Raw genomic sequence first — 288,358 nt, 5'->3', positions numbered from 1 at the left:
CTACAGAAAGGATCAAGATAATCCAAACTATGGACCTGCCCAGAACCCAGAAAGAAGTAAGAATGTTCCTAGGAGTTGTAGGATACTGCAGGCAATGGATTGTAGGATTCGCAGCACTAGCAAAACCCCTGATAAAAATGACCAAGAAAGGAGTGGAAGACCCAGTCAGTTGGGACGCAGAAAGCATGTCCGCATGGGTAAAATTGCGAAATTGTCTGTGCTCAGCTCCTGCATTAGGAATGCCTGATTATTCCAAGAACTTCGAACTGTTCTGTGACACAAGAGACAATTGCGCGCTCTCAGTCTTAACACAGGAGCATGGGCTGGTCAGGCGTCCCGTGGCATATTTTTCGGCCACTTTAGATCCAGTGGCTGCTGGATTACCCGGATGCCTGAAGGCAGTAGCTGCTACTTGCGCCAGTCTGGAACAGAGTGAAAATATTGTCATGGGACATCCTGTCACTGTATATGTTCCACATTCTGTTGTTATCTTACTGACCCGAACCAAGACCCAATATCTCACCCCTAGTCGGCTGACTAAGTATGAGAGAATTCTAATAGGTGCTGAAAATGTAATTATTTCCCGGTGCAATGTCTTGAACCCTGCAACTCTGTTGCCCATTCCTCTGGATGTAGAAGCAGAGGATGAAATGGAGCATAACTGTATAGCTTTGACAGAATTCAGCACTAAGCCACGTCCGGATATCAAAGAAATAGCCTTACTTGATGAGGATATTATGATGTTTGTGGATGGCTCATGTTTGAGACATGAAGATGGAGGTTTAAGTGCTGCCTATGCTGTAGTCACATTGGCGACAACCCTGGAAGCATCTTACCTATGCGAAGTAAAATCTGCACAAGTGGCAGAACTAATCGCATTGACAAGAGCTTGTAAGCGGGGGAAAAACAAAAGAGTAACGGTTTACACAGACAGCCAGTACTGTTATGGGGTTGTTCATGACTTCGGCCAACTATGGTTACAAAGAGAATTCATGACTTCCTCAGGTACCCCTATCAGAAATGGAAAGGTGGTACAGAACTTACTGGAAGCAATCCAATTGCCCAAAGAATTGGCTGTGGTCAAGTGTGCGGCTCACAGGTCTGGAAATGATGATGTGACATCCGGAAATCGATACGCTGACCAAATTGCCCAGTTTTGTGCCCGACACAAAATGTCCCTCCAAATTGGATTATGGGGTGGTGGAAACAGCTGCCAACTGATGTTGTTTGAAAGTGTATCTACTTGGGAGGAATTGAGAGACTCACAACAAGCAACAGACAGGGAAGAAAGGGACAGATGGAGGACGAACGAATGCAGAATCAGGAATGATGGTGTGGTGGTTAACCAAACTGGTGTGCCTGTACTGCCAGACAGCCTGGTAGACCCCATGGTCAGAATGATACATGAACCCACACATATGGGAAGGGACGCAATGTGTCGTGTGTTTGAAAAGGTATTCTACAATTCAAAATTCAGGAACCAAGCGGAAAAACTTTGCCAGAGGTGCCTAGTGTGCCAACAATTCAACGCAGGAAAGAGGACTATAGTAGAACAAAGTACAATTGGAAAGGCAGAAGGTCCCTTTGTCAGGATGCAGGCGGACTTTATCCAGTTGCCCATGTGCAAAGGATACAGATACGTCCTAGTCATAGTTTGCCTATTTTCTAGATGGGTGGAGGCCTACCCAGCAAAGAAAAATTATGCCCTAACTGTAGCCAAACTATTACTCAGGGAATTGATACCTAGATATGGAATTCCAGAGACTATTGAAACAGACCAAGGTGGGCACTTTGCCAACGATGTCCTAAAGGAACTCTGTAGAGCATTTAAGATGGAGCAAAGGCTGCACTGTGCATATCATCCAGAGGCTTCTGGAATAGTGGAACAAGTGAATGGTACTATCAAGTCCCGACTGGCGAAAATATGTGATTCCACCAAAATGAACTGGATAGAAGCTTTGCCCCTTGTGCTGATGAGTTTGAGAAGTATCCCAAACCGAAAAACAGGCCTGAGCCCCCATGAAGTGCTAATGGGGAGAGTGATGCGACAGGCATGGGTACCTAGACACAAACTGCTAAGTATTTCTGATGATTTGGTACTAGAATACTGCAAGCAGCTGGGTGACCAAGTGCGTTCTATCTCTCACCAAATTGGAGAGACAGCTGACGACTGGCCCAAGACTCCAGCACATAAACTGAAACCAGGTGATTGGGTGGTGTTAAAGAAACACACCCGGAAGAGTTGCCTTGGACCTAAGTGGGGAAAGCCAAGACAAGTGATCCTTGTCACCACAACTGCTGTAAAGTGTGCTGGCGTACCGAAGTGGATCCATGCCAGCCACACGAAGCGGGTAACCGGAGAAAACGCGACTGAAGCTGAAGGTAGTCCAGCTGAGGAGACTCCCGAAGAGGGACCAGATCTCGCTGACATCGAACTACCGAGCACAAGCCAAGACGTTGATTGGTTCCCTGCCGACGACCAGGTTCTTGATCCAATACGAACCAGAAAATATTCCTACCTAGATAGTGAGTGGGATAGTGCAGGTGAGACAGAATTAGAGGACGAAGGTCAGGTCATCGAGACTCACATCAAACCTGATCAGGAAATAGGCCAAGTAGGGACAGATCAAGTCATTGACACTCCTCCTGAAACTCCAGAATCTGGAAAGGGTCAGATAGTGGTTAAAGTCGAAGTTCATGCGGAAGAAAATCAAGGGATCGAAGTGCATGAACAGGAACAGATAGATATAGACGAATGTGTTCAGGAAGCAGAATCCAGATCGCCTGAAAGTAAAGAACAAATACAACTCCAACCTGAACAAGGCCAGCCTAGAAACCAGGCAGAAGAAATAGATGAAAGACCTGGAACTAGTCAGACAGGAAGGGAAATAGACACTGCCGAAACAAAAGTGCCACAACGAAGTGAAATCAAGAGAAATCACGAGGAAGAACAAGTTTCCTCGACCACTGAAAGCCACAAGAATAAGGGTGAACCCCGATACATCAAGAGACTGAGACTGAGAATAAAAACAGTTGAAGAAAAACTAAAAGATCGAAAAAGGGCTGAAAGTGAAAGAAAAGAAGCCCGCGGCAAGTCTCACAGAAAAAGCGACAGAGTAAAGAAACAGAACAGGTTGTATCGGAGCCCTGAATGGACTTACTTGGTGTTGGAAGAAATTGATGAGCCCAACCACAGTGGCAAAAGTGACGAAGAGTCCATTGCTGATCGGAGTTCTGACGAAGACCCTCCTTGAGACACGCCTAAGTGAGCCTCTGGTATAAAGAAACAAAGAGGGGTCGAAAAAGAACCACCTGTAAGCTATAATGTCTGATTCAAGTGTCAATGGAAGATCCAGATTTAGTTGTTGCAAAACCTGCTGTAAAATATGCTTATGTAGTGTAGCAATGTTGATAGTGATATGGATAGGACTAACAGTCTTTATACCCTTTATGATAAGTAAAGATCCTAACTTGTACCCTACTGAACCAGTGACGTTAGACTCAGAAGTTGTACAGACTGAAGAAACACCACGAAGTTTAGAAAAACGTGACAATACAGTTAGCCTGAGACACACACGACATAAATTAGAAGCATCAGATGAGGGTGGACCACATTTTCACAGCATGAAAAACAGGACACACTTAAATGTCTTTGCTAACCTTTTAGTGCACTATGTAGAAGCTATGGAAATAGAAGATTGTTATGTTTGCATGAAGCTACCCACTTCAGTTGCTGAAGGCGTGACATATCACCATTTGCCCCTGACCTACGGAATTTCCTGTAGTATATTAGCAAGCTTATTCTATAGAAGCACTTTACAGTACTATTACTCAAACACTGACGTAATATTTTCAGAACTTCCTGTTCGTGGAAACCTAAACCTTGTACATATTAGGTGTGAGGTGACCCGTTACATGGGAGAATATTTCCTGACTATAGGTGACATAGATTTAAATGAAGCTAGACAAGCTAATCTGACCTGTTCCTTGCAAGAGCAGGAAAAGATGTTTATAAAAATGGCAGAGAGAAGGAGGGAAAAGTTTCAGAAAAAGGCTACTGACGAAAAGGATAGAACCCCTAGTTGGGCAGAAAAGATGGAAAGCACCTCAGAAGGCGAAGCTGCTCCTGCTTTGTTGCTGGATCTTGAACGGAAAGGGAAACTCTGTCTTCATATAGAAAATACTAGTTATTATAACAATGTATTCATCGGTTCCAGCGAGTGCGAACATAATTACAAGGTAATTGGAGGTTGGGGTTTCAAAAATGGGTCAGAACCTGTGTTTCCTGGAATATATTATATATGTGGGAACAAGGCGTATTTCAAATTGCCGGATCACTGGTATGGAAGCTGCTACTTTGGCATTGTTTTCCCAAAAATATACCATGTGAACAACGCTGCTGGAAACGATGAAAATACTAATGGCTTAGCGCATAGAAAACGTGAAAGTGTAGGAGAAATTGTAGGTGATATATTTAGTGCACTGATACCTGGAATGGGGGTAGTTCTAAATACTCACAGAATCTGCAAATTGTCTACAGTAGTGGATCGGTTATCAACTGACACTGCTGATGGATTTCTGCTGGTCAATACTGAAATGGTTGCGATCAGATCAATGGTTTTACAGAATCGCCTTGCTCTTGATACCTTATTGGCAAAAGAGGGTGGAGTCTGCAGGATGCTGAAGGCGCAACATTGTTGCACCTACATACCTGACAAAAGTATCGAACTTAAGAAATATGTAAGGAACATAACTAATTTGGAAAAAGAACTCAAACCATTAGAGGTTGACAGTGCCTGGAAGAGACTGACTGATGGTCTCTCATCTGTAGGTAGTTGGTTTTCTAACTTAGGTAAAAGTCTTCTATGGAAAATACTGATGCCAATAGCTGGAATAGGTGTGGCTGTACTGATCATATTCATCTGCTGTAAATGTCAAAAGTGTAAAAAGAAGTACACAGTGAATAAGAGAGGAGTGAAGAGAAATGTTAATGAGTTGGAATTAGAAGAATTAAGAAACCAGATTTATAAAAAGGCCAAAAATCATCATTCTCATAGAGAACCTGAAAGAAAACTCAACAATAAATTTGTTGAAATAGAAATGAACGAATTGGAAGAATGAAGTTGGCATCTGTTTCCTGTATAGTGATGATAGTAAATATCATCAAAGAGGGGATTGATGGAGCAAGGATTCGCACGCAAAGCGACTTGCTCTTACTCAAGAACCTCGCCTAACTTGTAATAATATTAATTCAATCAGTCCGTCATTTATTTCGCCTTTTTCCCCAACACGCGGGTGTCCCTAGGAGGCTTGCCTATGTGTTTTATCCGTAATAACAAAGCTTGCACTACTGAATGGCCGCTTCGCAGAAAATCCAGTCTGCGCATGCGTCGGTCATACCCACGTGATGTGACGCACTCGCATTTTGGAGGGATTTTGTTGCTCATGCGCATTGTTGCTAAAATGGCCGCTTGTCTTTAACCATGCCCTCTGCTTGCTCAAAGCTGCTTTTCGCATATCTATCTTTTTCGCACTAACCTTAATGCTATAGATATTATAAAGTAAGGGGTGCAGAGAAGCATTACCTGGTATACAATGTATTCATTTTTTCTGTGCTTCTAATTTGTTTTCGCTTACTTTTCATGTATTACGCATCCATGGGCTGGGGTCGGGAGATGGAATCCATTTTGAAGCCTGTAAACTCCCCGCGCACGTGATGAGGGAAAAACCCAACTGCGCAGAAGCAAAACTCAGCCAGCTGGCTCCTGAAGCAAGATGCGCCTGGGAACCTACCTAGGCCATGGGAGAAGATGCTGATATCTACCTAACTTGCGATACATTGTTTCTATATGCTGTACACTCTCATTGTTTTCTATATTCCTATGCCTGGGAACGTAAACGTAAGGGGCGGGTATGAAAAATTAAATATTAATTGTGGGAACACAGAATTATAGGTGGTAACCATGACATAACCACCTTTCCTGACCAATCATAAGTGAGAACTTGTCACTTGCAACATTTGTGGGTGGTCTAGGGGTCCCAAAAGAGTATAACTAGTCTAGTTTAGCTCGGAGAAATTGTCCGACTTGTCCGAGTAGCAGACCTGTCACTGACCCTACGAACTCTATAGGTGATTGATACAGAGCGCTGCGGAGCACTCTGTCCACACTTTCCACAAACTCCAAGGGGTGGAAATAGTCTTAAGTGCTGGCGAAGCACTTTGCTGGGAAATTCGAAAAACCCAATCGGGGTTACTGGCGGATTCTGTGCAGAAGAGGGAGTAACGCAGGCGTTGCATCCGAGGCTGCAGGTGTTGGTTGTGCCCTTTGGTGAGCCCAGTCCTGACCCAAATCCTGAGGGGTATCCTGTCCTGACCGTCCGTGAGCTGTACCTGCTCATCTTTGGTATTTCCTGAATCCTTGAGGGTCCTTGTCCCCGACCTTGTCCCAACTGACCCGTGGCCAGGGTTAGTCTTCATTCCTGTCCTAGGTAAATATTTTATGTGGGTGTCCGTCTGACTATACTCTTACTTTTCCTCTTCTTAATAAAGCACTCTTGCCTGTGATATTGCCCTATCACCTTTAAGTGATTTATATGCAGTTGTTTATTAGTGATGTTCCACTTCTCTCCCTACCTGTAGGATATTATTAAAGTGTCATATTATATTAGTGTGTTCCATTTTCCCTTCCCTTTAGTAGGTTTGCAGTGAACTTAGTAAGAATAGCATAGAGTTTAAGAATAAGTGCACATGATAGGTCCTTCTCACGTCCCCTGCCTTAGTTTAAGCCTGTGCTGAATAGCATGTTCCGTAATACTTATACTCTGTAGTGTTCCCTATATACTCTAATGGTACTTGCCCTAATCCACAGTTACATTGTGGCTTTAATCCTAATCATTGATGTACTGATTTGTATCTGCCTCATTATCCTGGCATACTCATTTTAAACTTCCTTGTATAAATTTTTGAAAACCCATCAGGTGTCTGTGGTTATTATACAGTATAAAATGTGGATAAAAGTACTAAGTGTATAAAAATTCTACTCCTTTTAGGAAACTTGTCGCCTGTCCACTGCTAGCTCCTGATCCATCAGGAGTAATGTGCCTGTGGTAAGTCAGGTACATGAATAGTAAGTGGTGTGAGAGTCACCCCCCGAATTACTCATAGTAGCGTGTGGAAAAATCACCCGGTTCACGCAAACCACTGTCATCTGTATGCACGCCAGGGCCCAGTGCGTGGAAATTTGGTACACCAGTGACCCGGGTGAACTGCGCGCTCTATCAAGAGTATGCCCTCTCGATGTCTGACAGGCTTTTGCTCCATTACCACCCCCTTTTGTACAGCTTTTGCCCGCCATAAGTGTGGCAGGGTATGCTCAGACGTGAGTCCCTTATTCACTTTGCCACTGGATTCAAGCAAGCCGGGCTGAAGACGGCTGGAATGCCAGAAACCAGTCCTCGGAAGCTTGCTTCCGGTCCAGGGAAGGCATGGCTTGGCAGTTCGGGCTGGACTGTTCCCATGAGGCACAGGGTCAGACTGATTTGCTTATAGCCATGTCTGAACTGGGGTGGCAGAGTGGGCTAAAGAACGGTGATGGATTAAACCCAGATCTTTTGATTGGGTTTGAGTGTTTGATTGGTTCAGATGCTCTGTCCATTACCACCCCCTTTTGTACAGACAGCTAATCATGTCATCCAGGTGCGGCCCTGGGTGGCGTTCTCTTTCAATGGCAGTGTTTGGGATTCTCATATTCACACATATTCTGATCTGTGCGGTGTCCTTCTTAGGTACGGCTACTATTGGTGATACCCATGGTGTTGGTCCTTCAGCTGGCTCAATGATGTCCTCGTCTAGCAGTGACTTTATTTCTTCTTCCACTTGTGGTTGTAGGTGTATTGGTACACGTCTGTGATGCTGAGCAACAGGCCTGATTGCTTCGTTGTTGTGTAGTGTGATCTGTCGCCCTTTCAATTTTCCTAGTACTTTTGTTATGTTCGGATACTCGCTTAGGATGCTTCCTTTGTCGGACATGTGGTATGTCATCTTTAACAGACCCATTGCTTGCGCTGTGACGTTACTTAGTAAGCATGGGCCTGGGATGTCTCCTCTTAGTACGTGAATCTCCTCTGTGACCGTTTTGTTCTTATATGTCAAAGTGTCATTGAATTTCCCCAAATTTGTGACTCGTCTCTTCGCACCCTAGGTGAATACTTGTACTCTCGATGGTTGTAAGTGCGGTTTCCTCTTAATTTTTTCATATTCCGTAGCACACATTATGTTGCACGCAGCTCCACTGTCTAATACGAATTCTGTTTGGTGAGGCCCTACATCGATGGCCACTGATTCTGTTTTCTTTATTGTCTTCTTGTCTACCAGCCTTATGCTTTCTTCATTTTCTTCTTCAGCCGTGGACATAAGGTATAGACGCTCTACTTTTTCTTCTGCTTCTTCATCTCCTCCTGACTCTAGCGAAGAGCTCCTTGTTGTCGTTTCCATGTGTCGTACATGCCGGTTTGTCGTCATTCGTGGTCTCCCTGGCCTACCTCTTTCATTCTTGAATTGCATGCCTTGGCACATGGTGGCAAAATGGTTGCTTCTTTTGCATTTTCGGCATATCTGACCAAATGCTGTACATGCTCCTCGATGTGGAAATTCCAGCCCGCATCTGTAGCACTGTGATCCTAGTTGTTTTCTTGTCATTTGGTCATTTGACCCCTTCTTCCATTGTCCTGATCGACCAGTGTCTGTTATCCTATGAGCTTGTTCAACCCGTCGTTCCATTTGTCTTGCATGTGCCATCGCCCTTGCTTCTGCTCTTGCCAGTTCCAAGATCTTTTCTAATGTGGTCGGCTCTTTGAGTATTCTTGTGCGAAAGTCTGTGTCACGACATCCTTCTATTATTCTTAGGCGGATGGCCTGCTCATTGTCATATTTCTCGAACTCACAGTGGGTCACTAGTTTTCTCAGCCTGGTTGCAAAATCATCCAGTGACTTGTAAGGTTGTTGAAATGCTATGTTAAAGCTGTACCTTTCAAAGTCAATATTTCTCTGGGGGTCAAATTTGCTTGTCTGGCACTTTATTAGCCCTTCGTATATGCTTGTTTCGCTCGTTGGTAGGGTTACTAAAAGGTCATCTACCTCATCTCCCACCAGGTTTAGGAACAGTCCTCGTTGTTTGGCTTGTACTACATCTGTGGCTTACATGTACCTCTCAAATTTAGTGATCCACTTCTCCCATCTTATTCCCACCTGTGGCTCCGATACGCTAAATGGCAGTGGTCTGCGATACTGTGCGCTTTGTCTGGTCTCAGCCATGTTCTTATTTTCTTATTTACTCTTTTATTTCTGCTCCTTTTTCTTTATTCTTTATCTTTGTTTTTCTTTGTTGTTTTATTGTGGGGATCTTTCTGTCCCTTTCCTCTTCTTTCTACCTCTGTCTGCCTTTATTTCTCTTAGTTTTTTTTATTATCTCTTTTTCAGTGTTATTTTAAATTAATTTCCTCTTCGCCTGGCCTTGAAACGGTTTCTTCTATTGTTTCTTACGGCCTATTTCGTCAATGTCTCATTTAAAATGGCCGCCGTCGTTCTCGCGAGATTTCGCGATCGAAATCTCGCTTTTCCTGACCTCAAAATGGCCTCTTTATTGGTTCTCATTTTGGAAAAAATGGGGAGCCCCTCCTTATTGGTTCTCTCCTTTGATTGGCCCAGCCACCTGACTCAGTAATGGCCGCCGAGACTTCTACGCTCTCGCGAGAACTCGCCCCTTGTTTTCAAAGCCCGTTTCAAAGCCCGCGCTTGTGCTTAGCGCTTACCGCGATCGGCTGCAGTTTTTTCAGTCGCTGTCGGGGTGGGCTCCCTCGTCGCTCTTTCCGTCTTCCTTTATGGTCGCAGCACATCCAGGGTGGGCACCTGGTTCTCTTCGATGGTGCACGTACTGGACACGCGTCGATCCGTTGACCTTCGTCACCAGTTGTCATATCTATGTGGCCGGTCAGAGGTCACACCACATGCAGCACGACAGGTTGGTGATTGGAATATCTTTATTGATTCTTACAGCACTGGTCATGGGCACGTCCGTCCTCGTCCTCAGTCCTAGTTGTTAGTGTCCACTTCCTGTCTCCTCACCTGATCTGTTGTCCGGTGACCTGGTCACTCTTCTTGGGGACCCACGGGGTCCTAGTGCTCCCTGGTCAGTCACCCCTACTGTCAGGTCATGACACCCCCAATCAATGAAAAAGCACCAGGCAAGCATGTGTTGCTTTTTCCATCTCTGCTGCTGTGATGTCCATTAAGAGTCAAGCATCATGGGCGCCTTGCCACTGACGTCATACACTTATTGAAAAACGCAGTGGCTAACGCGAGAACAAACTTTTTTTTAAAATCTTTATTTTGGTTTAATAGAAGAACAAAAAAAGAAACAGCGGCGGTCCCGTACATCATCCCACACAGGGGCATAGGCAAAGGCAATTAGGAACGATGAAGGGTAATAGTAACATTGCAAACGGACAGACAGCAGGTCAATGCCATAGGGCAAGGGAGCAGACTCGGCATGGGCATAGTACTAAAAGTCCATCTGCGCGGAGGTTCAGCCATAGGTGGGGTAGCTGCTCTTGCCCAAAGAGTTATCCTGTCCGGGTTGTGAGGCTTCGGTCATCCATGTGGGTGCAGCAAACAAGCAAATAACAAAACACTACAACCCGCCCCCCCCCTCCCACTCCCCCAGTGGTGGTGACCGCAACATTTCCCAGTCATACGTGAGGACCCTTTATTAGACCTGAAATAGGTGGAGTGATCGTATGGAGGATGGGCAGACCGCAGAAGGTAGGCCTTTTGAAAGAAAGCGAACCAAGGGGCCCCAGCGGTATTGGAAGTTTTTGAAGTTGCCCAGGAAGATGTCCGCCACTCTTTCCATGCTAAGCAGTTTCCATAGCTTTGCGTGCCATAAGGAGATCGCCGGTGCCTCCGTTTTTTTCCAGGCGGCGGCCAGAGTAAGTTTGGTCGCTCCCTTCTGCCCTGCTCTCTCCTGACCACGCTGGCTAGTTATCGTTAGCGCAGCTCTGCTGACCTCTTTAGCGCTCGAACATAGCTGATTAATTAATTATTTTCACGCGCCCGGTGTATCTGCAGTAGTGGTGACTCATTATTGTGTGCTGACCTCTTTAGCGCTCGAACATAGCTGATTAATTAATTATTTTCACGCGCCCGGTGTATCTGCAGTAGTGGTGACTCATTCTTGTGTGCTGACCTCTTTAGCGCTCGAACATAGCTGATTAATTAATTATTTTCACGCGCCCGGTGTATCTGCTCGACAGTGCCTGCATTAATTCACTAATTTAGAGGACCTGTGTTTAGATTGCATTTGCGCTTCATTTGTCTGCTTGTTACTGTGGGCACACAATTGCTTCTGCGCCCCGCTACCCACCACAATATATAAATAAATAAGTCTGTCTCCTCAACCCGATTTGCACTTCCCTCTTAGCCGCCATTACTACAGTTGTTGTTGTTGTGCCCGGAGCCCGCCCCCTACACCACGCACCCGCCTCCCAGCTGATCCTCCCTCCCACTAAGAAGCAAGGCTTCTCCCTGGACATCGAGGCGCTGTGACCGTCCTGACTCTGTTGGAAATGGTCGCTCCCTTCTGCCCTGCTCTCTCCTGACCACGCTGGCTGGGTATCGTTAGCGCTGCTCTGCTGACCTCTTTAGCGCTCGAACATAGCTGATTAATTAATTATTTTCACGCGCCCGGTGTATCTGCAGTTTTGGTGACTCATTCTTGTGTGCGGACCTCTTTAGCGCTCGAACATAGCTGATTAATTAATTATTTTCACGCGCCCGGTGTATCTGCAGTAGTGGTGACTCATTCTTGTGTGCTGACCTCTTTAGCGCTCGAACATAGCTGATTAATTAATTATTTTCACGCGCCCGGTGTATCTGCTCGACATTGCCTGCATTGATTCACTAATTTAGAGGACCTGTGTTTAGATTGCATTTGCGCTTCATTTGTCTGCTTGTTACTGTGGGCACACCATTGCTTCTGCGCCCCGCTACCCACCACAATATATAAATAAATAAGTCTGTCTCCCCAACCCGATTTGCACTTCCCTCTTAGCCGCCATTACTACAGTTGTTGTTGTTGTGCCCGGAGCCCGCCCCCTACACCACGCACCCGCCTCCCAGCTGATCCTCCCTCGCCCCTCCCCTTCCACTATCCATTTATGTCACATGCTATTGCGTGCAGCGTCCACGCGCAGCGGTCGCGCCCCATTCGCGCCGAAGGTGCGCCAAAGGTAAGCCCGTCTACGCCCGTCCGCGCCTGGACCGCGCCCAGCGCCAGACCCCCTGAGCCCCGTCCCACCCACCCCACCCGCATTACATACGACGCCTCTACCCTCTCAGCCCTAAACCCCGGTCGACTCCCCAACTGCACCCAAGCCGCTCTTGGACACACCCATGGACCCTTCACATGCAACTCCTGCACGTATGACAGCACCAAGACCAACTCCTCTTCCACTAACACCAAACAGAGATCTGACCCCAACCACCTAAAATGCATCCTGCTCAACACCCGCTCGGTCCACAGACACGCCATCGACCTTTGGAATCTACTAGACACCATCTCTCCGGACGTCGCCTTCCTAACAGAAACATGGATGAACGCCTCTTCAGCCCCAGACATCACCATTGCCATCCCGGAAGGCTACAAGATCATCCGTAAGGACCGCACCCAGCAAACAGGAGGAGGCATCGCCATCGTCCATAAGAATTCCATCCGCATCTCAACCAGCTCAGACGTCAACCTTGCTAACGCCGAACACCTTCACTTCCAGATCCACACCGACCCCAAGACCACACTCAGAGGCACCCTCCTCTACAGGCCACCAGGACCCCGTGCACAATTCAGTGAAGACATCACTGACTTTATCACCCCACACGCCCTCCCGCCCTCCCCTCCGAGGACTACATTCTATTGGGAGACCTCAATTTCCACCTGGAAAAGAGCAACAACAGCAACGCCACCACCCTTCTGGACAATCTCGCCAACCTCGTACTCAAACAACTTGTTAATACCCCCACTCACCACGCATGTCACACACTCGACCCTATCTTCACCTCCAGCAAACATATCTCCTTCAGTCACACCACAGTTCTCCATTGGACGGACCACAGCTGCGTTCACTTTGTCTACAAAAAGGCCACAACCCACAACCATCCTCAACCTACTCTGCGAAGAAACTGGAACAAAATCACCATTGACCAGATCTCCTCATCGCTTCTTCAAAACCCCCCTGCCCACTCTACGAACCCCAACCAAGCAGCCATTAACCTCACTCAATGGCTAACAAACAGCGCCGACAACCTAGCACCTCTGAAAAAACGTCAAATCAAACTAGGCAGCAAAAACGCCCCCTGGTTCAACGATGATCTTAAGAAATCCAAGAAACTCTGTCGCTCACATGAGAAGGCCTGGCAAAAAAAGACCCAAACACCAGCACCAGGGATGCCTTCAAAAACGCCACCCGCATACACCACCAACTGATCCGGACTGCCAAGAAAGCCGCATTCAAAGACCGGCTAGACAACAACGCCCACAACAGCAAGGAATTATTCAACATCGTCAAAGAGTTTACCAACCCTACTGCCAACTCCAACGACATCACTCCCTCTCAAACACTTTGCGACTCCCTAGCTTCGTTTTTCCACGACAAAATCGCAGACATCCACAACAGCTTCGACAACCAACCCGGAGACCAACCCACCCAACCTTCTGCCGTACCTTCACCCCCCTTGAACATCCTTAATATTTGGAACCCTATCTCCACTGAGGACACCATCCGCCTGATGAACTCCATCCACTCAGGATCCCCAACAGACCCTTGCCCTCACCACATCTTCAACAAAGCAGACTCCATCATAGCACCACACCTCCGAGACGTCATCAACTGCTCCCTCAACTCCGCCACCTTCCCGGAAAGCTGGAAACACGCCAAACTCAGCGCCCTTCTGAAAATACCTACAGCTGACCCCACCGAACTCAAAAACTACCGCCCCATCTCGCTCCTTCCGTTCCCGGCCAAAGTAATCGCGAAAGCTATCAACAACCAGCTCGCCGCCTTCCTCGAAACCAACAAATCCCTCGACTCCTCACAGTCCGGCTTCCGAGTCAAACACAGCACTGAGACCGCACTCATCGCAGCAACAGACGACATTCGAACTCTACTGGACAATGGAGACACAGTAGCCCTCATCCTCCTCGACCTCTCCGCAGCCTTCGACACAGTCTGTCACAGCACCCTGTTACAACGCCACAGAAACATCGGAATCCAAGGAAAAGCACTGGAATGGATCACCTCGTTCCTTACCGGAAGAACTCAGAGAGTCCGCCTCCCACCATTCACGTCAGAGGCCACTGAAGTCATTTGCGGCGTGCCACAAGGATCTTCACTCAGCCCCACCCTCTTCAACGTATACATGAGCCCCCTCGCGACCATCGCACGCCAACACAACCTCAACATCATCTCCTACGCCGATGACACTCAACTGATCCTCTCACTCACCAACGACCCTGAGACCGCCGAAACCAACCTACATGAAGGAATGAAAGAAGTTGCCGAGTGGATGAAGCACAGCCGTCTGAAACTGAATTCAGACAAAACAGAAGTCCTTATCTTAGGCACCTCCCCCTCCGCCTGGGACGACTCTTGGTGGCTAGAGGCCCTTGGAAAAGCACCCATCCCGACAGACCACGCACAGAACCTGGGCGTCATCCTGGACTCATCACTCTCGATGACCAGACAAGTCAACGCCGTCTCATCATCTTGCTCCAACATTCTTCGCATGCTCAAAAAGACATTTCGCTGGATCCCCACCGAAACTAGAAAAACAGTCACCCAGACTCATACTAGACATCCCGCGTAAAGACCACATTTCTGGTCACCTGAAAGACCTCCACTGGCTCCCCATCAATAAGAGGATAACATTCCGCCTCCTAACCCACGCACACAAAGCACTCTACGAACTTGGACCCGAATGCCTCAACACACGACTTTCCTTCTACACCCCCTCCCGCCAGTTACGCTCTTCCAACCAAGCCCTGGCTGCTGTTCCTCGCATCCACAAAACCACCATGGGAGGAAGATCCTTCTCCTACCTAGCGGCCAAAACCTGGAACTCACTTCCCATTCACCTTCGCCTCACTCAAAACCACCTAGCATTCAGAAAGCAACTTAAAACCTGGATATTCGACATGTAATCCCCCCTTCTTCAAGCGCCTTGAGACCCTCTGGGTATGTAGCGCGCTATATAAATTATTGAATTGAATTGAATTGAAGACAGAGCCACAAAATCTGTTTATCCGCACGCGTCTGGTATTCAAGGACTGGGTCTCGGAGACCCAGCAATGCATATGCCATAGAGTCCGCCACCGGATAACCAAGTATTTCCTTGATGTGTGAGAGGATCTCCTCCCAGTACGGGCGGATAATCGGGCAATCCCACCAAATATGGCGGAAATCCCCAAGCAGCCCACAGCCCCTCCAGCACCTGTCAGAGGCGGCCGGGAAAATGCAATGGAGTCTGGCAGGGTGCAAGTACCAGTCCATGAGCGTCTTGAGGTGGGCCTCCCTCAGGTCTAACGAGTGATTATATGTAGCAATATTGCTCCACAGTGCCGACCATTCTTTGTCTGAGATATCCTGCCCCAGGAGTTCCTCCCATTGTCCCATGTAGCGGGGACGAGGCGACACTGCTGTGGTAAGTAGGAGCTGGTAAAGAAAGGAGATGACACCTTTCATGGCAGAGGTCCGGAGGACGAAGGCCTCAAAGGGCGAAGGAGGTCTCGTAGCCGCATCGAAGACCTCAGGTGACATGGCCCAATGGAGCAGCTGGACATAGTGAAACCGTTCCGACGGCGGGACACCATAATCCCTCATGCAGTTATCAAAGGAGAGGGGCGCATCGCCGTGAAATAGGTGGGTCAAGGCTCTACAACCCCCCTCCCTCCACACCTTGAAAGGGCCCTCTTGTAGCACCGGCACAAAAGCCGGATTAAAGTGTAGGGGCTTGAATGGAGAGGGAAATGTGGTCCAGCGGTCATCAGCGGCCAGCGTATCCCAGACCTTCAGAGTGGTACTGGTTGGAGTACTAATGTAGGTGTTCTGGGGCCTATCTTTCTTGGGTTTCCAGGCCAGGTCCCAAATCGATCTACCTGCGACACTCCAGTCCATGTGTAACCAGTGTTTCTCTGATGTTTGTTGGGACCATTCCATCAGAACTCTTAATTGTGCTGCTTTGTAATACAGATGCAGATCTGGAAGGCCCACGCCCCCCTCCCCCGGGGTCATCGCAAAACTGTGAAGGAGAATCGCGCTCGGCCCCCGTGCCAGACAAACTGGAGCATCTGAGTTTTAAGGCGTCGAAAGAATTCTACGTCCAGGGGAATAGGGAGCGCCTGAAAGAGGTACAGGTAATTAGGGAGGAGAACCATCTTAATGGCATGGATTCTGTCCAGCCATGACAAGTATTTGGGCTTCCACCGATCCAAGTCCGCTCGGGTTTTTGCTAATAACGGCGGGAAGTTTGCAGAAAACAATTTCCCAATCATGGGCATCAGATGAACCCCCAGGTATACGATGGAGTTGGAAGCCCAAGCCAACGGAGTTAGAGGCCGCACTTGATCCACCTCAGCAGGTGAAAGCGTAAGATTCAAGACATAAGATTTGTCATAAATGACCTTAAAGCCGGCCACCTCCTCAAAACGCAATAAGACCTCCCGGACATGTGGCATAGAGTGCACTGGGTCCATAATAGAGAGCAGGACATCATCCGCAAATAGTGTAATTTTATGCTGCTCTCCGGTAAAGGGAAGACCCCGAATCTCCTTGTGTTCCCGCACTGCGATCGTCAGTGGCTCAATGCTCAAGGCAAATAGCAGGGGGGAGAGAGGACAGCCCTGCCTGGTGCAGCGGGAATGTGAGAAGAATGCCGATAGATGGCCGTTCACTGCCACTCTAGAGCGGGGGCTGCAGTAGTTCGCTTTCACCATGGATATGAATTTGTCAGAGAAGCCAAAGGCAGCTAGAGTACGGAACAGGAATCCCCAGTTCACGCGGTCGAAAGCTTTTTCAGCATCAAGGCCTACAAGTACCGCCGGGATTCGGAACCTATTAGCCTTTTCTATCAGGTGGACAACCCGCCTTGTGTTGTCATGGGTCTGACGCCCCTTAATAAACCCAGATTGGTCTGGATGTATGAGTGCTGGCATCAAGTCTTGCAGCCTGTGTGCAATGATCGAGGAATAGAGCTTAGTGTCGATATTGAGGAGTGCTATCGGGCGAAATGAAGAGCAGTGAGTGGGGTCTTTCCCTGGTTTAGGTAAGATCGAGATTACGGCCTCAGCGAGTGAGCCGGTTGTGGTGCCGGATTCAGCCATGTCATTAAAAAAGGGAGACCAGAAAGTCGCACACCTCAGTGGCATATGTCTTGTAAAAGAGGGCGGTGTAACCATCCGGACCCGGTGCCTTGTGGAGTTTCAGGTCTTTAATGGCCTCAAGGACCTCGCTACCAGTAATCGGGGCTGCAAGTAGCTCGTTCCATTCCTTAGATACCTGCGGTATAGGCAGTTCCCGCAAGTATTCCTGCTGGTCATCGGCATCAAGATTATCCCCGCATAGAGTTCCGCATAGAAGTGTCCAAAGATAGCAGCCTTAGTCTCGTCCCGGTGCTGCAGCTCACCCGTCGAGTCACGAACCCCTCCTATATACTCCCGTTCCCTCTTGTCTCGCAGTTGGCGAGCCAGGTACCTCCCCACCTTATTCCCCTGGAAATACGATAGGCGTCGCAATCTCAACAACGTGAACTCCGCCCTGTTGTTGTAGTGGGCCCTCAATTTCCCCCTAACCGCCGTCAAGGGGCGAAGGGTCAGCCTCGATGGATTCAGTTTGTGGGCTTGCTCAAGAGCTGCCAGTTCTATCTCCAACTCCTCCCGCTCCCGGCGTCGCATCTTATTGAGGTGAGCATTAAGGGCAAGGCAAGTGTCCCTGATTGACGCCTTGAAGGCGTCCCAGGTGAGGGAAATTGACGTATCGGACACCGGATTGAGTACGAAAAAGTCCCTGATAGCCTTCCGCAACTCCTTGCTTGAGGTGTCGTCCCTGACCACTGAAGCCGGGAAATACCACTTCCGTTGTCCGTCACCCGCCGGTGACCAGCGCAGACTTAGCACGAGTAGACTATGGTCGGAAACTGATAGCGGAAATATTCTAGAGTCGAGGACATCTCCCCTGAGGGCTTGACTTAGAAAAATGTGGTCCAGGCGAGAGTAGGAGTGGTGAACATGGGAGAAAAAGGTATACTTCCGGGACAGGGGGTGTATGGAACGCCAGCTATTGATTAAGCCCAACTCCCCAACCATCTGTTGTGTCTCAGCAGAAAACAGACCTGCATCGGCCCTGTGTGAACCGGAGCTATCCAGTTCCCTACTCCATACCAAATTAAAGTCCCCCAATAAGAACAGGTGTCCCTCAGCAAAGTCACCCACCCTTCGCAGCAGGCCCTGGAGAAAGCCATTCGACCCGCATTGGGGGCATACACCACCACAAAAGTGCTCAGCTTCCCATGGACTAGACCCTTCACCATCAACCAGTGGCCCTCCTTATCACTGCGTACATCCATAGGCTGAAAGTGCAAGGTTGCACGAAAGTGAAGAGCCACCCCTCTATGTTTCGTGGAAGCAGACGATTTATATATGAGGGGGAAAAGTTTATGCCGGAGGCGCAGCTCATCCTTACGCACCAGGTGAGTCTCCTGGAGACCCACAATGTCAAGCTGGTGATCTATCACGTACTTCCACACCTTCTGACGCTTTTGCGGGGAGTTCAAGCCCTTGACATTCCATGTTCCAATACTAAGAGGCATCATTAGATAAGAAGCCCGCTCTCGCTACACTCACACCACACCTCTCCTCTTCCCCGCCTTTACTTCTGGCAACCATAGGTAATGCAGGATGGCGTCCCAGATAACCCTCCCAGCACCCCACAGCCGAATAGAACATGCCTAGGATCCTCGGGTCCAGCCGCACCCCTCTCGTACACACAACAGTCATTCAGCAGAGCGCCAAAATCACATCCAACCATACATCCCTGTCACCACCACTACCCCCGCCGCACCCCCCCCAGATCCCCAACAACCCCCCTTAGCACCACCACCCCCCTCCAAAGAAACCCCAAAGCCACCCCCAAACCAATAGAACAAGAGGAAGCAGCATGAGGTGAAAGAAAAACATGGAGGAACAATGTCCTGAACAATTCCAGTATATAGAAGTCTGTGGATTCCTCCAGGGGGCGAGGACGGGACACCATAGGGTGTGTCCCGTATACCGCGGTGTCTTCCCAAAAAGTACAATTTTACCCACGGTACCTGCAGATCCGTGTCCCTCCGGCGCCAAGCGACTGTCATCTCAGGGCTCATACCGCCCCGGAGCCAAGCTGTGAGTTCGCCAACGTAGCCGAGGCCACAGACGCCACCGCTGCCCCCCTCTCCTGGAGACTGGTCGCACGATCAGGCCTTCTTCGCTCTGACTCCCTACCCACTCTCTGCCATGAGGAGGACTGCCGTCGTCTCCGCGATGGGGAGCCACTGCTCCCGGGGGGGGGGGAAGCCGTGTCATCAATGCCCAAAAGGTCCTTCGCTACCTGAAGTGATTGGATCTGTGCCAGCCTATTCTGCCATCGAAAAATAATGCGGAAGGGGTGGCCCCAGGAGTAGGAGACGTTATGTTCCCATAGGAAAGTGGTCAAAGGGCGAAACTCACACCTCTTTTGAAGGGTCGACGCCGCCAAGTCCTGATACAATTGGGGGTGGTGCTCCCGGAACTGCAACGATGGAGTTTCCCGTGCCTTTCGAAGAATGCGTTCTTTCAACTGGAAGTCGTGGACGTACACCAAGATATCGGGTGGAGGACCCCCTCCACGTCTAGGCAGACCGACCCTGTGACCCTTTCCATCTTGATATCATGTAGGTCCTCATCGTCCAGGATCTGCAGGAAGAGTGCCAGAACATAGCCCCATAGATCACCTGATTCCCCATCCCAGGACACCGAACGTGTGCGGATGTTATTTCGGCGGAAACGATTCTCCAAGTCCTCCGGGTGCGCTTGGAGGTCCAAGTTCTGCTCCGTGAGCCTAATCACATCTTGCTGCAATTGGTGTACATCGTTCGCCACACTTAGGTCATGATCCTCCAGGGTAGCTACCCGCTCTCCAATACCGTCCATGTCTCGCCTCACCTCACGGAGGTCCGATGCCAGCTGAGAGCGAAGCTCCGAGATGTCTTCCTTAATGGAGGCGAATAATTCCATCATAAACGCCTTGGTGGTGGGGGCTTCATTGTCCTTCGACGTGGGCGAAGCGCTAGTCCCGGGGGACGCAGGCTGCTAGGATCCCTTGGACGGACCATCTTTACCAGGCTTCCCTCTTCGCTGCGTAGAGGACATCACGGCGCCCCTGTTCACTCGGGTATTCAGGGCCAGGGTCACCGTCCGCCACCCCAGGAGCGCCACCGGGTGGGCGTTGCACCGTCACTGTCCAGGTCCAGTCCAGGAGCAAGAGGTACTCCCCGACAGTCCACCAGCACGGATCGTGTTATCCAAGCGGTATACGGCTCCCTGCCCTGTCCACACCTTCCGGGCGCTCACGTGGGTCACCGCGTCACTCGAAGCGTCGGTCCACTACTATGAGGCTGGCTCGGAACGGCACCACCAAGTCATCGGGGAACGAGCCACCAAAATGTGACCAGGCAGCGGGCTCCTCCCAGCAGTCCAGGCCTCCCAGGGGTCCTGGGGACACCGTTCGCCAATGTCACTCACCCCAGCCGCCACCGGCGATAGATCCGCGGCCTTTATGCCTCCGTCCTCATACAGTCCAGACCCTCGGTGAGCAGGGTGGTCCCGAGGGCCGAGCCCCCCTCAGAGTCCTCTTGGTACCAGGTGTAGGAAGGTGGATACCTGACTATGGTTGCCCCCAACTTTTCGCCTAGTGTTTTGCTGGTTTTCCGACTTAGTTGGCCTGGGACCCTGCCAATCAGGACCCCAGGCCTACTGCTCTCTCTGTAAAATGGATTCCATGTACCTTAGGTACATATCCAATTGGTACTGGGCCACCTTATCAGACCCTGTAACTCAGGGCATAGGTGTACCCAGGGCCTACCAGGGGCTGCAGCATGTATTATGCCACCCCTGGCTGGCCATCTAAATCTGACACAACTGGATGCATGACAGCTGGGGCAAGGTGGTGTAATCACCCTTTGCTTTAGATATAGTATACCTATATCTAACCCTAAAATGGACACACAGATTCCTATCAGTCACTCCTATGGCAAGCCTTGACAATCCTGAAGGCAGAGTGCTTGGAATCGTGTGAGATGGTGCTCTGGCATGAGCTGAGCCCGTTTGCAGCTTGCGGAACCAAGTCTTAATAGCTGTTCCATGATAACGCGTACCATATACTCTTAAGTGCGTTATAATCCTCGCGGTTAAATGCTAACTCTGGTATCGCTTTATCAAAACATGTCGAGTAAGGTGTCATACGAATTGGAATACTAACCCCTCACCAATTCTGGCGACGGGGTTAGCATTCCAACCTTCTAGAGGGACACGACATGTATGTAACTGTGAACCCCGGTTAAAGTTAACTCAAGCCTCAGCATCACAAAATGGATGCTGCCACCACAGACACAAGTCTGACCCCCTGCAGCTGGGAGTCCTTCCAGCGAGGGGAGCTTGGACAAAGGGTTTCCTGTCAGGGGCGGTGCTTGCACCATCCCAGACAGGGTTTTGTGTATCCTGGGTAGGCAGGGCTTTACAGGAAGGTGACTGTAAGTGGCACCCCGGTGCTCACTACGCATCTGCCGGCTAGAACCAGTTCCAGGGGCACACCAGCCCCTGAGCTGGGGAAAGTCCGGCATGGGAGAGGGGTGTAACCACCCCCCTTCCTGGTCCCACCCCTAGGGCAGGACCTAGTCGCGTACCCACCCCTTTCTTTAGGATAAAGGCAGGAGCGGGGACCCTTCCAAATTAGATCATCTTTGAATCAAGAAACAACTTTCTGCGAAAGGAACTCTTGACTCTTCTCAAGATTTCTCCCTTGTGACTAAGGAGTAGTCACTCTGCACCCGCAGGCACCATCTAAGAACACTGCGGTTTGCTGCACGTCCTTCCTCCAGAATCCGACCGACCAGCACGACGAGACCCGGCTTCCCTGGCACCTCTGACCTCTACCTACCTCTACAGCTAAGCTGAGAACCGTAGGTGCGACGAGACCTCGAGGGACCGGTCATCATCAGAACTGCACGACTTCTATCCAGCACGACCGCCGAGGGATCCTCTGGTGATTGCTTTGGGGTCCGAGAAGCCCCGACCCTGAGCAGCTCCAGCACCGAAGACCAGCCCCCCAGCATCCACGAGATCTGCGTGGGGCCCGTCTGCTTTTTGGCTGCTCACCGCGTTGTCTGGCTACTAGCCCGCTGGCTTGTGGCCTTCCCGACGACGACCGACGACATCACCACTGCTAGTCTGGTTGCTACAGACTGGCCCTTGCTCCCTTCTAAAAGAGGAGCACCCCGGACCCTCCTGGTGATTGCTTTGGGGTCCGAGAAGCCCCGACCCTGAGCAGCTCCAGCACCGAAGACCAGCCCCCCAGCATCCACGAGATCTGCGTGGGGCCCGTCTGCTTTTTGGCTGCTCACCGCGTTGTCTGGCTACTAGCCCGCTGGCTTGTGGCCTTCCCGACGACGACCGACGACATCACCACTGCTAGTCTGGTTGCTACAGACTGGCCCTTGCTCCCTTCTAAAAGAGGAGCACCCCGGACCCTCCTGGTCCACTCCAGACGCCATTTTAGGTCCACCGCGTGGGCTTGAATTTGCCAAGACTTGTTGCCCCAATCCTGGGTCCAGCGACGTCGACAGCATCAACCATTGTGGGACAGCTCGCACCTCCATCCTGGTCGCCGACAACGCCTCCTGGTCCGTGAGACTGCAGAGCCCAGCGTCGCCCACTCACATGGTCGACGTGACTCCGTCCGGTGCCATCCTGGTGCCCATCTGATCACGGGCTAGTGATTCAGGACTTGGTCCCCTCTGCTTACAGGTGTCTTCCATCTTCGATCCAAGCTTGGATCCATCGAAAAATCTTCACTGGTTGCCTGCCAGCAACTCCTTCTTTCAGGCTCCTGGTTCGTCAACGAGGGTTTCCGACGACACTTGAACCCTATGCAGCCGCAGCCCCTGGGCTAGGTAACTTCGGCATTTTGGTGCCCCAGCATAGCCTCACTATCCAAGGGTCCAGATCCACTTTCGTTTTCAGCCTACCTTATCGGGTTCGCCCGAGAACACTAACTTTGCTTTTACTAGCCTCCATAGACTTTGTCCCGCATCCCGCGTGAGAGTGCACACTCTGCACCCGAGTCCCCTAGGCCTCCTACTAGTAATCTGAAGGTTCAGTAACATAGTCCTAGCAATTCCAAAGCCTATTAGTCCAGTACTTACCTGCTAGTAATTTCGCATTCCACTTCCATAGTATATGGTTTTCCGTGCCCCTCGGGCATTTGTGTAAATTGTGCAACGTAAAGTATTTTCGTAAGAGTTCTGTTGTGTGCTGAGTACCCTGTCCTCATAAAGAGTACAGGGCTGTTGTGATCTAAATAAATACACTGTTTATTTTCATAACACTTGTGTGGTGTCCTTTCACTTGGTGTTCAAGGGGTATATGTGATGGTATAACAGCTGGCTTAACACGCCCTCTAGAGTTTAGCCCGAAGACTGCTCGTATCCACGCTACTAGGATAGCTGGTCTATAAGGTTGACTTACAACCAATCATCAATAAGGGTTGTTTGGACTGATACATAGTGATCACTAGAATAGTGAGCACTGCATATCAGGCCAACTTCTCACACCAGGGGCCCACCGCAGGGCCGCGGCAGCAGTCTGGGTGCTCCGTCTCTCCGCCGGCCCACCACGCGGCCACAGGGCCTTGCCCCCTAATGGCGGCTACGCACAGCAACTCGGCCGCCAGCCAGGGAAGGAGAAGGGCGGCACTCCCGTGCTCCTAGTGTCTCCAGTGAGCTCCAAATCTCCGACAGTGTCCACCCTCAAGGCGTCTCCATCGCAGGGTCAGTGCACCCACCGAAGAGCGATGGGGGGGCCGCGCGGCAGCGGCACCGGTCGCCCTTACAAGGCGGTGCACTCTGCCCTCCCCCGTAGACTCCAATGCAGGTCTGGGAGACTCGCAGCAGCCACCGGGAAAGGGGGGCACAGCTCACTCGATGCGGGGCCTCCTCCAAGCCCGTCACTCCGCAGGCGCCCTCACTCCGCGCTGCCGCTCTGGAGGCTCAGCGCCCGTATCACCTGAGGCCGGGGATCTCTGGGCCGCACTCCGCCGCAGCCCTTGCGGCGAGATTGCTCCGTCGTCACTCCTCCGGGGGCCAGGATTCCACAACCGGAGCGAGCTCCTTGGCAGCAGGGATCGCCACAGGCAGGGGGGCTCCAATATCGCACCGCTCCGGGAGCTTAACAAGGCTGAGCAGAATTCGGCGCCAGAGGGACTTCAAAACACGTCTCACTCCATCGCCATCTTGGCCATGCCCCCAAGAACAAACTTTTAATTGGTAGTGCTGTATGCGAAAGATAATCTAACACACTGCCAGTAGGTCTGACGTGTTCGGACGTGGAAAAAAGTGTCCGGGCGATCTAGGTACACAAGACATTCCCCTTTATAAAGCAGAGAGGATCTCTTGCGTCTTCAGGACTTGTTCAGACCTTGAAAGTCTATGATTGGTCTCCGACCATTTGCTTCTTTCTTGACCAGAAAGAACCTGAATAGTGTTTGATTGCACCCTCAAGTAGCTTGAACATTTACAGATGCAGATTACAGGTTTGTACGGTGCTCCATTGCTGGAAGTTGGCAGCAATGGTCTCTGCAGGCACTCCAGGTTTGGAAAAAGTAAACAATTTGGAATAACTAATGGTCCGTTATGATGGCTTTCCCCTTCATGGTTGTTAGAAATGGGATCCCTGGCTGGCCAGGGCTTTCGCCAAAGTCAGTCTGAGACCACCACTCCTAAGTCAGGGCAAGGGAGTTACACGCCAAGATAACCCCTACTCACCCTCTAGGTAACGTGGCGCGAGCAGCAAGGCTAAACTTGGAGGCGATATGAGTTAAGTATTTGCGCACGCACTCCAGTAACAACACCCAAGGCCCACCACAAAGGAAACTCCACACAAGGTTATATATAAAAATAGCCTTTGTATTACACCAAAACACATTAGATAAAAACACACACTTTACAATGTGCACGGGCAGAATTTACAGGGGATATGTACAAGACAGGGCCACCTGGACCACTGTCAGGAATCAGCACTTTTGGAACTTAGAATACAACACTTGTAGGCCTAGAACTTAGAACATAGAGCCTAACGGACAGTACCTCCCGACCTGGTTGCAGGGATAATGCGAGTGACCTCCTTAGTAAACTTGAGCGGGAGGCCCAGCGAAGCGGCACGACTCAGGGGAGAGTGGTGCGGCTCGAGGCTTGAGCGGGCCACCGGCAAGGTACAAGCGTTTCTCTGGGGCGACCAATGTGTACGGCTCAGAAGAGGAGGGGAAGGCAGGATGCAGGCGACCCAGCGAAGCGGCGCGGCTCAGGGGAGAGCGGTGCTGCTCGAGGCTTGGACGGGCTGCCGTGCACGAGCTGCCGAGGGGAATGAGCGAGGCACATTTCAGCGAGGCCCCAGGGGCCCAAGAGAGATCAGACAAGTCCCAGCAATTTGTCAGGGCAGGCACAATAGAGTCCACTGGTCCTGGGACTCTGGTCAGGGGGCGAGCTCAGTACCACGCCCTTGGAATATCACTTAGAACATAACAGAAAATCACTGTGGCACAAAACAAGTTACTACTGGTAATCAGGTAAGTACTCCCCCCTACGCAATCCTAACCACCTTAGGAACAGGTCACGAAGGGAACCAGGACCTCACTAGCACCACCTGTACTAGCAAGAACAACCAACTAAATATCACCATACATTTAGGGGTATAGACCTGGGGACAAAACACATGATGCATAAACATACATTCAGAGGTGCAGGGAACACATGACGCATCAACACACGTTCAGCGGTGTAAGGAGCAAGGCACATGATGCATCAACAACACATTCAGCGGTGCAGGACAACCCAATAGCGCAAAAATCACATTAGCCACCACCTGTGGCAGTCCCTAGGCCAACTGGCCTCTCTAGGGCTAGGACGCCCTGTGTCCAAAGTCAGGGTCCTAAACGGAGCAGTTGCCCACAAAGTGCTGGGCAACTGGTGCAACCAAGGAGGGGCCAACGTGGGAGCCTCGCAGGCTCTGAAGAAACAAATGGCCCCTGAGCCTCTCAGGGCTCCTTGACAACTGTGGCGCTTTTGAGCCTCTCAGGGCTCTCCAGGATATTTGTGGTGTCTGAGCCCTTCGTGCGCTCGCAGTAAATAAAAATGCCCCCTTGATCCTTCCAGGCTCAACCACAAAATGCGGCCGTCTCTGGAGCCTCTCCGGGCTCTGAAAACCAATGTGGGGCAATCGGTGGAGTCCCCCTCCTGGGGACTCAAAATGATAATGGCCCACAGAGCCCTCTCAGGGCTTCAAATAATCACAAGCGCGAGGTCGCGCTACGGGGGAGGGGCGGACACCGACAATGTGTCCCGACGCCCCTCTCCCTTGTCTGCCACTCACCGGGTTCTTTTGCATGCTCCCTCGGCTGCTCTAAGGGAGTAGCGCGTCTCCTCTGCTCGGTGGCTCTTCTCAGCCGGACTTTGCCTCTGTTCGCCAGTGGCCGGGGCTCTCCCTCGTGAGAGCCTTGCCGGGCGATGCAGCCGGTTCCTTCCTTGTGTCCGCGGGCACTTCCGGGTCGCGCTTGGGGAAGCCCTCGAGGTTGGGCCAATCCCTGCGCGGCCTCAAGATGACGCGTCTGGAGTCCCTGCAGCCGGGGACCAATCACCAAGTGGCAATCACTTCTCCGGGGCCGCCAATGGCAGCGCGGCCCTGGGGGGATGGAGGCGGGACAGCGCCTCAGAGCAGATCCACGGGCCGGCGGCGTGATTTTCGAGGGGTGAGCTCCCTCGGAAAGTAAATCGTGCAGCGAGGTGGGCACTCGCTTGGGGGCCAAAACAACGGCACCAGGTCCCTGGCGGGGTGGGCACCTGCCAGGGAACGTTAAAATCGGCGTGGGCAGCCGCAAAAGGAAAATAAAGCGCTCCCAAGCGCTATAGGGAAAAATCCAGCGCTTCCAGGCGCTATAAGGGCAAAACACAGCGCTCCACAGCGCTAGGGCAAAGAACAAGCGCTCCCAGGCGCTTTAGGGCATTCCCCAGTCCAGTAAAGTCCTTTAGAAGTCCAGGGGCTGGGCAGGGCCCAGGGAGGCAAGCCTTCCCCCGGGCCCCAGCAGCAGCATGCCCCTGGTCAGATTCAAGTTGAGAACAAGAACATTTTCATGGGGTCACAGCCCCTCTTTTATACACCTTTTCTTTTGTCTGTAGGTGCAGGGTGGCGGCAGAACCAGTCGCAGCTGGTCTGTGAGCACTGTTGATGGGCTCAACCACCCTCTCTATTCACTGGCAGGGCTTGGGTCATTAGACGCACCACAGGGGGCGGAGCCAGCATTGTGTGGGGGAAACCCAGCCTCATTCACGACACAGGCGCAACCCCTCCCTCACATCAGCATGCTAATCTCTCCATTCACCACCGGGGCAGACCCACACAGACTCCTGGAGCCTGGCATCCCAGCCAGCTCCAGCCAATCACACGCCAGCACCTTCACAGCACATACACAGCCATGTCTAGAAGTAGCACTTCCGCACAAGACACAACCATGCCACATACATCGTTGCGAAGCATTCAATCACACGAGTTCCCACATACCAAACTCGACCATGCACACCTCACGCATCAGGAACTACCAGGGACACAGACATTCCCCATGCATTCCTATGGGAGAGCAGGCCAATCTCGCACACACACTCAGGGAGAGCACGCACTTTACACTGTGCCAGAGTGTCAAAGTGCGCAAAGACCAGAAATCACTAGGCAAAAAGTTCAGGGGTGAACCTGCCATAAGGGCCAAGTCCAACAATGGCAAAATCTGAAATACCCCCCTCCCTCATCCAATAGAATGGAAGGGGAGGGAGGAAGGTAGGAGTCAGGTTTGCAAGATGCTGTCTTCACTATCTGCTTGGACTCCCCTCTCCAGTTCTGCAGAGCTTCAGCTGTCCTATTTACTTTCCGCTCTGGAGTGTCCTGTTTGTGAAAGAGTTGGTGGTATTGGCTGTAGTGTCTGAGAAGAGTTTCTCCTGTTGGACTGGGATCTCCTTCAGCTTCAAAACCCAGACAGCTTGCTGAACTGTAACACTTGTGAATACGCTAGGTCGGAGCCTGTTTTGTATCCCTACAGGGAAGTGTCAATATCTTTGATGAACAGTGTCTTGCTGTCAAAATGTTTTGTCTGGTACCTTCCCTTGCACTTCTGAATGTAAAGGCATGTTCTTTAGCCAGTCTTGGTATCGGAGTAGCAATGCTCCCATCATCAGTCAGAAGCCCATGTTGGAGACATCCACTGCAACATCAATGACATCAGTTGAGGCAATGGCCCCTACTCACATTTCTTATGTTGCCTCTCTTGTATCCCTGGAATGAAATCAATTAATGGGTCAATATTCCTCCAAATCTGCCATATGCAACGCCCTTTAAGGGTACAGTGTTTACCACCCTGATTGATGATGTAGCCATGAAGCTCACTCACCCGCTTGCGCAAAGAGTTAAAGCGTCTCTCCCAGTTTGTGGTCATTGAGGTAGAAGTGAGCGGATTTCAAGATCTCCACTGAGTGGCTGTTACAATTATGAAATCCTCCTTTGAATCAGGATGCGGGAGAATCCGGGGGGCCTTGTCTCTTCTTCAGAGGTGTGACCACTAGAGGGACAGTGGTCAGCGCATTCATCTGTATGACACCATTTTCCCATACAAAATCCAAGAATGAGATGAATACAGAACACACTGCTGCTCCACCTGAATGAGGAGGTGTTCACCATTCTGGTGGTTTCAGGGCTACCAGTCTTGTGTAGATAGTCTCATAATCTGCTGAAATGATTTAATTATGAATGTAGGTACATCGGCCAATTGAAGTTCACTTATACAGTGCCTCGGCTGCTCTCTAGCATGGTGTTTCAGGTTTTTCAGCTCATAGTAATACTATCCTGCGTAATTCCAAAGTCTTGGTTTTTCATACTGCTTATCTTCATATTATCCCCAGTGGACCTCTTGATCATATTGCAGTACAAAGATGTGCAGGGGCAAAATAGAGTTGTGAGGCATTTTCAAGAAAGAAAACATGCTTTTTTAAGCAGAGGCCATTTTCTCTAGTGATCCTTAGGTTAACCTTTAATTAACAGTTCAAAAACAAGACCGAAGCACTCAGAGAAGTCCACAGTAATATAGGTCTGTTCAATCAAGTGGTGAGACAAAGTTGTGATTGACTTCCGGATGGTTTATTTCTTACACAATGTTGTACCTTCTTTATGTCGATTCTTGATACCCAAATGCAGAAAGGCCGACAACACGTTTCGTCAAAGAGACTTTCTCAATGCTGAAAAGCGATATATACATGGTCTTACATTGATGTAATAATGACGATGTCCAGGGATATCATTAGTGACTTTAGGATACTGTGACCAGAAGGAAAACAAGAAAATCACCCCTGTGAGCCTAAAGGTCTTTGTTCAAGAAATATCAGTGTATTGAAAGATGGTGAGATAAAGCTTCAAACAAGTCTGATTCCCTTGTACAAAGAGTATACTATAGAGTGGAACAAGGAGAGAACATGGTGACTAGAATCAGAGGAAAAAGTGCTAGTCCTCACCCCCAAGGGAGTACCTGAATATTGAATTGAGGGAGCTATTCAAACTAGCGCATTCAAAACCACTAACACGAAGCAACAAGTGTATTGAAACACTAAAAAGTGGCAAATACCTGAAATAGTAGGTAGAATGAAGTAAATGATGATATAGCGCGCCGCAGTGTGGAGCCTCACTAAAAAGTAAATAGTTAAAGAAAAATGAAAACCTGGTGTAGAGCGGAGTCTGACGAGATAGTATCAACAGAACTAGATTGCAGAAAGTACTCCATTGAAAAAATGGCCTCGCTGACGTATAATCGCTATTCGGTATGGGAACCCAATAGGTGGCATGGAATGATTCATATATAACCAATTTACGAGCTACCAGGAGGAGTTGTACAACCTGGTGAATTCAGACTAGATATCAGAGATAGTAGTTAAATCAAATGATAAAGTAAAGGGCCGGAGAGTAAATGTAAATAAAATGAGCTGCTTTACCTGCATGCGAGCAGTGAATATCCCTGTGCAGGAGCAGTACGAAAGTCAGAAGAGGCCCACACTCCTCTGACCTTACCCTTCCAGAGCGACACTTCGTCTCCGCTCTTGCCTGGGATGCCTGTATCTGAGGTGAAATGTTCCTGCCTATGTAACTCCATATGCAACCGATGCCTGGGCAGCTTTTTCGACATTGCAGTAGCCCATTGTTGGAAAAATACATAACTTTCATGCACGGGCCCTTTACTTCATCATTTGATTTAACTACCATGTCTAATATCTAACCTGAATTCACCAGGTTATACATCTCGTCTGTGTGCAATGTAAATTTAATATATATGAATATATATATATGAATCATTTCATGCAAACTATTGGGTTTCCACACAGATTAGCGATTATAAATCAGAGAGGCCACTTACTCAATGCAGTACTTTCTGCTATCTAGTTCTGTTTATACTATCTAGTCAGACTCCGCTCTACACCAGGTTTTCATTTATATTGAATTATTTACTTTTTGGTGAGGCGCCACACTGCCGCGTGCTACATCATCACTTTCTTCATTTTACCTCTTATTTCAGGTATTTGCCAGTTTTTAGTGTTTTCAATACACGTTGCTTCGTGTTAGGCGTTGTTTTGGATGCACTAGTTTGAAGCTCCCTCAATCAATATTCACAAACTACCTTTGGGGTTAGGCCTAGCACTTTTTCTAGTCACCATGTTTTCTCCTTGTTCCACTTTATACTATATCTTTGTATCTTCCTTGGAGCCTCAAGTGTAAGGGTAACAGACTTGTTTGAACCTTTCTGTTTCCATCTTTTCATACACGTTTATCTCTTGAACAAAGATCTTTCAGCTCACAGGGGTGCTTTTCTTGTTTTCCCTGTGGTGACGGTATCTTACAGTCACCAATAATACCTTGTGACTTTGTCATTATTACATGAATGTAAGACGATGTATATTTCGTTTTGCAGCCTTGAGAAAGTTTCTGACAAAACACATCGATTGCCCTTCTGCATTTGGGTATCAAGAACTGACAAAGACTGTGCAGCATTGTTTAAAAAATAAACCACCCGGAAGTCAATCACAACTTCTATTCTATTCTATTCTATTCTATTCTATTCTATAGTTTTGGTAAAGCGCAAAACAGCTGCCCCAGCGAAGAGGCGTCCCGGCGCTAGAGAAACCACAGACCCTAGCCTGAGAGTGGAAGGTGAAGAGGAGAATTAGGGGGAGGGGAAAAGGTGCGTCTTAATGGCTTTTCGGAAGGCAGGTAGGCTTTCTATGGAGCGGATATTTTGTGGCAGAGCATTCCAGAGCTTGGCTCCCAAAACCCTAAAGGAGCGGCCGCCCATGTGGCAAAGTTTTATGCGAGGAACGCACAGAAGGTGCTGGTTAGAGGATCGCAGGTTACGTGACGGAGCATAAGGAGTGAGAAGAGGTCGTAGCAGTGTTGGACTTCCGAGTTTGAGAATTTTAAAAGTCATGATGAGGGTTTTAAATGTAATTCTGGAGTCAACGGGTAGCCAGTGTAGTTTGCGAATTGTAGCTCTGGCCGAACATCTGCGAAGAAGGCCGACTAAGGCTCTGGCCGCAGAGTTTTGCACGCGTTGCAGTCGTGCTATCTCTCCTTTGTTGGCGCCTAGGAGGAGTACATTGGCGTAGTCCAAGCGCGAGAGGATAGTTGCTTGAATGATAAGCTGGTGGACCTTAGCGTCAAAGAAGCCAAGTATGTGGCTGAGACTCCTCAGCAAGCCGACACAGGTGCCAGCAACTTTTTTGGTATGGGTCTGATAGTTGAGTGAGGCATCCATCCACACTCCTAGATTTTTAACTAGGGATTTGGAAGGTGGAATGGTGCCTAAGGAAGACGGCCACCAGTGCTCATTCCAATGGCTGGTGTTTTTACCAAGGAGTAGCACTTCTGTTTTTCCAGCATTGAGCTGTAAACAGTTGTCCGTCATCCATTGGGCTACTGCGGAAAGACCGTCTTTAAATCTAGAGGCCAGGATGTAAGGGCCTCCCGTAAGAGTGATGGCCAGCTGTGTGTCGTCGGCGTACGACACCAGTGCCAGGCCCCACTCTTTGGCCACTGTTGCAAGAGGTTGCACGTAAAGATTAAAGAGGGATGGGCTCAACGCAGAGCCCCGCGGAACTCCCTGTGCCATGGGATGTGGTTTAGATAGGAAAGGGGGTGCTGAGACCCGGAAGGATCTGTCCTTGAGGAAAGAACGGAACCACTTAAGAGCAAAGCCAGATACTCCGAATGTCTCCAGACGATTAAGAAGGATGTCGTGGGATACCGTATCAAAGGCCGCGCTGAGGTCGAGAAGAATCAGCGCAGCACTCTGACCGGCATCTAAGATCGTCCGGAGGTACTCGGTTGTGGCCTGGAGAGCAGACTCTGTGCTATGGCCCGGTCTGAACCCATTTTGAGATGGGTCCAGGATGTTATTTTGGACCATGTGTTGGGACAGGACGCTGTTAGCATGGGCCTCTGCGAGTTTGGACAGCCATGGAAGCAGAGAGATCGGTCGGAAATTTTCCGGTTTAGATGGATCTAGGGTGGGTTTCTTGATGATGGGTGAAACCCACGCTTGCTTCCAGGCAGATGGTACACTAGCTGAGGAGAAGGAGAGATTCAGAATAGAGGCCAGGGAAGGTAGAAAAAAGTTAAGTGACTCCAAAAATTGAGCCGGGCGCATGGGGTCTGATGGGGAGCCAGTTTTGACTTTTCGGCACAATTTGGTGAGATTGTCAAAAGAAATTTCTGGGATGTGGGTCAAGATACTACAGTTAGGGGGGGATTAGTGGCTTTAGTAAGGCTGGGGGAGTGCTGAGGGAAGGATCTGTAGATCTTTTGTACTTTGTCGACAACGAACGTGGCGAGATCCTTGCATTGTTGCGCAGAAGAGATGCTGGGGGAGGGAGATTTGCAGCTCTGTAGTTTTTGAACAAGCTTAAACACTTCTTTGGCAGGGGTAGGGCTCGAGTTGATTTTATCTGCATAGAAGGCGGTTTGTGCGGCGCGGATGGCTTTGTGGTACATTTTTTGTTTTAATAGATAATTGTTTTTATCTTCATTGTTGTATTCCCTTCTCCAGAGACGCTCAGCTCTTTTACAGTTTTTGCGCATGGCTTTGAGGGTGTCGTTGTACCATGGGTTGGACGGTGAGCTGCGCCCTTTCGTCCATTTCGCTGGGATAAGAGCATCTAGTCCTTCCGTAATGCAATCATGGAACGTGCTATAGGTTATGTTGATGTCTAGGTTGGTCTCATGATGGAATTCCCCAAGGGTGGTATGGAGATCACTGATGGATAGTTTGTGCCATGGTCTTTTTAGACGACGGGTTGGTGCGATTTTGTGCGCTGTTTTATTGACTAAAATAGTCAGTTTAATGAGGTAGTGGTCTGTCTCACAACTTCATTGAACAGACGTATATTACTGTGGACTTCTCGGAGTGCTTCAGTATTGTTTTTGAACAAATATACAACAAAGGGGGCATCTCCTGTTCGGGCCTTTGCACCCCAGGTGGCAGGGTGCCCATACCAAGGAAACACCAAATCTCACTGCACTTCTTGGCTTTCAAATTTGACACTCACAAGACCTTTGTACAAGCCATGAACATGTGGACACTCTTGCATAGCAACCAGTCATGTGTGTATTGTAACCTTTAATTAACACTTCAAGACCTACTACTGCTTTATTTCATTGTGCCACCTTCGCAGAGGTTGCTAATAGCACACTTCTTGTGGCACCCTCCTCTGAACAGGAGGCATCTCTTTAGTGTCACTTATGCTATAAGGCAAGGTACCTGTCCCAGTCTGCAAAAAACAAAGATGCCAAAGTTTCACAATGTGAAGCTTTCAGTTTCAAATAAAGGCAATACATGCAATTTAAGTGCAGAAGATTAATAGAAAAAGTAGAGCATATTTTGAACAGAAAGGTTGTGAGAGGCTGGCATGGGCACTGAAAATACCCCTGGCTAAGAGAAAACTGTAACAAGCCACGGTGATCCCCAAGGTGAAACTGGAATTGTATTAATATATGGAGTGCTCTTAGATTGGTATGAATTGGGGGCGTGGCCAGGCGCCGATGAAGATGGCCGCCTAGGAACCTAGCTCCGCCGGGACTGCTGTTGTCCCCACGAAATCGGGCATCAGATCCTGGTTGGAGCGCACTCCTGTCGGCGCATCAGCTCCCTTAAGTGAAGCGCTACTGCTCCGCGCTTTGAACGGAGTCCGAGCACCCAGCGGGGACGAAACGCCGTGAACGACTGTGCTGCGGCTGGCCCCGGGATCGCGGCTTGGAGCCTGAGGACCGGTAGGGAAGAAAATAGAGGCCCCGGCATGCGGCCTACACCCTGAACCGGGCCAGAGCGGGGCCCGATCTCTGGTCGCTGGGCTCAAGGTGCGCCGAGCCGCACTGCTGACTGTAACCTGCGGGATCCAGTGTGCAGAGGTGGCCGTCCTGCAGAGAGAGGGACGCTTCCTTCGCGGCTTTGCCACGCGGACACCCTAGATGCGGGGGGGGCCCAGAGGAGCAATATTTGGCGACACAGAAGGTGGTGGTGGCGTGGCGGCTGGAGCGGTGATTCATGGCGCCACAGAACTGTTAGCAGAGACCCCGGATGGAGAGCCTGACTGCTGGGCCTCGGGCCTGTTGGCAGTGATGCACGAGGGACAGGAAGGCCTAAGATTAGGGCGAGCGTGCTGCTGCGCTGGGAGCCCTCCACCGGTAACAGTGGTAGCCCTGATCTCATGGCCAGGTATGACGGGGCTGAACTGATCCACACAGCGGGCGCACTTGACTGCGGCCGGCTCGCTGGGGCCTAGTGCGGCACTCTGCGAACACACGCAGATTGACCGACCTGCCCTTGTAAAGGAGTGGTGGCAGAGCAGGAATAGTGGCTGTCGACACCTGGCCTGGTGGCATAGAACTTGCTGGTGCGGGCACTGATACCCAACATGAGGCCCAAGACGGGAACAACAACCCAAACTAACAAACTGGATAAATATGCGGTGCCGACTGGTCCGGCGCAATCTGGAGCGAAGGTAGGAGACACCACGGGCCGAGCAGAGCCCTCATTGACCTGCATAATGGCCGCGATACAGACGCTTGGCACAAATCTCGAGACAAAAATGGACAAGATCTCCATTGAGGTTAACCTACTACGCACAGACCTCGGCAAGACCACAGAAAGATCCAGGAATAATGAGACGGACATCAAGGCACTCCAGGCCTCCGAAAAACGGATCGAGGGGCGGGTAAACGAACTCATTTACCAGCACCGCCAAATGGCTCTCAAGCTCGAGGACCAGGAATGGAGGGCCCGACGGAGTAATATCCACGTAGTAGGTGTACCGGAAAACTCAGAGGGGCAAAGTATGGAGCTATTTTTGGAGGACTTCATTCTACACCACCTGAAGCCAAGGAGACTCTATAAGATTTTTACCATTGAGCGGGCTCACCAAGCCCTAGTCCCTAAACCCAAGCCAGGGGCCCCGCCAAGAACAATAATTGCAAAAATATTGAACTACTGGGATCGTGATGCCATCCTCCAGGTGGCCAGGCAACAGGGAGACCTGCAATACGAAGGGGCTACCATCCGATTCTTTCCTGATTTCACGTTGCAAGTCCAGCAAGGACGACGCTCCTTCATGGGAGTAAAGGCAGCGCTCCGAGAACGGGGCATCAAATATATGATATTCTTCCCAGCGAAACTTAAGATCATTGCGGGGGGCAAATCCCGATTCTTCCCCTCACCTGCAGCGGTCCAAGAGTGGCTCGACGAGACGGCACCGGAGGTACAGGCAACGCAGGACCGCGACAACTGGAGAGAAACCAGGGCCTCTTCCCCCGGGTTGGCGGCGGGGAGATCAGCGGTAGACGAGCATAGCCAAAGGTCGTGGCGTTCCAGATCGAACAGTCCCCGCTGGGACCCGCTCCAAGATAATACAGCGCGATGAGGACTCAGACTGCGGAACCACGCCTCGTCGAACAGTAATGTATAAAGCATGCACAGGGGTAATGTTCGGTGTCACCGGTGTGGAGAAGCGGACCCATTCGTCCATTACTTCCGGGACTTTAAAACTGTTCCTCGAGTGCACCATAGACTTAAGGGACCTATAGTCTGGGGGCAAACAGGAATGGCGGCTGGAGTTGGGGCCAGCCCACGTTCTCACTAACAGAGTTTCCTAGGGGGGGGGTTCACTCTCTCCGGGGTGGGGTTGAGCGACAGGCGTTCTGCTAATTGGGGTAGTGGGTAGTTTGAAACCTACAGAGCAGGGAGCAGGGTGGGGGGTTTTGTTCGAAGGGGAGGGAGGGCAATTCCGAAAGGGATGGAAAGACAGAAGGTAATGGGTCCATTGCAAGGGGTACCAATCGCTTTATATACTGCTTTGAAATGTTGGGAAGGGAGGTGGGAGGGTGAGGGAGTTGGGAGGTTTTTATGGTCACGCATTGCTATTGTGAACAGAGTCAAGAAATGCACCGGTGTACAGGGACAGGCCAGCTCATACAGTAACGGATATGGCTAGGAGATGGGAGAGGAGTCTTAAGGTCCTCAGCTGGAATGTGAACGGGATGGGCGATAGGCTTAAACGTACCATTGTCTTGCAATTTATTAAACGTCACCTCCCCGATGCAGTATTCTTGCAAGAGACACACCTGATGGGTAATACATGCCAGGCCCTCAATAGATGGGGATATACTCTGGTGGTGCACTCCGGCTTCACCTCTGGCTCCAGGGGAGTGAGAATCCTGCTGCGCCGCTCCCTGTCCCTCCACATTGACAACTCGGAAACAGACCCACAGGGCCGCTTTGCAGCACTGTCGGGGAAGTGGGAGGGCCGCAGGTTAAATCTGCTTTCCACCTATATCCCCCCTGGCCTCCAAACCCAATCCTACACTGACCTGGGCAAACTTCTACTCTCCCTCCCGGACGGTCAGCTGATTATCGGGGGAGACTTCAACACAGTAGTCTCAGGGACCCAGGACAGACACCCTCCCAGAGACATACCCCAAGGGCAAAAATGGCTAGCTGACTTCCTAGATGCCTTCGGGCTCACAGACGTGTGGCGACTGATGCACCCCACTGACAGACACTTCACATTCTTCTCCGGCCCACATCATTCATTCTCCCGCCTGGATTATATACTGACTCCATTACAGCAAGACACGATTATACGGGAGGCCACGCACCTAGCACGTGGTATCTCTGATCATTCACCAGTCTGGACACACATCACGATCGGGAATAGACGTGAGGGCTGCGTTCTGCCAATAAACGCCTGGCATCTGAAAAACTAGAAGCTTCGGAAAACCCTGTCCCGCTCCATAACTCAATATTTCGAACAAAATGTCAGATCGGTGAGTTCTTCTATAACCCTGTGGGAAGCTTTTAAAACCGTGCTCAGGGGAGAGGCCTTGTCGGCCATCTCAGGCCGCCGTAGGGACAGGGAGGCACAGTTTAACTCTATTGAATCGGACCTGAGGGCGCTGGAGGAGGCTGCACGCGAGGATCGGGAGCCGAATGTGCGCCATCGGCTGCAATTTAAAACTGCGGAATATAGGGAGATGCTTACCCAGGCTGCCCAAACAGTGGCCTGATACAAGGTGGGCAGGATCTACGACCAAAGCGACAAAGCTGGCAAACTTATCGCATGGCTTGATAAAAAACAGCATACAAACAAAATTGTACCAGAACTACAAACAGCTTCTGGGGCCAAGGTTACGGAATCCCGGGAGATCACAGCTGAATTTGCGAGGCACTTCCGGCAGGTGTATAGCAAAGGGTCAGAACGCCCAGAAGAGGACTCTGTTGCTCTTCTGACTGATATTCGTATGCCAAGCCTGTCAGATGTTGACAGGGATGACCTAGAGGCTCCACTCGCCACGGCCGAACTGGAGCGTGCGATAACAGACCTTCGCCCAGGTAAAGGCCTTGGACCCAACGGTCTCCCAATTGAGCTTTACAAGCTAAAACCGGACGCCCTTAGTTTGCATCTAAAACATATGTTTGATGAGAGCAAAGAGGCAGGAATATTGCCGCGGGATCAACGCATAGCCACTATCGTAGCTATACCAAAGGAAGATAAACCGAAGGAGTCGTGTTCCTCTTACAGACCCATTTCCCTGCCAAACGCAGAACCGAAAATATTGGCAAAAACTCTCGCCAGCAGGCTTCAATCCGTCTTACCCACCCTGGTCCACCAAGACCAATCAGGCTTCATGCCCCTTCGAAACACGGCGCTCAACATCCGCCGCCTGAATGGTGTACTGGGGAGGTGCCACACACTGCAAGGAGATGCGGTGGTGGTTTCGCTTGACGCCACCATGGCATTTGACACAATAGAATGGCCATACATGAAAGCGGTGCTCCGTAAAATGGGATTCGGCCCAAACTTTATAGCATGGATCCGTCTTCTCTACTCGGAACCCCTAGCCCAAGTGGTAATTAACGGCAAGGTCTCCGAGGTTTTCGCCCTGGAGACGGGAACCAGACGGGGCTGCCCGCTCTCCCCCCTCTTATTCGCACCCTCCCTCGAACCACTCGCGGCGTGGATCAGGCAAGACGTATACCTCAAAGGGATACACTGAGCAGATGAATGGGAGGACAAGATCTCCTTATACGCCGATGATATCCTCCTCTACTTGTCCAAACCACGGAGGTCTATTGTGGCAGCAATTGATATATTCACTAGTTTTGGGAAGAATTCGGGGTTCTGGATCAATCGGAGCAAGTCTCTTCTCTATGTCCTGAATGGCAGCCCCCCTGGCTTCCCAGTGACTGCCCACTCACCGTTGCGGAGGATGGATTTAAATACCTGGGAGTTTTTGTCTCTACAGACAAGGCGATTCTCTACGACAGGAATCTATTACCGCCCCTGCGACGGCTCCAACGTGACTCTACCACTTGGCAGAAACTTTCACTATCCCTGCTGGGCCGGGCGGCCCTCTTCAAAATGATGGCACTGCCTAGGTTTCTCTACGCCCTACAAAACTATCCAGATCTGGTACCGAACTCCTACTTTGTAGCAGTAGAGGCGGCGCAGCGGGCTCTCCTCTGGTCAGGTAAACCTAGAAACCTAGAATAGCGCTCCACAAACTCACGCTGGGATGGTACGATGGAGGTATAGCCCTCCCAGGTATCCGCAAGTATTACTGGGCCGCCCACCTGTCTGCGATCAACCAAGGGACATACAGCGACGGTAATGATCCAGGTTATTGGATGGACAAGTGGTTACTCCCCGGTGGGAACTATGAAGCCGCACTCTATTCTAGACCTGGTAAACATCAGCTTACGGGACCGACGAAACACTCGGTACAAATATGGCATATGGCGCAGCGTAAGCTAGGTTGGTCCAATACTCTGACCATGGCCACTCCACTATGGGCATCCGAGAAATTAGGCAATCTGGGACGCACGAAGGGGTTCCATAGCTGGGACCTTATTGGCATCTCGCAAATTAAAGACTTGTGGGGCCCCAAAGGGGTCAGTTCCTTTACTTACCTACAAGAATCATACGAATTAGCACACACTGAATATTTCAGATATATGTAAATTAGACACTCCCTCCAATCTTATAACCGCCGGGGACTAAAACGCCACAGGCCTCCCCACTCAAGGACAGGCTGCTCGACGGACACATGCCAGAACACGCCATCTCCCTCATATATAAAAAACTGATAAATATTCCTCCTGACCCACTCGTGTCCCTTAAAGAGAAGTGGGTGGCCGATGGGCTGGAGATCGATGATGAAGAATGGTTGAATGCACTGGCATCTCCTAAGGAGGTGGCGATATCGGCTAGACTGCATAGATTATACATCTCCTGCATTCGACTACAGTTGATGGGAAGAGGGGGGGAGGGACTCTGCAGGCGGGGCTGCGGTGAGACGGGCTCTTTTTTCCACATACTGTGGGACTGCCCATTTGTGCGGAGGTACTGGAGACATGTGGTGCAATGTATGCAAGAAGTTTGGGAGGTAGACATACGCCTGGAAGCGAAGAGATGCCTCTTGAATATTTGGGAACCCACAGACTTGCCTTCAAAAGGGAAAATCTGGGTCACACTGGGGCAAATGGTGGCAAAGAGGAACATCGCCCGCCTCTGGGGTGCATCCGCCCCACCGAAACTAGCCGAATGGCAAAAAGACATGGATTGGTGCATGCTGCAGGAGAAGACTGTATATACTGTGCGAGGATGCCCCCGAAAGTGGGGGGAGGTATGTTCAAGCTGGAACGAATACAAAGGTGACATATGTGAGCCTCCACAAACCCGCTGTTCTGGTATGGATGATATAGAATAACATGTTGCTCTCCAAAGCTAATTCAATTTACAATATGTATCACACTGTCAATGTATTGTACTGGTGTTATTACTGACTCTACTATGCAAAATGTATTGACCAATGTTGTTTGCGTTATTCTGCAAATAAAAAGAAATTTAATAAATAGAATGGTATGAATTCCTTTTATAAATGTTTTATTTGGTGCTTGTGTACACTTTTTATGGTCCAAGTGACCGAAATAAACGTTTTTGAAACGAAACGGATTGATATGATTGCCAGGGGAAAAAAGAAACCAGTTATTTAGATATGGGAATAGTTTTGCAGCTTGAATCACTTTTAGACTCATATATGTGCATTGTACACCCTATGGTGGTTGGATGCAGAAGATGTTATTTATAAACCTTTTCCTGCTGGGCTGTCAGTAGGACTCACTATGATGCTGACCGCAGTCCCACTTTGCCCCCTAATATGACCTTCATTTTAGATTTTTTTTTCCACTAACTCCCATCCTTCACCAAAGAGGCAGGAGAGCCACACGTAAATCTAGAACAACTCCAGAAGTCAAAACTATTCTTAAAGGTAGCTGGTTTCTTTTGCAGAGCAAATATTTTCTAGATTCAAACGCAGAACATTCATTATTTAGACATATGTTTCCCAAAGTGCAGGAGGGTGTAAAGTGGGAGTTGTGCTAAATAAAAGTCTCTTCACTGTTTGACCTACCTCTGCTTCGTATCCTGTTTCAATGTATACAGATTAGTATTTAGTCAAAGTGCTTTTAGAGTAACATGCTGCAGACATGATTGTCTTGCAAAGATACATTAGACAGTAATGGAATGTGCCCTTGGCTTTACCACCAGAAATGTGTTTGTCATTCAATGGTTTCTTAAGACACTGCTTTACCAAACAATTGTGCCCCGTGGGCTACAAAGAATTGTTCAGTTGACTGATGTCTTTCCTTTCATAAGTAGTATAATATCGATGATGGCCTTCCTCAAATCGAATGGATGTAGCAGATTGTATGCTGCATTGTTTGTTTATTGAGAAACTGTATTCGTTGATAAGCATGGGAAGCAGAAGCCACCTTAGGGTACATACTTAGAATGTGTTCTCATAACTGCCTGGGCTTCGCTGACCTTTCTAAAAGAGTTAATAACAATTAAGAAGGATGTTAGAGAAGCCTTATACATTAACTCAAAGAAAGGCTCCATTAGGCCTGCTAATACTAGATTCAAATTCCACTTTGAAGGTGAATCATCACACCAAGGAAAACAAATTGTTGAGCTTTCTTGGAGATTCTGATCACTGGGATGCAGAAAACCAATGAAAACCAGTTGTTCATGCATACCTTTAGTATAAGGGGCAACATTGATGAAAATACCCTTAAAGAGCAATATGTATCATTCAAGGTATCATTAAAGATTCTTCTTTTAACTGTTGTTCAAAATTAGTGAACACCACTGAGAGTATCCTGTCGATGTTGATGAGTACCATCTTCTGGTAGACAGTTTAGGTGCCTCCTTTATATTCTTTAGACTTTTTGGGGAAGATTTTAAGGATATAATTCTGTTATTTCAGCAGTCAAGCTGTTAACATCAAACACTTTAGATTTGGTGAAAAATGTATCCTGTGTATTCAAATGTTAATTTGTCCTTGTGTATTCAATTCTTAATATTACCCCGGTGCAACTTGAATGAGATGTGAAAAGCATGTTTGACCCGGCCATCTCGGGGGTCACTAAGATGAATGCCATGTTGCAAGTCTTCAATTCCTTCATCACTAAAGAAATTAGCGTGATCGACAAAAAAGCAATATCAAATATATTCTACCATCTTATTAACATGGCAGACGATGGTAATATTGGAATACAGCGGTAAACATCGTTTACCACGAAGTTTTTACAACGCGGTACCTTTAGCACACATCCCTTACAACGCAAGTCGTTACCACGACTTGCGCTGGAGGGCGCTAAAGGATTAAAAATAGTAAATTTACTATCCCAACACCTTCCCTAGGGTCCACGGGGACTGGTGTTAGAATAGTAAATTATACTGTAGGAGAGTAGGGTCTGCAATCCTATGATCACCCCAGATTTTTTCTTTTTGCTTCACTGGTTTACGACTTTCCCTGGCTGTAGGCCTGCTAATCAGACCCACAGCCTAGCTGTTCTCTCTTTAAATTGACACACATGTACCTTAGGTGCATTTACCAATTGGTACTGGGCCACCTTATCAGTCCATGTACAGTATACCTTAGGTATCCAGGGCATAGGTGTACCCAGGGCCTACCAGGGGCTGCAGCATGTATTATGCCACCCCTGGCTGGCCATCCAAATCTGACACAACTGGCTGCACGACAGCTGGGGCAAGGTGGTGTAATCACCCTTTGCTTTCGATATAGTAGTCCTATATCTAACCCTAAAATGGACACATGTATTACTATCAGTCACTCCTATGGCAGGCCTTATCAATCCTGAAGGCAGAGTGCTTGGAATTATGTGAGATGGTGCTCTGGCATGAGCTGAGCCCTTTTGCAGCTTGCGGAACCAAGTCCTAATAGCTGTTCCATGATAACGCGTACCATATACTCTTAAGTGCCTTATGATCCTCGCGGTTATTTGCCAACTTTGGTATCGCTTTATCAAAACATGTCGAGTAAGGTGTCATACGAATTGGAATACTAACCCCTCGCCAATTCTGGTGACGGGGTTAGCATTCCACCCTTCTAGAGGGACACGACATGTATGTAACTGAGAACCCGGTTAAAGCTTAACACAGCCTCAGCTCCACAAAATTTATGCTGCCACCACAGACACAAGTCTGACCTCCTGCTGCTGGGAGTCCTTCCAACGAGGAGAGCTTGGACAAAGGGTTTCCTGTCAGGGGTGGTGCTAGCACCATCCCAAACAGGGTTTTGGGTATCCCTGGTAGGCAGGGCTGAGAGGAAGGTGACTGCAAGTGGCACCCCGGTGCTCACTGTGCATATCGGCTTAAACCAGTTCCAGGGGCACACCAGCCCCTGAGCTGGGGAAAGTCCGGACAAGGGAGAGGGGTGTAACCACCCCCCTCCTGGTCCCACCCATGGGCAGGACCTAGTCGCGTGCCAGACCCTTTTTTTAGAATAAAGTTAGGAGCGGGCCCCCTTCCCAAATTAGATAATTCTGAATCTTGACTACTTTCCACGAAAGTACTCTTGACTATTTCTGAAGACTCTCCCTTGTGGCTAAGAAGTAGCCACCCTGCACCAGCGGGCACCATCTAAGCGCTTGCGGTTTGCTGCACGTCCATCCTCCGGAACAAGACTGACCAGCTCGACGAGACCCGGATTCCCTGGCATCTCTGACCTCTACCTGCATCATCAGCCCAGCTGAGATTCGTGGGTGTGACGAGACCTTAGGGACCGCCATCTTCAAAACCTGCACGACGCTTATCCAGCACGACCGCTGAGGGATCCTCGAATGAGTGCTTTGGGGTTTGGGAATCCCTAACCCTGAGCAGCTCCAGCACCGAAGTCCAGCCCCCCAGCATCCACGATATCTGCGTGGGGCCCTTCTGTTCTTTGCTGCTCACCGCGTTGTCCGGACATTTGCCTGCTGGCTAGTGGCCCTCCCGACGACGAACCACGACGATTACATCGCTGGTCTGGTTGCTCCAGACTGGCCCTTGCTCCCTTCCTAAAGAGGAGCACCCCGGACCCTCCTGGTCCACTCCAGACGCCATCTTGACTCCACCGCGTGGGCTTGACTTTGCCAAGGTTTGTTGCCCCAATCCTGGGTCCAGCATCGCTGACAGCAGATACCTTCGTGGGACAGCTCACACCTCCAGCCTGGTCGCTGACAACGCCTCCTGGTCCGAGGGACAGCAGAGTCCAGCGTCGCCCACTCACCTGGTCGAGGTGACTTCATCCAGTGCCATCCTGGTACCCACCTAATCACTGGCTAGTGATTAAGAACTGAGTCCCCTCTGCTTCAGGTCGTCTCCATCATCGATCCAGGCTTGGATCACTCCGAACATCATCACTGGTCACCTGCCAGCAACTTCTTCTTTCAGGCTCCATAGACTACAACGAGGATTCCCGACGCCTTTTCAACCCTATGCAGCCGCAGCCCCTGGGCTAGGTAACCCGAGCATTTCGGTGCTCCAACGTAGGTTCACTATCTAAGTGTCCAGATCCTTTTTCGTTTTCAGTCTATCTAGTCGGATTCATCCGACAACACTAACTTTACGAATACTAGCATCCATAGACTTTGTCCCACATCCCGCTTGAGAGTGCACACTCTGCACCCGATCTCCCTAGGCCTCCTGCTCCAAACCTTAGGGTTCAGTAGTGTAGTCCTAGCGATCCTGAAGCCTCTGGATCTTGTTACTTACCTGCTAGTATTTCGCATTCCACTTTTAGTTTATATGGTTTTTCGTGCCCCTCCGGCATTTGTGTAAATTGTGCAACTTAAAGTATTTTCGTAAGAGTTTTGCTGTGTGCTTAGCTCCCTGACTCATAAAGAGTTCAGGGTAGACTTGTTATGAATAAATATCCTTTTATTTTCATAACAACTTGTGTGGTGTCCCTTCACTTGGTGTTCAAGGGGTATATGTGATGGTATAACAGCTGGGTTAACACGCCCTCTAGAGTTTAGCCGAAAGACTGCTCTTGTCCATGCTACTAGGATAGCTGTCTATAAGGTTGACTTACAACCAATCAACAATAAGAGTCGTTTGGTATGATACACAGTGATCACTAGAATAGTGAGCACTATATATCAGGCCAACTTCTCACATTGGTGAGCAGCGGTTGGGATTTGAGCTTGCTGTTGTTTTACCACACGTATCCTAAGAATATCAATTGAAAGATCACATAAGTACCAAGGTACATATAACTTAGCTTAGAATACTCTGAGTTCTACTGAACCAGCTGTTGTAGTGTAACAGGGCTTAGCACACTCTGACTACAACTATTAGCAAGGGATCAGTAGGCAAACAAATAGTGTAGGTAAGTGCACCACTTACACCTCACTAGAAAAGCATGTCTGACAAAGGAGAGAACACAGAGGCTCCCCTTATGTCAGTTGACCCTCCACAGGTCATGTCAAGATATGCAGCTCTTAGCTTCCAGGAGATGAGATAAGTGTGTACCTCCAGGAAGCTAAAACAGGGTTCTAACCCTACCATCCCATTTCTGATAGGTCTCTTAGAGACTTATGATGCAAGGAGGGCTTCTAACACAGGCCCTTCTAATCCAGATGGGAGTATGCCCCCCCTTAGAGGGAACCCTTGGGGACCCTGACTCAACCTCAATGGAACAGGAAGTGAAGGAGAGGAAGAGGATCAGAAGTTGTCAGGGGATGAGGCAGACAAGGGTCAGGTAGAAGTCAGTAGACTCACCAGGACCAACTTAAGCAGGCATGAAAATGGACTTGGGGGACCCCCAGGCCCACTCTCAGGCAGGCTTAACATTGGGAGTGGACGAGTTAGGTCTCTCTCCAGAGGCTCTAACAGATCCATTCATACCAATGGCTCTCAGGCCTCTTCTCACAGAGGGATGACATCCCCTCAGAGGAGAGAGCATGAAGCTAAGATGAGGGAAGTCAATCTGAGGATTGAAAGGGAAGAACTTGCCCTGGCCAAAGAGAGACTTGCCTTTGCTAGAGAGCAGAAATTGAGTGGGGCAGACCTCACTGGTGGCAGCATTATCCCTAGAGATAAAGACAGGAGTTTAGACACTAGACACCTGAGTAAGATAGTGCCCCCCTTTAAACAAGGGGATGACATCCACAAATGGATGACTGCTTTGGAGAGGGCCTGCACTGTCCAGTGCGTCCCCCACAGTCAGTGGGTAGCTATCTTGTGGCTCTCCTTTGAAGGCAAAGGTAGAGATAAGCTCCTCACTACTAGAGCTGAGGATGCTAACAATTACCAAGTCCTGAAGAATACACTGATTGATGGGTTTGGCTTAAGAACTGAGCAGTACAGGTTGCTGTTCAGAGACACCCAGAAAACTCAGTCTCAGGATTGGGCTGACTTTGTCGATTGTGCCAATAAGGCTTTGGAAGGCTGGTTGCTTGGTAGCAAGGTTACTTATTAAACAGGGTTGTATAATCTTATCATGAGAGAACAGATTTTAAATAACTGTCAGAATCAGTTGTTGCATCAGCACCTTGTTGACTCGGTTCTGACCTCTCCCCAAGAATTGGGAAAGAAGGCAGACAGATGGGTCAGAACAAGGGTCAAGCAGAACCAGACTCAGAACCAGGGTGGTCAGAAGAAAGCAGACCAAAAGGGTAGTAACAAGAGTGAACAAATTGACCAGAAGTCTTCAACAGGTCCCCAACAAACCAAAGAGGGTGGGGGTCAGGCTTCCCAGCAGAAAAAGAAGACTCAAGAAGGCCAGTCAAAAAGGTGGTGCCAATACTGTAAAAGTAAAACTCACTGGTTTAGTGAGTGCACCCAGAAAGGAGGGCAAACTCCTACCACTACAGCCCCTAAGGCACCTGCACCTCCTAGTACAGTCAGTAGTGGTAGTGCACCTCCCAAGGGATTAGTTGGGTTAACCTTGGGATCTGAGGGGTATGACAACCTAGTTGGCACACTCACTCAGGCTGTCCTTGTCTGTACAGGGGATGTGGATATATCCCCTGATGCCAGTCCCAATAGTTTGGGCAAATACAGGCAGACACCTTTAATTAATGGAAAAGTGCCTCAGGCCTACAGGGACACTTGTGCCAGTGTCACAATGGTGACACCTAACTTTGTGGACCCTGGACAGATCATGCTAGGTACAGATTACCTAGTGACCAATGCCAGCAATGTCACTACCCACCATAGTATGGCAATTGTTGATTTCTCCTGGGGAGGGGTAAGTGGCCAAAAGAAAGTTGTGGTTAGTTCAGACCTCCCAGTAGAATGTTTGTTGGGCAATGATTTGGAAACATCACTATGGTCAGAAGTGGAGCAGAGGACTCACATGGAAATGTTAGGCTTGCCAGCACATGTCCTTGCTGTGACTAGGTCACAGGCCAAAAGATGCCCCACTGAACAGGTGCTGGATCCTGGAACAATGGACCAGACACCTTCCAAGAGAAGGAGCAGTAGGGTTAAGGCATTGCCTTCCCCCTTGCCCCAGGTTGTGGATCAAGTCTCAGAGGAGGCTGACCTTAAAGAACTGGGGGAAACTGAACCTAAAGAGCTTCAACCTGATCAGGTTGAGTTTCTGGGCTCAGGGGACCCTCCAGGGAAGACCTGGGGAAGGCACAGTTAGACTGCCCCTCACTTGAACCCCTCAGACAGCAGGCTGCTGCTGAGGCTGCAGGGAACGTCACAGGTGCCCACAGGGTATACTGGGATGATGGACTCCTGTACTCTGAGTCAAGAGACCCCAAGCCTGGTGCAACTAGGAGGCTGGTCATCCCCTTGTCTCAGAGGGGTTTCCTTCTCACCTTGGCCCATGAGATTCCCCTTGCAGGACACCTAGGCCAGACAAAGACTTGGGACAGACTTGTCTCACACTTTCACTGGCCTCACATGAATGAAGATACCAAGGAGTGTTGTCGCTCCTGTGTCACTTGCCAAGCCAGTGGTAAGTCAGGTGGCACAACAAAGGCCCCCCTTATACCACTACCTGTGGTGGGGATACCCTTTGAAAGAGTGGGGATTGACATTGTTGGTCCAATGGAACCCCAGACAGCATCAGGGCACACGTTTATACTGGTGGTGGTGGACCATGCCACCAGGTATCCTGAAGCTATTCCCCTTAGGACCACTACAGTACCTGTTGTGGCAAGGGCCCTAGTTGGAGTGTTCTCCAGAGTGGGCTTCCCTAAGGAGGTTGTCTCTGACAGAGGTGCAAACCTCATGTCAGGATATCTGACTGCAATGTGGAAGGAATGTGGTGTCAACTACAAGTTCACCACACCCTATCACCCACAGTGCAATTGGCTTGTTGAGAGATTCAACAGGACCCTCAAAGGGATGATTCATGGACTACCTGAAAAGCTCAGGCGTAGATGGGATGTCCTGATACCCTGCCTCTTGTTTGCTTACAGAGAGGTCCCACAGAAGGGGGTTGGCTACAGCCCTTTTGAACTTCTGTATGGGCATCCTGTAAGAGGACCCCTTTGTTTGGTGAAGGAAGGATGGGAGAGACCTCTCAAAAAGCCTGCAACCAACATTGTGGACTATGTACTTGGTCTCCGCTCCAGGATGGCTGAGTACATGGAAAAGGCATCTAAAAACCTTAAGGCAGTCCAAGAACTACAAAAAGCTTGGCATGCCCAAAAGGCTGTCCTGACTGTGTACAAGCCTGGACAGAAGGTGTGGGTGCTGGAGCCAGTGGCCCCAGCAGCACTCAAAGACAAATGGTCTGGGCCCCACACAATCATTGAGTAAAAGGGAGAGGTCACCTACCTGGTGGACCTTGGAACTCCCAGGAGCCCCCTCAGGGTGCTCCATGTAAACAGGCTCAAAGCATATGTCGACAGGGAGGACATGAGCTTGCTCATGGGCACAGATGAGGGACAGGAGGAGGAGAGTGACCCTCTCCCAGACCTGCTCACTCAGAACCCTGAAGATGGGTCAGTAGATGGTGTTGTCTTTTGTGGCAGCCTCTCTGAACATCAGCAAAAGGATTGCAAACAAGTTCTTCAATCCTTTAGACATATGTTCTCTCTGACAACCAGTCAAACCAATTGGTGTACCCATGAGGTTGACACTGGAGACAGTCTGCCAGTCAAGAGTAAAATCTACAGACAGCCTGATCATGTCAGAGACTGCATCAAGACAGAAGTGCAGAAAATGTTGGAGCTGGGAGTCATTGAGCCCTCAGATAGCCCTTGGGCTGAGGTTCCGTGACGATTTGAACCCGTGTTTTCAATATTGTCGGAAATGCATAATATTGGTATCAGCGAACCGCAAATGATCCATTTAGCATATCCTGGTGTTTTCGCTATGCTACGAGCAAGAGCACTCCTTTTACAAACACATTTCTGATCTACCCACGGCATCCATCTTAGATCATGGCAGCCATTTTTGTGTTTCTTGCCCTCACATACGCAATAACCTCTGATCACTTCATTTCGATTAAGGACACGTAGCCTTAGCCGGAGATTCACCTCTCTAGTGACACGTGCACCCTAAACCAGATCACGCTGTAGCTACGTGACTCGACAAAGGCTGCCTCCTCTGCCCGAGGCCAGCCCACCTGAACTGGTTCTCGTGTCCATTGTCCCGATCACGATTAGGCAGCCGAAGCCGGTAGCCTTGCCCATTTACAACCCACAAACATCTCTTATCCCGCTTTTCTATCTTCCACACCTGGCACCGTTTCTTTCTTTCTGAATCTTTATTAGGGGGAGGTAACGAAATTTACGATGAGGCGGTCCGGCTCTTGAATACAATATTGACAAGGGATTGTGATGAACTAGTGGGAACCCCTCTTCGTAGATGTTTTGTATCAGATTTTATCAACGGTTCCTGTGTACGCCAAATATTTATTGTTTGTGACACAAAGGTTTTGGGAATGTACCAACATGTGAAGAATTCGCCTGAAGGCCAAAAATCAGTATATAAGGAGCAACCCTCTTTGTACAATTTGAACAGGCTCCTAGTTACTGCCCATGCGTAGTTTCTGTGACTTCTGTGTCCCTGCAGTAATAAACCTTTGGTCTTTGACGCCACCATCGAGAAGCCCGTGTTTCTGTTCATTAGCGCACCAAGGCAGGTGGAACTCCGGGGTCTTTGGGTGTTGTTCCCTGACACCTCTGGACGGAACCAAAAAGTCCAGAACTCCAATTGGCGTGGGGCGACGTCATTCGGTACCGGTCCAAAAGCCTGAAGAGTTCGAGAAGCTTCGTGTGAAGATTCCTGAGGGAGGCGCCCCACTTCATCGATCCCGGCATATCGCAAAAGTGGCCCGAAGTTCTCTTCCACGAGGGTTCCCGTTCAGGACGGCTGCAGTGGGCCGTTGCCTTGACCGTCGCCCTGTCTTGGACCCGAGGTGCAGTCCTTAGTACAGCGAAACGTGACGGGTTTCTCCTTGGTGACGTCTTCAGTGCCTCAGTTAAGTATTTAGTGGTTGCTAGTTGGTTACTTCGTGAGGGTTGTTAAAATCCTTTTTGGTTCTTGGTTTGGTCTGGTTTCGTAAGATTATCACTGGTTGTTCTGGTCACGATAATCTATTTGGTTTAGTTTGGGTATCGATACATCAGTTTGTTTTGGTAGGCCTTAAAGTTCTTGGTTCAAGTGCACATATTTGTTTTGTGTTTTGTTTGTTTTGTGTTCCGGACTGAAAAATGGTAAGTCGGAGAAATTGTATGTTGTCGTGTTTTGGTTGCAACAGTGACTCACGATTGGAGGACTCATGTCTGGTTCCTCCGATTGGGACTCCCCTATATGATTTATATTGTAAACATGGTGTGGGTCCTATATCCTATAATGAGGTGTGGGTCCGCTACACCGAGAAAGACGGTGTCCTTAGTTGGCCACTGCATGGTAGTTTTGAACCCGAAATTCTTGATAATTTAGAAGCGAAATTGTTTAGGAAGAAAGCCCGGCCGGCGATGTTTGATTCTTTCCGTTACTGGCGAAAAGAATCCAAACAGAGAGAAATGAAGAGATTAAAGAAAGAACAGAAAGAGAAAGAAGAGTTAACTCTAGAGCAAGCGACTAAACAGCTGCAAGATAACGAGTGTGAGAAGGCCATAGAGGTGGCCATTAGAGAGCATAATTTAGCGATCGACAAGTGCTATCCTGCCTTGCCATCGAAAACGGCTAAGATACTAGAGGACCCCGAAAACGATCCTCTGTTGTCTTATCTGTTACGGTCACCTCCACCGTATGCACAAGGTGCTACGGCTCCACTTGTACCAAATGTTCAATTGCCGGTTGCTGGACAACCTGGTATTGCTGCCCCTCAGAATCAAGTACCTGTACCTCCTGTGGTTAATGTGAATGTTCCTACGGCTCCTCCTCTTCCTGGATTGCCGACTTCTATACCTGTATCTGTCTCGCTTACACCTACTGCCTCACAAACTATTTTTCTCGATACTCCTACTGCCCCGCTATCTGTTCCTACTTCCACTGTGTTTTCTACGTCTGCGAGTGTGTTGACTCCACTTTCTGTTCGTCGAAGAATCACTGATTCTGTGTCCCATATGCTGTCTCCTTTCTATAAAACTTTAATTAAGACTCCTACTTCCGACTCTGTTCAGAGACGTAGTCAGCATCCAAGCATTGAGGAACGGGGAATTTTAGATTCCACGGCTCTCAGATGGATTTCGAAGAGTAGAAGATATAGTACGAGAGATGTGTTCGATACATTTATGCAGTGGAAGGAACCAACGCAACGGTACGTCTTTGACGAGATGTGCTCATTGTTACGTGAGGAAATAGAAGAAGACGATATTGAATCGAATTTAGAAGACTTAATTAAGGTTCAGAAGGAGTTTGCTGCTGGTATGATAGTAGGTGAAAATATAGAAGAAGCGATGGAACTGATCTTAAGTTTTAGGAATGATCCATCTCTTCGTTCACCAAGAGATTTAGAGAAAGGTAAGACGAAGCTGAGTCGCCAATATCCAATGAGGGAGGTTCCTCCGATTTGGCGCGATGCTGTGCAAGCTGATGCTATTAATGGTATTGCTGCCGCTCCGGCACAATTCCAGAGAGTGTGGATACACATTCCGTGGAAGCGAGCCGAAGTGCTAGCAGTGAAACAGGCCTTGCCAGATCCGCGTAAGAATCCTGCTGGATATTACAAGGAATTAACACAGACGGTTGAGGCTTGTATAATGAACTTAGCAGACATTGATATGTTATTTGGAAATGTAGTTCCGCAACCAGTGTGGGCTAAAATTCGTAGGGAAGATCATCAGGTTGCTTTAGGTGGTGATTGGGCAGCTATCACTGCAGCGGATGGTCAGCAAACTGGTGGTGCAAAACCTGAGCCCCTAATTGCTAATCTTCCGGGTAGGATAATTGACTTAATGAAGACTCTGATGCCCGCATTGCGTGTTAATTGGGACAAGTTATCCGCATGCAAGCAAAAGAAAGATGAAAGTGTCTCCGACTTCTTCACGAGGTTCGAAGAAACTTTTGTAGATCATAGTGGTCAGGATATGAGCACAGAAGGAGGACAGAGACTGTTTGTCGATAAATTTGTGCATAATTTGCTACCTGAGTTATGCAATAAATTAAAGGATTCAGAGAGTGCGTGGGCTGTTTCTACAACTGCGCAAATACTTGCAACTGCACAATATTATGAAAATAGGGATAAAGAGGAAAAAGAGAAATCAGACAAGAAAACGAAAGATTTAAAGACTAAAGTTCTTTTGCAACAGGCGTATCCGCCTCGCACAAATCAGTCTAATATGCAACAGGGTTCGTACCAGAGGACAGATTATAGTTCACCGAGGCCTCAATATCAGTGGAACCAGTGTGCGTACTGTAAGAAAGAGGGTCACTACAAAAATGAATGTCCGGTCTTAGCGCAAAATAATGCAGCAGCAGCTCAGAGAGGTCGTGGGGGTTTTGTGCAGAATTCTAGAGGTCGAGGGCGAGGTGCTATGCCTCCACAAACGAATGATCGTCCTTCAAATCACTTTGATCAAAGAAATGGACAGTCTACTCAGCAAAATAGATCTCAACAATATCTTGTTGAAGACTATTGTGAAGTGGATGAAGGATTTCAGCAAAATGGGTACTAGGACAGCCATGGACAGAGAGAGGGAGTAGTATCAGTTCCAGTGGATCAGAGTGGGCCTTATGTCGCAGTAGCAACATCAGGTGTAGTCGAACCGTTTCTGTTGGATACTGGTGCTGCAAAAAGTTCTATCATTCATGCGAAACTCCCTGGCGCACCTTTGTCTGGCTCAACAAATGTTTCTGTAGGTTTTTCAGGCGCCCCTGTTTACAACCCTATATCTGGTCCTTTGTCTATTTCTGTTGGACCGTGTCAATTGAAAGCACCTTTGATTTTGACGACGGGTTGTAATGAAAACCTGCTTGGTTTAGACTTGTTAAAACGACTATATGCGACATTGTACTGTTCTCCGGAAGGAGTACAGCTTACGTTGGGTAAAAAAATCACCTCTCCGATGTACTTGTCAATGAATGCACTCCCGCCAGAGCTGCGTTCACTCCCTGATTCTCTTTGGGCGACTGGTCCTAATGATGTAGGCCTTTTGGAAATACCACCATATGTAGTAACTTTAAAAGCAAATGTAAAGTTTCCAAGAATTCCGCAATACAAAATATCTAGTGAAGGTGAGCGTGCGCTTTTATTAATTGTGCAAGATTTGATTAAGAAAAATGTGGTTGAAGAAACGAGAGGAAATGTTTGTAATAGTCCTGTATTACCGATTTTGAAACGAACTGATCCCACAAAGCCTCCAGTATATAGGTTTGTTATTGACCTTAGAGAAGTTAATAAGATTGTAGTCCCACAGTTTCCTGTGGTTCCCGACATTACTGCCTTGTTAACATTGATACCTGCTACAGCTACTTGGTTCTCAGTCATCGACTTGAAGAATGCCTTCTTCAGCATTCCGATAGCCGAGGAAAGCAGAGATATTTTTGGCTTCTGTCTAGGAGGTCGCAGTTTCAGATTTAAACGCGCTCCACAGGGCTACTGTGAGAGCCCATCTATTTACAGTCAAGCATTAAAAAGCCAGTTAGATTCCTTTGTCCTTCCTCCAGGTTCTGCTCTAGTACAGTATGTAGATGATCTTCTAGTGGCTGCCGATGACAAGGAAACTTGCAAAGCAGCTACAGTTTCGTTATTACATCACTTGTCTAATTTGAATCACAAGGTATCACCTTCTAAGATGCAATACTGCTGCCAAGAAGTGACCTACCTAGGTCATCTCTTGTCAAAGGAGGGAAGGAAGTTGACTCCAGAGAGAATAAAAGCAATTACGCAAATGAGTGTTCCACGCACACAAAGAGAAGTACATGCCTTTCTAGGTATTACCTCTTATTGTAGGCAGTGGATTCCGAATTTTTCTCTTTTAGCGAAGCCATTGGTAGCTTTGACTGGGAAAAATGTTCCGAGTCCGGTGCCATGGTCTGATGAATGTCAAGAGAGTTTTTCTGAGTTCCGAAAAGCATTGTGTTCAGCTCCTGTATTGGGTACACCTGATTACAGTAAGCCATTCACGCTCTACGTTCACGAGAGAGAAGGTTGCGCGTTGAGTGTTCTGACACAGAAATTTGGTGATAAACAACGCCCTTGTGCGTATTTTTCATCAACATTAGATCCGGTAGCTAGAGCGTTACCAAGTTGTTTGAGAGCTACAGCGGCAGCTGCGGCTTCCATTCGACAATCTGCTGGTTTGGTGATGAATAACATGCTAGTGGTCATGGTTCCTCATGCGGTGGATACACTCATGAACCGAACCAAGACACAACACCTTACCAGTGCGAGACTATCTGGTTACGAGCTGACATTACTAGCGAGTCATATTCAAATCAAAAGATGTAATGTATTGAATCCAGCAACATTGTTGCCGGCTAATCAAGAGTCGAGTGATTCCGAGCCACATGATTGTTGTTTTAAAACGGAGGAAGAGACAAAAGGACGAATTGACCTGAAGGATACTCCATTATCAGATCCGGATGGTACGCTGTATGTGGATGGATCATGTTTTAAATTAGAGAATGGTGATGTGACCGCTGCTTACGCAGTAACGACTTTGAAAACGATTGTGGAGACTGCAAGAGTGAGTCAGAATTCTGCCCAAGCTGCAGAATTAATAGCTTTAACCAGAGCGTGTGTTTTAGCTGAGGGAAAGAGAGTGAATGTTTTTACAGATAGTCAGTACGCATTTGGCGTGGCCCATAGTTTTGGCCGTTTGTGGAGAGAAAGAGGTTTCATTACGTCCCATGGGACTAAGATTCAACATGGTCAGCTAGTTAACGACTTGTTGGAATCTCTAACCTTGCCGACTGAAGTTGCGATTGTAAAGTGCAGTGCTCATAAAGCAATCATGGATGATGTTGGTCGCGGGAATGCTTTTGCTGATGAAACTGCTAAACAGACAGCTAGAGACACTATGAGCAGAATGTATGTTGTTACGTCTGCAAGATGGATTGCTGAATCTGGAATGTGTGAGGATACAATGGAAAGTGTGAAAGAGATTCAGAAAGAAGCAACTGAGGAAGAGAAACGTGTATGGAGAGAGAGTACGGGCAAGTTGGATTCGAATGGGTGCTGGATTGATTTGACAGAACAGCAGCGTTGGATGTTGCCTGATGCGTATGTGCTTGCAGTGGTGACAATGGCGCATGGAGTAGCACATATCAGTTCTAAAGGAATCTGTAAGATGTTGGCTCCAGTCTGGAAGAATGATGGGATCAGTAAGTGTGCAGAGAGAGTGGTGAAAAATTGTATGGTATGCCTGATGCATAATCCTGGCAAGGGAACTCCAACTCCTGCTGGTCACTTCGCTCCTCCTTCTTGCCCCTTTGAAGTGATTCAGTTAGACTTCATTCACATGGATCGCTGTAATAATTTGAAATATGTCCTAGTGGTAGTCTGTGCTTTTTCCAGGTGGATCGAAGCATACCCACTAAAGGACAATACTGCCCTATCAACTGCCAAGATTCTTCTCAAAGAATATTTCCCTAGGTATGGAATGCCACGGATTGTATGGTCAGATAACGGAAGTGAGTTTATAGGGAAAGTTATGCAGAGTGTGTGTGCCGGCTTAGGTTTGAAACAGAAGTTTCACAGTGCAAATCATCCCCAGTCTGCTGGTTTAGTGGAGGGTTACAATGGCACCCTCAAGCTGAAATTAGCTAAAATACAAGCATCCACAGGTTTAGCCTGGCCAGACGCACTTCCTTTGGCTTTGTTATCAACGAGAGCAACTGTACATTCTAGAGTAGGGCTTAGCCCTTACGAGATAGTCTTTGGCCGCCCGGCAAATATCTGGGGTGTGCCAAGGCCTAAGGAATTTCGTTCTCTAGAATATCCTATGTTGATAGACTATCTTTACGACTTGACTGCTAAATTGAGTCTTATTCATCAACAGGTTTTCGATGCTTTACCAAAGCCTCCGGAGAGTCCAGGGCATCAGCTGAAACCAGGAGACCTAGTAGTCATCAGAAACTTCGCGAGGACGAAGAACCTTCAGCCGAGATTCGTCGCCCCCTTCCAAGTCCTGCTTGCAACAAGAACAGCAGTTCGTGTAGCTGGACGCAAGCACTGGGTGCACGCGTCCCATGTTAAGCCTGTCCCTTTGCCGCTTCCTTACGACGACTGGGTGAAGAAGGGAATTGGTTCCTCCGAATTTGAAAGCACACCAAAATTCATCCCTTTCAGCGATGCCGAATTAATCACTGACACTCTAAGCTCTGACTCTCCTTCAGAAAAGACTCCTTTGAACACTGAACATTTGTCTCCTGCATCAGAAGAAACTCTGCCATCTGCGAACTTGAACACTGCAACCGCTACCAGTGAAACGCTATTTGCCGATCAGACAGTACCTGCAAAGCAAAGATATAATTTACGAAACCGTAAAATGGACAAATAAAGCAGGCAACTGCATATTGTGATGTTTTGAAATTTTGAACTTTTGCATTCAGCCAGGAAGTTTGCTATTGTTTTATTATTTTAAAATTGCCTTGCCGTCTGGGTAGCCGTAGGGTCGTGGCTGTGTGCCTAGTTGGATTTGCAGGGGTCTGACACAAGGTCGATCTTTCTGTTGGTTCTGGGAACTCCCAGGGCTGATAGAGGCATTTTCATCTACGTACACATCATCAGTGGTCGCGAGCGGATTGTAGAAGATGGAGCTTCCTGCGCTGCAACGAGAAAATGTGATTTACGTTCGCAGAAACAGACTTTACAGAATTCTTCATAGCAAATGCTTTTTGACGCAATGTGCCATTACATTTCTAATTGTTTTGATAACGTTGGTGGGTGGAATCGTTTTTGGTATAAATTTGATTTATGTACCAGTAACTACAGTACCTCCCCTTAATCCTGTTACTTCTACTGTTTCCGCAATACACTCTTTTCATTCGTTTCCGGAACATGAGCAAGCTCGACGCTCAGAGTTCATTAACAACACTTTTGTACAGCTCTTGCACCAACACCAACTGGTAGTTAACACTACAGACTGCTGGGTGTGTGGCTTGATACCCCACACTATGGATAAAGGTATTCCTTATCTGGTTTTGCCTTTCAGCTACAATGGATCATTTCAGGCCCTTCAAACCATCTTTGCTTATGCCCTTGAAACCTATCCTCCGCGCCCCCCACGTTCCACTAAATATAACTCTGCCAACAAAGCTTTAGTCCAGGGAATTATTGACATGATCAAGGACGTCAATAATACTCCATCATACCCTAGAGACGAACTGCGAGTGTATTTAAGTTGGAATACTTCAGAGTATCGCCTTAGTTTAGGAGAAAACAAGCGTAAAAGCTCAACTCCAATCTGGGCCGACTTTTCAGGTTCATGTTATATTGCTCGATTGTTGCCTCCGACATACACTGCTTCATCTGATTACCACAGAACTAGAGTAGCGAGAGGTGTCTTCAGCAAGGAAGATACTGCTGGTCAGGAAGCTGGAGACTTCTTCAAAGGCTTCCTTCCGTTCTGGGGGCCTATGGCCAATAGTAGAAACATACGTCAGCTAACACGGGTAGTTGAATCTACTATTACCGAAACTGCTGGTGCCCTTAGCAATTTGACCGCTGAGCTTCAGGCGGATAGACTCATGACGTTACAGAACCGTATGGTTCTAGACGTTATCCTTGCAGACCGAGGTGGGGTATGCAGAATGATCCAATCGAGCTGCTGTGTCTTTATTCCTAATAATGCTCCAACAGTCTATGAGGCGATCTCTAAGCTACACAAGATTTCTGACTCTATACACGTAGACAAGGGAAACTGGTCCTTTATGGAGTGGTTTTGGACTCTGATCTCAGCGTGGGGATGGAAGGTTCTAATGATCATTGGTGTCATCTTAGTATTCCTCTTCTCATGTTGCCTGATTATCCAGTGTGGTCCCGCTTTGTGTAGTTTTTGTGCTGCAACCTGTTTTAGGAAATCACCTGCGTTTGGAGAAAAGGCACGAGAAAGGATGATGATACAACAGCATGTCACTGACCTGATGAGCATAGAACTAGACTCTGACATAGACTGAGTAATTGCCTATGTAAGGGCAAAAGGAGGGTCTGAGGTTCCGTGACGATTTGAACCCGTGTTTTCAATATTGTCGGAAATGCATAATATTGGTATCAGCGAACCGCAAATGATCCATTTAGCATATCCTGGTGTTTTCGCTATGCTACGAGCAAGAGCACTCCTTTTACAAACACATTTCTGATCTACCCACGGCATCCATCTTAGATCATGGCAGCCATTTTTGTGTTTCTTGCCCTCACATACGCAATAACCTCTGATCACTTCATTTCGATTAAGGACACGTAGCCTTAGCCGGAGATTCACCTCTCTAGTGACACGTGCACCCTAAACCAGATCACGCTGTAGCTACGTGACTCGACAAAGGCTGCCTCCTCTGCCCGAGGCCAGCCCACCTGAACTGGTTCTCGTGTCCATTGTCCCGATCACGATTAGGCAGCCGAAGCCGGTAGCCTTGCCCATTTACAACCCACAAACATCTCTTATCCCGCTTTTCTATCTTCCACACCTGGCTCCGTTTCTTTCTTTCTGAATCTTTATTAGGGGGAGGTAACGAAATTTACGATGAGGCGGTCCGGCTCTTGAATACAATATTGACAAGGGATTGTGATGAACTAGTGGGAACCCCTCTTCGTAGATGTTTTGTATCAGATTTTATCAACGGTTCCTGTGTACGCCAAATATTTATTGTTTGTGACACAAAGGTTTTGGGAATGTACCAACATGTGAAGAATTCGCCTGAAGGCCAAAAATCAGTATATAAGGAGCAACCCTCTTTGTACAATTTGAACAGGCTCCTAGTTACTGCCCATGCGTAGTTTCTGTGACTTCTGTGTCCCTGCAGTAATAAACCTTTGGTCTTTGACGCCACCATCGAGAAGCCCGTGTTTCTGTTCATTAGCGCACCAAGGCAGGTGGAACTCCGGGGTCTTTGGGTGTTGTTCCCTGACACCTCTGGACGGAACCAAAAAGTCCAGAACTCCAGGGCTAGTCCAGTAGTTCTAGTGCCAAAGCCTCAAACCCAGGGTGGTAAGAAAGAGATTAGGTTTTGCGTAGACTACAGAGGCCTCAATGCAGTCACTAAGACTGATGCCCACCCAATACCAAGAGCAGATGAACTTATAGACAGATTGGCTGCTGCCAACTACTTAAGTACATTTGACCTGACAGCTGGGTATTGGCAAATCAGGTTAGCTGAGGAGGCCAAGCCCAAAACAGCATTTTCTACCCCTGGTGGGCATTATCAATTTGTGGTAATGCCCTTTGGTTTCAAGAATGCACCTGCTACCTTCCAAAGGCTGGTGAATCAAGTTCTCACTGGGTTGGATGACTTCTGTGCAGCATATCTTGATGATATAGCTGTCTTTAGTTCCACCTGAGGAAAGTGTTAGAGGCACTGCAGAAGGCAGGTCTCACTATCAAGGCCACTAAGTGCCAGATAGGGCAGACACAGGTTGTATACCTGGGCCAACTTGTAGGTGGAGGCCAGGTTCAGCCATTGGAGAGCAAGATACAGGCCATCAAGGACTGGGCTCCTCCAACCACCCAGACTCAGGTTCGAGCTTTCTTGGGCCTGACTGGATATTACAGGAAATTTGTCAGAAATTATGGATCTATTGTGACTCCACTTAATGACCTGACAAGTAAAAAGATGCCAAAGAAAGTTCAGTGGACAGCAAGCTGTCAAAAAGCATTCGATGACCTAAAGCAGGCCATGTGCACAGCACCTATCCTAAAGAGTCCAGACTACTCCAAAACATTCATTGTCCAAACAGATGCTTCTGAGTTGGGTGTGGGAGCTGTTCTATCTCAGCTGAATTTCGATGGTCATGACCAGCCCATTGCTTTTATTAGCAGAAGGCTGACCCCCAGAGAGAAGAATTGGTCAGCTATTGAGAGGGAGGACTTTGCTGTGGTTTGGGCCCTGAAGAAATTGAGGCCATACTTGTTTGGCACTCATTTCAAGATTCAGACCGACCATAAGCCCCTCTTGTGGCTAAATCAGATGAAGGGTGAAAACCCCAAACTACTTAGGTGGTCCATTTCCCTACAGGGGATGGATTTTACAGTGGAGCATAGACCTGGCACTGATCATGGCAATGCAGATGGGCTCTCCAGGTATTTCCACTTAGAGCAAGAAGACTCACCTGGTCAAGGTTAGCTTATTGTCCCAAAGTTTTGGGGGGGTCATGTAGGAGAGTAGGGTCTGCAATCCTATGATCACCCCAGATTTTTGCTTTTTGCTTCACTGGTTTACGACTTTCCCTGGCTGTGGGCCTGCTAATCAGACCCACAGCCTAGCTGTTCTCTCTTTAAATTGACACACATGTACCTTAGGTGCATTTAGCAATTGGTACTGGGCCACCTTATCAGTCCCCGTACAGTATACCTTAGGTATTCATGGCATAGGTGTACCCAGGGCCTACCAGGGGCTGCAGCATGTATTATGCCACCCCTGGCTGGCCATCCAAATCTGACACAACTGGCTGCACGACAGCTGGGGCAAGGTGGTGTAATCACCCTTTGCTTTAGATATAGTAGTCCTATATCTAACCCTAAAATTGACACATGTATTCCTATCAGTCACTCCTATGGCATGCCTTATCAATCCTGAAGGCAGAGTGCTTGGAATTATGTGAGATGGTGCTCTGGCATGAGCTGAGCCCGTTTGCAGCTTGCGGAACCAAGTCCTAATAGCTGTTCCATGATAACGCGTACCATATACTCTTAAGTGCCTTATAATCCTTGCGGTTATTTCCCAACTTTGGTATCGCTTTATCAAAACATGTCAAGTAAGGTGTCCTACGAATTGGAATACTAACCCCTCGCCAATTCTGGCGATGGGGTTAGCATTCCACCCTTCTAGAGGGACACGACATGTATGTAACTGAGAACCCCGGTTAAAGCTTAACACAGCCTCAGCTCCACAAAATGGATGCTGCCACCACAGACACAAGTCTGAACTCCTGCTGCTGAGAGTCCTTCCAGCGAGGAGAGCTTGGACAAAGGGTTTTCTGTCAGGGGCGGTGCTAGCACCATCCCAGACAGGGTTTTGTGTATCTCAGGTAGGCAGGGCTGAGAGGAAGGTGACTGCAAGTGGCACCCCGGTGCTCACTGTGCATATGCCGGCTTAACCCAGTTCCAGGGGCACACCAGCCCCTGAGCTGGGGAAAGTCCGGACAAGGGAGAGGGGGGTAACCACCCCCCTCCTGGTCCCACCCATGGGCAGGACCTAGTCGCGTGCTAGCCCCTTTTTTTAGAATAAAGGTAGGAGCAAGCCCTCTTCCCAAATTAGATAATTCTGAATCTTGACTACTTTCCACGAAAGGACTCTTGACTATTTCGGAAGACTCTCCCTTGTGGTTAAGGAGTAGCCACCCTGCACCAGCGGGCACCATCTAAGCGCTTGCGGTTTGCTGCACGTCCATCCTCCGGATCAAGACTGACCAGCTCGACGAGACCCGGATTTCCTGGCATCTCTGACCTCTACCTGCATCATCAGCCCAGCTGAGATTTGTGGGTGTGACGAGACCTGAGGGACCGGCCATCTTCAAAACCTGCACGACGCTTATCCAGCACGACCGCCGAGGGATCCTCGAATGAGTGCTTTGGGGTTTGAGAAGCCCTAACCCTGAGCAGCTCCAGCACCGAAGTCCAGCCCCCCAGCATCCACGAGATCTGCGTGGGGCCCTTCTGCTCTTTGCTGCTCACTGCGTTGTTCGGTCACTTGCCTGCTGGCTAGTGGCCCTCCCGACGACGAACCACGACGATTACATCGCTGGTCTGGTTGCTCCTGACTGGCCCTTGCTCCCTTCCAAAAGAGGAGCACCCCGGACCCTCCTGGTCCACTCCAGACGCCATCTTGACTCCACCGCGTGGGCTTGACTTTGCCAAGGTTTGTTGCCCCAATCCTGGGTCCAGCATCACCGACAGCAGATACCTTCGTGGGAAAGCTCGCACCTCCAGCCTGGTCGCCGACAACGCCTCCTGGTCCGAGGGACAGCAGAGTCCAGCGTCGCCCACTCACCTGCTCGAGGTGACTTCATCCGGTGCCATCCTGGTGCCCACCTAATCACTGGCTAGTGATTCAGAACTGAGTCCCCTCTGCTTTCAGGTCGTCTCCATCATCGATCCAGGCTTGGATCACTCCGAACATCATCACTGGTCGCCTGCCAGCAACTTCTTCTTTTAGGCTCCACAGACTACAACGAGGATTCCCGACGTCTTTTGAACCCTATGCAGCCGCAGCCCCTGGGCTAGGTAACCCGAGCATTTCGGTGCTCCAACATAGGTTCACTATCTAAGTGTCCAGATCCTTTTTCGTTTTCAGTCTATCTAGTCGGATTCGTCCGATAGCACTAACATTACGAATACTAGCATCCGTAGACTTTATCCCGCATCCCGCGTGAGAGTGCACACTCTGCACCCGATCTCCCTAGGCCTCCTGCTCCTAACCTTAGGGTTCAGTAGAGTATTCCTAGCGATCCTAAAGCCTCTGGATCTTGTTACTTACCTGCTAGTATTTCGCATTCCACTTTTAGTGTATATGGTTTTTCGTGCCCCTCGGGCATTTGTGTAAATTGTGCAACTTAAAGTATTTTTGTAAGAGTTTTGTTGTGTGCTTAGCTCCCTGACTCATAAAGAGTTCAGGGTAGACTTGTTATAAATAAATATCCTTTTATTTTCATAACAACTTGTGTGGTGTCCTTTCACTTGGTGTTCAAGGGGTATATGTGATGGTATAACAGCTGGCTTAACACGCCATCTAGAGTTTAGCCTAAAGACTGCTCTTGTCCATGCTACTAGGATAGCTGGTCTATAAGGTTGACTTACAACCAATCATCAATAAGGGTCGTTTGGTATGATACACAGTGATCACTAGAATAGTGAGCACTATATATCAGGCCAACTTCTCACATATACTATTCGAAATCCGCACCCCCAACGCAAGTCGTGGTAACGACTTGCGTTGTAAGGGATGCGTGGTAAAGGGATGCGTTGTGACGGTACGCGTTGGACCGTCATACATCCGAATACAGCGGTTTGGTGTTTTCTTCTGTGGTGAATAGGTCTGTGTGTGTGGTATTCCCCAATTCAAAGATTTCTTATATTGATGGCTTTTTGCTACCACTCATGCAACATGCGTGTTTTGCTGATTAAGTGGTCTGCATGTACGAGGTCGTTCGCTAATAATGATTTTCGACAATTGTGATGTTTCTTTCAATCCACCTCCTCCATAGTTCTTGTGCTAACTTTGAGAGACAGCATGAAATAGTACATTTAGCTTGTTCAGACAAAACATTGCAGTTGTGTTATCTGTTAAGATATGTACATTTCTGTTGTGATATGAACTGGAAGGCTTTTAGAACATGGAAATTATCTTGAGTTCCAGAAAGTTTATATGTTTTACTCCATACTGTGAAGATCAATGATCCCACTATCTCGAGTTCTCCCTTCTTTGCTCCTCTGCCCCATCTTACATGCAATGCATCTGTATGATGGCGTTCTGGACTAGTGCCTAGGAAAGGTGGTCTTTGTTTAATGGGCTTTACTGTGAATGTGACGATTGAGTGAATGCCCCTCCAGTCGACTTTCTCAGAATGGAGTTATAGATGGTTGTCTACTTAACCTTCATCTGTCTATGGAACCGCTTCTTATTATAATGCTCCTCTTACAGTCTACAATGCTTCCACTGCCTCAGCTTTTCATTAGCCTTTCCTACAGAACGGGGTCAATCTCTGGCCCAAACAAATTACTACATTGTTGGACTGAACTAACAAGTTGAAAATGTGTATCCATGCACATATATGTACAAGAGCCCTTGGAAGTTGTCTACTTGCTATGTATGCAGAGACTAGTGTCCATTAAAAAAAGAACTTGAGATAATCCTGTCCTCTCTACAAAATATTTTACTCTCTTTCGAAAGACTTCACACAGGTTCTTAAGTCCTCCATACCATACTATCGTTGGTGTGCATACCTGTTTAGTAATGCTTTGTGTTCGCACTGCACCACTGAGTAGCAGCAGCTCTGTCAATTTCATTCCCTGCAATCTCCTCTCCCTATCTGGGGTGGTCCTTGTGAGGCTGGGGATTGCTCCCTCTTTCTTACTGTAGACACTGAAAAGAAAAAAGTTCCACATGAGCTATAATGTAGTGTGTGTCTTGTGGGGATGCCTTATTTTTCTTTTCTATATGCGGAGTAACAGTATTTGAGGTAGCTGATAAATGCTTGACACCTAGGTAAAACATTTCTAAGCAGTGAATTTAGCATATGCAACAGGAAACTGGATTCCACCTGTTCTACACCATATGCATCAGCCGCATTTTTAACTGCCCCATTATATATGTAAATATCATCCGGATAAGACAGTCAGTGATAGGTCTACCTCCTCTTGTGGGGAATCGGCATAGACTGCCTCCTATATTCTTACTTTATCAGCCTGTACATCACAGATCATACCATTTGTCTCAGTATCTGGTTGTAATAAAGGGTTTTCATTTGTAACGGTGTCTTCTGCCTCCTGTACAAGTTCAGGGATGTCTGTAATTCACCCTATTGTGTGGTATAATCTGACGCCTCCCTAAGTTTCATTGTAACTAATGGTATAGGTGTCCTGAGTGCAGCAAGAGCATGCTTGAAGGATTTTTTTTCTTTTTAATGAGGTTTGCAATCCCTGTGTCGTGTGCCTTCTTTTTTTCCTGGCATTGGTGCTTTCTCTCCTCTTCATGACGCTCTTGCGGTTAGTTTCTGTTGGTCGAAGCTTTCTCTTTACCCTTTCAAGCGTAATTGCCTTCTGAAGTAGAGTTAATGCCTTTTAACGCAAATTCTTCCAAGTGACATTTTCTTTGGACCCCTTAGATGTGTAGACAATCTCCTTAGCATTGGGTGCTTGCTTTACGCAACACTAGTTGTGCACTGCAACAACTCTACTTAGTCATTTTCAAAATATACTTGGTTAACGTTCTTTTGATGGCTTCAGTCTTTTGCTATGTTTCACTGTCGACTTCAGGTCAGACCTCCTCCTGTGAGTCGATCCATGTGTCGACAATGTGAGAGGAAAACTCTTCGAGGTCTAAATCCGATGAGTATTCTCCCCAAGCCAAGTCTGAGGTTGATATCAGGGGCGACTGCTGTCAATTCGAGGTGGGGGGGGGGGGGCAGGGGGGGGCAGGGGGAGGGGGGGGAGGGGGGAGGAGGGGGGGGTGGAGGAAAAAAAAAAAAAAAAGAATACAAGTAAAAACGTAAAAACGTACCTTTCCTGCTACCCATCGCAATCTACACCTCCCGCCCTGTTCCACTGCTCCTGTCCCAACGGCACTACAATTCACATAGGCACAGGCTACCCCATACCCCACCCAATCCCAGCACTTCTCCCAGCATGAGATAAACTCTGCGATTGGGCGGATCGGTCCAGTTTTGCACTCCAGCTGGGTCTTGGAGCCTGCGCCCCTACTAAGCACTAGGACATCTTCCAGGGAACAGCCTGGAGATATCCAAGTGTGCATGTTGGTTTGGCCGGATGTGGACGGCCGGCCAAACCCACATGCACACTTTTAGTCCCTGCCTACCACCTTTCCCACTGTATGGCACTGCTGCCTGGCCCGCCCTTGACCCGGCAGGCTGGAACTAACAATAAAATGACAAAAAAATTGTTTTATTGTCATTTTTTAGGTCTCGCCTTTTCCATTGGAAAATGGCGAGAATTCATGTGCTCCAAATACTCATCAAACCAAGGGTTTTTTGGTGCGGTTTTCTTTGAGTTCACGTGAATCACATGACCAAACAAGCACGCGCATCAGCCTCCCTCCCTCCCTCCTAATTGCATTTTTTCACGGCCGCTACCACATCAAAGGGCTTCTCCCAGCGTGTGCTCTGCGGCTTCTCCTCCCCTAATTATTCATGGCTGGCTGGCCGTACTTTCAGTTTCCCGGCCGCTCTTGTTTTCCAAGCTGGGGTTTTTCATTCTGGTGCCTGTTCGTGCTCGTGTCACGTACGATTTTGTTCGTGCAGGAGTGTGTTCATGCCGGCGCTTCTCACGTTAGGCTTTACTTATGTTGGGTCTTTTCAAGCTGAAGTTTGATCAGGTTTGGTATGGCCGTGTTGTGATTACTTCATGGCTCATGGTGTGTTTCTTTTTAATGTCTGATTGTGTTTCCCCTGTTCTCTTGTAACGTAACTGGTTCTGTTGTACAGCGCTCTGACACCTTCTGGTAATGTCCGCGCTTTATAAAAATGCACAAAATAAAAAGTATTTGAAACCTAAAGCCTTTCATTGCCAGGTGTGAGTAGGTTAGATACTGTTCTGTTTTGTTCTGCCTAAAATGCAAGGCTGCGCGTCTAAGAATGCAAAGAAAATAGTCTAGGTATGTGCTCACGCCCGACAAGGTACAACATGTGTTTCTACATCTCGAGCTATGAGCGCATCTTCTGCTGTCTTCATTTCTCCCAGTTCATGGTGGATCTTTTTATTTGCATTTCCTGCCCCAGGCGAGGCATTTAGCGGGTGGTCGCTCTACGTTCTCATACGATTGCGTCCCCTCTGCTTAGCTGGTGTATGAGGGTTTGGATCCTCGTAACTCTCATACCTTGTTTAGTGTGTTTACTTTTCTGAGTTTCTGCCCTTGTTCATTTCTATGTTGCAGGGTTCTTGGAGTTTCAAGACTATTTCACTTTTGCGGTGCCTGGTTCTGCTCTGTGTGGTATGCTTCCTTCACGATCTACTTCTCTTCTGGGCCCTGCTTCTCTCCGACTGGGAGTTGAACTCTTCTGGATTTTGTTTAATGCAGTTCCAAGATTAGGTTTCAACATGAATTCTCTTTCAGCATTGTCTATTATTGTTGGCTCCCCAATGTTGACAGATGAGCTGATGGACCCGATCCAGAAATGTGTTGCTTAATTACGACCCTTTTCTACCAAAAAGTTATTGACATTCCAGGGTCTGCGCCAGTAAGATGCCCATTGGTCATCTGGTATTGTCAATTCAGTGGGCCTGGGTGCCAAGTCTAAGGGATTCAGCCAGTGGCTCTCATGGCATCTATTGGCAAGTGAAACCTCACACCTTCTCATAATATCGGAGACAACAAGGGGTACACAGTTGAATGCAGTTATGTGCAAGTTCCATCTCTATGTAAATTTAGTGTTTTGCAAGGGAGAGCCCATTTCAGTATATATTTTTGAAGGATGTGTAGTAACTCTGGCTTTATTATTGGGACTCTGAAACACGGGTAAAGTGTGTGTGTGCATCATGACATTGAAAATGTGGTGAAATGTTATTTCGAGCAAACATTCGAATAAAAGTATATTAAAAAGTTCATCCACCACAGCCCCTTCCCAAAGAGTTTCCGGGTGATCTGTACACTTGGAGGGTGTTGGGGGGTGCTTCTCAAAAGCTGCACCCCTGCAGTTCAATAGGATGTTTGAACTGCAATACAAAGAAGACGGCGGAACAGAACTGCATACAATTTGGCATAAAGTTAGATCATTACACAATGTGCCTGTTCCGATTTTGTGCTGTTTTAGATGAATTGAGGAGGTAAAAAATAGCGCTATGTAGTGTTGCGGGATTCCAGCGAGACTAAACGTCAAAATTAAATATTCTGATTGGGTGAATCCAGGGCCGGACTGCCGCAGTGGGCAATGGGCGTTTCCCTGGTGGTCCGGAGCGGTGGGACACCACCACATCATCACTCAGGGACACCACCACACTACTCAGGGACACCACCACACCACTCAGGGACACCACCACACCACTCAGGGACACCACCACACCACTCAGGAACACCACCACAGCACTGAGGGACACCACCACAGCCCTCAGGGACACCACCACAGCCCGCAGGGACACCACCACAGCCCTCAGGGACACCAACACGGCACTCAGGGACACCACCACAGCCCTTAGGGACACCAACACAGCACTCAGGGACACCACCACATCACTGATGTACACCACAAAATCAATCAGGGACACCACCACATCACTCAGGGACACCACCACACCACTCAGGGACACCACCACACCACTCAGGGACACCACCACACCACTCTGGGACACCACCACATCACTCACGGACACCACCACATCACTCTGGGACACCACCACATCACTCTGGGACACCACCACATCACTCTGGGACACCACCACATCACTCTGGGACTCCACCACATCACTCTGGGACACCACCACATCACTCTGGGACTCCACCACATCACTCTAATACACCACCACATCACTCAGCACCATAACAGCATCCCTCAGCACCACAACAGCACTGTCCTTTCTGGCTAAAAACAAGCATTCCCATAGCCAATAGGACTCGCATTAGGAAAGTGTAAGCTATTGGCTTTGTAAATAACAATGCTATTGATTTATATATTTTCAGTGCCAACACATATTAAAAAAATAATTGTCATTTACAATACCAATAGCCCACACTTTCCTAATGCGAGACCTATTGGCAACGCCAGTGCTTGTTTTTTCTTACTACTGCGATCTAGCAGTGGGGCCGCGCCTGGTTGCTATATTACTCCTAGTTGGAAAAACCCATTCCATTCACATATGGAACGTTTTTCTTTTGTCTGCCTAAACCCAATGTGCCAATTTGACTTTATCTATGTGACTTGATGCCTTTGGTTTAAAAGAACAAGTTACTTACCTTCAGTAACGTGCTTTCTGGTAGAGGCTTTCTCTAACCACATATCCCTCACCTTGGAAATCCCTCAGGCGTCACACAGGATCCGGAAACGTTTGAGCAGTACTTCTGCGCACCGGTAGGTGGCACTGTGCGGGTCTGCACTGGCGTTGTTCTGCTCTGGAAATGACTTATGGGGCCTTTATAGTCACACTCCCACGAGCTGACGTCAGTTGATTTCAAGGTTGTCCGCACCCCAAACGCATAGCCACAATAACAAATTGTCTTTGACTAGTGTGCAGATTCCTCGACTTGAAATCTTATTAATGGGTACAGCCTAATTCACAGAATGGGGAGGAGGGGAGGGCTATTGAGGAATCCGCTGTTAGATACAGTTTCTACCAGAAAGAACATTAGCGAAGTAACTGGTTCTTCTGATAAAGACTTTTACAGCGGGTTCACCTTTGGAATAGATACCAGAGCAGCTCCTATTATGAGGCAGGCCTGTGAATGGCTCCACTCTAGTCATGTAGGATCAAGTGTGAGAAATTCCATTCTCAGCAAACCCAGAGTATGGAGTGATGCCCATGTAACTGCCTGGCACATGTCCAGGAGTGAAACTCCACATGTCAATGCAGTGGTTGCTTCTTTCTCCCTGGTGGAATGGGCTTGCAGACCTTCTGGAGGCTGCTCATTGGCCAATGTGTAGCAGATCTTTATGCAAAGTAAATTCCAACAGGAGTAGGTCCCTTCTGCAATGCCTTGCCTTTTTTCCCTTCAGTGAACCCCAAAACAAGCTGATGGTTCACCCCATGCTCTTTGGTACGATTGATGCAAAAGCTCTGTGTTATTTTAGAGACCAAGCTATGGAGTCTCTTCTCCTTGTTAGAGGGGTGAGACAGAGCATAGAAAGCTGGCTGAGTGATGGTGTGACAAACGTGGAACAAGGTCACAACATTTGGCAAGAAGCACGCTTGGGTCCACAAAACGACTTTGCCTGGGAAGAAGGTGGTGTATGGAGGGTTAACAAAGAGCCTGAAGGTCACTCACTTGCCATGCTGAGATGATGGTGATGAGGAACACTGTCCCAATGGTCAGGAGCAGCAAGGGAAAGCTGGGAAACTACTCAAAAGAAGTTTGCACTAAATATGTGAGGACCAAGTTAAAGTTCCTCTTTAGCATTACAAAAATGTAGGAGACCTTTCAAAATCGCATCAGAACAGGTGACTTAAATAATGAGGACTAGTCCTGTAAGTGGTAACCGTAAAAAGGCCGAAAGTTACCTGTATACTGTGCCAAGGCCAAGACAACATTTCTTCAGATAGCTTGGCCTGGAGGTGGTCAATCTGGTGTTGCCTCACCAAACAACAAATTTGTCTTATCAACAGGCGCATACAGTTTTTGTCAAAGAATGTCTGTCTGCTAAGATAGCATCAACCATTTCCAGAGTAAGGCTGAAAGTGTTCAGCTGTTGCCACTCAATATCGGTGCATGAAAGTAGAGGTTGCAAAGGCCTTGGTGCAGGACCCTGCCCTGTTGTTGCAACAGCATGTCCTCCGGAGGGACAGTCAGATTAGAGGACAGATGCTCATGCCCACAAGTTCTGGATACCGTACATACTCTACATGCCCAGTCTGGGGCCATTACGATGACTTATGCCCTTTCGTCCCAGATCTTCTTTAGAATTAAGGGCATGAGTAGTAATGGCGGGTAGGCACACAGGATGCGTCCCCAGGTGAGAGGCACCTTGGAAACTCTAACAGGCAATACTGTGGGTTTTTGGTAGTGGGGAATAAATCTAGCCCAGGGTCTCCCCATTCACAGACGAGAACTTGTGCCCCCTCCAGGTGTAAATGCCACTTGTTATCCACTAGGCTTCAATGTCCGAGCTTGTCTTCCTTGACTTTCATAGAGCCTGCTAGGTGGTTCACCACCAGGAAGATTCCTTGATGGTCCAGCCATGTTCAAAGGCACAGGGTCCAGGACCCCACACAGCCCTACTTGTAGCACTATCACATGGCTGTAGTGTTGTCCGTAAGCGCCTCCACCGAGGCCTTTGATATCCACCTCTGCCAGATGGCTGCTGCAACCCACAAGGGATGCATCAATGACCCATGTGAACTCTGGGTGGGGTAGGAAAGAGTCTGCTGCTTACCCAATCACGCTCCAGTAACTATCGCTGCAGGTCTTGCCCAGTCACTTCTGAGATAGGAAAGTGGTCGGAAAGGTCCCTTTGATGTTCGTCCCACTGAGACTTCAGATTCCACTGCAGAGCCCACATATGCCACCTGACCAGCAGGATTCAAGAGATTATCAGTTCCAGTAGCCTCAAAGTCTACCTCCCTGTAATCCAGGACAGAGGCAGAAACATCAGGATCATTGCTAGAATGTCTAGGACTCCTTTCCGGGGGAGGCACGCATCCAAGCTGTGTCCAGAATAGCTCAGATGGAAGGGAGTATCTGAGAAGAAATCAGGTGTGACTTAAGCACGCTAATAGTGAACCACAAATGAGGTTTGCCACAGTCTGGAGATGGTTGATGACTGCCTAAAGCAAGTTCCTGTTCCACAGCCAGTTGTCAAAGTAGGGGAAAACTTAGACCCCTGACCTCCGAAGGTGTGCTGCTATACCACCATTAGCTTTGTGAACACTCGAGGAGCACTAGTGAGAAAAAAGTGGAAAACAGTGGACTGAAAATGCTCCTTTCCCACCACGAACTGCAGGTAGCACCGATGGGCCTAAAGCACGTGTATATGGAAATAAGTGTTCTGCAGGTACAATGCCTCCATCTAGTTTCCAGGGTAAAGGGCAGCTAATACCTGGGACAACGTATATTTAATTTTTCCTTCTGGAGGAAGACGTTGTAAGGAAGCAGGTCCAAAATAGGATAAAGACATTAGTTTTTCTTTGCACCACAAAGTAGTAGGAACAAAAACTACAAACTACTTCTGGCATAGGCACCCTCTCAATAGACCCTTTGGCTAAAAGGGCTTGCACTTCCTGCTGTAAGATGGTCCAATAGTCCTCCGTTAGTCACTCTGGGGACAGTAGAAGGTGAGGCAGAGTGGTAACGAAGGGCAAGGTATGCTCCTTTCCGGCTACTGCTGACCCACCTGTCCAATTTGATGGTCTACCAATCCAGCAAGAATCTTCGTATAATGCCTCCAACCAGGCTGCTGTGCTTCCCTAGAGGCCGGGTCACCCCTCCTGCTGCCGACGCCTTCCTGCTGCCGCTGCTCCGAGCGACCCAGCCGCTGCTGAGCCGCCCATCTGTGCCGCCCGTCTGTGCCGATTTCCCGCCGCTGCCTCCCTGCGGCCCCGCCCACCACCAGCCCATTGGCCGCCCCGCTCCTGCCTCCCAGCTGACCCACCCTCCTGGCTCCTGATTTATGACGCCCCCAGAGCGACCGCGCAGCGGGAGCGCCAACTGAGCGCCGACTGAGCGCCGAAGGTGCGCCAAAGGTAAGCCGATCTGCGCCCGTCCGCGACTGGACCGCGCCCAGTGCCAGGACCCCTGACCCCCGCAGACCCCAGCCCACCCGCCGGACGTACGACGCACCCACGGACCCTTCTGCTGCAACTCCTGCAAGTTCACCTGCATCCGGACCTGCACTACTCCAGCACCGACCAAGACCAAGACGAGCAACAGCAGGAGCCACCTGAAATGCATACCTGCTCAACACCCGCTCCATCCACAGACACGCCGTCGAGCTCTGGAACCTGCTCCACACAACTTCACCAGACGTCGCCTTCCTCACGGAAACCTGGATGAACGCCTCTTCAGCGCCCGACATCGCCATCGCCATCCCAGATGGCTACAAGATCATCCGAAGGGACCGCATCAACCACACCGGAGGAGGCATCGCCATCATCCACAGGAACACCATCCGCATCACGACCAACACCGACGACACCCTGGCACCCGCCGAGCACCTGCACTTCCAGGTCCACATCAACCCCAAGACCACCCTCAGAGGCACCCTCATCTACAGACCCCCGGGACCACGCACACAATTCAGCGAAGACATCGCCGACTTCATCAGCCCGCACGCCCTCTGCTCCGCTGACTACATCCTCCTCGGGGACCTCAACTTCCACCTGGAGAACAACAACGACCGCAACACCACCACCCTGCTGGACAACCTCGCCAACCTCGGTCTCAAGCAGCTGGTGACCACCCCCACCCACTACGCCGGACACACACTCGACCCCGTCTTCTCATCCAGCAAGGACATCGCCTTCAGCCACACCACCGGACTCCACTGGACGGACCACAGCTGCGTCCACTTCAGCTTCAGAAGGACCACGGTCCACCACCACCAGCAACAGGTTGCACGCAGAAGCTGGAACAAGATCACAGCCGACCAGCTCGCGACCTCCCTGAGCATGAACCCGCCCACCAGTGCAACGAACCCAAGCCAGGCGGCCACCAACCTCACGAAGTGGATCAGCGACTGCGCAGACGACCTCGCCCCCCTGAGGACCCCGCCTAGCAGACCCGGTAGCAAGAAAGCCCCATGGTTCACCGAGCTCCAAGAAGAACTCCCCATGGTTCAAGAGCTCCAAGAAGAACTGCCGAGCCCTCGAGAGAACCTGGCGCAGAGACCCAACTCCGGACAACATGACTGCCCTCAAGCTTGCCACCCAAAAGCACCACCAACTCATCCACGCCACCAAGAAAACCGCATTCAAGGAACGACTGGACAACAACGCACACAACAGCAAGGAACTCTTCAACATCGTCAAAGAGCTCTCCAACCCCAACGCCGGAAACAACGACATCACCCCTTCGAAAGACCTCTGCAACTCCCTCACCTCCTACTTCCACAACAAGATCGCGGACATACACAACAGCTTCAGCACTCAACCGACGCACGCCACGACCGAACCACCGCCCCCCACCACCACCCTCTGCGCCTGAACCCAGATCAGCACCGAAGACACCGTCCGCACGATGAACTCCATCCACTCCGGATCTCCGACCGACCCCTGCCCTCACCACGTCTTCAACAAGGCTGACGCTGTCATCGCACCCCACCTGCGGGACATCATCAACACCTCCTTCGACACCGCTACCTTCCCGGAGAGCTGAAAGCACGCCGAACTCAGCGCCCTACTCAAGAAGCCATTCAGCCGACCCCACCGACCTCAAGAACTACCGCCCCATCTCGCTGCTCCCGTTTCCTGCGAAAGTCATCGAGAAGACCGTCAACAAGCAGCTGGCCGCCTTCCTCGAGACAACGGATCCCTCGACCCCTCGCAGTCTGGCTTCTGGGCCAACCACAGCACCAAGACCGCCCTGATCGCAGCCACCGATGACATCCGAGCTCTGCTCGACAACGGAGAAACAGCGGCCCTCATCCTCCTAGACGTCTCCGCGGCCTTCAACACTGTCTGCCACCGTACCCTAGTACAGCGCCTCAGCAACGTCGGAGACCAGGAGAAGGCACTGGAGTGGATCATCTCCTTCCTCGCCGGAAGGACACAGAGAGTCCGCCTCCCCCCGTTCAGATCTGAAGCCACCGAAGTCATCTGCAGCGTTCCTCAAGGCTCCTCGCTCAGTCCAACCCTCTTCAACGTCTACATGAGCCCCCTTGCAGACATCGCACACCAGCACAACCTCAACATCATCTCCTACGCCGACGACACCCAGCTGATCCTCTCCCTCACCAACGACCCTGCCACCGCCAAAGCCAACCTTCACGAAGGGATGAAAGAGGTAGCCGAATGGATGAAGAACAGCCGCCTGAAACTGAACTCGGACAAGACGGAAGTCCTCATCCTGGGATCCTCACCCTCCACCTGGGACGACTCCTGGTGGCTCCACGCCCTAGGCAGCGCACCCAAACCAACAGACCACGCACGCAACCTGGGCTTCATCCTGGACTCCTCCCTTTCCATGACCAGACAAGTCAACGCCGTCTCCTCGTCGTGCTACAACATCCTGCGCATGCTACGCAAGATCTTCCGGTGGATCCCCACCGAGACCAGGAAGACGGTCACCCAGACCCTCGTCACCAGCCGTCTGGACTACGGCAACTCCCTCTACGCCGGAACCACCGCCAAACTCCAGAAGAGCCTCCAGCGGATCCAGAACGCCTCAGCACGACTCATCCTGGACATCCCCCGTCGCAGCCACATCTCACCTGAGAGACCTGCACTGGCTCCCGGTCAACAAGAGAATCACCTTCCGACTCCTCACCCATGCACACAAAGCCCTACACAACCAAGGCCCAGGATACCTCAACAGCCGCCTCAACTTCTACGCTCCCAAACGCCAGCTTCGATCGACCGGCCACGCCCTCGCCGCCGTCCCCCGCATCCGAAGAGCCACCACAGGGGGACGGTCCTTCTCCTACCTCGCCGCCAAGACATGGAACTCCCTCCCGACCCACCTCCGCCTGACCCAGAACCACCTCGCCTTCAGGAAGCAACTCAAGACCTGGCTGTTCGAGCAGTAGCGGACCCCCCTCCCCTAGCGCCTTGAGACCCTCTGGGTGAGTAGTGCGCTATATAAATGCTTTGATTGATTGATTGATTGATTGCTAAAGGGGTTTGGTAGGTGACGCTGCTAGAGGCATTGGACTGAGTGGCTAGCTGACCCTGACCGTAAGGGGTGGGAGGCTGGGGTGAGTGACGCAGTAGCTGAGAAACTGCTCTGCACCTTGATGTGCCAGAGTTGGCTGGCGTTAAGAAATCCCTCAGCAAAAGTAGCAAAAGAAATCTTAAAGCTGATTGGGTGGGTAAAGTGGAGTAGAAAAGCCAAAGGAATGTGCTGTGGCCCTGCTCTCCTTGAACAGTAGAATCTGCCTTGTCCCCAGACACAATGATCGTGAGGCACTTCTAACTGTTATTGAGCGACAAAACAAGCCGAACATTGTTTGTGTGTCAACATTTGGCACACACTCCAATGCAATTAAAAGGATTGTCTGTAAACAATGGAATTTACTCCAATCTATCCCTGAATTCAAGCAGAAACCTCTATTTGCATTCAAAAGAGGTACTAATCTACAGGATAGGCTGATACATGCTTATGAAGATATTTCATCAACAAACACTATTGATAACATGAGGCAAATAATTCCACTAGTGGGTCACCATAAATGTAATAATTGTGCTGCGTGTGCCACCACTAAAACTGTAAAAACCTGCAAAATTAATGATGTTAACTTTAAAGCAAAAACCTTTTCCAACTGCAAAACCACAAATGTGGTTTACTGCATCCAATGCCCCTGCCTGTTACATTATCTAGGCAAAACCATTCAGCCCATCAAAAAAAGGATCCTGCAACATCAGTCGCGGATCAGGTGCAAGAAGGAAAATGCACCTTTGGTTGAGCATTATCTGCAACTTGGTCACAAGGAAACAGACATGCTTTGGTGGGTCCTAGAGGTCATCAGACCCAATAAAAGACAGAATAACATCGACAGGACTCTTTCGATGAGAGAAGGCAAACTCATTTGTTTAACGGATACTGTTAAACGAGGATTAAACTCGGCAACTGAATGGCATGCACTAGCATGCCTACCCTAATCTTTCTGAATAGTCATACAATGAGGTACTTGACTGACCAAACACCGTTGCTTTAGGCCTTCTTTACATTGTCAGCAGGATACACTTATAAAGACTTTGACTGTAAATAGATGACCTTTGCACACGATATCTGATTGTATGTATATGCCATATGGCTTGCTGTACTCTGAATTGTAATCATTTTTAAGCCTTCTTTCAAGAACCACTCATTTGTACATTGTGGATGTTTTATCCTCAGAGGAATTTTGTTATCATATCCCTCTTTGAGATGTAATCCTTCTTTTATAAACATCTTATAACGAGCAGCTATCATGTATGGTTCAATTACGCTATCATGTATGGTTCAATTATGCTCCTATAGTGAGTGTTTATTTTGTTACTGGGTCTAATTATCGACTCTGTTCATGGCCCTTATCGGTACTTATATCACACCGGTTTTTATACTATATCCCATATCGAGTTATTCCTTGTTGGATTGAATGGGCATTTTGGCTTACTCTTCCATTGTGGCGGCCACGACATGGGTCCCACTAGAGCTCTCAATTAATTGATGATTAACATCTCGCCTGTGTTTCATTAAGGACACTATCTTTTGTATCACTGAGGATTGTATACATATCCACGTAAGTTTTTTTGGGTTGTAAATCCAGTTATTTTTACACCTTTCCAATATGGCGCCCAAATATGCAGTCCTATTTCGATCTCCAAATGGAGTTTTAAATACAGGTAAAACCAGCATGGGTTGCTTCTACCTCCCGGTTACGAGCTGGATTTCTTATTCCGACCGCAGAGTGAGCTTAACGGTAAGCCCTTAGTTTTAGGCTCTTCTGGCACTGTGTCGACAGGTTTTCTACATATCCCTGTCTTTTTATTCCAGAACGTTATTATTTTCTCTGAGGGCCCTACGGATCCTCCCCGACTACTTTGGATTGAGGTAAATAGTGCCATCTGCTGTCATATACTACCTATATATTCTCTAACGTTTTGGTAGGTGACATATTGTTTTTCATATTTTAGATTCCTACTTGGTCGATCACATCAACAATGCGACGCACCTCTTTTGCCCATATACATTATTTTTGGACCTATAGGTAAACTAGTTCTGCCATTATGTATATTATTTGTGAAAACGGATGTTAACCTAGTACTTAATTCGATTACATCTATTTTTTTGATTCAGAGTCGTTCTTCTCCAATATCGTGGGTCAAGTTTACAATGCCACTCACTCTGTTGGTTGTTACGATTTTGACACCGATCCTTAGGTAGGTCTATGATGTGACCTCCCTTGATATGTGCATTTGCTTTATTGCCCTAGTCGAATCTTGGCTCACCTTTGCCTATAACTTAGCTCTCTATCTTGTAGATTGGACGTGCTTGGCTTTTTATCCTCCATCGCTACTGAAACAGAATTTCTATCGGTGCGGCTCATCGTTGATCTATGGTATTTATTGCTTTAGTATTTGACCTAGATTACTTTCATGGTTTCAAATCTCTTCAAGTAATTGATATACTTAAATTTAGGGCCAGCTGCACCCCCTCCAGTTGTGTGACCCACCTTGAAAATTAACGTTCTCCAGCACCTAAATTGAGGTAAAAAGGTTGCCGACCCAACATTCTTCCTGATTTTAAGACATCCACAATTCTTGGTTCGTGGTCAATATAACTGTTTAACTAGAGTGATGAATATTATGATTAGAATAAAGAGTTTAAGTGGATCGATGTGAATAATAAATTGCCAATATGTGTTGTACGCAATATATTTTCAAAATGTTTTGCAAAAAAGAGGCTGTATTCGAGTGTGCCAATCATAAAAACGGCAATATCTAATAGTAATCTTTAAACATAATGACTTAATGTAATCATTCTTAATAATCATATTCACTCGATGAGATTGATGTTCTATTTGAAACCTCTTGATGTCAACGCAGTTATGAGACTAGACTGTTAAAAAAACTGTACTATCAAAACATTTGCGAATGTGATGATATAAAAAGTTTGTGTACATAATGTGAATATAAGCAGTTTCTTGAATGAAATATCAAATGTTAGTTATATAATTCATCGATGGTCTGATAACATGTCATTTGCTTTTGGAAATAATTGTGTTTGGGTGCAGTTTGTTTTTGTCAGTAGTGTTATTTTTGTTTGGTCACTAAGGTGTTATAGATAAAATGCAAAATAGTAGATAACGATGTGTAACTGCCAACATTTTTGTTTCAGATTACACTTGGTTAATATAGAGTCCCCAATTGACACCAGTCCTGAAGATGGTCTCACAAAGTGTCCTCTAGGAGACCGAAACGTCGAACCCCGCCTCATCCTTACTCTATGTGATATATTTGAATTTTGGATAGGTGTTTTTAGGTTCTGCTGAGTTATCTATTAATATATCGTTTGTGTACCTGCAGACCTAATCAATTTTTAATCAATCATATGTATATATGAAATTAACTCTTTTACCACTTGATAAATTCTATTTTCCTATACACCTTTGTGTTCGTGTTTGTGATCTATGTATTATTGTTGTGTTTTGATGAAGTGTGTTTCTCTATAATCACTAATTCATTTTCTGAATTGATTTCTTACAAGGATCATTAATTTATCCTTCCCAGTCAAACTTAAATTATCAATTGTTATTCAAATAAATTCCCTTGAAGGCACTTATACCCCTCAGCATCAACACAGCATCAGTCAGCACCATTACAGCACCATTACAGCATCACTCAGGACCACCACAGCATCACTCAGTACCATCACAACATCACTATATGCTACCACAGCATCACTCTCTAGCACAACAGCATCAATCAACATCACAACAGCATCTGTCAGCACCACCACAGCATCACTATGCACTAGAACAGCTTCACTGAACACTACCACAGCATCACTCAGCACCACCACATCATCACTCAGCACTACCACAGAATCACTCAGAGCCACCACTGCATCGCTCAACACCACCACAGCATCAGTCAGTACCACCACATCACTCAGCACCACCAAAGCATCCCTCAGCACTACCACAGTATCAATCAGCACCGCCACAGCATGACTCAGCACCACCACATCATCACTCAGTTCTACCACAGCATCACTCAGCACTACCACAGCATCACTCAGTACCAATACACCATCACTAAATGCTACCACAGCATCACTCAGCAGCACCACAGCATCATTCATAGGCAAAACAGGATCACTCAGCACCACTAAAAGCATCAAAGCATCACTCAGGGCCAGGAAATGATCACTCAATGCCACCACAGTATCGGTCAGCACCACCAAAGCTTCACTCAACACCACCACAGCATCACTCAGGGCCACCAAAGCATAACTCAGGGCCATCACAGGATCACTCAACATCACCACAGCATCAGTCAGCACCACCAAAGCTTCAATCAGCACCACCACAGCATTACTCAGGGCCACAACATTACTCAGCACCACCACATCATCAGTCAGCACCACCACAGCATCACTCAGGAACACCACAGCATCACTCAGTAGCACCACAGCATCACACTGAAGCGCTTCAGTATCAACACAGCATCAGTCAGCAACACCACAGCTTCACTCAGTGACACCACTTTATCACTCGGGGCCAACACTGCATTACTCAACAACACCCCAGGATCAATCAGCACAACCACGGCATCACTCAGCACCACCACAACATCACTCAGGGACCCAGTCATATAACACATCACCACCACAGCATCAGTCATCACCACCAAAGGGTCACTCAGCACCACCACAGCATAACTCAGGGCCAGCACAGCATTGTTCAGCACCACCACATCATTACTTTGCACCATCAGAGCATCACTCAGGGACACCACAGCATCACTCACCTTCACCACAACATCACTCAGCACCACCACAGCATCACTCAGGAACACCACAGCATCACTCAGTACCACCACAACATCACACTAAAGCACCACAGCATCAATCAGCATCAACACAGCATCAATCAGCACCACCACAGCATCACTCAGGGCCACCAAAGCATCACTCAGAGTTTGCACAGGATCACTCAACAATACCACAGCATCAGTCAGCACCACCAATGTTTCACTCAGCACCACCACAGCATCACTCCGTACCACCACACCAGCACTAAATGCTACCACAGCAGCACTCTGTAGTGCCCCGGCATCAATAAGCATCACCAGAGTATTAGGCAGCACCACTACATCATTACTTTGCACCACCACAGCATCACTCAGGGACACCACTTCTCACCTTCACCACAACATCACTCACCACTACCACAGCATCACTCAGGATCACCACAGCATCACTCAGTACCACCACAGCATCACACTAAAGTGCTTCATCATCTAAACAGCATCAGTCAGCACCACCACAGTTTCACTCAGCACTACCACAGCATCACTCGGGGCCACCACAGCATCACTCAAGAACACCACAGCATCACTCAGTACCACCACCCAATCACTAAATGCTACCACAGCATCACTCTGCAGTGCCCTAGCACCAATCAACATCACCAGAGCATCAGGCAGCACCACCACAGCCTCACTCAGGACCCCCACAACATCACTCAGGAACACACCAATATTAGTCAGCGTCACCACAGCATCAATCAGCCCCACCACAGCATCACTCAGCACTACCACAGCATCACTCAGGTCCACCACAGCATAACTCAGCACCACCAGAGCAAAACTCAGCACCACCACAGCATCACTCAGCGAAACCACATTATCACTAAATGCCAATACTGCATTACTCAACAACACCCCAGGATCACCCAGCACAGCCACGGCATCACTCAGCACTACGACAACATCACTCAGGGACCCAGTCATATCACTCATCACCACCACAGCATCAGTCCTCACCACCAACGTGTCACTCAGCACCACCACAGCATCACTCAGGGCCAGCACAGCATTGTTCAGCACCACCACATCATTACTTTGCACCATCACAGCATCACTCAGGTGCACCACAGAATCACTCACCTTCACCACAACATCACTCAGCACCACCACAGCATCACTCAGGAACATCACAGCATCACTCAGTTCCACCACAACATCACACTAAAGCACCACAGCATCAATCAGCATCAAGACAGCATCAGGCAGCACCATCACAGCATCACTCAGGGCCACCAAAGCATCACTCAGGGCTAGCACAGGATCACTCAACACCACCACAGCATCAGTCAGCACTACCAAAGTTTCACTCAGCACTACCACAGCATCACTATGCACCACCACAACATCACTCAGGGACCCAGTGACATCACCCTGCACCACCACAGCATCATTCAGCACCACCACATCATTACTTTTCTCCACCACAGCATCACTCACCTTCACCACAACATCACTCATCAGCACCACAGCATCACTCAGGAACACCACAGCATCTCTCAGTACCACCGCAGCATCACACCAAAGCACCACAGCATCAATCAGCATCAACACAGCATCAGTCAGCAGCACCACAGCATCACTCAGGGCCACCAAAACATCACTCAGGGCCAGCAAATGATCACTCAATGCCACCACAGCATCAGTCAGCACCACCAAAGCTTCACTCAACACCACCACAGCATCACTCAGGGCCACCAAAGCATCACTCAGGGCCAGCACAGGATCACTCAACAAGACCGCAGCATCAGTCAGCACCACCAAAGCGTCACTCATCACCACCACAGCATTACTCAGGGCCACAACAGCATCACTCAGCACCACCACATCATCAGTCAGCATCACCACAGCATCACTCAGTAACACCACAGCATCACTCACTACCACCACAGCATCACACTGAAGCACTTCAGCATCAACACAGCATCAGTCAGTACCACCACAGCTTCACTCAGCGACACCACTTTATCACTCAGGGCCAACACTGCATTACTCAACAACACCCCAGGATCACTCAGCACAACCACGGCATCACTCAGCACCACCACAACATCACTCAGTGACCCAGTCATATCACTCATCACCACCACAGCATCAGTCATCACCACCAAAGCGTCACTCAGCACCACCACAGCATCACTCAGGCCCAGCACAACATTGTTCAGCACCACCACATCATTAACTTTGCACCATCACAGCATCAGTCAGCACCACCACAGCATCACTCAGGGCCACCAAAGCATCACTCAGAGTTTGCACAGGATCACTCAAAAATACCACAGCATCAGTCAGCACCACCAACGTTTCACTCAGCACCACCACAGCATCACTCTGTACCACCACACCATCACTAAATGCTACCACAGCAGCACTCTGTGGTGCCCCGGCATCAATAAGCATCTCCAGATTATCAGGCAGCACCACCACATCATTACTTTGCACCACCACAGCATCACTCAGGGACACCACAACATCACTCATCTTCACCACAGCATCACTCACCACTACCACATCATCACTCAGGAACACCACAGCATCACTCAGTACCACCACAGCATCACACTGAAGTGCTTCATCATCTACACAGCATCAGTCAGCACCACCACAGCTTCACTCAGCACTACCACAGCATCACTCAGGGCCACCACAGCATCACTCGAGAACACCACAGCATCACTCAAGAACACAACAGCATCACTCAGTACCACCACACAATCACTAAATGCTACCACAGCATCGCTCTGCAGTGCCCTAGCATCAATCAACATCACCAGAGCATCAGGCAGCACAACCACAGCCTCACTCGGGACCACCACAACATCACTCAGGGACACACCAATATTCGTCAGCACCACCACAGCATCAATCAGCCCCACCACAGCGTCACTCAGCACTACCACATCATCACTCAGGTCCACCACAGCATAACTCAGCACCACCAGAGCAACACCCAGCAGCACCACAGCATCACTCAGCGACACCACATTATCACTAAGGGCCAACACTGCATTACTCAACAACACCCCAGGATCACTCAGCACCACCACAGCATCACTCAGGAACATCACAGCATCACACTAAAGCACCACAGCAGCAATAAGCATTAACACAGCATCAGTCAGCACCACCACAGCATTACTCAGGCCCACCAAAGCATCATTAAGTGCCAGCACAGGATCACTTAATGCCACCACTAAGCATGGGCGAATTTTGCGAATTCACGATCCGCAAATTTGCGGATTGGCGACTTCGCGGTCTGCAAAATTCGCAAATTTGTGCGAATTTGCGGATTTTTGTTTTTTTGCGTGTTCGCGGGGTTTTTTGCGTGTTCACGTGGTTTTTTGCGTGTTTTCGCTGGGCTTTTTGCGTCTTCGCAAGCCGCTTGCATAGCGAAGTTACCCATGCAGTCGTTTATGGGAGAGGGAGAGATAGATAGATAGATAGATAGATAGATAGATAGATAGATAGATAGATAGATAGATAGATAGAGAGGGGAAGAGAGAGGGAGAGAGAGAACGAGAGAAAGAAAGAAGGGCCAGATTCCTGAGTTGCCCCTACAGAACATACAGCTTTTTATTTTTAGCAAAATGCTTATGAAAATTGTGCTGTAAAGGTCTCTTTTAGTTTAACCCCTCCTGACAACTCAAAATGGGTGTATTTGCCATCCTCTCCCTTCTTCCTATTTTTTATATCTGTAAGTGCTTCCTGATGAGGTTTAATTCCTTGGACAGGTGCCTTGTTGCCTACGTGTAACTATTCTCTGACCCTGCTCCAAGGGTCAGAGCTGGGTCAGAGAATAGTTGCAAGTAGGCAACGAGGCGCCAGGAAGCAATTAGCAGCAGGTGTCCAAGTTGAAGTTAATTTGTTTGTAACCCTTTTGTAAAAGGTTACAAAGAAATTAGGTTCAACTTTTGCACCTGCTGCTGTAACCCTTGCTTGGCTGAAAATTCGTCCCCGCTGATTCGCGGATTTTACCGCGATTTCGCTTGATTCGCGGATCGCGAAACCGCGGAAAATCTGCAAATTCGCCAGCGAAACGGATTTTACGCCCACCCTTAGCCACCACAGCATCAGCTAGCACAACCAAAGCTTCACTGAGCACCACCACGGCATCACTAAGGGCCACCAAAGCATCACTCACGTCTAGCACAGGATCACTCAATGCCACTACAGCATCAGTCAGCACCACCAAAGCTTTACTCAGCACCACAACAGCATCACCCAGGGCCACCACAGCATCACTCAGCATCACCACAGCATCAGTCAGCACTATCACAGCATAAATCAGCACCACCACAGCATTACTCAGCACCACTACAGCATCACTCAGGGCAACAACAGCATCACTCACCTTCACCACAGCATCACTCAGCACTACCACAGCATCACTCAAGAACACAACACCATCACTAAATGCTACCACAGCATCACTCTGCAGTGCCACAGCATGAATCTGCATCACGGAAGGAAGCAAAGAGCTAGCTTATGATCAAGTTCCTTCCATAAGGCTAGACGGTTCTTTAGCATTAAGACTAATACCAAACGTAGATCACAAACTTGTCCTGTTGTGGATCCCACTGAAAGAACATCAGATCCATGTTACTTGTGCTAAAACGAATAGGAATGACATTTACCGGAATATTATATATAGTAATGCTGAATTGTTGAAATTAATAATTGAATCATGTCATGTACAGGAATTGTATATACAGTAATGCTACTACTATTATTGAATCTGATAAGAAAATCATGTACAGGAACTATATATAGCTATTCGGATTGTATCACAATTGTTCCAAATGTAACTGTTAAGCGCTCTGATACCCAAGGGTCAAGTCCGTGCTATATAAAACTCTATAAATAAATAAAATAAAAACTCTGTAGAGCAACAGCATGACCACAGCATCAGTCAGCACAACCACAGAATCACTCAACACTACCACCGTATCATTCAGGGATACAACAATGTTACTCAGCACCACCACAGCAACAATCAGTCCCACCACAGCGTCACTCAGCACTACCACAGCATCACTCAGGTCTACCACAGCATCACTCAGCACCACCACAGCAACACTCAGCATTACCACAGCATCACTCAGCGACACCACATTATCACTCAGGCCCAACACTGCATCACTAAACACCACCACAGCATCACTCAGCACTACCACAACATCACTCAGGGACCCAGTCATATCACTCATCACCACCACAGCATCAGTCATCACCACCAACGCGTCACTCAGCACCACCACAGCATCACTCAGGGCCAGCACAGCATTCTTCAGCACCACCACATCATGTATGTATGTATTTATTGCTTATTGAGCGCAGCTGTCACCCAAAGGGTATCCTGGCGCTGAGACCTATCCATGCATCTATTACATAAGCTACATTACTCTGGGGAACAAATAAGTTTTGAGGTCCTTTTTAAAAGTAAGCAGATCAGGGCGAATCCTCAATGCCAGAGGGAGAGTATTCCACAGCGTGGCAGCCGTAAAACTAAAAGCGCGACCACCCATTCTCATTCTGTTGATTTTAGGGACTTTTACCAGGAACGCCGAAGACGATCTTAGAGGTCTGGCTGCCTGATACCAGAGGAAGAGATTCTGAAGAGGTATTGGTCCCAGTCTATGCAGGGCCCTAAAAACAAGGCAGAGAGCTTTAAACGCAATTCTCTGCTGGACTGGGAGCCAATGCAAATCGGCCAAAGCTGCTGATGAAGAGGCGGACCGCGGTCGAGACAAGGCCAATTTAGCGGCCATATTCTGGATCCTTTGGAGCTTTAGGACCAGAATCTTCGGGGCACCCAGAAGTAGTGCGTTGCAGTAGTCGATCCTACTGAGAATGGAACTACGCACTACCTCAGCTCTGGAGCCCCGTGGGAGAAGTGGCAAGATTTTCCGTAGAACACGGAGCAAACCCATACACGTTGCTGCCGTCTTGTTTACGGAGGCATCAAGCTGCAAATTGGGTTCGAATAGAACTCCCAGGTTGCGAGCTGACTCTGCCGCCTCCACCGAGCCCGGGATGGACGCTGGCCAAAAATCGGCCGGTAGTGTACGGGGAGTTCAGTCCAAAGAGCAGTAGAGTACCTCTGTTTTTGACCCATTGAATTGCAACGCATTGGCTCGCAGCCATGCTGCTGTGGCAGCCATACAACGGTGAAAGGCATCCCTTGAAATAGTCTCTGATCCCTCAAATGAAAAGATCAACTGAGTGTCATCGGCATAGTTGACAACAGATATGCCGAATGACTTTATCAGTGCTATCAAGGGGAGGAGATATATATTAAATAGGATCGGACTAATTGCCGATCCTTGAGGGACTCCCTGTTTCACCTGCCTAGTGGCTGATCGAAATGGTGGTAATGCCACGGCTTGTTGTCGGTTATCCAAATAGGAAGTGAGCCAGTCTAGGGCCAGAACGCTCACTCCCGCACTCCGATGACGGCCAAGTAGTACTTCATGGTCCACCGTGTCGAACGCGGCCGACATGTCAAGTAGCACCAAAAATGCAGACTTGCCCTTGTCGACTCGCGTTCGCAGATCATCCAACACGGTGACCAAGGCCGTCTCGGTGCCGTGCGCTGGCCTGAAGCCAAATTGTGCAGCATCCAGACATAGATTTGTTTCCAGGAAGTTGGATAAGGCTCTTGTGACCCATCTCTCGAGAATTTTTATCGCAAATGGTAATAGCGAAATTGGCCTGTAATTAGCCGAACAGAGAGGGTCCAGAGAAGCCTTTTTCAACAAAGGTGTTACAATAGCCAACTTCCAGCTGTCTGGGACTGACGCTGTGGTCAATGATTGACAGCAGATGGAGTGCAACGGAGGGAAAAGCTCATCTTGAAAAGCCTTCCAGATCTTATGAGGCATTGGATCCAGCGGTGATCCTGACGATACACTACTTGCCAGGATAACAAATTCCTCTAACGAGGGAACAGGAAAGCTGGACAACTGAGGCATACCTTCCTTACTAGGTGCCCATTTGGAGCCCAGGTTGTCCGAAGGGTCCGAGGAAGAGACTGCAGATGTTACAGATTGTTCCGAACTTTTGAGTCCAGTCAGGATGGTCCTGATTTTCTCCTCAAATGCAAGGGCCAGCGAGTCGCACAGTGCCTGCGAGGCCGGGATAGTAGACGCCGTGCAAGGCGGGTCAGACAAAGTCTTAACCAATCTGAACAGGGTCTGAGATTTGTTAGAGGCCTTCGCCAAAGTGTCTTCCAGAAACTTAGCTTTTGCGATTCTTAACTGGGCCTTGTATTCGTGCAGGGCTGCTTTATAAGCCGCCTTATCCTGCTCCCTATATCCTCTCCTCCATCATTACTTTGCACCATCACAGCATCACTCAGGGGCACCACAGGATCACTCACCTTCACCACAACATCACTCAGCACCACCACAGCAGCACTCAGAAACATCACAGCATCACTCAGTACCACCACAACATCACACTAAAGCACCACAGCATCAATCCGCATCAGCAGAGCATCAGGCAGCACCATCACAGCATCGCTCAGGGCCACCAAAGCATCACTCAGGGTTAGCACAGGATCACACAACACCACCACAGCATCAGTCAGCACCACCACAGTTTCACTCAGCACTACCACAGCCTCACTATGCACCACCACAACATCACTCAGGGACCCAGTGATATCACTCAGCGCCACCACAGCATCAGTCAGCAACACCACAGCATCACTCAGGGCCAGCACAGCATTGTTCAGCACCACCACATCATTACTTTGCACCATCACAGCATCACTCAGGGACACCACAGCATCGCTCACCTTCACCACATTATCACTCAGCACCACCACAGCATCACTCAGGAACACCACAGCATCACTCAGTACCACCACAACATCACACTAAAGCAACACAGCATCAATCAGCATCAATACAGCATTAGTCAGCACCACCACAGCATCACTCAGGGCCACCAAAGCATCACTCAGGTTTAGCACAGGATCACTCAACACCACCACAGCATCAGTCAGCACCACCAAAGTTTCATCAGCACTACCACAGCATCACTATGCACCACCACAACATCACTCAGGGAATCAGTGACATCACTTTGCACCACCACAGCATCAGTGAGCACCACCACATTATTACTTTGCTCCACCACAGCATCACTCACCTTCACCACAACATCACTCAGCAGCACCACTGCATCACTCAGGAACACCACAGTATCTCTCAGTACCACCACAGCATCACACCAAAGCACCACTGCATCAATCAGCATCAACACAGCATCACTCAGCACCACCACAGCATCACTCAGGGCCACCAACGCATCACTCAGGGCCAGCAAATGATCTTTCAATGCCACCACAGCATCAGTCAGCACCACCACATCATTACTTTGCTCCACCACAGCATCACTCACCTTCACCACAACATCACTCAGCAGCACCACAGCATCACTCAGGAACACCACAGTATCTCTCAGTACCACCACAGTATCACACCAAAGCACCACAGCATCAATCAGCATCAACACAGCATCACTCAGTACCACCACAGCATCACTCAGGGCCACTAACGCATCACGTAGGGCCAGCAAATGATCACTCAATGCCACCACAGCATCAGTCAGCACCACCAAAGCTTCACTCAACACCACCACAGCATCACTCAGGGCCACCAAAGCATCACTCAGGGCCAGCACAGGATCACTCAACACCACCACAGCATCAGTCAGCACCACCAAAGCTTCACTCAGCACCACCACAGCATCACTCCGTACCACCACACCATCACTAAATGCTACCACAGCAGCACTCGGTGGTGCCCCGGCATCAATAAGCATCACCAGATTATCAGGCAGCACCACCACATTATTACTTTGCACCACCACAGCATCACTCAGGGACACCAACACATCACTCACCTTCACCACAGCAAGAGTTTGTAAAACAATACGACATAGTGGGTTTGCAAGAAACCTGGGACACCACAACCAATTTTGCACTAGATGGCTTTTGTAGTTTTTTTACCCCCGCAGCTTCTAGCGCAAGAGGAAGAGCAAAAGGAGGCCTACTTACACTGTGTTCCTTGGAGCTGGTAGGGGCATTCAAACAAATAGAATCTGCACCCGCAAACACGCTAGTCGTGGAGTGGACTTTACCTGGCTCCCAAACTTTTTTAGTAGTTAATTTCTATAATTCCAGGGAGTCTTCATCTGTTAATGAACATCTGACTTCCTTATTACATTTTTTGTCAGCCTATAGAAACGACTGCACCTCCCCCCCAGAGATGATTATTCTGGGTGATTTTAATGTTCACCCCTGTGAGGGTGATTGCCTCAATGATAGTTATGGGGGCTCACCGACGGAAGCCATTCCCCACTTTGTGCATACAATTGAGGGTGAGTGTCTTGAGTCCTTCCTGGCGACTTTAAATTTATTTGAATTTGCTCAAAGTAAGAATGATCCCAGAGCCCCAACCTTCGTGGGGAAAGACGCCAATACCATAATAGATTTTATTTTTGTTTCATCTGGGGTACTAGCTAAGGCACGCGAGTACATGGTGGTCACTGCTAGTTTCAGTGATCACAATCCTGTTCTCCTGATGTTGGACCTAGACTGTTTCCGGACCCATAATCCAACAGATGTGGCAGCCCCAAGGGACTTGATAGCTAAAGACCAGGGAAGGCGCCTAAAGTGGGAACAGATAGTCCCTGAACAATTCTTCCATTTACTTGCCCAAGAGTCAGAGGCTGATATGGCAGTATGTCTGGACCCAACTGCTCGAGGCCCGGATGTAGTAGTAGCATATGAGGAGATATGCGGAAGGATTGCTAAGAATTTGGAGATAAGGTCTACCGGGCAAAGGATCAAGAAACCCCAGAAATGGTTTAATAAAGAATGCTCGCAGAAACATAGCGCTCTGATGAAAGCTCTAAAACAAAAACCTAGGGACAGGACTTTAGTGGCCAATTTAAGGAAGGATTACAAAATTGCAGTTCTCAAACGCAAATCTGGAATCAAGGAGGAAGCCTGGGAGAGCCTATTATCTACGGACGTATTGAGAGATAGCAAAAAGTTCTGGGCCATTGTGAACCAGCCCTTCTTCTCCAATGATGGGAAGACCAACATGGACTGTGTGATAGAAGATGGCAGATGGATAAGCCACTTCGAAAAGATCTATGAATCCACAGCATCTGGTTTAACTGATAACGTCCATAAACCCTCCAACCTGGTTATGGATTTTAGTAGTTTGGAGGTTGAAATGGCGATCAGAGACACAAGTAAACACAAAGCCCCGGGCCCTGACGGGGTCCCTGCAGATCTCTATATTCAATACCCACAATTTTGGTCGAAGATATTAACAAATGTTTTTAATGCAATACCCACAGCTGGTTTTCCTTCCTCTTGGTCCACCTCTATTATTGTGCCCATATTCAAGAAAGGGAACAGGGGGGACCCGGCTTGCTACAGGCCAATCTCCCTGCTGGACTCTGCCGTTAAGATCTTGGGCAGAGTCATCCTGCAGAGGCTTGAGGATTGGCTTGGAGAGAACAGGATCCTCTCGGAGTTACAGTATGGTTTCAGAGCACATAGAGGGACTATGGACCAATGTCTTAATCTCCACCTAATTATCAGCAAGTACACCGTGGTGAAGGGGGGACTCCTTTATTTGGGTTTTATGGACTTATCATCCGCTTTTGATTTGGTCAATCGTTCAAAACTGTGGACTACTTTGCGCAATATGGGTTTGGACACAATTTTGGTTAATTTTTTGCACGACCTCCATTTAAATTTATTTGCATCTGTTAGGGTGAACAGGGATGGAAGGTGCACAGCGAAGTTTAAGTCCGGGAGAGATGTCAGACAAGGCTGCATTCTGGCACCTCTCCTTTTCACACTGTACATCAACTCCTTGGGCAATTCATTGAACTCAGTCACCCCAGACATTCCGCGTATGGGGGGGGGGTACCTATTCCGGTCCTCTTATACGCGGACGATGCCGTCCTCTTAGCTCGGACTGGCACAGGCCTTCAAAAACTATTAGATCATTTTGGCCTTTTTATGGAAGCACTCGATCTTAAGATTAACTCGACCAAATCTCATGTTATGGTTACTGGTTCACGGAAAAAACACACGAAGATCAGGTCTTTTAGCTGTAATAGTTCACCAATTTCCAGGGTCCCTTTCTTTTGTTATTTGGGTATCACCTTCGATGAGAAAGGAACATGGGGTGCACAAATGAGATTAAAACAGAATGGAGTCATTAGATCCACTACAGCCCTCCTGCACTTCTCTAAAAAACTGGCCTCAAGACCCATGGAAGCTATGACCCGTATCTATAAAGCTAAATGTTTGGCAATCGCCTCTTACGGGGATGCCATATGGGGCTATGTCTCATGCCCAGGTATTCAGATTGCAGAAAATAACTTTTTACGAGCCTTATTATCACTCCCTAAATCTTCTCCTATACATACAATTCATAATGAATTAGGCTTGGGCCATGTTACTGACCTCTTAAAAATGGCCCCAGTGATATACTGGGTTAAAACCTGGACAAACGAGGAAATCAGTTTAAATCATTGTATCCTCAAAGATTGCTTGTCTTTGGATAAAGCCAATAACATCCCTTGGCTGGCGTATGTTAGAGCGGCATGCGCGAGGCTAGGGCGCCCAGAAATGTACTCTTTGCCACACAATTTAAAAAAAGAGGATGTAAAGTGGGTCAAGCTGCATTTCCAAAACCTGTTGGAGTCTGAAAGGGAAACGGTTGAATTAGGTAAACCAATGGTACGTTCACTTTTCCAACTTTCCTCAACTTTAGCCATGGAACCTTATTTGAAATATGTTACCAAGCCTTACCATCGCTTTTTACTTATAAGGTTCAGGTTTAATCTAATACACCTTGTGCTCGGCTCACAATCAAAGTGGGGCTTACCAGAAAACGTACCCCCCTGTACCTGCGATTGTTTCTCTATACAGGACACCCTTCACTTAGTTATGCTTTGTGAACATTATCTGGTGGCTCGTAAAAAATTCCTGGTACCTATTCTGAAAGATTTGAACTTTGTCCAGGTACGGCCAGCATTATTACATCTACAGATGCTGAACTCGGTACAGACAACATATGGGGTAGCTTGTTTTCTGGCAGCAGCTGCCAGACAAAATAAATTAAGAACAGCTGCTATTCTTAATAACCAAATCTGACATTTGTACAAACTTTGTTGGACACCATTTAACTTTGCTGAGATAGACACTTATTTTAAACAAAATTCTCTTCTGTGCTTTTATGAAGGTGTAGTAATGTCCTTTTCATACATGTTTAATTGAATTTTAAACTTGCTTTGTATACTATGTCTTGCTTTTATGGTTTTAAATAACCGAATAAAGTTTCTTTGACTGACTGACTGGCATTGTAATGTAGTGTTCTTTAAAAAAGCGTGTCTTCAACTCTTTCCTAAATTAGAGCTACGTTAGGTTAGATTAAGTCAGTGCCTCCTGAATTTTCTAAGGGAGTATGATGCAGTACCTGAGAGTAACCATGTTTGGTGCTATACTCACCTCAAAGTTGGGCTGGAGTACATTTAATACTGCTTTGAGACCTTTAGGGTTGCAGTAACTATTGCATGCCACTCCCTAATATCCTTCCTACCCCTCCCTAAACCCCACTTAAATTGTCTTAAACTCCTCCTGTTGATGTGCATATATTCCCTATTTTATAGCTACTCTCCATGGTCCCATTTACATGTTCTACAACAACATTTCCGTAGTAGTATGGAGAACGCCTCCACTTTAGAAGAAATCTCCTCACAGACACAATAGAAGAGTTGGAGATTTTCACTCAGATACCTTGCAGAAAACCTTATGAGACATAAATATGCTTACTCAGTTGAGGGAATTTCAGTTTCCGAAGTGGAATATATTTTTATTTTTTTTAAATACAGCCACTGCTGAGCAGGGCATGATTACAGACAGGAAAGGTTCACATTTTGTGTTTTTGGAGTTGCTTACACAAGAAGCCCATTGGCTCATCCAAGTCTGCATTAAAAATTTCCTCCCCTATATTCATTGACTCCCTTTATGAAATATAGGGTATTTGTAGTATAAATCCCCGAATATGCTGAAGGAATTTTATCCATTTTACATTGTGTTTGTTGACAATTAAAAATTAGATATAAAAATTGGAGGTGATCATTTTTTTTTCAATGAAAGCACTATGGACTTGGTTCCTTTTTCCTGTCCAGTTCGTGTCCCTCCTCTAAGAGATGTTCTACATTGCTGTTCCTTCTTCTTCTTCCAAATATACGGAAAAAATGGATGCTGAGGCAAGAGTCAGTTTCCTTCTCTTCTTCTACTGTTTCATTTGCCATGTCTAGGGCCGCAGCGTCCTAAATTACAAGCCAAAACAAGAAATAAAACGAACATTGTTATTTACATCAAATAGTAGTAACTTAAATTGACCTATAGCCCACTCCTCCTCCTTAAAGACACACATGTTCTCTTGAACAACAAAATAAATAAAGACTAATGTGAACAATATTTAAGCAACTTGATACAATATTCCTTCTGAATGTAACTCACCAGTTCCTTTGTTAGACCACATTTTCTAAAAGACTGTGCAATCCTCTTCTAACTCTATCATGCATTTGGTCACTGAATCCACAGAAATTCTGTTCAAAAACTGAAATGTCAATGTCTAATCTAGCACAACCTGAGGTGTTATAAAATTGATATGTAAGATGTGTTGAACTGCCATTGTTGAACCCTTGCACAATTACGTTTTTGCTTTGGGCCTGATCTGAGAGATGTCACAAAGATAACCCCCATCATGTGATCATATCTCTGCAGAAATATGTAGTTTTAAAGGAAAATATTATTCTGTCTTCCTTAAGTGTCTCAAAAAGAGCACTGCCGCTTTAAGAGCTTTGGGACACCTTCCTCAAGCCTCCTTCCACATGCATAAGCTCCATAAATGCATCATCCACTGCTTCACCTAATTCCTTTTATTTATGCCAAATAGGCGGGATTGAGGGATTAGCTACTCCCTTCTTCCCTATTCTGGAAATGGCTGGTCTTCTCCCCCCACTGCATCCCCTTACTAGAAGGGGCGCATTACGCTACTTTTTTGGGGGCTTATTTGGATATTGAAGAAATTGATTCCCAATGCCACTCTCTCTGTTTACAGCATGCTTCAGGCGGTTGCATGGCATGCAACAAACAGTTCTCAGCAGCTGACCTTTACAAGACCAAAGTCTTGTGACGGGCAAACCTTAATCTTGTGAGCTGTCTTTTTTTCTGAATTAAATGTATCCAGGTGAAAGCATTTATTCTTGATGACACTGAAGAGCTGAGTATCAAAGGTGATCATGGGCTCTTAAAGTGGATGGAAAATGTCACACTTATTTAATTAAACGGTATTTGGGCCTAGGGATTGTATCAGAATTGGCAGTACTTATCGTTACCAGTAATAGGTTAACTACCTCTGTTCCAGATGCTTCTGCCACCCACTCAGGAGGGAAAAGCTCCTGGTACCCTCATTCCTGAGTATATGTGGGAACCATGCTGCAAAGTGTTGGTACTTGAGGCACTGAATGACCTGTTCATTCCTGAATAGATTTGTACTCCATCACATAAGGATGCTCCTGCTGTGGAACCCCAAGGAGCATGTGCCTGCTGAACAGACTACTAGAGGAAAATCCCCAAGAAGATAAATAGAGCTTTAGTTAAGTCCCTCTCTTTGGAGACTGAGCCCGTCTCCCTTTCCCAGCTCCCAGGTTATCAGTACTAGGGAACCTGGACACAGGGCCTGGTACCAAAGATCCTGAAAGCCCCCCATACTACCCTTCAGCTGTTAAAACACACTCCATAAATGGGTAGAAGGGAAGGTCTTGAGATTAATTTTGACACCTCCTTTGTTTCTAGAGCAAAGGTACTCATAGTACGGCCCGCAGGCCGCCAGCGGCCCAGGAAGCCTTCCTTGGCAGCCTGCGGACTTTGCAGACATTGTACCTGTGTTTTTAAAGATTTTTTTTGGAAGAGTGCTAGCAAACACCGCCTCAGCAGTGTGGACTCTGAGACACTCTGCTTTATGGGGGCCGGGCAATTCACAACAAAGCCTCATTAACAAGCAAATGGTCTTTTAAAGACATGTGAAGTACTCGGTGCGGCTGTGTGTGTGCTCATTCCTGGCAACCTGAGGTATTCTCTGGCAACATGCAGGCAATGGCACAGTGGTGGTGATGCCTGGTAAAATGCATGCCCTGACACAATGGTGGTTACACATGGCATCATGCTGGGCCATCATACTGGCAATCAATGCCATTTTATGGGCAGCCAAGGCAGAAATAGGATAATTTAGAATACATTAGCATCAGGCAGGCTTAGAGAAGAGAAGAACGAGTACAAGGGATCATAAGTTAAGAAGTATATTAGTTTACATACTTAACTAACATCTCCAAAATCCAAGACAAATGGCTTTGCCTGGGTTTTGAGGAGAGAGTTGTAGAAGGCGAAACCTAGTGCATTCATAAATACTAGTTTCGACATTGACATCTCATGCCTCTGCAGAGCATGGAGACTTCTGTGTTGTCCAGGTCAAATTATGACACCTCATCTTCAAAATCCTTGGATGCAAAGTCCAGAACAACAAAAGTAAAAAAAGAACTCACGGGTAAGCAGTGCGCTCTACAAATAAACTGATTGATTGATTGATTGAAGCACCTTTCTGGCACCAAGGAACTGAGAGGCCTCCCAACTGGACTTCTGCTGGTGGGTTTGCATTGGCACCAGCTGGACCCTCTGGTTGCGTTCTGGCTCCATAGATGACAGCCAACCTATAGGATTGTCTGATGCTGAGCCAGTGCCACGCTGACCTCAACTAAAGCTGCCCGCTGCTTTAACTGAGTCAGAGCCATTCAGCCAGCCTCTTGACTCTGACACTGTGCCTTTGCCCTACAGAAGGCTTCATTTAATCAATTAATTATTTGACACAGATTGATTCCTACAGTGGTGGCTATGATACTGGGGATGAATTTGGCCAAGAACACGAAAAGGGACCTCTGGGATCAGCATTGCTGAATGTAAGTAACTTGCTCTTCTTAAGCTTGCATTTATCTTGAAACCCTACTGGAGCCAAACTACAAGTGAAAAGATTAGCAGATATCTACATAGAAGATGAAAAAAGTTTTGGTATCGGTGGGGCCCGCTGGTTTCCTTTCTCTCGAGTGGCCTCCCATCAGCGGTATGCCCACCTTCGATAATAGCACTTCACCTTTTCCAGCTTTAGGATGGTTTCTCACCCTTGCCCAAACACTTTCAGATATACATCTAATCCCTTGTGGCCCTTCAAGACTAACTTGGGGCATGAACCTCGGTTCTGATGCAAGACCGACTACTTATTGCCACTCACAAAGATTATTCACCACCACCAGGGAAGGAGGGGTGGGGGTAGTGGGAGGGGTTTAAAACAACGTTGGGCTGGTTTTCTTCTTTTTGTTTAGGGTTGCTTTGGTAAAAGGGTCATGATTCGAAGACAGAGAGGGAGATGGAAGGGCATCACATAGAGAGAACATGAACACTGGTTAGATGTATTTGAATGAACAATGTCCTCTATTTGTTTCATGCTCTCATCACAATGTAATTTGTTGCTTTCAAGTCATGATGAATAAATAAAGCTTTGACAAAAAAATGTTCTTTTGTACGTTTGCTCCACCCTTACCTTGATGTGTTTAGAAAACAGGCCGCTGGGAGAGGAAGATCGTGTATCCACATCGCCCGATTGTTTCTTGTCTTTAGAGGAATCTCTGCTACTGCTCCCTTCCTTCAAGGTGTCACTCTGGCTCTCTTGTTGTTTGAGTGGCTGTTTGAGTGGCTACAGAATGGATAGAAGTGAGACAGTGATGTTTGGGTTGGTATCATTTAAAAACCCATTTGTTTAAACAGTCGATCTAGCTCTTGCTGCCTCCTACGTAACTGTCCCCCTCCGCGCTAGGACACTCTTGAGTAGCAATGCGCGATACAAATCCCTTTATAACATAACATATAACATAAGTGCTGGATAGTTGGCACTGCTTTCATCGGACTATGGCGCCTCATATTAAAAGTATTCAACCTTTGCAGGTTATGGTGTCAACATGTGGTTTGCCAAATATTTAACCCCTTCCACGCTGATGACGAGCTGGGCTCGTCATGGCGTAGCCTCCTCGCACGCTGATGACAAGCCCAGCTCGTCACGTAACATGCGCTTTTAAAAATCTCAGCGTACGAGCGGAATTCCGCTAGCGCGCATGAAGTTAAATGTGTCATTGAGCCAACAAACATCTCCCAAAGGGTCTGATTTAGAGGATAGTGGATGTCTGTCTGCTTCCCTCATCTTTCTGCCGCTCTGCTTAGGTAGGGGCTGAAGGCAGCGCTCCCAATGCTGAACTGCCACCAGCCTTACCAGTGAGAACAGCAATGTAGTAACCCCAAACCACTGAACATAATGGTAGACTGCCACCCAGTTAAGGGTGGTAGATGCACTGTTTCTTTCTTGAGTGCCTCTTGTGTGAACCATAGCAGACTCAGAGAGAAACCACCACAAAATGTGCATGTAGAGCCTCTGAACTCATTATGAATATTTTAAATGAAGGTACTTGAAATGCAACCCCTCTTTGGCCCTCATTAAAAGTGCCCTGCGAAGCGGGTTTGTATTTAGCCCTCAGGATAGCAAGGCAGAGCAGTCCAAGGCTTACTCAGGGAGGTGGTGGGGAAGAACATCATGATCAGACAATCAGTGTTGTGCACTGCACAATAAATTGTCTTTAATGGATGTACAATGTATGCACTCTTCTGGATTGTAACGAAGATGCCTCTGTATCTGGTTCTGGCTACAGTACTGGATTCAGTGTCACACTTTACCTTTAAGAAGTTAATTGTGGGTTCAGTTCTGGCAGCAAGAGGCTGGTGCTGACTGGCCCTTGCTGCTGTGCACCTGCACAAGGGTCATGCTGAAATTGACCAGGCCCAGCTGACTCCACCTGTCTCTCCATTCCCCACTGATGTGCCTAGGCACTAGCCTTTAAGTCAGTAGAGGAGGTGTTGAGAGTGCACAGGTAGGCAGAGGCCGCATTCACTTGCACCAGGGGGATGGAGAATCCATCTTGGTGAAAGGGCCCAAAAGCTCAATCCACCACTCAAAAATATGACAGTTTGTAAGGCCATTGCTATGCAACAACCTCCTATCTATTAGAGGTGTATATCTCTAGAAGGTAAAGAACTTCTATGACTCTCAGTGGTAAACATAGTTTACAACGCAGTGTTTACACCGCAGTGCCTTTACAACGTCGTTACTACGACTTGCGCTGGATGGCGCTGTTGGACAAGGAATGTTGTAATTTTATATTCCAACACCTTCCCTACTGTTACATGGACTGGTGTTGGAATATAAAATTATAATATTCCAAAATCCGCGCCCTCCAACGCAAGTCGTTGTAACAACTTGCGTTGTAATGCCCGCGTTGTCAAGTACCGCGATCTAACAGATCGCGTTGTACTGCCATAAATTCCTCTCAGCTCTCCAGTTCATATCCTGTGCTTTTCAAAATATAGCACCCAATCCCAATCTTTTCTGGAGGTACCAAGACCTTTTGGAACTCTCCTTCTAAATTTCGAATATACCCTGAATAGCTTTGCCTTCGAAATGCAGTAGTTAAATGCTGATGGGACTGTCTGTATTTATGATGAACTCTACCTTCACGTGGGTCAGGCTGGTAGAATCTGCTTCCTTCCAGTTGTCCTTTTTAGAGTATTTTTTGGTGAGGAAAGATCGGAATCGCTTCCATATGGATCCATGCCAGCTGCTCTTTGCACCTGAAGCACATGCACTGTCTTCTTCCTTATTCAATGACTGCAGAATAAAAGCAAGTAAAAACACTTATTTGCAAGACTGTTCTTTTTTAACAGACATGATTAATGGCCTCAATTTGGCAATAAACTGCTAAGCATATAAATATCTTTCGTGTCGCTAAATTACCGGTTGGAAACAGCTACATTACAGCACAGGATTAACAGAGTAGGAAAGCTAAATCGATCATTTAATTATTTTAATTAGTATGGTAAAGCTATCATAGCTTTAACGTCTAATTTAATGTTTGGTTTTATGCATGAATTTAATATTAGTGCTTGTGTGTTTTGAGTGCCTTAAGCAAGCATGCTAACACACCGCTAAAGTTGTTCAATGTTATAATGCATGTCTATTCTGCTCTGTGTGTTCTTTTATCTAGAAGGGTTTGGGTGTAGTATGAGGTCACTGAAGCTGAGAGGCTGGCACTCAAGTCAATGTTTGGGTTTTCAGAATCCATGTGCGAGAGAAGTTCACAAGATTTGGATGTGTTCCAATTGATTGCGTCGTTCAGGTGCAAAGGAGTAATTGCCATATTGTCTACCAGAACAGGCAAGATATCCAAAGTTTAAGGATCATGACGTGATCTATGACATATTGATGACAATACTGCTACATCAGAAATGACATAATTGATTACAAGACTGTGCATGGTGGGGCCTACTTTACACCTTTCTTGAGATTGTGATACAAATGTAGAAACTTTGATGAGCGGTATTCAGGTTTTAAGACTTAAATGGACTCAACAGAACTGTGATACTATGTATCACTGTTTGTTCAACAATTGACTAGGTGCATTCTCTGGAACCAGTCTACATGCAGTGCAAGGGAGAGGATGTGGCCTAACAGCTAGATGGGTCGAACTCGAAGCTGGGGAACCGGGTTCGAGTTTCGGTAGGGACGATTAACTTCCTGTGATTCTGGGCAAATCGCTTAATCTCCCCGTGACTAACAATCTTCTCACATCATGGCGTTAGTGATGACAGCTACATTCATAAAGGTGGTTCTAGGCCATTAACAGTTCAGAAGAAACAAGGCATAATAGAGGGCATCAGGTGTTGGGTATAGGGCTCATGGACCCAACATAGAGCTTGCTGCCCCAAGCAGTCATTTCAGCAGTCCTCAGCAACATACATTAAATGGATGCCATAAGGCTTTGGCAACACCGGGAGGGGCAATAGACCACAGGCTGTATACACATCACATAAGAATCTGTACCAGTGACTTCTTGACTCTCTCTCTGTCTCGCGGCAGTGTTTGGGCTAGGCAACAGTCTTGGCAGCCCTTTGTCAAAGAAAACATCTACAAGGCAGCACATGGAACAACTGAAACTGGGACTCTGAGCTGAATCAAGTCAGGTTATCTACAAGCGAGGCAGCTGATGCCATTTCTGCTCTTGAACGCAGCAGTAGTAAGTTGTTGCCTCAACCTGAAGTATGTTCCTCGCTGGAGGCGGAAACACACTGCACAGTTGTACAGAGCTTCAGGTGAAAGGGTGAATGCTGGACCATCTTATATCCAGAAACAATGGCAGTTCAAAGTTGTGCCCAACATTTTGGTGGGAGGCAATCATTACAAAGTGCATCTTTGTTGTAGACAACTCTATTACAACACTTTTGGCCATTGTTTTTTCTTGCCTAGACAAGCAGAACATATAGTTGTGGAAAATGTTAAACTTGCATTATATGTTTGCAAACAAACATCATGATGAATTAAAATTGTGGCCTCTTCACATTCAGTAAATGGCCTCAAAACAGATAAGCTCTGAAACTCTCAGGGATGAGAATATAATAAAGACAGTATTGTTTGACTTCTGTGGGACACTGAGACTAAGGGGCCGATTAGGGTGGCGGAATGACCACCACTGCAGTGCTGGCAGTGGTAGTCCTTGTGCCATCTGACAGCAGTTTTCCCCCGCCATATTATGATGCCATGAGGAAACCTCAGGGCAGTATGGGGTTCTGCAAGGTGGTCCATTTCCACCCGCCTTGCAGAACCAAAAGATAGGGCAGCATTGCAGCGGTGCCTTGCAGGCACCGCCGTAGGGGTTACAATATCCCTTTCCGCCTGTCTTTTTGCGGTGGACATCGCACAGCGAAAAGACAGGTGGAAAGGGATTTGGGGGCCCATAGAGGGCCCCCTTTGTTGTGGGAGGCGGTGTTGCTGCACTGGGGGGTACCCATGGTACCCCCCTGCATTGCGGGCAGGCACCGCATGGTGCCTGCCACGTAGTGCAGGGAAATGCAGTGCATGCCATTTTAACATTGCGCACGGTGCTGCAGCCAGCAGCACTGTCTGCAATGTTAAAGGCCCTGAATGCGCCTGCCAATGTGGCGGGTGCATCCTAATTGCAGTGGTGGGACTGCTGCATGTCTGGCGGTTGGTCCCACACACCGCAATGATGGCGGGCTGACTCAGGTCTGCCCGCCATCGTAATGAGCCCCTTACTGTATGGACTTCATTGACTTCCTATGGACCTGATAATGCATTGGTTTAGGGGTGCTAAAGGCTTTGGATACAATTTTTCCAGTTTGAGGCCAGCTCAAGATACTCCGTTAAATCAGGCAGTATTGGACTAGCAGATCACCTTCACCTAAATGAAGCAATTAGAGTAGAAATGTAAAGGTTGGAATTGAAGGTATACTGTGGTGATTAGTGTTGGAAAAGGGACACTAGTGCAGAGGTTAGGAGGGAGATGTTGAAGCCAACATTGGGAAAAAATACATTAGGTCGGGATATTATTTGGAACCCTGAGGCCAAAACAGGGATTTGGGACCTGAGCCACACATTTGTAATAAACCACAGAGGCACGAACTGGAAGTACTATGGCCAAGATTAAGAATGAAAGGCTAAAACCTGGCTAGAGAGGTGGGCTCTTTAACTCTTTAACCCCAACTTTGTACTCAAGGCTCAAGGTCAGGTTCGGGAATAGAGGTTCCTTTGGACTGGTGGTGTGACATGACACAAATCAAGGAAGCAGATTTAGTGCAGCATAATTTCCTTTTGGACTTTCAGTATATGCTGCTGTCTGGTTGCCCATACAGAGTGAGGCATCGACTGGGGGTGAGATTTAGTTGAATAAGTGAAGATTGAGATCTAAGTGTACCCTGCAACTGTTCTTAAGCGATTCAACTTCCATTACTGGGGCCCCATGAGAGGCCAGCGGACTCCCTAATAAGGCCAGGCAGTTTGTGGCTAAGAGAACCATTAAGGGATCTACAAGAATGCTAAACGCTGACACAGCTCTACTGGGACAAGATCCAAAGGTACTCATAGTAGCAGATTAAACAGCCTCTCAAAGACTGTCCTCTTTATCTATTTCACTTGCCCACTGAAACATTAATGAATGCCATGCATAAAGGTCTCCCACTTCTCACTCAGCATCTTCTCTGTACTTGTTTTTGGTGTCTGGAGCTGCGGTATGCCCTAGATCTTTCACTGATGGGATCCTTCATACATTCACCCTTCTTTTTGTCACTATCATCAGTTACATAACCGCACAGTAAAGTAGTCACTTCCTCATCCTCTAGTCATATCCTGCAATCACACTAGTCGCTACAGCATAGTTGGGAACATATGGCCAGATTCATGAAAGGAAATTGCGCTCACAAAGGGCCAGATTCTCAGAATCTGGCCCTTTGCGAGCGCAATGTTTGCATTTGGGATTCATCATCCCAAATGCAAAAATCGGTAATTGCGAAATCGCATATTTGCGAGGAATTGCATTTAAGGAATCTCTATTTGAGATTCCTTAAATGCAATTCATCAACCATTTTTAATTTGCGAATTCGCAATATTTGGCCGCTATTTACCGCGAGGTCAAACCTCGTGGTAAATAGCGAAAACATGGAAAAATGTATTTAAATGCATTTTTCTAAGTTGCATGTTACACACATACATGTCCTTTGGACATGTGTGTGCGCAACACCAATGTAAATTACATTTCAAGGGTGCTACAGGGTGTCCTTTGGACACCCCTAGCACCCTTGAAATCGCTATCTTATTTGCGATTAGCTAATTGCTAATCGCAAATAAGGAATACTCCCCATTCATTCCTATGGGCCTTTAAGGAATAACTCCCCATTCATTCCTATGGGCCAAAAGGCCCATAGGAATGAATGGGGAGTTATTCCTTATTTGCGATTAGCAATTTGCTAATCGCAAATAAGGAATGTGTAGGAATCACAATTTATTTTGCGATTCCTACATGAATCCCGTTTTGCGAGTCTGTAATAGCGATTCCTTATGAATCGCTATTAAAGACTCGCAAAACGGGTCTTTGATGAATCGGGCTGTTAATCCTTTGGGGTGTGATGGCTTAAGGAGTGCTATTCTGCTGTGCTCCTTACGGATGTACGCATCATATTAGCACAAATTGTTAGTCCAAGAACCTTTTGCTTCCTGGCTCTAGGAAGTTTGTTTTCAATGAATTCTGTCTTTCTCTTTCTGTTTAGTTTCTTGTTCCTTGACTTCGTGCTCATTTGCCTCTCCCTGTCCTATTGCCTGAGTTTCTTTCTTCCAAATTCTCTTGTCCCATTTATACCTCTCACATTATAAGCACTAGTGCAGTACTGTCTGAATGCATGGCTACCTACGGATTTAGAATGAGGCTTACATCGTCAGATAACACATAGGTACAACTATTTAATATCCTATCATTTGGATCACTTTTTTAATTGTATGATGGAAAAAATACTTCTTTTCCAGATTTCTTTTTAAATAATAATTCTGTAATAAAATGTTGGTGCAATAAATCATTGATATACTTTTACATTTCTTGCAATGCTTATTCAAGGACACATCTCTTAATATCAATGAAAGAACTGTACCATATTTTTGAGAATGGGGATGCCACCAAGAAGGTGTGGTGTTTGTACTTCACTGGAGGTGTGTCTGGCCTGTGGCCTTTCTCTAGTCTCAGTCGACTTCAATTTTCGGATCCGTTTTCTTACATCATGTAACGGCTACAGAATACAAACAAATATATAACTGTTGTTTGTTGTAATAATATTTCAATCATGCTAGAGCTTCTAAAGGTTTCCCATGGTGATGCAGCTTGATCAAAGTGCACACTGAAGCCTAGAAAATGCCTACCAATATATGTACCTTTTTCACACTTCCCTTTCTAATTGTAGCATTTGTTAATTAAGGAACATTAGGCCAATCTAAAACGGTCTCGGTTACTGAAGCTTAGGCCAACCTGAAACTGGGTTGGTTACTGCAGCTGGCATCCAAATGTTTTAGCCTGGCACTGGCGTGACTGGGGCACAGCTACCCGAAGAGCCTATGTTAAGGGAACTTGTTTCAACAAATTCTAGAAACCACAGTGAACCCTCTTGTTTTGTTTATGAACCCTCACTTTGAAAAATTTAAGCTTGGTGGAACACAGGTACTTAGCCCACCCATAAGATAAAGATAATAACAATTCCTTATTTACAAAATATCCCAAATGGGACTGCTTGAAAATGTAATTAAACCTATATATTTCATTTATTTATATGCACACAAATATGTTCTTCTTAATACTTTATTCAAATGTAAATATTTGATAAATTGACACATATTGAAAAATAGCAACTATTGTCTGACTACATTATTATCAAAAAAGGCAGAAATACTAAACAGCTATTCTCTAAGGACATTAACTAAAATGATAAATGCATAAAAAATTTGAAAGAAAATTGTGTTGTGTACTTGTGTTCCTTAGCCACTCCACAACAATATAATCCTTTAAAAATATTTTGCATGTACATCTGCCTACACACATATAATGCATGTACCTTGGCATAACGTAATTTGAATACAAACATAAAGGGAGTCCTAAAACTTAAAAACAAGATCAAATTGTTGTTTTTAAGTTTATATGATGTATCAGATGTATCAGCTATCCCACAAATCTTTGCAGACTTCTTCAGAACAATTCAAAATCAGTTAGTGGCTGAATTATTTCCACTTCATTGCAGCTTTTTCTTCAGTGTATTTATATACCAAAGTCAACTTAACTTGTTTAAAAAGAATATTTAGTTAATTCAATTCAGAAAGCTCTCTAGTTGTAAACAAAATCAGTTAGTCGACCCCACAATTGTCATCGTACAGTTCTATTTCTACAATTTTGGTCAGTACCACATTTCAAAAGTCATTCGCTTTGCACTGTCTACATTTTTCAGTATGCCCCCAGGTAAACATTTTCAGACCCACACCAACTAAAGTATTTCAAAGACGCTATCCCTTCCCTGGAAGTGCCTACCTTCAGAGGGGTAGGATGTGTAGAGAAGAAGTGTCTGGCCAGATCTAAGCTTGAATGCAAAATTACTGGGCCAGGCTCAGAAAAAAGCGGGCCATTAAATTCCCATCACTGTGTAAAGTCTCCAAATCTCTTCAATATTCACCTTGGTAACAGAAAAATCTGTAAACCCAGAAATATATGAAATTTGAAGTAGAAAGCACCAATTCCAAATGTATTTCCACATTTTCCAGAGGAAATCTGTGAATAAGTATGTACTGCATCAATTACATACAGCACACGAGAGGACGGATATTTTCTGGGTGCGGTAAATATCTCACCTTATTCTGGGCTACTAGTAATCAAGGTTTAGTAGCATAAGAAAGGTGTGTGTGAGAGGTAGTAGGTTGAGGTAAAAAAGAGGGAGTGTGACGGAGTAGAAAATGCATTGAACTGCGTCTGAGGAACAAAAGATTAAAGAAATATTTAGTAGGCCACGTTAAAGCAGTACAGGAAATAAGGGGAATATCCAGCCCAACCCCTGATCTGGCAGCTATTATTGATGCAGATCAGTATTCCGGGCTGGGCCCAGTGAAATATGCCGACTTCTTCCCGGTGCAACTTGCTGACACCCGAACCCATTCAGAAGTGCCTGCATGTTGTCTGGAGTAACATTCGCTAGGAGTGGAAGAGGCTTTCTTATTTTCACTTCCAGCTGGGCACAAATCAAAGGCCGTAAGCCATTCTTTCGTTCTAGTCATTTGGACTCTAACCAATGCCGATGCCAAAGCGTCCTCCTCAAAATGGATAATATTTCAGCGGTCCGCTACATCAATCACCTCGGCAGCACAAGGTCGAAGGCCCTCTCGGACCGAGCAGAAAATGTATGGCAGTATTGCCTAATCCACCAGATCTCTCTCGCACCGGAATACCTTCCCGGACAGGACAATCAGGTGGCAGATTTCCACTCACGCCATTTCCACAACGCGAGTCTCCGGAAGCTACACCCGTAAGTGTTCGCGGATCTCCAGTGAGTATGGGGTCCCTTTCCAGTGAACCTCTTCGCTGGGGCGATTGTGATGATAAAATCCCAATTTGGAGTTTGCAAGTTTGGTTTCCGGTTCTACTGGAACTTTCTTCGGATTCTCTGATTCCCTCTCCCCCGCTTTCGAGCACTTCTTCTCAACCCAGACAAGGATCCCCAACCGCTCATCATGAAAGGCTACCAAGCCCTGATGGTGTGGCGGATTACTGGGAAAGATGGGCGGTCCAGGCCTTTCGGGAGCAGCTGAGAAGTTAATTTCTAAGGCCTGGGCTGACAGTACCGTTAAACGTTACCGCTCTACCTGGAGAAGGTGGTGCAGTTGGTGTGTGCGATGGGGTATCAATCCTGTGTCAGCAGATGATACCTCTGTTCTGAATTTTTGGGCTAGCCAGGAGGAGGAAGACCTGGCTTACAGTACGATTAATACCTTCCGTTCTGCTATTTCAGCAAGTCACATCTTGGTGGATGGCTCCCCGGTGGGTGAACATCCTTTGGTCTGTCGCCTACTCCGAGGTATCCGCTTATCCTTACCTCCGGAGCCCAGATATTCCATCCTTTGGGACGTCAATTAGGTCCTGAACCTGTTCCTCTCCTGGCAACCAAATGCACAAGTTACTTACCTTCGGTAACCATATATCTGTAAGAACCAGTAGTTAGTATTAGATTCCTTACCTTAGAATAACCCCAGGCGTCAGACTGGATCCGGAAACTTTTGCTTAGCAGTACCCTTGCGCGTCGGTAGGCGTCGTCTGCGGCTCGGCGTCCGTCGCCGGCGTCGTGGGCGCTGGGATGACGTCACCGGAGTACTTAGACGCCGCCCTCGCACGCTGACGTGAGTTCTTATACACAGCTTTTTCCGCGCCAGAAACGCAGAGCCATGATAAAAAAACGACACTGGTGCCATGAAACTAGGGCCCTGAAAGGGGATGCCCTGAACCCTAGATATTGGTTTGCAGAACGGGGAGGATGGGTGGGGCAGTAAGGAATCTTATACTAACTACTGTTTCTTACAGATATATCGTTACCGAAGGTAAGTAACTTGTTCATCTGAAAGAAACAGGTTAGTATTAGATTCCTTACCTTAGATTAGATACCCCAGCAATACCAACCCCGGTGGTGGGTCTGCAAACCAATGATCACACCAGAAAGTCCCGGAGAACGGAACGGCCGAAAAAGCCATCTCTCCGGACTTGGCCGTCCAGGCAGTAGTGTCTTGCGAACGTGTGAAGGTAGGGAGAGGGATCTGCCGCTGACCCAATCACGGTCCAGGAGCCACCACTGCAACTGTCTTGCAGTGCCCTCCGAGATCAAGACATGGTCGGACAAGTTGTCCTGATGCTGGGCCCACTGAAACTTCAGGTCCCACTGCAGAGCCCGCATCCGCCAACTGGCGTGATGCACCAGAAGGATGCAGGAGGCCATCAGCCCCAGGAGCTGCAGCGTCAACCTGACCGAGACTCGGGATAACGGCTGAAAGATCTGAATCAGAGCCTGAATATCCCGAACCCGCTGTTCGGGAGGATAAACCCGAAACTGTGCAGAGTCTAGGAGCTTCTGAGAGGGACACAGGTGTGACTTTGACAAATTGATGGAGAACCCCAGCAGGTGCAGGAGGTCGGCCATAATCTGGAGGTGGCTGACGACTGTCTGGGGCGAGCCCCCTTCAACAACCAGTCCTCGAGGTAGGGGAAGACTCAAACCCCTAACCTGCGCAGATGAGCTGCAACCACATCCATCACTTTCGTGAACACCCGTAGGGCGCTGGTAAGGACGAAGGGGAGCACTGTAAACTGAAAGTGCTCGTGGCCTACCATGAATTGCAGGTAGCGCTGGTGGGCCGACAGGACTGGGATGTGGAAATAAGCATCCTGTAAGTCCAACGCTACCATCCAGTCTCCCGGGTCCAGGGCAGCTAAGACCTGAGCCACTGTCAGCATCTTGAACCTCTCCTTCCGGAGGAAGCTGTTGACGTTCTGCAGGTCCAAGATAGGTCGTAGGCCCCCTTTGCCCTTCTTGGGAACCAGAAAGTAGTGGGAGTAACAACCACACCCTACGTCTGGCCCAGGAACGCGCTCGATGACCCCCTTGGCCAAGAGGACCGTAACTTCCTCTTGCAGAAGATTCAAGTGATCCCCCGACACGCGGTGGTACTGAGGTGGCATGGCTAGAGGGGTCGCCTCGAAGGGGAGGGAGTAGCCCCTTCTGATGATTTGCAGCAGTCCGGACCTCCTCCTGACATTGTGGCAGCACGTCTGCGACCGTTTCCCACAGAGTGGATATAACGGCCCAAGAGGCACGTGGTGTTAACGGACGCAACCCCAGTGAGGAGAACATCTTTTTGCCATACTGTTTGTACCTCTTGGATTCTGGATCTGGGGAGCCGTCAGGAATGCGGTCTGGGAGTTGGAGGCCTGTATGACCAGGCTCTCGGGGCTGGGGTGGGTGGATAGGAAGCAAGGGTCGCCCGGAGCCGGGCGGTGGCGTCTGGCCACATTCCTATCTACAGGGGGACCTGTAGCGGGCCTGGACCAGGTGCCCAAAAGAACGTCAGATAAGGCCTCATTAAACGGCAACAGAGCCTCCGAAGACCTTGCTTGCGGTTTAAGGACCTCAGTGAGGAGGTTAGTCCTCACGGGCGCGACGGGGAGTTCAAGGGATAAGGCCTTGGCTGCCTGCATCAACACCACACTATAGGCTGCCCCTCCTCCGAAGTCACGGTAGGAGGGGAGACAAAACCAGTGTCTGGCGAAGTGTCCAGACCACTGGCATCCCCGAGCTCACCTGCCCAGTCCTGATAAGGCTGGCACTGACGTGCCAGAGTGTCCTCAGATCCCCTCCCAATCCGTCTCGCCACCCATCTCCTGGCACTCAGGGTCAAATGATGGGGCCGGGTCATAGAAGTAGAAATCCCCCATCGGCATTGAGCGGCGCTGCACCGGCGCCGGACCCAGATCTAGGGGAGGACCGGGGACGACGTCGTCATGGGACGGGGCCGGGGGAGACACCCTGGGGGCCGGGGCGGCTAGGTCGTAAGGTCGAACGGCGACGACCCTGAACCGGATCCGGCTGGGCCCTGCGGCATCAGGACTGAAGTCGCCGGCAGCGCCTGGCCCGAAACACCCGGCCCGCTTGGGCTTGGGCTCCCAGTCGGGCCACGGAACCCGATGGAGGAGTGAGCGGCCTCATGGCCGTGAGGAACGCCTCGATCTCCTCCGGCTTCGCGTGCTGCCCAGGGACCGGCGGGTATGGAGCAGACCGCGACGCCTGCAGCTCCGGCAGCGCAGCGTGGGCAGAGTCGCCCGAACCCCCGGCCGCGTTGCGCGAGAGTCGGGGGGAGTCGGAAGAGCGATGTCGCCTCTTTGACTCCTTACCTGAGGACTTGGAGCTCGAGGAGTGGTGTCGATCCTCTGAGCTGTGATGACTCCGGCCCCGGGACCGGTCCCTCGACCTCCTCCAAGACCGGGACCTCGAACGGCGCGGGCCGACTGCCAGAGCTCGAGGTGCTTGCGGGACCACTCCCGCCCAGCCTTCGACGTCAAGGCCCGGCAGTCGGGGCATTACTTGTCATCATGGTCGGGCCCCAGGCAATGAAGACACTGGTGATGCAGGTCGGTAACCGACATCAGCCGATTGCAGTCGACACAGGGTTTAAACCCGGGCATCCCTACCGGCACCGTCGGGGTCGTTCGACTTCGAATAATGATCAAAAATGATCCAAAAGATTTAGTCAAAAAGTGACTAAGGTACCACTGTTCCCGGATTGGCGCTTGCTGGTGCAGAAAAAATAGGAACTGACATCAGTGCGCGAGGGCGGCATCTAAGCACTCCGGCGACATCATCCCGGCGCCCACGACGCCGACGACAGACGCGGAGCCGCAGACGATGCCTACCGACGTGCAAGGGTATCGCTACGCAAAAGTTTCCGGATCCAGTCTGACGCCTGGGGGTAAGGAATCTAATACTAACATGTTTCTTTCAGATAGATTCCTTTCGCGGAAGGATCTTTCGGCAAAACTAGCCATGCTCCTTTACCTAGTCTCGTGTGGACGGGTTTCGGACGTCCAGGCTCTGGACGTGTCAGGTAGAATTTTCTCCCCTTTCAAGGTTTACGTTTACAATCCATAGGCGGACAAAGATGGTAACTAAGTCCATTTCCTATCCTGCCTTCCTGGACTCCCCGAAGCTGTGCGTTGTGTCCTGTCTCAGACTATATGAGGAGATGTTGGAGGACTTTCGTCCCCCCGGTGAGAGTCAACTGCTCATCGCCATTAAAAAGTTGTATAAAGCTTTCTCCTCCCCCTCTGTAGCCTGTGGGGGGTGTTGGGTGATGCAGGAAGCCGACATTGATCTCCGGGGGGCCTTCAGTGCCCGTTCCACCAGAGGGTTGATGGTCTCTAAAGCATTTACCCTCGGAGCTCGTCTGGAAGACATTCTGAACGCAGCAGATTGGTCTTCAGACTCTACCTTCAAGCGGTTTGACTTCAAATCGGTGATTGACATGGTTCACTTGGTGGTGAGCAAGCTTTAAAAGAGCATAATCCTCGCCTACGGTCCTGACACAGATTGAAACATTTCCTAGCTAGCCTAAGGGAAAGTTTCAATTCTATTAAGGACTCGGAGACAAGGATTATTCCACCCAGGGTACAACTTCTTGTAACTTAAATTATTTAGTTTAATCAGGCTTACCTTGACCGTTTATGCTCTCATTTGTAGTTTTCTGTGACTTTCCCCGACAGGGCTAATCCTTAGCCATGGCTGTTGTCTAATTGTGTTGTTTGCTTCGCGCAGGAGATTCCAACACACAGGAGTCGTGAAGCGTCCAAGCTGGCTGACCTTGAGTGACGAAAGAGTGGGAGTGGAGCCTAACAGAGGACTATGAAGTGTTGGGACACTCTGTGCATGGACACTCTATTGTTAAAACTTTGTGGTATTCCCTATGTTTCATGCAAATGGTAGTTTTTTTAATCATCACTTTGAATGGCTGCTATTTAATAAAGTGGAGAAAGAATAGCATAATCCTTTCCTCCGAGTCCTTGATAGCAGGGCTTGAAAAATCCCAAAAATGGTTCTAGTCCTGCAGGACTAGTACCTTAAAAAATGTCCTTGACCTAACTGCAACCTACTTGACCTCCGTCTCTTTAAGCGGAGCAATTGTGACAAGATAACAAGATTTAAAGGCATCTGTATTGCTCATTAACTTTGTGAGCAATAAAAATGCCTTTAAATCTTATCTTGTCGCATTTGCTCCGTTTTCACAGACAGAGGACAAAAGTTGGTATGTTTTCCTACTCGCTAGAAAGGGCGAGTAGGACCTAAAAACAGCTCAACCTTGTTAAATTTAGCTCGACTATGCGAGCGTCGAGTGGAATTTTCGAGCCCTGAATAGAATTGAAACGTTCTGTTACGCTAGCTAGGAAATTTTTCATCTCTCTTTATAAATCTCTACATAAAGCTAATTCGTCAAAACCCTCAGTGCCGCACATAGGGTTAGTATGTGCTATGTAAATGTTGTAATACAATACAACACAATTTGTATGCAACTTTATAAAAGGGAGTCAGAACATATACAAGATTTGGTTTCTTAGGTGGGACCTACGGCAGGATCCCCCACATATATGTGAACAATATAGATTCCAAGCATAAAATGTTTTCAGGTGTTGTGTTTTTGTTGTTTTGCTAATAGAGTCAGTTTGAATGTAGGTTTCATGGAGCCAGGGCAGGGGTTAACACTATGTAAGTATGAGAAAAATGTGTCTTATGTAACAGAAACAACTGGTTCAGGGGTCTCCAACTGTTTCCGTGATTAGAGCTACTTATGTTGGATGAAAATCATCCCGAACTACTAATATTATTAGAGTTGTAATAAGGACCACATCAGGCACATTAGTGGCCACCATACGCAATATACGAGCAGTGATCACTTCAGTTCATCAGGCATAGTTGTCAACAGTAACGTAGCAAGCACTGGCAAAGCAAATAGATTTTTTTTGCCTGTGTAAGCTATTGGATTTGTCAATGTAGGGAGAGGATGTGGCGTAACAGCAAGAGCTCCCTACTTTGGAGCTGGGATCCAGGTGTGATCCTTGGTGTCAACTCAACATCCTGTAATTGTGGGCAAATCATTTAATCTCCCTGCATGTGACTATATAGATGTAGCATACCTGAAAGAGTTGCAGACTTAGGGAACTAGGTTAGAGTCTCGGCGTAGGCTTAACATCCTGTGATCCTGGAATAGGAAGTCTTCAAGGACAGAGGAAATAGCTAGACTAGTGAGTGAAAGTAGTGAAAGGAAGAAATTTGCAAGGGAGGACAAAGAAATGTTTGTGAGGAGGAATAAGATGTCAACATGAGTGATAGCTGGTAGAACCAAGTCCTGAGCAGAGCACTGAGACGGTAGCTGGCCACTGGGGAGTGGAGAGCTGGTGGGCAGATTTGGGTTCTGAGTGGAGCTCTAGAATGGCAGATAGTCGCTGGGGAGCGAGGAGATAGTGGGTAGAGCCAAGTCTCGAGCACGGTGTGTGCAGGCAGGGGTGTCAGTTGGCGGCGCTGAGAGCGTTCGAGGCTCTGGCTGTTCTCGTGGCTGCTCCGGGCACAGTGGCTCTCAGCTCAGCAGAATTTTCCTGTGAGGGAGTCAGTGTGCCTCTTTGCTGCGGTCCTAGGCTTGGGTCTCTGTCTGGCGGAAAACTGTGGGGACCGAGGCGCATGATGGGCTGCACGGTGAGTGGTAAGAATAAAGCTGCAGCTGAGCTGTACAAGAGGTTGAGAATCTGCAAGATGACGGAGAGGAGGCAGAGCTGAAGTTTAACCAGCTGCTGCTGTATTAGAGGTCAGAGAGGAGGGGACAAGCAGGGGTGCTGCTAGGTATGGAATCGGGGGCTAAACTGTCATGTGACTGCGGACACATGGAGAAGATTCCAGACACGCACTCTGTAAGAGTGCATGTGGTAAATTTCAAAAAGAGTACCTGCGACCAGTGAAAGGACACAGGAAGCAGTACTTGGTACAAGCTCCTCAACTTGGATTAGAACTCTAAAGCCTTGGAGGAAGTTGGGTGGCAGGAGGATCGGCTGACCAATAAGAAGACATGAACCGTAAGAGACGTAGAAGCCAGCCAATAGTAAATAAAGGTAATTAAAGGACGGGCTCTAAGCCTCTTCTAAGTTTTTTTTTCATTACAAGAGATTAGGCAGGAAAATGCAAGTACTGTGCAGGCGAAACGTAAAAAAGGCTTTGCTAATATGAAATATCTGTATATGGGTAATACATAACAGCCTTAGTAGCAATGCTCTTGGCACCAATGGCATACTATTAATAATAAATCTCCCCCAACACCACATGATTTAGCAGTCAAATAATAACTTTAAAACGTTGAATATGCTGTAAGGAGGACATGTATTATAATGGACATGCAGTGCTATCAAAAATTGGTCCTGCTCAATACCAAATGTTGAGCATGCCTCCCTCTAACATAACTACACACACACTAGCATTTTTCACCAAACATCACCTTAAACGTTCTCAGAGCGCACGCATTTTCATCTTGAATTTATGCTTTTCAATTTTGGTATACATACATTAATTAAACCAAACAAAAGCCTCTAATTTAGTAAGCTGTGCTGCAGAGAGGAGTAGCTCATGAGTTACTTGAGAATCCTGTAGTGGTTGGTGCATGCATGTCAACACACGGGATTCAGCCAGGACACTCACAACTTTATTTATCCCGGCTTTATTTTAGCGGTCTCCCCCTAAAATTGCCTCCAATTCAATGCAAGTCAGTGGGGAAAATACATTATCCAGATTTTTATTTTTCTATGTGTCCCTCTTGTGTTTCTAAATGTTGTCATTACGTTACAGGTGCCTGGCTGGAGGCATTAATTTGATTAAACATGCAATCTTTTTTAAGCAGTAAATTTGTTTTTGTGAAAAGTGCACGTGGCCTCGAAGGGCAGAAAAACATTCTACCAGCTTTCAAAAATCTGTTTTGCGCCTCAGACTTACTATTTTCGGTCTGACATCTTCCCCACTTTTCTTAGTACAGGTGGAAGGAGTCTAAAAATAAAACAGAAAAGAAGCCTTTAAGTAGTGAAAACATGTTACTGTACAACCTATACATGTACACTCTTAGATTTATAAATCCCCCAAAAAATACACAGGAGGCCAGATTCACAAAGCAACTCCTGTGCATTTACTCCTAAGCATATGCACAGATTTAAGAATTTTTGGCTCTTCTGAATCCTTACCAGTGGTATGTTTGGAAAGCTGAGCCATTCACAGTTTTCCAGATGGGCCCTTGAGAAAGAATTGAAACTTTTTGTGGTTAGGTACTCCCCACAGATTGGAATTGTATACGCTGTGCAGCACCGCTGTGCAATTGCATGTTTATTTCTTCTTGTTTTTTATACACAGAAAACATTTTTCTATTTGGAGAATCAACTATCCCTGTAGCCCTAGAGGTTTGGGTGAGGTCTCTTCCTCTTCACATAATGGAAAGGGATTGAGTCCAGCCTTTGTCGGGTGTAAATCTCCGCCTCTATTCAGATGGTGGTAGGGTCAGAGATGAGTGTGTGAATGTTATGAGAAAGTAGGGTGATATTATGTAAGAGTAAATGGATCTGAGTCTGTATGGTCACCTTTTGTGAGTCTATTGTAAGCACTAATCCAGCCAATTTCGATTGCGAAAGTGCTTTTATGAGCGAAAATGGTTTTGTGAATCAGTCCCAAGATGTCCAGCATGACCACAGAGCACCAAAAAATACTCATGTCTACATCATGGATGTACTAGACCTGCACATAACCATGGAAAAACCTTGAACTCAAGGCAAAGATACAGGAATACAGAGGCACAGTGGTAAGAAATTAAACAAGGATGCATAGAGCATGGGATAAAATGAGGTTGGAGAAATGTCAACATAAGGCTAATGAATGGACTGGATGAACGGGTGAAAAGTAGTATTAAGGACTATGCACACAGTGGAACAAGGGCTGTGTTTAGCGCCAGTGGCGTCTGGTGCGACAATCCTTTTTGGTGCCCATCCTACCAATGACCTCCTCCTCAAGATTCACAAACTTTTGATTTGTTATAAGCGCTGGTAAAAGCTGGCCTTTCTAATCCACTCAGCTATCCACATAAAATACAGATCTGTTTTTTGCAGCAGGCATTTTAACCGATCTGTCAGCGACCTTTGATACCGTGCCCCATGACCAACTCCTGGAAAGACTCCAGGATTGCGGGATTTGAGGCACGGTTTTCAAATGCTATACTTCCTTCTTAAGTGGCCGTCAGCAAACTGTATGCCCCCTCCGTTCTCAGCCCGAATCACCCCCATGGTGCTTAGCCCAGCCTTGTTTAATATGTATATGACCCCACTTGCACTTTTAGCGGAGCAATTTGGCACTAGAATTGTGTCTTACGCCGATTACACGCAGCGTGTTTCGAGGTAGTGAGATAAACATCTGTTTATATGAGGTCTTCTCCTGGCTATGGGAGAGCTAACTAAAGTGTAACCCTGAAAGTTCAGAGATTATTTTTTTCAGACCCGACCAGAGCATAGAGTGGAAACCTCTGGTGGCCACAGGATATGTCTCCCGCCAAGTGTTCAGTCACTTCAGTAAAAAATCTTGGAGTAAAGATGGATGCGGACATGTCCATGACCCAAATTCAAAATGTGTCCGGCACCTGCTTTGGGCTCTCAAAAATGCAGAGAAACTTCCTGCCCTTGCTGCCGATCTCCCTTAGAAAGACGGTAGTTCAGGCCCTTATTGTATCTAGGCTGGACTATGCCAATGTCCTTTGTTAAGGCCTACCGGAATACCTTCTGAGCTGCCTACGGGATTCGGCGGCCAGAGCTATTCTCATGACCGCACCTAGGGATCACATAACTCCCCACTTAAAATCGTTCGATTGGCTTCCAGTGCGTAAGAGGGTCCATTTTAAGGCCCTCATTTTAGCCTTCAAGGCCTTTCACAATTCTGGGGCCCTTTACATTAGGAAAAGGATACATCATTGTGCCCCGAAACGGACATTGAGGTCCTCGATGCAGTATTTGATGACCATTCCTAGGTTTTCCCATTCTCACAGGGGTGGCCGCTCTTTCCAAGTGTTAGCGCCCCGCTTATGGAAGGGTCTTCCCACTGCCCTTAGACAGACAACTGACCTAGACGAGTTCAGGAGGAAGTTAAAGACCTGTCTATTTTGATAAGCAGCATTAATCCTGGAGTTGTGTGCCCTTTTTTCTGCATGCTTTAGTGGGTATTAACACTTCTAAACAACTGCCAGTACTGCTAATTTATTCCTGCCTGCAGTACAGGGAACACACATTGAGAATACAACAACATGTATCCTTAGACTACTTTTCTGTCTGGAATACATCTTTTTTCTTTATTCCTTTTTTTATATATCAAAATTCAGACATTTTTTACAATTTCAACACATATTTTACAAAACACCTCATAGCAAACTCATATTTTACAAAATATTATCACCTTTCACATTCTCTTTTCTCATACTTTCTTCACACTCTATTTCCATGCAGTTATCACTCAGTTAGCGGTACTGGCAGTTGTTTAGTTGTGTTTTTTAAAGAGGCTTGGCCTTACTGCTGAGAAACCCAACCCAGTGGTGGTATTAGTTCAGTGGGTATTAGAGCCGGGACACTCTATGGAGTAGCCGAGCTTTCTATAAATACCCAATTACAATTACAATTACAACCCTGTGCGCTACTTTATGGCGAGTGTAAACTGCCACTCACAGGAATATTAATCGCAACAGTTATCTTGCCATTTTTATTGCTGCCTGAAACCCAGGAGCACAAGATACTCTGCAGAAGGTGCCTTCAAATGGTAAATATGTTGCTAAACACAGCGCCGCCTTGAGGTCAGTTCCCCTCTCCAGGTCAGTTCCCAGTGCGGCCGCACCGGCCACATTGCCCTTAAGCTGGCACTGCTTGGAGTGGACAACTAATGAGTTTCAAATTAAAGTCTGCTAGAGCAGGACACCAGCAATCCTATTCCAAGTGCAGAAGTAATGCTGATTCAGATGGTAGTGCCGCCTTCATTGTGAAAAGTAATGCAAGAACACTGCACTTCCAATTTTATCCACATGTACATTTCACCAGAAAAAATATGGTGAAATGTGTAAAATAAATACAATGTGTAGGAATCAATGTGGAAACAGTGATTCAGGAATGAATAAACAGATTTACTAGGCAGCAATTACGTAGGCTTCAAACCTGATTTGGACCCATATGGATAAAGGAGGTCGAAAGGCATTCCAGAGGTCATCAAAATACTTGAGACAAACTTGCTTCCCAGCCTACTCTGGATTGAGATGTGATGCTGTGCAGACCCGGAAACCCTAAAGCTTTCAGCAAATGTATATAAACTGCTGAATATACTGACTTTCTCAAGTTGTACATCCTCGGGTATCTAGTCCTGCTTCTGGGCAATAACACTTTCAGAAGTTAGATGGAGGAAACTCAAAGGAATTCTCCCTTCAGAGATTATTGGGTTTGCATGGACTTTGACCGATCTGCAGCAAAGAATATTTTGTGAAATAAATAGAGCTATATAAATAAACTCACAAACAACTGCTTCAGCTGGAATGGCCCGCTTTCTGAGCGTAAAGTCTAGCCGCGGTATAGAAACATAAAATTTGGTGCATGTCAAAGATGGTTCTTGAAAACCTGAAGAAAGTTTACAATCCCTGCATATAAAGACTAGAGATTCGGTATTGGAGTGATGATGCAGAAGGGGAAGGATGGGAATATAGAGAACAAACATGGAGAGTCATTTGTGATTGTAAGAGGAGGAAAGCAAGCACTGGCATCATTATGTAATGATAAAAACGTCTATAATTGTACTCTCATTTCAGGACATTCTGGCTGGTGCACCTAGCCCACAATGAACTCCAAATATTATTTTGCCTCATATTATAAAATCATGACAACTATTATATTATCGATAGATCAGTGGTGGCTCCTCCGCTAAGGCGGCAGAGTGTCGCCCCACTGACAGGAACAGCAAATAAAGGAAATAATAAAATTATAATAACAGAATGTTATTATCATTTTATTTTTTCCTCCTGCTGTAGCAGTGCGTGAAGGGGCGGGCGGAGCTTCAGGGGAGGAGTGGCATAACACTCCTGTGCGCAATCACTGTTTGGTCGGCCCTCTTGGGCTGCCCAAAACAGTCATGCACACTTTCCTGTTCTCCATGCAGGCTGCATTACAGCCTGCATGGAGAACATGCCCACCCCTCCAACCCCGGGCTGAGCGACATGTCACGGCACTTGTTGGACTTGGCCCTTCTGGCCGGTTCACCCCTAAACGTTTTGCTTTTAATGGTGACCTGGTGATAGTGATTTTTGGTTTCTGCGCACTTTCACTGTGTCCCAGTGGAAAGTGCGTGCGCACTCTGAGTGCATGTGGTAAGAAAGGCCTGCCCTCCCATAGGAATGTATGGGGAATGTATGTGTCCCTGGTAGTTCCTGATGCCTGGGGTGTACAGGCTCGTGTCTGGTATGTGCGGACTCGTGTGATTGAATGCTGCAAAATGATGTATGCGGCGTGTATGTGTCTAGTGTGGAAGTGCCACTTCTAGACATAGCTGTGCGTGTGCTGTAAAGGTGCTGGCGTGTGATTGGCTGGGGCTGGCGGGTGTGCCTGGCTCCAGGAGTCTGGATGGGTCTGCCCGGTGGTGAATTTTGGAGATTAGCATGCTGATGGCTGGGGAGAAGTGCACCTGGGTCCTGAATAGAGCTGGGCTTTCCCCACACAATGCTGGCTCCCTCCCCTGTGGTGCGTCTAATGGCCCTAGCCTCCCTAGTGAATAGAAAGGGTGGTTGAGCACATCAAGGGTGCTCCAAAACCAGCTGCGACTGGTTCCCCCCACCCTGCACCTCAGACAAAGGAATTTACAGTATAAGAAGGGGCTGTGTCCCCTTACAAGTTGTTCTCTTCCAGGATCCTGAGGGGGCTGCTGCTGTTGCTGGGCAGGAGGACCGCCACTTGGATTGCCTCCCTGCCTGGAGGCCCAGTGAGCTGGCTCTGGTCCCAGCCTTGCCCCCCCTGCCTACCTAGGAACTTTGCTGGAACCTTGCTTTCTAGCGCAGAGAGCGCTTTACTTTTACCCCTAGCGCCTGGGAGCGCTTTATTTGTCTTATTGTGCTTGAGAGCGCCTGGGTTACCAAGCCGGCGCCCACCCGGCGTTTGCTCAGGATTGCTGAGCCCTTCGAGTGCCTACCTCGAGTCATTGTTTATTTTAAACGAGCCGGTGCCCACCCGGCATTTGCCCCGTTGTTGTACGTGTAGGAGAGTAGGGTCTGCAATCCTATGATCACCCAGATTTTTTGCTTTTGTTTCACTGGTTTACGACTTTCTCTGGCTGTGGGCCTGCCAATCAGACCCACAGCCTGGCTGTTCTCTTTCTAAATTACGAGATGTACCCTAGGTGCATATACCAATTGGTACTGGGCCACCTTATCAGACCCTGTAACTCAGGGCGTAGGTGTACCCAGGGCCGCCAGGGGCTGCAGCATGTATTATGCCACCCCTGGCTGGCCTCCTAAATTTGACACAACTGGCTGCATGACAGCGGGGGCGAAGTCGTGTAATCACCCTTTGCTTTAGATATAGTAGCTCTATATCTAACCATACAATGGACACCCGAGTCCCTATCAGTCACTCCTATGGCAGGCCTTGACAATCCTGAAGGCAGAGTGCATGGGCACGTGTGAACTAAGCTCTGGCCCGAGCCGAGCCCGGTTGCAGCTTGCGGAATCAAGACCCAATGGCTGTTCCATGATAACGCGTATCATATCGGTAACTTCGGTGTCGCGTTATCAAGACATGTCGAGTAAGGTGTCATACAAATCGGGATGCTGCCCTCTCATCAACTCTGGCGACGAGGTTAGCATTCCGCCCTTCTAGAGGGACACGACATGTACGTGACTGTGAACCCCGGTTAAAGTTAACGAAAGCCTCAGCTCCACAAAATGGATGCTGCCACCACAGACACAAGTCTGACCTCCTGCTGCTGGGAGTCCTTCCAGCGAGGAGCACTTGGACAAAGGGTTTCCTGTCGAGGGCAGTGTTCGCACCGTCCCAGACAGGGTTTGTGTATTCTGGGTAGGTAGGGCTTTTGCGAGAAGGTGACTGCGGAGTGGCACCCCGGTGCTCACTACGCATCTGCCGGTTAGAACCAGTTCCAGGGGCGACAGCCCTGGCCTGGGGAAAGTCCGGCAGGGGAGAGGGGTGTAACTACCCCCCTTTCTGGTCCCACCCTTAGGGCAGGACCTAGTCATGTACCCACCCCTTTCTTTAGGATAAAGGCCGGAGCGGGGACCCTTCCAAATTAGATCATCTTTGAATCAAGAATACTTTCTACGAAAGGACTTCAAGACTCTTCTCAAGATTTCTCCCTTGTGGCTAAGGAGTAGTCACCCTGCATCAGCGGGCACCATCTAAGAACTCTGCGGTTTGCTGTAAGTCCTTCCTCAAGGAATCCGACGGCCCAGCTCGACGAGAACCGGCTTCCCTGGCACCTCTGACCTCTACCCACGTCATCAGCTCAGCTGTGATCTGTGGGTGCGACGAGACCTCGAGGGACCGGCCATCATCAGAACCTGCACGCTCTTAAAAACCAGCACGACCATCGAGGTAACTCTCTGGTGAGTGCTCTGGGGTCCGAGAAGCCCCAACCCTGAGCCGCTCCAGCACCGAAGTGCAGTCTCCCAGCATCTCCACGATCTGCGTGGGGCCCTTCTGCTCGCTGCTCAGCACGTTGTCTGGTCACTTGCCGCTGGCTCGTGCCCTTCTGTGACGACGACCAAGAATCAACACTGCCGGTCTGGTTGCTCCAGACTGGCCCCTGCTTCCATCTTTTGGGAGGCACCCCGGACCCTCCTGGTCCACCCAAGACGCCGACAGCGACATCCGTCGTGGGACAGCTCGCACCTCCACCGTGGTCGCCGACAACGCCTCCTGGTCCGAGAGACTGCAGAGCCTAGCGTCGCCCACTCACCTGGTCGAGGTGACGGCCAACCGGTGCCTTCCTGGTACCCTCTGACTACTGGCTAGTAGTACGAACTTGGTCCCCTCTGCTTTCAGGTTTCATCAATCTCTACGAACTATTCAACACTGGTCGCCGGCCAGCAACTCCTTTTCTTCCGGCTCCTGGCTCGTCAGCGAAGACCCCGACGCCTGTAAGACATGTGCAGCCGCAGCCCTCGTGGCTAGGTAACTCGGCATTTCAGTGCCTGCATAGCCTCCTTACTCTAGGGTCCCGAGTCCCTCGCTTCCGACTTGCCTTAACCTTTCCGTGTCCTAGGACACTTGTCTTTAAACTGTGCACTTGAAGTATTTGCTAAAGAGATTTGGTTTGTGCTTAGTACCCTGTCCTCATAAAGAGTACAGGGCTGTTGTGATTCTTAATAAATATACTGTTTATTTTCATAACACTTGTGTGGTGTCCTTTCACTGGGTGTTCAAGGGGTACATGTGTGGTAAACAGCTGGCTTAACGCGCCCTCTCGAGTCTTTAGCCTTAGACTGCTCGTATCCATGCTACTAGGATAGCTGGTCTATAGGTTGACGTACAACCAAACACCATAAGGGTCGTTGGAACGATACATAGCGGTCGCTAGAATAGCGAACGTTGCATATCGGGCCAACTTCTCACATTGGTGAGCAGCGGTTGGGATTTGAGCTTGCTGTTGTTTTACCACACGCATCCTAAGAATATCTTGTTGAAAGATCGCACAAGTACTGTTAGTACATATAACTAAAGCTTAGAATACTCTGAGTTCTACTGAACCAGCTGTTGTAGCTCCTCAAGGCTTAGCACACCTTGGCTACAGCTCTTAGCAAGGGAAAAGTAGGAAAACACATAGTGTAGGTAGGTGCATCACTTACACCACACTAGAAACAGTATGTCGGGCCAAGGAGGAAACTCTGAGTCTCCCCTTGTGTCAGTTGACCCTCCACAGGTCATCCCTTCAGGATATACTGTGCTGAGCTTCAAGGAGTTAAGACGATTGTGTCACTCCCGGAAGATTCAGCAGGGGTCTAACCCCACAACGTCCTTTCTGATTGGTCTCTTGGAGACTTATGATGCCAGGAGAGCTGAGAAACTTCGTAGCTCTTCTAATCCAGAAGGAGACATGCCTCCCCTCGAGGGAACCCGAGACGATCCTGACCTCATTCATCTCGCAACCGAGAACGAGGATGTGGAGGAGGATGAGGATGAGGATCTCTCTGGGGACGAGGCAGATAAGGGACAGGTAGAAGTCGTCAGACTAAGCAGGTCCAACTTAAGCAAACATGATAGCGGTACTGGGGGACCCCTGGGGCCACTATCAGGTCAGCTTAACATGGGGAATGGACGAGCCAGATCTCTATCAAGAGGCTCTGGCAGATCCCTTCATACCAACGGCTCTCACAACTCTTCTCAAAGAGGGATGACGTCCCCTCAGAGGAGAGTGTACGAAGCGAAGGAAAGGGCAGCTAATCTGCGGATCGAAAGGGAAGAACTTGCCCTGGCCAAAGAAAAGCTTGCTTTCGCTAGAGAGCAACAGTTAAGTGGGGCAGTCCCCACTGGTGGCAGCAATGTACCTAGTAATAGGGAAAAGAGTTTCGATACGAAACACCTTGGGAAGATAGTGCCCCCCTTTAAGCAAGGGGACGACATCCACAAATGGATTACTGCTTTGGAGAGGGCCTGCACTGTGCAAGGCGTTCCCCAGAGTCAGTGGGCAGCTATCTTGTGGCTCTCCTTTGAAGGTAAAGGAAGAGACAAGCTCCTCACCACAAGGGTAGAGGACGCTAACAATTACCAAGTCTTGAAGAATACACTCGTTGAAGGGTTCGGCCTAACCACTGAGCAGTACAGGGTGCTGTTCAGGGATACCCAGAAAACGCAGTCTCAAGACTGGTCTGATTTTGTCGATTGTGCCACTAAGGCTTTTGAGGGCTGGTTGCTGGGCAGTAAGGTTACTGATTACAAAGGATTGTATAATTTGATGATGAGAGAACAAATTTTAAACAATTGTCAGAACCAGTTGTTGCATCAGCATCTTGTCGACTCGGATCTGACCTCTCCTCAAGAATTGGGGCAGAAGGCGGACAAATGGGTTCGTACGAGAGTTAAACAGAACCAGGGCCAGAATCAAGGTGGTCAGAAGAAAGCAGACCAGAAGGGTAAAGATTCTAAGGGGGAACAAAATGACCAGAAGTCTTCGACAGGTCCCCAACAACCCAAAGAGGGTGGGGGTCAGGCTCCCCAAAAGAAGAAAGAAGGCCAATCCAAACGTTGGTGCCAGTACTGTAAAAGTAAGTCTCACTGGTTTAGTGAGTGCACCAAGAAAGGAGGAGGGCAGACTCCTGCCACTGCAGCCCCTAAGGCACCTGTGCCCCCTAGTACAGTCAGCAGTGGTAGTGCGCCTCCCAAGGGTTTGGTAGGGTTAACCCTGGGTTCTGAGGGGCGTGACAACTTAGTTGGCACACTCACTCAGGCTGTCCTTGTCAGTACAGGGGACGTGGACGTGTCCCCTGACGTAAGCCCCAATACGCTGGGCAAATACCGACAGACGCCTTTCATAAATGGAAAGATGGCTCAGGCCTATAGGGACACTTGTGCCAGCGTCACCATGGTGACGCCTAACTTCGTGGACCCTGGACAGATCATGCCAGGTACAGAATTCCTGGTGACCAATGCAAGCAATGTCACTACCAATCACAGTATGGCAATTGTAGCTTTCTCCTGGGGAGGGGTAACTGGCCAAAAGAAGGTTGTAGTTAGTCCAGACCTCCCAGTGGATTGTTTGTTGGGCAATGATTTGGAGTCGTCACAATGGTCAGAAGTGGAGCACCGGACTCACATGGAAATGTTAGGTTTGCCAGCACATGTGTTCGCTGTGACTAGGTCGCAGGTCAGGAAATGCCCCACTGAACAGGTGCTGGATCCTGGAACAACGGACCAGACACCTCCCAAGAAAAAGAGCAGTAGGGTTAAGGCTGCGCCTTCCCCCTTGCCCCAGGTCGAGGATCAAGTCTCAGAGGAGGCTGACCTACAGGAATTGAGGGAAACTGAGCCGAGAGAGTTCGAACTTGACCAAGTTGAATTCTTGGGCTCAGGGGGACCCTCAAGGGAAGATCTGGGGAAGGACCAATTAGACTGCCCTTCTCTTGAACCCCTCAGACAGCAGGCTGCTGCTGAGGCTGCAGGGAACGCCACAGGTACCCACAAGGTATACTGGGAAGATGGACTCCTGTACACTGAGGCAAGAGACCCCAAGCCTGGCATGACCAGGAGGCTGGTCGTCCCCTTGTCTCAGCGTGGTTTCCTACTTACCTTGGCCCATGAGATTCCCTTAGCAGGTCACTTAGGCCAGACGAAAACGTGGGACAGGCTTGTCTCGCACTTTCACTGGCCTCACATGAACGAGGATACCAAGGAGTTTTGCCGCTCCTGTGTCACTTGCCAAGCCAGTGGTAAGTCAGGTGGCACGACAAAGGCCCCCCTTATACCAATGCCTGTGGTGGGGGTGCCCTTTGAACGGGTGGGGATCGACATCGTCGGTCCCATGGAACCACCGACAGCATCAGGGCACAAGTTTATACTGGTGGTAGTGGATCATGCCACCAGGTATCCTGAAGCTATTCCCCTTAGGACCACTACAGCACCTGTTGTGGCAAGAGCCCTAGTTGGAGTATTCTCCAGAGTGGGCTTCCCTAAGGAGGTCGTCTCCGACAGAGGTGCAAACTTTATGTCGAGCTACTTAACTGCTATGTGGAAGGAATGTGGTGTTAACTACAAGTTCACTACCCCCTATCATCCACAATGCAATGGGCTTGTTGAGAGATTCAACAGGACCCTAAAAGGGATGATTCATGGACTACCGGAAAAGCTTCGGCGTAGATGGGACGTCCTGATCCACTGCATCTTGTTCGCCTACAGAGAAGTCCCACAGAAGGGGGTTGGTTACAGCCCTTTTGAACTTTTGTACGGGCATCCTGTAAGAGGACCCCTGTGTTTGGTGAAGGAAGGATGGGAGAGACCTCTCAAAAAGCCTGCCGCCAACATAGTGGACTATGTGCTCGGCCTCCGCTCGCGGATGGCTGAATACATGGAAAAGGCATCCGAAAACCTTAAGGCCAGCCAAGAACTCCAAAAAGCTTGGCATGACCAAAAGGCTGTCTTGACTGTTTACCAGCCCGGACAGAAGGTGTGGGTGTTGGAGCCAGTGGCCCCAGCAGCACTCAAGGACAAATGGTCCGGGCCCCACACCATCCTGGAGAAAAAGGGAGAGGTCACCTACCTGGTCGACCTGGGAACTCCCCGGAGCCCCCACAGGGTGCTTCATGTCAACAGGCTAAAAGCATATGTCGACAGGAAGGACATGAGTTTGCTCATGGCCATAGATGAGGGACAGGAGGAGGAGAGTGACCCTCTCCCCGACCTGCTCTCTCAGAATCCTGACGATGGCTCGGTAGATGGTGTTGTCTTTTGCGGCAGCCTCTCCGACCATCAGCAGAGCGACTGTAAACAGGTTCTTCAGTCGTTCCGACATCTGTTTTCTCTGACACCCAGTCAGACCGATTGGTGCACCCATGAGGTCGACACTGGTGACAGCCTGCCCGTAAAGAGTAAAATCTACAGGCAGCCTGATCACGTCAGAGACTGCATCAAAAGTGAAGTGCAGAAAATGTTGGAGCTGGGAGTCATTGAACCCTCGGATAGCCCTTGGGCTAGTCCCGTAGTTCTAGTGCCGAAACCTCACACCCAGGGTGGTAAGAGAGAGATGAGGTTCTGCGTAGACTACAGGGGTCTCAATGCAGTCACTAAGACTGACGCCCACCCAATACCAAGGGCAGACGAGCTTATTGATAGGCTGGCTTCGGCCAACTACTTAAGTACGTTTGACCTGACAGCTGGGTATTGGCAAATCAGGTTAGCTGAGGACGCCAAGCCTAAGACAGCATTTTCAACCCCTGGTGGGCATTATCAGTTCGTGGTGATGCCCTTTGGTCTGAAAAATGCACCTGCCACCTTCCAACGGTTGGTGAATCATGTCCTTACTGGGCTGGATGACTTCTGTGCGGCATATCTTGACGATATTGCTGTCTTTAGTTCCACCTGGGAGGATCACCTGGTCCACCTGCGGAAGACGTTAGAGGCACTGCAAGCAGCAGGTCTCACTATCAAGGCCACCAAGTGCCAGATAGGGCAGACACAGGTTGTATACCTGGGCCACCTTGTCGGTGGAGGTCAGGTTCAGCCACTGGAGAGCAAGATACAGTCAATCAGGGACTGGGCTCCTCCAACCACCCAGACTCAGGTTCGAGCTTTCTTGGGCCTGACTGGATACTACAGGAAGTTTGTCAGGAACTATGGGTCCATCGTGACACCGTTAAATGAACTGACAAGTAAGAAAATGCCAAAAAAGGTTCAGTGGACAGCGAGCTGTCAAAAAGCATTCGATGACCTAAAGCAGGCCATGTGCACGGCGCCTATCCTCAAGAGTCCGGACTACTCCAAACCATTCATTGTCCAAACAGATGCTTCTGAGTTGGGTGTGGGAGCTGTTCTTTCTCAACTGAATTTTGATGGTCAAGACCAGCCCATTGCTTTTATAAGTAGACGGCTGACCCCTAGAGAGAAGAATTGGTCAGCTATTGAGAGGGAGGCCTTTGCTGTGGTTTGGGCCCTGAAGAAGCTGAGGCCATACTTGTTTGGCACTCACTTCAAGATTCAGACCGACCATAAGCCCCTCTTGTGGCTAAATCAGATGAAGGGTGAAAACCCCAAACTGCTTAGGTGGTCCATTTCCCTACAGGGGATGGACTTCACAGTGGAACATAGACCTGGTACTGATCATGGCAATGCCGATGGGCTCTCCAGATATTTCCACTTAGAACAAGAAGACTTACTTGGTCAAGGTTAGTTAGTTGTTCCGACGTTTGGGGGGGGGTCATGTAGGAGAGTAGGGTCTGCAATCCTATGATCACCCAGATTTTTTGCTTTTGTTTCACTGGTTTACGACTTTCTCTGGCTGTGGGCCTGCCAATCAGACCCACAGCCTGGCTGTTCTCTTTCTAAATTACGAGATGTACCCTAGGTGCATATACCAATTGGTACTGGGCCACCTTATCAGACCCTGTAACTCAGGGCGTAGGTGTACCCAGGGCCGCCAGGGGCTGCAGCATGTATTATGCCACCCCTGGCTGGCCTCCTAAATTTGACACAACTGGCTGCATGACAGCGGGGGCGAAGTCGTGTAATCACCCTTTGCTTTAGATATAGTAGCTCTATATCTAACCATACAATGGACACCCGAGTCCCTATCAGTCACTCCTATGGCAGGCCTTGACAATCCTGAAGGCAGAGTGCATGGGCACGTGTGAACTAAGCTCTGGCCCGAGCCGAGCCCGGTTGCAGCTTGCGGAATCAAGACCCAATGGCTGTTCCATGATAACGCGTATCATATCGGTAACTTCGGTGTCGCGTTATCAAGACATGTCGAGTAAGGTGTCATACAAATCGGGATGCTGCCCTCTCATCAACTCTGGCGACGAGGTTAGCATTCCGCCCTTCTAGAGGGACACGACATGTACGTGACTGTGAACCCCGGTTAAAGTTAACGAAAGCCTCAGCTCCACAAAATGGATGCTGCCACCACAGACACAAGTCTGACCTCCTGCTGCTGGGAGTCCTTCCAGCGAGGAGCACTTGGACAAAGGGTTTCCTGTCGAGGGCAGTGTTCGCACCGTCCCAGACAGGGTTTGTGTATTCTGGGTAGGTAGGGCTTTTGCGAGAAGGTGACTGCGGAGTGGCACCCCGGTGCTCACTACGCATCTGCCGGTTAGAACCAGTTCCAGGGGCGACAGCCCTGGCCTGGGGAAAGTCCGGCAGGGGAGAGGGGTGTAACTACCCCCCTTTCTGGTCCCACCCTTAGGGCAGGACCTAGTCATGTACCCACCCCTTTCTTTAGGATAAAGGCCGGAGCGGGGACCCTTCCAAATTAGATCATCTTTGAATCAAGAATACTTTCTACGAAAGGACTTCAAGACTCTTCTCAAGATTTCTCCCTTGTGGCTAAGGAGTAGTCACCCTGCATCAGCGGGCACCATCTAAGAACTCTGCGGTTTGCTGTAAGTCCTTCCTCAAGGAATCCGACGGCCCAGCTCGACGAGAACCGGCTTCCCTGGCACCTCTGACCTCTACCCACGTCATCAGCTCAGCTGTGATCTGTGGGTGCGACGAGACCTCGAGGGACCGGCCATCATCAGAACCTGCACGCTCTTAAAAACCAGCACGACCATCGAGGTAACTCTCTGGTGAGTGCTCTGGGGTCCGAGAAGCCCCAACCCTGAGCCGCTCCAGCACCGAAGTGCAGTCTCCCAGCATCTCCACGATCTGCGTGGTGCCCTTCTGCTCGCTGCTCAGCACGTTGTCTGGTCACTTGCCGCTGGCTCGTGCCCTTCTGTGACGACGACCAAGAATCAACACTGCCGGTCTGGTTGCTCCAGACTGGCCCCTGCTTCCATCTTTTGGGAGGCACCCCGGACCCTCCTGGTCCACCCAAGACGCCGACAGCGACATCCGTCGTGGGACAGCTCGCACCTCCACCGTGGTCGCCGACAACGCCTCCTGGTCCGAGAGACTGCAGAGCCTAGCGTCGCCCACTCACCTGGTCGAGGTGACGGCCAACCGGTGCCTTCCTGGTACCCTCTGACTACTGGCTAGTAGTACGAACTTAGTCCCCTCTGCTTTCAGGTTTCATCAATCTCTACGAACTATTCAACACTGGTCGCCGGCCAGCAACTCCTTTTCTTCCGGCTCCTGGCTCGTCAGCGAAGACCCCGACGCCTGTAAGACTTGTGCAGCCGCAGCCCTCGTGGCTAGGTAACTCGGCATTTCGGTGCCTGCATAGCCTCCTTACTCTAGGGTCCCGAGTCCCTCGCTTCCGACTTGCCTTAACCTTTCCGTGTCCTAGGACACTTGTCTTTAAACTGTGCACTTGAAGTATTTGCTAAAGAGATTTGGTTTGTGCTTAGTACCCTGTCCTCATAAAGAGTACAGGGCTGTTGTGATTCTTAATAAATATACTGTTTATTTTCATAACACTTGTGTGGTGTCCTTTCACTGGGTGTTCAAGGGGTACATGTGTGGTAAACAGCTGGCTTAACGCGCCCTCTCGAGTCTTTAGCCTTAGACTGCTCGTATCCATGCTACTAGGATAGCTGGTCTATAGGTTGACGTACAACCAAACACCATAAGGGTCGTTGGAACGATACATAGCGGTCGCTAGAATAGCGAACGTTGCATATCGGGCCAACTTCTCACAGTACGCTTCACGAGGGAACCTAGCCCTCATCCAGCGAAGCGCCGCTGGTGCTTGGGGGAGCCGCGGACATAGGCCACGCTGGGATTGGCCCAGCTGGCCGAGCCTCCTGCCGCGTCATCGGGGGAGGAGGGAGAAGCAGGAAGCAGCCTGCGTTGTCCGTCCCGAGGCTGCCGAGCGAAGGGAGAGCCCCGGGACAAGAGAACAGTCCAGCCGCGGGAGCTCTCCGTCTACAGCCGCCACCCAGAAGAGCCCACCAGAGAGGAGCTGACGCCGCGAGGAGCCGCCGCCTCCGACAGCGGGTGAGTGCGGGCAGGCTCCGGGTCGCTCCTCTGCTCGGGGAAGTGCCGTGGGCTCAGAGGCAGGTTGGTGTGCTCAGAGCGGCCCCGGTTGGCAGCGGGCCGCTCCCACAATCCCTGGGGGCATATTTTGTTTACGAGCCCTGTGAGGCTCCCGAGCCCCTTTGTTCTCGAGTCCAGGAAGGACTCCAATGATGCCCCAGTTGTTGGTTGAAGCCCGAGAGGCTCCCCGCCCACATTTTCCTCAGCGCCCAAGAGGCTCAAGGGCACAGCTTGTGCCCCCACAGCCGGTCGCTCCTCCTCCACTGCTCTGCCGCCTGCCTGCTTGCCGCTGCCTGGCGCCTGCCTACCGCTGATACTGCTGACCGACGCCACACCACGACGCTGCCTTCTGCCTGCTGCCTCGTAGGTACCGCCTGCCGCTCTCTGCCTGCCGCTGCTGCCCCTTCCTCGCCCGCTGCCCGCCGCCGCTGACCCGGTCACTTCCCCCCTGTTCTCCCGCCGCCGCCCCAGTCTCCTCCTTCCTGCTCCCGCCTCCGCCTCCAGTCCCGCCTCCCCTCCCTGCCCATTGGCCACCCCGCCTCCCAGCTGACCCTCCCTCCCGGCTCCTTATTTATGACGCCCCCTCAGCAACCGCGCAGCGGACGCGCGCAGCGGGAGCTTCGTTTGAGCGCCGAAGGTGCGCCTAAGGTAAGCCCGTCTGCGCCCTTCCGCGCCTGGACCGCGCCCAGCGCCAGACCCCCTGGCCCCCGCGCCCGCCAGCCCCCCCGCAGGACCTACAACTTCGCCACACTCATCGCACTCAACACCGCCCGAGCCCCCGGATGCTACCAAGCATCCCCGCGACACACCCATGGACCCTTCGTCTGCTGATCCTGCAACTTCTCCTGCCACCGAACCTGCACCGCACCTGCCAAGACTGGAAGCAACAACCACCTCAAGTGCATCATGCTCAACACCCACTCCATCCACCGCCACGCTGTGGAACTCTGGAACCTCCTCGACACCGCATCCCCAGACGTCGCCTTCCTCACGGAAACCTGGATGAACGCCTCCTCAGCCCCCGACATCGCCATAGCCATCCCGGACGGCTACAAGATCATCAGGAGGGACCGCATCAACCAGACCGGAGGAGGCATCGCCATCGTACACAAGAGCACCATTCGCATCTCGACTGACTCCAGCATCACATTCAGCGCCGCCGAATACCTCCACTTCCAGATCCACACCGACCCCAAGACGACCCTCAGAGGCACCCTCATCTACAGACCCCCGGGACCGCGTTCACAGTTCTGCGATGACATCACGGACTTCATCAGTCCACACGCCCCCCCCTCCACCGACTACATCCTCCTCGGGGACCTCAACTTCCACCTGGAGAACAACAACGACCGCAACACCACCACCCTGCTGGACAACCTCGCCAACCTCGGACTCAAGCAGCTGGTCAACACCCCCACCCACTACGCCGGCCACACGCTCGATCCTATCTTCTCCTCCAGCAAGCACGTCTCCTTCAGTCACTCCACCGGACTCAACTGGACCGACCACAGCTGCGTCCATTTCAGCTTCGCGAAGAACACGGTCCACCACCACCCAAAGCAGGTTCCCCACAGGAACTGGAGCAAGATCACCGCCGACCAGCTCGCCACCTCCCTCAGCTAGAACCCACCCGTCAGGACAACGGACCCTAACACAGCAGCCTGCAACCTCACGCAGTGGCTGACCACAAGTGCTGACAACCTCACCCCACTGAAGGACCCAATCACCAGACCCAGAAGCAAGAAGGCTCCCTGGTTCACCGACGAACTCAAGGACTCCAAGAAGGCCTGCCGCACCCTCGAGAAGACCTGGCTCCTCAACAAGACCACCGACAACATGACCGCCCTCAAACTAGCCACCCGCAGACATCACCAGCTCATCCGCACCACAAAGAAGAAATCTCTGAAGGAACGACTGGACAAGAACGCCCATGACAGCAAGGAGCTCTTCAACATCGTCAAGGAATTCTTCAACCCCAGCACCGGCAACAACGACATCACCCCCTCACAGGACCTCTGCGACTCCCTCGCCTCGTACTTCCACCACAAGATCTCCGACATCCACAACAGTTTCAGCGATCAACCCCCGCACCCACCGGTCGAACCTACGCACCCAGCCGCCATCCTCCAGACATGGACCGAGGTGACCCCCGAAGACACGACAAGCATGATGAACACCATCCATTCCGGATCGCCGACCGACCCGTGCCCCCACCACATCTTCAAGAAAGCGGCCCCCACCATCGCACCCCATCTCCGAGACATCATCAACACCTCCTTCAACACAGCCACCTTCCCTGAGAGCTGGAAGCACGCAAAGCTCAGCGCACTACTGAAGAAACCAACAGCGGACCCGACCGACCTTAATTTAATTTAATTTAATTTAAAAAACATTTGTAAAGCGCAGCGTTCACCTTACAGTTTCTTGGCGCTATAGAGATAGGTCCAGCAACTCTGGGCAGGGAAAGCCTGGTGCAAAGAAAGTAGGGACAAGTTAAAAGAAAAAGGCCTGTTTAAACAAAAAAGTTTTTAGATCTTTACGAAAGGAGGAATAGTGTACTGGCAACTGGCCGCCTTCCTCGAGACGAACGGATCCCTCGACCCATCGCAGTCCGGAATCAGAGCCAATCACAGCACCGAGACCGCCCTCATCGCAGCCACTGACGACATCCGAGCCCTGCTCGACAACGGTGAAACATCCTCCTTGACCTCTCCGCTGCATTCGATACTGTTTGCCACCGCACCCTAGTCCAACGACTCAACGACACCGGCATCCAGGGGAAGGCCCTGGACTGGATCACCTCATACCAATCCGGAAGAACACAGAGAGTACGCCTCCCGCCGTTCCGCTCGGAGGCCACCGAAGTCATCTGCGGCATCCCGCAAGGATCATCGCTCAGCCACACTCTCTTCAACATCTACATGAAACCACTAGCTGCCATCGCTCGCAATCACAACCTGAACATCATTTCCTACGCCGATGACACCCAGCTGATCCTCTCCCTCACCAAAGACCCCGACACCGCCAAAGCGAGCCTTCACGAAGGGATGAAAGACGTCGCCGAATGGATGAACAGCAGCCGCCTAAAGTTGAACACGGACAAGACAGAAGTCCTCATCCTGGGAACATCGCCCTCCACATGGGACGACTCCTGGTGGCCCCCAGCCCTAGGCACCGCACCCAAGCCAACAGACCACGCACGCAACTTGGGCATCATCCTGGACTCCTCCCTATCGATGACCAGACAAGTCAACGCCGTCTCCTCATCTTGCTTCCACACAATACTCATGCTCCACAAGATCTTCCAATGGATTCCCACCGAGACAAGGAAGACGGTCACCCAGGCCCTCATCACCAGCAGACTGGACTATGGAAACACCCTCTACGCAGGAACAACAGCCAAGCTTCAGAAGAGACTCCAGCGCATCCAGAACGCTTCCGCCCGAATCATCCTGGACGTCCCCCGACACAGCCACATCTCGAGCCACCTGAGAGACCTACACTGGCTCCCTGTCAACAAGAGGATCACGTTCAGACTCCTCACCCACGCACACAAATCCCTCCACGACCTGGGCCCTAGTGGAGGAGTGTGGCTCAATGGTTAGAGCGGCAGACCCTGATGCAGAGTTCTGGTCAGGGACCAGGGTTCAATTCCCCCCTCGGCGGGTCTTGGGCTCATAATTCCTCGGACCTGATTTCTCGCCTCGGTGCCTATTCTAATCATGGGTCCCACGCTGCAACTCTGGGCAATAGCTTGCTTAACCTCCACACCGGCCCCAACAGCGCTGTGGATGCCTGGCTTCACCCTGGGGGTGCCCAGGAGTGGACACTTCACAGGGAAAGCCAGGAGGGGTTCCACAGCGGTATGAGTAATAGCGCCAGGAAACCGCTTGGTGACAGTGCGCTCTACAAATACCTTGACATTTACATTTACATTTAGGTACCTCAACGACCGCCTGACCTTCTACACGCCCACCCGCCAGCTGCGATCGGCGCACCTCGCCTTCGCCGTCGTGCCTCGCATCCAGAGAGCCACCGCCGGAGGAAGATCCTTCTCCTACCTAGCGGCTAAGACATGGAACTCCCTGCCCGTCCACATGCGGCTGACCCAGGACCACCTCGCCTTCAGGAAACAGCTCAAGACCTGGCTGTTCGAGCAGTAGCAGACCCCCCTCACCACGCGCCTTGAGACCCTTCCGGGTGAGTAGTGCACGATATAAATGCCATGATTGATTGATTGATTGATTGATTGATTGATTGATTATTCGAAGCCCCGAGAAGGCTCCAGGCGCTACCCTTGTTTTACGAGCCTGAGAGGCAAAGGGGCATTTCTTTTGCATCTCGAGTTCCCCAGAGGGGGGGGCTCCAGCAAAGGCAGCACACTTTGGTTACGAGCCCAGAAGAGGCTCAAGGCGCCCTATTTGTTTCTAGAGCCCCGAGAGGCTCAGAAGCGCCACAGTTGCTGTAGAGCCCAGCGAGGCTCCAAGGGGACAGTTGATTTGGCCAGAGCCTGCGAGGCTCCCGAGTGTTGGCCACGCCAGGTGGTGACTTGTGTGAGATTTGCACAATTGTTTCGTTCCCTACACCTCTGAATGTTTATGCATCATGTATAATGTTCCTATGCTTATACCCCTACAGGTACTGTGATACTTAGGTGGTTGTTCTTGCTAGTACAGGTGTTGCTAGTGAGGACCTGGTTCCCTGCGTGACCTTTTCCTAAGGTGGTTAGGGGCGCATAGGTGGTATTTACCTGTTACCAGTGATTACTGGTTGTGTGCTACATTTTCTAATTTGTGCTACAGTGATTTTATATTCTATGTTCTAAGTGCTAATTCTACCCAGTGCTAAGTTCTAAAAGTGCCTATTCCTGACAGTGGTCCATGTGGCCCTGTCTTGTACATATCCCCTGTAAATTCTGCCCATGCCTGTGGGCACATTGTAAAGTGTGTGTTTTTATCTAATGTGTTTTGGTGTAATACAAAGGCTATTTTTATACATAACCTTGTGTGGAGTTTCCTATGTGGTGGGCCTTGGGTGTTGTTGCTGGGGGTGCGTGCGCAAACACTTAACTCACATCACCAACGAGGTGAGCAGGGGTTATCTTGGTCTGTAACTCCCTTGCCCTGATGTGGAATTGGTGGTCTCTGACTGACTTTGGCGCAAGCCCCGGCCAGCCAGGGATCCCATTTCTAACAGCACTCAAACCAATCATAACGCTGCATTCCAGCGTTGTGATTGGCTTAGGGGTGTGAGTCTGGCTGCCTACTTCCTGTTCCAACCTGGAGGCGAACACAGGCGAGCAGGAGAGAAGACGTGGGACCCGGCGGCGTCAGCAAGGTAAGTTTTATTTTATTTTAACCAATTTCTGGTACTCTCACTTGTTTTTTTGAAGCGCTTAATGACAGAGACAGTGTTTAGTACAAGTATAGATATAGGTTTAGTATTAGTATTATAGTCCAATAACGGGTGCTTTTCAAAATGCTATGCTCAGGTAGCACTGTGGTGAACTCACAAGAACCCCAGTTTATAGAAAAGCATATCAAGGAGACTAGAAACAAGAAAGAAATTGCAAGTCTAATGAGTGGACTGGACTGAAAGACAGGACTTATAAAGCATATATAAATGTTGAACAAATCATGGAACTAAGGGTTGAATAAATACTATGAAGAGAAAAACCTGGCACCGTTTTCACTAAAAAGTAGAATTGTTGCACAAGCAATAACATATTATCTGCTTTGTAATTTGTGGATCAGCAAAGCCAAGGAGGTACAGAGGCTCGAGAGTCTAACAAGGGAACCAGATCTTACTCTGTGGTAAATGATGGACAAAGCATGCCTCTAGATCTCTCATTGTATATAAGCATCACATACTCAGTGCTAAACATGGTACCCTTCATTTTTCACACATGTATATCAACAGACTAAATATATTAACTTCTGGTTGACAACATCAGAAGAAGGTGGCTGGAAGAAACCAAAAAACAACTAACATTTACAAGAAGAAAAACTTATATCTGCTTCTAATTTTACACTTTCTTTTTGCAAATCCATAGAGGTCTATCTCTTGTACTTCCGAGTTTATCCAGTAGTTGATTGCAAATGTGGGAGGTGCTCTGGCTGGCAGCTTAAAGAGAATTTTGAGAAAAGGACTAAATACTCCCTCAAAAAAATGATTTGGCTGATGGGAAATGGTCGCTTTACAAGCATTCAAAGAATTATCTGGGCATATATTTACTCATTGAAAATAGCAGATGTCCCCAAAAGTTCTGGAAAATCTGGAGAAAGTCTACAATTCTTATATATACATACTGTGGTAAAGTGAGGGTTCCTGTAGTACGACATGGGTAAGTTCGAGAATATAAATCCCAACAAGCTAGAGTCCTTAGTAGGATGAAGAAAATAATTATGAAGAACATTGAGCAGCCTCTCGAGTCGAGATATGTAACAAGAACAACATTGTTATACTTATGTTCTGCTTTTAGGAAGTCCAGTCTAATGCGCCTTACCCATACCGAATTCGAAAGAGTTTTGGGGGATTTTAATCTAAAAGCAATATACCACAATTACTTACTACATTCTAGTTGGGCACTTCACTTTCCACAGTACTGGGAAGGGGCTTCTTTCAGTGCCTCTGTGTTTCCCCCTCCCAGCACCCGATGGTCCAGCCATCACAACCACAACTCAGTAAGTGCTTTTGGAATCTTTGGGTGTATGTATAAATGTATGGTTATTTGTGCCTGTGTGGAAAGGGTGTGAAAAAGTTAGTGCAGATACATGCTTGAGAATGGTGGGTGTGGTTTTGTGTGCTTGTCAATAGATGGGTGTGAGAGAGTGTGAGCATGTGTGTGCTCTTGCGAGTGGATGGGCGAAAGTGAGTATGCACATGTGTTCCCAACCCATTAGTTGTAAATATCACAAGCCGCCATTGGTTACTCTGGAGAAGTGTGGCTCAATGGTTAGAGCGGCGGCCCCTGATGCAGAGGTCTGGCCTGGGACCAGGGTTCAATTCCCGTCTCGGCGGGTCTTGGGCTCAATTTCCTCACACCTGATCATTCTCGCCTCGGTGCCTATTCTAACCATCTGCAACTCTGGGCAATAGCTTGCTTAATCTCCACAAAGGCCCCAACAGCGCTGGGATGCCTGGCTTCACCTTGGGGGTGCCCAGGAGTGGACATTTCACAGGGAAAAGCCAGGAAGGGTTCCACAGTGGTATGCAATCCAGCGCCAGGACACCCCAGTTGGGGTATTAGTGTGCTGTACAAGTACAAATTACATTACATTACAATTACATTATTGCTAAGGAGCAGAATTATTGCACACAAAATAAATCCATATGTGTTTTCAAATGTGTTCATTAGCAAAGCCATGAAGGTGAAGAGGGTGGAGAGTCCAACCAGAGAACCAGGTCCTACTCTGTTGTAGATGATGGGAAAAGTGTCCCTCTAATTCTTTCATTGTGTGTTAGCATCATTGATTCTGTGCCGAACAGGACACCTTCAGGTTTTTCACAACTGTATACCAACGAAATGAATATACTAACCTCTTTGAGTGATGTTTCATCGCTTCTCTTATCCAGTTTCTGTCCAGCAACATCGGAAGTAGGTGGCTAAAAATTTTTTTTTCAAAATAAAATAATTTACCTTACGCACGCTGCATCGCCGAGTTGGCGATGCAGCGAGCGCAAGGTAAATTGTTTTATTTATTTATTTACTTACCTTACCCCTGTCCGTCATATGTCGAACTGCACTACCCCCCCAACCAGCTCTTCCCTCACCCGCCTCACCACCCCGCAGCACTCCCACGGCGAGCCGCCACTGTAAAGAGCATGAGTGGAAGATAAACGATAGGAACATCCAGTTTCCCCTCTATTGTTGATGTCCTTGGTATGGTTAAAAATGTGCAATAATAGGATGCACCTGGGTAAATTGTCTTCCCCACACCCTCATATTCTTCCGACATGTCTCAGTCTCTACATCAAAGGCCCCTAAGTGTCCTGGGCTTTTGTCCTGATAGCAGGGTATTGCACCAAGTAGGCCATTCAGCTGATCGCTTGTATTGTTGCATGCTTAAATGACAATGACAGTATCTTGTTTTCTTTAAGTAGGCCATTCAGCTATACCATTTTAAAATTCAATTTCACAAATCCATAACGCTCTAATTGATGTGATTCCTAAGTTTCCATGTTCCTTGATCACGTTGACATTGGGAGAGGAGTCATGGGTGGCAGACACAAGAAAATTTGGAGAAATGGAGTGATGTTAACCCTCCCACAAGAAATTGCTCTAGCTGATAGTAAATGGACCGCTGTACAATCATTCAAATAATTATCTAGTTATGGAATTCTTTGGTGAAATTAGCAGTGTCCACAAAGTCCAGTAAAAGCTGGAAAAAGTTTATAATACTTGTTTATACAGAATGTGGATGAAGTGTTTAAGTAGAAATGCATGGAAAGGGGAAAGTTGAGAACATAAAGCTCAAGAAGTGAGTCTTCAAGGGTTGCAGCTGGAAGACAATAAGCACATATGACATTGATCAGTTTCTTGAATGGAGATAGGGTACACAATGAACAGTTATAGAATTGTGTTCTGCTTTGGGTAAATTATCTTCAGTGTGCCAAGCCCACAATGAGAAGGGAAGAGCTTTTTGGATTTTATTATCCGAAACCATAACTACTTACTATGTCCTGGATGGCATCTTTGCTTTCCACAGCACTAGGATGGGGGCTCTAATGGTAAAAGAGAAAGTCATAAAGAATCTAATTTTTGTTGTACAAATGCCACATCATTTACAGAGGAAAAACATGGCAAGTATACACTAATCCCCTCACAGCAAGTTCAGCACTAGTCAAGGATAGATCGGACCTTATCAAAATGAGGTTGAGGAGAAAGTCGGGCGAGTCGCAGATGTTTAGAATGCACATGAGGAAACTATATCTGTGGGTGAGACTTCAAAACCTGGAAAATATGTGGTAAAGACCTTACAACACGTTCATTATTGTTCTTGGATATATCGGATATTATCTTTATAAGAAAGACGACACAGTTGTGCGGGTCGTGGAGGCTCAGAACTCACGATTGTTTATATTATTTTCTCATACAGGAATATATTGCAGTTGTGAAGTTCTAATACAACACTATAACCAGGGAAACTAATTATGTCAGCTCTGGCAAATAGTTGGTGCCAACTCCATATTAGTTTTAGCCAGAAATTGAGTTGATAGAAAAGAAAATATATTTAAAGAAATCATGGTTCGACGGTTGCTAGGTCATATATGCAACAAAATAAACGTGTGTAACTTTGAAATCCTACATGCTGGAAAACATAAAAAATTACCCCTGACAGATGTACCTCCGAATTAACTGTGTGAATGGTACTTGAGGGGCAAGAGTCTTACCAAAATGACAAATGCTGAAAAATCAGAACTGTTTGAAGGATGAATAGATAACTGAAGTGGAAAGCCTGGAACACTTTTTACTAAGAAGGTGAATCGTTACATAAGAAATAAGCCTGTATGTGCTTTAGAAAATTGTGCATTAGCAAATCCAAGAAAGTCCTGTTAGTCACGGTTATATATTTACAGAGTGAATATACTTACCTCATCGGGTGATGTTCCCTTAGCTGCCTGAATCAGCTTCTGGTAGGCCTCATCAAAAGTAAGTTTCTGGAAGAAGCAAAACAATAACATTTAGAAGGAGGTAAAACTATGATTGTTCCACATTTTAGAATTAGTTTTCTCAAATCCATTGAATTTTATCTGATGTGATTACTGGTTCCCAATGTCTTTGACCTCCTCGCCCTTGATGGTGCAGTCTCGAGTCAAGTAGCCAAAAGAGAATTTCGAGAAATAGAAGGATGTAAATAGTAAAAAAAATATTTGACTGAAATGTTCAACTGTGTGTGCATTCAAAGGGTCGTCTCCAGCTGTGGCCGCTACAGGTAGGAGAGGTGGGACTAGGTGAGGGGGGCGAGGGGGTTCCGAGAGACGACCACAAGGGGAAATTATTTATTTATTTAATTTTCCATCATGGTCATCTCTCGAAATCACCCCTCACCTGGCCCCACCTCCCCACTGCTCCTACATGCAGCGGCCGCGGCTGGTGCCCGTCTCTGGGAACCAATTGGAGCATATATATTGTTGGACCAATCAGAGACTTGATCGGACTGATAATGAGTGGTGTACCTCTATAGCCCCATTCCACCCCTCCCTCTGACCCCCTTGTTGACAGTGAGAAGCTGTTCGGAAGTTTAACCTTTGCTTATGGAAGAGAGCACGAATCATTGAAACAAGAAAGCCTTGAACAGACCTCAGGCCTGCGCATCAAAAGCGGCGAAACGCCTGTTGGCTGTGCAGATCTTCAAGATGATTTTATATACAAATAGATGAAAAATTTAGAATGCTTGCCTAATGAATTGACAAATTTCAAGACATGTAATATAGGATGTTTAGCATTTGTAATCAAAAAGTATTTATTTTATCATGAGGCAGTGGCTTACTCACCTCCCAAATGGGAATCACTTACCAACTACTATACAATCGTGTATTGGTACTGTAGGGCCCTCATACATTAGATCAAAGGAGTGGCGCCCGCTATATCTTTCTCGTGAGTATGTGAGGGAAGAAAACAAGTTACTTACCTGTAACTACAGTTATCCAGTATTGGTATCTTTCATAGATTCACATGCCTGGATCATTCCCCGTCGCCGATATACAAAAGCAGTGCCTTAGTAAGAAACTGTAGTAGGCTGAAAAGACAATAGACCCAAAATGCCCAAAGCTTAGTAGCCTATCAACATTATATGAAAAGAACTAAAAAAATTGTTCCAACCAATCAGCTGCCAGCACCCTCTAGAACCTTCCCAGCAGAGGCAGTTCTCCTCAGATAATCTTAGCACAAGTGAGAAATAGGTATCCCAAATAGAAAACTGTCCTGCCGGGGAGGAGGGTGGGTGCATGTGAATCTATGAAAGATACCAATACTGGATAACTGTAGATACAGGTAAGTAACTTGTTTTCTTATCCAATATTGGGGTATCTTTCCTAGATTCACATGCCTGAATCAGAATAGCAAGCAGTAGGTCCATTAATGTTGTTTGCGGAAGGTGGGCGGTGGGAGACAGAGCTTATATATATATATATATATCTACATATATATATATATATATTCACAGAAAAAAACATAGGTTTCACACCAGTTATAGTTAGGAATGAGCATTTAAAAAACCTAGTAAATTCACTGAAAAAACCATAGGTTTCACACCAGTTATAGTTAGCTGGAAATTTTACTGAAATAAAACCATTGAAATTCCAACGTTATAGTTAGTTGGACTCACTATAACTTGCGCGCCTGCAATGCACTGCTGATGATGTCACATATTACATATCTCATTACATGGTCAGTGACATCACTCATGACATCACTGATGACACCATCCAGTGAATGTGTGTCTTTCTGTAAAATAAATATGTTTTACAAATGTATTTGGAAAGGTCGATGGAAGAATACATTTTTAAATAAGTGTCTTAATGGATGTTTTTTTAAAAAAAATTGATTGGTTAACTGGCTTATTAAGTGTATTTTAGTGAATACATATATTAGCGAGTATTGTTTAAATATTTAAATGTTTGTATCAGTGTTTCACTTTGTGTATAAGTGGCTGCATGGGTTGGTGAGTAGCTACATGTGTGTGTATATGGGTTATTAGATTTATTTTTAGTATCAGTATGAGTGTCTGTGTGGTTTGGTGGGGGTGTTACTTAGCACATAGATGCATCAATGACTGACTCACTGTTTGTATGTGTTTTGAAGACAGCATATGTGCAGGACTGTATGGGTGGATGAGTGTGTATATATGTGTGTTAGTGAGTGAATGACTGACTCACTAGTGTCTTTATCAGTAACTACATATGTTTTAATCTAGTATATGTGAGTATTGATGTATATAAGGGAGTATATGTGAGAGTGAGAGATTGTAAGAGTTCCTGTTTAAATAAGTTTGTGTTTCTATAAGTGATTGTTTAAGAGAGTAAGAATGTGTAAGTTTCCTTAGAAGTAATGTGGTAGTGTGTGTATAGCTGTATATGCAAATAAATGGATGTTCAATAGTTTATTTCCATGTGTGAGTATGTGTGTGAGTAACTTTTGGATGACTGTTGGTGTGTAACAGGATGTACAGGTGTATCACTACATATGATGAATGAGTATATGTATGAGTGACTATATAGAACTGTTGGTGAATGAGTGAATGTGTATATAGATAGTTCAAGTTCAAGTTCAGTGATTTGTATAGCGCACTACTCACCCAGAGGGTCTCAAGGCGCTTGGGAGAGGGTGGGTGCATTACTTATCGAATAGCCAGGTTTTTACCTGCTTTCTAAAGGAGAGGTGGTTCTGTGTAAGGCGGAGGTGAGTGGGGAGGGTATTCCAGGTTTTGGCTGCTACGTGGGAGAGAGATCTTCCTCCCATGGTGGATCTATTGATGCGCGGAATTGCGGCGAGGGCTTGATTAGATGATCGTAGTTGGCGGGTGGGTGTGTAGAAGGACAGTCTTTTGTTGAGGCATTCTGGTCCTAGGTCGTAGAGGGCCTTGTGTGCGTGGGTGAGGAGATGGAACGTTACTCTCTTGTTGATGGGAAGCCAGTGGAGGTCTTTAGGTGACTGGAAATGTGGGCTTGACGGGGGATGTCCAGTATGAGTCTGGCTGAGGCGTTTTGGATGCTTTGGAGTTGTTTCTGTAGTTTGGCTGTGGTTACGGCGTAAAGGGTGTTTCCATAATCTAGTTGGCTAGTGACTAGTGCGTGGGTGACTGTTTTTCTTGTTTCGGTGGGGATCCAGCGGAAGATTTTTTTGAGCATGCGTAGGATGTTGAAGCATGATGAGGAGACGGCGTTGACTTGTCTGGTCATCGAGAGGGAGGAGTCTAGGATGAAGCCCAGGTTATGTGCGTGGTCCGTTGGTATGGGTGCTGTGCCCAGGGCCGGTGGCCACCATGAGTCGTCCCATGCAGAGGGGGACGATCCTAAGATGAGGACTTCCATTTTGTCGGAGTTTAGTTTTAAACGGCTGTTCTTCATCCATTCGGCTACTTCTTTCATTCCTTCGTGTAGATTGGTTTTGGCGGTGTTGGGGTCTTTGGTGAGGGAGAGGATTAGATGGGTGTCGTCAGCGTAGGAGATGATGTTGAGGTTGTGTTGTCGCGCGATGGTTGCGAGGGGACTCATGTACACGTTGAAAAGGGTGGGACTGAGTGATGATCCTTGTGGTACGCCACAGATGACTTCGGTGGCCTCTGATTTGAATGGGGGGAGGCGGACTCTCTGAGTTCTTCCGGCGAGGAACAAGATGATCCAGTCCAACGCTTTTTTCTTGTATTCCGACGTTGCTGAGATGTTGTATGAGGGTGTTATGACAGACTGTGTCGAAGGCGGCGGAGATGTCAAGTAGGATGAGGGCGACTGATTCTCCGTTGTCCAGTAGCGTTCGGATGTCATCTGTAGCAGCGATGAGGGCGGTTTCGGTGCTGTGTTTGGCTCGAAAGCCAGACTGTGAGGGGTTGAGTGAATTGTTGGATTCAAGGAAGGCGGCGAGCTGGCTATTGACAGCTTTCTCAATGACTTTGGCCGGGAAGGGGAGGAGAGAGATGGGGCGGTAGTTATTAAGCTCAGAGGGGTCCGCTGTGGGTTTTTTCAGAAGGGCGCTGAGTTTGGCATGTTTCCAGCTAAATAGGAAGGTAGCGGAAGGTCTGTCACTCTGTCACAAGAATGGTGTCATCAGTGATGTCATGAGTGATGTCACTGACCATGTCATGAGTGATGTAATATGTGACGTCATCAGCAGTGCATTGCAGGCGCGCAACTTATAGTGAGTCCAACTAACTATACGTTGGAATTTCAATGGTTTCATGTCAGTAAAATTTCCAGCTAACTATAACTGGTGTGAAACCTATGGTTTTTTCAGTGAATTTACTAGGTTTTTTAAATGCTAATTCCTAACTATAACTGGTGTGAAACCTATGGTTTTTTCAGTGAATTTCATAGGTTTTTTAAATGCTAATTCCTAACCATATTTAGGGCCTCAAACCTCTGAAATGTAATATTTTTTAAAATGAATCCTATATTATTCAATTTCAATTCAAATATCTTTATTCGATTGTAAACATTACAATCATAAAAGCACAATTCATCAACAAACAGTTAAAAGCAGTCCGGATATTTCATTTATAAAACACAAGTTTCTTTAGACAATGTAAAAGGCATAAGCAACGGGCAGCATAAACATTTTAAAAATATATAAAAATGTATAAATAATTTCAGTACAATAAAAGATTAAAAATGCCTGAAGGCATTAGCAGCATAATTATCCCTCCATGCTTTTCCTGAGGTAATTGCTTATTTCAGGAAATTACAAACAAATAAAGTGCAATCGCAATTCAATAGTTGAAGGGAATAAAGTGCTGGTTTTATCTGTGCAAAATTCAGTTTTTTAAGGCATGGCCTCCTGGGTGTTATGTAATAAGGACAAATGAATAAAAAGTGTGCCAGGTCTTGCGGAGACTTCCCGTCGCAGCCGCAAGCTGGCAACACCTCACCCCGATGGGCCCCACTTGGTACCGCCAGTAGGAGATGAAACAGGTCAAAACGGAACCTTGTTAACAGATAACGTTCATATCCAGTCATAGGCCATGATAAATATGGTTCCATTTGTAGACAGGTTTTAAGTAGGACGTGTTTCCTAACACTGTCCTTCTGCAAACTCAACCTCCTCCCTGGCATGATACCTAGTTGCCAACATGGCATTTTTTACAAAAATGACATCGGATTTGGTGATAAGATTTGGGGTTAAAAACAAATCAGGCCGGCCAATTGCAATCAAGCTGTCATTAATGTACTTCAGCCACGGGACCTTAATCCTTCCATCCAGTGTTAAGGCTTCTTTTAATATTTCATGAGTGAGGGGTATATCATTGTTGAGCCAGCAGTTCAGCCAACACAATACGGGGTTCACTGCTATTCTATCACTTAGATAGGGTACACCCAACTCCTCATGTACCGAAAGATTTCCAGTTCCCCTTGGCAGCCTCAGTATTTTCTTCAAGAAGTTATTTTCTGTGACCTCCAGGTCCCTCATCTTGCTATAACCCCAGAGCTCGCTTCCATAACAGGCGACGGCAACACTTTTTGCTTGATATAGTTTAAGTAAAGCGGCCACCGGGCTATTGCCAATTTTTTCCGCGAAGCCAAGTATGGCCGCATTGACACGTGTTATCTCACCCTTCTTTTTACAGACAGCGGGCCCCAAGATAGTTTGTGATCAAGGAGGACCCCAAGGTATGAAAAAGTATTAGTGGTAGGTATTTTTTCCCCATTTATACAAAAGAGATTGGATTTTCGAGAACCCTGGCCTGTTTTCAAGACATAGGACTTAGAATTATTAATGCTTAGGCCTCGGGACTCCATAAAGTCAAAGAAAGAATTTAAAAGTTTCTGGAGACCATTTGCTGTCCTAGAAATAAGGACAGCATCATCTGCGTAAAGCAGCACAGAGACCCCCTTACGGCCTACAAAGGGGTAATCGGCTCCTGTTTTTAGCAAGTACTCCTCCAACTCGTTAATATACAAGTTGAAGAGGAATGGAGCCAGGATACACCCCTGTCGAACACCCCGGTTTATTCTGAATTCCCCCGTTACTTTCAGGTCTTGGGTGTAACGAACACTGGCTCTTGTGTCGGAGTGCAGGTCAACCAAAAGATTAATTAAATTCTTCTCTACGCCCATCTTTAACAGGGTAACCCACAGTTTGCCTCTGTCCACGCAATCGAAAGCGGACGATAAGTCCATAAAGGTCATGTAGACAGTTCCTTGCTTGGCCAGGGTATATTTACTTAAAATAAAATATAGGTTCAGACATTGTGTAATTGTCAAATGGCCAGGTCTGAAGCCATATTGTATGGGGGATATAATATTGTTTTCAGTTGCCCATGTGGTTAACCTATTTAATATTATACCAACTACCACTTTAGCTACAGAATTAATTAAAGATATTGGCCTGTAGCATAACGGGCTACTGCGATCGCCCTTTTTAAATACAGGGACTATGGTCGATAACCCCCATGACCTTGGGCACCCGGAGATCACAGCTGCATTTACTACAGCAGTAAGGACAGAGGCCCAAAAGGAGATACTGGATTTAAAAAGGTCCGGTGGCAAGCCATCCGGGCCTGGGGCCTTATTACTGGTTAGTCCTTGGATACCCCTTTCTACCTCATTTACTGAAAAGCACAGAGAATTCTCAGTTGGAATTAAAAAAGCATTTTCTGCCTGTTGCTCATTACTCTTGAAAATTGCACTAAAGTGAGTGACCCAATCCTCCTCTGAGATGTTAGTGCCAAGAGCTGCATCACTAGGATTATCAAACAAAGGTTTGTTAATAATTTGCCAAAATTTATTACTGTTCCCCAACACTGATGGGTCAAGAAGAGACTCCATAGTACTAGCCTTGATTTCTTTTTCCGAGTAGCTAGTGATTTCTTATAAATCAGGCGCAAATTTTTAATTTGACCATGATCTCTAGGTTTAATTTTTAACGCCTTTTTCAGGTCTCTGCTTGCCTTAGAATAATTATGGTCGAACCATTCAGAGTTATTTCTGGTTTGACTCCTCATCGGTACTGTTAACATAGAGCCTACTATTGACACCAAGGCCTCAAAACCGGCCAAGGTTTTCTCAGGAGGTGTATATGGTGACGTACAGGCTGCTAGTTCCTCTCCACATAACTTATTTATTTCAGTGTACAAATTTACTTGATTTACCATTGACCACTTCAATCGACGTTTGCCATTTATGCAGCTTAACGTTCCCCGATATTCGCGGGTCATTCGCTGCTCAAATAAAACCTCACCCAGACTGATAATTATGGGGTTGTGATCACTATAAATGCTCGTATGAATGGTAAATCTAGAAACCCAATTTACAAGGTCGGCAGATAATAATATGTGGTCTATAAAAGACCCCTGACCTAAACCTTTAAATGTGGGGACATCAAAGACCTTGGTCTCAGGAACCATGGACATACCTACAGTTAGATTATTTTCATTCACCAGGTCATTTAGATTAACTCCACACCTGGAGTGGACAAAATGAAATCCTTCCACACTATTACACCCCAAAGATCCCATAGGGGTGACACCTGGGTTACCACATTAATGTACGTTAAAATCACCTGCGATCAGCGCCTTCCGTGACATTGTACTTGCCCCCTTTCTCATCATCTCGTTTAAGGTCGAGATGTTACATTCACCATTGCCGTTGATAGCATTATAAAAATTAATCAGGGTCAGAGCATGTCTCTTCAATTCAAGCATTTGAATGTTCCGATTAGCATTATAACAGGTACTTATTTTACAACAAAGTCCCAGATTAATGAAAATAGCCAGGCCCCCCTTTGCTCTTCCCCTAGTTGAGGGAGCTGCAGGTATAACAAAACTTTGATAGCCCCCAATGAAGGCATTTTTATCTTCCAACCATGTCTCTTGGAGGCATATAACTGTGTGTTTCTTAACAAATGCTAACCAAGCAGAATCACATATTTTATCAGCCAAACCTGCTATGTTCCAGGAGACTAAACTCACGCTACAGTCACCTGGCGCTATTTCTAGAACAGCTTCTCTGATGGTTGGGTCTGGCATCGGGTTGGTTTGTTCTGCATGTATAACCCCCATGGTTTCAGTACTAGAGGTGTTTAATTCTATATGAATTAGAAGAGAGTTATGGGCCTCAGACAAATCAGGCAATATACTGTTGTTCTTTAGGTTATCTATATTTGTCGCTGTCTGACTAGTATTATCTGGTTTGATCATCGAGGAGGGAACTGTTGTAACTTGTTTGTGTGCGACCCTAATATCCCCTTGTACATGATTACTTTGTATAAGATCAACAGACATTGGTGTCACTGAGCCAGCATGAAGTCAGTCGACACCCTCCAAACCGCTCTGATCATAAAAGGCGTCAAACCTATTTGTGATGGGTACGTTATAGTAGGTACTTGGGTATGTTAATTGAGAGTGGTCTTGATGGTAGTACAACCCATGAGGAGCCTCCCAATTCTCTTGATAGATTCCTTGATGGCTGACCTGTCTAGGCTCCCATGGTGTGTCCCTCCTAAACTGCCTTTGTTCTCCAGCAATATAGTGACCATAATTTCTAGGAGTTACTCCATTATGATATAGATTAAAATTATCTGGAGTTCTTCCCTGCTCTGCAGAGGGATATGAATACACTGTATTTAAGGAATGGTCGTTTGGGGGGTAGAAATAACTTAGATCCATGGTGCCGATCAGGCTACTGATCGAACTATCCTTCCAGCCAGTTATATACCTTGCCACACAACCATCCTTAAAGTTAACTACAACACAGTCGCCCTCTGTGGATTTAAATCTATGGCCCACCCAATCGACCCTCCTGACATTTGTTATTTTACCGCTGATGTGGGGAGGAATCGGTCTATGAGCGGTTAACCAATGGCTTACTTTATTTTTCAAGTCCCCATAGCTCTCTGCCTTACCCGCTTCAAGTTGCGGTACACCAATCATTACTATAGTATGCCGGTGGGATTCAGGGGGGAGGTGAATGTGGGTAGCTTTTTTCGGATGTAGCGTTTTAGGTGTTCGAATCCTATATTATATATTTATTTTTATTATTTTTTTATTTTTATTTTTATTTTTTGCTCTGGAGCGCTCCCGTGGCGCGTACCGGGGAGTGCCCCTGTCAGCGCAATTTTGCCGCGCGTACCGGGGAGCGTCCCGTTAGCGCTATTACCGCGAACGAAAATATCATCGTGACGTATCGCGTAGCCTGGTTCGCGTGATATGCACGGCGTAAGCGCACCCGAAAGCACTCAAGCGAGTACGATTGCGCAACGTAAACATCCGACGCGACCCGGGGCGCGCCCTGGGGCGCGTCGCGTAAGCGCTTCGGGTCATGTGACCTAAAAGTAACACTTTTCATTGGTGCAGAACAGTTTTGGTTTCCAAATGATGATAGCCCGGGTCATGTGACCTGAAACTAACACTTTTCATTGGTTCAGGACAGTTTTTTTTTCCAAATGATGAAAGACCCCATCTTTTTTCCTTATTATGACTCTGTGCTTTGACTGAGGAAGACCTGTTTGAACAACTTAGAGAAATATTTTGTACTTTAAAATGGCTACAGTAGCAGCAGCAGCTGGAGCATCTGCACCACCACCACCACCACCACCACCAAGAGGACCACCACAACATTACATTGGTGGTCAAGAAGAGGAGGAGGAGGAAGAGGAAGAGGAGGAGGGGAGAAGATGGCTGTAAGAAGACAATACCCCATACAAGCCAAGGCCACACATTGTATGGGAGTTTTTTTCTATCCCAGAGGGCAAGAAGAAAGTCAATGCGGCCAAGGTGACTTGCCTAATCTGTGGCATGGAACTGTCAAGGGGGAACCCTAACAAAAAATATTCTTTTGGTAATAATACCATGATTAGACACATGCAGCGCAAGCATCCAAACAACTATTCTGCTGCAGAGATGAGGGAACTGGCCAGTAACCCTCCCCAATCTTCAAGCACCACCTCCAAAAGAAAGCAACCCACTCCATCGGGACCAGAGACAAGGGAGACGATCCCTTGCATTCAACCACGGTTTGAGGATTTCCGAATTACATGTATTTATTGTGGTAAGACCATCTCCTATGGTGACAAGAGCATAAAGCTCATCCTCCTTGCCGGTGACAACCACAATTGCCCCAAAAAACCCTAATTTTTTCCTTTTTTTTTTTTGCTCCAGTTGAGCCATTTTCAATTCCCTGTTTTTTGTTTCTCCCCATAAAAAATACAAAAAAATATAAACCTGTTCAGAAAAGCCAAAAAAAGTACAAAATGTTCATAAAAACAATAAAAAATATATAAAACAACAAAAAGAAGAAAAAAAACAGTTCTTTTTAGAACTACCTCCAATTTATAAATAAAGGCTTCATTTAAAAAAAACTCTGTCATTCTTTTTTCTCCATGGTACGCTCCCCGGTGCGAATACCGGGCGCTCCCCCTGCGCAAATCAAAAAAAAATTATATTTTTTGCCCCGTGGGGCCCTTTTATAACCCCCACATCAAACCTAAGGGGTCAGGGGGGGTCTACTTTGCCCCCTTATGGTCTTTTCCCCCTTTGATTTGGCCACCTCTTGTGTCTCGATCTTACCGAGACACTAGATGGCGGCTGCTCCGGACTGTTTTGAATGTTTACAGACACCCGAAAGCCAATCAGCTTTCCGTGCGCACCTCGCGAGGCGCGCCCGCTGAGCTCCCCGGTGCGCGTACCGGGACGCGGCCATAGATATATATATTTTTATATAATTATTATTATTATGATATAGATTAAAATTATCTGGAGTTCTTTCCTGCTCTGCAGAGGGATATGAATACACTGTATTTAAGGAATGAACGTTTGGGGGGTAGAAATAACTTAGATCCATGGTGCCGATCAGGCTACTGATCGAACTATTCTTCCAGCCAGTTACATACCTTGCCACACGACCATCCTTAAAGTTAACTACAACACAGTCGCCCTCTGTGGATTTAAATCTATGGCCCACCCAATCGACCCTCCTGACATTTGTTATTTTACCGCTGATGTGGGGAGGAATCGGTCTATGAGCGGTTAACCAATGGCTTACTTTATTTTTCAAGTCCCCATAGCTCTCTGTCTTACCCGCTTCAAGTTGCGGTACACCAATCATTACTATAGTATGCCGGTGGGATTCAGGGGGGAGGTGAATGTGGGTAGCTTTTTTCGGATGTAGCGTTTTAGGTGTTCAAATCCCATATTATATATTTATATAATTTTTATTTTTTTTTATTTTTATTTTTTGCTCTGGAGCACTCCCGGGCGCGTACCGGGGAGCGCCCTGGTCAGCGCAATTTTGCCACGCACCCCGGGGCGCGTACCAGGGAGCGTCCCGTTAGCGCTATTACCACGAACGAAAACATCATCGTGACGTATCGCGTAGCCGCGTCCTCGTGATATGCACGGCGTAAGCGCACCCGAAAGCACTCAAGCGAATACGATTGCGCAACGTAAACATCCGACACGCTTACGCGACGCGACCCGGGGCGCACCCTCGGGTGCGCCCTGGGGCGCGTCGCGTAAGCGCGTCGGGTCATGTGACCTAAAAATAACACTTTTCATTGGTGCAGAACAGTTTTGGTTTCCAAATGATGATAGCCCGGGTCATGTGACCTGAAACTAATACTTTTCATTGGTTCAGGACAGTTTTTTTTTCCAAATGATGAAAGACCCCATCTTTTTTCCTTATTCTGACTTTGTGCTTTGACTGAGCTGTTTGAACCACTTAGAGAAATATTTTGTACTTTAAAATGGCTACAGTAGCAGCAGCAGCTGGAGCATCTGCACCACCACCACCACCACCACCACCAAGAGGACCACCACAACATTACATTGGTGGTCAAGAAGAGGAGGAGGAGGAAGAGGAAGAGGAGGAGGGCAGAAGATGGCTGTAAGAAAACAGTACCCCATACAAGCCAAGGCCACACATTGTATGGGAGTTTTTTTCTATCCCAGAGGGCAAGAAGAAAGTCAATGCGGTGAATGAAAGTCAATTAGGCCAAGGTGACTTGCCTAATCTGTGGCATGGAACTTTCAAGAAGGAACCCTAACAAAAAATATTCTTTTGGTAATAATACCATGATTAGACACATGCAGCGCAAGCATCCAAACAACTATTCTGCTGAGAGATGAGGGAACTGGCCAGTAACCCTCCCCAATCTTCAAGCACCACCTCCAAAAGAAAGCAACCCACTCCATCGGGACCAGAGATAAGGGAGACGATCCCTTGCATTCAACCACGGTTTGAGGATTTCCGAATTACATGTATTTATTGTGGTAAGACCATCTCCTATGGTGAAAAGAGCATAAAGCTCATCGTCCTTGCCGGTGACAAACACAATTGCCCCAAAAAACCCTAATGTTTTCCTTTATTTTTTTTTGCTCCAGTTGAGCCATTTTCAATTCCCTGTTTTTGTTTCTCCCATAAAATATACAAAAAAATATAAAACTGTTCAGAAAAGCCAAAAAAAGTACAAAATGTTCATAAAAACAATAAAAAATATATAAAACAACAAAAAGAAGAAAAAAAACAGTTCTTTTTAGAACTACCTCCAATTTATAAATAAAGGCTTCATTTTAAAAAAACTCTGTCATTCTTTTTTCCCCATGGTACGCTCCCCGGTCCGCTCCCCGGTGTGCGTACTGGGCGCTCCCCCCGGGCAAATAAAAAAAAAATTTGTTTTGCCCCGCGGGGCCCTTTTATAACCCCCACATCAAACCTAAGGGGTCAGGGGGGGTCTACTCTGTCCCCTTATGGTCTTTTCCCTCTTTGTTTTGGCCACCTCTTGTGTCTCGATCTTACCGAGACACAAAATGGCGGCCGCTCCGGACTGTTTCGAATGTTTACAGACACCCGAGAGCCAATCAGCTTTCCGTGCGCACCTCGCGAGGCGCGCCCGCTGCGCTACCCGGTGCGCGTACCGGGACGCGGCCATAGATATATATATTTTTATATGATTATTATTATTATGATATAGATTAAAATTATCTGGAGTTCTTTCCTGCTCTGCAGAGGGATATGAATACACTGTATTTAAGGAATGGTCGTTTGGGGGGTAGAAATAACTTAGATCCATGGTGCCGATCAGGCTACTGATCGAACTATCCTTCCAGCCAGTTATATACCTTGCCACACGACCATCCTTAAAGTTAACTACAACACAGTCGCCCTCTGTGGATTTAAATCTATGGCCCACCCAATCGACCCTCCTGACATTTGTTATTTTACCGCTGATGTGGGGAGGAATCGGTCTATGAGCGGTTAACCAATGGCTTACTTTATTTTTCAAGTCCCCATAGCTCTCTGTCTTACCCGCTTCAAGTTGTGGTACACCAATCATTACTATAGTATGCCGGTGGGATTCAGGGGGGAGGTGAATGTGGGTAGCTTTTTTCGGATGTAGCGTTTTTGGTGTTCGAATCCTATATTATATATTTATATAATTTTTTATTTTTATTTTTTGCTCTGGAGCGCTCCTGGGGCGTGTATCGGGGAGCGCCCCGGTCAGCGCAATTTTGCCGCGCGCCCCGGGGCGCGTACCGGGGAGCGTCCCGTTAGCGCTATTACCGCGAACGAAAACATCATCGTGACGTATCGCGTAGCCGCGTCCGCGTGATATGCACGGCGTAAGCGCACTCGAAAGCACTCAAGCGAATACGATTGCGCAACGTAAACATCCGACGCGCTTACGCGACGCGTCGCGTAAGCGCGTCGGGTCATGTGACCTATAAATAACACTTTTCATTGGTGCAGAACAGTTTTGGTTTCCAAATGATGATAGCCCGGGTCATGTGACCTGAAACTAACACTTTTCATTGGTTCAGGACAGTTTTTTTTTCCAAATGATGAAAGACCCCATCTTTTTTCCTTATTCTGACTTTGTGCTTTGACTGAGGAAGACCTGTTTGAACAACTTAGAGAAATATTTTGTACTTTAAAATGGCTACAGTAGCAGCAGCAGCTGGAGCATCTGCACCACCACCACCACCACCACCAAGAGGACCACCACAACATTACATTGGTGGTCAAGAAGAGGAGGAGGAGGAAGAGGAAGAGGAGGAGGGGAGAAGATGGCTGTAAGAAGACAATACCCCATACAAGCCAAGGCCACACATTGTATGGGAGTTTTTTTCTATCCCAGAGGGCAAGAAGAAAGTCAATGCGGCCAAGGTGACTTGCCTAATCTGTGGCATGGAACTTTCAAGGGGGAACCCTAACAAAAAATATTCTTTTGGTAATAATACCATGATTAGACACATGCAGCGCAAGCATCCGAACAACTATTCTGCTGCAGAGATGAGGGAACTGGCCAGTAACCCTCCCCAATCTTCAAACACCACCTCCAAAAGAAAGCAACCCACTCCATCGGGACCAGAGACAAGGGAGACGATCCCTTGCATTCAACCACGGTTTGAGGATTTCCGAATTACATGTATTTATTGTGGTAAGACCATCTCCTATGGTGAAAAGAGCATAAAGCTCATCGTCCTTGCCGGTGACAACCACAATTGCCCCAAAAAACCCTAATTTTTTCCTTTTTTTTTTTGCTCCAGTTGAGCCATTTTCAATTCCCTGTTTTTTTTTCTCCCCATAAAAAATACAAAAAAAATATAAAACTGTTCAGAAAAGCCAAAAAAAGTACAAAATGTTCATAAAAACAATAAAAAATATATAAAACAACAAAAAGAAGAAAAAAAACAGTTCTTTTTAGAACTACCTCCAATTTATAAATAAAGGCTTCATTTTAAAAAAACTCTGTCATTCTTTTTTCCCCATGGTACGCTCCCCGGTCCACTCCCCGGTGCGCGTACCGGGCGCTCCCCCCGCGCAAATCAACATTTTTTTATTTTTTTTGCCCCGCGGGGCCCTTTTATAACCCCCACATCAAACCTAAGGGGTCAGGGGGGGTCTACTCTGCCCCCTTATGGTCTTTTCCCCCTTTGTTTTGGCCACCTCTTGTGTCTTGATCTTACCGAGACACAAGATAGCGGCCGCTCCGGACTGTTTCGAATGTTTACAGACACCCGAGAGCCAATCAGCTTTCCGTGCGCACCTCACGAGGCGCGCCCGCTGCGCTCCCCGGTGCGCGTACCGGGACGCGGCCATAGATATATATATTTTTTTTAACCTAAATTAATCAAAATCCACTGGAGCACATATCTTGAGACATAGCAAAGGCACATCGGGCTACCAGTCCCTACAATTTTGTCAAGCTTGGTGGAAATCCATTCAGCCGTTCGGGCAAAAAGTGAGTCCAACCGCCCCATGGAAATTAACATGGGGAAAACACAACTTGGGACCCCCCTTTTATCTCGGCCCCCGCTTGACGAATCCCCCCCACATTTTCAGGGAAGGAGCGGAGCGGAGCGGAGCGGAGCGGGCCATTTTCTTTGAGAAATTCGCGAAGATTCGTCCACCGGCGCCAAAGTTAATCCCAATAGAATGTTGCGGATTTCCTAAGGAAAGTAGATCCCTAACTATAACTATCTACCGGCTATCGCCAGTAAGTAATATATATATATATATATATATATATATATATATATATATTCACAGAAAAAACCATAGGTTATAGACCATATATAGTTAGGAATTTGCATTTACAAAACCTTGAAAATTCACTGAAAAAAACATAGGTTATAGACCATATATAGTTAGGGATTAGCATTTAAAAAACCTTATTTTATTTGCACAAAACCATTGAAATTCCATATATAGTTAGTTGCACTAACTATATATCGCGGACCCGCAATCCACTGCTAATGATGTCACATATTACATCATTCATGACATGGTCAGTGACATCACTGATGACATCACTGATGACATCTCAAATGACATCACTGATGACATCACTGATGACATCTCAAATGACATCACTGATGACATCACTGACATCTCATTTGACATTACTGATTACATCACTGATGATATCATTTATGTGATAATACATCTTCAGACTCTAATATAACCTTTGATACACTCAGTGTAAACAGGCACTCACAGACTGTCACACATCCATGGAGTTACTCACACACCTATTCAGTCATGCAAAGAATCAATCACATCTCCATTTCCTTAACTATACAGTTATACACACCTTACTTATTCAAACATATACTAACACATATTTACTCTCTTATACAATCCTTGATACAAGTTCACAATGATTCATACAGCCACTCTCACATTCACTGACTCTTATGTTCAGTTATTTATATATGTCAACTCTCACATGGAGTGTGTTTTACATATGTACTTACTTTGACATGTAGAACTGAGATATCCATTCACTCACCAATATACTCATGCACACAGTCAACTGTCCATACAGCTGTTTCTACATGCACTTTTGAACCCATACACCTAGGGAATCAACCGCTCACACATCTATGCACAGAGTTATACACCTCCCAGCCACCCACACACACACTCAGTCTCCCATACAAATACTTGGGCAACCATTCAATAACCCATATAGTTACTGATATAGCTACTGATTTAAACATGCAGCAGTTTACAGAAGAACATAAATATTGATTGCCAAATTAAGACACTTTAATCACTAACCCATGCACTCAGTGAGACACATTTAATCATTCTCTCATACAGTCAGTCATGCACCTACTAAATCCTTCATCCAGACACTTATACATCCACTCATTCTTCAATATGTAAGACATATTTTAACTTTACAGAAACATACAGTCACTGGGTGTTGTCATCAGTGATGTCATCAGTGATGTCATTTGAGATGTCATCAGTGATGTCATCAGTGATGTCACTGACCATGTCATGAATGATGTAATATGTGACATCATTAGCAGTGGATTGCGGGTCCGCGATATATAGTTAGTGCAACTAACTATATATGGAATTTCAATGGTTTTGTGCAAATAAAATAAGGTTTTTTAAATGCTAATCCCTAACTATATATGGTCTATAACCTATGTTTTTTTCAGTGAATTTTCAAGGTTTTGTAAATGCAAATTCCTAACTATATATGGTCTATAACCTATGGTTTTTTCTGTGAATTTCATTGGTTTTTTAAAAGCTAATATCTATAGCTGTAAAATATATTCTTTATTAAGTGACGTATCACGTAGCCCGTGAGACGCCTCATGATGCATCGCATAACCGTGACGTATCGTCTCTGCAGCGCAAACCAAACCCAAAACGTAAGCGCGCCAGAACACGCTTAAAGATATATATATATTTTTTTAACCTTAATTAGACAAAATCCACACGTGCACATATCACAAACGTTCAAAAAACACAATATGTCGGACTCCCGTTACGCTGCCGGTTAGCTGCCCGGTTAACGTACCAGGAAGCACCTTTACCGCGAAAAATCACAATTTTTTTTTTTCACCCCCCAGGGAACTTTAATAGCCCCCTCATCAATCCTAGGGGTTCAGGAGGGGTCTGCCTTACCCCTTTCATTCATTTACACCTTTTTTTTTTCCACCTCTTGTCTCTCGATCCCACAGAGAGACAAGATGGCGGCCGCTCGAGACTGTTTACAATGATAACAGCCAATCAGCTTCTCCTCAGACTCCCGTTACACTGCCGATTAGCTTCCCGGTAGCTGCCCGGTTAGCTGCCCAGTTCGCGTACCAAGACGCGTCTCTACGGCGAAAAAATCGGATTTTTTTGTTTGTTTTTTTTTGGCCCCACGTGGCTTTATAATATCCCCCTCATAAATCCTAGGGGGTCAGAAGGGGTCTACCTTGCCCTCTTTCCTTCATTTCCCCCTTTGTTTTGGCCTCCTCTTGTCTCTCGATCCTACCGAGAGACAAGATGGCGGCCGCTCCGGACTGTTTACAATATTGACAGCCAATCAGCTACTCCTCAGACTCCCGTTACACTGCCGGTTAGCTTCCCGGTTAGCTTCCTGGTTAGCTGCCCGGTTCGCGTACCAAGACGCGTCTCTACGGCGAAAAAATCGGATTTTTTTTTTTTTTGGGTTACACTGCCGGTTAGCTTCCCGGTTAGCTGCCCGGTTAGCTGCCCGGTTCGCGAACCAAGACGCGTCTCTACGGCGAAAAAATCGGATTTTTTTTTTTTTGGGTTACACTGACGGTTAGCTTCCCGGTTAGCTGCCCGGTTAGCTGCCCGGTTCGCGAACCAAGACGCGTCTCTACGGCGAAAAAATCGGATTTTTTTTTTTTTTGGGTTACACTGACGGTTAGCTTCCCGGTTAGCTGCCCGGTTAGCTGCCCGGTTCGCGAACCAAGACGCGTCTCTACGGCGAAAAAATCGGATTTTTTCTTTTTTTTTTTTGGGCCCGGCGTGGCTCTATAATATCCCCCTCATCAATCCTAGGGGGTCAGAAGGGGTCTACCTTGCCCCCTTTCCTTCATTTCCCCCTTTGTTTTGGCCTCCTCTTGTCTCTCGATCCTACCGAGAGACAAGATGGCGGCCGCACCGGACTGTTTAGAATGTTGACAGACACCGGAGAGCCAATCAGCTTCGCTTCGCAAAGTTCCGATACGCGAAAAGTTCGCGAACCGGAGCGCTGCCCGGAGCGCTGTTACAGATATATATCTTGATTTAAACGTTAATTTCTCAAAATCCACTGAAGCACATATATTGAGACCTAGCAAAGGCACATCGGGCTAACAGTCCCTACAATTTTGCCAAGTTTCGTGGAAATCCATTCAGCCGTTCGGGCTAAAAGTGAGTCCAACCGCCCTATGGAAATTAACATGGGAAAAACGCGTTTTGGGACCCCCCTTTTTTCTCGGCCCCCCCTTGACGAACCCCCCCCAAATTTTCAGGATTAGCTTCCCGGTTAGCTGCCCGGTTAGCTGCCCGGTTCGCGAACCAAGACGCGTCTCTACGGCGAAAAAATCGGATTTTTTTTTTTTTTGGGTTACACTGACGGTTAGCTTCCCGGTTAGCTGCCCGGTTAGCTGCCCGGTTCGCGAACCAAGACGCGTCTCTACGGCGAAAAAATCGGATTTTTTCTTTTTTTTTTTTGGGCCCGGCGTGGCTCTATAATATCCCCCTCATCAATCCTAGGGGGTCAGAAGGGGTCTACCTTGCCCCCTTTCCTTCATTTCCCCCTTTGTTTTGGCCTCCTCTTGTCTCTCGATCCTACCGAGAGACAAGATGGCGGCCGCACCGGACTGTTTAGAATGTTGACAGACACCGGAGAGCCAATCAGCTTCGCTTCGCAAAGTTCCGATACGCGAAAAGTTCGCGAACCGGAGCGCTGCCCGGAGCGCTGTTACAGATATATATCTTGATTTAAACGTTAATTTCTCAAAATCCACTGAAGCACATATATTGAGACCTAGCAAAGGCACATCGGGCTAACAGTCCCTACAATTTTGCCAAGTTTCGTGGAAATCCATTCAGCCGTTCGGGCTAAAAGTGAGTCCAACCGCCCTATGGAAATTAACATGGGAAAAACGCGTTTTGGGACCCCCCTTTTTTCTCGGCCCCCCCTTGACGAACCCCCCCCAAATTTTCAGGAGCTGCTCAGAAACAAAATGTGCCATTTTCCTGAAAATTTCAGCCGATTCCGTCCACAAACGCCAAAGTTATTAGACATAGAATTTTCAAAAGTCCCATAGGAAAAAAATCCTAACTATATATACCTACTGGCTATCGCCAGTAGGTAATATATATATATATAAATATATATATATATAATATATATATACATATATATATATATTCACTGAAAAAACCATAGGTTATAGGCCATATATAGTTAGGAATTTGCATTTACAAAACCTTGAAAATTCAATGAAAAAACCATTGGTTATAGAACATATATAGTTAGGAATTTGCATTTACAAAACCTTATTTTACTCGCATAAAACCATTGAAATTCCATATATAGTTAGATGCGCTAACTATATATCGCGCACCCGCAATCCACTGCTGATGATGTCACATATTACATCATTCATGACATGGTCAGTGACATCACTGATGACATCAATGATGACATCTCAAATGACATCACTGATGACATCACTGATGACATATCAAATGACATCACTGATGATATCATTCATGTGATAATACGATGAACCTCTTCAGACTCTAATATAACCTTAGATACAATCAGTGTAAACAGACACTCACAGACTGTCACTCATTCATGGAGTTACTCACACAACTAGTCAGTCATGCAAACAATCAATCACACCTCCATTTCCTCAACTATACAGTTATACAAACTTTACTTATTCAAACATATACTAACACTTATTTTCTCTCTTATACAATCACTGATACAAGTTGTCAATGATCCATGCAACCACTGACACATTCACTAGCTCTTATACAGTTATTTATATATGTCAACTCTCACATGTACTGTGTTTTACATATGTACTTACTTTGACATGTAGCACTGAGATATCCATTCACTCACCAATACACTCATGCTCACAGTCAACCACCCATACAGCTGTTTCCACATGCAATTTTGAACCCATACATCTAGTGAATCAGCTGTTCACACATCTATGCACAGAGTCACACACCTCCCAGCCACTCACACACATACTCAGTCTCCCATACAAATACTTGGGCAACCAATCAATAACCCATATAGTTACTCATATAGCTACTGATCAACACATGCAGCAGTTTACAGAACAACAGATATAATGATGCACAAATTAATACAGTTTAATCACTAACCCATGTACTCAGTGAGACACATTTAATCACTCCCTCATACAATCAGTCATGCACCTACTAAATCCTTCATTCAGACATTTATACATCCACTCATTCTTCAATATGTAAGACATATTTTAACTTTACATAAACATACAGTCACTGGATGTTGTCATCAGTGATGTCATTTGAGATGTCATCAGTGATGTCATCAGTGATGTCACTGACCATGTCATGAATGATGTAATATGTGACATCATCAGCAGTGGATTGCGGGTGCGCGATATATAGTTAGCGCATCTAACTATATATGGAATTTCAATGGTTTTATGCGAGTAAAATAAGGTTTTGTAAATGCAAATTCCTAACTATATATGTTCTATAACCAATGGTTTTTTCATTGAATTTTCAAGGTTTTGTAAATGCAAATTCCTAACTATATATGGCCTATAACCTATGGTTTTTTCAGTGAATTTCATTGGTTTTTTAATAGCAAATATCAAAAGCTGTAAAATGTCAAGTACGTGATAGGTAAAAACGTTTTCGTGTTTATGCATGCTGATGTGCTTTGAACGCTGCCCCCCTCCCCTCTTTTCTCTTAGTAGTACTCTCTCTTTGCAGATAGTGAAGAGTAGTTAACGCAGGCCTTTACCCCCGTTGTAATCCGTCGTGCCTGCTTGTCTCTCCATTTGATTGATTGTTATCCAAGCATTTACTGTTTTACAATTGATTCTCTTTGGTTCATTCTCTATTTACAAACAAGCACAAAGTCGCAATACTCTGTTTAGTCTTTGCAGATAGTGAAAAATCGTGAAAAATCGTGTAAAAAAATAAAAGTAATCGAGCAAAATCAGTAGGCCACTAATTGGATCTCTTTTTGAGCTCGCTAAAATAGAAATATTAGGAACAACCCTTCATGAGAAATACGAAAATAGTGAGATGAACTGAGCTCCACACCATGAGGGCTGCAAGACAGCTCGGCTCCGTCACCCACCCCGCCCAAAATAACGACAAACCCTATGCAAATATTAAAAATATAGACAACACACCAGCAAAGAAACAGGGTAAAACATTTTATTAAATAACTATTTACATAACTATTTTATACTTTTTATTGCCCGATCTGGCTAGCTCAATCGATCGAGCATGAAACTCATGCACTCTGATAGCAAGCGTTGCTACTGATGCTATGCAGACCAAAACTGGTTTTCAGTTTGTACATTTTTCTAGATTTTTCCATCCAAGGTTGGTTGACTTTGTAGAACGATGGCTTCAGATTTTCAACATACGGTGTGGTGGCGCGGACTGGGAGGGGGCGCTTCGCTCCTGCCCCCTCCCCAAGTAAGATTTTCATACGTGAAAGTACGTTAATGGTTTTGGTCCCTGAGTTGCTTCAATGTCACTGCCATTCTCAAATGGCATAAGTTCTGGATGTTGGGTGCCATAGTTCAGAGTTCTGAGCAGCGCTTGTAACACTGTCTGAAGCTTATTTCCACCTACTGCAGCTTCACTATTCTCAAAGTAAGTGAGTATCGTTTGTGGACCTGACTGCATTTGAAAACAATGTGATATGTTACCTTCCTAAACCACTTGACGGAGGCCCCCGAGGGGCGGTGTGATGGCCATGGACTCGGAGAAGACGCTTGGCTCCGACCCCCTCCCCAAGTCTTATAGCACCGGTGTAGCCTGAGATCGCCCCCGACATAGGCGGCCGGCTCCCGGGGTCCGGCGGAACTTTTTGCCTTTTGATGACTCTTCTATTCTGGACCTTGTCCCACAATCCGTTTGACCTGAAGACACGCTGTAGTGGGGCGCCCCTTTACCGTTTTAGTTGCCATTCCGCCCGCTTTTGCTACACTGTGCCTCTTCCGCCATTCAGCTGTTTACCGCCCGCTCTTGCAACTACAGCGTCTCGCTCACCATGTAGTTGAGTTGCTCCCGCTCTTGCGATGCAACGATAAGCGACTGCCACAGGACTCTCAAAATGGCGGCCGGCTCTTCAGATTTGGGCGTGGTCCACTAAAATGGCCCTGGGACACCTTGGAACTCGGACGCTTCCCTGATAGGGCTTGGGTCCCATTCTCGAAAGCGTCCCCTCAGCCGTGAAGATTCTATAAAAGTCTTGGGGGCCCCCGACTCCCGCAGGCTTCTGGTGGGGAGCGGCTGCCATGTTTGCTCGTGGAATGGCCACGACGGACCTACGAGATGGTAGTGTTCTCATGCTGACGCCAGCTTTAGTCTGAAACATCCAGAAACACTGTAGACTACCAATTCGATCAGTTCCGGTAGCGCCCCAACATGACCCGGTAGAGAAGAACTTGCCCTCCCCTCTTTGACTGATGGTTCTTGTTGCCTGTCCCCTCTGTTGTCATTTTACAGAACTTTTTGGACTGCTGAAAGGGGTTGTGTTCCGAACGCTGGTTGGTGGAGACATTTTGACTATATTCTTGACCTACGTTGTCGCTTAATGCGTTATATGACACGCCGCGTTAGCGCACCCGGAAGTAATCCGGGGCACGGCGCGCAGCGCGTAACGTAAGCATAACAGGTCATGTGACTTGTTAATAAAACTTTTTATTGGTTCATTTTACTTTTGTTATTTTAATAATGAAAAGCTTGGTTATATGACCTAAAAAATACGCTTTTCATTGATTTCGAACTTTTTTTTTTAAAACATATATGTTTTAATATTCCAGGCTAATGTACTTTCCCCGAAAATTTACAACTGTCCTGCAAGTAAAATATATTCCTTTTTCGAGAAAAAAGGGCGTTTCTTCGTTCCATGACGGAGCCGTTGAGTAAAAGAGACTCGGCTTGCTGTCTTAGTCGCCGATACGCCTGATTATCAGATTCTTATCGATCACTTTATGTTGCAGGAGAGGAAAACACAACTGCCCTTGACCATTTATCTTTACTGCGTTCCTACATATTATACCTTTTATCCGTCATGTAATTGGACTGCTTTATTTCACTTGCCTTTTACTGATTCGAAAACAGTGACTAAAAGTAAAAACTTTACCAATGTAAATACTACTACCATGTTTTGTTTTAAAAACCTTTATTGTGAAAATGTCAGCATACAAATACGGGCCTATAACCACGTGGGCCGGCCACGGAGCAAACTGAAATTCGAACTTTCAATAGTACAGTAATCAATAACACATCAGAACTTAATATCAATAGGGATGTCGAAATATTCAATCAATTCTCGTCCCCGCCCGCCATGAGCATCAAAACTGCATTCATATCTCGTGATATCAAGGTTGTTCAACCAGTACACAACAATGAGTTACGAGTCCCATTTATACCGGCGCCATTTTGGGCGAGGCCGGGCAGGTCCAAGATATAGTCAAAATGTCTCCACCAACAATCGGCCAGACCAGAACCCCTTTCGGCCCTTTATGCTACAAGATGGTGTCTTCCATTCAGAAAATATTGTTGGCAGCATTTTGAAAGGAAACATAAACAGCCGTTCTCCTAGTGAGTCTCACATTGTTACATTTAGGAAGAATGTTGAAGAGTAGTATGTGGAAAATCTGAAGCCATTTTTCTACAAACTCTCAATCAGCCTTGGATGGAAAAAAAAATCCTGAAGAATGTACAAACTGAAAACCAATTTTTGTCTGTATAGCATCAACAGCAACGCTTGAGTCAGCTTTGTGTCAAGCCGCCATTTTGATTCAATCAATAACGTCCCCCTGCACACATTCAGGGACCTGGTCATGTCTTCAGATGAAACGGATTGTGGGACAAGAAGCAACAAGGAAAAGGAAAAAAGTTCCGTCGGACCTCGGGAGCCGGCCGCCTATGTCATGTGCGACCTTTGGCCACACCAGGGCAATAGTGAAGCTGCAGCAGGTGCAAATAAGCTTCAGACAGTCTTCAACTTAGTCTGATTCTTATAATAAGTGCGTCGACAACACACACAAGTGAAATTAGGCCTCTCACTTGAATTCATTTGACTTTCGGCGCAGCATTGTAGGATGGCCACACCAGTGCGGCAACTTGCTGGACACCACCTCGGTGCCATCCGGATCTCGGCGCGTTCGAGTCACTGTACCGCAAGAGTGACCGGAACTCAGCTGGACACGCCGTCTTTCGGCGCAGCATTGTAGGATGGCCACACCAGTGCGGCAACTTGCTGGACACCACCTCGGTGCCATCCGGATCTCGGCGCGTTCGAGTCACTGTACCGCAAGAGTGACCGCAACTCAGCTGGACACGCCGTCTTTCGGCGCAGCATTGTAGGATGGCCACACCAGTGCGGCAATTTGCTGGACACCACCTCGGTGCCATCCGGATCTCGGCGCGTTGTGCTGCCTTTGGCCTACTGTAGCCGCAAGTGCGGACGCAACTCAGTTGGACGGCGAGTGAAACGCTAAGGGGCGCCGCACTGCAGCCGAGGAGCCTCCATCTTGGGGGAGACGCACAGCCCCCACTGACTGACGCGACCTCACAGGCCAACGGGGCGCCCCACGCCGACTTTCGGCGCAGCATTGTAGGATAGCCACACCAGTGCAGCAACTTGCTGGACACTAACTCGGTGCCATACGGATCTCGGCGCGTTGTGCTGCCTTCGGCCTATTCGCACATCGGTCCGCTACTGACGCCGCCTCACGTGCCAACGGATTTTCTATGCTTTTTGTAGCCCTATGCCGCATAACAGGTCATGTGACTTGTTTATAAAACTTTTCATTGGTTCATTTTACTTTTGGTTTCCTAAAGATGGAAGGCTTGGTCATATGACCTAAAAATAACACTTTTCATTGGTTTAGAACATTTTTTTTTCCCAAACGATGAAAGCCCCACCTTGTTTCTGGATGATTCAGACTGAAGCTGGCGTCAGCATGAGAGCACCACCATCTCGTGGCTCCGTCGTGGTCATTCCGCGAGCAATCATGGCAGCCGCTCCCCACCGGAAGCCTGCAGGAGTCGAGGGCCCCCAAGACTTTTGTAGAATCTTCACGGCTGAGGGGACGCTTTCGAGAATGGAGCCCAAGCCCTAGCAGGCAAGCGTCCGAGTTCCAAGGTGTCCCAGGGCCATTTTAGTGGACCAGGCCCAAAACCGAAGAGCCGTCCGCCATTTTAAGAGTCATGTGGCAGCCGCCTATCGCTGCACCGCAAGAGTGGGAGCAACTCAACAACATGGTGAGCGAGACGCTGTAGCCGCAAGAGCGGGCGCAACTCAGCTGGATGGCCGCCACCTGGGGAGGCCCGTTCTCGCCGCCTCCCCCACGCCCCCCCCCCCGGGCCGCCCCACGCCAATTTTCGGAGCAGCATTGTAGGATACCAAAACCAGTGCAGCAGTTTACTGGACATCACCTGGGCGCGTTCTGCTGCCTTGGAACTATTCGCACAACAGACCGCTACTGACGAGGCCTCCTCCGCACCACCCGGGACGCCCCACGCTGGTTTTCTTTGCTGCATTGTAGGATCCCAAAAACCAGTGCGGCACCCAGGTGACATCACCTGGGTGCCGTCCAGAACTCAGCACGTTGTGCTGCCTTGGGACTATTCGCACAAAAGACAGCTTCTGACCATTGTTGCTTTTTTTGTCAAAAATGTTTAAATGTTTGTTACAGTTTTTGTTCCGTTCGTTATATTTAAAAGTTAATAAAGTTTTATAATCCCACTTTGTTGGAGTGCTATATATTTTTAAAAAATCGGGTGAATGGGGCCTTGAATCGGGTTATTGTCATGTGTGGGCTTTGCAAGTGTACTGCTACAGGATCGGACATTTCAAACTCAAATGCACGTTCTTTTTCTTACCTTTCCGAAGCATGGAGCGCAATAGCAGGCAGAGAAAGGGTGATGCAAGTGTTGAACACTGCCTGGCCCTGGCCTGGAAGTTGCTGGCAGTGCCCCCCCCCCCCCCCCCCCGCCCGCTCCTGAAAGAGGACACACACACACCGCCGCCCGAGTACTTCACAGATCATTAAAAGACCATGCGCTTGTTCATGAGGCTTAAATGGTTTATCACCCCTTCTAGAACCCCTGCATCGACCCTCTGACGTTTCCTGGAAAAATTACCACGTAACACAATACCAAGCCCTGTCAGCTGAAACCCCCGAGGAATCGTGGGGCATATTATCAAGGGGGTTTATCTCCGCTTTTTTGGCTTTAAAAGCCAAGAAAGCGGAGATAAAATTATCTCCCTATTACCAAGCTGTCGCTAACACCAGTTAGTGACAGCTAAAAGGAGATAGCGACCATCTTGGGCCCCGCTTTGCATGTCAGTGATATTTATCACTAATGACATGCAAAGTGGGCGTGCCAAGATGTTACCGACTGGAAACAGTCCCTAACATCGCTATCTCCTATTACCAACTTTTGGAGATATTCGCGCTAAGCGCGAATATCTCCAAAAGCTAACACCTGACCTGAGCAGTTCTTAGCCATGTTATCCAATGGGAGGTGGATAACATGGCTAAGAGCATTTGCTCGATAATGCATGAATGTCGCTGACTTTTCAGCGATATTCATGCATTGCGGCCGTTTTTTATCGCATTTGCGATAAACCTTGCTAATAGCAAGGTTTATCTGCGATAAAAATCGCCGATGTGCGGCGATAATTTTTGTCTCTAAACAAGTTAGAGACAAAAATTATCGCTAGTTGTTGGTAATATGCCCCCGGGTTTTTGCTTGCAGAAATCGGGAGGCGGGAGACTAGCACTGAAATCAGTAGTCTCACGCCTGAATCGGGAGGGTTGGTATGTCTGGATTCTCTACAGCTGGGGCCATAAACTACATCCGCAGGGCTAGGTGATAGCCTGGGTCCGGCCTGGACAATCGGACACAGAGGAAGAGGAGTGTCAGAGGGTGCGGTAGTGAATAGGGTGAAAGGGAGGTGTCGGGCGGGCACAGGGTGTGATTCTCAGGGAAGAGCAGCGCAGATGGGGAGAAGTATATGGCCCATGCATGAGAGAGAGAGCGGGGGTGACCAGTGCGTGGGGGAGATGCTTGCGAGGGTGGGGAGCCGTGCTGAGAATCGACAGCGTGCAGAGAGTGGGTCTGGTCAAGGCATCTAAAATGGCTGCCGTGCACGACAAAAGTGTGGCATTGGAAAAAAAGCAAGATGGCGCAGACAATGTTTATCAATACGAATTAATTTATAACAATTATTTTTAACAATATATTTACTCGCAGTGTCAAAATGGCGGTCAACACTTCCTGATTTCCATCGAATCGAACGTTAACAGACGTCACGCAGCAAAAAAAAAAAAAAAGCTCACGCACAGCCGCTGGAAGACATGTATCAACATATATGAGCCTCCTCAGCCACCCTCAGAAAACATAAGGGGTCAGGATACGTCTCCCGCACCCCCTTATACCTAGTAATTTAATTAAAACGAAACACAAAATGGCGAATTCCCGTTTCGCTACCAGTTTGCGGCCCAGTTCGCGGCCCGGGAAGCGCTTCTACCGTGAAAAATATATATTTTTTTATTTTCCCCACGGGACCCTTTAATAACCCCAACATCATTCCTAGGGGGTCAAGAGAGGTATACCTTGCCCCCTTTCATTAAATTCCCCCTTCGTTTTTCACCTCTTCTTCTCTCTCGATCCTACCGAGAGATAAGATGGCGGCCGCTCCGGACTGTTTAGAATGTTGACAGACACTGGAGAGCCAATCAGCTTTCTGCGCGCAAAGTTCCGTTTCGCGAAAAGTAAGCGGACCGGAGCGCAGCCCGGAGCGCTGTTACAGATATATATCTTGTTTTGAACGTTAATTTCTCAAAATCCACTGGAGCACATATATTGAGACCTAGCAAAGGCACATCGGGCTAACAGTCCCTACAATTTTGCCAAGTTTCGTGCAAATCCATTCAGCCGTTCGAGCTAAAAGTGAGGCCAAAGGCCCTATGGAAATTAACATGGGAAAAACGCGTTTTGGGACCCCCCTTTTTTCTCGGCCCCCCCTTGACGAAACCCCCCCAAATTTTTGGGGGCTGCTCAGAAACGAAATGTGCCATTTTCCTGAAAATTTCAGCCGATTCCGTCCACAAACGCCAATGTTATTAGACATAGAATTTTCAAAAGTTCCATAGACAAATAATCCTAACTATATATACCTACTGGCGATAGCCAGTAGGTAATATATATAAATATATATATATATATATATATAAATATCCACATCACGAAGTTGCTCATTAGGAGATGCCACTCACGGGGAAGTTTAAACACCTTTAATGGCAAGAAACAGCATAGCAGCATGCAAACTTATTCCATTAACATCAAAGTCCCAACGCGTTTCGAGCATGACTGTGCTCTCGTTCACGGGCTGAAGGTGAGTAACAAAACCGGCAAGTTGCAAAGGCACCTTATAACTAATAGAAAGTTCCGCCCTGGTGGGCGTATGCCCCACGGCATCTGGGTCTTTGTGGTCCTTTGCCTTTAACTCCCTTGTGGGTGCCGAAATTGTCTCAAATGTCCTGCAGTGTTCCCCAAGTGGGTATGGAAGGGTGAGGACACTGCCACACCTGTTAATCACCAAGTCCTGTCAAACTGCCCTCTCCGTTCCATTGTGCTCGGTAGTTACCAACCACAGGATCTGCATTCCAGCAGGGGGGCATCTCCGCGACCAAGCGATCCGCCAAAACATCCACATCACGAAGTTGCTCATTAGGAGATGCCACTCACGGGGAAGTTTAAACACCTTTAATGGCAGGAAACAGCGTAGCAGCATGCAAACTCTTTCCATTAACATCAAAGTCCCAACGCGTTTCGAGCACGACTGTGCTCTTGTTCACGGGCTGAAGGTGAGTAACAAAACCGGCAAGTTGTAAAGGCACCTTATAACTGATAAAAAGTTCCGCCCTGGTGGGCGTATGCCCAACGGCATCTTGGTCTGTGTGGTCCGTTGCCTTTAACTCCCTGGCCGGAGGAAGAACTTGGAGCATGCAATTTTGACCCCACCACCGGATGACAACAAGAACAGTGCATTCTGGAACTTGGAGGCGCCATTGGTGAAAGGCACGCCAGAACTAAGAAAGGTGTTGAAACATACTCACCTGGGGGGCAGCAGCTCATGAGTTAAGAGAGAGGGCGGGATATTTAAATCGAGCTGTGACGCCCTGCTCTCACACAGACACGCAAGCGGCGCTGACGAGGCGGGATGCGAAATGCATACGCCGCAAGAACGTTGTGCCTGTTTACCCCTGCAAGAGCGGCTAAATAAAGTCTCCACATCGAATCCTCAAGTGGGTCTCGCTTCTTTCATTTGGAGAAGGTGTTGGACATGTATATATATATATATATATATATTCAATGAAAAAACCATTGGTTTTAGGCCATATATAGTTAGGGATTTGCATTTACAAAACCTTATTTTACTCGCATAAAACCATTGAAATTCCATATATAGTTATAAGCGCTAACTATATATCGCGCACCCGCAATCCACTGCTGATGATGTCACATATTACATCATTCATGACATGGTTAGTGACATCACTGATGACATCACTGATGACATCTCAAATGACATCACTGATGACATCACTGATGACAACATCCAGTGACTGTATGTTTCTGTAAAGTTAAAATATGTCTTACATATTGAAGAATGAGTGGATGTATAAGTGTCTGGATGAAGGATTTAGTAGGTGCATGACTGACTGTATGAGTGAGTGATTAAATGTGTCTCACTGAGTGCATGGGTTAGTGACTAAACTGTCTTAATTTGTGCATCATTATGTCTGTTGTTCTGTAAACTGTTGCATGTGTTGATAAGTAGCTATATGAGTAACTATATGGGTTATTCATTGGTTGCCCAAGTATTTGTATGGGATACTGAGTGTGTGTGTGGGTGGCTGGGAGGTGTATGACTCTGTGCATAGATGTGTGAGCAGTTGATTCACTAGATGTATGGTTTCAAAAGTGCATGTGGAAACAGCTGTATGGGCGGTTGACTGTGTGCATGAGTGTATTGGTGAGTGAATGGATATCTCAGTGCTACATGTCAAAGTAAGTACATATGTAAAACACAGTACATGTGAGAGTTGGCATATATAAATAACTGTGCATAAGAGCCAGTGAATGTGTGAGTGGCTGTATGGATCATTGTGAACTTGTATCAGGGATTGTATAATAGAGTAAATATGTGTTAGTATATGTTTGAATAAGTAAAGTTTGTATAACTGTATAGTTGAGGAAATGGAGGTGTGATTGATTCTTTGCATGACTGACTAGGTGTGTGAGTAACTCCATGGATGAGAGACAGTCTGTGAGTGTCTGTTTACACTGATTGTATCTAAGGTTATATTAGAGTCTGAAGAGGTTCATCGTATTATCACATGAATGATATCATCAGTGATGTTATCAGTCATGTCAAATGAGATGTTTTCAGTGATGTCATCAGTGATGTCATTTGAGATGTCATCAGTGATGTCATCAGTGATGTCACTAACCATGTCATGAATGATGTAATATGTGACATCATCAGCAGTGGATTGCGGGTGCGCGATATATAGTTAGCGCTTATAACTATATATGGAATTTCAATGGTTTTATGCGAGTAAAATAAGGTTTTGTAAATGCAAATCCCTAACTATATATGGCCTAAAACCAATGGTTTTTTCATTGAATTTTCAAGGTTTTGTAAATGCAAATTCCTAACTATATATCCACTATAACCTATGTTTTTTTCTGTGAATTTCATTGGTTTTTTAATAGCAAATATGAAAAGCTTTAAAATGTCAAGTACGTGATAGATAAAAACATTTTCGTATTTATGCACGCTGATGTGCTTTGAACGCTGCCCCCCCCCCTCCCCTCTTTTCTCTTAGTAGTACTCTCTCTTTGCAGATAGTGAACGGTAGTTAACGCAGGCCTTTGCCCCCGTTGTAATCCGTCGTGCCTGCTTGTCTCTCCATTTGATTGATTGTTATCCAAGCATTTACTGTTTTAGAATTGGTTCTCTTTGGATCATTCTCTATTTACAAACAAGCACAAAGTCGCAATACTCTGTTTAGTCTTTGCAGATCAGGAAAAATCGTGTAAAAAAATAAAAGTAATCGAGCAAAATCAGTACGCCACTAATTGGATCTTTTTTTGACCTCGCTAAAATAGAAATATAGAATAGTGAGATGAACTGAGCTCCACACCATGAGGGCTGCAAGACAGCTCGGCTCCATCACCCATCCCGCACAAAATAACGACAAACCCTATGCAAATATTAAAAATATAGACAACACACCAGCAAAGAAACAGGGTAAAACATTTTATTAAAAAACTATTTACATAACGTTGGTTTATAAGATGATGTCAGTAGTGGACCGATGTGTGAATAGGTCGAAAACAGCACAAGGCTCCAAGATCCGGATGGCAAGCTCCTGGATGTTGGGTGCCATAGTTCAGAGTTCTGAGTTTGAGCCTTTTTCAATGCCTGTGCTTTGTTGTTTCCCCTCCATCAAAAACAAAAAAAATATATAAAACTGTGCAAAAATACAAAAAAAACAAAAAATGTTTACAAAAGCAGTGCTTGTAAGACTGTCTGAAGCTTATTTCCACCTACTGCAGCTTCACTATTCTCAAAGTAAGTGAGGGTCGTTTGTGGACCTGACTGCATTTGAAAACAATGTTATATGGTACCTCCCTAAACCGCTTGACGGAGGCCCCCGAGGGACGGTGTGATGGCACGGACTCGGAGAAGACGCTTGGCTCCGACACCCTCCCCAAGTCTTATAGCACTGGTATAGCCTGAGATCGCCCCCGACATAGGCGGCCGGCTCCCGGGGTCCGGCGGAACTTTTTGCCTTTTGATGACTCTTCAATTCTGGACCTTGTCCCACAATCCGTTTGACCTGAAGACAAGCTGTAGTGGGGCGCCCCTTTACCGTTTCAGTTGCCATTCCGCCCGCTTTTGCTACACTGTGCCTCTTCCGCCATTCAGCTGTTTACCGCCCGCTCTTGCGACTACAGCGTCTCGCTCATCATGTAGTTGAGTTGCTCCCGCTCTTGCGGTGCAGCGATAGGCGGCTGCCACAGGACTCTCAAAATGGCGTCCGGCTCTTCGGTTTTGGGCCTGGTCCACTAAAATGGCCCTGGGACACCTTTGAACTCGGACGCTTGTCTGTAGGGCTTGGGTCCCATTCTCGAAAGCGTCCCCTCAGCCGTGAAGATTCTACAAAAGTCTTGGGGGCCTCCGACTCCCGCAGGCTTCTGGTGGGGAGCGGCTGCCATGTCTGCTCGTGGAATAGCCACGACGGAGCTACGAGATGGAAGTGCTCTCATGCTGACGCCAGCTTTAGTCTGAAACATCCAGAAACACTGTAGACTACCAATTCGATCAGTTCCGGTAGCGCCCCAACATGACCCGGAAGAGAAGAACTTGCCCTCCCCTCTTTGACTGATGGTTCTTGTTGCCTGTCCCCTCTGTTGTCATTTAACAGAACTTTTTGGACTACTGAAAGGGGTTGTGTTCCGAACGCTGGTTGGTGGAGACATTTTGACTATATTCTTGACCTACGTTGTCGCGTAATGCGTTATATGACATGCCGCGTTAGCGCACCCGGAAGTGATCCGAGGCGCGGCGCGCAGCGCGTAACGTAAGCATAACAGGTCATGTGACTTGTTAATAAAACTTTTCATTGGTTCATTTTACTTTTGTTATTTTAATGATGGAAAGCTTGGTAATATGACCTAAAAATTACGCTTTTTATTGTTTTCGAACATTATTTTTTTTAAAACATATGTTATAATATTCCAGGCTAATGTACTTTCCCGGAAAATGTACAACTGTCCTGCAAGTAAAATATATTCCTTTTTCGAGAAAAAGGGCGTTTCTTCGTTCCATGACGGAGCCGTTGAGTAAAAGATACTCGGCCTGCTGTCTTAGTCGCCGATACGCCTGATTATCAGATTCTTATCGATCACTTTATGTTGCAGGAGTGGAAAACACAAATGACCTTGACCATTGATCTTTACTGCGTTCCTACATATTATACCTTTTATCCGTCATGTAATTGGACTGCTTTATTTCACTTGCCTTTTACTGATTCGAAAACAGTGACTAAAAGTAAAAACTTTACCAATGTAAATACTACTACCGTGTTTTGTTTTAAAAACCTTTATTGTGAAAATGTCAGTATACAAATACGGGCCTATAACCACGTGGGCCGGCCACGGAGCAAACTGAAATCGTATATGATGAGGAGACATTTACACTGTAGAGGAACGTAACGAGCGGGCCATTAGGTTGCAAGAACTAAGGTGTCTAACAGTTGCGGAATCGGTGGACGTACATTTTGTAATTAAAATAAGACAGGGCCACTTACAATAACATTTTCTAGATATACATTTGCGGGCAAGGAGTTACGAGTCCCATTTATACCGGCGCCATTTTGTGCGAGGCCGGGCAAGTCCAAGATATAGTCAAAATGTCTCCACCAACCATCGGCCAGACCAGAACCCCTTTCGGCCCTTTATGCTACAAGATGGTGTCTTCCATTCAGAAAATATTGTTGGCAGCATTTTGAAAGGAAACAGAAACAGCCGTTCTCCTAGTGAGTTTCACATTGTTACATTTAGGAGGAATGTTGAAGAGTAGTATGTGGAAAATCTGAAGCCATTTTTCTACAAACTCTCAATCAGACTTGGATAGAAAAAAAAATCCTGAAGAATGTACAAACTGAAAACCAATTTTTGTCTGTATAGCATCAACAGCAACGCTTGAGTCAGCTTTGTGTCAAGCCGCCATTTTCATTCAATCAATAGCGTCCCCCTGCACACATTCAGGGACCTGGTCGTGTCTTCAGATGAAACGGATTGTAGGAAAAGAAGCAGAAAGGAAAAGGAAAAAAGTTCCGCCGGACCTCGGGAGCCGGCCGCCTATGTCATGTGCGACCTTTGGCCACACAAGGGCAATAGTGAAGCTGCAGCAGGTGCAAATAAGCTTCAGACAATCTTACAAGCACTGCTCAGAAATCTCAACTGAGGCACTCAACATCCAGGACTTGCCATTCGGATCTTGGCGCCTTGTGCTGGTTCCGACCTATTCACACATCGGTCCACTACTGACATCACCTCATAAGCCAACGGGGCACCCCACGCCGACTTTCGGCGCAGCATTGTAGGATGGCCACACCAGTGCGGCAAATTGCAGGACACCACCTCGGTGCCATCCGGATCTCGGCGCGTTTGACTCACTGTACCGCAAGAGTGACCGCAACTCAGCTGGACACGCCGTCTTTCGGCGCAGCATTGTAGGATGGCCACACCAGTGCGGCAATTTGCTGGACACCACCCCGGTGCCATCCGGATCTCGGCGCGTTCGAGTCACTGTACCGCAAGAGTGACCGCAACTCAGCTGGACACGCCGTCTTTCGGCGCAGCATTGTAGGATGGCCACACCAGTGCGGCAATTTGCTGGACACCACCTCGGTGCCATCCGGATCTCGGCGCGTTCGAGTCACTGTACCGCAAGAGTGACCGCAACTCAGCTGGACACGCCGTCTTTCGGCGCAGCATTGTAGGATGGCCACACCAGTGCGGCAATTTGCTGGACACCACCTCGGTGCCATCCGGATCTCGACGCGTTGTGCTGCCTTCGGCCTATTCGCACATCGGTCCGCTACTGACGCCGCCTCACGTGCCAACGGATTTTCTACGCTTTTTGTAGCCCTATGCCGCAGAACAGGTCATGTGACTTGTTTATAAAACTTTTCATTGGTTCATTTTACTTTTGGTTTCCTAAAGATGGAAGGTTTGGTCATATGACCTAAAAATAACACTTTTCATTGGTTTAGAAATTTTTTTTTTCCCAAACGATGAAAGCCCCACCTTGTTTCTGGATCATTCAGACTGAAGCTGGCGTCAGCATGAGAGCACCACCATCTCGTGGCTCCGTCGTGGTCATTCCGCGAGCAATCATGGCAGCCGCTCCCCACCGGAAGCCTGCGGGAGTCGGGGGCCCCCAAGACTTTTGTAGAATCTTCACAGCTGAGGGGACGCTTTTCGAGAATGGAGCCCAAGCCCTAGCAGGCAAGCGTCCGAGTTCCAAGGTGTCCCAGGGCCATTTCAGTGGACCAGGCCCAAAACCGAAGAGCCGTCCGCCATTTTAAGAGTCATGTTGCAGCCGCCTATCGCTGCACTGCAAGAGTGGGAGCAACTCAACAACATGGTGAGCGAGACGCTGTAGCCGCAAGAGCGGGCGCAACTCAGCTCGATGGCCGCCACCTGGGGAGGCCCGTTCACGCTGCCTCCCCCACGCCCCCCCCCCCCCGGGCCGCCGCACGCCAATTTTCGGAGCAGCATTGTAGGATACCAAACCAAAGCCATCAACATCTCAGCGCGTTCTGCTGCCTTGGGACTATTCGCACAACAGACCGCTACTGACGAGGCCTCCCCCCGCACCACCCGGGACGCCCCACGCCAATTTTCGGAGCAGCATTGTAGGATCCCAAAACCAGTGCGGCACCCAGGCGACATCACCTGGGTGCCGTCCAGAACTCTGCACGTTGTGCTGCCTTGGGACTATTCGCACAAAAGACAGCTTCTGACCATTGTTGCTTTTTGGGGTGAAAAATGTTTAAATGTTTTTACAGTTTTTGTTCCGTTCATTATAGTTAAAAGTTAATAAAGTTTTATAATCTTACTTTGTTGGAGTGTTATCTATTTTTTTTAAAACGGGTGAATGGGGCCTTGAATCGGGTTACTGTCATGTGTGGGCTTTGGAAGTGTGCTGCTGCAGGATCGGACATTTCAAACTCAAATGCACGTTCTTTTTCTTACCTTTCCGAAGCATGGAGCGCAATAGCAGGCAGAGAAAGGGTGATGCACGTGTTGAACACTACCTGACCTGGCAAGTTGCTGGCAGTGCCCCCCCGCCCGCTCCTGAAAGAGGGCACACACACACCGCCGCCCCGAGTACTTCACAAATCTTTAAAAGACCATGCGCTTGTTCATGAGGCTTAAATGGTTTATCACCTCTTCTAGAACCCCTGCATCGACCCTCTGACGTTTCCTGGAAAAATTACCATGTAACACAATACCAAGCCCTGTCAGCTGAAACCCCCAAGGAATCGTGGGGCATATTATCAAGGGGGTTTATCTCCGCTTTTTTGGCTTTAAAAGCCATGAAAGCGGAGATAAAATTATCTCCCTATTACCAAGCTGTCGCTAACACCAGTTAGTGACAGCTAAAAGGAGATAGCGACCATCTTGGGCCCCGCTTTGCATGTCAGTGATACTTATCACTAATGACATGCAAAGTGGCGTGCCAAGATGTTAGCGACTGGAAACAGTCCCTAACATCGCTATCTCCTATTACCAACTTTTGGAGATATTCGCGCTAAGCGCGAATATCTCCAAAATCTAACACCTGCCCTGAGCAGTTCTTAGCCATGTTATCCAATGGGAGGTGGATAACATGGCTAAGAGCATTTGCTCAATAATACATGAATATCGCTGACTTTTCTGCGATAATAGCAAAGTTTATCTGCGATAAAAATCGCCGATGTGCGGCGATAATTTTTGTCTCTAAACAAGTTAGAGACAAAAATTATCGCTAGTTGTTCGTAATATGCCCCCGGGTTTTTGCTTGCAGAAATCGGGAGGCGGGAGACTAGCACTGAAATCAGTAGTCTCACGCCTGAATCGGGAGGGTTGGCATGTCTGAATTCTCTACAGCTGAGGCCATAAACTACATCCGCAGGGGTAGGTGATAGCCTGGGACCAGCCTGGCATCTAAAATGGCTGCCGTGCACGACAAAATTGTGGCATTGGAAAAAAGGCAAGATGGCGCAGCCGCTGGAAGAGATGTATCAACATATATGAGCCTCCTCAGCCACCCTCAGGAAACATAGGGGATTAGGATACGTCTCCCGCACCCCCTTATACCTAGTAATTTAATTAACGAAGCACAAAATGGAGAATTACCGTTTCGCTACCAGTTTGCGGCCCACTTCGCGGCCCGTGAAGCGCTTCTACCGTGAAAAATCATTTTTTTTTTTATTTTCCCCATAGGACCCTTTAATAACCCCAACAACATTCCTAGGGGGTCAAGAGGGGGATACCTTGCCCCCTTTCATTAAATTCCCCCTTCGTTTTTCACCTCTTCTTCTCTCTCGATCCTACCGAGAGATAAGATGGCGGCCGCTCCGGACTGTCACGCAGCAAAAAAAAAAAAAGCTCACGCACAGCCGCTGGAAGAGATGTATCAACATATATGAGCCTCCTCAGCCACCCTCAGGAAACATAGGGGATTAGGATACGTCTCCCGCACCCCCTTATACCTAGTAATTTAATTAACGAAGCACAAAATGGCGAATTCCCGTTTCGCTACCAGTTTGCGGCCCAGTTCGCGGCCCGTGAAGCGCTTCTACCGCGAAAAATCTTTTTTTTTTTTATTTTCCCCATAGGACCCTTTAATAACCCCAACAACATTCCTAGGGGGTCAAGAGGGGGATACCTTGCCCCCTTTCATTAAATTCCCCCTTCGTTTTTCACCTCTTCTTCTCTCTCGATCCTACCGAGAGATAAGATGGCGGCCGCTCCGGACTGTCACGCAGCAAAAAAAAAAAAAGCTCACGCACAGCCGCTGGAAGAGATGTATCAACATATATGAGCCTCCTCAGCCACCCTCAGGAAACATAGGGGATTAGGATACGTCTCCCGCACCCCCTTATACCTAGTAATTTAATTAACGAAGCACAAAATGGCGAATTCCCGTTTCGCTACCAGTTTGCGGCCCAGTTCGCGGCCCGTGAAGCGCTTCTACCGTGAAAAATCATTTTTTTTTTATTTTCCCCACAGGACCCTTTAATAACCCCAACAACATTCCTAGGGGGTCAAGAGGGGGATACCTTGCCCCCTTTCATTAAATTCCCCCTTCGTTTTTCACCTCTTCTTCTCTCTCGATCCTATCGAGAGATAAGATGGCGGCCGCTCCGGACTGTTTAGAATGTTGACAGACACCGAAGAGCCAATCAGCTTTCTGCGCGCAAAGTTCCGTTTCGCGAAAAGTAAGCGGACCGGATCGCTGCCCACAGCGCTGTTACAGATATATATCTTGATTTAAACGTTAATTTCTCAAAATCCACTGAAGCACATATATTGAGACCTAGCAAAGGCACATCGGGCTAACAGTCCCTACAATTTTGCCAAGTTTCGTGAAAATCCATTCAGCCGTTCGAGCTAAAAGTGAGTCCAACCGCCCTATGGAAATTAACATGGGAAAAACGTGTTTTGGGACCCCCCTTTTTTCTCGGCCCCCCCTCGACAAAACCCCCCCAAATTTTCAAGGGCTGCTCAGAAACAAAATGTGCCATTTTCCTGAAAATTTCAGCCGATTCCGTCCACAAACGCCAAAGTTATTAGACATAGAATTTTCAAAAATGCCATAGGGAAAAAATCCAAACTATATATACCTACTGGCGATAGCCAGTAGGTAATATATATATATATATATATATATATATATATATATATATATATATATATATATATATATATATATATATATATATATATATATATATATATATATATACTAGCAGCCCGTCCCCTCGTTGTCCGGGGGCAATACAGCTACCAGGAAGTCCCTTACCAGGTGTCATCCTCGGGGGCCGGCTCAGCCCCACTGTCGCGGCCGCTCTCTTTAGCATTGCGGAGATTTACTATATTTCATTGTTTGATTAATTATGGGGAGGTAATGCTTCAATTACTTAATTGCATTACTCCAAGTACGTTTTGACCATAATTAATAAATTCCCCTATTCCGCCCTGATATGACCAGGCCAACAGCATTAGAAGGAGGCCTGTGTCAACGAAATCAGGAGGTGGTAGAGGCTTTTCTAAATTTTTAAATTTAGGGCGTGACTGTGAGGCACGGCTGCCTCATTACGTAATTAATTATAGTGAAAACGTATTTGTAGTAATGCAAGCAACTGAAAAATGTTCGTCTCCTCCATAGCCCAGTGGCTTGGCAGAAATCCTTTGCATGCTCTATGCCAAATCCCTTTCAGTTGCTTTATTTTGGTTACTGGTAAATGGTTAAGGTTGTACTATTCAGCAAAACTGCAACATCTCGATTATTGATTTGAGATCACAGAGGGATAACAATGAAAAAAATAATTCCTATGGACATTCCTTTCCCCACAGCTAGTGAGCTCGAAATTCAGAGCAAACGTGTGTTACCCTCCTGCGTGGGTCCATTACTGGTCTGAAGCGTGATATGTAATAGACGATGCAAGTCTGTTTGAAACTGGGGCACGTTTTCAAGGTCAGCTTGTGAGGCGGAGTGTAAATGAGCGCATGGACCTGAGCGCTGCAGCCGTCACCTTTAGTCCTTGGTCTGGAATTTCACAAGGTCTGGATTTTCACAAAGTATACTCTTATAATGGTAAGAGAAACGGGCTGCGTGCCAGGCATTCTGGTCTGCACTGGAGCGGGGTCCCAAAAGCACATGCCTGATCATTAATATGGCCTCGGGAGGAAGCTATCCGTCTCCATGTTCCTTCATTCATGACCTTGGTCTGCACAACGCCGCACCTTGCAAAGGTCAAATGAGCAACGGCTTTCTGTTACAGCATATGTATCATTTTATCAGGTGTCTGGGGGTTTCTTTACGCACAGAACACGTCTATCTGCTTTCAACAGCTGTGCAGCAAGTGACCCGTACTGTCAGGGGCTCGCCAGTAATCGGCTGCAGAAATAGGATCATATTATATGCTTAATTTCGCCTACGATATGTTTGGCACCGTGATCACGTACCCATGACTTGGTTCTCCGAGGAGTGAACTATGGAAACATTAGCAAGGGATGCGTTTGCAATTAATCTTCTCACTTGGCTGGAGGGAACGCTTTTTCACCTCTCTTCTCTCACAGGCTCTGACACGTGAGCAGCACGAAACGGGTTATTTATTCTTGCCACATGGAAATATACAAGTGGAATAAGGTACCTGTTGTAATATTGTTTAATGATAGTAGTATGTTCCACGCCCCCCTGTACCTTGTAGGACTTTAGAACATTCCCACAGGTGCCTGAGAGTTTCAACAGTACCCTTGACTAAAAATAACCTACAATCCACACTAATAATATAAAGAGAGAGCCCAAACCTTTGAGGCGGGTAATCTCAGGAACCACAGCACCAATCACAACACCCAATACAGCGTTGGAAAGGGCAGTTGCAGCAGAAGGACATAGGATATACAGACGCCCACCATATACATTTAAAAGGTAAAAGAACCGTGCCAGCAAAGTAGTCCCTTGTGGGCGTGTCTGCGTTGTGCTGTGGGCGTGTGCTGTGGGCGTGACAAACACTGGGGGCGTGTGGTACGTTCCACCCTTCATGCCATGTCTCATATTTTGTGCTAATCCCACCCTGCTCCCTTTAAATACCCCTGCACCCCATGATCATAGCCCACCCTTACTCCTTAAAATACCCCAACACCCTTAAACACTAACCCATCTTAACCCTAAAATATCCCCTGTACCCCAAAACACAAACCTAGCCCTGAACCCTTAAAATACCCCTGTACCCCAAAACCCAAACCTACCCCTGAACCCCAAAAATACCCCTGTACCCCAAAACCCAAACCTAGCCATGAACCCTGAAAATACCCCTGTACCCCAAAACTCAAACCTACCCCTGAACCCTAAAAATACCCCGTGTACCCCAAAACCTAACCTAGCCCTGAACCCTAAAAATACAATTGTACCCCAAAACCCAAACCTACCCCTGAACCCTAAAATACCACTGTACCCCAAAACACAAACCTAGCCCTGAACCCTTAAAATACCCCTGTACCCCAAAACCCAAACCTACCCATGAACCCTAAAAATACCCCTGTACCCAAAAACCCAAACCTAGCCCTAAACCCTAAAAATACCCCTGTACCCCAAAACCCAAACCTACCCATGAACCCTAAAATACCTCTGTACCTCAAAACCCAAACCTAGCCCTGAACCCTAAAATACCCCTGTACCCCAAAACCCAAACCTACCCCTGAACCCTAAAAATACCCCTATACCCTAAAACCCAAAACTATATCTGAACCCTTAAAATACCCCTGTACCCCAAAACCCAAACCTAACCCTGAAGCCTAAAAATACCCCTGTACTCCAAAACCCAAACCTAGCCCTGAACCCTTAAAATACCCCTGTACCCCAAAACCCAAACCTACCCCTGAACCCTAAAAATACCCCTATACCCCAAAACCCAAACCTAGCCCTGAACCCTAAAAATACCCCTGTACCCCAAAACCCATACCTATCCCTAAACCCTAAAACTATCCCTGTACGCCATAACCCAAAACTATATCTAAACCCTTAAAATACCCAAACACCTCAAAACATATACCCAAGTACCCCAAAAACACATTCCCCTATACCCATACTTACCTTATCCAAACATTAAAAAAAACATGTTTTTACCATTCATGCATTTACAACGAATTTCGTTGTAAATGTATGCGTAGTAAAAGCATATAAAATGTAATGCCATGCGTTATAAAGGCATTGCGGAGTCATGGTACTTTCGTAATAAAAGTATGCGGAGTGATGGTATGCGGAAAGAAAGTTGCGGAATAATCGGTGTTTACCCTCCCCCGGTAAGTACATTGGTGGCACGGCAGCCCACATCTCCAGCAACATACTCATATTTTTTCACCACCCATTTGAAAAATGCACAGGTCTCTCTCATTGATGGCCAGCACCAACATACACTTTTAGACACACCTCCCGCCACAAGTTCTAGAATTGCGAACTTTAGAGCTGGGGAGCTGTGGTGGTGTGGGGCAGCGGCCAGGGCAACTGACTCCGGAATCTGGGGATCACGGTTCGATCCCCGGCACTGGCGGCAGATTAGCCCAGCACCATGTGACTCTGGGCAATAGCTTGCTTAATCTTCCTGATGGCCCCCAGCGCCTAGAGACCCTTGCGGGTGATTGTGCGCTTTACAAATGTGGATTATTATTATTACGTTCGAATCTCGGCATCAGCTCAACATCCTGTGATTCCAGACAAATCGCTTTGTCTCCCCGTGCCTACCACAAATGAATGTGTTCTTCTGTAATGTAAATTGTGCTCATGCCATGTTGTCGAGTTTGCGCTATATAATATTGCAAAGAAATATAAAGTAGGGAAACTCGAGTTCACACACTACTGAAGGCGCACTCTTAAGTAAATCAGCAGTGCACTGTGGATCGGAGCGTTTCACAGGCCTGTCACAGATAAGAAATGCTATCAAAACGAAATCCTACACAACAATATACTACTGCCGGCAGCAATTCATACCCGGACAACGTCGGCATGGGCTGCTATCAACAATGAAATCATAAACCAAGGACTTATAGAAATTGAAGACTCACTGTATCTATTAAGCGAGAAGTCCTTACAAGATTTCAGCCTGCCGCCAGCGGTCCAAACTAATCTAACTGGATACCACAATATCGCTACCGCACACAATATTCCAGAGCTTCATAACTACCTTGCTCAACACTTGCCTAACTTAGTTCCCGAACAACAACTCGCCTACAACACCATAGATGATAGTGTTGAAAAGAAGCAAGGCAAACTATTGTTCATAGACGCCCCCGGTGGCACAGGAAAGACTTACCTAATCAACCTCATACTTGCCAAAGTTCGATCTTCTGGGAATTTGGCTCTAGCTGTTGCTTCATCTGGAATAGCTGCCACTTTGCTAACAGCTGGGAAAACAGCACATTCTACCTTAGAACTGCTTCTAACAGTTTCCCTTGAAAGGGATTCAATATGCTCTATTCGGAAAAACGGACCTTTGGGGACACTGCTTCAAAATGTGTCTCTTATCATGTGGGACGAATGTACAATGATACTAAAACCATTGCTGCCTAGCCTTTTTTTACCCGGACAACGTCGGGACGGGCCGCTAGTAGTAATATAATACAGCAGTAGCAGCCCGTCCCGACGTTTTCTGGGGGCAATACAGCTACCAGGAAGTCCCTTACCAGGCGTCATCCTCGGGGGCCGGCTCAGCCCCACGGCCCCACTGTCGCCGCCGCTCTCTTTAGCATTGCGGAGATTGCACTGAACCGGGTGCCGGTTCCGCGCTCCTCCCCGCGCTCTTGGCGGACGGCAGCTTACAGCTACCAGGAACTCCCTTACCTCACCGGGTGTCGTTTCCTTGCTCCTCCCCGCGCTCTTTGGCCGGACGCCAGCTTACAGCTACCAGGAAGTCCCTTAACCCGGTGTCGGTTCCGCGCTCCTGGCCGGAAGCCCGAACGCAGCGTTACTTTTCCTACGGCTCCATGTTCGCCGCAGCTCTGGCACATTTCACTGAACCGGGTGTCGGGTCCGTGCTCCTCCCCGCACCACGCCCACACGCCATCGCGTATACGCCGCGTTATGCGCCCATGACGCTGTACGCCGCGTTCTATCACTGTATGCATACGCCTAAGGACTACTTTTCCCCTAACGTTCTTTCCCCCCCCTTAATGTATATGGTGTGGTGCTATAGCCTATGTCCATCTCGTGGCCCTCCCCTTTCCAACGCTGTATTGGGTGTTGTGATTGGTGGTGTAGTTCAAAGGTTCCCAGTTCTCGCTTTATAATAGTAGTATAGATAGATGATTAATCTACTTCTTTGAAAAATTTAGAATGCTTACCTAATGAATTGACGAATTTCAAGACATGTAATATAGGATGTTTAGCACTTGTAATCAAAAAGTATTTATTTTATAATGAGGCGGTGGCTTACTCACCTCCCAAATGGGAATCATTTACCAACTACTATACAATAGTATAATGGTACTGTAGAGCACTCATACATTCGATCAAAGGAGTGGTGCCTGCTATACATTTCTCGTGAGTATGTGAGAGAAGATGAAATGCTGGGTGAATCCAGTGAAAGAAATATTTGGATTGGGAGATAAAGTAATAATACTCTAAATTGTGGGTGGCCATTCCATCCCTGCAGTAAGGTTGTATCAGCATGGCTCAACGTATTCTAGCCTGTTTGTTGGCCCATGCAAAAGTAATACGAATGGAGCAGATTGTGCTGAAAAAGAGCCAGTGGAGCAATTACAAGTAGGTAAAGCTGTCTGGGGAGGAAACGCCTGCTATGACAGAGAAAGAATGAGAGGAGCCTAGTGTTGTATCTGCTGCTTGAGTTTGTGGAGTGTTGGGCCATAGTTAGCATGTAAAACTAGTGCAGAGTCTCGGTATATATGTTTACCAAGATAAAGTGTTGGATTATGACACCAAAAAATTGGGAAGTTTATCATTTGTTGGGATACAGTGCACGTCAGTGGACCATCATGGACTTATCCCAGTTAATTTGAAGTCCAAAGAATTTTCCAGATTTAATTATCTCTCTCAGAACAGGGTTTTGGTTAACCACAGGATACACCTTTTACAGTATTATGTCGCTGGCATATAAGGATGTAAGGAAGGCCTGCTGTGAATTTTAAACAGAAATTGACAGCTGAAAAATAGCGTGCCGGACTCTAGAATTTAGCACCCGCGCTATGATAGGTTTAGATGGTGCTGGTGGAAGAAAGCAAACACCCAGGGATCAAAGCACCCTTTCAACTAGGGACATAGATGATAGGTTGTCTAGGCCAAACAAGAATGTGGAGCATCTTTCCTACAAACAGTTCCATCAGTCCAACAGTCATGGAATCCGGGACCCCCAGAATGTGCAAATCATTGTGGAGTGACCTTGACCCGAGTTCTTTATGTTTGGTGCGTGTTATGTTTAATGATTAGTACTTCCATCAAGACGTTTTTCAAGGTATTGATGCATTTTGAAGTATGCAGCAGGGCCATCCCCCAATTCAGATATATCAAGTTCTGCGCCATTTATATGTTCACCAGCTCTGTCCATGTGGTGCTGCAAGAAGACAGATTGCGATATAAGTGTACACATTGTTTTATTAATTTCCTGAAGACGACTTTGTACATTTAGGATCAATGTACAGATATCTGGGGAGCTTATGTTGGTGCCCCCCTCACCCTTAGCGAGAGGGGCGCCATCCTCATCATCACTTTTTGCTGCTGTTTTTTTTTCTCTTCAAAAACTGGTCATGTACTGCTGAAGATCAGTTTTATCTATTTGGTTTGCTGTGGGTTGGTAAGAAAATGAAACATTCAGCGCCTGTGCCAGAAGTTAGAGTGCCGGAGCAAGTCATGCGGTCCAAGATTTTTCAGGAGAATAATGAGCGGATCAAACCCAGATCTCAAGGGGCCTACTGCATTAAATCACAGTTGAACATGATGGTGGATAATCTAAACGCACAAGTTACTTACCTTCGGTAACGATATATCTGTAAGAAACAGTAGTTAGTAAGTGATTCCTTACCTTAGAATATCCCCAGGCGTCAGACTGGATCCGGAAACTTTTGCGTAGCAGTCCCCCTGCGCATCGGTAGGCGTTGTCTGCGGCTCCGTGTCTGTCGTCGGCGTCGTTCGCGCCGGGATGACGTCGCCGGAGTACTTAGACGCCGCCCTCGCGCGCTGACGTCTGTTCTTATAAACAGCTTTTCCGCGCCAGAAACGCAAAGCCATGATAAAAACCAACACTGGTGCCATGAAACTAGGGCCCTGAAAAGGGATGACCTTAACCCTAGATATCGCAGAACGGGGAGGATGGGTGGGGCGGTAAGGAATCTAATACTAACTACTGTTTCTTACAGATATATCGTTACCGAAGGTAAGTAACTTGTGCATCTGAAAGAAACAGGTTAGTATTAGATTCCTTACCTTAGAATAGATACCCCAGCAAAACCAACCGTGGTGGTGGGTCTGCGAACCAATAATCACACCAGAAAGTCCTGGAGGACGGAACGGCCAAAGAAGCCATCCCTCCGCACTTGGCTGTCCAGGCAGTAGTGTCTTGCGAACGTGTGTAGCGAGGCCCACGTAGCTGCCTGACAGAAGTCCTGCAAGGGGACTCCCCGGCCCAGGGCAGTAGTAGCCGTCGTGGCCCGAGTGGAATGGGCCCTCAGCCTAACTGAACGCTCATTCTTAGCTAAAGAGTAGCATGCCTTGATACACAAGATGACCCACGAGAGGTGGTCCGTTTGTGCACCGCCCATCCCTTCTTAGCACCCACGTAATCAACAAAGAGTTGGTCATCCACCCGGAATTGGCGTGTGCGATCCAAATAGAAAGAGAGCACACGTTTTGGGGCCAGACGGTGGAGCCGCTCTTCCTCTTTAGAGGGCTGCGGAGGCGGAAAGAAAGTGGACAAGGTGATGGACTGCCCGATGTGGAAGGCCGTGACTACGTTGGGCAGGAAAGAGGGTCTTGTCCGCAACACAACCTTGTCCGGATGGACAGAAAGGAAGGGAGGCTTGGATGAAAGAGCCTAGAGCTCACTCACTCTCCTGGCAGAGGTGATGGCAACCAGGAAAGCAGTCTTAAGGGTAAGAAGACAGAGAGGACAGTTATGAAGTGGCTCGAAGGGAGCGCACATCAGAAAAGTAAGTACAAGGTTCAAGTCTCACTGAGGCATCACAACAGGAACAGGGGGGAACATATGAGTGATGCCCTTCAAGAACGTATTAACAACCGGGGACTTGAACAAGGAAGGCTGATCAGGTAGCCTTAAGAAGGCGGAAAGGGCAGAAAGGTAGCCCTTGATAGTGCCCAGAGCAGAGCCTGCTGGACAAGCCGGATCGCCCGCAGCTCCAGAAGGTTGATGTGGAGCCGGGACTCCGCCGGAGACCAGAGGCCTCTAATCTCCGCCTCTCCCATTTGGCCTCCCCAGCCCTGGAGGGACACGTCCATCACAACTACGTGCTCCGGTTGGGGTAGGGAGAGGGATCTGCCACTGACCCAATCGTGGTCCGTGAGCCACCACTGCAACTGTCTTGCAGTGCCCTATGAGATCAAGACATGGTCGGACAAGTTGCCCTGATGCTGGGCCCACTGAAACTTCAGGTCCCACTGCAGAGCCCGCATCCGCCACCTGGCGTGATGCACCAGAAGGATGCAGGAGGCCATCAGCCCCAGAAGCCACAGCGTCAACCTGATCGATACTCGGGATAACGGCTGAAAGATCGGAATCAGAGCCTGAATATCCTGAACCTGCTGCTCAGGAGGATAAACTCGAAACTGCGCCAAGTCCAAAACCGCTCCGATGAAGAGGAGCTTCAGAGAGGGACACAGGTGCGACTTCGGCACATTGAAGGAGAACCCCAGCAGGTGCAGGAGGTCAGACGTAGTCCGGAGGAGGCTGACAACTGTCTGGGGTGAGCCCGCCTTCAACAACCAGTCGTCGAGGCAGGGGAAGACTGAAACCCCTAACCTGCGCAGATGAGCTGCGACCACCGCCATCACTTTCGGAACACCCGTGGGGCGCTGGTAAGGCCGAAGGGGAGCACGGTAAATTGAAAGTGTTCGTGGCCTACCGTGAACCGCAGGTAACGCCGGTGGGCCGGCAGGACGGGGATATAAAAATAAGCGTCCTGCAAGTCCAACGCTACCATCCGGCCTCCTGGGTCCAGGGCAGCTAGGACCTGAGCCAGTGTCAGCATCTTGAACTTCTCCTGCCGTGGGAAGCCGTTGACGTTCCGCAGGTCCAAGATAGGGCGTAGGCCCCCTTTCCACTTCTTGGGAACCAGAAAGTAATGGGAGTAACAACCACACCCTACTTCTGGCCCAGGAATGCGCTCGATGGCCCCCTTGGCCAAGAGGGCCATAACTTTCTCTCGTAGAAGTGTCAAGTGATCCCCCGACACGCGGTGGTACTGCGGTGGCATGGCTGAAGGGGTCGCATCGAAGTGTAGTAGCCCCTTTGGACGATTTGCAGCACCCTCCTGTCCGATGTGACAGTGCGCCAGTGGAGGTGGTGATGGCAAACCCTGCCCCCACTGGCGTCACATGGGCCTGAAAGCTCGGACTAGGAGGGATTTGAGGTGGATGCTGCAGGGGCAGGTGTGGACGGGCCTCGCCATTGTCCCCAACTGCCGCCACAGCGGTTTCCACGTCCACCACCGTGCTGGACCGTAGTCTGCAGTCCGTGGCTGGCAGGACGTGTGGGGGTGCCCCTTCCTTGTCCACGAAAGGTGCAGAAACCAGCCGTTCGCTGGCACGGGGCCGAGAGGCCCGAGGACTTGGCTGTAGCCCTGGAGTCCTTAAAGCGCTCAAGCGCATGGTCTGCTTTGTCGGCAAAGAGGCTACGGCCATCAAACGGCATGTCCATAAGGGTGTTTTGGACATCAGCCGAACAGTTGGCGGACCTCAACCAGGCGTGGCGACGAATCGCCACCGTTGTTGCCATTGCTCTGCCCAGTCAGTCCGTGGTATCCAGCCCACACCGGATGGAGTACCGTGCTGCATCTCGACCCTCCGCAAGGGCTTGGGTGAGTTTAGTCTGGACCTCCACCGGACCATGTGGCAGCACGTCCGTGACCGTGTCCCACAGAGAGTAGGTGTAACGGCCCAAGAGGCACGCGGTGTTGACTGACCGCAGCCCTAAACTCAGGGAGGAGAATACTTTTGTCCTGTATTGGTTGTACCTCTTGGATTCCCGATCGAGGGGAGCCGTTGGGAATGCGGTCTGGGAGTTAGAGGCCTTGATGACTAGGCTCTCGGGGTTGGGGGTGGGTGGACAGGATGCATGGGTCGCCCGGAGCCGGGCGGTGGCCTCTCTAAATTGACATCCATGTACTTTAGGTGCATTTACCAATTGATATTGGGTCACTCTTGTAAGTCCTTGTACAGTGTACCATAGGTGCCCAGGGCATAAGTGAACCCAAGGCCTACCAGGGGCTGCAGCATGTATTATGCCACCCCTGGCTGGCCATCCAAATCTGACACAACTGGCTGATCAATCAGCTGGGGCAAGGTGGTGTAATCACCCTTTGCTTTAGATATAGTATACCTATATCTAACCCTAAAATGGACACATATCCTCCTATAAGTCACTCCTATGGCAGGCCTTAACAATCCTGGAGACAGAGTGCTTGGAATTATGTGAGATGGTGCTCTAGCATGAGCTAAGCCTGTCTGCAGCTTTCGGAACCAAGTCCTTTAGCTGTTTCCATGATAACGCTATACCATATACTCTTAAGTGCATTATAATCCTCGCGGTTATTGCTAACTTTGGCATAGCATTATCAAAACATGCTGAGTAAGTTGTCATACGAACTGGGATACTACCCCCTCTCCAATTCTGGCGATGGGGGTAGCATTCCACCCTTCTAGAGGGACACGACATGTATGTAACTGTGAACCCCGGTTAAAGTTAACTCGAGCCTCAGCATCACAAAATGGATGCTGCAACCACAGACACAAGTCTGACCTCCTGCTGCTGGGAGTCCTTCCAGTGAGGGAGGCCTGGACAAAGGGTTTCCTGCCTTGGGAGGTGCTAGCACCACCCCAGACAGGATTTTGTGTATTGGGTAGGACAGGCCTGAAAGGAATGAGACATGCCTGGGGCACACAAGGTGTCCCTGTGCATACACCGGTTCAAACCAGTTGCTGGGGCTCTCCAGCCCCAGCTCTGGCGCGAAACCGGACAAACCACCCCCCTTCCTGGTCCCACCCATAGGAGGGATCTAGTCATAGTACAGCCCCCTTTAGGCGAATAAAAGTAGGAGCTGGTCCCATTCCAAATTAGATTATCCTGATTTGAAACTCTACAAGAAGAAACTCTGGACTTCGACGTTCTGCTCCACAGAAGACTGAAGAAATCTCCCTTGTGGCCAAGGAGTGACCACCCTGCACAAGCAGGAACCATCAAGCGTTCCAGCGGTTCACTTTGTCATCTTCCCTGGTGGATCCAGACTTCAGAGCCCGACGAGACCCGGACTTCCAGACCTCTCCGACCTAAACTCACATCTGCAGCACAGCTGAGATCCGTGGGTGCGACGTGACACGTGGGACGGGGGGCCATCTTGAAGAAACTGCACTTCGCCTCCAGCACGACTTCAGAGGCATCCTCGACAAAGTGCTTTGGGGACTGAGAAGCCCCCGCCCCGAGCAGCTCCTGCACCGAAGACCAGCCCTCCAGCATCCACGAGATCTGCGTGGGGCCCTTCTGCTTGGTTGCTGCTCGACGCGTTGTCTGGTCACTTGCCGGCTGGCTAGTGGCCTCCTAGACAACGATCCTTGAAATCCACACTGCTGGTCTGGTTGCTCCAGACTGGCCCTTGCTTCCCTGCAAAGGAGAAGCACCCCGGACCCTCCTGGTCCGCACCAGATGCCTTTTCCACTCACCGCGTGGCTTGCCTTTAACAAGGCCTGTTGCCGCCGAATCCGGAACCAACACCGCCGACAGCAAGAGCCTGCATGGGAAAGCTCGTGCCTCCTTCCTGGTCATCGAAGACACCTCCTGGTCCACGTGGCTGCAGAGTCAAGCGTCCACTCTTCACCTGATCGTGACGACAGCATCTGGTTCCTTCCTGGTTCCACTCCAGTCACTGGCTAGTGACTTTGAACATTGTCCCCTCTGCTTTCAGGTCTTCATCTTCCTTTATCCACCCTTGGATCACACCGGACAGCTTCCTCCTGGTCGCCTGCAGAATCTTTTCTTCCAGGCTCCATAGACTTCAACACGGAAACCGTTACCCAACACACTTTGACACCTATGCACCCGCAGCCCGTGGGTGAGGTAACAAGAGCATTCCGGTGCTCAAGAGTAGATCAACTCGCCTAGTGTTCAGATTTCTAGTCGTTTCAGTCCTAGCTAGTTGGAACTGTCTATTACTTACGTTTTCGTAATTTGTACTGTCCATTGACTTTGTTACGTATCTCGCGTGTGAGTTCACACTCTGCACACGCGTCCCGTGGGCCTCCTATTACTTACCTAAGGTTAGGGTAGTGTAGTCCCAGCGATCCTACAGCCTCTGGATAGCTCCTTTCCTTCCATCGATTTCCTTATACCACTTGTTTAGTATATGGTTTGACGTGCCCCTAGGGCACCATTGTAGTTCGTGCAACTTAAACGTATTTTTCCTAAGAGATTGTCATGTGCTTAGCCCTCTGATCTCATAAAGAGTTCAGAGGTGTTGTGTTATTAATAAATATATTGTTTATTTTCATAACAACCTGTGTGGTGTCCTTTCACTTGGTATTCAAGGGGTTATATGTGGTAAAACAGCTGGCTTCACATGCCAAAAAGAGTTTAGCTTTGTCCATGCTACCATTAGGATAGCTGGTCCATAAGGTTGACTTACAACCAATCACCATAAGGATTGTTTGGACTGATACAAGGTGATCACTAGAACTAGTGAGCATCATATATCGGGCCAACTTCTCACAGGATCCACAACCGACTCCATCGGATTCGGGACCGGCGTCGAATGCGGATCCGACAGCGCTGCTGGCACCGAACGAGGACGAACAGACGGGGCCGGAGATTCTCGATACGGCGTCGGAGGTTCTCGGTACGGCGCCAGAGCCCTGGGCGCCGGAAAATTCCAGGACGGCGTCGCTGGAAGGAAGGGCATAAATGGAGCCTGGGCATATGCCTGAGGGATACCCAAATTGAAGGCAAAAGGACCCATGGGGCCCGCAGGCACACCAGAACCCCTGCAAAGACACCATACATAGCGTTCAGATAGTGTGATGGGTCTTGGCCTGGAGCCGGGAAAGGGGGTTAATTTCCCGGCGCCGGCTCTGAAGCGGTCTATAAGGTTGACTTACAACCAATCACCATAAGGGTTGTTTGGACTGATACAAGGTGATCACTAGAACTAGTGAGCATCATATATCAGGCCAACTTCTCACATTGGTGTGCAGCGGTTGGGATTTGAGCTTGCTGTTGTTTTTACCAAATATAATCTTGAGATATCATTTGAAAGATCACATAAGGTATCATAGGTACATATAACAAGCTTAGAAATACTCTGAGTTCTACTGAACCAGCTGTTGTAGGAGAAAGGGAGTAGCACACCCTGACTACAACTCTTAGCAAAGGATCAGTAGGAAAACCCACAGTGTAGGTACGTGCACCACTTCCACCTCACTAGAAAGCATGTCTATCACAGGAGAGAACGCAGTGGCTCCCCCAATGACTAGTGACCCTCCACAGGTCCTTTCCAGATATGCAGCACTCAGTTTCCAGGAGATGAGACAATTGTGTACCTCCAGGAAATTGAACAGGGTTCTAACCCTACCATTCCTTTTCTGTTAGGTCTCTTAGAGACATATGATGCTAGAAGGGCTTCTAACCCAGGCCCCTCTGATCCTACAGATGGAAGCATGCCCCCCTTAGAGGGTGACCCTGAGTCTAACCTCCCTGAAACAGAAGATGTAGATGGTATGGTAGGGAAGATGGGTACACCTCTGATGAGGAGGTAGACAATGGTCCAGTTATAGTCAGCAGGCTTACCAGGGCCAATGTAAGCCTACATGGGGATGGGACTAAGGGTGGGCGTAAAATCCGTTTCGCGGGCGAATTTGCGGATTTCCTGCGATTTCGCGATCCGCGAATCTCGCGAAATCGCGGTAAAATCAGCGGGGACGAATTTTCAGCCAAGCAAGGGTTACCGCAGCAGGTGCAAAAGTTGAACCTAATTTCTTTGTAACCTTTTACAAAAGGGTTACAAACAAATTAACTTCAACTTGGACACCTGCTGCTAATTGCTTCCTGGCGCCTCGTTGCCTACTGGCAACTATTCTCTGACCCTGCTCTGACCCTTGAAGCAGGGTCAGAGAATAGTTACAAGTAGGCAACGAGGCACCTGTCCAAGGAATTAAACCTCATCAGGAAGCGCTTACAGATATAAAAAACAGGCTGAAGGAAGAGGATGGCAAATACACCCATTTTGAGTTGTCAGGAGGGGTTAAACTAAAAGAGACCTTTACAGCACAATTTTCATATGCATTTGCTAAAAATAAAAAGCTGTATGTTCTGTAGGGGCAACTCAGGAATCTGGGCCTTCAGAGATCCGGCCTCTCTTTCTTTCTCTCGTTAATTTCTAATTTAATTTCTAATTTAAAACATTTATAAAGCGCAGCGTGCACCGAAAGGTTTCTTGGCGCTAGTGGAGGGTATTGGCTACAGAGACAAAAGTAAGAACCGGTGGTAGAGCCGGGAAGGGGGGTTTACACAGGGAATGCCTGTTTAAAAAGAAATGTTTTTAGTTCCTTACGGAAGGATACATAATGGGTAGCCGCACGAAGGTGGCCTGGGAGGGAGTTCCAGAAAGTGGGGGCCAAGGTGGAAAAGTTGGACCCACCCCACTTTTTGCGTCTGAAGCGTGGGATTTGAAGGAGAGACTTGGTAGAGGAACGAAGTTCTCTGGGGGGAGCGTATTCTTTTATTAATCAGGAAATGAAGGCGAGGGCGGTGCCTTGACGGGCCTGGAAAACCATGCAGGCGGTTTTAAACAGAGAACGTTCCTTAACAGGGAGCCAATGAAGCTCCCTGAGGAGGGGTGTGGAGTGGTGATAGCGTGGGAGACCAAAATTCAGCCGGGCAGCTTGGTTTTGGACCAACTGTAGCCTCCTGAGACTGTATGCTGGTATGCCATTGTAGAGAGCGTTGGCATAATCCAGCCGTGATATCACTAGAGCGGCCATGATCATTTTGAGTGCCTGGGGGGAGAAGAAACGAGCGACAGTGCGGATGGTTCGGAGGGTGAGGAAGCAGGAGGAGACTACAGAGCTGATTTGAGAGTGAAGGGTGAGCTGATTATTCATTTAAACCCCCAGTGTTTTGACCGTGGTAGAAGGAGTGGGGGCGGGACCAAGGGTTGGGGGCCAGAAGAGAGAGTTCCAGGGACTGGAAGAACCTCCGGTAAGAACCATCTCGGTTTTGTCCGGGTTCAATTTGAGATGGTTGTGGTTCATCCAGTCCCTGGTGAATGTCATGGTGTGCTGGAAGCTGGAGACAGAGAGGGGAGAAGAGGATAGGTCAAAGATGAGCTGGAGGTCATCCGCGTAATTATACACGGTGACCTCCAGCTGCTGAAGAGCGAAGATGAGGGGAAAGATGTAAAGATTAAATAGTAGGGGAGACAAGGAAGAACCCTGGGGGACACCACACATGACGGGGAGTGGGGTGGTTGTGAAGTCTCCTAGCAGGACCGCCTGGGTGCGGTCCCTCAGGAAGGAGGAAAGCCACACCAGGGCTGATCCCTCAATTCCAGCCGCCTTGACACGGGACAGTAAGATGGTATGGTCTACCGTGTCAAATGCGGCGGAGAGATCGAGGAGTACCAGCGCCTGGTGTTTGTTGTGATCCATACCCTTCCTGAGGTTGTCCAGGACTGATACCACAACTGATTCAGTCAAGTGCCTAGGTCGAAAGCCAGCCTGGCGGGAAGCCAGTCCCCCATTGGCCTCTACGTGGGTGCTGAATACCGCGGTGACACAGCGCTCCAGCACCTTGCCCAGGTAGGGCAGCAGGGAAATGGGGCGGTAGTTGGCTGAGATGGATGGGTCAGCGCCAGGCTTCTTTAGAATGGGCACTATGGTGGCTGATTTGAGCGTAGGGGTCACTACTCCCTGCGCTAGGGAGCTGTTAAGGAAGGTAATGGGGGGTTCAGGACAAGAGGAGTAGATTTGTTGGAGGATTCGCGCCGGACAGATGTCTGCCGGGGAACCTGATTTTACTTTGGGGAGTATCTCCAGGAATACCTCTTCAGTGAGGGGAGGGATGGAGGTGAGAAGGTTTTGAATAGTAGGAGGAGAAGGGTCAACAAAGGCAGACGAGGGGGGGGGGATGTTGGCCTTAATGGTAGCGATCTTGTCAAGAAAGTAAGTGTTTAGTTGGTTGCATAGAGGCTGGGATGGGGGGATTTGAGGTGAAGCCCTATCGGAGTAAGCCAGGTCCTGCACTATGCCGAAGATCTCCCTAGGTTTGTTTTCAGCAGACATTATTTTTGTTGAGAAATAAGAGGTTTTGGCGGCAAGGATTGCGGTCTTGTAGTCGGCGAGTGATGTCAGATAGAGGGTTTTAAGTGAGGGACAGTAATTTTTCCTCCAGTGCCTTTCTGCCTGTCGAACGGACAGTTTTAGTTCTTTTAGGTGGTCATTAAACCACCTATTAGACTCCTTGGGTCGCCGAGCGGAGATGCGACGCAGGGGAGCCACTGAGTCACAACCTCTAGCCAACCAGGTATTGATAGCGTTGGCTTGAGAGTCGGACGGAAGACCAGAGAGGGACGGGGTAGAATTCCGAAGGTGAGACGTCAGGGTGGGAAAGTCAACTCTGTTCCAATTCCGCGCCCAGGTGTTTTTGGCGTGGGGGACTTTGGATACCGGGTTGAGAGAGATGGAGAAGGAAATAAGGGCATGATCGGACCAAGAACAGGGGGAAACCGTCACCGGGGAGACTGGAAGATTAAGGGACCAGACCTGGTCAAGTATATGACCATGAGAGTGAGTGGGGACAGAGATGTGCGACATAAAATTTAAAGATGTGAGAGACTCAGTGAATTCTTTCGAGGCTTCTTTCGTTCTCTCTCTCCCTCTCTCTTTCCCTCTCTTTCTCTCTCTTTCTATCTATCTATCTATCTATCTATCTATCTATCTATCTATCTATCTATCTATCTCTCTCTCCCTCTCCCATAAACGACTGCATGGGTAACTTCGCTATGCAAGCGGCTCGCGAAGACGCAAAAAGCCCCGCGAACACGCAAAAAACCCCGCGAATACGCAAAAAACAAAAATCCGCAAATTCGCACAAATTCGCGAATTTTGCGGATCGCGAATTCGCAAATCCGCAAATCCGCGGATCGCGAATTCGCAAAATTCGCCAATGCTTAGATGGGACTGGGGGAGCCCCAAACCCATCCACAAGCAGGCCTAACCTTGGGAATAGACGAGTTAGGTCTCACTCCAGAGGCTCTAACAGATCTATTCACACCCATGTCTCTCAGGCATCTTCTCAAAGAGGGATGACATCCCCTCAGAGAAGAGAGCATGAAGCAAAGATGAGGGAAGTGAATCTGAGGATTGAAAGGGAAGAACTTGCCCTTGCCAAAGAAAGACTTGCCTTTGCCAGAGAGCAGAAATTGAGTGGGGTAGACCTCACTGGTGGCAGCATTATCCCTAGAGATAAAGACAGGAGTTTTGATACTAGACACCTGAGTAAGATAGTGCCCTCCTATAAGGTAGGAGATGACATCCACAAACGGATGACTGCTCTGGAGAGGAAATAATATCAAAAAGGGGGAGTGAAGAGGTGGTGCTCAGCGGCACCAAGGTGGGCGCATCCTCCTCTCCTGAAAGTACGGTTTATCAAAAAGGTCCACCTCAAACTGAGTTAATGTGTGTCCAGATGTTCGTGGAATACACAATGTGTGTTAAAATACCACTCAAACACCAAAAGGGCCCTTGGTGTCATGCTTCATCACCAGGGCTACCATTACAAACCAGGGAACTAGAATATATTCCTTTTTTCCCCTTTTTCCACCTGCAGTTGGACCCTAATATACCCTTTGTCCAGACTTGGCTCATGGGGCACTGACTCCATTCTCTCTCAGTATGTATTTTTACCATAGTACATTCATTTAAAGCTAACTCACTGTGTTTGTGTTTTAATGTTCGTGTGTTCCACTGTACCTTGTCCAGGACCCAACTGTCCCACAAGTGGGTATTTTCCATTTGACAGGGACTTACAGTACTACTGTCTCTATGTGTGTTTGCCCTTTTTTCATCCCTTACAGGTGACATAAGTCAAGCGCAATGGGATTCACGCATTAGTAATCACGTGCTCTTGTTTTTCAGGCTTATTACATCAGGATTTCTGATAGAGCTAGGGAAACTAATGATATAAACTATATATCAATACACATTGATAATGACAATATTATCACACACCTTTGTACATACACTTTAATATTTTTCTGTGGTAAGACATTAGTGAGTGACAGGGGGATCTGACCCCGGTCCTGATGAAGGGGCACGGCGCCCCGAAACATGTTGACCCGCACAGGAGAGAATATCCATTAACTTGCTTTATATCTCCGAATCACTTTTTTTAACAATACCAGCCAGTGTCTATTAAATATTTTTTTCTACCACAAGGCCAGGCACCCCCCAAGGCTATAGTAAGGTTAACCCTGGGAACTGAGGTGGATTCTGACTTAGTCAGAATACCTACTCAGGCTGTTCTTGTTTGTACTGGGGACATGGATATGACCCCTACTATAGTGAAGTAGTGTGGCTCACTGGTTAGAGGCGGCAGACCCGAGAGCAGAGGACGGCCCGGGACCAGGGTTCGATTCCCGACGCGGCAGGTTTCTGGACCAGGGTCAGCGGACTCGATAATTCTCTCGCCTCGGTGCCCACTCTGATCAGCGATCACACTCGGCAACTCTGGGCATTAGCTTGCCTCATCTTCACTAACGGCCCCACCAGACCGCCGGGGATGCCTGGTCTCACCCTGGAGATACCCATTAAGGGACCATCTCTCAGGGAAGCCAGGAAGGGTTTCGCAGCGGTCGAAGCGCGGAGATACTCCTCCGGGAGTCGATCCTAGCGCTATATAAACCTGCAATTAATTAATTAATAAGTCCCAGTACTCTGGGCAAGTACAGGCAAACACCTTTTATCAATGGAAAAATGGCTCAGGCCTACAGGGACACTTGTGCCAGTGTCACTATGGTGACACCCAACTTTGTGGACCCTGATCAGGTAATACTAGGTTCCGACTACCTAGTGACCAATACTAGCAACGTCACTACCAATCACAGTATGGCAGTTGTTAACTTCTGCTGGGGAGGGGTAACTGGCCTCAAAAGGGTTGTAGTTAGTTTAGATCTCCCAGTGGATTGTCTTTTGGGCAATGATTTGGAATCCTCCTTATGGTCAGAAGTGGAGTATAGGACTCATGTGGAAATGTTAGGTTTGTCAGCACATGTCCTTGCTGTGACCAGGTCACAGGCCAAGAAATGCCCAGCTGAACAAGTGCTGGATCCTGGAACAATGGACCAGACACTTCCCAAGAACAAGAGCAGTAGGGTTAAGGCAGTGCCTTCCCCCCTGCCTCAAGGTGGGGATCAGCTCTCTCAGGAGGCTGACCCAAAGACCCCAGAAGGAACTGTCCTAGAAGGGCTTGAAACTGAACAGGTTGAGTTTCTTGGGACCGGAGGACCTTCCAGGGCAGACTTGAGGCAGGCACAGTTAGACTGTTCCTCTCTTGAACCCCTCAGACAGCTGCTGAGGCTGCAGGGAATGCTACAGGTACCCACAAGGTGTACTGGGATGATGGACTCCTATACTCTGAGGCAAGAGACCCCAAGCCTGGTGCTACCAGGAGGCTGGTCATCCCCTTGTCTCTGAGAGGTTTCCTTCTTACCTTAGCCCATGAGATTCCCCTTGCAGGTCACTTAGGCCAGAACAAGACTTGGGAAAGACTTGTCCCACACTTTCATTGGACTCATATGTCTGAAGACACAAAAGAGTTGTGTCGCTCATGTGTCACCTGTCAAGCCAGTGGCAAATCAGGTGGCACAACAAAGGCCCCCCTTATACCACTACCTGTGGTGGGGGTTCCCTTTGAAAGGGTGGGGATTGACATTGTTGGACCAATGGACCCCCCAATAGCATCTGAGCACAGATGTATACTGGTGGTAGTGGATCATGCCACCAGGTATCCAGAAGCTATTCCCCTTAGGACCACTACAACTCCTGTTGTGGCCAGGGCCCTACTTGAAGTATTCTCCAGAGTGGGGTTTCCTAAGGAGGTTATCTCTGACAGAGGTGCAAACTTCATGTCAGGATATTTGACTGCTATGTGGAAGGAGTAAGGAGTAAATTACAAATTTACCACACCCTATCATCCACAGTGCAATTGGCTTGTGGAGAGATTCAACAAGACCCTAAAAGGGATGATAAAAGGGTTACCTGAAAAGCTTAGGCGAAGACGGGACATCCTTTTTACCCTGCCTTCTGTTTGCTTACAGAGAGGTCCCACAGAAGGGGGTTGGCTACAGCCCTTTTGAGCTTCTATTTGGGCATCCTGTAAGAGGACCCCTATGTCTTGTGAAGGAAGGATGGGAGTTACCTCTCAAAAAGCCTAAGCTTGACATAGTGGACTATGTACTTGGTCTCCGCTCCAGGATGGCAGAGTACATGGAGAAGGCATCCAAAAACCTGGAGGCCAGCCAAGAACTTCAAAAAGCTTGGCATGACCAAAAGGCTGTCCTTACTGTTTGCCAGCCTGGACAGAAGGTGTGGGAGTACTTAATGTGAACAGGCTCAAGGCATTTGTTGACAGGGAGGACATGGGCTTGCTCATGACCACAGATGAGGGACAGGAGGAAGAGAGTGACCCTCTCCCAGACCTGCTCACTCAGAACCCTGATGATGGGTCAGTAGATGGTGTAGTCTTTTCTGACAGCCTCTCTGAGCATCAGCGCAAAAGGATTGCAAACAGGTTCTTCAATCCTTTAGACAAATGTTCTCTCTGACACCCAGTCAGACAAACTGGTGCACCCATCAGGTGGACACTGGTGACAGTCTGCCTATAAAGAGTAAAATATACAGGCAACCTGACCACGTCAGGGACTGCATAAAGCAAGAAGTACAAAAGATGTTGGAATTGGGAGTCATTGAACCCTCAGAGAGCCCTTGGGCTAGTCCTGTAGTTCTAGTGCCAAAACCTCACACCCAGGATGGTAAGAGAGAGATGAGGTTTTGTGTAGACTACAGGGGTCTCAATGCTGTCACTAAGACATATGCCCATCCAATACCTAGAGCAGATGAACTCATAGAAAAATTGGCTTCTGCCAAATTCTTGAGTACATTTGACCCAACAGATGGTTATTGGCAAATCAGGTTAGCTGAGGATGCCAAAGCCAAAACAACATTTTCTACCCCAGGAGGTCATTACCAGTTTGTGGTGATGCCCTTTGATTTGGAAAATGCACCTGCCACTTTTCAAAGGTTGGTGAATCAAGTTCTCACTGGGTTGGATGACTTTTGTGCAGCATATCTAGATGATATTGCTGTCTTCAGCTCCACCTGGGTGGATCACCTGATCCACCTGAGGAAAGTTTTGGAGGCCCTGCAGAAGGCAGGCCTCACTATCAAGGCCACCAAGTGCCAGATACGGCAGAGTCAGGTTGTGTACCTGTGCCACCTTGAAGGTGGAGGCCAGGTTCAACTATTGGAGAGCAAGATACAGGCCATAAACGACTGGGCTCCTCCAACCACCCAGACACAGGTCAGAGCTTTCTTGGGCCTGTCTGGTTACTATAGGAAATTTGTCAGAAATTATGGGACCATTGTGACCCCACTTAATGACCAGACAAGTAAGAAAGTGGACAGTTAGCTGTCAAAAGGCATTCGATGACCTAAAGCAGGCCATGTGCACTGAACCTATTCTCAAGAGTCCAGACTACTCCAAACCTTTCATTGTCCAAACAGATGCTTCTGAGTTGGGTGTGGGAGCTGTTCTATCTCAGCTGAATATTGATGGTCATGACCAGCCCATTGCTTTTATAAGTAGAAGGCTGAACCCTAGAGAGAAACGTTGGTCAGCTATTGAGAGGGAGGCCATTGCTGTGGTTTGGACCCTGAAGAACTTGAGGCCATACTTGTTTGGAACTCACTTCAAGATTCAGACAGACCATAAGCCCCTCTTGTGGCTAAATCAAATGAAGGGTGAAAACCTCAAACTTCTTAGGTGGTCCATTTCCCTACAGGGGATGGACTTTACAGTGGAGCACAGACCAGGGACTGACCATGGCAATGCAGATGGTCTCTCCAGGTATTTCCACTTAGAACAGGAAGGAATACTCACCTGGTCAAGGTTAGTTTAATGTCCCTAAGTTTGGGGGGGTATGTAGGAGAGTAGGGTCTGCAATCCTATGGTCCTACGGGTTGTTTGGACTGATACAAGGTGATCACTAGAACTAGTGAGCATCATTTATCAGGCCAACTTCTCACACTATCTACAAGCTGACCTGTAGCGAGCTTGAACCATGTGGCAAGAAGATCGTCAGACAAGGCCTCATTAAACGGCAGCAGAGGCTCGGCTGAGCTTGCCTGCGGTTTAAGGACCTCAGTGAGGAGGTTAGTCCTCACGGCCGCGACGGGCAGCTCCAGGCCCAAGGCCTTGGCCGCCCGCGTCAGCACCACACTGTAGGCAGCCCCCTCCTCCGTAGCCACGCTAGGAGGGGAGATAAAGCCAGTGTCCGTCGAGGTGTCCAGACCACTGGCCTCCCCTAGCTCACCTGCCCAGTCCCGATAAGACTGGCACTCCTGTGCTAGAGGGTCCTCAGACCCCTCCCAATCCGCCTCGCCACCCATCACCTGAGACTCAGGATCAAAGGATGGGGTCGGGTCATAGAAGTAGAAATCTCCCATCGGCGTCGAGACCCGAATAGAGGGAGGCGGCGACACCCTGTGGACCGGCGCCGGCGAGGTCGTAAGGTCGATCGGCGATGACCCGGATCCGGACCCGGATCCAATGGGGGCCTGCGGCGCCGGGACCAAAGTCACCAGCGGCATCGGGACCGAAGCACCTGGCGGCGTCGGGCCAAATCGCCCCACCCGCTGGGGCCCCCAGTCGGGGCCACTGGGCCCGAAGGTGCTGCGGAGCCCGACGGAGGAGTGAGCGACCTCATGGCCGTGAGGAAGGCCTCAATCTCCTTCCGCGTCGCGTTCTGCCCAGGGACCGACGGGTATGAAGCAGGCCGCGACAGAGCCGCGTGGGCCGTGTCGCTCGAGCCCCCTGCCGCATCACGCGAGCGCCGGGGGAAGTCGGAAGGGCGATGACATCTCTTCGACTTCTTGTGCTTACCTGAGGACTTCGAGCCCAAAGACCGAGGACGACTCTCGGAGCCATGGTGGCTCCGACCCCGCGACCGGTCACTCCTGTGCTAGAGGGTCCTCAGACCCCTCCCAATCCGCCTCGCCACCCATCACCTGAGACTCAGGATCAAAGGATGGGGTCGGGTCATAGAAGTAGAAATCTCCCATCGGCGTCGAGACCCGAATAGAGGGAGGCGGCGACACCCTGTGGACCGGCGCCGGCGAGGTCGTAAGGTCGATCGGCGATGACCCGGATCCGGACCCGGATCCAATGGGGGCCTGCGGCGCCGGGACCAAAGTCACCAGCGGCATCGGGACCGAAGCACCTGGCGGCGTCGGGCCAAATCGCCCCACCCGCTGGGGCCCCCAGTCGGGGCCACTGGGCCCGAAGGTGCTGCGGAGCCCGACGGAGGAGTGAGCGACCTCATGGCCGTGAGGAAGGCCTCAATCTCCTTTGGCGTTGCGTTCTGCCCAGGGACCGACGGGTATGAAGCAGGCCGCGACAGAGCCGCATGGGCCGTGTCGCTCGAGCCCCCTGCCGCATCACGCGAGCGCCGGGGGAAGTCGGAAGGGCGATGACATCTCTTCGACTTCTTGTGCTTACCTGAGGACTTCGAGCCCAAAGACCGAGGACGACTCTCGGAGCCATGGTGGCTCCGACCCCGCGACCGGTCCCTCGACCTCTTCGCGAAAGGGCCTTGAGCGGCACGGGGCCGATTGCCGGAGCTCGAGTCGCTTGCTGGACCGCCCCCGCCTAGCTTTAGACTTCAGGGCCCGGCAGTCGGAGCAGGCTTTGTCGTCGTGGTTGAGGCCCGGACAATGAAGACAACGGCGATGGGGGTCCGTAACCGACATCAGTCGGTCGCAGTCGGCGCTGGGCTTAAACGCGGGCATCCCTACCGGCACCGTCGGAGTCGTTAGACTTCGAAAAGGATCAAAAATGATCAAAAAAGTTTAGTCAAAAGCTGACTAAGGGGTACCACTTTTTCCGGATCTGCAATTGCTGGCGCGGAAAAAAGAAGTACTGACGTCAGCATGCGAGGGTGGCGTCTAAGTACTCCGGGGACGTCATCCCGGCGCCAACGACGCCGATGGCGGACGCGGAGCTGCAGACAACGCCTACCGACGCGCAGGGGTACTGCTATGCAAAACTTTCTGGATCCAGTCTGACGCCTGGGGATATTCTGAGGTAAGGAATCTAATACTAACCTGGTTCTTTCAGATAATCTATAGAGTGATATTAGGGTATAAACTCTAGGCCAAAGAATGTTCCACAGTGCTAGTGTTACTGTAGTGGTGCTGGGATGGCTCACCTCTAAGCGCGGGTACAGCCTGCAGTGCCACGGGACAGTTGGCTCGATCCAAGTCCCCTGTGTTAAGGCAGGTGATCACACAGTGGTCCGCACACCTTGCAGCGAGTCATCATGCCACAGCAGCCCCTGTGCACCCCAGCTGCGGCCACAAGACTACGGTAGCCACAGCAGCACCCAAACCCGGAGGGTCAGCCTCTCACCTTGCTGTACCACTCCACCCCCCATGACAGATGCCAATATCTCACTGCTGCTAGGCCTACTAAGGTCCCAGAAAGTAGGCTTGAGGCCTGCAGGGAGTCACAAAGAGGCAGCACCGGTGGCCCGAGCGGTTGTTGAGGGCCTGCCCCAGCCACACTCCACAGCACAAAGCTCTGGTTTCCAGCTTTCCAGGCATGCCTACACACCACCTTCCAGCACCCTACAGAAGGTGGTAGTCAGTCTCCGTCGCCTAGCGTCAGGTAGGTGATTGAGGCAGGTCAGTGGACGACCTCCCCAGTGTAACACACCTGACTAGGCTGCAGTTTGGCAGTACAATGACAGAGTTCTGCTAGGAGGATGTATTATCTCCAAAATGGGTTCTGTGGTACCACACTGGACGCAGGAATAAAATGTGTGAGTGCTCTTTAGTGGATGTACCATTCAGGGTGAGCCCGAAATTAAACACTTTTAAATGTCAGAAAAACACAACCTCTCCATGGAACTCCCCATTCTAAGCTTTGAATATGTTCATACCTTGGATACCTTGGGTGGGCATTCTGTTACTAATTTGTGGTTGTTGAGGTCATTTTTCATGAATCCCTAAATGAATTTGAGGAGGCACAGTAAAAAAACTGAACACCACTATTAACTCATTACCCATAATGTGCAAGCGTAAATATACTATGGCAAAATATTTTAAACTGGGTTTACGCAACAGCAAATACATATTCAAGAATCAAAGTTCAATGGCAGGGATGATTTATATATGTGGAAAGGAATGTGTTCAAAAGGCTGCATCATGGAAAAGACGAAAAAGGACCTTGGAGAGATGGTACTTCATGTCTGAGGAGTGGACTTGACTAAAGGAGCAAGAGTCATAAAGAATTAATAATGGCTATCTAAATCAGAGAACAGAGGGGTGAACGTGTGAAGGAAATAGCCGGGAACAGATCATACTAAGGACCAAAGTCTGTGCACAATATGTTAGTCTTAAACGACTCTGAAATGTGTGCCTCAGCAAAACAATGATGGTCGTGAGTGTGGAAAATCTAACCTTGGAACCAGGCGCTCGTCTCTCATTGATAATGGGCAAAGGGTATCTCTAGTTCCCTCTTAGCATGGTAAGCATGAGCAAATCAGTGCCAAACAGGATATTCTTCAGCTTTTCACAAACATATATCAACAGACTGATTATACTAACCTCTTCGAATGATTTTTCCTCAATTTTCTTATCCATCTTCTGGTCAGCAATATTTGTTGTAGGTAACTGGAAGAAACAAAAAAAGAACTAACATTTACATCAAAATAAAATTATGTGTGGATTAATTTGGCATTTGGGTTTCACAAATCATTGAAGTTTATCTGATGTGTTCACTTTGTTTCTAATGCCCCGTACCCCCTTACATTGGGGATGAAGTCATAAGTGCAAGTCAGAAAATAATTTTAAGAAATCGAGCTATGGGAATACCTCCACAAGAAATACATTTGGGTGATGGGAAATGGACAGGTGTATGAGTAGTCTAAAAATTGTAACAGTATATATGTAACACAAAATATGATGGAAGGAATGATTACAATTAGTTTAACCACTGGCAGTCGCTTGGTGTAGCATTCCAACCCATCATTCTTTTGTCCACCATGCTAATTCAGATTAAACCCAGTGATATGCAAAATAACGATTGGCTAATACTCAGCCCCGGGTAATTAACAATAGCTGAAATTAGTTCAAGTGTTCTATCCATCACTTTTCTGAATACTACAGTATATAAATCGTTGTTGAAAATAACAGATTTCTAGAAAAGGATGCAGTGATAAAATAGACAAGTGAAGAGGCAGAGATTGAGAGATTTGGAATTAAGAGCTCAAGCAGTCAGCGTCTTTTAGGATGCGAAGAGGAAGAAAATGAGCACGAATTACATTGAGTCGCTTTTTAACTGGAGATACTTTACAATATAAAATAATTCCACTTTTAGGAAGTCTAAGCTGATGCAATTTAGTTTCAAAGAACTGGGAAACGTTTTGTACTGTTATCATAAGAGCAGTATATATTCGAGGATAAAACTACTTACTGTGTCCTCTGTGCCTTCTTCACCATCCACTGGACAGATCCACGTAAACGACAACATTTTCTCAAAAGGAGTAAAGGATGCAGTCTGTAATTAAACACCAACATACACAGGTATAGTATAGCCTGAAACACATCAAAAGCAGCGGCGGCTAGCCGTGGCAGTGCTGCGGGGCGGTGGGGTGGGCGGGGGAGGGGTTGGATGGGGGTTAGTGCAGTCCGACATACGACGGACAGGAGTAAGGTAAGTAATTAAATAAATAAAATAATTTACCTTACGCGCGCTGTTTTGCCGAGTTGGCGATGCAGCGCCCAACCTAAATTGTTTTATTTATTTAATTACTTACCTTACCCCTGTCCGTCATATGTCAGACTACACTACCCCCAACCAGCCCTTTCCTCACCCGCCTCACCACCCCACAGCACTCCCATGGCGAGCCGCCACTGTAAAGAGCATGAGTGAATTATAAACTATAGGAATATCGAGTTTCCCCTCTATTGTTGATGTCCTTGGTATGGTTAAAAATGTGCAATAATGGGATGCACCTGGGTAAATTGTCTTCCCCACACCCTCTTATTCTTCCGACATGTCTCAGTTCCTACATCAAAGTCACTAAGTGTCCTGGGCTTTTGTCCTGATAGCAGGGTATTGCAGCAAGTAGGCCATTCAGCTAATCGCCTGTATTGTTGCATGCTTAAATGACAATGACACTCTCTTGTTTTTTTAAAGTAGGCCATTCAGCTAAACCATTTTAAAATTCATTTTCACAAATCCATAACACTCTAATTGATGTGATACCTAAGTTTCTATGGTCCTTGATCACGTTGACATTGGGAGAGGAGCCATGGGTGGCAAACACAAGAAAATTTCGAGAAATGCAGTGATGTTAACCCTCCCACAAGAAATTGCGCTAGCTGATAGTAAATGGACCGCTGTACGATCATTTAAAGAATTATCTAGTTATGGAATTATTTGGTGAAATTAGCAGTGCCAACAAAGTCATGTAAAAGCTGGGAAAAGTTTACAATACTTGTTGATACAGACTGTGGATGAAGTGTTTAAGTGGAAATGCATGGAAAGGGGAAAGTTGAGAACATAAAGCTCAAGGAGTGAGTCTTCAAGGGTTGCAGGTGGAAGGCAATAAGCACAAATGACATTGATCAGTTTCTTGAATTGAGATAGGGTACAAAACGAACAAGTTACTTACCTTCGGTAACGATATATCTGTAAGAAACAGTAGTTAGTATTAGATTCCTTACCTTAGAATATCCCCAGGCATCAGACTGGATCCGGAAACTTTTGCGTAGCAGTACCCTTGTGCGTCGGTAGGCGTCGGTCGTCGGTCGTCGGTCATCTGCGTCGTGGGCGCCGTGATGACATCGTCGGAGTACTTAGACGCCGCCTCCGAGTGCTGACGTCAGTTCTTAGACACAGCTTTTCCACGCCAGAAACGCAGAGCCATGTTAAAAACCAACACTGGCGCCATTGAAACTAGGGCCCTGAAAGGGGATGACCTTAACCCTAGATATCGGTTCGCAGAACAGGGAGGATGGGTGGGGAGGTAAGGAATCTAATACTAACTACTGTTTCTTACAGATATATCGTTACCGAAGGTAAGTAACTTGTTCATCTGAAAGAAACAGGTTAGAATTAGATTCCATACCTTAGAATAGATACCCCAGCAATACCAACCCCGGAGGTGGGTCTGCGAACCAATGATCACACCAGAAAGTCCTGGAGGACGGAACGGCCAAAGAAGCCATCTCTCCGGACTTGGCTGTCTAGGCAGTAGTGTCTTGCAAACGTGTGCAGCGATGCCCACGTAGCTGCCTGACAGATGTCCTGCAAGGGGACTCCCCAACCCAGGGCAGTGGTAGCCGCCGTGGCCCGAGTGGAATGGGCCCTCAACCCAACAGGAGGCTCCTTCTTTGCCAAGGAGTAACAAGCCTTGATACACAAGACGACCCACCAAGAGATGGTCCGCTTGTGCACCGCCCGTCCCTTCTTAGTGCCCACGTAACCAACAAAGAGTTGGTCATCCACCCGGAACTGGCGTGTGCGATCCAGATAAAACGAAATCGCACATTTTGGGTCCAGACGGTGGAGCCGCTCTTTCTCTTTTGAGGGATGCGGTGGCGGAAAGAAGGTGGGCAAGGTGATAGACTGCCTGATGTGGAAGGCCGTGACAACCTTGGGCAGAAAAGAGGGTCTAGTCCGCAACACAACCTTGTCCGGATGGACAGAAAGGAAGGGGGGTTTAGAGAAAAGAGCCTGGCGCTCACTCACTCTCCTGGCAGAGGTGATGGCAACCAGGAAAGCAGTCTTCAAAGTAAGAAGGCGGAGAGGACAGTTATGAAGTGGCTCAAAGGGAGCGTACATCAGGTAAGTAAGAACAAGTTTCAAGTCCCACTGAGGCATCACAAACGGAACAGGGGGGAACATGTGTGTGATGCCCTTCAGAAAACGAGTTGCAATAGGGGACTTGAACAAAGATGGTTGATCAGGCAGCCTTAGAAAGGCCGAAAGGGCAGAAAGGTAGTCCTTGATAGTGCCCAGAGCAGAGCACTGCTGGGCAAGAGAAATAAGGAAGAGGAGAACCTTCAGAAAGAGGGGCAGAGAGAGGATCCACAGCCTTTGCTGTGCACCATGCCACAAATCTGTTTCACCTGCAGGCATATACCGACTTCGTGGAGGGACGCCTGGCTGCCAGAATGACATTACAGACTTCAGGAGGCAAGTCAAATGGCCTCAACTGTCTCCGCTCAATCTCCAAGTATCCGCCCTGTTTGTTGCAGTACCACATGGCAGTGGTGTTGTCCGTGAACACCTGCACTACACTCCCCCGAACAGAGGGGAGGAATGCCTTCAGTGCTAGACGAATCGCCCGCAAGTCCAGAAGGTTGATATGGGGCCAGGACTCCGCGGGAGACCAGAGGCCTCTGATCTCCGCCTCTCCCATGTGGCCCCCCCAGCCCTGGAGGGACACGTCCGTCACAACCACGTGCTGTGGGTGGGAAAGGGAGAGGGATCTGCTGCGGCCCCAATCGCGGTCCGTGAGCCACCACTGCAGCTGTCTCGCAGTGCCCTCCGAGATCAGGACATGGTCGGACAGGTTGCCCTGATGCTGGGCCCACTGAAATTTCAAGTCCCACTGCAGAGCCCGCATCTGCCACTTGGCGTGATGCACCAGAAGGATGCAGGAGGCCATCAGCCCAAGAAGCTGCAGCGCCAACCTGACCGAGATCCAGGATAAAGGCTGAAAGTGGAATCGGAGCCTGAATATCCGAACCCGCTGTTCAGGAGGGTAAACCCGAAACTGCGCCGAGTTGAGAACCGCTCAGATGAAGAGGAGCTTCTGAGAGGGGCACAGGTGTGACTTCGGCACATTGATGGAAAACCCCAGCTGGTGCAGGAGGTCTGCCGTTGTCTGGAGGTGGCTGACGACTGTCTGGAGCGAGCCCGCCTTTAACAACCAGTTGTCGAGGTAGGGGAAGACTGAAACCCCTAAACTGCGCAGATGAGCTGTGACCACCGCCATCACTTTGGTGAACAAACCTGGGGCGCTGGTAAAGCCGAAGGGGAGCACGGTAAACTGAAAGTGGGAGCACGGTAAACTGAAAGTGCTCTTGGCCTACCGTGAACCGCAGGTAGCGCCGGTGGGCCGGCAGGACGTGGATGTGAAAATAAGCGTCCTGCAAGTCCAACGCTACCATCCAGTCTCCAGGGTCCAGGGCAGCTAAGACCTGAGCCAGTGTCAGCATTTTGAACTTCTCCTTCCGGAGGAAGCCGTTGACGTGCCGTAGATCCAAAATAGGGCGTAGGCCCCCTTTGCCCTTCTTGGGTACCAGAAAGTAGTGGGAGTAGCAACCACACCCTACTTCTGGCCCAGGAACGCGCTCGATGTCCCCCTTGGCCAAGAGGGCCGTAACTTCCTCCTGCAGAAGTCGCAAATGATCCCCCGATACGCGGAGAATTGCGGTGGCATGGCTGGAGGTGTCGCTTTGAAGGGGAGGGAGTAGTCCCTTCGGACGATTTGCAGCACCCACCTGTCCGAAGTGACGGTGCGCCAGTGGAGGGGATGGTGAACCCTGCCCCCCACTGGCGTCACATGGGCCTGAAAGCACGGACTAGGAGGGTTTTGAGGCTGATGCTGCGGGAGAAGGTGTGGACCGGCCTCGCCGTTGTCCCCGACCGCCTCCACGGCGGTTTCCACGGCCGCCACCGTGTTGGATGTTAGTCTGGGGTGCGTGGCTGGCAGCACGTGTGCGGGCGTCCCTTCCTTTGCCACAAAAGGAGCGAAAGGAACCCGTTTGCTGGTGCGGGGCCGTGAGGCCCAAGGACTTGGCTGTAGCCCTGGAGTCCTTAAAGCGCTTAAGCGCATGGTCTGCCTTGTCGCCAAAAAGGCGACGGCCATCAAACGGCATGTCCATGAGGGTATTCTGGACATCCGCTGAAAAGTATGCGGACCTCAACCAGGCGTGGCGGCGAATCACCACCATCGTTGCCATCGCTCTGCCCAGTGAGTCGGTGGTATCCAGCCCACACCGGATGGAAAAAGGCGCTGCATCTCGACCCTCCGCAAGGGCTTGGGCGAGTTTAGCCTTGACCTCTGCCGGGCATTGTGGCAGCACGTCCGTGACCGTGTCCCACAGGGAGTGGGTGTAGCGGCCCAAGAGGCATGCAGTGTTGGAAGACCGCAGTCCCAGGCTAAAGGAGGAGAATATCTTCTTGCCGTAATTCTCATACCTCTTGGATTCCCGATCAGGCGGAGCCGACGGGAATGCGGTCTGGGAGTTTGAGGCCTGGATGACCAGGCTCTCGGGGGTGGGGTGGGTGGACAGGAAACAAGGGTCGCCCGGGGCCGGACGGTGGCGTCTGGCCACGTTCCTAACTACAAGCTGACCTGTAGCGGGCCTGGACCAAGTGCCCAATAGAACGTCAGTTAAGGCCTCATTAAACGGCAGCACAGGCTCAGCCGAGCTCGACTGCGGTTTAAGGACCTCAGTGAGGAGGTTAGTCCTCACGGCCGCCACGGGGAGCTCAAGGCCCAAGGCCTTGGCCGCCTGCGTCAATACCACACTGAAGGTTGCCCCTTCCTCCGTAGCCACACTAGGAGGCGAGACAAAACCAGTGTCTGGCGAGGTGTCCAGACCACTGGCATCCCCAAGTCCACCTGTCCAGTCCTCCTGGGACTGACACTCACGTGTCAGAGGGTCCTCAGACCCCTCCCAATACTCCTCATCACCCATCTCCTGATAATCAGGGCTGTCAAATGAAGGGGCCGCTTCATTGAAGTAAAACTCCCCAAGCGGCGTCGAACCGGATCAAGGGAGACATTGAGGACGGCGCCCCCCGAAGACGGCGCCGGAGGTGATACCCAAGGGACCGGCGCCGGTGAGGTCGTTAGGTCAACCGGCGGCGACCTGGATCCAGAAGCGGATCCAGTGGGATCCTGCGGCGCGGGGCCCGAAAGCGTCGGCGGCGGCGGGGCAGAGGCACCCGCCGGCGTCGGGCCAATGCACCTGACCCACTAGGGCCCCCAGACTGGTCTGCTTGGCCCGAAGGCGCCGCGGAGCCTGCCGGAGGAGTGAGGAACCTCATGGCCATGAGGAAGCGCACGATCTCCTCCGGCGTCGCTTGCTGCCCAGGGACCGGAGGGCATGGGGCAGGTCGCGATGCCCGCGACTCCGACGGAGCCGCATGGGCGGTGTCACCCGAACCCCCGGCTGTGTCTCGCGAGCGTCGGGGGAGTCGGAAGAGCAATGGCGTCTCTTCGACTTATTGTGCTTACCTGACCACTTCGAGTCTGAGGAGTGATGTCGACTCCCGGAGCTATGATGGCTCCGACCCCGCGACGGGTCCCTCGACCTCCGTCCGGACCGGGACCTCTCGCGGCGCGGGCCGACTGCCGGAGATCAAGCCGCTTGTGAGACCGCTTCCGCCTAGCTTTCGATTTTAAGGCCCGGCAGTCGGAGCAGATCTTGTCGTCGTGATCAATGCCGAGACAGTGGAGGCACCGGAGGTGAGGGTCGGTGACCGACATCAGTCGGTCGGAGTCCTCACAGGGTTTAAAACCTGGCATTCCTACCGGCACCGATCGGAGTCGAAGACTCGAAAGAATGATCAAAAAGATCTCAAAAAGTTTAGTCAAAAAATGACTACAGTACCACTTTTTCCGGATCTGCGCTGCTGGCGCAGAAAAAAGAAGAACTGACGTCAGCGCGCGGAGGCGGCGAATAAGTACTCCGACGACATCATCACGGTGCCCACGACGCCGACAACGGACGCGGAGCCGCAGACGACGCCTACCGACGCGCAAGGGTACTGCTACGCAAAAGTTTCCGGATCCAGTCTGACGCCTGGGGATATTCTAAGGTAAGGAATCTAATACTAACCTGTTTCTTTCAGGTAAACAGTTATAGAATTGTGTTCTGCTTTAGGTAAATTCTCTCCAGTGTGCCAAGCCCACACTGAGAAGGGAAGAGCTTTTTGGATTTTATTATCTGAAACTATAACTACTTACTATGTCCTGGATGGCGTCATCGCTTTCCACAGCACTAAGATGGGGGTTCTAATGGTAAAAGAGAAAGTCAGAAAGAATCTAATTTTTGTTGTACAAATGCCACATCAGTTATAGAGGAAAAACATGGCACGTATGCACTAATCACCACACATCAAGTTCAGCACTAGTCAAGGATAGATCGGATCTTATCTAAATGAGGTTGAGGAGAAAGTCGGGCGAGTCCCAGATGTTTAGATTGCACATGAGGAAACAATATCTGTGGGTGAGACTTAAAATCCTGGAAAGTATGTGGTAAACACCTTACAAAACGTTCATTATTGTTCTTGGATATATCAGATATTATCTTTATAAGAAAGACGACTCAGTTGTGTGGGTCGTGGAGGCTAAGAACTGACGATTATTTATAATATTTTCTCATACAGGCATATACTGCATTTGTGAAGTTCTAATACAACACTATAACCAGGGAAACTAATTCTGCCAGCACCGGCAAACGGTCGGTGCCAACTCCATATTAGTATAAGCCAGAAATTGAGTTCATAGAAAAGAAAACATATTTAAAGAAATCATGGTTCAACGGTTAATAGGTCATTTATGCAACAAAATAAATGTGTGTAACTTTGAAATCCCATATGCTGGAAAACATTAAAAATTACCCCTGACAGCTGTACTTCCAAATTAACTGGGTGAATGGTACTCGAGGGGCAAGAATCTTACCAAAATGACAAATGCTGAAAAATCAGAACTGTTTGAAGGATGAATAGATAACTGAAGTGGAAAGCCTGGAACACTTTTTACTATGAAGGTGAATTGTTACATAAGAAATGAGCCTGCATGTGATTTGAAAAGTGTGCATCAGCAAATCCAAGAAAGTCCTGTTAGTCACGGGTATATATTAACAGGGTGAATATATTTACCTCATCGGGTGACGTTTCCTTAGCTGTCTGAATCAGCTTCTGGTAGGCCTCATTAAAAGTAGGTTTCTGTAGTAAGATCCCACAACCTCAAGGTGCCATCCCAGGACCCCGAGAGCGCAAACTGGCCGTCCGAGGAAATGACCACGTCACTGACGAAGTGAGAGTGTCCTCGAAGAGCGCGCTGAGGGATGCCATAGTTGGTCTCGTCGTGGGTCAGTTTCCACATGATTACACTTTTATCCCGGCTAGAACTCAAGATCATGTCGGGGAACTGCGGGGTGGTGGCGATTTGCGTCACCCATCCATTGTGACCCTTAAGGGTACCCCGAAGGGTCATCTGCTCAGACATGGCAGCGGCTGGCCAGGAGGGACGGCGCGCGGGGAGGATGGAGTCGGATGGAGCACGGGGAGCACCTTGAGGTTGTGGGATCTTACTACAGGCACCACCACCCGCCGCTTCGTGGGCCACAACAAGGATGTTCTGAGTGTTGCCTTCTCCGCTGATAACCGTCAGATTGTTTCTGGCTCCCGGGATAAGACCATTAAGCTGTGGAACACACTTGGAGTATGCAAGTACACAGTGCAGGTATGCAGCGCACCGAAGATGGAGGAGGAGAGCCACTCTGAATGGGTTTCCTGTGTCCGCTTCTCGCCAAACAGCAGTAACCCCATCATTGTATCCTGTGGTTGGGACAAGATGGTCAAGGTGTGGAACTTGGCTAACTGCAAGCTGAAGACCAACCACATTGGACACACTGGCTTCCTGAACACGGTCACAGTCTCCCCTGACGGCTCGCTTTGTGCCTCTGGCGGAAAGGACGGACAGGCCATGCTGTGGGATCTGAATGAGGGCAAGCACCTGTACACCCTAGATAGTGGAGACACCATCAATGCTTTGTGCTTCAGCCCCAACCGCTACTGGCTGTGTGCAGCCACTGGCCCCAGCATCAAGATTTGGGATCTGGAGGGGAAGATTATTGTGGACGAACTGAAGCAGGAAGTGATCAGCAACAGTAGTAAAGCTGAACCACCTCAATGTACCTCGCTGGCATGGTCTGCAGATGGGCAGACTTTGTTTGCTGGGTACACAGATAACCTCATCAGAGTGTGGCAGGTCACCATCGGGACGAGATAAATATGCAGCTAAAATATGCCTTTATTTCTGTTCAGAAAAAAAAAATGAAAAAAAAAAAAAAAAGTAGGTTTCTGGAAGAAGCAAAACAATAACATTTAGAAGGAGGTAAAACTACACGTGTTCCTCATTTTAGAATTCATATTCTCAAATCCATTGAATTTTATCTGATGTGATTACTGGTTCCCAATGTCTTTGAACTCATCGCCCTTGATGGTGCAGTCTCGAGTCAATTAGCCAAAAGAGAATTTCGAGAAATAGAAGGATGTAAATAGTAAAAAAGTTATTTGACTGAAATGGTCAACTGTGTGTGCATTCAAAGGGTCGTCTCCAGCCACGGCTGCTACAGGTAGGAGAGGTGGGGTTAGGTGAGGTGGGGGTTTCGAGAGATGACCACAAGGAGAAATTATTTATTTATTTAATTTTCCCTCATGGTCATCTCTCGAAATCCCCCCTCACCTGGCCCCACCTCCCCACCACTCTTACCTGCAGCGGCCGCGGCTGGTGCCCATCTTTGGGAACCAATTGGAGCATAAATAATGTTGGACCAATCGGAGACTTGATCTGACTGATAATGAGTGTTGTACCTCTATTCCCCAATTCCACCTCTCTGACCCCCTTGTTGACAGTAAGAAGCTGTTCGGAAGTAGAACCTTTTCTTACAAAATACAGGACGAATCAGTGAAACAAGAAAACCTTGAACAGACCTCAGGCCTGCGCATCAAAAGCGGCGAAGCGCTTGTTGGCTGTGCAGATCTTCAAGATGATTTTATATACAAATAGATGATTAATCTACTTCATTGAAAAATTTAGAATGCTTACCTAATGAATTGACGAATTTCAAGACATGTAATATAGGATGTTTAGCACTTGTAATCAAAAAGTATTTATTTTATCATGACGCGGTGGCTTACTCACCTCCCAAATGGGAATCACTTACCAACTACTATACAATAGTGTAATGGTATTTTAGGGCCCTCATACATTCGATCAAAGGAGTGGTGCCTGCTATTCATTTCTTGTGAGTATGTGAGAGAAGATGAAATGCTGGGTGAATCCAGTGAAAGAAATATTTGGATTGGGAGATGAAGTAATATAATCTAAATTGTGGGTTACCATTCCATCCCTGCAGTAAGGTTGTATCAGCATGGCTCAACGTATTCTAGCCTGTTTGTTGGCCCATGCAAAAGTAATACGAATGGAGCAGATTGTGCTGAAAAAGGTGTTTGTAAGGGGCAGTGGAGCAATTACAAGTAGGTAAAGCAGTCTGGGGAGGAAACGCCTGCTATGACAGAGAAAGAATGAGAGGAGCCTAGTGTTGTATCTGCTGCTTGAGTTTGTGGAGTGTTGGGCCATAGTTAGCATGTAAAACTAGTGCAGAGTCTCGGTATATATGTTTACCAAGATAAAGTGTTGGATTATGACACCAAAAAATGGGGAAGTTTATAATTTATTGGGATACAGTGCACGTCAGTGGACCATCATGGACTTATCCCAGTTAATTTGAAGTCCAAAGAATTGTCCAGATTTAATTATCTCTCTCAGAACAGGGTTTTGGTTAACCACAGAATACTCCTTTTACAGTATTATGTCGCTGGCATATAAGGATGTAAGGAAGGCCTGCTGTGAATTTTGAACAGAAATTGACTGCTGAAAAATAACGTGCCGGACCCTAGAATTTAGCACCCACGCTATGATAGGTTTAGATGGTGCTGCTGGAAGAGGGAAAACACCCAGGGATCGAAGCACCCTTTCAACTAGGGACAAAGATGATAGGTTGTCTATGCCAAACAAGAATGTGGAGCATCTTTCCTACAAACAGTTCCATCAGTCCAACAGTCATGGAATCCGGGACCCCCAGAATGTGCAAATCATTGTGGAGTAACCTTGGCTCGAGGTCTTTATCTTTGGTGCGTGTTATGTTTAATGATTAGTACTTCCATCAAGACGCTTTTCAAGGTATTGATGCATTTTGAAGTATGCAGCAGGGCCATCCTCCAATTCAGATCATTGAAAAGAAGGGAGAGGTCACCTACCTGGTGGACTCTGGAACTCCCAGGAGCCCTCACAGAGTACTTCATGTGAACAGGCTCAAGGCATTTGTTGACAGGGAGGACATGAGCTTGCTCATGGCCACAGATGAGGGACAGGAGGAAGAGAGTGACCCTCTCCCAGACCTGCTCACTCAGAACCCTGATGATGGGTCAGTAGATGGTGTAGTCTTTTCTGACAGCCTCTCTGAGCATCAGCAAAAGGATTGCAAACAGGTTCTTCAATCCTTTAGACAAATGTTCTCTCTGACACCCAGTCAGACAAACTGGTGCACCCATGAGGTGGACACTGGTGACAGTCTGCCTATAAAGAGTAAAATCTACAGGAAACCTGACCACGTGAGGGACTGCATAAAGCAAGAAGTACAAAAGATGTTGGAATTGGGAGTCATTGAACCCTCAGAGAGCCCTTGGGCTAGTCCTGTAGTTCTAGTGCCAAAACCTCACACCCAGGATGGTAAGAGAGAGATGAGGTTTGGTGTAGACTACAGGGGTCTCAATGCTGTCACTAAGACAGATGCCCATCCAATACCTAGAGCAGATGAACACATAGGTAAATTGGCTTCTGCCAAATTCTTGAGTACATTTGACCTAACAGCTGGTTATTGGCAAATCAGGTCAGCTGAGGATGCCAAAGCCAAAACAGCATTTTCTACCCCAGGAGGTCATTACCAGTTTGTGGTGATGCCCTTTGATTTGAAAAATGCACCTGCCCCTTTTCAAAGGTTGGTGAACCAAGTTCTCACTGGGTTGGACAACTTTTGTGTAGCATATCTAGATGATATTGATGTCTTCAGCTCCACCTGGGAGGATCACCTGATTCACCTGAGGAAAGTTTTGGAGGCCCTGCAGAAGGCAGGCCTCACTATCAAGGCCACCAAGTGCCAGATAGGGCAGAGTCAGGTTGTGTACCTGGGCCACCTTGTAGGTGGAGGCCAGGTTCAACCATTGGAGAGCAAGATACAGGCCATAAAGGACTGGGCTCCTCCAACCACCCAGACACAGGTCAGAGCTTTCTTGGGCCTGTCTGGTTACTATAGGAAATTTGTCAGAAATTATGGGACCATTGTGACCCCACTTAATGACCAGACAAGTAAGAAATGCCAAAGAAAGTTCAGTGGACAGTTAGCTGTCAAAAGGCATTCGATGACCTAAAGCAGGCCATGTGCACTGAACCTATTCTCAAGAGTCCAGACTACTCCAAACCTTTCATTGTCCAAACAGATGCTTCTGAGTTGGGTGTGGGAGCTGTTCTATCTCAGCTGAATATTGATGGTCATGACCAGCCCATTGCTTTTATAAGTAGAAGGCTGACCCCTAGAGAGAAACGTTGGTCAGCTATTGAGAGGGAGACCTTTGCTGTGGTTTGGGCCCTGAAGAAGTTGAGGCCATACTTGTTTGGAACTCACTTCAAGATTCAGACAGACCATAAGCCCCTCTTGTGGCTAAATCAAATGAAGGGTGAAAACCCCAAACTTCTTAGGTGGTCCATTTCCCTACAGGAGATGGACTTTACAGTGGAGCACCGACCAGAGACTGACCATGGCAATACAGATGGTCTCTCCAGGTACTTCCACTTAGAACAGGAAGACTCACCTGGTCAAGGTTAGTTTAATGTCCCTAAGTTTGGGGGGGGGTTATGTAGGAGAGTAGGGTCTGCAATCCTATGGTACTAAGGGTTGTTTGGACTGATACAAGGTGATCACTAGAACTAGTGAGCATCATATATCAGGCCAACTTCTCACACTATCTACAAGCTGACCTGTAGCGAGCTTGAACCATGTGGCAAGAAGATCATCAGACAAGGCCTCACCAAACGGCAGCAGAGGCTCGGCCGAGCTTGCCTGCGGTTTAAGGACCTCAGTGAGGAGGTTAGTCCTCACGGCCGCGACGGGGAGCTCCAGGCCCAAGGCCTTGGCCGCCCGCGTCAGCACCACACTGTTGGCAGCCCCCTCCTCCATAGCCACGCTAGGAGGGGAGATAAAGCTAGTGTCCAGTGAGGTGTCCAGACCACTGGCCTCCCCTAGCTCACCTGCCCAGTCCTGATAAGACTGGCACTCCTGTGCTAGAGGGTCCTCAGACCCCTCCCAATCCGCCTCGCCACCCATCACCTGAGACTCAGGACCAAAGGATGGGGTCGGGTCATAGAAGTAGAAATCTCCCATCGGTGTCGAGACCCGAATCGAGGGAGTGATCAGGGACGGGGACGCCCGGAGGCGGCGACACCCTTGGGGCTGGCGACGGCAAGATCGTAAGGTCGACCGGCGACGACCCGGATCCGGACCCGGATCATGTAGGGGCCTGCGGCGCCGGGACCGAAGTCACCAGCGGTGTCGGGACCGAAGCACCCGGCCGCGTCCGGGCCAAAGCGCCCAACCCGCTGGGGCCCCCAGTCGGGGCCGCTGGGCCCGAAGGCGCTGCGGAGCCCGACGGAGGAGTGAGCGACCTCATGGCCGTGAGGAAGGCCTCAATCTCCTTCGGAGTCGCGTTCTGCTCAGGGACCGAGGGGTATGAAGCAGTCCGCGACGCCCGCGGCTCCGACGGACCGCATGGGCCGTGTCGCCCGAACCCCCTGCCGCATCACGCGAGCGCCAGGGGGAGCCGGAAGGGCGATGACATCTCTTTGACTTCTTGTGCTTACCTGAGGACTTCGAGCCGGAAGACCGAGGACGACTGTAGGAAGGTGGATATCTGACTATGGTTGCCCCCAACTTTTTGCCTGGTGTTTTGCTGGTTTTTCGACTTAGTTGACCTGGGACCCTGCTATTCAGGGCCCCAGGCCCACTGCTCTCTCTGTAAAATGGATTCCATGTACCTTAGGTACATATCTAATTGGATACTGAGTCACCTTATCAGTCCCTGTACAGCATACCTTAGGTATCCAGGGCATAGGTGTACCCAGGGCCTACCAGGGGCTGCAGCATGTATTATGCCACCCCTGGCTGGCCACCCAAATCTGACACAACTGGCTGCACGACAGCTGGAGGAAGGTGGTGTAATCACCCTTTGCTTTAGATATAGTATTCCTATATCTAACCCTAAAATGGACACATGTATTCCTATCAGTCCCTCCTATGGCAGGCCTTATCAATCCTGAAGGCAGAGTGCTTGGAATTATGTGAGATGGTGCTCTGGCATGAGCTGAGCCCGTTTGCAGCTTGCAGAACCAAGTCCTAATAGCTGTTCCATGATAACGCGTACCATATACTCTTAAGTGCAATATAATCCTCGCGGTTATTTGCCAACTTTGGTATCGCTTTATCAAAACATGTCGAGTAAGGTGTCATAAGAATTGGAATACTAACCCCTCGCCAATTCTGGCGATGGGGTTAGCATTCCACCCTTCTAGAGGGACACAACATGTATGTAACTGTGAACCCTGGTTAAAGTTACCTCGAGCCTCAGCATCACAAAATGGATGCTGCCACCACAGACACAAGTCTGACCTCCTGCTGCTGGGAGTCCTTCCAGCGAGGAGAGCTCAGACAAAGGGTTTCCTGTCAGGGGCGGTGATAGCACCATCCCAGACAGGGTTTTGTGTATCCCAGGTAGGCAGGGCTGAGAGGAAGGTGACTGCAAGTGGCACCCCGGTGCTCACTGTGCATATGCCGGCTCAAACCAGTTCCAGGGGCACCCCAGCCACTGAGCTGGGGAAAGTCCGGACAAGAGAGAGGGGTGTAACCACCCCCCTCCTGGTCCCACCCATGGGCAGGACCTAGTCGCGTGCTAGCCCCTTTTCTTAGAATAAAGGTAGGAGCGGGCCCCCTTCCCAAATTAGATAATCTTGAATCTTGAACTACTTTCCACGAAAGGAACACTTGACTTTCTCTGAAGACTCTCCCTTGTGGCTAAGGAGTAGCCACCCTGCACCCGCAGGCACCACCTAAGCATCGCAGTTTGCTGCACGTCCATCTTCTGGATCAAGACTGACCAGCTCGACGAGACCCAGATTCCCTGGCATCTCTGACCTCTACCTGCATCATCAGCCCAGCTGAGATTCGTGGGTGTGACAAGACCTGAGGGACCGGCCATCTTCAAAACCTGCACGACGCTTAACCAGCACGACCGCTGAGGGATCCTCGAGTGAGTGCACTGGGGTTTGAGAAGCCCCAAACCAGAGCAGCTCCAGCACCGAAGTGCGTGGGGCCCTTCTGCTCTTTGCTGCTTACCGCGTCGTCCGGTCACTTGCCCGTTGGCTAGTGGCCCTCCTGACGACATACCACGACGACTTCACAGCTGGTCTGGTTGCTCCAGACTGGCCCTTGCTCCCTTCCAAAAGAGGAGCACCCCGGACCCTCCTGGTCCCCTCCAGACACCATCTTGACTCCACCGCCTGGGCTTGCCTTTGCCAAGAGTTGTTGCTCCAATCCTGGGTCCAGCATTGCCGACAGTAGACACCCTCGTGGGACAGCTCGCACCTCCAGCCTGGTCGCCGACAACGCCTCCTGGCCCGTGTGACTGCGTCGCCCACTCACCTGATCGCGGTGACCTCATCCGGTGCCATCCTGGTGCCCACACAATCACTGGGTAGTGGTTAAGAACTGAGTCCCCTCTGCTTTCAGGTCGTCTCCATCACCGATCCAGGCTTGGATCACTCCGAACCTCTTCACTGGTCGCCTCCCGGCAACTTCTTCTTTCAGGCTCCATAGACTACAACGAGGATTCCCGACGTCTTTTGAACCCTATGCAGCCGCAGCCCCTGGGCTAGGTAACCCGAGCATTTCGGTGCTCCAACGCAGGTTCACTATCCAAGTGTCCAGATCCTTTGTCGTTTTAAGTCTACCTAGTCGGATTCGTCCGAAAACAGTAACTTTAGAAATACTAGCCTCCATAGACTTTGTCCTGCATCCCGCGTGAGAGTGCACACTCTCCACCCGATCTCCCTAGGCCTCCTGCTCCTAACCTTAGGGTTCAGTAGTGTAGTCCAAGCGATCCTGAAGCCTCTGGATCTTGTTACTTACTTATTATTATTATTATTATATGAAACTTGTAACGCGCTCAGCTTACCCGGGGGCATCCCGGGCATAACCTGCTAGTATTTCGCATTCCACTTTTAGAGTATATGGTTTGTCGTGCCCCTCGGGCATTTGTGTGAATTGTGCAACTTGAAGTATTTTCGGAAGGGTTTTGTATTGTGCTTAGCTCCCTGACTCATAAAGAGTTCAGGGTAGACTTGTTATAAAGAAATATACTTTATTTTTCATAACAACTTGTGTGGTGTCCTTTCACTTGGTGTTCAAGGGGTATATGTGATGGTAAAACAGCTGGCTTAACACGCCCTCTAGAGTTTAGCCTAAAGACTGCGTTTGTCCACGCTACTAGGATAGCTGGTCTATAAGGTTGACTTACAACCAATCATCAATAAGGGTCGTTTGGTATGATACACAGTGATCACTAGAATAGTGAGCACTATATATCAGGCCAACTTCTCACAACGACTCCCGGACCCATGGTGGCTCCGACTCCACGACCGGTCCCTCGACCTCCTCGCGGACCGGGGCCTTGACCGGCGCGGGGCCCACTGCCGGAGCTCGAGTCGTTTGCGGGACCGCCCCCGCCTAGCTTTAGACTTCAGAGCCCGGCAGTCGGAGCAGGCTTTGTCGTGGTGGTTGAAGACAACGGCGATCGGGGTCCGTAACCGACATCAGTCGGTCGCAGTCGGCGCAGGTCTTAAACCCGGGCATCCCTACCGGCACCGTCGGAGTCGTTAGACTTCGAAAAGGATCAAAAATGCTCGAAAAAGTTTAGTTAAAAATTGACTAAGGGGTACCACTTTTTCCGGATCTGCGCTTGCTGGCGCGGAAAAAATAAGTACTGACGTCAGCATGCGAGGGCGGCGTCTAAGTACTCCGGCGATGTCATCCCGGCGCCAACGACGCCGACGACGGACGTGGAGCCGCAGACAACGCCTACCGACGCGCAGGGGTACTGCTACTCAAAACTTTCTGGATCCAGTCTGACGCCTGGGGATTTTCTGAGGTAAGGAATCTAATACTAACCTGGTTCTTTCAGATAATCTGTAGAGTGATATTAGGGTATAAACTCTAGGCCAAACATTGTTCCACAGTGGTAGTGTTACTGAAGTGGTGCTGGGATGGCTCACCTATAAACGCGGGTACAGCCTGCAGTGCCACGGGACAGTTGGCTCGATCCAAGTCCCCTGTGTTAAGGCAGGTGATCACACAGTGGTCCGCACATATTGGAGCGAGTCATCATGCCACAGCAGCCCCTGTGCACCCCAGCTGCGGCCACAAGACAACGGTAGCCACAGCAGCACCCAAACCCGGAGGGTCAGCCTCTCACCTTGCTGTACCACTCCAACCCCCATGACAGACGCCAATATATCACTGCGGCTAGGCCTACTCAGGTCCCAGAAAGTAGACTTGAGGCCCGCAGAAAGTCACAAAGAGGCAGCACCGGTGGCCCAAGCGGTTGTTGCGGGCCTGCCCAAGCCACACTCCACAGCACACAGCTCTGGTGTCCAGCTTTCCAGGCATGCCTACACACCACCTTCCAGCACCCTACAGAGGGTGGTAGTCAGTCTCCGTCGCCTAGCGTCAGGTAGGTGATTGAGGCAGGTCAGTGGACGACCTCCCCAGTGTAACACACCTGACTAGGCTGCAGTTTGGCAGTACAATGACAGAGTTCTGCTAGGAGGAAGTATCTTCTCCAAAATGGGTTCTGTGGTACCACACTGGATGCAGGAATAAAATGTGTGAGTGCTCTTTAGTGGATGTGCCTTTCAGGGTGAGCCCGAAATTAAACACTTTTAAATGTCAGAAAAACACAACCTCTCCATGGAACTCCCCATTCTGAGCTATGAATATGTTCATAACTTGGATACCTTGGGTGGGCATTCTGTTACTAATTTTTGGTTGTGGAGGTCATTTTTCATGAATCCCTAAATGAATTTGAGGAGGCACAGTAAACAAACTGAACACCACTATTAACTCAGTACCCATAATGTGCAAGCGTAAATATACTATGACAAAATATTTTAAACTGGGTTTACGCAAAAGAAAATACATTCTCAAGAATCAAAGTTCAATGGCAGGGATGATTTATATATGTGGAAAGGAATGTGTTCAAAAGGCTGCATCATGGAAAAGACGAAAAAGGACCTTGGAGAGATGGTACTTCATGTCTGAGGAGTGGACTTGACTAAAGGAGCCAGAGTCATAAAGAATTAATAATGGCTATCTAAATCAGAGAACAGAGGGGTGAACGTGTGAAGGAAATAGCCGGGAACAGATCATACTGAGTACCAAAGTCTGTGCACAATATTTTAGTCTTAAACGACTCTGAAATGTGTGCCTCAGCAAAACAATGATGGTCGTGTGTGTGGAAAATCTAACCTTGGAACCAGGCCCTCGTCTTTCATTGATAATGGGCAAAGGGTATCTCTAGTTCCCTCTTAGCATGGTAAGCATGAGCAAATCAGTGCCAAACAGGATATTCTTCAGCTTTTCACAAACATATATCAACAGACTGATTATACTAACCTCTTCAAATGATTTTTCCTCAATTTTCTTATCCATCTTCTGGTCAGCAATATTTGTTGTAGGTAACTGGAAGAAACAAAAAAAGAACTAACATTTACATCAAAGTAAAATTATGTGTGGATTAATTTGGCATTTGGGTTTCACAAATCATTGAAGTTTATCTGATGTGTTCACTTTGTTTCTAATGCCCCGTACCCCCTTACATTGGGGATGAAGTCATAAGTGCAAGTCAGAAAATAATTTTAAGAAATCGAGCTATGGGAATACCTCCACAAGAAATACATTTGGGTGATGGGAAATGGACAGGTGTATGAGTAGTCTAAAAATTGTAACAGTATATATGTAACACAAAATATGATGGAAGGAATGATTACAATTAGTTTAACCACTGGCAGTCGCTTGGTGTAGCATTCCATCACATCATTCTTTTGTCCACCATGCTAATTCAGATTAAACCCAGTGATATGCAAAATAACGATTGGCTAATACTCAGCCCCGGGTAATTAACAATAGCTGAAATTAGTTCAAGTGTTCTATCCATCACTTTTCTGAATACTACAGTATATAAATCGTTGTTGAAAATAACAGATTTCTAGAAAAGGATGCAGTGATAAAATAGACAAGTGAAGAGGCAGAGATTGAGAGATTTGGAATTAAGAGCTAAAGCAGTCAGCGTTTTTTAGGATGCGAAGAGGAAGAAAATGAGCACGAACTACATTGAGTCGCTTTTTAACTGGAGATACTTTACAATATAAAATAATTCCACTTTTAGGAAGTCTAAGCTGATGCAATTTAGTTTCAAAGAACTGGGAAACGTTTTGTACTGTTATCATAAGAGCAGTATATATTCGAGGATAAAACTACTTACTGTGTCCTCTGTGCCTTCTTCACCATCCACTGGACAGATCCACGTAAACGACAACATTTTCTCAAAAGGAGTAAAGGATGCAGTCTGTAATTAAACACCAACATACACAGGTATAGTATAGCCTGAAACACATCAAAAGCAGCGGCGGCTAGCCGTGGCAGTGCTGCGGGGCGGTGGGGTGGGCGGGGGAGGGGTTGGATGGGGGTTAGTGCAGTCCGACATACGACGGACAGGAGTAAGGTAAGTAATTAAATAAATAAAATAATTTACCTTACGCGCGCTGTTTTGCCGAGTTGGCGATGCAGCGCCCAACCTAAATTGTTTTATTTATTTAATTACTTACCTTACCCCTGTCCGTCATATGTCAGACTACACTACCCCCAACCAGCCCTTTCCTCACCCGCCTCACCACCCCACAGCACTCCCATGGCGAGCCGCCACTGTAAAGAGTATGAGTGAATTATAAACTATAGGAATATCGAGTTTCCCCTCTATTGTTGATGTCCTTGGTATGGTTAAAAATGTGCAATAATGGGATGCACCTGGGTAAATTGTCTTCCCCACACCCTCTTATTCTTCCGACATGTCTCAGTCCCTACATCAAAGTCACTAAGTGTCCTGGGCTTTTGTCCTGATAGCAGGGTATTGCAGCAAGTAGGCCATTCAGCTAATCGCCTGTATTGTTGCATGCTTAAATGACAATGACACTCTCTTGTTTTTTTAAAGTAGGCCATTCAGCTAAACCATTTTAAAATTCATTTTCACAAATCCATAACACTCTAATTGATGTGATACCTAAGTTTCTATGGTCCTTGATCACGTTGACATTGGGAGAGGAGCCATGGGTGGCAAACACAAGAAAATTTCGAGAAATGCCCACAAGAAATTGCGCTAGCTGATAGTAAATGGACCGCTGTACGATCATTTAAAGAATTATCTAGTTATGGAATTATTTGGTGAAATTAGCAGTGCCAACAAAGTCATGTAAAAGCTGGGAAAAGTTTACAATACTTGTTGATACAGACTGTGGATGAAGTGTTTAAGTGGAAATGCATGGAAAGGGGAAAGTTGAGAACATAAAGCTCAAGGAGTGAGTCTTCAAGGGTTGCAGGTGGAAGGCAATAAGCACAAATGACATTGATCAGTTTCTTGAATTGAGATAGGGTACAAAACGGACAAGTTACTTACCTTCGGTAACGATATATCTGTAAGAAACAGTAGTTAGTATTAGATTCCTTACCTTAGAATATCCCCAGGCATCAGACTGGATCCGGAAACTTTTGCGTAGCAGTACCCTTCTGCGTCGGTAGGCGTCGGTCGTCGGTCGTCGGTCATCTGCGTCGTGGGCGCCGTGATGACATCGTCGGAGTACTTAGACGCCGCCTCCGAGTGCTGACGTCAGTTCTTAGACACAGCTTTTCCACGCCAGAAACGCAGAGCCATGTTAAAAACCAACACTGGCGCCATTGAAACTAGGGCCCTGAAAGGGGATGACCTTAACCCTAGATATCGGTTCGCAGAACAGGGAGGATGGGTGGGGCGGTAAGGAATCTAATACTAACTACTGTTTCTTACAGATATATCGTTACCGAAGGTAAGTAACTTGTTCATCTGAAAGAAACAGGTTAGAATTAGATTCCATACCTTAGAATAGATACCCCAGCAATACCAACCCCGGAGGTGGGTCTGCGAACCAATGATCACACCAGAAAGTCCTGGAGGACGGAACGGCCAAAGAAGCCATCTCTCCGGACTTGGCTGTCTAGGCAGTAGTGTCTTGCAAACGTGTGCAGCGATGCCCACGTAGCTGCCTGACAGATGTCCTGCAAGGGGACTCCCCAACCCAGGGCAGTGGTAGCCGCCGTGGCCCGAGTGGAATGGGCCCTCAACCCAACAGGAGGCTCCTTCTTTGCCAAGGAGTAACAAGCCTTGATACACAAGACGACCCACCAAGAGATGGTCCGCTTGTGCACCGCCCGTCCCTTCTTAGTGCCCACGTAACCAACAAAGAGTTGGTCATCCACCCGGAACTGGCGTGTGCGATCCAGATAAAACGAAATCGCACATTTTGGGTCCAGACGGTGGAGCCGCTCTTTCTCTTTTGAGGGATGCGGTGGCGGAAAGAAGGTGGGCAAGGTGATAGACTGCCTGATGTGGAAGGCCGTGACAACCTTGGGCAGAAAAGAGGGTCTAGTCCGCAACACAACCTTGTCCGGATGGACAGAAAGGAAGGGGGGTTTAGAGAAAAGAGCCTGGCGCTCACTCACTCTCCTGGCAGAGGTGATGGCAACCAGGAAAGCAGTCTTCAAAGTAAGAAGGCGGAGAGGACAGTTATGAAGTGGCTCAAAGGGAGCGTACATCAGGTAAGTAAGAACAAGTTTCAAGTCCCACTGAGGCATCACAAACGGAACAGGGGGGAACATGTGTGTGATGCCCTTCAGAAAACGAGTTGCAATAGGGGACTTGAACAAAGATGGTTGATCAGGCAGCCTTAGAAAGGCCGAAAGGGCAGAAAGGTAGTCCTTGATAGTGCCCAGAGCAGAGCACTGCTGGGCAAGAGAAATAAGGAAGAGGAGAACCTTCAGAAAGAGGGGCAGAGAGAGGATCCACAGCCTTTGCTGTGCACCATGCCACAAATCTGTTTCACCTGCAGGCATATACCGACTTCGTGGAGGGACGCCTGGCTGCCAGAATGACATTACAGACTTCAGGAGGCAAGTCAAATGGCCTCAACTGTCTCCGCTCAATCTCCAAGTATCCGCCCTGTTTGTTGCAGTACCACATGGCAGTGGTGTTGTCCGTGAACACCTGCACTACACTCCCCCGAACAGAGGGGAGGAATGCCTTCAGTGCTAGACGAATCGCCCGCAAGTCCAGAAGGTTGATATGGGGCCAGGACTCCGCGGGAGACCAGAGGCCTCTGATCTCCGCCTCTCCCATGTGGCCCCCCCAGCCCTGGAGGGACACGTCCGTCACAACCACGTGCTGTGGGTGGGGAAGGGAGAGGGATCTGCTGCGGCCCCAATCGCGGTCCGTGAGCCACCACTGCAGCTGTCTCGCAGTGCCCTCCGAGATCAGGACATGGTCGGACAGGTTGCCCTGATGCTGGGCCCACTGAAATTTCAAGTCCCACTGCAGAGCCCGCATCTGCCACTTGGCGTGATGCACCAGAAGGATGCAGGAGGCCATCAGCCTAAGAAGCTGCAGCGCCAACCTGACCGAGATCCAGGATAAAGGCTGAAAGTGGAATCGGAGCCTGAATATCCGAACCCGCTGTTCAGGAGGGTAAACCCGAAACTGCGCCGAGTTGAGAACCGCTCAGATGAAGAGGAGCTTCTGAGAGGGGCACAGGTGTGACTTCGGCACATTGATGGAAAACCCCAGCTGGTGCAGGAGGTCTGCCGTTGTCTGGAGGTGGCTGACGACTGTCTGGAGCGAGCCCGCCTTTAACAACCAGTTGTCGAGGTAGGGGAAGACTGAAACCCCTAAACTGCGCAGATGAGCTGTGACCACCGCCATCACTTTGGTGAACAAACCTGGGGCGCTGGTAAAGCCGAAGGGGAGCACGGTAAACTGAAAGTGGGAGCACGGTAAACTGAAAGTGCTCTTGGCCTACCGTGAACCGCAGGTAGCGCCGGTGGGCCGGCAGGACGGGGATGTGAAAATAAGCGTCCTGCAAGTCCAACGCTACCATCCAGTCTCCAGGGTCCAGGGCAGCTAAGACCTGAGCCAGTGTCAGCATTTTGAACTTCTCCTTCCGGAGGAAGCCGTTGACGTGCCGTAGATCCAAAATAGGGCGTAGGCCCCCTTTGCCCTTCTTGGGTACCAGAAAGTAGTGGGAGTAGCAACCACACCCTACTTCTGGCCCAGGAACGCGCTCGATGTCCCCCTTGGCCAAGAGGGCCGTAACTTCCTCCTGCAGAAGTCGCAAATGATCCCCCGATACGCGGAGAATTGCGGTGGCATGGCTGGAGGTGTCGCTTTGAAGGGGAGGGAGTAGTCCCTTCGGACGATTTGCAGCACCCACCTGTCCGAAGTGACAGTGCGCCAGTGGAGGGGATGGTGAACCCTGCCCCCCACTGGCGTCACATGGGCCTGAAAGCACGGACTAGGAGGGTTTTGAGGCTGATGCTGCGGGAGAAGGTGTGGACTGGCCTCGCCGTTGTCCCCGACCGCCTCCACGGCGGTTTCCACGGCCGCCACCGTGTTGGATGTTAGTCTGGGGTGCGTGGCTGGCAGCACGTGTGCGGGCGTCCCTTCCTTTGCCACAAAAGGAGCGAAAGGAACCCGTTTGCTGGTGCGGGCCGTGAGGCCCAAGGACTTGGCTGTAGCCCTGGAGTCCTTAAAGCGCTTAAGCGCATGGTCTGCCTTGTCGCCAAAAAGGCGACGGCCATCAAACGGCATGTCCATGAGGGTATTCTGGACATCCGCTGAAAAGTATGCGGACCTCAACCAGGCGTGGCGACGAATCACCACCGTCGTTGCCATCGCTCTGCCCAGTGAGTCGGTGGTATCCAGCCCACACCGGATGAAAAAAGGCGCTGCATCTCGACCCTCCGCAAGGGCTTGGGCGAGTTTAGCCTTGACCTCTGCCGGGCATTGTGGCAGCACGTCCGTGACCGTGTCCCACAGGGAGTGGATGTAGCGGCCCAAGAGGCATGCAGTGTTGGAAGACCGCAGTCCCAGGCTAAAGGAGGAGAATATCTTCTTGCCGTAATTCTCATACCTCTTGGATTCCCGATCAGGCGGAGCCGACGGGAATGCGGTCTGGGAGTTTGAGGCCTGGATGACCAGGCTCTCGGGGGTGGGGTGGGTGGACAGGAAACAAGGGTCGCCCGGGGCCGGACGGTGGCGTCTGGCCACGTTCCTAACTACAAGCTGACCTGTAGCGGGCCTGGACCAAGTGCCCAATAGAACGTCAGTTAAGGCCTCATTAAACGGCAGCACAGGCTCAGCCGAGCTCGACTGCGGTTTAAGGACCTCAGTGAGGAGGTTAGTCCTCACGGCCGCCACGGGGAGCTCAAGGCCCAAGGCCTTGGCCGCCTGTGTCAATACCACACTGAAGGTTGCCCCTTCCTCCGTAGCCACACTAGGAGGCGAGACAAAACCAGTGTCTGGCGAGGTGTCCAGACCACTGGCATCCCCAAGTCCACCTGTCCAGTCCTCCTGGGACTGACACTCACGTGTCAGAGGGTCCTCAGACCCCTCCCAATACTCCTCATCACCCATCTCCTGATAATCAGGGCTGTCAAATGAAGGGGCCGCTTCATTGAAGTAAAACTCCCCAAGCGGCGTCGAACCGGATCAAGGGAGACATTGAGGACGGCGCCCCCCGAAGACGGCGCCGGAGGTGATACCCAAGGGACCGGCGCCGGTGAGGTCGTTAGGTCAACCGGCGGCGACCTGGATCCAGAAGCGGATCCAGTGGGATCCTGCGGCGCGGGGCCCGAAAGCGTCGGCGGCGGCGGGGCAGAGGCACCCGCCAGCGTCGGGGCCAATGCACCTGACCCACTAGGGCCCCCAGACTGGTCTGCTTGGCCCGAAGGCGCCGCGGAGCCTGCCGGAGGAGTGAGGAACCTCATGGCCATGAGGAAGCGCACGATCTCCTCCGGCGTCGCTTGCTGCCCAGGGACCGGAGGGCATGGGGCAGGTCGCGATGCCCGCGACTCCGACGGAGCCGCATGGGCGGTGTCACCCGAACCCCCGGCTGTGTCTCGCGAGCGTCGGGGGAGTCGGAAGAGCAATGGCGTCTCTTCGACTTATTGTGCTTACCTGACCACTTCGAGTCTGAGGAGTGATGTCGACTCCCGGAGCTATGATGGCTCCGACCCCGCGACGGGTCCCTCGACCTCCGTCCGGACCGGGACCTCTCGCGGCGCGGGCCGACTGCCGGAGATCAAGCCGCTTGTGAGACCGCTTCCGCCTAGCTTTCGATTTTAAGGCCCGGCAGTCGGAGCAGATCTTGTCGTCGTGATCAATGCCGAGACAGTGGAGGCACCGGAGGTGAGGGTCGGTGACCGACATCAGTCGGTCGGAGTCCTCACAGGGTTTAAAACCTGGCATTCCTACCGGCACCGATCGGAGTCGAAGACTCGAAAGAATGATCAAAAAGATCTCAAAAAGTTTAGTCAAAAAATGACTACAGTACCACTTTTTCCGGATCTGCGCTGCTGGCGCAGAAAAAAGAAGAACTGACGTCAGCGCGCGGAGGCGGCGAATAAGTACTCCGACGACATCATCACGGCGCCCACGACGCCGACAACGGACGCGGAGCCGCAGACGACGCCTACCGACGCGCAAGGGTACTGCTACGCAAAAGTTTCCGGATCCAGTCTGACGCCTGGGGATATTCTAAGGTAAGGAATCTAATACTAACCTGTTTCTTTCAGGTAAACAGTTATAGAATTGTGTTCTGCTTTAGGTAAATTCTCTCCAGTGTGCCAAGCCCACACTGAGAAGGGAAGAGCTTTTTGGATTTTATTATCTGAAACTATAACTACTTACTATGTCCTGGATGGCGTCATCGCTTTCCACAGCACTAAGATGGGGGTTCTAATGGTAAAAGAGAAAGTCAGAAAGAATCTAATTTTTGTTGTACAAATGCCACATCAGTTATAGAGGAAAAACATGGCACGTATGCACTAATCACCACACATCAAGTTCAGCACTAGTCAAGGATAGATCGGATCTTATCTAAATGAGGTTGAGGAGAAAGTCGGGCGAGTCCCAGATGTTTAGATTGCACATGAGGAAACAATATCTGTGGGTGAGACTTAAAATCCTGGAAAGTATGTGGTAAACACCTTACAACACGTTCATTATTGTTCTTGGATATATCAGATATTATCTTTATAAGAAAGACGACTCAGTTGTGTGGGTCGTGGAGGCTAAGAACTGACGATTATTTATAATATTTTCTCATACAGGCATATACTGCATTTGTGAAGTTCTAATACAACACTATAACCAGGGAAACTAATTCTGCCAGCACCGGCAAACGGTCGGTGCCAACTCCATATTAGTATAAGCCAGAAATTGAGTTCATAGAAAAGAAAACATATTTAAAGAAATCATGGTTCAACGGTTAATAGGTCATTTATGCAACAAAATAAATGTGTGTAACTTTGAAATCCCATATACTGGAAAACATTAAAAATTACCCCTGACAGCTGTACTTCCAAATTAACTGGGTGAATGGTACTCGAGGGGCAAGAATCTTACCAAAATGACAAATGCTGAAAAATCAGAACTGTTTGAAGGATGAATAGATAACTGAAGTGGAAAGCCTGGAACACTTTTTACTATGAAGGTGAATTGTTACATAAGAAATGAGCCTGCATGTGATTTGAAAAGTGTGCATCAGCAAATCCAAGAAAGTCCTGTTAGTCACGGGTATATATTAACAGGGTGAATATATTTACCTCATCGGGTGACGTTTCCTTAGCTGTCTGAATCAGCTTCTGGTAGGCCTCATTAAAAGTAGGTTTCTGTAGTAAGATCCCACAACCTCAAGGTGCCATCCCAGGACCCCGAGAGCGCAAACTGGACGTCCGAGGAAATGACCACGTCACTGACGAAGTGAGAGTGTCCTCGAAGAGCGCGCTGAGGGATGCCATAGTTGGTCTCGTCGTGGGTCAGTTTCCACATGATTACACTTTTATCCCGGCTAGAACTCAAGATCATGTCGGGGAACTGCGGGGTGGTGGCGATTTGCGTCACCCATCCATTGTGACCCTTAAGGGTACCCCGAAGGGTCATCTGCTCAGACATGGCAGCGGCTGGCCAGGAGGGACGGCGCGCGGGGAGGATGGAGTCGGATGGAGCACGGGGGGCACCTTGAGGTTGTGGGATCTTACTACAGGCACCACCACCCGCCGCTTCGTGGGCCACAACAAGGATGTTCTGAGTGTTGCCTTCTCCGCTGATAACCGTCAGATTGTTTCTGGCTCCCGGGATAAGACCATTAAGCTGTGGAACACACTTGGAGTATGCAAGTACACCGTGCAGGTATGCAGCGCACCGAAGATGGAGGAAGAGAGCCACTCTGAATGGGTTTCCTGTGTCCGCTTCTCGCCAAACAGCAGTAACCCCATCATTGTATCCTGTGGTTGGGACAAGATGGTCAAGGTGTGGAACTTGGCTAACTGCAAGCTGAAGACCAACCACATTGGACACACTGGCTTCCTGAACACGGTCACAGTCTCCCCTGACGGCTCGCTTTGTGCCTCTGGCGGAAAGGACGGACAGGCCATGCTGTGGGATCTGAATGAGGGCAAGCACCTGTACACCCTAGATAGTGGAGACACCATCAATGCTTTGTGCTTCAGCCCCAACCGCTACTGGCTGTGTGCGGCCACTGGCCCCAGCATCAAGATTTGGGATCTGGAGGGGAATATTATTGTGGACGAACTGAAGCAGGAAGTGATCAGCAACAGTAGTAAAGCTGAACCACCTCAATGTACCTCGCTGGCATGGTCTGCAGATGGGCAGACTTTGTTTGCTGGGTACACAGATAACCTCATCAGAGTGTGGCAGGTCACCATCGGGACGCGATAAATATGCAGCTAAAATATGCCTTTATTTCTGTTCAGAAAAAAAAATGAAAAAAAAAAAAAAAAAGGTTTCTGGAAGAAGCAAAACAATAACATTTAGAAGGAGGTAAAACTACACGTGTTCCTCATTTTAGAATTCATATTCTCAAATCCATTGAATTTTATCTGATGTGATTACTGGTTCCCAATGTCTTTGAACTCATCGCCCTTGATGGTGCAGTCTCGAGTCAATTAGCCAAAAGAGAATTTCGAGAAATAGAAGGATGTAAATAGTAAAAAAGTTATTTGACTGAAATGGTCAACTGTGTGTGCATTCAAAGGGTCGTCTCCAGCCACGGCTGCTACAGGTAGGAGAGGTGGGGTTAGGTGAGGTGGGGGTTTCGAGAGATGACCACAAGGAGAAATTATTTATTTATTTAATTTTCCCTCATGGTCATCTCTCGAAATCCCCCCTCACCTGGCCCCACCTCCCCACCACTCTTACCTGCAGCGGCCGCGGCTGGTGCCCATCTTTGGGAACCAATTGGAGCATAAATAATGTTGGACCAATCGGAGACTTGATCTGACTGATAATGAGTGTTGTACCTCTATTCCCCAATTCCACCTCTCCGACCCCCTTGTTGACAGTAAGAAGCTGTTCGGAAGTAGAACCTTTTCTTACAAAATACAGGACGAATCAGTGAAACAAGAAAACCTTGAACAGACCTCAGGCCTGCGCATCAAAAGCGGCGAAGCGCTTGTTGGCTGTGCAGATCTTCAAGATGATTTTATATACAAATAGATGATTAATCTACTTCATTGAAAAATTTAGAATGCTTACCTAATGAATTGACGAATTTCAAGACATGTAATATAGGATGTTTAGCACTTGTAATCAAAAAGTATTTATTTTATCATGACGCGGTGGCTTACTCACCTCCCAAATGGGAATCACTTACCAACTACTATACAATAGTGTAATGGTATTTTAGGGCCCTCATACATTCGATCAAAGGAGTGGTGCCTGCTATTCATTTCTCGTGAGTATGTGAGAGAAGATGAAATGCTGGGTGAATCCAGTGAAAGAAATATTTGGATTGGGAGATGAAGTAATATACTCTAAATTGTGGGTTACCATTCCATCCCTGCAGTAAGGTTGTATCAGCATGGCTCAACGTATTCTAGCCTGTTTGTTGGCCCATGCAAAAGTAATACGAATGGAGCAGATTGTGCTGAAAAAGGTGTTTGTAAGGGGCAGTGGAGCAATTACAAGTAGGTAAAGCAGTCTGGGGAGGAAACGCCTGCTATGACAGAGAAAGAATGAGAGGAGCCTAGTGTTGTATCTGCTGCTTGAGTTTGTGGAGTGTTGGGCCATAGTTAGCATGTAAAACTAGTGCAGAGTCTCGGTATATATGTTTACCAAGATAAAGTGTTGGATTATGACACCAAAAAATGGGGAAGTTTATAATTTATTGGGATACAGTGCACGTCAGTGGACCATCATGGACTTATCCCAGTTAATTTGAAGTCCAAAGAATTGTCCAGATTTAATTATCTCTCTCAGAACAGGGTTTTGGTTAACCACAGAATACTCCTTTTACAGTATTATGTCGCTGGCATATAAGGATGTAAGGAAGGCCTGCTGTGAATTTTGAACAGAAATTGACTGCTGAAAAATAACGTGCCGGACCCTAGAATTTAGCACCCACGCTATGATAGGTTTAGATGGTGCTGCTGGAAGAGGGAAAACACCCAGGGATCGAAGCACCCTTTCAACTAGGGACATAGATGATAGGTTGTCTATGCCAAACAAGAATGTGGAGCATCTTTCCTACAAACAGTTCCATCAGTCCAACAGTCATGGAATCCGGGACCCCCAGAATGTGCAAATCATTGTGGAGTAACCTTGGCTCGAGGTCTTTATCTTTGGTGCGTGTTATGTTTAATGATTAGTACTTCCATCAAGACGCTTTTCAAGGTATTGATGCATTTTGAAGTATGCAGCAGGGCCATCCTCCAATTCAGATCATTGAAAATAAGGGAGAGGTCACCTACCTGGTGGACTCTGGAACTCCCAGGAGCCCTCACAGAGTACTTCATGTGAACAGGCTCAAGGCATTTGTTGACAGGGAGGACATGAGCTTGCTCATGGCCACAGATGAGGGACAGGAGGAAGAGAGTGACCCTCTCCCAGACCTGCTCACTCAGAACCCTGATGATGGGTCAGTAGATGGTGTAGTCTTTTCTGACAGCCTCTCTGAGCATCAGCAAAAGGATTGCAAACAGGTTCTTCAATCCTTTAGACAAATGTTCTCTCTGACACCCAGTCAGACAAACTGGTGCACCCATGAGGTGGACACTGGTGACAGTCTGCCTATAAAGAGTAAAATCTACAGGCGACCTGACCACGTGAGGGACTGCATAAAGCAAGAAGTACAAAAGATGTTGGAATTGGGAGTCATTGAACCCTCAGAGAGCCCTTGGGCTAGTCCTGTAGTTCTAGTGCCAAAACCTCACACCCAGGATGGTAAGAGAGAAAGGAGGTTTGGTGTAGACTACAGGGGTCTCAATGCTGTCACTAAGACAGATGCCCATCCAATACCTAGAGCAGATGAGCACATAGATAAATTGGCTTCTGCCAAATTCTTGAGTACATTTGACCTAACAGCTGGTTATTGGCAAATCAGGTCAGCTGAGGATGCCAAAGCCAAAACAGCATTTTCTACCCCAGGAGGTCATTACCAGTTTGTGGTGATGCCCTTTGATTTGAAAAATGCACCTGCCCCTTTTCAAAGGTTGGTGAACCAAGTTCTCACTGGGTTGGACAACTTTTGTGTAGCATATCTAGATGATATTGATGTCTTCAGCTCCACCTGGGAGGATCACCTGATTCACCTGAGGAAAGTTTTGGAGGCCCTGCAGAAGGCAGGCCTCACTATCAAGGCCACCAAGTGCCAGATAGGGCAGAGTCAGGTTGTGTACCTGGGCCACCTTGTAGGTGGAGGCCAGGTTCAACCATTGGAGAGCAAGATACAGGCCATAAAGGACTGGGCTCCTCCAACCACCCAGACACAGGTCAGAGCTTTCTTGGGCCTGTCTGGTTACTATAGGAAATTTGTCAGAAATTATGGGACCATTGTGACCCCACTTAATGACCAGACAAGTAAGAAATGCCAAAGAAAGTTCAGTGGACAGTTAGCTGTCAAAAGGCATTCGATGACCTAAAGCAGGCCATGTGCACTGAACCTATTCTCAAGAGTCCAGACTACTCCAAACCTTTCATTGTCCAAACAGATGCTTCTGAGTTGGGTGTGGGAGCTGTTCTATCTCAGCTGAATATTGATGGTCATGACCAGCCCATTGCTTTTATAAGTAGAAGGCTGACCCCTAGAGAGAAACGTTGGTCAGCTATTGAGAGGGAGACCTTTGCTGTGGTTTGGGCCCTGAAGAAGTTGAGGCCATACTTGTTTGGAACTCACTTCAAGATTCAGACAGACCATAAGCCCCTCTTGTGGCTAAATCAAATGAAGGGTGAAAACCCCAAACTTCTTAGGTGGTCCATTTCCCTACAGGAGATGGACTTTACAGTGGAGCACAGACCAGGGACTGACCATGGCAATACAGATGGTCTCTCCAGGTACTTCCACTTAGAACAGGAAGACTCACCTGGTCAAGGTTAGTTTAATGTCCCTAAGTTTGGGGGGGGGGGGTTATGTAGGAGAGTAGGGTCTGCAATCCTATGGTACTAAGGGTTGTTTGGACTGATACAAGGTGATCACTAGAACTAGTGAGCATCATATATCAGGCCAACTTCTCACACTATCTACAAGCTGACCTGTAGCGAGCTTGAACCATGTGGCAAGAAGATCATCAGACAAGGCCTCACCAAACGGCAGCAGAGGCTCGGCCGAGCTTGCCTGCGGTTTAAGGACCTCAGTGAGGAGGTTAGTCCTCACGGCCGCGACGGGGAGCTCCAGGCCCAAGGCCTTGGCCGCCCGCGTCAGCACCACACTGTTGGCAGCCCCCTCCTCCATAGCCACGCTAGGAGGGGAGATAAAGCTAGTGTCCAGTGAGGTGTCCAGACCACTGGCCTCCCCTAGCTCACCTGCCCAGTCCTGATAAGACTGGCACTCCTGTGCTAGAGGGTCCTCAGACCCCTCCCAATCCGCCTCGCCACCCATCACCTGAGACTCAGGACCAAAGGATGGGGTCGGGTCATAGAAGTAGAAATCTCCCATCGGTGTCGAGACCCGAATCGAGGGAGTGATCAGGGACGGGGACGCCCGGAGGCGGCGACACCCTTGGGGCTGGCGACGGCAAGATCGTAAGGTCGACCGGCGACGACCCGGATCCGGACCCGGATCATGTAGGGGCCTGCGGCGCCGGGACCGAAGTCACCAGCGGTGTCGGGACCGAAGCACCCGGCCGCGTCCGGGCCAAAGCGCCCAACCCGCTGGGGCCCCCAGTCGGGGCCGCTGGGCCCGAAGGCGCTGCGGAGCCCGACGGAGGAGTGAGCGACCTCATGGCCGTGAGGAAGGCCTCAATCTCCTTCGGAGTCGCGTTCTGCTCAGGGACCGAGGGGTATGAAGCAGTCCGCGACGCCCGCGGCTCCGACGGACCGCATGGGCCGTGTCGCCCGAACCCCCTGCCGCATCACGCGAGCGCCAGGGGGAGCCGGAAGGGCGATGACATCTCTTTGACTTCTTGTGCTTACCTGAGGACTTCGAGCCGGAAGACCGAGGACGACTGTAGGAAGGTGGATATCTGACTATGGTTGCCCCCAACTTTTTGCCTGGTGTTTTGCTGGTTTTTCGACTTAGTTGACCTGGGACCCTGCTATTCAGGGCCCCAGGCCCACTGCTCTCTCTGTAAAATGGATTCCATGTACCTTAGGTACATATCTAATTGGATACTGAGTCACCTTATCAGTCCCTGTACAGCATACCTTAGGTATCCAGGGCATAGGTGTACCCAGGGCCTACCAGGGGCTGCAGCATGTATTATGCCACCCCTGGCTGGCCACCCAAATCTGACACAACTGGCTGCACGACAGCTGGAGCAAGGTGGTGTAATCACCCTTTGCTTTAGATATAGTATTCCTATATCTAACCCTAAAATGGACACATGTATTCCTATCAGTCCCTCCTATGGCAGGCCTTATCAATCCTGAAGGCAGAGTGCTTGGAATTATGTGAGATGGTGCTCTGGCATGAGCTGAGCCCGTTTGCAGCTTGCAGAACCAAGTCCTAATAGCTGTTCCATGATAACGCGTACCATATACTCTTAAGTGCAATATAATCCTCGCGGTTATTTGCCAACTTTGGTATCGCTTTATCAAAACATGTCGAGTAAGGTGTCACAAGAATTGGAATACTAACCCCTCGCCAATTCTGGCGACGGGGTTAGCATTCCACCCTTCTAGAGGGACACAACATGTATGTAACTGTGAACCCTGGTTAAAGTTACCTCGAGCCTCAGCATCACAAAATGGATGCTGCCACCACAGACACAAGTCTGACCTCCTGCTGCTAGGAGTCCTTCCAGCGAGGAGAGCTCAGACAAAGGGTTTCCTGTCAGGGGCGGTGATAGCACCATCCCAGACAGGGTTTTGTGTATCCCAGGTAGGCAGGGCTGAGAGGAAGGTGACTGCAAGTGGCACCCCGGTGCTCACTGTGCATATGCCGGCTCAAACCAGTTCCAGGGGCACCCCAGCCACTGAGCTGGGGAAAGTCCGGACAAGAGAGAGGGGTGTAACCACCCCCCTCCTGGTCCCACCCATGGGCAGGACCTAGTCGCGTGCTAGCCCCTTTTCTTAGAATAAAGGTAGGAGCGGGCCCCCTTCCCAAATTAGATAATCTTGAATCTTGAACTACTTTCCACGAAAGGAACACTTGACTTTCTCTGAAGACTCTCCCTTGTGGCTAAGGAGTAGCCACCCTGCACCCGCAGGCACCACCTAAGCATCGCAGTTTGCTGCACGTCCATCTTCTGGATCAAGACTGACCAGCTCGACGAGACCCAGATTCCCTGGCATCTCTGACCTCTACCTGCATCATCAGCCCAGCTGAGATTCGTGGGTGTGACAAGACCTGAGGGACCGGCCATCTTCAAAACCTGCACGACGCTTAACCAGCACGACCGCTGAGGGATCCTCGAGTGAGTGCACTGGGGTTTGAGAAGCCCCAAACCAGAGCAGCTCCAGCACCGAAGTGCGTGGGGCCCTTCTGCTCTTTGCTGCTTACCGCGTCGTCCGGTCACTTGCCCGTTGGCTAGTGGCCCTCCTGACGACATACCACGACGACTTCACAGCTGGTCTGGTTGCTCCAGACTGGCCCTTGCTCCCTTCCAAAAGAGGAGCACCCCGGACCCTCCTGGTCCCCTCCAGACACCATCTTGACTCCACCGCCTGGGCTTGCCTTTGCCAAGAGTTGTTGCTCCAATCCTGGGTCCAGCATTGCCGACAGTAGACACCCTCGTGGGACAGCTCGCACCTCCAGCCTGGTCGCCGACAACGCCTCCTGGCCCGTGTGACTGCGTCGCCCACTCACCTGATCGCGGTGACCTCATCCGGTGCCATCCTGGTGCCCACACAATCACTGGGTAGTGGTTAAGAACTGAGTCCCCTCTGCTTTCAGGTCGTCTCCATCACCGATCCAGGCTGGGATCACTCCGAACCTCTTCACTGGTCGCCTCCCGGCAACTTCTTCTTTCAGGCTCCATAGACTACAACGAGGATTCCCGACGTCTTTTGAACCCTATGCAGCCGCAGCCCCTGGGCTAGGTAACCCGAGCATTTCGGTGCTCCAACGCAGGTTCACTATCCAAGTGTCCAGATCCTTTGTCGTTTTAAGTCTACCTAGTCGGATTCGTCCGAAAACAGTAACTTTAGAAATACTAGCCTCCATAGACTTTGTCCTGCATCCCGCGTGAGAGTGCACACTCTCCACCCGATCTCCCTAGGCCTCCTGCTCCTAACCTACTTACTTATTATTATTATTATTATATGAAACTTGTAACGCGCTCAGCTTACCCGGGGGCATCCCGGGCATAACCTGCTAGTATTTCGCATTCCACTTTTAGAGTATATGGTTTGTCGTGCCCCTCGGGCATTTGTGTGAATTGTGCAACTTGAAGTATTTTCGGAAGGGTTTTGTATTGTGCTTAGCTCCCTGACTCATAAAGAGTTCAGGGTAGACTTGTTATAAAGAAATATACTTTATTTTTCATAACAACTTGTGTGGTGTCCTTTCACTTGGTGTTCAAGGGGTATATGTGATGGTAAAACAGCTGGCTTAACACGCCCTCTAGAGTTTAGCCTAAAGACTGCGTTTGTCCACGCTACTAGGATAGCTGGTCTATAAGGTTGACTTACAACCAATCATCAATAAGGGTCGTTTGGTATGATACACAGTGATCACTAGAATAGTGAGCACTATATATCAGGCCAACTTCTCACAACGACTCCCGGACCCATGGTGGCTCCGACTCCACGACCGGTCCCTCGACCTCCTCGCGGACCGGGGCCTTGACCGGCGCGGGGCCCACTGCCGGAGCTCGAGTCGTTTGCGGGACCGCCCCCGCCTAGCTTTAGACTTCAGAGCCCGGCAGTCGGAGCAGGCTTTGTCGTGGTGGTTGAAGACAACGGCGATCGGGGTCCGTAACCGACATCAGTCGGTCGCAGTCGGCGCAGGTCTTAAACCCGGGCATCCCTACCGGCACCGTCGGAGTCGTTAGACTTCGAAAAGGATCAAAAATGCTCGAAAAAGTTTAGTTAAAAATTGACTAAGGGGTACCACTTTTTCCGGATCTGCGCTTGCTGGCGCGGAAAAAATAAGTACTGACGTCAGCATGCGAGGGCGGCGTCTAAGTACTCCGGCGATGTCATCCCGGCGCCAACGACGCCGACGACGGACGTGGAGCCGCAGACAACGCCTACCGACGCGCAGGGGTACTGCTACTCAAAACTTTCTGGATCCAGTCTGACGCCTGGGGATTTTCTGAGGTAAGGAATCTAATACTAACCTGGTTCTTTCAGATAATCTGTAGAGTGATATTAGGGTATAAACTCTAGGCCAAACATTGTTCCACAGTGGTAGTGTTACTGAAGTGGTGCTGGGATGGCTCACCTATAAGCGCGGGTACAGCCTGCAGTGCCACGGGACAGTTGGCTCGATCCAAGTCCCCTGTGTTAAGGCAGGTGATCACACAGTGGTCCTCACATATTGGAGCGAGTCATCATGCCACAGCAGCCCCTGTGCACCCCAGCTGCGGCCACAAGACAACGGTAGCCACAGCAGCACCCAAACCCGGAGGGTCAGCCTCTCACCTTGCTGTACCACTCCAACCCCCATGACAGACGCCAATATATCACTGCGGCTAGGCCTACTCAGGTCCCAGAAAGTAGACTTGAGGCCCGCAGAAAGTCACAAAGAGGCAGCACCGGTGGCCCAAGCGGTTGTTGCGGGCCTGCCCAAGCCACACTCCACAGCACACAGCTCTGGTGTCCAGCTTTCCAGGCATGCCTACACACCACCTTCCAGCACCCTACAGAGGGTGGTAGTCAGTCTCCGTCGCCTAGCGTCAGGTAGGTGATTGAGGCAGGTCAGTGGACGACCTCCCCAGTGTAACACACCTGACTAGGCTGCAGTTTGGCAGTACAATGACAGAGTTCTGCTAGGAGGAAGTATCTTCTCCAAAATGGGTTCTGTGGTACCACACTGGATGCAGGAATAAAATGTGTGAGTGCTCTTTAGTGGATGTGCCTTTCAGGGTGAGCCCGAAATTAAACACTTTTAAATGTCAGAAAAACACAACCTCTCCATGGAACTCCCCATTCTGAGCTATGAATATGTTCATAACTTGGATACCTTGGGTGGGCATTCTGTTACTAATTTGTGGTTGTGGAGGTCATTTTTCATGAATCCCTAAATGAATTTGAGGAGGCACAGTAAACAAACTGAACACCACTATTAACTCAGTACCCATAATGTGCAAGCGTAAATATACTATGACAAAATATTTTAAACTGGGTTTACGCAAAAGAAAATACATTCTCAAGAATCAAAGTTCAATGGCAGGGATGATTTATATATGTGGAAAGGAATGTGTTCAAAAGGCTGCATCATGGAAAAGACGAAAAAGGACCTTGGAGAGATGGTACTTCATGTCTGAGGAGTGGACTTGACTAAAGGAGCCAGAGTCATAAAGAATTAATAATGGCTATCTAAATCAGAGAACAGAGGGGTGAACGTGTGAAGGAAATAGCCGGGAACAGATCATACTGAGTACCAAAGTCTGTGCACAATATTTTAGTCTTAAACGACTCTGAAATGTGTGCCTCAGCAAAACAATGATGGTCGTGTGTGTGGAAAATCTAACCTTGGAACCAGGCCCTCGTCTTTCATTGATAATGGGCAAAGGGTATCTCTAGTTCCCTCTTAGCATGGTAAGCATGAGCAAATCAGTGCCAAACAGGATATTCTTCAGCTTTTCACAAACATATATCAACAGACTGATTATACTAACCTCTTCAAATGATTTTTCCTCAATTTTCTTATCCATCTTCTGGTCAGCAATATTTGTTGTAGGTAACTGGAAGAAACAAAAAAAGAACTAACATTTACATCAAAGTAAAATTATGTGTGGATTAATTTGGCATTTGGGTTTCACAAATCATTGAAGTTTATCTGATGTGTTCACTTTGTTTCTAATGCCCCGTACCCCCTTACATTGGGGATGAAGTCATAAGTGCAAGTCAGAAAATAATTTTAAGAAATCGAGCTATGGGAATACCTCCACAAGAAATACATTTGGGTGATGGGAAATGGACAGGTGTATGAGTAGTCTAAAAATTGTAACAGTATATATGTAACACAAAATATGATGGAAGGAATGATTACAATTAGTTTAACCACTGGCAGTCGCTTGGTGTAGCATTCCATCACATCATTCTTTTGTCCACCATGCTAATTCAGATTAAACCCAGTGATATGCAAAATAACGATTGGCTAATACTCAGCCCCGGGTAATTAACAATAGCTGAAATTAGTTCAAGTGTTCTATCCATCACTTTTCTGAATACTACAGTATATAAATCGTTGTTGAAAATAACAGATTTCTAGAAAAGGATGCAGTGATAAAATAGACAAGTGAAGAGGCAGAGATTGAGAGATTTGGAATTAAGAGCTAAAGCAGTCAGCGTTTTTTAGGATGCGAAGAGGAAGAAAATGAGCACGAATTACATTGAGTCGCTTTTTAACTGGAGATACTTTACAATATAAAATAATTCCACTTTTAGGAAGTCTAAGCTGATGCAATTTAGTTTCAAAGAACTGGGAAACGTTTTGTACTGTTATCATAAGAGCAGTATATATTCGAGGATAAAACTACTTACTGTGTCCTCTGTGCCTTCTTCACCATCCACTGGACAGATCCACGTAAACGACAACATTTTCTCAAAAGGAGTAAAGGATGCAGTCTGTAATTAAACACCAACATACACAGGTATAGTATAGCCTGAAACACATCAAAAGCAGCGGCGGCTAGCCGTGGCAGTGCTGCGGGGCGGTGGGGTGGGCGGGGGAGGGGTTGGGTGGGGGTTAGTGCAGTCCGACATACGACGGACAGGAGTAAGGTAAGTAATTAAATAAATAAAATAATTTACCTTACGCGCGCTGTTTTGCCGAGTTGGCGATGCAGCGCCCAACCTAAATTGTTTTATTTATTTAATTACTTACCTTACCCCTGTCCGTCATATGTCAGACTACACTACCCCCAACCAGCCCTTTCCTCACCCGCCTCACCACCCCACAGCACTCCCATGGCGAGCCGCCACTGTAAAGAGCATGAGTGAATTATAAACTATAGGAATATCGAGTTTCCCCTCTATTGTTGATGTCCTTGGTATGGTTAAAAATGTGCAATAATGGGATGCACCTGGGTAAATTGTCTTCCCCACACCCTCTTATTCTTCCGACATGTCTCAGTCTCTACATCAAAGTCACTAAGTGTCCTGGGCTTTTGTCCTGATAGCAGGGTATTGCAGCAAGTAGGCCATTGAGCTAATCGCTTGTATTGCTGCATGCTTAAATGACAATGACACTCTCTTGTTTTTTTAAAGTAGGCCATTCAGCTAAACCATTTTAAAATTCATTTTCACAAATCCATAACGCTCTAATTGATGTGATTCGTAAGTTTCTATGGTCCTTGATCACGTTGACATTGGGAGAGGAGCCATGGGTGGCAAACACAAGAAAATTTCGAGAAATGCAGTGATGTTAACCCTCCCACAAGAAATTGCGCTAGCTGATAGTAAATGGACCGCTGTACGATCATTTAAAGAATTATCTAGTTATGGAATTATTTGGTGAAATTAGCAGTGCCAACAAAGTCATGTAAAAGCTGGGAAAAGTTTACAATACTTGTTGATACAGACTGTGGATGAAGTGTTTAAGTGGAAATGCATGGAAAGGGGAAAGTTGAGAACATAAAGCTCAAGGAGTGAGTCTTCAAGGGTTGCAGGTGGAAGGCAATAAGCACAAATGACATTGATCAGTTTCTTGAATTGAGATAGGGTACAAAACGAACAAGTTACTTACCTTCGGTAACGATATATCTGTAAGAAACAGTAGTTAGTATTAGATTCCTTACCTTAGAATATCCCCAGGCATCAGACTGGATCCGGAAACTTTTGCGTAGCAGTACCCTTGTGCGTCGGTAGGCGTCGGTCGTCGGTCATCGGCGTCGTGGGCGCCATGATGACATCGTCGGAGTACTTAGACGCCGCCTCCGAGTGCTGACGTCAGTTCTTAGACACAGCTTTTCCACGCCAGAAACGCAGAGCCATGTTAAAAACCAACACTGGCGCCATTGAAACTAGGGCCCTGAAAGGGGATGACCTTAACCCTACATATCGGTTCGCAGAACAGGGAGGATGGGTGGGGCGGTAAGGAATCTAATACTAACTACTGTTTCTTACAGATATATCGTTACCGAAGGTAAGTAACTTGTTCATCTGAAAGAAACAGGTTAGAATTAGATTCCATACCTTAGAATAGATACCCCAGCAATACCAACCCCGGAGGTGGGTCTGCGAACCAATGATCACACCAGAAAGTCCTGGAGGACGGAACGGCCAAAGAAGCCATCCCTCCGGACTTGGCTGTCTAGGCAGTAGTGTCTTGCAAACGTGTGCAGCGATGCCCACGTAGCTGCCTGACAGATGTCCTGCAAGGGGACTCCCCAACCCAGGGCAGTGGTAGCCGCCGTGGCCCGAGTGGAATGGGCCCTCAACCCAACAGGAGGCTCCTTCTTTGCCAAGGAGTAACAAGCCTTGATACACAAGACGACCCACCAAGAGATGGTCCGCTTGTGCACCGCCCGTCCCTTCTTAGTGCCCACGTAACCAACAAAGAGTTGGTCATCCACCCGGAACTGGCGTGTGCGATCCAGATAAAACGAAATCGCACATTTTGGGTCCAGACGGTGGAGCCGCTCTTTCTCTTTTGAGGGATGCAGTGGCGGAAAGAAGGTGGGCAAGGTGATAGACTGCCTGATGTGGAAGGCCGTGACAACCTTGGGCAGAAAAGAGGGTCTAGTCCGCAACACAACCTTGTCCGGATGGACAGAAAGGAAGGGGGGTTTAGAGAAAAGAGCCTGGCGCTCACTCACTCTCCTGGCAGAGGTGATGGCAACCAGGAAAGCAGTCTTCAAAGTAAGAAGGCGGAGAGGACAGTTATGAAGTGGCTCAAAGGGAGCGTACATCAGGTAAGTAAGAACAAGGTTCAAGTCCCACTGAGGCATCACAAACGGAACAGGGGGGAACATGTGTGTGATGCCCTTCAGAAAACGAGTTGCAATAGGGGACTTGAACAAAGATGGTTGATCAGGCAGCCTTAGAAAGGCCGAAAGGGCAGAAAGGTAGCCCTTGATAGTGCCCAGAGCAGAGCACTGCTGGGCAAGAGAAAGAAGGAAGAGGAGAACCTTCAGAAAGAGGGGCAGAGAGAGGATCCACAGCCTTTGATGTGCACCATGCCACAAATCTGTTCCACCTGCAGGCATATACCAACTTCGTGGAGGGACGCCTGGCTGCCAGAATGACATTACAGACTTCAGGAGGCAAGTCAAATGGCCTCAGCTGTCTCCGCTCAATCTCCAAGTATCCGCCCTGTTTGTTGCAGTACCACATGGCAGTGGTTGTTGTCCGTGAACACCTGCACTACACTCCCCCGAACAGAGGGGAGGAATGCCTTCAGTGCTAGACGAATCGCCCGCAAGTCCAGAAGGTTGATATGGGGCCGGGACTCCGCGGGAGACCAGAGGCCTCTGATCTCCGCCTCTCCCATGTGGCCCCCCCAGCCCTGGAGGGACACGTCCGTCACAACCACATGCTGTGGGTGGGGAAGGGAGAGGGATCTGCTGTGGCCCCAATCGCGGTCCGTGAGCCACCACTGCAGCTGTCTCGCAGTGCCCTCCGAGATCAGGACATGGTCGGACAGGTTGCCCTGATGCTGGGCCCACTGAAATTTCAAGTCCCACTGCAGAGCCCGCATCTGCCACTTGGCGTGATGCACCAGAAGGATGCAGGAGGCCATCAGCCCAAGAAGCTGCAGCGCCAACCTGACCGAGATCCAGGATAAAGGCTGAAAGTGGAATCGGAGCCTGAATATCCGAACCCGCTGTTCAGGAGGGTAAACCCGAAACTGCGCCGAGTCGAGAACCGCTCAGATGAAGAGGAGCTTCTGAGAGGGGCACAGGTGTGACTTCGGCACATTGATGGAAAACCCCAGCTGGTGCAGGAGGTCTGCCGTTGTCTGGAGGTGGCTGACGACTGTCTGGAGCGAGCCCGCCTTTAACAACCAGTTGTCGAGGTAGGGGAAGACTGAAACCCCTAACCTGCGCAGATGAGCTGTGACCACCGCCATCACTTTGGTGAACAAACCTGGGGCGCTGGTAAAGCCGAAGGGGAGCACGGTAAACTGAAAGTGGGAGCACGGTAAACTGAAAGTGCTCTTGGCCTACCGTGAACCGCAGGTAGCGCCGGTGGGCCGGCAGGACGGGGATGTGAAAATAAGCGTCCTGCAAGTCCAACGCTACCATCCAGTCTCCAGGGTCCAGGGCAGCTAAGACCTGAGCCAGTGTCAGCATTTTGAACTTCTCCTTCCAAAATAGGGCGTAGGCCCCCTTTGCCCTTCTTGGGTACCAGAAAGTAGTGGGAGTAGCAACCACACCCTACTTCTGGCCCAGGAACGCGCTCAATGGCCCCCTTGGCCAAGAGGGCCGTAACTTCCTCCTGCAGAAGTCGCAAATGATCCCCCGATACGGGGAGAATTGCGGTGGCATGGCTGGAGGTGTCGCTTTGAAGGGGAGGGAGTAGTCCCTTCGGACGATTTGCAGTACCCACCTGTCCGAAGTGACGGTGCGCCAGTGGAGGGGATGGTGAACCCTGCCCCCCACTGGTGTCACATGGGCCTGAAAGCACGGACTAGGAGGGTTTTTAGGCCGATGCTGCGGGAGAAGGTGTGGACTGGCCTCGCCGTTGTCCCCGACCGCCTCCACGGCGGTTTCCACGGCCGCCACCGTGTTGGATGTTAGTCTGGGGTGCGTGGCTGGCAGCACGTGTGGGGGCGTCCCTTCCTTTGCCACAAAAGGAGCGAAAGGAACCCGTTTGCTGGTGCGGGGCCGTGAGGCCCAAGGACTTGGCTGTAGCCCTGGAGTCCTTAAAGCGCTTAAGCGCATGGTCTGCCTTGTCGCCAAAAAGGCGACGGCCATCAAACGGCATGTCCATGAGGGTATTCTGGACATCCGCTGAAAAGTATGCGGACCTCAACCAGGCGTGGCGACGAATCACCACCGTCGTTGCCATCGCTCTGCCCAGTGAGTCGGTGGTATCCAGCCCACACCGGATGGAAAAAGGCGCTGCATCTCGACCCTCCGCAAGGGCTTGGGCGAGTTTAGCCTTGACCTCTGCCGGGCATTGTGGCAGCACGTCCGTGACCGTGTCCCACAGGGAGTGGGTGTAGCGGCCCAAGAGGCATGCAGTGTTGGAAGACCGCAGTCCCAGGCTAAAGGAGGAGAATATCTTCTTGCCGTAATTCTCATACCTCTTGGATTCCCGATCAGGCGGAGCCGACGGGAATGCGGTCTGGGAGTTTGAGGCCTGGATGACCAGGCTCTCGGGGGTGGGGTGGGTGGACAGGAAACAAGGGTCCCCCCGGGCTTGACGGTGGCGTCTGGCCACGTTCCTAACTACAAGCTGACCTGTAGCGGGCCTGGACCAAGTGCCCAATAGAACGTCAGTTAACGCCTCATTAAACGGCAGCACAGGCTCAGCCGAGCTCGACTGCGGTTTAAGGACCTCAGTGAGGAGGTTAGTCCTCACGGCCGCCACGGGGAGCTCAAGGCCCAAGGCCTTGGCCGCCTGCGTCAATACCACACTGAAGGTTGCCCCTTCCTCCGTAGCCACACTAGGAGGCGAGACAAAACCAGTGTCTGGCGAGGTGTCCAGACCACTGGCATCCCAAAGTCCACCTGTCCAGTCCTCCTGGGACTGACACTCACGTGTCAGAGGGTCCTCAGACCCCTCCCAATACTCCTCATCACCCATCTCCTGATAATCAGGGCTGTCAAATGAAGGGGCAGGTTCATTGAAGTAAAACTCCCCAAGCGGCGTCGAACCGGATCAAGGGAGACATCGAGGACGGCGCCCCCCGAAGACGGCGCCGGAGGTGATACCCAAGGGACCAGCGCCGGTGAGGTCGTTAGGTCAACCGGCGACGACCTGGATCCAGAAGCGGATCCAGTGGGATCCTGCGGCGCGGGGCCCGAAAGCGTCGGCGGCGTCGGGGCCGAGGCACCCGCCGGCGTCGGGGCCAATGCACCTGACCCACTAGGGCCCCCAGACTGGTCTGCTTGGCCCGAAGGCGCCGCGGAGCCTGCCGGAGGAGTGAGGAACCTCATGGCCATGAGGAAGCGCACGATCTCCTCCGGCGTCGCTTGCTGCCCAGGGACCGGAGGGCATGGGGCAGGTCGCGATGCCCGCGACTCCGACGGAGCCGCATGGGCGGTGTCACCCGAACCCCCGGCTGTGTCTCGCGAGCGTCGGGGGAGTCGGAAGAGCAATGGCGTCTCTTCGACTTATTGTGCTTACCTGACCACTTCGAGTCTGAGGAGTGATGTCGACTCCCGGAGCTATGATGGCTCCGACCCCGCGACGGGTCCCTCGACCTCCGTCCGGACCGGGACCTCTCGCGGCGCGGGCCGACTGCCGGAGATCAAGCCGCTTGTGAGACCGCTTCCGCCTAGCTTTCGATTTTAAGGCCCGGCAGTCGGAGCAGATCTTGTCGTCGTGATCAATGCCGAGACAGTGGAGGCACCGGAGGTGAGGGTCGGTGACCGACATCAGTCGGTCGCAGTCCTCACAGGGTTTAAAACCTGGCATTCCTACCGGCACCGATCGGAGTCGAAGATTCGAAAGAATGATCAAAAAGATCTCAAAAAGTTTAGTCAAAAAATGACTACAGTACCACTTTTTCCGGATCTGCGCTGCTGGCGCAGAAAAAAGAAGAACTGACGTCAGCGCGCGGAGGCGGCGAATAAGTACTCCGACGACATCATCACGGCGCCCACGACGCCGACAACGGACGCGGAGCCGCAGACGACGCCTACCGACGCGCAAGGGTACTGCTACGCAAAAGTTTCCGGATCCAGTCTGACGCCTGGGGATATTCTAAGGTAAGGAATCTAATACTAACCTGTTTCTTTCAGGTAAACAGTTATAGAATTGTGTTCTGCTTTAGGTAACTTCTCTCCAGTGTGCCAAGCCCACACTGAGAAGGGAAGAGCTTTTTGGATTTTATTATCTGAAACTATAACTAATTACTATGTCCTGGATGGCGTCATCGCTTTCCACAGCACTAAGATGGGGGTTCTAATGGTAAAAGAGAAAGTCAGAAAGAATCTAATTTTTGTTGTACAAATGCCACATCAGTTATAGAGGAAAAACATGGCACGTATGCACTAATCACCACACATCAAGTTCAGCACTAGTCAAGGATAGATCGGATCTTATCTAAATGAGGTTGAGGAGAAAGTCGGGCGAGTCCCAGATGTTTAGATTGCACATGAGGAAACAATATCTGTGGGTGAGACTTAAAATCCTGGAAAGTATGTGGTAAACACCTTACAACACGTTCATTATTGTTCTTGGATATATCGGATATTATCTTTATAAGAAAGACGACACAGTTGTGTGGGTCGTGGAGGCTAAGAACTGACGATTATTTATAATATTTTCTCATACAGGCATATACTGCATTTGTGAAGTTCTAATACAACACTATAACCAGGGAAACTAATTCTGCCAGCACCGGCAAACGGTCGGTGCCAACTCCATATTAGTATAAGCCAGAAATTGAGTTCATAGAAAAGAAAACATATTTAAAGAAATCATGGTTCAACGGTTAATAGGTCATATATGCAACAAAATAAATGTGTGTAACTTTGAAATCCCATATGCTGGAAAACATTAAAAATTACCCCTGACAGCTGTACTTCCAAATTAACTGGGTGAATGGTACTCGAGGGGCAAGAATCTTATCAAAATGACAAATGCTGAAAAATCAGAACTGTTTGAAGGATGAATAGATAACTGAAGTGGAAAGCCTGGAACACTTTTTACTATGAAAGTGAATTGTTACATAAGAAATGAGCCTGCATGTGATTTGAAAAGTGTGCATCAGCAAATCCAAGAAAGTCCTGTTAGTCACGGGTATATATTAACAGGGTGAATATATTTACCTCATCGGGTGACGTTTCCTTAGCTGTCTGAATCAGCTTCTGGTAGGCCTCATTAAAAGTAGGTTTCTGTAGTAAGATCCCACAACCTCAAGGTGCCATCCCAGGACCCCGAGAGCGCAAACTGGCCGTCTGAGGAAATGACCACGTCACTGACGAAGTGAGAGTGTCCTCGAAGAGCGCGCTGAGGGATGCCATAGTTGGTCTCGTCGTGGGTCAGTTTCCACATGATTACACTTTTATCCCGGCTAGAACTCAAGATCATGTCGGGGAACTGCGGGGTGGTGGCGATTTGCGTCACCCATCCATTGTGACCCTTAAGGGTACCCCGAAGGGTCATCTGCTCAGACATGGCAGCGGCTGGCCAGGAGGGACGGCGCGCGGGGAGGATGGAGTCGGATGGAGCACGGGGAGCACCTTGAGGTTGTGGGATCTTACTACAGGCACCACCACCCGCCGCTTCGTGGGCCACAACAAGGATGTTCTGAGTGTTGCCTTCTCCGCTGATAACCGTCAGATTGTTTCTGGCTCCCGGGATAAGACCATTAAGCTGTGGAACACACTTGGAGTATGCAAGTACACCGTGCAGGTATGCAGCGCACCGAAGATGGAGGAGGAGAGCCACTCTGAATGGGTTTCCTGTGTCCGCTTCTCGCCAAACAGCAGTAACCCCATCATTGTATCCTGTGGTTGGGACAAGATGGTCAAGGTGTGGAACTTGGCTAACTGCAAGCTGAAGACCAACCACATTGGACACACTGGCTTCCTGAACACGGTCACAGTCTCCCCTGACGGCTCGCTTTGTGCCTCTGGCGGAAAGGACGGACAGGCCATGCTGTGGGATCTGAATGAGGGCAAGCACCTGTACACCCTAGATAGTGGAGACACCATCAATGCTTTGTGCTTCAGCCCCAACCGCTACTGGCTGTGTGCGGCCACTGGCCCCAGCATCAAGATTTGGGATCTGGAGGGGAAGATTATTGTGGACGAACTGAAGCAGGAAGTGATCAGCAACAGTAGTAAAGCTGAACCACCTCAATGTACCTCGCTGGCATGGTCTGCAGATGGGCAGACTTTGTTTGCTGGGTACACAGATAACCTCATCAGAGTGTGGCAGGTCACCATCGGGACGCGATAAATATGCAGCTAAAATATGCCTTTATTTCTGTTCAGAAAAAAAAAAAAAAAAAAGTAGGTTTCTGGAAGAAGCAAAACAATAACATTTAGAAGGAGGTAAAACTACACGTGTTCCTCATTTTAGAATTCATATTCTCAAATCCATTGAATTTTATCTGATGTGATTACTGATTCCCAATGTCTTTGAACTCATCGCCCTTGATGGTGCAGTCTCGAGTCAATTAGCCAAAAGAGAATTTCGAGAAATAGAAGGATATAAATAGTAAAAAAGTTATTTGACTGAAATGGTCAACTGTGTGTGCATTCAAAGGGTCGTCTCCAGCCACGGCTGCTACAGGTAGGAGAGGTGGGGTTAGGTGAGGTGGGGGTTTCGAGAGATGACCACAAGGGGAAATTATTTATTTATTTAATTTTCCCTCATGGTCATCTCTCGAAATCCCCCCTCACCTGGCCCCACCTCCCCACCACTCTTACCTGCAGCGGCCGCGGCTGGTGCCCGTCTTTGGGAACCAATTGGAGCATAAATAATGTTGGACCAATAGGAGAATTGATCTGACTGATAATGAGTGTTGTACCTCTATTCCCCAATTCCACCTCTCCGACCCCCTTGTTGACAGTAAGAAGCTGTTCGGAAGTGGAACCTTTTCTTACAAAATACAGGACGAATCAGTGAAACAAGAAAACCTTGAACAGACCTCAGGCCTGCGCATCAAAAGCGGCGAAGCGCTTGTTGGCTGTGCAGATCTTCAAGATGATTTTATATACAAATAGATGATTAATCTACTTCATTGAAAAATTTAGAATGCTTACCTAATGAATTGACGAATTTCAAGACATGTAATATAGGATGTTTAGCACTTGTAATCAAAAAGTATTTATTTTATCATGACGCGGTGGCTTACTCACCTCCCAAATGGGAATCACTTACCAACTACTATACAATAGTGTAATGGTATTTTAGGGCCCTCATACATTCGATCAAAGGAGTGGTGCCTGCTATACATTTCTCGTGAGTATGTGAGAGAAGATGAAATGCTGGGTGAATCCAGTGAAAGAAATATTTGGATTGGGAGATGAAGTAATATACTCTAAATTGTGGGTTACCATTCCATCCCTGCAGTAAGGTTGTATCAGCATGGCTCAACGTATTCTAGCCTGTTTGTTGGCCCATGCAAAAGTAATACGAATGGAGCAGATTGTGCTGAAAAAGGTGTTTGTAAGGGGCAGTGGAGCAATTACAAGTAGGTAAAGCAGTCTGGGGAGGAAACGCCTGCTATGACAGAGAAAGAATGAGAGGAGCCTAGTGTTGTATCTGCTGCTTGAGTTTGTGGAGTGTTGGGCCATAGTTAGCATGTAAAACTAGTGCAGAGTCTCGTTATATATGTTTACCAACATAAAGTGTTGGATTATGACACCAAAAAATGGGGAAGTTTATAATTTATTGGGATACAGTGCACGTCAGTGGACCATCATGGACTTATCCCAGTTAATTTGAAGTCCAAAGAATTGTCCAGATTTAATTATCTCTCTCAGAACAGGGTTTTGGTTAACCACAGAATACTCCTTTTACAGTATTATGTCGCTGGCATATAAGGATGTAAGGAAGGCCTGCTGTGAATTTTGAACAGAAATTGACTGCTGAAAAATAACGTGCCGGACCCTAGAATTTAGCACCCACGCTATGATAGGTTTAGATGGTGCTGCTGGAAGAGGGAAAACACCCAGGGATCGAAGCACCCTTTCAACTAGGGACATAGATGATAGGTTGTCTATGCCAAACAAGAATGTGGAGCATCTTTCCTACAAACAGTTCCATCAGTCCAACAGTCATGGAATCCGGGACCCCCAGAATGTGCAAATCATTGTGGAGTAACCTTGGCTCGAGGTCTTTATCTTTGGTGCGTGTTATGTTTAATGATTAGTACTTCCATCAAGACGCTTTTCAAGGTATTGATGCATTTTGAAGTATGCAGCAGGGCCATCCTCCAATTCAGATCATTGAAAAGAAGGGAGAGGTCACCTACCTGGTGGACTCTGGAACTCCCAGGAGCCCTCACAGAGTACTTCATGTGAACAGGCTCAAGGCATTTGTTGACAGGGAGGACATGAGCTTGCTCATGGCCACAGATGAGGGACAGGAGGAAGAGAGTGACCCTCTCCCAGACCTGCTCACTCAGAACCCTGATGATGGGTCAGTAGATGGTGTAGTCTTTTCTGACAGCCTCTCTGAGCATCAGCAAAAGGATTGCAAACAGGTTCTTCAATCCTTTAGACAAATGTTCTCTCTGACACCCAGTCAGACAATCTGGTGCACCCATGAGGTGGACACTGGTGACAGTCTGCCTATAAAGAGTAAAATCTACAGGAAACCTGACCACGTCAGGGACTGCATAAAGCAAGAAGTACAAAAGATGTTGGAATTGGGAGTCATTGAACCCTCAGAGAGCCCTTGGGCTAGTCCTGTAGTTCTAGTGCCAAAACCTCACACCCAGGATGGTAAGAGAGAGATGAGGTTTGGTGTAGACTACAGGGGTCTCAATGCTGTCACTAAGACAGATGCCCATCCAATACCTAGAGCAGATGAACACATAGATAAATTGGCTTCTGCCAAATTCTTGAGTACATTTGACCTAACAGGCGGTTATTGGCAAATCAGGTCAGCTGAGGATGCCAAAGCCAAAACAGCATTTTCTACCCCAGGAGGTCATTACCAGTTTGTGGTGATGCCCTTTGATTTGAAAAATGCACCTGCCACTTTTCAAAGGTTGGTGAACCAAGTTCTCACTGGGTTGGACAACTTTTGTGTAGCATATCTAGATGATATTGCTGTCTTCAGCTCCACCTGGGAGGATCACCTGATCCACCTGAGGAAAGTTTTGGAGGCCCTGCAGAAGGCAGGCCTCACTATCAAGGCCACCAAGTGCCAGATAGGGCAGAGTCAGGTTGTGTACCTGGGCCACCTTGTAGGTGGAGGCCAGGTTCAACCATTGGAGAGCATGATACAGGCCATAAAGGACTGGGCTCCTCCAACCACCCAGACACAGGTCAGAGCTTTCTTGGGCCTGTCTGGTTACTATAGGAAATTTGTCAGAAATTATGGGACCATTGTGACCCCACTTAATGACCTGACAAGTAAGAAAGTGGACAGTTAGCTGTCAAAAGGCATTCAATGACCTAAAGCAGGCCATGTGCACTGAACCTATTCTCAAGAGTCCAGACTACTCCAAAACTTTCATTGTCCAAACAGATGCTTCTGAGTTGGGTGTGGGAGCTGTTCTATCTCAGCTGAATATTGATGGTCATGACCAGCCCATTGCTTTTATAAGTAGAAGGCTGACCCCTAGAGAGAAACGTTGGTCAGCTATTGAGAGGGAGGCCATTGCTGTGGTTTGGACCCTGAAGAAGTTGAGGCCATACTTGTTTGGAACTCACTTCAAGATTCAGACAGGCCATAAGCCCCTCTTGTGGCTAAATCAAATGAAGGGTGAAAACCTCAAACTTCTTAGGTGGTCCATTTCCCTACAGGGGATGGACTTTACAGTGGAGCACAGACCAGGGACTGACCATGGCAATGCAGATGGTCTCTCCAGGTATTTCCACTTAGAACAGGAAGGAATACTCACCTGGTCAAGGTTAGTTTAATGTCCCTAAGTTTGGGGGGGGGGGTATGTAGGAGAGTAGGATCTGCAATCCTATGGTCCTAAGGGTTGTTTGGACTGATACAAGGTGATCACTAGAACTAGTGAGCATCATTTATCAGGCCAACTTCTCACACTATCTACAAGCTGACCTGTAGCGAGCTTGAACCATGTGGCAAGAAGATCGTCAGACAAGGCCTCATTAAACGGCAGCAGAGGCTCCGCTGAGCTTGCCTGCGGTTTAAGGACCTCAGTGAGGAGGTTAGTCCTCACGGCCGCGACGGGCAGCTCCAGGCCCAAGGCCTTGGCCGCCCGCGTCAGCACCACACTGTAGGCAGCCCCCTCCTCCGTAGCCACGCTAGGAGGGGAGATAAAGCCAGTGTCCGTCGAGGTGTCCAGACCACTGGCCTCCCTTAGCTCACCTGCCCAGTCCCGATAAGACTGGCACTCCTGTGCTAGAGGGTCCTCAGACCCCTCCCAATCCGCCTCGCCACCCATCACCTGAGACTCAGGATCAAAGGATGGGGTCGGGTCATAGAAGTAGAAATCTCCCATCGGCGTCGAGACCCGAATAGAGGGAGGCGGCGACACCCTGTGGACCGGCGCCGGCGAGGTCGTAAGGTCGATCGGCGATGACCCGGATCCGGACCCAGATCCTATGGGGGCCTGCGGCGCCGGGACCAAAGTCACCAGCGGCATCGGGACCGAAGCACCTGGCGGCGTCGGGCCAAATCGCCCAACCCGCTGGGGCCCCCAGTCGGGGCCGCTGGGTCCGAAGGTGCTGCGGAGCCCGACGGAGGAGTGAGCGACCTCATGGCCGTGAGGAAGGCCTCAATCTCCTTCGGCGTCGCGTTCTGCCCAGGGACCGACGGGTATGAAGCAGGCCGCGACAGAGCCGCGTGGGCCGTGTCGCTCGAGCCCCCTGCCGCATCACGCGAGCGCCGGGGGAAGTCGGAAGGGCGATGACATCTCTTCGACTTCTTGTGCTTACCTGAGGACTTCGAGCCCAAAGACCGAGGACGACTCTCGGAGCCATGGTGGCTCCGACCCCGCGACCGGTCCCTCGACCTCTTCGCGAAAGGGCCTTGAGCGGCACGGGGCCGATTGCCGGAGCTCGAGTCGCTTGCTGGACCGCCCCCGCCTAGCTTTAGACTTCAGGGCCCGGCAGTCGGAGCAGGCTTTGTCGTCGTGGTTGAGGCCCGGACAATGAAGACAACGGCGATGGGGGTCCGTAACCGACATCAGTCGGTCGCAGTCGGCGCTGGGCTTAAACGCGGGCATCCCTACCGGCACCGTCGGAGTCGTTAGACTTCGAAAAGGATCAAAAATGATCGAAAAAGTTTAGTCAAAAGCTGACTAAGGGGTACCACTTTTTCCGTATCTGCAATTGCTGGCGCGGAAAAAAGAAGTACTGACGTCAGCATGCGAGGGTGGCGTCTAAGTACTCCGGGGACGTCATCCCGGCGCCAACGACGCCGATGACGGACGCGGAGCTGCAGACAACGCCTACCGACGCGCAGGGGTACTGCTATGCAAAACTTTCTGGATCCAGTCTGACGCCTGGGGATATTCTGAGGTAAGGAATCTAATACTAACCTGGTTCTTTCAGATAATCTATAGAGTGATATTAGGGTATAAACTCTAGGCCAAAGAATGTTCCACAGTGCTAGTGTTACTGTAGTGGTGCTGGGATGGCTCACCTATAAGCGCGGGTACAGCCTGCAGTGCCACGGGACAGTTGGCTCGATCCAAGTCCCCTGTGTTAAGGCAGGTGATCACACAGTGGTCCGCACACCTTGCAGCGAGTCATCATGCCACAGCAGCCCCTGTGCACCCCAGCTGCGGCCACAAGACTACGGTAGCCACAGCAGCACCCAAACCCGGAGGGTCAGCCTCTCACCTTGCTGTACCACTCCACCCCCCATGACAGATGCCAATATCTCACTGCTGCTAGGCCTACTAAGGTCCCAGAAAGTAGGCTTGATGCCTGCAGGGAGTCACAACGAGGCATCACCGGTGGCCCGAGCGGTTGTTGACGGCCTGCCCCGGCCACACTCCACAGCACAAAGCTCTGGTTTCCAGCTTTCCAGGCATGCCTACACACCACCTTCCAGCACCCTACAGAAGGTGGTAGTCAGTCTCCGTCGCCTAGCGTCAGGTAGGTGATTGAGGCAGGTCAGTGGACGACCTCCCCAGTGTAACACACCTGACTAGGCTGCAGTTTGGCAGTACAATGACAGAGTTCTGCTAGGAGGATGTATTATCTCCAAAATGGGTTCTGTGGTACCACACTGGACGCAGGAATAAAATGTGTGAGTGCTCTTTAGTGGATGTACCATTCAGGGTGAGCCCGAAATTAAACACTTTTAAATGTCAGAAAAACACAACCTCTCCATGGAACTCCCCATTCTAAGCTATGAATATGTTCATACCTTGGATACCTTGGGTGGGCATTCTGTTACTAATTTGTGGTTGTTGAGGTCATTTTTCATGAATCCCTAAATGAATTTGAGGAGGCACAGTAAAAAAACTGAACACCACTATTAACTCATTACACATAATGTGCAAGCGTAAATATACTATGGCAAAATATTTTAAACTGGGTTTACGCAACAGCAAATACATATTCAAGAATCAAAGTTCAATGGCAGGGATGATTTATATATGTGGAAAGGAATGTGTTCAAAAGGCTGCATCATGGAAAAGACGAAAAAGGACCTTGGAGAGATGGTACTTCATGTCTGAGGAGTGGACTTGACTAAAGGAGCCAGAGTCATAAAGAATTAATAATGGCTATCTAAATCAGAGAACAGAGGGGTGAACGTGTGAAGGAAATAGCCGGGAACAGATCATACTGAGGACCAAAGTCTGTGCACAATATGTTAGTCTTAAACGACTCTGAAATGTGTGCCTCAGCAAAACAATGATGGTCGTGAGTGTGGAAAATCTAACCTTGGAACCAGGCGCTCGTCTCTCATTGATAATGGGCAAAGGGTATCTCTAGTTCCCTCTTAGCATGGTAAGCATGAGCAAATCAGTGCCAAACAGGATATTCTTCAGCTTTTCACAAACATATATCAACAGACTGATTATACTAACCTCTTCGAATGATTTTTCCTCAATTTTCTTATCCATCTTCTGGTCAGCAATATTTGTTGTAGGTAACTGGAAGAAACAAAAAAAGAACTAACATTTACATCAAAGTAAAATTATGTGTGGATTAATTTGGCATTTGGGTTTCACAAATCATTGAAGTTTATCTGATGTGTTCACTTTGTTTCTAATGCCCCGTACCCCCTTACATTGGGGATGAAGTCATAAGTGCAAGTCAGAAAATAATTTTAAGAAATCGAGCTATGGGAATACCTCCACAAGAAATACATTTGGGTGATGGGAAATGGACAGGTGTATGAGTAGTCTAAAAATTGTAACAGTATATATGTAACACAAAATATGATGGAAGGAATGATTACAATTAGTTTAACCACTGGCAGTCGCTTGGTGTAGCATTCCAACCCATCATTCTTTTGTCCACCATGCTAATTCAGATTAAACCCAGTGATATGCAAAATAACGATTGGCTAATACTCAGCCCCGGGTAATTAACAATAGCTGAAATTAGTTCAAGTGTTCTATCCATCACTTTTCTGAATACTACAGTATATAAATCGTTGTTGAAAATAACAGATTTCTAGAAAAGGATGCAGTGATAAAATAGACAAGTGAAGAGGCAGAGATTGAGAGATTTGGAATTAAGAGCTAAAGCAGTCAGCGTTTTTTAGGATGCGAAGAGGAAGAAAATGAGCACGAATTACATTGAGTCGCTTTTTAACTGGAGATACTTTACAATATAAAATAATTCCACTTTTAGGAAGTCTAAGCTGATGCAATTTAGTTTCAAAGAACTGGGAAACGTTTTGTACTGTTATCATAAGAGCAGTATGTATTCGAGGATAAAACTACTTACTGTGTCCTCTGTGCCTTCTTCACCATCCACTGGACAGATCCACGTAAACGACAACATTTTCTCAAAAGGAGTAAAGGATGCAGTCTGTAATTAAACACCAACATACACAGGTATAGTATAGCCTGAAACACATCAAAAGCAGCGGCGGCTAGCCGTGGCAGTGCTGCGGGGCGGTGGGGTGGGCGGGGGAGGGGTTGGGTGGGGGTTAGTGCAGTCCGACATACGACGGACAGGAGTAAGGTAAGTAATTAAATAAATAAAATAATTTACCTTACGCGCGCTGTTTTGCCGAGTTGGCGATGCAGCGCCCAACCTAAATTGTTTTATTTTTTTAATTACTTACCTTACCCCTGTCCGTCATATGTCAGACTACACTACCCCCAACCAGCCCTTTCCTCACCCGCCTCACCACCCCACAGCACTCCCATGGCGAGCCGCCACTGTAAAGAGCATGAGTGAATTATAAACTATAGGAATATCGAGTTTCCCCTCTATTGTTGATGTCCTTGGTATGGTTAAAAATGTGCAATAATGGGATGCACCTGGGTAAATTGTCTTCCCCACACCCTCTTATTCTTCCGACATATCTCAGTCCCTACATCAAAGTCACTAAGTGTCCTGGGCTTTTGTCCTGATAGCAGGGTATTGCAGCAAGTAGGCCATTCAGCTAATCGCCTGTATTGTTGCATGCTTAAATGACAATGACACTCTCTTGTTTTTTTAAAGTAGGCCATTCAGCTAAACCATTTTAAAATTCATTTTCACAAATCCATAACACTCTAATTGATGTGATACCTAAGTTTCTATGGTCCTTGATCAGGTTGACATTGGGAGAGGAGCCATGGGTGGCAAACACAAGAAAATTTCGAGAAATGCAGTGATGTTAACCCTCCCACAAGAAATTGCGCTAGCTGATAGTAAATGGACCGCTGTACGATCATTTAAAGAATTATCTAGTTATGGAATTATTTGGTGAAATTAGCAGTGCCAACAAAGTCATGTAAAAGCTGGGAAAAGTTTACAATACTTGTTGATACAGACTGTGGATGAAGTGTTTAAGTGGAAATGCATGGAAAGGGGAAAGTTGAGAACATAAAGCTCAAGGAGTGAGTCTTCAAGGGTTGCAGGTGGAAGGCAATAAGCACAAATGACATTGATCAGTTTCTTGAATTGAGATAGGGTACAAAACGAACAAGTTACTTACCTTCGGTAACGATATATCTGTAAGAAACAGTAGTTTGTATTAGATTCCTTACCTTAGAATATCCCCAGGCATCAGACTGGATCCGGAAACTTTTGCGTAGCAGTACCCTTGTGCGTCGGTAGGCGTCGGTCGTCGGTCATCTGTGTCGTGGGCGCCGTGATGACATCGTCGGAGTACTTAGACGCCGCCTCCGAGTGCTGACGTCAGTTCTTAGACACAGCTTTTCCACGCCAGAAACGCAGAGCCATGTTAAAAACCAACACTGGCGCCATTGAAACTAGGGCCCTGAAAGGGGATGACCTTAACCCTAGATATCGGTTCGCAGAACAGGGAGGATGGGTGGGGCGGTAAGGAATCTAATACTAACTACTGTTTCTTACAGATATATCGTTACCGAAGGTAAGTAACTTGTTCATCTGAAAGAAACAGGTTAGAATTAGATTCCATACCTTAGAATAGATACCCCAGCAAAACCAACCCCGGAGGTGGGTCTGCGAACCAATGATCACACCAGAAAGTCCTGGAGGACGGAACGACCAAAGAAGCTATCCCTCCGGACTTGGCTGTCTAGGCAGTAGTGTCTTGCAAACGTGTGCAGCGATGCCCACGTAGCTGCCTGACAGATGTCCTGCAAGGGGATTCCCCAACCCAGGGCAGTGGTAGCCGCCGTGGCCCGAGTGGAATGGGCCCTCAACCCAACAGGAGGCTCCTTCTTTGCCAAGGAGTAACAAGCCTTGATACACAAGACGACCCACCAAGAGATGGTCCGCTTGTGCACCGCCCGTCCCTTCTTAGTGCCCACGTAACCAACAAAGAGTTGGTCATCCACCCGGAACTGGCGTGTGCGATCCAGATAAAACGAAATCGCACATTTTGGGTCCAGACGGTGGAGCCGCTCTTTCTCTTTTGAGGGATGCGGTGGCGGAAAGAAGGTGGGCAAGGTGATAGACTGCCTGATGTGGAAGGCCGTGACAACCTTGGGCAGAAAAGAGGGTCTAGTCCGCAACACAACCTTGTCCGGATGGACAGAAAGGAAGGGGGGTTTAGAGAAAAGAGCCTGGCGCTCACTCACTCTCCTGGCAGAGGTGATGGCAACCAGGAAAGCAGTCTTCAAAGTAAGAAGGCGGAGAGGACAGTTATGAAGTGGCTCAAAGGGAGCGTACATCAGGTAAGTAAGAACAAGGTTCAAGTCCCACTGAGGCATCACAAACGGAACAGGGGGGAACATGTGTGTGATGCCCTTCAGAAAACGAGTTGCAATAGGGGACTTGAACAAAGATGGTTGATCAGGCAGCCTTAGAAAGGCCGAAAGGGCAGAAAGGTAGCCCTTGATAGTGCCCAGAGCAGAGCACTGCTGGGCAAGAGAAAGAAGGAAGAGGAGAACCTTCAGAAAGAGGGGCAGAGAGAGGATCCACAGCCTTTGCTGTGCACCATGCCACAAATCTGTTTCACCTGCAGGCATATACCGACTTCGTGGAGGGACGCCTGGCTGCCAGAATGACATTACAGACTACAGGAGGCAAGTCAAATGGCCTCAACTGTCTCCGCTCAATCTCCAAGTATCCGCCCTGTTTGTTGCAGTACCACATGGCAGTGGTGTTGTCCGTGAACACCTGCACTACACTCCCCCGAACAGAGGGGAGGAATGCCTTCAGTGCTAGACGAATCGCCCGCAAGTCCAGAAGGTTGATATGGGGCCGGGACTCCGCGGGAGACCAGAGGCCTCTGATCTCCGCCTCTCCCATGTGGCCCCCCCAGCCCTGGAGGGACACGTCCGTCACAACCACGTGCTGTGGGTGGGGAAGGGAGAGGGATCTGCTGCGGCCCCAATCGCGGTCCGTGAGCCACCACTGCAGCTGTCTCGCAGTGCCCTCCGAGATCAGGACATGGTCGGACAGGTTGCCCTGATGCTGGGCCCACTGAAATTTCAAGTCCCACTGCAGAGCCCGCATCTGCCACTTGGCGTGATGCACCAGAAGGATGCAGGAGGCCATCAGCCCAAGAAGCTGCAGCGCCAACCTGACCGAGATCCAGGATAAAGGCTGAAAGTGGAATCGGAGCCTGAATATCCGAACCCGCTGTTCAGGAGGGTAAACCCGAAACTGCGCCGAGTCGAGAACCGCTCAGATGAAGAGGAGCTTCTGAGAGGGGCACAGGTGTGACTTCAGCACATTGATGGAAAACCCCAGCTGATGCAGGAGGTCTGCCGTTGTCTGGAGGTGGCTGACGACTGTCTGGAGCGAGCCCGCCTTTAACAACCAGTTGTCGAGGTAGGGGAAGACTGAAACCCCTAACCTGCGCAGATGAGCTGTGACCACCGCCATCACTTTGGTGAACAAACCTGGGGCGCTGGTAAAGCCGAAGGGGAGCACGGTAAACTGAAAGTGGGAGCACGGTAAACTGAAAGTGCTCTTGGCCTACCGTGAACCGCAGGTAGCGCCGGTGGGCCGGCAGGACGGGGATGTGAAAATAAGCGTCCTGCAAGTCCAACGCTACCATCCAGTCTCCAGGGTCCAGGGCAGCTAAGACCTGAGCCAGTGTCAGCATTTTGAACTTCTCCTTCCGGAGGAAGCCGTTGACGTGCCGTAGATCCAAAATAGGGCGTAGGCCCCCTTTGCCCTTCTTGGGTACCAGAAAGTAGTGGGAGTAGCAACCACACCCTACTTCTGGCCCAGGAACGCGCTCGATGGCCCCCTTGGCCAAGAGGGCCGTAACTTCCTCCTGCAGAAGTCGCAAATGATCCCCCGATACGCGGAGAATTGCGGTGGCATGGCTGGAGGTGTCGCTTTGAAGGGGAGGGAGTAGTCCCTTCGGACGATTTGCAGCACCCACCTGTCCGAAGTGACGGTGCGCCAGTGGAGGGGATGGTGAACCCTGCCCCCCACTGGCGTCACATGGGCCTGAAAGCACGGACTAGGAGGGTTTTGAGGCCGATGCTGCGGGAGAAGGTGTGGACTGGCCTCGCCGTTGTCCCCGACCGCCTCCACGGCGGTTTCCACGGCCGCCACCGTGTTTATTTATTTTATTTATTTATATGATTTTTAATGCGCAGCTAATACCCAAGGGTGTCTAGGCGCAGAGTGTTGGATGTTAGTCTGGGGTGCGTGGCTGGCAGCACGTGTGGGGGCGTCCCTTCCTTTGCCACAAAAGAAGCGAAAGGAACCCGTTTGCTGGCGCGGGGCCGTGAGGCCCAAGGACTTGGCTGTAGCCCTGGAGTCCTTAAAGCGCTTAAGCGCATGGTCTGCCTTGTCGCCAAAAAGGCGACGGCCATCAAACGGCATGTCCATGAGGGTATTCTGGACATCCGCTGAAAAGTATGCGGACCTTAACCAGGTGTGGCGACGAATCACCACCGTCGTTGCCATCGCTCTGCCCAGTGAGTCGGTGGTATCCAGCCCACACCAGATGGAAAAAGGCGCTGCATCTCGACCCTCCGCAAGGGCTTGGGCGAGTTTAGCCTTGACCTCTGCCGGGCATTGTGGCAGCACGTCCGTGACCGTGTCCCACAGGGAGTGGGTGTAGCGGCCCAAGAGGCATGCAGTGTTGGAAGACCGCAGTCCCAGGCTAAAGGAGGAGAATATCTTCTTGCCGTAATTCTCATACCTCTTGGATTCCCGATCAGGCGGAGCCGACGGGAATGCGGTCTGGGAGTTTGAGGCCTGGATGACCAGGCTCTCGGGGGTGGGGTGGGTGGACAGGAAACAAGGGTCGCCCGGGCCGGACGGTGGCGTCTGGCCACGTTCCTAACTACAAGCTGACCTGTAGTGGGCCTGGACCAAGTGCCCAATAGAACGTCAGTTAACGCCTCATTAAACGGCAGCACAGGCTCAGCCGAGCTCGACTGCGGTTTAAGGACCTCAGTGAGGAGGTTAGTCCTCACGGTCGCCATGGGGAGCTCAAGGCCCAAGGCCTTGGCCGCCTGCGTCAATACCACACTGAAGGTTGCCCCTTCCTCCGTAGCCACACTAGGAGGCGAGACAAAACCAGTGTCTGGCGAGGTGTCCAGACCACTGGCATCCCCAAGTCCACCTGTCCAGTCCTCCTGGGACTGACACTCACGTGTCAGAGGGTCCTCAGACCCCTCCCAATACTCCTCATCACCCATCTCCTGATAATCAGGGCTGTCAAATGAAGGGGCCGGTTCATTGAAGTAAAACTCCCCAAGCGGCGTCGAACCGGATCAAGGGAGACATCGAGGACGGCGCCCCCCGAAGACGGCGCCGGAGGTGATACCCAAGGGACCGGCGCCGGTGAGGTCGTTAGGTCAACCGGCGACGACCTGGATCCAGATCGGATCCAGTGGGATCCTGCGGCGCGGGGCCCGAAAGCGTCGGCGGCGTCGGGGCCGAGGCACCCGCCGGCGTCGGGGCCAATGCACCTGACCCACTAGGGCCCCCAGACTGGTCTGCTTGGCCCGAAGGCGCCGCGGAGCCTGCCGGAGGAGTGAGGAACCTCATGGCCATGAGGAAGCGCACGATCTCCTCCGGCGTCGCTTGCTGCCCAGGGACCGGAGGGCATGGGGCAGGTCGCGATGCCCGCGACTCCGACGGAGCCGCATGGGCGGTGTCACCCGAACCCCCGGCTGTGTCTCGCGAGCGTCGGGGGAGTCGGAAGAGCAATGGCGTCTCTTCGACTTATTGTGCTTACCTGACCACTTCGAGTCTGAGGAGTGATGTCGACTCCCGGAGCTATGATGGCTCCGACCCCGCGACGGGTCCCTCGACCTCCGTCCGGACCGGGACCTCTCGCGGCGCGGGCCGACTGCCGGAGATCAAGCCGCTTGTGAGACCGCTTCCGCCTAGCTTTCGATTTTAAGGCCCGGCAGTCGGAGCAGATCTTGTCGTCGTGATCAATGCCGAGACAGTGGAGGCACCGGAGGTGAGGGTCGGTGACCGACATCAGTCGGTCGCAGTCCTCACAGGGTTTAAAACCTGGCATTCCTACCGGCACCGATCGGAGTCGAAGACTCGAAAGAATGATCAAAAAGATCTCAAAAAGTTTAGTCAAAAAATGACTACAGTACCACTTTTTCCGGATCTGCGCTGCTGGCGCAGAAAAAAGAAGAACTGACGTCAGCGCGCGGAGGTGGCGAATAAGTACTCCGACGACATCATCACGGCGCCCACGACGCCGACAACGGACGCGGAGCCGCAGACGACGCCTACCGACGCGCAAGGGTACTGCTACGCAAAAGTTTCCGGATCCAGTCTGACGCCTGGGGATATTCTAATGTAAGGAATCTAATACTAACCTGTTTCTTTCAGGTAAACAGTTATAGAATTGTGTTCTGCTTTAGGTAAATTCTCTCCAGTGTGCCAAGCCCACACTGAGAAGGGAAGAGCTTTTTGGATTTTATTATCTGAAACTATAACTACTTACTATGTCCTGGATGGCGTCATCGCTTTCCACAGCACTAAGATGGGGGTTCTAATGGTAAAAGAGAAAGTCAGAAAGAATCTAATTTTTGTTGTACAAATGCCACATCAGTTATAGAGGAAAAACATGGCACGTATGCACTAATCACCACACATCAAGTCCCAGATGTTTAGATTGCACATGAGGAAACAATATCTGTGGGTGAGACTTAAAATCCTGGAAAGTATGTGGTAAACACCTTACAACACGTTCATTATTGTTCTTGGATATATCGGATGTTATCTTTATAAGAAAGACGACACAGTTGTGTGGGTCGTGGAGGCTAAGAACTGACGATTATTTATAATATTTTCTCATACAGGCATATACTGCATTTGTGAAGTTCTAATACAACACTATAACCAGGGAAACTAATTCTGCCAGCACCGGCAAACGGTCGGTGCCAACTCCATATTAGTATAAGCCAGAAATTGAGTTCATAGAAAAGAAAACATATTTAAAGAAATCATGGTTCAACGGTTAATAGGTCATTTATGCAACAAAATAAATGTGTGTAACTTTGAAATCCCATATGCTGGAAAACATTAAAAATTACCCGACAGCTGTACTTCCAAATTAACTGGGTGAATGGTACTCGAGGGGCAAGAATCTTACCAAAATGACAAATGCTGAAAAATCAGAACTGTTTGAAGGATGAATAGATAACTGAAGTGGAAAGCCTGGAACACTTTTTACTATGAAGGTGAATTGTTACATAAGAAATGAGCCTGCATGTGATTTGAAAAGTGTGCATCAGCAAATCCAAGAAAGTCCTGTTAGTCACGGGTTTATATTAACAGGGTGAATATATTTACCTCATCGGGTGACGTTTCCTTAGCTGTCTGAATCAGCTTCTGGTAGGCGTCATTAAAAGTAGGTTTCTGTAGTAAGATCCCGCAACCTCAAGGTGCCATCCCAGGACCCCGAGAGCGCAAACTGGCCGTCCGAGGAAATGACCACATCACTGACGAAGTGAGAGTGTCCTCGAAGAGCGCGCTGAGGGATGCCATAGTTGGTCTCGTCGTGGGTCAGTTTCCACATGATTACACTTTTATCCCGGCTAGAACTCAAGATCATGTCGGGGAACTGCGGGGTGGTGGCGATTTGCGTCACCCATCCATTGTGACCCTTAAGGGTACCCCGAAGGGTCATCTGCTCAGACATGGCAGCGGCTGGCCAGGAGGGACGGCGCGCGGGGAGGATGGAGTCGGATGGAGCACGGGGAGCACCTTGAGGTTGTGGGATCTTACTACAGGCACCACCACCCGCCGCTTCGTGGGCCACAACAAGGATGTTCTGAGTGTTGCCTTCTCCGCTGATAACCGTCAGATTATTTCTGGCTCCCGGGATAAGACCATTAAGCTGTGGAACACACTTGGAGTATGCAAGTACACCGTGCAGGTATGCAGCGCACCGAAGATGGAGGAGGAGAGCCACTCTGAATGGGTTTCCTGTGTCGGCTTCTCGCCAAACAGCAGTAACCCCATCATTGTATCCTGTGGTTGGGACAAGATGGTCAAGGTGTGGAACTTGGCTAACTGCAAGCTGAAGACCAACCACATTGGACACACTGGCTTCCTGAACACGGTCACAGTCTCCCCTGACGGCTCGCTTTGTGCCTCTGGCGGAAAGGACGGACAGGCCATGCTGTGGGATCTGAATGAGGGCAAGCACCTGTACACCCTAGATAGTGGAGACACCATCAATGCTTTGTGCTTCAGCCCCAACCGCTACTGGCTGTGTGCGGCCACTGGCCCCAGCATCAAGATTTGGGATCTGGAGGGGAAGATTATTGTGGACGAACTGAAGCAGGAAGTGATCAGCAACAGTAGTAAAGCTGAACCACCTCAATGTACCTCGCTGGCATGGTCTGCAGATGGGCAGACTTTGTTTGCTGGGTACACAGATAACCTCATCAGAGTGTGGCAGGTCACCATCGGGACGCGATAAATATGCAGCTAAAATATGCCTTTATTTCTGTTCAGAAAAATAAAAAGAAAAAAAAAAAAAAGTAGGTTTCTGGAAGAAGCAAAACAATAACATTTAGAAGGAGGTAAAACTACACGTGTTCCTCATTTTAGAATTCATATTCTCAAATCCATTGAATTTTATCTGATGTGATTACTGGTTCCCAATGTCTTTGAACTCATCGCCCTTGATGGTGCAGTCTCGAGTCAATTAGCCAAAAGAGAATTTCGAGAAATAGAAGGATGTAAATAGTAAAAAAGTTATTTGACTGAAATGGTCAACTGTGTGTGCATTCAAAGGGTCGTCTCCAGCCACGGCTGCTACAGGTAGGAGAGGTGGGGTTAGGTGAGGTGGGGGTTTCGAGAGATGACCACAAGGGGAAATTATTTATTTATTTAATTTTCCCTCATTGTCATCTCTCGAAATCCCCCCTCACCTGGCCCCACCTCCCCACCACTCTTACCTGCAGCGGCCGCGGCTGGTGCCCGTCTTTGGGAACCAATTGGAGCATAAATAATGTTGGACCAATCGGAGACTTGATCTGACTGATAATGAGTGGTGTACCTCTATTCCCCAATTCCACCTCTCCGGCCCCCTTGTTGACAGTAAGAAGCTATTCGGAAGTGGAACCTTTTCTTACAAAATACAGGACGAATCAGTGAAACAAGAAAACCTTGAACAGACCTCAGGCCTGCGCATCAAAAGCGGCGAAGCGCTTGTTGGCTGTGCAGATCTTCAAGATGATTTTATATACAAATAGATGATTAATCTACTTCATTGAAAAATTTAGAATGCTTACCTAATGAATTGACGAATTTCAAGACATGTAATATAGGATGTTTAGCACTTGTAATCAAAAAGTATTTATTTTATCATGACGCGGTGGCTTACTCACCTCCCAAATGAGAATCACTTACCAACTACTATACAATAGTGTAATGGTATTTTAGGGCCCTCATACATTCGATCAAAGGAGTGGTGCCTGCTATACATTTCTCGTGAGTATGTGAGAGAAGATGAAATGCTGGGTGAATCCAGTGAAAGAAATATTTGGATTGGGAGATGAAGTAATAATACTATAAATTGTGGGTGGCCATTCCATCCCTGCAGTAAGGTTGTATCAGCATGGCTTAACGTATTCTAGCCTGTTTGTTGGCCCATGCAAAAGTAATACGAATGGAGCAGATTGTGCTGAAAAAGGTGTTTGTAAGGGGCAGTGGAGCAATTACAAGTAGGTAAAGCAGTCTGGGGAGGAAACGCCTGCTATGACAGAGAAAGAATGAGAGGAGCCTAGTGTTGTATCTGCTGCTTGAGTTTGTGGAGTGTTGGGCCATAGTTAGCATGTAAAACTAGTGCAGAGTCTCGGTATATATGTTTACCAAGATAAAGTGTTGGATTATGACACCAAAAAATGGGGAAGTTTATAATTTATTGGGATACAGTGCACGTCAGTGGACCATCATGGACTTATCCCAGTTAATTTGAAGTCCAAAGAATTGTCCAGATTTAATTATCTCTCTCAGAACAGGGTTTTGGTTAACCACAGAATACTCCTTTTACAGTATTATGTCGCTGGCATATAAGGATGTAAGGAAGGCCTGCTGTGAATTTTGAACAGAAATTGACTGCTGAAAAATAACGTGCCGGACCCTAGAATTTAGCACCCACGCTATGATAGGTTTAGATGGTGCTGCTGGAAGAGGGAAAACACCCAGGGATCGAAGCACCCTTTCAACTAGGGACATAGATGATAGGTTGTCTATGCCAAACAAGAATGTGGAGCATCTTTCCTACAAACAGTTCCATCAGTCCAACAGTCATGGAATCCGGGACCCCCAGAATGTGCAAATCATTGTGGAGTAACCTTGGCTCGAGGTCTTTATCTTTGGTGCGTGTTATGTTTAATGATTAGTACTTCCATCAAGACGCTTTTCAAGGTATTGATGCATTTTGAAGTATGCAGCAGGGCCATCCTCCAATTCAGATCATTGAAAAGAAGGGAGAGGTCACCTACCTGGTGGACTCTGGAACTCCCAGGAGCCCTCACAGAGTACTTCATGTGAACAGGCTCAAGGCATTTGTTGACAGGGAGGACATGAGCTTGCTCATGGCCACAGATGAGGGACAGGAGGAAGAGAGTGACCCTCTCCCAGACCTGCTCACTCAGAACCCTGATGATGGGTCAGTAGATGGTGTAGTCTTTTCTGACAGCCTCTCTGAGCATCAGCAAAAGGATTGCAAACAGGTTCTTCAATCCTTTAGACAAATGTTCTCTCTGACACCCAGTCAGACAAACTGGTGCACCCATGAGGTGGACACTGGTGACAGTCTGCCTATAAAGAGTAAAATCTACAGGAAACCTGACCACGTCAGGGACTGCATAAAGCAAGAAGTACAAAAGATGTTGGAATTGGGAGTCATTGAACCCTCAGAGAGCCCTTGGGCTAGTCCTGTAGTTCTAGTGCCAAAACCTCACACCCAGGATGGTAAGAGAGAGATGAGGTTTGGTGTAGACTACAGGGGTCTCAATGCTGTCACTAAGACAGATGCCCATCCAATACCTAGAGCAGATGAACACATAGATAAATTGGCTTCTGCCAAATTCTTGAGTACATTTGACCTAACAGCTGGTTATTGGCAAATCAGGTCAGCTGAGGATGCCAAAGCCAAAACAGCATTTTCTACCCCAGGAGGTCATTACCAGTTTGTGGTGATGCCCTTTGATTTGAAAAATGCACCTGCCCCTTTTCAAAGGTTGGTGAACCAAGTTCTCACTGGGTTGGACAACTTTTGTGTAGAATATCTAGATGATATTGCTGTCTTCAGCTCCACCTGGGAGGATCACCTGATCCACCTGAGGAAAGTTTTGGAGGCCCTGCAGAAGGCAGGCCTCACTATCAAGGCCACCAAGTGCCAGATAGGGCAGAGTCAGGTTGTGTACCTGGGCCACCTTGTAGGTGGAGGCCAGGTTCAACCATTGGAGAGCAAGATACAGGCCATAAAGGACTGGGCTCCTCCAACCACCCAGACACAGGTCAGAGCTTTCTTGGGCCTGTCTGGTTACTATAGGAAATTTGTCAGAAACTATGGGACCATTGTGACCCCACTTAATGACCAGACAAGTAAGAAATGCCAAAGAAAGTTCAGTGGACAGTTAGCTGTCAAAAGGCATTCGATGACCTAAAGCAGGCCATGTGCACTGAACCTATTCTCAAGAGTCCAGACTACTCCAAACCTTTCATTGTCCAAACAGATGCTTCTGAGTTGGGTGTGGGAGCTGTTCTATCTCAGCTGAATATTGATGGTCATGACCAGCCCATTGCTTTTATAAGTAGAAGGCTGACCCCTAGAGAGAAACGTTGGTCAGCTATTGAGAGGGAGACCTTTGCTGTGGTTTGGGCCCTGAAGAAGTTGAGGCCATACTTGTTTGGAACTCACTTCAAGATTCAGACAGACCATAAGCCCCTCTTGTGGCTAAATCAAATGAAGGGTGAAAACCCCAAACTTCTTAGGTGGTCCATTTCCCTACAGGGGATGGACTTTACAGTGGAGCACAGACCAGGGACTGACCATGGCAATACAGATGGTCTCTCCAGGTACTTCCACTTAGAACAGGAAGACTCACCTGGTCAAGGTTAGTTTAATGTCCCTAAGTTTGGGGGGGGGGTTATGTAGGAGAGTAGGGTCTGCAATCCTATGGTACTAAGGGTTGTTTGGACTGATACAAGGTGATCACTAGAACTAGTGAGCATCATATATCAGGCCAACTTCTCACACTATCTACAAGCTGACCTGTAGTGAGCTTGAACCATGTGGCAAGAAGATCATCAGACAAGGCCTCACCAAACGGCAGCAGAGGCTCGGCCGAGCTTGCCTGCGGTTTAAGGACCTCAGTGAGGAGGTTAGTCCTCACGGCCGCGACGGGGAGCTCCAGGCCCAAGGCCTTGGCCGCCCGTGTCAGCACCACACTGTTGGCAGCCCCCTCCTCCATAGCCACGCTAGGAGGGGAGATAAAGCCAGTGTCCAGTGAGGTGTCCAGACCACTGGCCTCCCCTAGCTCACCTGCCCAGTCCTGATAAGACTGGCACTCCTGTGCTAGAGGGTCCTCAGACCCCTTCCAATCCGCCTCGCCACCCATCACCTGAGACTCAGGACCAAAGGATGGGGTCGGGTCATAGAAGTAGAAATCTCCCATCGGTGTCGAGACCCGAATCGAGGGAGTGATCAGGGACGGGGACGCCCGGAGGCGGCGACACCCTTGGGGCTGGCGACGGCGAGATCGTAAGGTCGACCGGCGACGACCCGGATCCGGACCCGGATCCTGTAGGGGCCTGCGGCGCCGGGACCGAAGTCACCAGCGGTGTCGGGACCGAAGCACCCGGCCGCATCCGGGCCAAAGCGCCCAACCCACTGGGGCCCCCAGTCGGGGCCGCTGGGCCCGAAGGCGCTGCGGAGCCCGACGGAGGAGTGAGCGACCTCATGGCCGTGAGGAAGGCCTCAATCTCCTTCGGAGTCGCGTTCTGCTCAGGGACCGAGGGGTATGAAGCAGTCCGCGACGCCCGCCGCTCCGACGGACCGCATGGGCCGTGTCGCCCGAACCCCCTGCCGCATCACGCGAGCGCCAGGGGGAGCCGGAAGGGCGATGACATCTCTTTGACTTCTTGTGCTTACCTGAGGACTTCGAGCCGGAAGACCGAGGACGACTGTAGGAAGGTGGATATCTGACTATGGTTGCCCCCAACTTTTTGCCTGGTGTTTTGCTGGTTTTTCGACTTAGTTGACCTGGGACCCTGCTATTCAGGGCCCCAGGCCCACTGCTCTCTCTGTAAAATGGATTCCATGTACCTTAGGTACATATCTAATTGGATACTGAGTCACCTTATCAGTCCCTGTACAGCATACCTTAGGTATCCAGGGCATAGGTGTACCCAGGGCCTACCAGGGGCTGCAGCATGTATTATGCCACCCCTGGCTGGCCACCCAAATCTGACACAACTGGCTGCACGACAGCTGGGGCAAGGTGGTGTAATCACCCTTTGCTTTAGATATAGTATTCCTATATCTAACCCTAAAATGGACACATGTATTCCTATCAGTCCCTCCTATGGCAGGCCTTATCAATCCTGAAGGCAGAGTGCTTGGAATTATGTGAGATGGTGGTCTGGCATGAGCTGAGCCCGTTTGCAGCTTGCAGAACCAAGTCCTAATAGCTGATTCCATGATAACGCGTACCATATACTCTTAAGTGCAATATAATCCTCGCGGTTATTTGCCAACTTTGGTATCGCTTTATCAAACCATGTCGAGTAAGGTGTCATAAGAATTGGAATACTAACCCCTCGCCAATTCTGGCGACGGGGTTAGCATTCCACCCTTCTAGAGGGACACAACATGTATGTAACTGTGAACCCTGTCAGGGGCGGTGATAGCACCATCCCAGACAGGGTTTTGTGTATCCCAGGTAGGCAGGGCTGAGAGGAAGGTGACTGCAAGTGGCACCCCGGTGCTCACTGTGCATATGCCGGCTCAAACCAGTTCCAGGGGCACCCCAGCCACTGAGCTGGGGAAAGTCCGGACAAGGGAGAGGGGTGTAACCACCCCCCTCCTGGTCCCACCCATGGGCAGGACCTAGTCGCGTGCTAGCCCCTTTTCTTAGAATAAAGGTAGGAGCGGGCCCCCTTCCCAAATTAGATAATCTTGAATCTTGAACTACTTTCCACGAAAGGAACTCTTGACTTTCTCTGAAGACTCTCCCTTGTGGCTAAGGAGTAGCCACCCTGCACCCGCAGGCACCACCTAAGCATCGCAGTTTGCTGCACGTCAATCTTCTGGATCAAGACTGACCAGCTCGACGAGACCCAGATTCCCTGGCATCTCTGACCTCTACCTGCATCATCAGCCCAGCTGAGATTCGTGGGTGTGACAAGACCTGAGGGACCGGCCATCTTCAAAACCTGCACGACGCTTAACCAGCACGACCGCTGAGGGATCCTCGAGTGAGTGCACTGGGGTTTGAGAAGCCCCAACCCAGAGCAGCTCCAGCACCGAAGTGCGTGGGGCCCTTCTGCTCTTTGCTGCTTACCGCGTCGTCCGGTCACTTGCCCGTTGGCTAGTGGCCCTCCTGACGACATACCACGATGACTTCACAGCTGGTCTGGTTGCTCCAGACTGGCCCTTGCTCCCTTCCAAAAGAGGAGCACCCCGGACCCTCCTGGTCCCCTCCAGACACCATCTTGACTCCACCGCCTGGGCTTGCCTTTGCCAAAGGTTGTTGCTCCAATCCTGGGTCCAGCATCGCCGACAGCAGACACCCTCGTGGGACAGCTCGCACCTCCAGCCTGGTCGCCGACAACACCTCCTGGCCCGTGTGACTGCGTCGCCCACTCACCTGATCGCGGTGACCTCATCCGGTGCCATCCTGGTGCCCACACAATCACTGGGTAGTGGTTAAGAACTGAGTCCCCTCTGCTTTCAGGTCGTCTCCATCACCGATCCAGGCTTGGATCACTCCGAACCTCTTCACTGGTCGCCTGCCGGCAACTTCTTCTTTCAGGCTCCATAGACTACAACGAGGATTCCCGACGTCTTTTGAACCCTATGCAGCCGCAGCCCCTGGGCTAGGTAACCCGAGCATTTCGGTGCTCCAACGCAGGTTCACTATCCAAGTGTCCAGATCCTTTGTCGTTTTAAGTCTACCTAGTCGGATTCGTCCGAAAACAGTAACTTTAGAAATACTAGCCTCCATAGACTTTGTCCTGCATCCCGCGTGAGAGTGCACACTCTCCACCCGATCTCCCTAGGCCTCCTGCTCCTAACCTTAGGGTTCAGTAGTGTAGTCCTAGCGATCCTGAAGCCTCTGGATCTTGTTACTTACCTGCTAGTATTTCGCATTCCACTTTTAGAGTATATGGTTTGTCGTGCCCCTCGGGCATTTGTGTGAATTGTGCAACTTGAAGTATTTTTGGAAGGGTTTTGTATTGTGCTTAGCTCCCTGACTCATAAAGAGTTCAGGGTAGACTTGTTATAAAGAAATATACTTTATTTTTCATAACAACTTGTGTGGTGTCCTTTCACTTGGTGTTCAAGGGGTATATGTGATGGTAAAACAGCTGGCTTAACACGCCCTCTAGAGTTTAGCCTAAAGACTGCGTTTGTCCACGCTACTAGGATAGCTGGTCTATAAGGTTGACTTACAACCAATCATCAATAAGGATCGTTTGGTATGATACACAGTGATCACTAGAATAGTGAGCACTATATATCAGGCCAACTTCTCACAACGACTCCCGGACCCATGGTGGCTCCGACTCCACGACCGGTCCCTCGACCTCCTCGCGGACCGGGGCCTTGACCGGCGCGGGGCCCACTGCCGGAGCTCGAGTCGTTTGCGGGACCGCCCCCGCCTAGCTTTAGACTTCAGAGCCCGGCAGTCGGAGCAGGCTTTGTCGTGGTGGTTGAAGACAACGGCGATCGGGGTCCGTAACCGACATCAGTCGGTCGCAGTCGGCGCAGGTCTTAAACCCGGGCATCCCTACCGGCACCGTCGGAGTCGTTAGACTTCGAAAAGGATCAAAAATGCTCGAAAAAGTTTAGTTAAAAATTGACTAAGGGGTACCACTTTTTCCGGATCTGCGCTTGCTGGCGCGGAAAAAAGAAGTACTGACATCAGCATGCGAGGGCGGCGTCTAAGTACTCCGGCGATGTCATCCCGGCGCCAACGACGCCGACGACGGACGTGGAGCCGCAGACAACGCCTACCGACGCGCAGGGGTACTGCTACTCAAAACTTTCTGGATCCAGTCTGACGCCTGGGGATTTTCTGAGGTAAGGAATCTAATACTAACCTGTCTCTTTCAGATAATCCGTAGAGTGATATTAGGGTATAAACTTTAGGCCAAACATTGTTCCACAGTGCTAGTGTTACTGAAGTGGTGCTGGGATGGCTCACCTATAAGCGCGGGTACAGCCTGCAGTGCCACGGGACAGTTGGCTCGATCCAAGTCCCCTGTGTTAAGGCAGGTGATCACACAGTGGTCCGCACATATTGCAGCGAGTCATCATGCCACAGCAGCCCCTGTGCACCCCAGCTGCGGCCATAAGACTACGGTAGCCACAGCAGCACCCAAACCCGGAGGGTCAGCCTCTCACCTTGCTGTTCCACTCCACCCCCCATGACAGACGCCAATATATCACTGCGGCTAGGCCTACTCAGGTCCCAGAAAGTAGACTTGAGGCCCGCAGAAAGTCACAAAGAGGCAGCACCGGTGGCCCAAGCGGTTGTTGCGGGCCTGCCCAAGCCACACTCCACAGCACACAGCTCTGGTGTCCAGCTTTCCAGGCATGCCTACACACCACCTTCCAGCACCCTACAGAGGGTGGTAGTCAGTCTCCGTCGCCTAGCGTCAGGTAGGTGATTGAGGCAGGTCAGTGGACGACCTCCCCAGTGTAACACACCTGACTAGGCTGCAGTTTGGCAGTACAATGACAGAGTTCTGCTAGGAGGAAGTATCTTCTCCAAAATGGGTTCTGTGGTACCACACTGGATGCAGGAATAAAATGTGTGAGTGCTCTTTAGTGGATGTGCCTTTCAGGGTGAGCCCGAAATTAAACACTTTTAAATGTCAGAAAAACACAACCTCTCCATGGAACTCCCCATTCTGAGCTATGAATATGTTCATAACTTGGATACCTTGGGTGGGCATTCTGTTACTAATTTGTAGTTGTGGAGGTCATTTTTCATGAATCCCTAAATGAATTTGAGGAGGCACAGTAAACAAACTGAACACCACTATTAACTCAGTACCCATAATGTGCAAGCGTAAATATACTATGACAAAATATTTTAAACTGGGTTTACGCAAAAGAAAATACATTCTCAAGAATCAAAGTTCAATGGCAGGGATGATTTATATATATGGAAAGGAATGTGTTCAAAAGGCTGCATCATGGAAAAGATGAAAAAGGACCTTGGAGAGATGGTACTTCATGTCTGAGGAGTGGACTTGACTAAAGGAGCAAGAGTCATAAAGAATTAATATTGGCTATCTAAATCAGAGAACAGAGGGGTGAACGTGTGAAGGAAATAGCCGGCAACAGATCATACTGAGTACCAAAGTCAGTGCACAATATTTTAGTCTTAAACGACTCTGAAATGTGTGCCTCAGCAAAACAATGATGGTCGTGAGTGTGGAAAATCTAACCTTGGAACCAGGCCCTCGTCTTTCATTGATAATGGGCAAAGGGTATCTCTAGTTCCCTCTTAGCATGGTAAGCATGAGCAAATCAGTGCCAAACAGGATATTCTTCAGCTTTTCACAAACATATATCAACAGACTGATTATACTAACCTCTTCAAATGATTTTTCCTCAATTTTCTTATCCATCTTCTGGTCAGCAATATTTGTTGTAGGTAACTGGAAGAAACAAAAAAAGAACTAACATTTACATCAAAGTAAAATTATGTGTGGATTAATTTGGCATTTGGGTTTCACAAATCATTGAAGTTTATCTGATGTGTTCACTTTGTTTCTAATGCCCCGTACCCCCTTACATTGGGGATGAGGTCATAAGTGCAAGTCAGAAAATAATTTTAAGAAATCGAGCTATGGGAATACCTCCACAAGAAATACATTTGGGTGATGGGAAATGGACAGGTGTATGAGTAGTCTAAAAATTGTAACAGTATATATGTAACACAAAATATGATGGAAGGAATGATTACAATTAGTTTAACCACTGGCAGTCGCTTGGTGTAGCATTCCAACCCATCATTCTTTTGTCCACCATGCTAATTCAGATTAAACCCAGTGATATGCAAAATAACGATTGGCTAATACTCAGCCCCGGGTAATTAACAATAGCTGAAATTAGTTCAAGTGTTCTATCCATCACTTTTCTGAATACTACAGTATATAAATCGTTGTTGAAAATAACAGATTTCTAGAAAAGGATGCAGTGATAAATAGACAAGTGAAGAGGCAGAGATTGAGAGATTTGGAATTAAGAGCTAAAGCAGTCAGCGTTTTTTAGGATGCAAAGAGGAAGAAAATGAGCACGAATTACATTGAGTCGCTTTTTAACTGGAGATACTTTACAATATAAAATAATTCCACTTTTAGGAAGTCTAAGCTGATGCAATTTAGTTTCAAAGAACTGGGAAACGTTTTGTACTGTTATCATAAGAGCAGTATATATTCGAGGATAAAACTACTTACTGTGTCCTCTGTGCCTTCTTCACCATCCACTGGACAGATCCACGTAAACGACAACATTTTCTCAAAAGGAGTAAAGGATGCAGTCTGTAATTAAACACCAACATACACAGGTATAGTGTAGCCTGAAACACATCAAAAGCAGCGGCGGCTAGCCGTGGCAGTGCTGCGGGGCGGTGGGGTGGGCGGGGGAGGGGTTGGGTGGGGGTTAGTGCAGTCCGACATACGACGGACAGGAGTAAGGTAAGTAATTAAATAAATAAAATAATTTACCTTACGCGCGCTGTTTTGCCGAGTTGGCGATGCAGCGCCCAACCTAAATTGTTTTATTTATTTAATTACTTACCTTACCCCTGTCCGTCATATGTCAGACTACACTACCCCCAACCAGCCCTTTCCTCACCCGCCTCACCACCCCACAGCACTCCCATGGCGAGCCGCCACTGTAAAGAGCATGAGTGAATTATAAACTATAGGAATATCGAGTTTCCCCTCTATTGTTGATGTCCTTGGTATGGTTAAAAATGTGCAATAATGGGATGCACCTGGGTAAATTGTCTTCCCCACACCCTCTTATTCTTCCGACATGTCTCAGTCCCTACATCAAAGTCACTAAGTGTCCTGGGCTTTTGTCCTGATAGCAGGGTATTGCAGCAAGTAGGCCATTCAGCTAATCGCCTGTATTGTTGCATGCTTAAATGACAATGACATTCTCTTGTTTTTTTAAAGTAGGCCATTCAGCTAAACCATTTTAAAATTCATTTTCACAAATCCATAACACTCTAATTGATGTGATACCTAAGTTTCTATGGTCCTTGATCACGTTGACATTGGGAGAGGAGCCATGGGTGGCAAACACAAGAAAATTTCGAGAAATGCAGTGATGTTAACCCTCCCACAAGAAATTGCGCTAGCTGATAGTAAATGGACCGCTGTACGATCATTTAAAGAATTATCTAGTTATGGAATTATTTGGGGAAATTAGCAGTGCCAACAAAGTCATGTAAAAGCTGGGAAAAGTTTACAATACTTGTTGATACAGACTGTGGATGAAGTGTTTAAGTGGAAATGCATGGAAAGGGGAAAGTTGAGAACATAAAGCTCAAGGAGTGAGTCTTCAAGGGTTGCAGGTGGAAGGCAATAAGCACAAATGACATTGATCAGTTTCTTGAATTGAGATAGGGTACAAAACGAACAAGTTACTTACCTTCGGTAACGATATATCTGTAAGAAACAGTAGTTAGTATTAGATTCCTTACCTTAGAATATCCCCAGGCATCAGACTGGATCCGGAAACTTTTGCGTAGCAGTACCCTTGTGCGTCGGTAGGCGTCGGCCGTCGGTCATCGGCGTCGTGGGTGCCGTGATGACATCGTCGGAGTACTTAGACGCCGCCTCCGAGTGCTGACGTCAGTTCTTAGACACAGCTTTTCCACGCCAGAAACGCAGAGCCATGTTAAAAACCAACACTGGCGCCATTGAAACTAGGGCCCTGAAAGGGGATGACCTTAACCCTAGATATCGGTTCGCAGAACAGGGAGGATGGGTGGGGCGGTAAGGAATCTAATACTAACTACTGTTTCTTACAGATATATCGTTACCGAAGGTAAGTAACTTGTTCATCTGAAAGAAACAGGTTAGAATTAGATTCCATACCTTAGAATAGATACCCCAGCAATACCAACCCCGGAGGTGGGTCTGCGAACCAAGATCACACCAGAAAGTCCTGGAGGACGGAACGGCCAAAGAAGCCATCCCTCCGGACTTGGCTGTCTAGGCAGTAGTGTCTTGCAAACGTGTGCAGCGATGCCCACGTAGCTGCCTGACAGATGTCCTGCAAGGGGACTCCCCAACCCAGGGCAGTGGTAGCCGCCGTGGCCCGAGTGGAATGGGCCCTCAACCCAACAGGAGGCTCCTTCTTTGCCAAGGAGTAACAAGCCTTGATACGCAAGACGACCCACCAAGAGATGGTCCGCTTGTGCACCGCTCGTCCCTTCTTAGTGCCCACGTAACCAACAAAGAGTTGGTCATCCACCCGGAACTGGCGTGTGCGATCCAGATAAAACGAAATCGCACATTTTGGGTCCAGACGGTGGAGCCGCTCTTTCTCTTTTGAGGGATGCGGTGGCGGAAAGAAGGTGGGCAAGGTGATAGACTGCCTGATGTGGAAGGCCGTGACAACCTTGGGCAGAAGAGAGGGTCTAGTCCGCAACACAACCTTGTCCGGATGGACAGAAAGGAAGGGGGGTTTAGAGAAAAGAGCCTGGCGCTCACTCACTCTCCTGGCAGAGGTGATGGCAACCAGGAAAGCAGTCTTCAAAGTAAGAAGGCGAAGAGGTCAGTTATGAAGTGGCTCAAAGGGAGCGTACATCAGGTAAGTAAGAACAAGGTTCAAGTCCCACTGAGGCATCACAAACGGAACAGGGGGGGAACATGTGTGTGATGCCCTTCAGAAAACGAGTTGCAATAGGGGACTTGAACAAAGATGGTTGATCAGGCAGCCTTAGAAAGGCCGAAAGGGCAGAAAGGTAGCCCTTGATAGTGCCCAGAGCAGAGCACTGCTGGGCAAGAGAAAGAAGGAAGAGGAGAACCTTCAGAAAGAGGGGCAGAGAGAGGATCCACAGCCTTTGCTGTGCACCATGCCACAAATCTGTTCCACCTGCAGGCATATACCGACTTCGTGGAGGGACGCCTGGCTGCCAGAATGACATTACAGACTTCAGGAGGCAAGTCAAATGGCCTCAACTGTCTCCGCTCAATCTCCAAGTATCCGCCCTGTTTGTTGCAGTACCACATGGCAGTGGTGTTGTCCGTGAACACCTGCACTACACTCCCCCGAACAGAGGGGAGGAATGCCTTCAGTGCTAGACGAATCGCCCGCAAGTCCAGAAGGTTGATATGGGGCCGGGACTCCGCGGGAGACCAGAGGCCTTTGATCCCATGTGGTCCCCCCAGCCCTGGAGGGACACGTCCGTCACAACCACGTGCTGTGGGAGGGGAAGGGAGAGGGATCTGCTGCGGCCCCAATCGCGGTCCGTGAGCCACCACTGCAGCTGTCTCGCAGTGCCCTCCGAGATCAGGACATGGTCGGACAGGTTGCCCTGATGCTGGGCCCACTGAAATTTCAAGTCCCACTGCAGAGCCCGCATCTGCCACTTGGCGTGATGCACCAGAAGGATGCAGGAGGCCATCAGCCCAAGAAGCTGCAGCGCCAACCTGACCGAGATCCAGGATAAAGGCTGAAAGTGGAATCGGAGCCTGAATATCCGAACCCGCTGTTCAGGAGGGTAAACCCGAAACTGCGCCGAGTCGAGAACCGCTCAGATGAAGAGGAGCTTCTGAGAGGGGCACAGGTGTGACTTCGGCACATTGATGGAAAACCCCAGCTGGTGCAGGAGGTCTGCCGTTGTCTGGAGGTGGCTGACGACTGTCTGGAGCGAGCCCGCCTTTAACAACCAGTTGTTGAGGTAGGGGGAGACTGAAACCCCTAACCTGCGCAGATGAGCTGTGGCCACCGCCATCACTTTGGTGAACAAACCTGGGGCGCTGGTAAAGCCGAAGGGGAGCACGGTAAACTGAAAGTGGGAGCACGGTAAACTGAAAGTGCTCTTGGGCTACCGTGAACCGCAGGTAGCGCCGGTGGGCCGGCAGGACGGGGATGTGAAAATAAGCGTCCTGCAAGTCCAACGCTACCATCCAGTCTCCAGGGTCCAGGGCAGCTAAGACCTGAGCCAATGCCAGCATTTTGAACTTCTCCTTCCGGAGGAAGCCGTTGACGTGCCGTAGATCCAAAATAGGGCGTAGGCCCCCTTTGCCCTTCTTGGGTACCAGAAAGTAGTGGGAGTAGCAACCACACCCTACTTCTGGCCCAGGAACGCGCTCGATGGCCCCCTTGGCCAAGAGGGCCGTAACTTCCTCCTGCAGAAGTTGCAAATGATCCCCCGATACGCGGAGAATTGCGGTGGCATGGCTGGAGGTGTCGCTTTGAAGGGGAGGGAGTAGTTTCTTCGGACGATTTGCAGCACCCACCTGTCCGAAGTGACGGTGCGCCAGTGGAGGGGATGGTGAACCCTGCCCCCCACTGGCGTCACATGGGCCTGAAAGCACGGACTAGGAGGGTTTTTAGGCCGATGCTGCGGGAGAAGGTGTGGACTGGCCTCGCCGTTGTCCCCGACCGCCTCCACGGCCGCCACCGTGTTGGATGTTAGTCTGGGGTGCGTGGCTAGCAGCACGTGTGGGGGCGTCCCTTCCTTTGCCACAAAAGGAGCGAAAGGAACCCGTTTGCTGGCGCGGGGCCGTGAGGCCCAAGGACTTGGCTGTAGCCCTGGAGTCCTTAAAGCGTTAAGCGCATGGTCTGCCTTGTCGCCAAAAAGGCGACGGCCATCAAACGGCATGTCCATGAGGGTATTCTGGACATCCGCTGAAAAGTATGCGGACCTCAACCAGGCGTGGCGACGAATCACCACCGTCGTTGCCATCGCTCTTCCCAGTGAGTCGGTGGTATCCAGCCCACACCGGATGGAAAAAGGCGCTGCATCTCGACCCTCCGCAAGGGCTTGGGCGAGTTTAGCCTTGACCTCTGCCGGGCATTGTGGCAGCACGTCCGTGACCGTGTCCCACAGGGAGTGGGTGTAGCTGCCCAAGAGGCATGCAGTGTTGGAAGACCGCAGTCCCAGGCTAAAGGAGGAGAATATCTTCTTGCCGTAATTCTCATACCTCTTGGATTCCCGATCAGGCGGAGCCGACGGGAATGCGGTCTGGGAGTTTGAGGCCTGGATGACCAGGCTCTCGGGGGTGGGTGGACAGGAAACAAGGGTCGCCCGGGGCCGGACGGTGGCGTCTGGCCACGTTCCTAACTACAAGCTGACCTGTAGCGGGCCTGGACCAAGTGCCCAATAGAACGTCAGTTAACGCCTCATTAAACGGCAGCACAGGCTCAGCCGAGCTCGACTGCGGTTTAAGGACCTCAGTGAGGAGGTTAGTCCTCACGGCCGCCACGGGGAGCTCAAGGCCCAAGGCCTTGGCCGCCTGCGTCAATACCACACTGAAGGTTGCCCCTTCCTCCGTAGCCACACTAGGAGGCGAGACAAAACCAGTGTCTGGCGAGGTGTCCAGACCACTGGCATCCCCAAGTCCACCTGTCCAGTCCTCCTGGGACTGACACTCACGTGTCAGAGGGTCCTCAGACCCCTCCTAATACTCCTCATCACCCATCTCCTGATAATCAGGGCTGTCAAATGAAGGGGCCGCTTCATTGAAGTAAAACTCCCCAAGCGGCGTGGAACCGGATCAAGGGAGACATCGAGGACGGCGCCCCCCGAAGACGGCGCCGGAGGTGATACCCAAGGGACCGGCGCCGGTGAGGTCGTTAGGTCAACCGGCGACGACCTGGATCCAGAAGCGGATCCAGTGGGATCCTGCGGCGCGGGGCCCGAAAGCGTCGGCGGCGTCGGGGCCAAGGCACCCGCCGGCGTCGGGGCCAAGGCACCCGCCCCACTAGGGCCCCCAGACTGGTCTGCTTGGCCCGAAGGCGCCGCGGAGCCTGCCGGAGGAGTGAGGAACCTCATGGCCATGAGGAAGCGCACGATCTCCTCCGGCGTCGCTTGCTGCCCAGGGACCGGAGGGCATGGGGCAGGGCGCGATGCCCGCGACTCCGACGGAGCCGCATGGGCGGTGTCACCCGAACCCCCGGCTGTGTCTCGCGAGCGTCGGGGGAGTCGGAAGAGCAATGGCGTCTCTTCGACTTATTGTGCTTACCTGACCACTTCGAGTCTGAGGAGTGATGTCGACTCCCGGAGCTATGATGGCTCCGACCCCGCGACGGGTCCCTCGACCTCCGTCCGGACCGGGACCTCTCGCGGCGCGGGCCGACTGCCGGAGATCAAGCCGCTTGTGAGACCGCTTCCGTCTAGCTTTCGATTTTAAGGCCCGGCAGTCGGAGCAGATCTTGTCGTCGTGATCAATGCCGAGACAGTGGAGGCACCGGAGGTGAGGGTCGGTGACCGACATCAGTCGGTCGCAGTCCTCACAGGGTTTAAAACCTGGCATTCCTACCGGCACCGATCAGAGTCGAAGACTCGAAAGAATGATCAAAAAGATCTCAAAAAGTTTAGTCAAAAAATGACTACAGTACCACTTTTTCCGGATCTGCGCTGCTGGCGCAGAAAAAAGAAGAACTGACGTCAGCGCGCGGAGGCGGCGAATAAGTACTCCGACGACATCATCACGGCGCCCACGACGCCGACAACGGACGCGGAGCCGCAGACGACGCCTACCGACGCGCAAGGGTACTGCTACGCAAAAGTTTCCGGATCCAGTCTGACGCCTGGGGATATTCTAAGGTAAGGAATCTAATACTAACCTGTTTCTTTCAGGTAAACAGTTATAGAATTGTGTTCTGCTTTAGGTAAATTCTCTCCAGTGTGCCAAGCCCACACTGAGAAGGGAAGAGCTTTTTGGATTTTATTATCTGAAACTATAGCTACTTACTATGTCCTGGATGGCGTCATCGCTTTCCACAGCACTAAGATGGGGGTTCTAATGGTAAAAGAGAAAGTCAGAAAGAATCTAATTTTTGTTGTACAAATGCCACATCAGTTATAGAGGAAAAACATGGCACGTATGCACTAATCACCACACATCAAGTTCAGCACTAGTCAAGGATAGATCGGATCTTATCTAAATGAGGTTGAGGAGAAAGTCGGGCGAGTCCCAGAGGTTTAGATTGCACATGAGGAAACAATATCTGTGGGTGAGACTTAAAATCCTAGAAAGTATGTGGTAAACACCTTACAACACGTTCATTATTGTTCTTGGATATATCGGATATTATCTTTATAAGAAAGACGACACAGTTGTGTGGGTCGTGGAGGCTAAGAACTGACGATTATTTATAATATTTTCTCATACAGGCATATACTGCATTTGTGAAGTTCTAATACAACACTATAACCAGGGAAACTAATTCTGCCAGCACCGGCAAACGGTCGGTGCCAACTCCATATTAGTATAAGCCAGAAATTGAGTTCATAGAAAAGAAAACATATTTAAAGAAATCATGGTTCAACGGTTAATAGGTCATATATGCAACAAAATAAATGTGTGTAACTTTGAAATCCCATATGCTGGAAAACATTAAAAATTACCCCTGACAGCTGTACTTCCAAATTAACTGGGTGAATGGTACTCGAGGGGCAAGAATCTTACCAAAATGACAAATGCTGAAAAATCAGAACTGTTTGAAGGATGAATAGATAACTGAAGTGGAAAGCCTGGAACACTTTTTACTATGAAGGTGAATTGTTACATAAGAAATGAGCCTGCATGTGATTTGAAAAGTGTGCCTCAGCAAATCCAAGAAAGTCCTGTTAGTCACGGGTATATATTAACAGGGTGAATATATTTACCTCATCGGGTGACGTTTCCTTAGCTGTCTGAATCAGCTTCTGGTAGGCCTCATTAAAAGTAGGTTTCTGTAGTAAGATCCCACAACCTCAAGGTGCCATCCCAGGACCCCGAGCGCGCAAGCTGGCCGTCCGAGGAAATGACCACGTCACTGACGAAGTGAGAGTGTCCTCGATGAGCGCGCTGAGGGATGCCATAGTTGGTCTTGTCGCGGGTCAGTTTCCACATGATTACACTTTTATCCCGGCTAGAACTCAAGATCATGTCGGGGAACTGCGGGGTGGTGGCGATTTGCGTCACCCATCCATTGTGACCCTTAAGGGTACCCCGAAGGGTCATCTGCTCAGACATGGCAGCGGCTGGCCAGGAGGGACGGCGCGCGGGGAGGATGGAGTCGGATGGAGCACGGGGAGCACCTTGAGGTTGTGGGATCTTACTACAATCACCACCACCCGCCGCTTCATGGGCCACAACAAGGATGTTCTGAGTGTTGCCTTCTCCGCTGATAACCGTCAGATTGTTTCTGGCTCCCGGGATAAGACCATTAAGCTGTGGAACACACTTGGAGTATGCAAGTACACCGTGCAGGTATGCAGCGCACCGAAGATGGAGGAGGAGAGCCACTCTGAATGGATTTCCTGTGTCCGCTTCTCGCCAAACAGCAGTAACCCCATCATTGTATCCTGTGGTTGGGACAAGATGGTCAAGGTGTGGAACTTGGCTAACTGCAAGCTGAAGACCAACCACATTGGACACACTGGCTTCCTGAACACGGTCACAGTCTCCCCTGACGGCTTGCTTTGTGCCTCTGGCGGAAAGGACGGACAGGCCATGCTGTGGGATCTGAATGAGGGCAAGCACCTGTACACCCTAGATAGTGGAGACACCATCAATGCTTTGTGCTTCAGCCCCAACCGCTACTGGCTGTGTGCGGCCACTGGCCCCAGCATCAAGATTTGGGATCTGGAGGGGAAGATTATTGTGGACGAACTGAAGCAGGAAGTGATCAGCAACAGTAGTAAAGCTGAACCACCTCAATGTACCTCGCTGGCATGGTCTGCAGATGGGCAGACTTTGTTTGCTGGGTACACAGATAACCTCATCAGAGTGTGGCAGGTCACCATCGGGACGCGATAAATATGCAGCTAAAATATGCCTTTATTTCTGTTCAGAAAAAAAAAAATGAAAAAAAAAAAAAAGTAGGTTTCTGGAAGAAGCAAAACAATAACATTTAGAAGGAGGTAAAACTACACGTGTTCCTCATTTTAGAATTCATATTCTCAAATCCATTGAATTTTATCTGATGTGATTACTGGTTCCCAATGTCTTTGAACTCATCGCCCTTGATGGTGCAGTCTCGAGTCAATTAGCCAAAAGAGAATTTCGAGAAATAGAAGGATGTAAATAGTAAAAAAGTTATTTGACTGAAATGGTCAACTGTGTGTGCATTCAAAGGGTCGTCTCCAGCCACGGCTGCAACAGGTAGGAGAGGTGGGGTTAGGTGAGGTGGGGGTTTCGAGAGATGACCACAAGGGGAAATTATTTATTTATTTAATTTTCCCTCATGGTCATCTCTCGAAATCCCCCCTCACCTGGCCCCACCTCCCCACCACTCTTACCTGCAGCGGCCGCGGCTGGTGCCCATCTTTGGGAACCAATTGGAGCATAAATAATGTTGGACCAATCGGAGACTTGATCTGACTGATAATGAGTGGTGTACCTCTATTCCCCAATTCCACCTCTCCGACCCCCTTGTTGACAGTAAGAAGCTGTTCGGAAGTGGAACCTTTTCTTACAAAATACAGGACGAATCAGTGAAACAAGAAAACCTTGAACAGACCTCAGGCCTGCGCATCAAAAGCGGCG

At 48.6% G+C, this 288,358-nt stretch overlaps 1 protein-coding gene and 5 pseudogenes across 4 annotated transcripts; 5 read left to right on the top strand and 1 right to left on the bottom strand.

Moving 5' to 3' along the window:
• Window positions 1-94,110: 94,110 nt before the first annotated feature.
• On the bottom strand, window positions 94,111-206,595 carry LOC147729116 (uncharacterized). Its single transcript, XM_086959796.1, has 9 exons — window positions 206,578-206,595; window positions 206,235-206,318; window positions 205,367-205,432; window positions 204,700-204,765; window positions 140,317-140,382; window positions 139,399-139,446; window positions 99,627-99,782; window positions 97,614-97,754; window positions 94,111-94,284 (listed from the first exon to the last, which is right to left on the bottom strand). The coding sequence occupies exons 1-9, from the start codon at window positions 206,593-206,595 to the stop codon at window positions 94,111-94,113; spliced, it is 819 nt and encodes a 272-aa protein (XP_086815922.1).
• A 7,680-nt stretch (window positions 206,596-214,275) lies between these two features.
• Window positions 214,276-214,845, top strand: LOC147729115 (small ribosomal subunit protein RACK1 pseudogene; annotated as a pseudogene).
• Window positions 214,846-215,950: 1,105 nt separating this feature from the next.
• On the top strand, window positions 215,951-233,829 carry LOC147729114 (small ribosomal subunit protein RACK1 pseudogene; annotated as a pseudogene).
• Window positions 233,830-252,155: 18,326 nt separating this feature from the next.
• LOC147729113 (small ribosomal subunit protein RACK1 pseudogene) lies at window positions 252,156-252,731 on the top strand (annotated as a pseudogene). The gene has a single exon (XR_015309195.1). The product of XR_015309195.1 is annotated as a small ribosomal subunit protein RACK1 pseudogene (transcript).
• A 15,550-nt stretch (window positions 252,732-268,281) lies between these two features.
• LOC147729112 (small ribosomal subunit protein RACK1 pseudogene) lies at window positions 268,282-268,920 on the top strand (annotated as a pseudogene). The gene has a single exon (XR_015309183.1). The product of XR_015309183.1 is annotated as a small ribosomal subunit protein RACK1 pseudogene (transcript).
• Window positions 268,921-286,939: 18,019 nt separating this feature from the next.
• On the top strand, window positions 286,940-287,669 carry LOC147729111 (small ribosomal subunit protein RACK1 pseudogene; annotated as a pseudogene). Its single transcript, XR_015309182.1, has one exon. The product of XR_015309182.1 is annotated as a small ribosomal subunit protein RACK1 pseudogene (transcript).
• Window positions 287,670-288,358: the final 689 nt, after the last annotated feature.

The sequence above is a fragment of the Lissotriton vulgaris genome, chromosome 2_2 (genome assembly GCF_964263255.1).
Source record: "Lissotriton vulgaris chromosome 2_2, aLisVul1.2, whole genome shotgun sequence".
Classification (NCBI taxonomy): Eukaryota; Metazoa; Chordata; class Amphibia; order Caudata; family Salamandridae; genus Lissotriton; species Lissotriton vulgaris.
This window is presented reverse-complemented; position numbering and strand designations above follow the sequence as displayed.

Excerpts from the sequence above, each read along its gene's own strand:
- LOC147729116 (XM_086959796.1), bottom strand. Across the intron at positions 204,766-205,366 it reads AGGAAAAATCATTCGAAGAG|GGATTCATGAAAAATGACCT; the intron begins GTTAGTATAATC and ends AAATTCATTTAG. Across the intron at positions 97,755-99,626 it reads CCAGCCTGACCCACGTGAAG|CCACTCAAACAACAAGAGAG; the intron begins GTAGAGTTCATC and ends CCACTCAAACAG.